At 36.3% G+C, this 288,358-nt stretch overlaps 1 protein-coding gene across 5 annotated transcripts; it reads left to right on the top strand.

Annotated features, from left to right (window-relative positions):
* Nucleotides 1-20,881: 20,881 nt before the first annotated feature.
* SPOCK3 (SPARC (osteonectin), cwcv and kazal like domains proteoglycan 3) lies at nt 20,882-234,124 on the top strand. Of its 5 annotated transcripts, none has more exons than XM_086463943.1 (11): nt 20,882-20,905; nt 26,491-26,664; nt 103,288-103,333; nt 121,923-122,037; nt 155,102-155,228; nt 174,271-174,385; nt 211,791-211,910; nt 224,354-224,575; nt 231,469-231,531; nt 232,789-232,926; nt 233,952-234,124. In XM_086463943.1, exons 1-11 carry the CDS (start codon nt 20,882-20,884, stop codon nt 234,122-234,124), a joined length of 1,317 nt encoding a protein of 438 aa, XP_086320069.1. The 5 variants fall into 5 exon arrangements, with proteins under 5 accessions (XP_086320069.1, XP_086320071.1, XP_086320070.1 ...); XM_086463945.1 differs by lacking the exon at nt 20,882-20,905 and adding an exon at nt 103,180-103,188; XM_086463944.1 differs by lacking the exon at nt 20,882-20,905 and having other exon boundaries at nt 26,491-26,682.
* Nucleotides 234,125-288,358: the final 54,234 nt, after the last annotated feature.

The following is a 288,358-nucleotide window of genomic DNA, read 5'->3' on the forward strand; positions in this document are numbered from 1 at the left end:
TCTTTCCCTACCCAGATGGAAGAAAGGCTGCAGTTCTACCTGTTTCCCAGCCGGTTTGGGAGCGCAAATAAGAACTTATCAAACGCTGCTAGAGCTTAGAGAGATATTAAATTGATTTTTAAGCTATCTCGACAGTTTGGAAATACATTCAGCTGGATCACTAGGAGACTAAATGAATTTGGGACGTCATCAGTAAGTCCATTAAAATTTCCACATCTATTACATAAAGCAACAGGGAGCAACAGCAGCTCACTTTGAACGACGTCTTACAAATTCAGCAATAAAAAGTGAGAGACCATCTTTTTCCATTCCTAATGCCTGCAGGAAGTAGATAAGGGAGAACTTCATGTCTTCTCCATCCATTCATATTCCTTCCTATCACCTTTTAGTTGCTTTAGTACTTCAGTATATTGTGTTGCATTAAAGAGTAAGTCTTTCCACTGTATAACCTTCACAAGGGTTATACAGTGTTTTCCAGCCTCTTTAGTAGGTGGACTGGATTAAATAAGAAGGAGTCTTTCTCTGGTGGGAGTGAATAATGTTATGAACAGTTCCTTAGGTAATTGAAGTAGGTAAGAGAAGACACAAGTGATTAGCATATGGAAGCTGGAAAAGCGAGGAGATGAAGCTAGTTGCTTTTGTGTATGAGGGTCAATAGAGTTTCTTTAACTTGTTCTAGGTGAACCTGCTTTAACAGGAGGGTTGGACTAGATGATCTCCAGAGGTCCCTTCCAACCCCTACCATTCTGTGATTCTGTGACAAATAGATCTATTTATGTTTCCACCTCCAAGGAATAAAGCTATTAAGCTGCTTCTTCAGAGAAACTGGGGAAAAAAGCAACATGAATGTTTTAAGCTTGTAAGAGATGTGTAAGTAAGGTCAATAGTAGGTGTGTGTATATGTATGATGATGAGAGACAGCGGTATGCACTCATTTTTCCTCTGGCATTTGGAAGATGGTGTATATTAGTCAAACTTTGTAGCCTGCATATCTAATAGGTAACTTATCATGTTTTTAAGTTACAAATGTTTAGAATAAAGCCAGAGGTCCAAATAGCCTTGTATAATATAGAAATTCAGAACTGAATCTAATCTAATGTAAACAAATCTAGTATTAAGACTTTCACCTGCCCTTGAATGCCTGATCATCACTGATAATAGAGAAGAATATCTTAATCTATGTAATTAAATCATATGGTAAACACCAAATCACTCTCTATGTAAAAATAAATCAAAGAAGTAAAAATCATTTGGGTAGAATAACAAAATTTATCAGATAAATGATTAAAGAATTTTAAAATAAAATTTAATATAATTTCAGAATCAAATAACACACAAAACCCCTGAGAAAATGAGGGAGGACTTGTATTTCAGGAATTTCCTGAAATTCTTTTAGTGAAGGAAAACTGCAAGCAAGATAAAGCAAATTTTATGGCAACTACTAGGATAAGATCTTTGCAGACAATGTAAGCCTGGAAGAAGGACAGCCATACGCAATTTTAATTAAACAAATGCATCAGTGCCTTCTAAGTATTAAATGGCAGGATGAGCTACCTACCTCAACAGGGTGACAGAAGCAGTGCACAACTTTACAACACTATCATGCTATGATGATAAGTAGCTAGCAATATCTGATATTGTTGACTCTGCTGATATACTGACTCTGAACAGGATCTTTTGAGTAGAGCTGTGAAAAAACTTTGGTACCAGAACCATGTGAAATGTTAGCTGAATTTAATAGAAAAACAGAGCTCTTAGGTTTGCACTGACCCAAGACAAGCCAGGCCAATGTCCTGGTGACAAATAGGATGAGTTGTTCAGTTCTTACAGGTCATTTTTTAATGGGATATAATCTAATGACATACTTGCCTCTTCAGGACATGGGGCAACAAGATCACCATTCACCAGTTCAGCTATTTGTAGGGAAACAAGGGTGCTTTCATAAGTATGGAAGTATTTCAGGGTTCAGCTATAAGTGTGGAACTAACAGATATTCAGCTTTGCAACTTTGTCTCATCTTTCTTCCCAATAACTGTTACATATTACTCGCAGTGACGCTATTCAACCATTTTTCCTTTTGATGTAGAGGGTGGTGAAATGCTACCTGAATATTTCAGACCTATTTTTCTTGGTCCCCTTATCCATGTTAACAGTTACATCTTCAAAGAACTCGAACAGGAATGTGTTACCTGTCCATTCCGAACTCGTCTTTAAACATGCTAGTTTTCTCAGTTTCCGTTCGTTATCACAGCCATAGTGTCATTTCTAAGAAATTCTCTAAAATTCATGGAAAACTGGTATATTTATGGATTTATTATATTTGTTTCCAAGCAGTCCAAAACCAGTGTGACATTCTCTTCCTCATGTGCAATCTCTTTGCTCCAGAACAGTCTTGCTAAAGCAAATACAAAAGATGGAATGGTTCAAATACAAGGAAGAATTGTGAACAATTTCCTTTTGGAAGATACCTTTCAGATGATCTTTTGCTCTGGATTTAATATCGCTGAAACTTCTCAAACCGTTCTAATATAGTATGCTCTGCTCTGTAAAGCATATTTCTGTGCTCGAACTGTGCTGCTCTTAAACTGTTGTTGTGGGTGAGAAAAAAATTTTTCAGCATTACTCTCCCACAGCATGATGACTGTCTAAGAAAAGCATAACTTAAAATTTAGAATTACATTTTCAGAACGGACTTCCTGCTCATCTTTTTTTTTTTTTTTTTTTTTTTCCTCTAACAACTTGGCTTTTCAGCAGTTGATTTTTATTTGTTGGGAAACAGATACTTCTCTGAAATGGCACTACTAGACTTCTCCCTGTATATACATACACACCCGCCTCACGCCCAGCCTGATATTTAGATGGGAACACATAATTCCTTTTATTTTAAAAGCTAACAATTATTATTGGCTGCACACAAATTCCTTAGATGTTTTCCTTTCCAGTAAAGGGAATCGAAACAGTCAGGACTATCATTTTGACATTATTCTGATAGTGACCAGTGCTAAGGGCCAGTGCCCCAGGTGACACCATCTTTGTGACATCTGTGAGCTAGCAGGTGTTTTGTGTAGGTCCATATGCATCCTTCTTGTTTTCAGTTTTTTCTGGATGCATAGAAGAAAGGAAAAGGCTTCCTTCCATGTTGTCAGTGAGGCTTGCTAAGCCACAGGCTTCAGGTTTCAAATTGGTTTTTTTTCCTAATCATGACACAGCCTAATGGGTAAAACATACTTTTTTTTTCCCCTTTAAATTATCTTTTAACTACATGTATGGCATTTAGTCAGGAATCATTCACCTATACATGCTGACTTTAAACCTCTTCCTCTTTCCTCTGATTCCCTCACCACCTCCAGAAGCATCTAATAACAGTAAAAAATTCTGTATCTTGTCTCCTAGTCATCGAAGAGTCCGTTATCTCCTTCTAACATGCACAATAGCAAGAAATGACCTGACTCACTTGGAGTACAAGACTAAATAGAATCATCCGTGTCTTATACACACTCTTTTCTGTGCAAAGGCTTAGCTAAGGCCAGTTAGTCACAGAAGCCAGTAGAGAAAAGCCAGTTTTGCTGTGGAGAAAGGAGGAAGAAAACAAACAACCAAAGCATCGTATCAGGCACCAGAACAGGGAAATATCAGCACATCAGAGGAACAGTTCCCAGTGCTTGAAGGACCTGTGCTGCTTTTGCTGATGTCAGCTCTGCTTGTGGTTCCTATAATCATGCTTGCTTCCAGACATACTCATCATTAAAAAAAAAAAAAAGTATTTCAATTTTAAATAAATGAGGAATATAAATTCTCTTTTCAAACTGGGAAATTTCATGAATAACTGACAAAATGACAAAAAATTGCACTAAATGAATGAAATTAATTTCCAAGTCAAAAGGGTAGAACAAATTGCATAAGCCTAATGAGTGTTAGAACTTTTCCACTTTGACTTTCGGATTTTCACTTTCAGTCATGATTCACTGGTGTGTATGTAACATGAAATTCAAGATAATTTCATTTGTATACAGGTATCTAATAAAGTTAGTAAATGGCTGTTAGAGACTTCAGATAAAATCTATATGAATTTAATTTTAGAAACATCAGTGTCTTAAGAACTTTCAAAAATACAGAATATATTAGCTTTCAGAATCAAGGTCACTGCTTTAGCATTTTTATAGATAATTGTTATGTCAGGGAGGAACATTAAATGTTCAGCTCTACCTAACTGGCTATTGTTGAGCTTATGAATAGTCGATTAGAAGTTTAATTCCACCATATTAAATATAGATTTTACTGCTTCCTAAAAGTAACACTCCCCCATCAGTGTAGCCTTCTGTTCACAATTTCTAAGAAAAAGATGTTCTACTGGCTTAAAATATGGATATTAACTGTGTATGGGTATATTATGATTGTAGACCTTCATCATCAGTGTTGTGTGTTAGATGCTGTTATCATGAGCTAAGAGGAGGAGTGGTTAATTTCAGGCACTTAAAATGGAGAGATGGGACCAGAAAGAGACGGAACAGTAGATGTGATTTATCTTTCACATAGATCAGTCTAAAGCATGTGTAGATTCACCAATTCAGTTGGTGTCACTTCTGCATAGATTTACAGCAGTGTATGGAAACTAGAATCATGAGTCAAATGTTGCTTTTTACAGCCTTGGGAGAGTTTCTTATTTTTTAACTGAAGGAAATGAAAAGAAGTCACAAGTAGAGCAAGACAAAGTAAAAAGAGAAGTAAATAAAAGATAAAATCATATTAAACGCACTATGCACTATTATCTTCTTATTGTTCTGTTGTAAGCAAGGAACTAAAGCAAAGAAAAGTAAGCTGTGAAAAAGGACAAAGCAAATAAAGTTAAAATATCATAGCTTATAAAGAGATGATGCACATAGCTAGGTAACTGTCCATATTGGAAAGTGCCACACAGTATCTCTTTTCTGTACTGTATTTCCAAACCTCGTGATAAACATCCCTGTATAGAGCATCATTCTACAACTATTTATTAAACAAAACCTTTAGGATCAAATTGTTAGCTTAAATTCTATTATGAATGGAGAAAGATGCGACTATTTACTCTGCAAATCATAGTTATTTCCCTAGCTGCCTTCTAGCTCCTGGAAGGAAAGTAAATTGCTTTGGATCTAGCCTGCCTCCACGTCTTGAGTGGACCAATTCAGAGTGATTTACTGATCTAACTGCTAGTTTGTTCTGTTTGGCTAAACTTTATGTTTGCTTTCCTTAGTGAAAAATTCCACATGCTTTCTCCTCCAGACTTTCAGGGACTATAACCTACTCACTAGGTATCCCAAGAACTATCTCAAAATGAGTTTTCCAGTTGTGCATCAGATAACAGTATTCATTGTTTGTCATACACAGCCTCTGCTCTGAAAAATCCATTTTGAGTTGAGCTAATGGCCATTCAACTGCAGAAAGAAATATGGCATAGAACGATGCTAGAATTGATTACAACTTGCATAAAAATAAAACAAAATGTTCAACTAACAACATGGATTAAAATCTCACCTATATCCCCACAACTTGGGGGAAAAATCTGAGAGCATATGCTCTCACTATGAGACAATATGCCAAAGCTTTTTTTTTTAACTTTCTCAGAATATTCTGATTCTCTCCAAAGTGGTGCTATTTCTTTATGCAGCTGTCCCATTTTTCTTTTTAAGAGTTCGTTTACACAGATGTATTTTCACTGCTCTCTCTGATTTGGTTTTGTTGTAGGGAAGTCTGCCTCGTTTGACATGCACATTCTGAATGTTTCATTCGATATTTCAAATACTCAACATGGAATAAACCTTTTCAAGGGACCTACTGCAGAGGGAAAAATATTGATTAAACTTCATTTCTTTTTGAATCCTGAAAAACCTATGTCCTGCTTACTTTGGTGATTCTTTTGCACTAGTATTTTGTACATTCACTTTTGCTAACAAATCATATTTCAAGACTGTCAAAGTACTCACTTTCTCATAGTAGTCCTTGTGACTGCTTGGAGTCATTTCAGTTGGTCTTGTGGTGGTGGTTGGTTTTTTTGTCATTCTAATTGGGTTCCTGTAATTTTAATGACTGAAATAAGTTTTAACTCTGAATTATGTCCCGCCTTTCTCTGTCATCATCTCTTCTGACTTGATACAGGATCCTAGAATAATTCATATTATGGCTTTCACAAGCTTTCCTATGTTCCTTTTGTTATGTATACATACGGAGTATCAGAATTGTTATGCATATATGGAGTATCAGAAGACATACATCTTATGAAAAAGTATGGGTGACATTAATGTTAAATAAAAATTTCACCTTGCAACTGACTCTAGTAGTTTTACAAATATATCTTATAGGAACGCAAGGTCATAGCCAGAGAAGATTGAATTCAGTGGAAGGCTTATCATTTAGAGACTAATGTTGTTTCCACAAATTTTTAAAAGGACAAATTAAAATTTGTAATCATTAGTCTAAAAGACACATTGAAAATCAAAACTGTTCTGCTTTTCACAAGTGTACTTCTAAAAATTATAGGATTTAAAAAGTATATTAAGTGCAGGAGGTTGCTTTTATAACTTTAACCTATTGTAAGATCACTGAAAAATTTCGAGACCTAAATAACAGGATACAAAATAACTGAATGTAACTTAAAGAATCAGCTGAACAAACTGACTTGGATGAATATTCTTTAACTGGATCGGTTTCCAACTGATGCCCACTGAAGTCATAATGAAAAGTTGTAACTTGGATGGGAGTGATGATGTGTACACAGCAGATAGAGAGCTGGAACTCCTGACTTAGTTTCACTTGGCCTGCCTGCCCAGGAAGGGCTGTTGCATTGCCCACTGCCAGCTCCTGCCTGGGTAAAACTTCAAACTAAAGGACAGAGAAGGAAGTTAAATACTGTGGCTAATAACAAAATATGGTATAAAAGAGAAAATAACAGAATGCTTGTTGTCATTTAGGCCCAGCCAGCAACAAGGCAGCACAAAGCTGCTACTCACTCCTCCCACCCCCCGCCCCCCATGGGACAGGGAGAAGAATTGGAAGAAAAATGCAAAACCTCGTGGACTGAGTTAAGGGCAGCTCAATAGAACAACACAAGGAGAGAAGAAACAACAGTAGTAACAATAATACTAATGAAATAATAGGTAAAGCGAGTGATGTGCAACGCAACAGCTCACCACTGGCACCCCGACGACACCCCACCCACCTTCCCAAACCACCTGCTCCCCTGGCTGGCTGCCCCTTACTACTGTGAGTAGGGTATCCAAGTCCCCTGGGCTAGTTCTGGTTGGCTGCCCTGGCCGTGCCCCCTCCCAGCTTCTTGCGAAAATTAACTCAATCCTAGCCAAACCCAGGACAATGTTCTATGAAGAACAGGAGCCTTGCACCAGGGTTAATACACATTTAGAAATTAATATTGTCTTCTAAAGTATTTTATAAGGGTTTTTAAATTTTAAAACATATATTCTAAAGAAAAAAAGCAAATAAAATATAGCATACTGATAGTTTGTGCATGAATTCTCCATCAATATATGCTCGCTAATTGGAGAAATAGTTGATTCATTTTCCCAGTACTGAATAGGGTAATGAACTAGACTTTCCAGAAGAAATGATAACCACAAAAAGACTATTGCCATGGAAGCATCCTTTAGTAATAATTATCTTATTCAGCCAGAAATTAAATAGCCTTAGTAATAGGATTTAGATTTAAATTACTGCTACTCTTGCCTACCAATTGTCTTTCAAAACATCATTGTGTATAAATTCTACTGTAATATCACTCTGTATTAATTCTAATAAAATAACATTATGTGCTTTCATACTTTCATCTTAATTACATGTATGTGGAAAATTGCTGAAGGAGAAAGTAGATATATGTGACTTTTCAAACTAACTGATCTTTCCAGTGAAAATGTGGTTGTTACCATGGAAATGAACTCTGAGTTTTCCAGCTGCTGTACTTATAAAAGTAACTGAGCACATAAACATCCCAGTAGAAGTAGAACAACAGAACAGCCCCTGAAGAGTGTAACTGACCTAGCAGTGTTCATGAAGTATGCTTTAATCATACAACAGGTTGGATGAATGGCCAAACCATGTAATTACATTTTCTAGCTTTTACCATACATTGTGTTTACCAGTGTGTGACTAAGAAAACATATACCTAGTTCTCAACAGCAACTTAAACATTTTTAGCTCTACCTGATGTGGTAATATTCTCTGTGAAACAGGTATGCAAATACTAGATTAAGAAGTGTTATGGCACTATGAAAAAAAATGAAGTAGTTTAATTTGTATATTCTGAGATTCCTCTGATTTTATGCTCAAAACTATTTTTTTTTTTAAAGTCCATTTTGACAGGGAAAAGCATGCAGCATGGATTTTAGAATCATCGTTGTTATACGGAAAAATCTGAGCATCTTTTCAATAATATGCGTATTTTGTGTGTACATTATTGACTTCATAGCGAGTCACAAATTTGAAACATCTAAATCCGTACTTTGTCCTTGTAAGCAAAAATCCAACTTTATGTTGTCCTTGCCTTACAGATGACTCCATTGTCTCAAGCAATGACATGCATGGGACTGTCTATGAAAGGAATGATCACTCCTCCTGAACTGCATAGTAGAACTGGAATTCCTTCATCTTAAAATGAGTTTCTCAGAGGAAGGGAAAAGTAAGAAAGCCAATGGCAAAGAAGAGAGAGAGAATGATGAAAGATGAAATTATGAGTAATCATTAAAAACAAAATAGTACAGCCTTTCTCTAAGTTAATATCATTTTTGCAAGGTATCTTTTTCCCCCTTTCTTACAATCTGACTGCATTACAAGTGGCTTTCTACAAGATAAGCTCCGTCTGTTATTGATTGTTTCCAGTAGCTGTATGGTGTACGGGGTGGGAGGATGTGGCTTGTTATTTATGTGCTTAATATTGTGACCAGAATATGCAGAAGCTAAATTTAGCACATTTGAACTCTTGGGTTTGGGTTGTTTGGTGGGTTTTACTGTCAAGAAAGAAAAAAAGTATAGGGTTAAAAATACGTACTTTAAAAGTATTATTGTGTTTGTAGAATCAGAGTCTATTTTATAAACAATTTATTGGAGTTTCTTGAAAATGTTGCATATGTTTCCAAAGGCAAAATTTGGAATACTTTAGGTAGCAAAAATAAATTGCACACTTGTAGTAAATGTTTTGCATTTTGTGAATGCTTTGAAGGAAGAGTTGTTTCTTGAGGACAATTCAAGCATCTTGAATGTTTTATGACAATCTTAGAGACTCCATGAAGCATGCTATTCTTGAAGCGAAGAATGGGGTAGGGGGAAGGACATGCTGCCTCTTTTTGCATTGTACTACTGTCCAGTGCTGCTTGGGAAAAGTGTGCCCTGATAATAAGGTCACTGAATACTTGAAAGAGGTATGCCTTCATCTGGTGTAAGGGAACTGATGGACAGGTAAGATTATTTCTGCCATTAAGCTACACTTTTAAAAGTCTCATAAGCTTCTGGTAGCCTGAAGGACAGAGTAAAGTGCTAATACAAGGAGAATGAATAGAAAATGCTTTAGCCTGTCATTTCATATTTAAGCAAAACCTATGTTATATTAATGGCTTCTTGTGATAAAAAGTCCATAGGTCTTTTTTAAAAAAACACATTCAATACAACAGAACATAGTACATACAAGCCTGCTATTTTATCTGTCAAAACCTGTGTCCTTCAGACAGGGAAAACCAAACAGGAATCTGGAAAGATTCCCCAGGTTCTAAAAATTCTCTTTTTACAGCCATGTCTACACCAGGGAATCCTGCCAGTAAACAGGTAACAACAGCATGTGCTAATCTAGATGCTATATTTGATTTAGCTTCTTGTTAAAAATGATCTTCTCAGGAGAAATTCTGTCAGCAGATAGGTAGATATTCCTGTGCCTCCCACACCTTCATGTAGTTCGTTGTAGAGTAGAAACACTTGGAGAACTTAGGGCACTCAGATCCAAGCGGTCCTTTTCTTGTCATGCTCTTGTCCCATACCATCTAGGCCTTACCTCCCAATCCCATGGTCCTCTAAGGCTGCTCTTTGCTCTCACTCTTCTCTCAAAGGTCGATCTTGTGCATCTAACAGTGTTCCCATATCCATTTTAGAAACAACATGCATGGTATCTATAGCATTTCAGCTACTAAAACACTGTGTGTTACCTTGAAAATTAGAAACCTGAAGGTAATGGAAACACACAATGGTTTCAGGATCTGTCAGACACTTGCCAACTAGTTCTGCTCCCTGTGAACTGGTGCTTCTAAATTTCTGAAAACACAGCTTGACTGTATTATGATATAGATGCAATATAATTAACTGTGTATGCGCAAAACTTCCAGGTAGAGAGCTTGCCTCATCTGAGGCTCTCAGCATGGAAACACCAAAATATGAGAGCATCTTTTAAAGTGTATAAAGGAAAATATGCAGCCTCTACTGATAGGTGTCAGTGTGCAAGTGATTTACAACAGGGATGATAATTATGTGGATGGGGATACTAAATCTTACAGAAAGGTGACTCTAAACATTGCAGAAAACAAGAGGCAACACATCCCAAGATATCAGAACTGTGTTGATGGATAGCCTCAACATGTCATTCCCTAATGTTTGTGTGTACAAAGCATCTTTGGGAGTCCTAGTGAAACACTGGGAGATTTCGCTGACAGTAATACTGTTTTTAGGGAATGTGACACTGTTTAAAGAAATTGAAAATGTTGAGTGGAAAGAATAAGTATAAAGTGGGAAAGAAAAAGTTGAAAGCAAGCGTTCCTTCAACGGCTAGACAGAAGAAGTTATAATAGCCTTTCGTTTGATGTGCTTGGCTGAGGGAGACTTAAAAGAATGCCCTAGGGTGCCAGGCATCCATCATACATTGTGATGCAGCTCTAGCACAGTCAAATATGCATAATTATGATAATTGTTTGCTGTAGTTGGTTCAAGTACACATAGTAAATGATCTGCAAAAGCCCATTTTAAATGAAGGCTCTGATGCAGTGTACTACTAGAGCTGTTAGAACAGTTTAACAAAACCGGAACACACTAACAATAACATACAAAGCTTATAAAAAGTAGTCATAATTAAATTTCGTATTTTAAAAAAGATGAGTAAGAGCTTTTTACCTAACCTTTTATTATATCTGAACTTCAGCACTGTTTCCTATGTGGTATGATTGTTGTCTTGGCTTGGGTGGATGGCTTTGCTGCTTTGAAATACACTTCCTAGGCAGCTCAGTGTAAACATCTCCATGGATGTGAAGGTTTTCTAGGTATTTTTGCAGCATTTGTGTTTGCTGCCTGAAAATTACATGCTCTCCTGTTGCACTTCACATTATATCTCTGGGCTGGGCTATTTTCTCCAGGAAGCATTTCTTTTGATCTTGCCTCCTTTGCTATGTCAGAATTATGACCAGTACACGAGTTTTCCTTTTGTTTTCCTGAAAGTGGATTTATGATGAACAATGAATTTGGTTTTGCTTATTTTTTTTGCACAAAATATTATCTGTAAGAAATAGGAGTAAAAAATATTCAACTATTTTGCATAAAATTGCCAACAACATCAGTAGTAGTGTCTGATTATATGACCCACATATTTTCTCCATTAACAAGAGGCAGCCTTCCCCTTGTCAAATAATCTGGTTTACTATACGCACGTACTTAGATTATTAACTTGTGACAGGCTTGCACTTTGAAAAATTGTCAGACTTCCATGGAGCAACTGCAGGTGCTTTTCAATCACCCTAAGAAGAAGATAAGCTGCTCATGTCACACCACAATTCCAGCTTCTATTGTCTTCTAAGGAAGCATGCATTTGCAAGGAAGGCTATGGGACTTGCGTTTCTAGCATACTGTTAGTGCAATTCAATAGCAGTACTTGCTTCCTTGCTGCAGTGCTGTAGCAGGGAAATGACATGCTGAGAGGAAATAGAAATGATTCTAAAGACAGACCTACACAGATAACTTCTACTGACATTAAAATGCTAGTAGCTATAAAATCGTAAGCGTGCCTGACTCTTACTGATGTTCCTGCATTAGCTTCTCAAAGAACAGCAGTCCTAAAACACATGTGCAATCACACTGGGGTGCCAGAAAAGCTTAGGATAACTGTAAAGGCATAGGTTCTAGTATTTGCAAACAAAGTTTCCAGGATCAAGATTTTTTTATACGTATAACTATATATATACTTATAAGTTATATAGTTGTGTATATATAGTGTAAGGGACAAAGAGAAACACTCCCATTGTCAAGTAATATCCATTCAATCTAAATAAATAATTTTAAAAGGAAATATAAGGAATGGAAAAGTTACTGCTAGGACAATGTACAAGTACAAGAATTGTAATAACTCAGCTTGCATCTCTAAAACACATATTGACTGATGTTCCAAAAAAAAAAAAAAGTGATTTTCAGTTATCACTAGGGGGCACTCTTCTCCTAAATACAATAAGAAAAAGGCACAAACAGTACACACCTATAAATAGGTTTTCCTGATGAGATGTTAAGAACATGCACATGGGCCATGTAAAGACTTTTCTATGTTTCTAGAAGTAAATGCTAAAAGGTAAGAATATGTCAGTAATTAACCTTTTTTCACATTCCTTGAATTTGTGAATCTTTGACTAAATTAAATTTAAAAATTAGTTTAGAAACATTGGTTTCTACTTTTAAAAGATGACTGTCTTGAGGAACTGGGATGTTTAATGTATTCTCCTTGATTTGTGTCAGTTCATGAAGCTGATTATTAAATATCTTATTCCTGCTTAGAGCTCAAAAATACTCTCATAAGACTGTCATGTTCTTAATCTTCATTGTCAGTTCGTAATCATTAACATTAGTTACTACTTCCCTATTCATTATCTATACACCTTTGAAGAAATTTATAATTTCATACTCTTTGACTTAAAGGAACAAAAGAGAAAAGCTTTCCAAATGTTCAGTGTATGTAAATTGTTAACTGTTAGCATTTTTCCAGACCTTTAACCCAAGTGTGTATTTGATTCCCCGCGAGTACATTGGCACAGTATATAGGACAAAACAACTTCATTTCCAGCTGCATAAAGCAGTTTGTAAATAAGAAGATCTGAATGGGATCTGAGAAATGGAGAAATTAAAAAGAAGGGAAAGATCCACCATTCAAAAAAAGAGGGAGTAGTGGCACTATAAAACATGAAACAATATTATAAATCAAGCCTCATAGATTTCAGTGTTTACTTTTCAGTTTAGTTTGCTGTAACTTCTTAAAAAAACTCACTCCAAGATATAATAAAGGATTAGAACAATGGGCACTTTAATCAATATGTACACATGCTTTTTCAGGTCGGTAAAAACACAGTGAACAAGTTATGGAAAGGACAGTTATTTTTAAATACCAAGCTTATTTAATAAGAGAAAAGCATTAATTGCATGCTCTATAACTGCCTGTCTTTTTATATTCTCTGCGTACACAGCCTAGGATCGGGGATAATCTGATTCAAACATAATTTCAAGTCTTTAGTGATTAGTGCAGACTTCTGGCATACGAAACGTGACCTGGTATATATTGATCATTGCAGTCTATTCATTTAATGTTCTACACGGAAAGTACAATTTGCTTCTGTCATTCTAATTCTATGTACCATTTTCAGAGCAATTTCTGAAAGCAGGCATCAAGATGAAAATTTCATATGCACAAGTTCTATGACACTGTCTAAAAATGTCTGTGCCACATCTGTCAAAATATTACCTATCACCATAGCTTCCATTTTGGTCTGAGAATTAACGTCTATTCAAAATTTGTGGATCTAATTTTCATACTACTGAAATAGTTACAGGTTGATGTCAAAAAATCAGAAAGCTCCATATCATTGACTACTCGCTGCTGGTTTTCAAGCTTCACTTGGTGCATGATTCTCTCCCTCTTCTAGGAGTACTTTAGATAAAAATGTGTTTCCTTTGGGTCTCTCTCAAAAAGAAAAGACTGAGTCATCCCAGCATTATAACTCTGATAGTGGTCAGCAATATAAAACGTTGCTATAAGACTATATATACTATACATAAGACTATGTTGGATACAAGAGGTTTCTCTGAAATACAAGCAGCCTCCTTGAGATGCATGCTGGAGCTTGAAAGAAGCACTCTAGGATATTGATTTTAATCTATGACATAAGAAGTTATGAGGCTTGCACAATGTTTGAAGGTAAAAAGAAGTCTGAGATCCTTGGTGTTTATCTTGGTGACCTGAAGTAGAGGGGAAAAAACCCAACCAACCAACCAACCAAAAAAAAAACCCAAAACACATAGTAGTGAGAGATCAGAATTACTTGCTGTTGTACTCTCATGGGCTGGTATAGTTAAGGTGGGTGTGATGCATGTTTATATAATAAAAGGGATATGTCATAATAATTTATTATGGTGACACAGATATAGAAGAATCATGACCTTGAAAATCCTAAAAAAATTGGGATGGACTAGGTCATGTATTAACATACTATTATTTTACTGTAATAAATTGGGAAACTATTGAGCACATAGTGTTTTAAGCTAATAAAATATCCAAACAAGGACTCTTTGAAGAGCTGTTAATTGAAGGTCAACTTACAGTCTACTATACAGCCTAGCCACATGTGCAGAGAGAGAAAGGGGAAAAGGAAGTTTCATCAACTGGGTCAATAAATTTCGGCGTTTCTGTTGAGATCTATAGGAGTCCCTGGAGAAACTGAGGTCTGCTGGGGTTCCATCTGCTGCATCTAGAGTGTAGTGCAGTGGGTTACCATTAGCCTGATGCTAGTATCTTCACTGCTGTTTTCAGAGGCACCACAGAGTACTGTGGAGACGGGAGTTGGAGAATCCACAAAAGACTCAATATGAGTTATATCAGGAAACTCGTTTTATTGTGCAGATGCACTTTCTTATATAGCATAATTTTCCAAAATCATAATGACTTGCAGTTTTTCATAAACTCCAATTGTGCTATACGTACATCAGTCATCTGCTTCTACCTATTACTTTACTATTAATACTAATGCATTCCGCCTCATACGGATGTTAGCTTCTAATTCTTCTATTCTGACCCTCAAGGTCGAAGCGTCCTTGAGGCCTACTATATTAGTTTAGACAAACTGTTCAACAGAGTTTTCCCTGTGCAGACCGTCTAGCATTCCATGCCTGTTTTCAGCGAGCTACGCTCCCACAGAGTACCAAAATATGCCGTAGAAAAATGTGATCCCCATTCAAGTCCAGAAAGCTTCAGTAGAAATGTTAAACCTGTGAGCTGACTAATCTAGGCAAACCTAGCTGGATTCAAGTCTGCGTAAATTACAGACTTTTAAAGGTCTGTGCTCATCAGTGTGTATGGAGGGGCAATCAACAGGTTTAGCAATGTCTTCTTCCCCCTCTCCTCTATAAGCAGCTACTTGGTGTATAGTATGTGTCTGTGTTTGAAAGAAATCCTTTGCTAAGAGCATGGAAAAATTGCCATCTTGGAGGGATTTAGATTTGAGATTGGATTTATGGTAATTCTCCCAGTGGTATCTTGTGGCCCTTGAGCCAGATCATCCTAAAGGAAAATCATCATTACATAAAGGGCATGCAAGTTTAAAATAGATTATAAACTGCTTTCCAGACTCCTCACTATGTGTAAAATATTTCATTCCTTTCACATTTTCTTCTGTGTTGAATTGAGATGAAAAGTCAATGTCCTAAAATTTTCTGTAGAACCCAAATTTTAAAAATGGCTTTTTTTCTTTTAATTTCAGTGTTTTGATTACCCTGAATTGAAACATTTACTTTATTTAATTTAATCTGAATATTCAGAATTTGAGTCTGTCAAATTGCACCTGCTGGTATCTCTAAATTACTTCTTTACTGTCTAAACACTTTGTGTTCCTATTCTTTCCTATGGTCTACCTAAGAAACCAGATGGTTAGAAATTTCCAGGTCTCTGATCAGGCTCTGTGGTAAAATTACACCTTCTACAAATCATCATGGTTTCCTTTGAGGTTTAGACACACACCTGGCCCACAGAGACTGGGACTCTGAGGAACTTTGTCTTTGAAATACAACTACAAACTGCAGCAAATTAATTCTGACCAACCTGGAAACCTACTATTCAGTTACTTTTTGACAAAATTAAATCTTTCAGTTTGGTTGAATAAGGTGATTATTTTTTCTATGTGAAAATGCCCACTGTATAAGCAGAATTAGCATCCCAGAGGAAAAAATTATTTTGCAGAAACACTTTTTAACTGGATTATCTGTAAACTGGAGTACCATGGAACTGGAGTTCCTTTCCTCAGTTCTTTAAGTATATTTTGTGTCTTTTTTTTTTCTTCTTGTTTTGAAACTTGTTTCTGATTTTTGATGTATCAAAGGTGCTGAAAAAAATGAAATAGTAACAAGAATGATCATATAGCAAAACATTCATTTAATTCCTAGATGTCCTGATTAACCTTGAAACACTGTTGCCAAATCAAAATGACCAGCTCAATATAGAGAGATTTGGCTGGAGATTGCAGTAATTTATAAATTCGTACCAGTCTACTCCCAAAAGCTTCATAAAGCCCAGTAATCTGGAAGGCCAACTGTACTCTACAGCAGTGTTGTCTTGTATTCTTCTTCTTTCATGTCAATTTTCCACTTCTGAAATAGACTACATATGTGATTATTTATTACGCTAAAAATAGAGCCAAAGCAGTCAAATGAAGAAAGTGAGAGGATGAGGAAGAGAAGAAAAAGATGGAAAGGAATAAGCAAAAAAGAAACTAGGTATTTGCATTCTGAAAATCCTAGAAAAGGAAATTAATTGGAAGGAAGTGATTTTGAAAGACAGCATCCGACAAAAGGATGAGAAAAGTATAGGTGGTTTTAATAATTGAAATTTCTGTAAACAGGGGTTGTGAGCAATGTGTCATTGAAAGGTTTTGTCCTGCGGCAAATTTCACATTTTCGTATTTCAAAATTGGATAGAAATGTGAAGAGCCTCTTCTGAGTTATATCCTAAGAATCCTACCTTATTTTTTGCAAGATTTACGATTGATTTAATTTATATCTAAATTATACATAAATTTTAATGGTTACAGAACAAGTTAATGAAGAAAAAAAAAAAAAAAAGAGAGACAGTTTCAAAGACCTAGACTGCATACCAAAGATACTTGTAAAAAATTTTACATAATTTTGTAACCTCCTTTTGCCTTACATGATTTTGTAACAAGGTAAGACGTACAGCATGTGTGATACTGCCTACAGGCTAAAACCAAATTAATCTAATGGACACAAATCTGTACTCTTGTCAAATTACATATGTGATTAGAAAAGGACTTGGCTCCCACAGATGATGTGGTTTTGAAGAAGAAAAATATGCCAGTAAAGTAAGCCCATGTACTTCCGAAATGTCTTGTGTAGATATAGAAACAGAGTCAAAGAATAGATGTGGTTTGTGATCTGACTGTAAGTGAATAAGATTCCGCTTCTGTTGTAATACAGATTCCTTTAATGCTTACACTTTGCTCCAAAATCTAACTCAATAAATAACCAAAGTAATAATTTGCTTTTTGATTATGGTTGTATCAATGAATCTTCGTACCGATATTCCCCACTTCCCAATGACTTTCATAGCAGAACTCTCTTGACTATGTGCAGTTCTCCAGATTTACATCAAAGTAAAGAGTTATTTTAGGTGGATGATGCATAGTGGGTTCAAACAAACTCTAAAAATTGCATCACTGTGGCTAGCTAGTTCCATATGGTAGTTCATCAGGTACAGTTAGTCAATAAAGTATTGCAGGTCAGCCTGTCATCACTGTAAGATACAGGATACTTGTGGGGGCAGGTGTTCATCCAGTTGCTGACAAAAGAAAGGGCAAGATGGGTCTTATGTTTGATCAGCTTAGCTTTTGCTTTTCTTAAGCAAAATTAATCTTTTTCCCTTAAATAGTTATGCTATCTGAATTTGGAAAGATTTCCATCTTTCAGAAACATGAGATTAGGCTAAATTAGTAACTATTAGTACTTTATAGCTACCCATAAATCTTTTCATTTATTGAGAAATGAACGCTTTCCCGTAAAATGTATTATGCATGATATCCAAAGCACTGGATAAAATACAACACAACATATTTGGTTATTATATCTTGGACACTGCTATCTATCAAGGTGTATCTTCCAAATATAACACATATTACAACACAGTTCTAATGTATTCATTGCCATATTATCGAGATTTACAGAGGATTTCACAAAATCTAAACAATTCTAATAATGTCTAAAAAATGTTCAAAATAAAGTGTCATTTATGAAGAAAGTTATTAGCAAAATGGTTTATGTGAAAAATAAAAGAAACCTGGCATATGGTTTCAAAAAAGATTTGAAAGATTTCAAAAAAGCTTAAAGTATAAACCGATATAAAGCAGAATATTTCTGTATTTTATAAAGTCGATTAAAAATTGCTTTAATTATTTGAGTAAACTTTGCCATTTTGATTAGTATTTTGGTAAAGTAGAAAAAAACTAAACTCAGTTTTGCACCAAAAAAAGAAAGCAGAGATATGTAGAATGTTGAAAAAACTAAAAATGTCTTAATGTTAGAATTTTATTTGTCATTAAATAATTTTCTTTCTTGCCACATTGTGTACAGGCTAGAGCTATTGTTAAGAGAGACATCTAAGAATTTCAAGAACCCTCTCTCTTCAAAATAAGATGTAAAAGCAGACAATGGCTTGTGGTCAGGGAGAGTAAATATTAGAAAGGAAATTAATTAGCATGCCAAAAGAACTTTACTAAGATGAGAAGGCTACAATGGGGCTGAAAATCTCCAGCTGTGCACATCTATCAGGAAGGAGGAAAAGTGGTAAATGAAGAATCAAAAAGGACCCCCACCTGTTTAATCAACCACAATTATTAGAATAATTAATGGAATTTTCAAACTGTATGATGAAGAGCCATTTCTTAAGAGATGCTGGTGATCTCCACAGCAAGGAAAACCAGAACTTGTTTCAGAGAAAAAATGAAAAAAAAACCCACACCCCACAACAGTTTTCTGCAGATATGTAGCATGCATTTTTTTTCACATTATTTTCATTCTTATTCAAAAGAATGAAGACCTAACCCGCATACTACCTATCTGGGTTGGGATTTGTAAAAAACAGTTTCATTACTTATTTCATCCTCTAGCTTTGTCTGTGCTAGGAAGACTTACTCAAGTAAGTTATACAAGTGGATTTGCAAAATGATTCTTATAACTTATTTCAGACCTGAAAATCCATAATGAAATAAGGTCACTGAGCAACAATATACTTTTTACATCATAGTATCATCCACAGTACCTTTTGAGCATAACTCGAATTGTACCTTTGTATTTCTGACCAATAAACTTGGGCTAACAGGAAATCTTCAGTGTGTAAAAGTAGCAGAAATAGCTAATCCTCTTTGCTTATCCTTATTTCTCATTTTTGCCCAAGGATGAAAAACATGTATGGAAGACCGCCTCCAGTGATATCCTTTGGAAAACAGAAACTATAGGGGGTATGAATTAGGAAGCTGCAGATCAGGAGTAGGTCTAAACTTCTAGGATAATTAATTACAGAAAATTGTGAAGCAAACAGTTTTTCTTCCCTTGGGACCTGAGGGAACAAAATCACACAGCTGAACAAAAACATTTTCTAGCTCATAATATATACACTCCTAACGACAAAGTTCACTAAAGCCAAAAATATGAATTTCCAAAGTATGTCCTGAATGATAAGTAAGAGAATAGAATGAGGGGAATACGGTGGCATTTGAGTCCACTTAACTCATAAGGGAACCTAAACCCATGAATGATATTTTCTTACTAATAAGAAAGAAATCTAGAGAAGTCAAAGCTCACAAAGGGTACCTATGTCCTACCCAACTTCTGAATTGCTTCTATTGATATTTTGCAGTGTGAGATGGTTAAAACAGGTCACCATCCAACACACAAAGCTCTACTAGCTGCCCAACATACTTTGGCACTTAAAATGGAGTCAAGTCTGAAAATCCAACCTCAGCTATGGAAGCTGAATACTTCTGTATAAGGCACATATAGAATAGCTAGATATGCTGAAACTAGGAAGTTGTTTTTTTCAAGGAGATTGTGAACAGCACATGAAGGTTTTAACAGGCATTGCTTTAACCTGACTTTAGTTAAAGGGTCCATCCATCTTACAGTTATGATTGTTTTGTTCATAGAATATCTACTGCATAAAATGTTTGTTTTGAAAGGGTATGTCTGGGACTAGGGCACAGAGACATTTGTCTTTTTCTGGAAGCTGTGATGTGTGCCAGATGAAACTCCTGGATAGGAGAAGATTCTGATTTTTTACAGAGCTACTGAGTCAGAGAAGATTTTTCAGTTTAGAATGAATAAACTGCATCTAAAAGATTCGACCTGCAGACATAGAAGATAGTCCTTGGCATCAAGACAGTGTATATTACTATATTCTAAACTTTAACATACAGTTTAAATTGTTCATGGACATGAAGAATTTTGAATTTTTGCACATCAGGGAATACAAAATTTCATTGAATGTTTTCCTAGAGCTATAGCCTTAACTTTGATAATGACAACAACTGAAAATATTCAGTAGTAAAAGTGAAAAATGAAAACAAGGTATCATATCTAGACAAGGTATTTTTCTTGAATAGTCTTGGTCAAATGTGAGCTGCTGAGGTTGGTATGGAAGTTAAAAGTTCTGCAGCTTGTATTATATGAAAAGCCAGATCCTTCTGTGTTTAAAAGCGTTGGATGAAGAACTCAAACCCCATGAAATTCTCCTATATTTGAAGGCTTCAGTTCCAGGATTTATCTGTGTGAACTCCTGTTTCATCTGCTGTGGTTGTTGGAGGTATATAGAATGGCAGGAAGATTAGATGAGAATGAGATGTCACGCAGAGATGTCACACCTGTTCTATGCTTGTGAGGACTTTGCTCAGACCTGTCTTGAGATGGTCTTCATTCCCTGATCTTGGACAAAGCCATTCACCAATGCCTTATTCCGAAGGACATATAAGCTGTCAATAAGCACAGATGGATGTGTACTTGATGCTTGATCACCTGGGCTCCCATGCTCCCTGGATCTTGTTTTGTTGTTTCTGGCTTTTTGACAGTCATTGTGGCAGCAGAGATCCACAGATCTAATCATATCCATGAAGAATGAGAACTATGAGCCCCTTGGAGCACTTACCCCACAGAAAAAATATTAAGGATTAAATTGCCATAATAGCAGAAGAACAGGGAAAGTTATAGAAGACCAAATACATTAAATCTTGAAGTCTGCAGCAGCATGAAGTAGAAGATGAAAGTCAAGGAAGATTCTGAGAGACGAATATTTCAAAGCAGTTGAAGACACAAGTACAAAGGCCTAGGGGAAGCTCACATGCAGCTAGCAAAAGACATCAAGGTTAATGAGAAATCATTATGAATATAGTATGTATTAGTATGAAGAGGGTAAAAGAAAGGGAAGTGCCCTGTTGTGGAGGAAGAATGTGGTAAGCAGAGAAATGGAAGCAACTGTCATTTAAATCCTGTCTACCAAATGTCAATGACATGTTGGTGATTAGCTCGACTATCACAGCAATGACAAGCAAAAAGAAAGGTCTTAGATAAGACTTTGTCAGTAACAACTCTAAGAACTCCATTTTGTAATTTTTGTAAAAGTGTGATTGCTTTAATCATCTCATGAACTCTGCCATTGAATATTTACAAAATTGTTTTAAAGGATCTCAGAATTGTTGGCAGTTGCTTTGGAGAAACTGTAGAGAAAAAGTGTGATACCAGATGACTGTAAAAAAGCAAAGTAAGGTTTTTTTTAAAAAGGGACCTTGAGAAGCATGTGTTAAAAAAGGGTCAGAAAATGAAACTCCTGTTGTCCTGCTCTTGATTTCTAGAAAATACAGGCACAGATAACTAAGTACACTATTCCTAAGTGTCTGGAAGATACCAGAGATGCATAGCAATCAGTATGTATCTGGCACAAGTCATATCAAGCCAAAATAATTTCTGTTTATGAAGTAATCCTTCTGCTCTGTTCAAGTGAGAAGGCATAAACAGGGTATTCTAGCGTTCTAAGCACTGACATGAGAAAACAGGTAGCCTGATTTGAAAGATTCAAGATAATAGAGAAAGTGATCAGAGGTTTCGCAACCATGGTGTAAGATTAAAAGAACAGGGTAAAAATATGGTAATAAACATATCACTGGGAAGAAATATGGAATGGGGTTATACTAGTTTACAGTGTAGAAAAGTGCTGAACAGAGGAAGATAGTAATTTGTTCTTCATGGTTTTGGTGAATAGGATTCACCATAAGAAGCTATAAGCTTGATTTGCAACAAGAAAAACTTGTTTCAGGTATTAGAAGCCTCTTCTAAAGTTAGACTAGTAAAAGTCACTGATATAGATTAGTGTGGAGTTTTCATCATTGACAGAGACTCCTCGATGGTGATTCTGTGGTCTAAAAATAGTTTCAGATCGACATCTGCCAGGAATGACAAGACATATCTGGTTTTGCTTGTGGGCAATGGGATAGCTAGATGTTCCCTCGGGATTCCCTTCAGCATAATTTTAAAAATTATTTTAACTGCAAGGGCTCTGTTATTATATTTGAATTAACTTAACTCCATGCTTTAGTGCCTTAAATAAACACATTCTTCATTTGCAGGAAGCAGGTAAAGCACATTTGAGACACAGTGTTCAGAGCATAAATTTATTTTTATTTCCTAGTAATTGCTCAGCATGTCCCTTCTCTTTCAACATTAACCTATACATACAAACTTTTCTTCCAATATATCTCTGGCACATCTATTGCCTAATTCCAAGACCCTTCCATATAACAGACAGATGTGTATACAAAATACGTATTTACATATATACTGCCTCTCTTTTCATCTCTCCATCCTTTTACTTATGCAACATCCATATTGTTTATGACAATCTTGTAACCTTCTACAAGTACATTACCAGCTACACTATCTTCTTTACTATGTCCCTGTAGGCTCCATCAGCTAGTCAGAGGTAAACCAACTGGAACAGGTATGATTTTGAACTAGTCAGTCTTAATATTTGAAAAATTGGTATTGCTGAAAACTTGGAAACTATATAATATTTTGAAATTGAGAAGAAATTTTATTAATAACAGCAATGTTTTGTAACTGTACAATAATAATAATCTAATAATCAGAATTTCTAAACAGTTTAAAATTATGTTACCATTAGTACTATTCTCTTATCACTACTGCAGTAGGGGATTCCTCATCACATCCTAAAGTTGCTTTTGTTAGGTACATCAGTATGTAACAATACAGATGTAGTTTCCGTGAGAAATGTATGTACATTTAAAATAAATGAAAGAATAGTTCTCAAGATACATAAATTTAATCTTTGAAGAGCAGTGAAATTATTGAGGAAAAAAAGAAAACTTAGTTTTGTGTCTTTAAAATGCCATTTCAATCAAGTACCATTTTTTGTGTGCTTGAATAAATGGAATTACCAACTTGTGTAAAGTCCTTGATCAGAATGAGGCTCTTAAACCAATTATGTGGAGATCAGAGTGCTTAAAATTATGAGGAATACATTTAGAATTACTAAAGGCTTCAAATAGCTTGGTTCAGGCAAAATTACATATAATTGATCATTTAGTATGTGTTGTCAGTAGAAACTGCAGTCACAGGTGTGGAAGATTTTTAGACAAATCTTAGCGAAACTTTTGTAAAACCCAAACCATACCAGAGCTTCCTTTTCTAAGGATTTTTACTGAACACAAATCCCAGCCACTTTCATTTCTTTTCTCTAAGTATAGAAAGTTGCACCATAAACTAAAAGTACCGAATAATATTATCTGGATGAAAATGTGAAACAAAGATTAAGCTAAACCAAAATAATTACCTTGATTGCTAGGTAAGTGAAACTACAAATTCGGGTATTGGGATGCTTTTAAAAAAGTTTAAGTAAGTGATTCTCTAAAAAAAAAAAAATCATTATCTTATGGAGAAACTTCTTCTTTGCCAAAGGGCAAAGTGATTTGTAGGAAATTAACATTAAGACTGACAAATACAAACTGGATTGTCTGAGAATGATTGTATAAGGGACTGACTCTATAACCTGCCCTGAGAATAATATGACTGTTTTATTGATTCTTATTGAGCCTCTATCCCTTTGCTTTGAATTTTATGATTCATTTATTACAGAATATAATATCATTCTGGATAGGTAGCATTTTCAGAGTCGGGTGCATAAATCCTAATCTGGCAATCATCCTCTATATCTGTCAGACTGATGATAGAATTGTCATTGATTTTAGTGATACGGGTTTAGAAACAAAATGGCATGTATGAGGTAGTGTAAGGTGCAAGTTAGTGGATTTAATTCATATTTTACCATCTGTCTATAGTTACAGTTTATGACCAAACTCAAAACTTGCTAATATCAGTCACAGTTTCATACTCATTTCTCTTTTTGCATGAAGTGGCATTTTTCTGCTTATCTGATCTGGGAATGTCTTGATGGACTTGTCCCTAGTTTCGAGTCTGAAAGTAACTCTCAATTTTTACCATGGAAAATACTTTCAGATACTACACTAGGAGTGTTGTGTTCTCTTAACATACTTCGCAACCTTGTGGTGGGTTAGCCTTGGCCAACAGCTGAACTTCCACCCAGCAGCTTGCAGTGCCCCCCCACCCCCAGTAGGAAAAGGGTAGAAAAGAGGAAGAACGAGAAAGCTCATGGGTTAAGATAAAGCAGGGATATTGCTTACCAATTACCGTTGCAGGCAAAACAGACTTGACACGGAGAAGATTAATTTATTGCCAATTAAAAAATGTAATTGCTAATTTGGGTAGTGAGAAACAAGACTACACATGTTAAAACAACACGACACATGTTAAAACACCACCTTTTCTCCCCCTTTCCCAGGCTCAACTTCATTCCAAGGTCCTCTCCCAGCACAGGGGGAATTAAGGGCAGGTACAATCAATATGTAATGGTTTCTTTTCACTGCTCCTTCCTTTTCATGCTTTTCTTCTGTTCTGGCATGGCTTCTCCATGGGCTGAAGTCCTTTGGGAAAAAGTGCTTCTGTATGGGCTCGCCACAGTTTCTTGGGTATATCCATTCGCTCCAGCAGTCTGCAGTGCTCTGCCATGGAGTGCCTCCATCTCCTCCTCCTTTCTTTCCGACCTTGGTGTTCCCTCTTGTTTCTTACTCTTTTTTGTTCCCACCTCCTCTCCGCGCAGCGTTTTCTGCTCTTTCTTAGCTGTATTTTCACCGAGGCACCACCAGCTTTGCTGACGGGCTCAGCTGTGCGCCGCAGTACCTCCACTGTGGAGCTGGCAGGAGCAAGCTGTCCCCAACACAGGGCAGCCCCACGCTTCTTCCCACAGAGACCACCCCTGCAGTCCCTGACACCCTCCTGCTACCAAAACCTTGTGACATGCAGCAATACAAACCTAAAAAGCAGAGTGTTACTGAAGTCTAGGGAACAAAGCTAACATTACGAAATTAGATGAATTAGGTCAACAGGATGGCAGATGGAATTCAAAATGAAATATGGAGTCAGCTACGCCGGGAAGGTAATTGAACTATTTGTGCACCTTGCTCATTTGTAAATTAAATTTAACTAATTTGGGAAAGAAATCGCATGTCACAGAAGGCTTCGAGTTAACATACAACTGCAGTTTAAAAGACAAAAAAGCCAGAAAGAAGGGGAAGCGCATGATTCTTACAAAAGGGAGTAACACCGGTGGCGTCACAACGCCAGCATGTACCTAAACCAGCGTTCAGAGGTGACGTGAGAACTCGCGTGCCTCCTCTCCCCCAAGGTGCTGGAAGTTCAGCTTGAAAATACTGGGAGTTTTTAAAGACAGCCTCCGCGTAAGGATTTCCGCAGGCTTAAACTTGGCGTACGAGATGCCAACACCGCTGTAGAACAGCTCCGGCGGCTTCCACCCCCACCTGGAGGGGCCGGCAGGGGCGCGACGAAGGTGGCCCTTGCGACCGGCCCCGCAGCCGTTCCCGGAGGAGGGCGGAGGCCGAGCCTCGACACTGCCCCGCGGTGCCCACCTCAGGCCGGGGCTCCGCAGGAGGACGCCCCTCCCTGCCGCCCGTGGCCGCAGACCCTCACCCCCGAGCGCGGCGTCGCCGCCGGCGGCGCGCGGAGCGGCACAGGGGGCGGGGCGGGGCGGGGCGGGGCGAGGGGCGGGCGGAGCGCGCGGCGCGGGGCGGACGGCTGCAGACGGCGGCGCGTGCGGGGACGGAGCGGGCCGCCTTTCCGGCCGCGGCTTGGAGCGCGGTTGCGGGGCTGGCAGCAAGGTGACGGGCTGGGCAGCCTCCCCTTCCTCTCCCCCCCCGTTCGGCACCCTTTGCTCCTTTCGCGTGGGTGAGGGGGCCCGCTGCGGGGTTTGTCCCGGTCCCCCACCGGCAGCCCCCGGCTGGGGTCGGCTCTGGTGTGGGTAACATAACACCCCCCCCCCAACTTCCCCCGGTGTCTCCTCTTGCCCAGATGCTCAAGGTAGCAGCCTTCGTGTGCGTGTGTGCGGCAGCCTGGTGCAGCCCGGCGTTGGCGGCGGCGGCCGGGGGCAAACCGGACAGCGGCAATTTTCTGGACGATAAACAATGGCTCACGACCATCTCCCAGTACGACAAGGAGGTCGGGCAGTGGAACAAATTCCGAGACGTAAGTTCAACCCTGCCAGCCGGCAGCCGCGCCCGGCCCGCTCCCCCGGCAGCCCCGCTCGCCTGGTTCCGTGCGCTGGGGGCATCCCTTGGGCAGCTGGGGCTGGGGTGCAGCCTCAACTCCCCCCCCCCCCCCCCCCCCGCCTTATCCCTGAAATTTAATTTTTATTTTAATTCCCGGCAACGCCTCGGCAGAATGACGGGGGTCCCACCGGGCAGTTCCCGGGGTGCTGCCGCCGCTGAGCGGCGAGGAGCTCCCGGTGTGCCCCGGGCCGTGCCGGGCGTCCAGTCCGCACCTCCGGGGCCCAGCGGGCCGGGCCGCGGGAGCTGCTTCCCGCCCCGCGGGTCGTCAGCCGTTAAGAGGTGGTGGCGTTGGCGTTGGGGGGGGGGGGGGGGGGGGGGAGTTGCGTTTGTCCTTCCTCCTCCCCGTTTCCCGCCCCGCGGCCGTGGCTGCGGTGGGGCCCCGGACGGCGGCCCCTGGGCCCCGCTCCCCGCCGAAGCGGGGGCGAAGCCGGCCCGGCGGGGTGGGGGGTGGGGGCTCGCCCCGTCACGGCCGTGCGGGTGCCGCCTGGGGTGAGCCCCCTGCCAACTGGAAGCCTGCGCCGGGCGGGACCGCCCGGTCTCACCTTGCCGCTGTTAGAAGTGCCGAGAGGGTGGGCTGGCGGTGAAGGGCACAGCCGGGGGAGGGAGGGGGAGAGGGCTTTAGGGGGGTGTTGGAGCGCGGGTCGTGGCAGGGAAGTCCGCTAAATACGGCGGTAAGTTGTGTAAATGGTGCGTCCGGAGTGCGTTGTATGGAGTACGTGAACACCAGTCCCGGTCTGACCCGAATCTCATCAGTTACGAAACCTGCTGCTGTAAGGTGGCTCTCGCCCTTCGGAGAGCTTTGCTTTTGCGCTTAGTTCTCTGTTTGTTGCAAGTTCAGTAAAACCCAGTCAATTTTCAAATGTCCTTCACGTTTCTTTCAATGAAAAACATTTTCCTTGATCTTCCAATATCCTTTATTCTTTGGTGTCGCTTTTAAAAAATCTGAATTCCAAGCATGCAAATTAATTTTCTATTTGGCTTTACTGTGTTGCTTAGTGGATTTCTTTGATTTGGTGTACAGCACTGATTTGGTTTGCAACTTCAGAGTCAACAGGTTTCTTGTGCTACAGCTTGCCAGACTGTGGTTTGCTATAGCGAACTGAAGTAAATGTCTCCAAGAAGTCTCTTATTTTTCTGAGAGCTGTAGTGTCCTTGTGATGCATATGTTTTCTAGCTTTATGTATATGTTGCACGTGGGATGCAAACTTGACTATTTATGTTAAGTAACTGGAAAAGAAGAGCTACTGTTAGAGTTGAGGGAGAATTTATTTTCCCAGTAGTTTTTATAAAAAATCATAATTTTAGTGTTTGAGAACACTCAGGTTAGTATTCCGATACTTTTGTTTGTTTTCTTAAAAAATTACATTCATGTGAAAAAAACCTCCAAATTGCTCAGTGTACTGTATTTTGTGACTTATGATTTTGGAAAAAAATACGCAGTGCTATCTGAATGTTTCAGGATGAAAAGCTCTACTAGAAAACTCCAAAATAAGTACATCAGTTATGTTTTATAATTGGGCAAAGTCATTTATGTAAGGACTACCCTGCAAGGCTGAAGAAGCTAAGTGCTCTCTAATGCCTGTCTCCTGGGTGCCCACTGACATATACTGTAATATTGGATATTAGCCAGATAATTTATTCTATGACAAGAAGGTGTCCCCAAGGGTTTTAAGAGTGACTGCTTTGAGGAAGTACTGCATACTGATTCTTCTGAGGAAACTCACAAATCTGCTGGCTTAATTATTTTTACACTGTTTAAGTTTTATGAGGCTAGTACTTCAGTGAGGAATATGCTTTTATTTCTTGTGCCGAATGCTTATATCCTATTGATTGGTACTCGATCTGGAATATTTATGGATGGTCCCATAAAGCTATCTCTTTAAAGTATGGGTGGTTTTCAGTAATTCGTAAAATGTAAATGCAAAAAAAAATTAAGTTAATCTACCTGCAAAAGAATGCATTGGAAAAATATCTCACTTGTAAGAAGCATGGATGAATTATCATTCTTAAATATAACATGGTGGTGAATTTTTGTTAACATCCTACAATTTTATATAGTGGGTAAATTTATTTGTGTGATTGTAATTTGTTGGTTTGGAAATTGTGATAAGCAATTTAGTGATTCAAATGTTGTCTCTTGTTAAGGAACAACACAACTGCATTTTAAACATATGTAGGGGTAACTGTATTGCAGATTTAAAATAAAAATAAAGGTATGCAAGGCCAGTGTTTGTAACTTAATTGTGTTTGTAGCTAACTTAATTCTGTGGTCAGAGAGTAGCATGATTTTTTTGTGAGCTTTAAATACCCTACAGATCTAAGGGTGAGATGGAATTCTGGTGTGAAAAGAAGTATTTAAAGGCTTAACTTAAGACTTAACTGACAGGACTGATTAATGTGGAAGATAATGACCCTGACTTCTGGCTCATTGGCTCAGTTTCTTAAGAGTTTTAGATCACAGTGAGAAAGAACGTAGTCATTCAGAAAGTGAACCCTTACAAAACCTGATAAACCAGGATATGATCTCTTATTTAAAAATCCCTCAAAACAAAACCCAAAACCCCAAACTCAGTGCTCTTACATCCTCTAAAATGTCAGATTTGTCAGTAAAGGTTATTATTAACATGATAATACTAGCTAAGATCTCTTCAGTACTTTGTACAGGCAAAGCCATAACTGACTTCTCAATTTTGTTGGAAGATCTTGATCATTCTGACAAATCTGTTGAAAGTAATGAAATAGGGCCAGGTGAGAGCTGCGCCTTAATGTGGAACAGTGGAAAGCTAGGTGCATGTTAGAGGCTATCTTCTCACATCTTGGGCAAAAATTGAGAGTGAGTTCTTCCTTAAATAGGAGACTTCCAATCTTAAAGATGGCGGGGGAAGTGGATTCTTCATATGTCAAATATCAACTTCCTCAGCTTGTATATGGGAGTCAAACTTATCTTTGTGTATAATCCAAAATGTTTACTTTTTGCCTGTGGTAGCTGGGGAGAAAGAGTTTTTAACCCAGTCTTAATGCTGCTGCGGTCCAGTTGCTGAGTAGCTGCACCTCTTATGTCTGTCGCTGAAGTAAGCCTCAGAGTTGATGTGTTTATTAAGGTCTTTCAAGCTGCTTCAGCAGCCAGTAGTGTCGTGATGCTGGGACGTCCTGGCCTGTGTGTACATATACTTTTTTTTTTTTCTCTCGTGCTTGGGAATTGAAGTTCTTTAGTAGATGGTAAGTTAGGGGAATCTTCTTCATTCATAATTTTTTATGTTTATAGAGCTTTGTGATAATGGTCTTGTCTATGATGGTTGCACCAGACATTTTTTAAAAAGTTATATATAAACCGCAGTTTGTCTAAAATGGAGATTATTCCTTTTAAAAAATGTAATCAGGTAATGGCATTACATTTATACTCTCCTACTTAGAACATCCTAAATGTTGTCAGCCCTTCATTACTTATAATGCTGTAAATCTATGGAGAAAAACAAAATATAGGAATAAGTCTTTATTCTCTGACTTGATTCTAAGTAATGGTATTATTTTTAATCCTAGAGCAAAACGTAATGGCTTTGTCATTTATAATCACTTTGTCTTTTTACGTGTTCTTTACAGCCAGTCAGACAAACTTTCTCATAACTGTAATTGGCTGTTGTATTGCTATCTGAAAGCCTTTCAGAAACTTTAATTTTCATTTCTGTAAAATTCCATAAAGCAACATACTTTAGAGTAACTCATTGTAGTCATTGGCATTTGTGAACAGTGTCCTGTCCATTTGTGTTCTTTAAAAGGACCATATAGTAAATATATTTTATATGGTAAATTTTACTTCATGCTTAAGGCGAGTTATTTATGATCTAATTTGCTTGTTAGTGATTTTTACCTTTTCTTTGCGGAGAGATCATAATTTAAGCAATTCCTGTATTTGCAATTTCAAGGTGTACCAGGAGCTTTGTAGTGAAAGATACATTGTAGTATGTAAATAAACTTCTCACAGCTCGACTATGGCATAGTATTGTTGTGAAATAATATGATCAGTTGATCAATGTGATCTCTCGCATCATACCATGGTGTTACTATCATCCTGCCATATTAATACAGTTACCAGAGGTAAGGAAGATAGAATAAAATTAAAGTAACAGACCTTAAAACCTATCAGCTATAAAGGGGAAGTTTGCCCTGGTAATACTAATATTTACTCTGCTTCACTGTGAAGTGTTCTCACGTTGACCATCAATTTGGCAACTCTAGGCAGCTCCTGTTGGCCTCCCAAATGAGTCTGTTGAAGATATTTAAAGAAAATGGTGTTTGTTTGTTTGTTTGGTTTGGTTTGTTTTTTTTTTTTCCCAACATTAGTGAAATCTAAATCTCTTTGTTTGGAGTGGACATGAATGAAATACTCCATCTTCATACCAATTCAGTATTTCCCAGCATTCATTATTCTTTTGTCTGTTCGAGGTTTAAGGCTTCTCAAAACCAAACACCCTTCCCACCTATACGCTTGGTGTTTCTTTACTGTTATGAGCAGAATGTCTCTGCCCAACTGTACATCCACACAGCTGCATCTCTGTACAACTAATCAAGCCTAAGACTGTTTTAAAAAGGGTTCATCACAAGTTTTTTGCGCTTTGTGGTGTGATCATCGTGTAAATATTTGGAAGGTTTTCATGTTTCCAGAGTGGAGTACTGACAACCTTATCTGAAGAGGAGAAAGACTTCTGTTCAACAAGTTTTTTTTGCATAGGGCTAGAATCCCTCCTACTTCATGGAGGATGGTCAATGTACTTTAAAAGCAGTCAGTATTTAGGATTGAATAGTGCGGCACTAGTGTTAACTCATTAGCTGTGAAAACAGGTATAGTAGGCTTATTTGTCCTGTATGCTTTATGGTGCAGGGTAAAAAAAAAAAAAAACAACATACCTCTTTCCTTATTAGTGGGCAGGGCAGCTGTTTTACTACATACATGGACATATGTCTTGATAGAAAGTTAGGATTATGATATTGGGGAAAAAATGGAATTGCAGAACAGGAAAGATGAACTTCATTATGTTTTCCTATGCCTAAGTTAAAGCAAGAACTTGCTAGTTAACTTAAGTTACTGTTTCAATTAGGGCATTGAATCTGTTTTCCACATGCCACTTTGTTGCTTGAAAGTTGTTATTGGCTATTCTAAAGTAGTATCAGTCTTTCTCTTTTTTTCATGACTTATTTTATGTGATCTGAGTTTTATTAATATGACAAAGGAGGAAGAATTTTGAAACGTAGGAGATCTGACAGAATGAGTATTTTTAAACCTACGCCCATAATTACTACCTTTGAAATGAAACTAATAAAGTAAGACTTGCCCGCTGTTTTTTAGACTCTGAAATGCAGAAAAATGTTAGGAATTTGCATTAATTTTAATTAAGGAAATTTAAGAAGCTATTTAATTGTTCAGCACTTCTAAACTGAACTTGGCAAATTATAGTGGGAAGGAGTAATGGAAATCTTAAGTTTCCAGTTCTTCTGTGTTGTAGAAAAAAGCTTCTGATTTTTATATGTGCTTTTAGTTTTGTTCTCAACTATGGTTTCCTTTTTTCTTCGCTTAATTACATTTCCTCTGGACTAATTTTACTGCTTGTTTTTAGTGTCAAGTTTTTTTTTTTTTTTGTCTGCAAAGACAGAGTCTACTAATCTCAAACTGTTGTTAACATTGAACTCTTAACTGTCTCTTGGAAGGCATTAGCTTGGAAGCTCTTTATATAGCTAACATTTAGGAGTTAAGTAAACTGTAATGTGCTTTTCCTTAGATTGCCCTCGTAATCTAAAATAAAGCTGATAACATTGTTTCATCTTATCTTTATCTCCTTTCTCTGGAGAATAATCTTTATTTTAGTTGCTGTAGGTTGTTTAGTGGATATGGATACCCAGTCTTCTCTTGTCTTACCCTTAAATCTTATTGGGATTGACTCTAGCCATCTGTTCTTATTATAGTGTAGTATAAATAGCTTTGTAATACACTAATAGATGGTAACAGTAACAGAAACTGCATAGGCTGTCTTGGTTTTACAGTCAGAAAGGAGAGATGTCTGGAGCAAGAGGTATATTATAAGGGGAAGCTGAATGTAGAAAACAATGGAATATGAGTGGAATTAGAGTATCTGTGTTTTTAGACGAACACCATCAATTCTTTTTTTTCCATCTTCTCCGTCTCTCTTACTTCATAATCACGGAAGCATTTGAAGTAACTAGTTGCGGAAAGGAGAAATAATAGCTTGGATGAGTATATTTGCAAGCCTTGGCCAGTTTTCAAGTGTAACTCTTTCCTTTGAATAGACACTGAATAAGCAGTTGTGTGCCATGTCCATGTTGTCCCCTGTTGTGTCGTCTGTCCCTGCCCCAGCCAACAGCCTGCCCCCCCCCCCCCCCCCCCCCAAAGATATGCTTATGAAATAAGGAAATCTTTGAACAGTTTGATTTTTTTTTTTTTTTTGGTACCTAGCTTTAGAGCAACTCTTAAGTTTTCAAGCTTAAGGAAACTTTTATTCTAACCAAGGGATTTCTGTGTTTTTTCCTATCAGTACGTGAAGAGTACTTGTTAGTAAAATAGCTTCAATTTTGCTTCGTGGATATTTTTCTAATGTGGACCTTTTTTCAAAGTTGACATGGATTTTGCAGTAGTGAGTTTCTTATTGTGTATTTGTATTAATCTGTCATATTTGAATGTATTGGTAACCACAGATGAACAGCTGCTTTTACTGCATCTGGTGTTAAGTCTCACTGACTAGGCTCAGTGCTAAAAAACTGCCTCAATTGCCTTAGAAAGAAGTATTATGGAGGCAATGGTAGTAAATGCTAACGTGCTATATCGTATTAAAAGTTCTTGTAGTTTTAATATTTCTGTTTAGTTTCTGAAAGAGAGAAATTTGTGGCTAGTAGTATCACTGTTCAAAGCTTCACTGGGCATTCTTACCTAGGGATCTTTAGTTATTTGTTAGATTTTTTTTTTTTCACTTTTGCTTTCCCATCTCACTTCATTTCAGTAGTGAAAATTACTGTAGGAATTAGTGATTTACCTAAGAAAGGTGATGCAGTGTAAGGTAGCAACCTCGGACAGGACACAAGGAGAGCCTGTATGAAATTCTAACCCATGAGAAAGCTTTCAAATTACAATCAGGATGTGATTTTGCTGCTCTGTTACTATTTTCACAAGTGACTACCTTAAGAGAACACTATAAGAGAATGTGTTTAACAGATGTAATTCATCCAAACTTTTTATTTTGCCACTTCCAGAGACTATTAGCTTAATATGTTGTTATTAAAGACTATCCTGTGCTTGACATTTGTCTGCAGAAAATTCTTATGAACTAGTTTTTTATTCTCAAGTGTGTGTAATCATTGGCTCAAAGGAGACTGTCGGTTTGCAGCTTGTTCAGCATCTCTCTAAAAAACTCTGCAAGTCATCAAATAATTTTATGTAGTACACTTATGCCAGGGCCTGCATAGAGCTGAAAGCAAACTCCTTTGGCATTTTAGAGCTTGCATTGGTGATGAAATTCGTTCCAGTTGTTAAATCTGTGTAGCATAGCAATGAGAAGTACAGAACTTACTCCTTGGTATATGCTTCCGAGTATGGAAGATTACCTGTGTTTTATCAGCTATTTATTAAAATAGAGGGAAGTTATTAATATGAAGGCTGTGGGATATATATTTAATGATGCACGTGTCTTTAAGGATTTGGAGGTGGTTGTGTTGGTGGCTGAAACATCACTTTAGCTGAAACCCAAACAATGATTCTTATAAGCAGAATCAATTGGCTGATATGTAAAGCAGCAACACCAGGAAGCCATTGTATAAAGTGCCCTTCCAGCCTTCTGTAGAAGAGAAAGTTAACCAGTTTGGTCAGATTCAGGAAGCCCATGTGAAACTTTGAGAACTCTTTTGTGTTTGTAAAGTTCAGGGCCAAAATATAGGGTTAGATTTGATAATATGCTTGCCTGTATATAGTGGCTAATTAACTTTTTATCCTGACAGATTGTATTAAACCCAAAAATTCTAGCTGGGCAAAAGTGTTTCATGTTTCGGGAGGCTGTACTGTGTGCTGCTGGTACAGATTAAGATAAAGATTTGATCTCTAAGGCCTGCGATGTGAAGGAATTAATTAGCTGCAATATTCCCGGATGATCTAGGCAGCAAACTTACACTATTTTGCAGCAGAATAAGAATACCATTTCAGTTCATACTAATCTAATCTGGGAGGGTTTCTTTCTTTGGCCCAAATATGAAAATCTCTAGAACTGGTGCTTGATTAATCTTTCTTACACTAATTTGCTGTTTAAAAGGAATTCTGTTCTGCCACCTTCACAGCATTTTCTTGTGTGTATTGTCAGTAATTGTGGCCAATTACTTTTATGTGAAAAATCACAGATGGTGTTGGAATGCAAGCCAATTCAAATCCTAAGGAAGATGAAGAAATGGCTTCTGAATTTCCATTAAGATACTCACTGAGATACATACTTGTTGTCTTAATCCCGAGTGTAAGTGTTAAAACATACTAAGGATTAGGTAAGCAGTCTTGTTTCCAACACCCAGGAACAAAAAGCATGAATGTGAAGAGCTCAGTAGGTTAGTACATTCCAAAGCCAGCAAAGGGCTATCGGATTGCTCAATGTACTGCAAAGTGTGCAATATTTCTTATGTGAACTGGATTAAAGTACACTTAAGTGCATATCTGTTTTTCTAAATCTTAGTAAATCTAGCATTTTTGTCCTAAACTGTTAAAATGTTTAATTTTTCATCTATGTGCTTATTTTATTTTAAAGTTGAGTGTATCTAACTTTACTCAGGAATTCTTGGTAGGCAGTTACACAAGGTCCTGTTTTGGTGAACTCTGGTACTTGGGGCATGAATGGACAGAATTTCTTTGCACTAATGAGAAGGAGAATGTTAGGAAAACAGGCAATTGGTTCCACCTGTGATGTGGTGTTCATGGGCTTCTCAAACGAAAATGTCCTCTCAAAGAATGCAGGGATGTGTGGTGAAAACTTAATTGGAGTTATTGTAAGTAACACCTTAAAGTGTAACATGATGATGAATCATGGGATTTTGCTCAGAGATCTGCAGGTATAGTCTCATAAAGACAGAGGAGGGATATGCAGAAGTAGACTTCACTATGTAGTTTCATGCTGCAGATTAAACTAATATAGACTTAAAATCTCAAAGCATTTCAATATTCTTCACTAGAACTAAATGTGCATTTATAAACTGAAATCTACAAAGCTTTAGTCTTCAGGGACCTCTGTGCGTGGTTTGGACAAAAGCTGGCACACCTTTCTGTTTCTGCATACTTTCTACATATGCTGACCTTTTTTTTTTTTTTTTTTTTTCCTTTTCCTGCATAAAAATCATTGTTTCTTAGGGCATGTGGAACTCTTACTTTTTTCCCTCCAAGTTTTCTATATTTGGATTGTAGCGTAGCTTCTGTAAGTTGAAGACATGAGTAACATTTTTCCCCAGAAGGTTTTAAAGTACTAATGTTATGGTGTATTTGATATTCAGCACAGTGAAAAGTTGAGCTTTTTTCGTTTTTGTAGTAAATGTGAATGTGTACCTTGTGCATGTGTGAGTGCATGCATGCACACACACGTGCACAGGCTAACTGGTATCTCAGATCAATAACCATTTAAAAAGATTTTACTCTGTTTATCCCTCATGCTGGGGAGCAAAGTACTAGAGTAGAATACAAAAGAATATTAGAAGTATTTCGTAAGTCCAACCTCATTATGTCTGCAGATCTTATCTTACCATCAGACTTTGATATCCCAGTGATTGCAGATCATTTTTGTGTATATAGTGAGAGTGACATGGCTTTAACAATATTTGTGATGTGCAGAATAAGATAATTCTGAATTCATATGTCAAATATGCAAGGCAGCTGTCTACAGTAGTTTCAGTTCATTGGCTGGAAGAAACACCTATATTTTTTTACGTGCCTTTGTCACATGAGAGCAAGATAAGTATGACTACAAAAGTCTAAAGATTTTCAAGAAAATGTTTGTGTTGAACTCCAGTTTTCCCAGGAAAGGCAGGAGAAGGTATCAAAAATATTTTAATGAAATTATTCTGTGAATCAAAACTGAAGTTAGAATTTAACAGTGCTTGTCTGATTGTAAGAAGTGATAGTATCTTATGTAGTTTTATGTTTTAAAAAATCTTTCTTGTCAAACTAGTATCTCTTTTGTTCAAAAATAAGGGAATATTCAGAATTTTTTTGCAAAGAGTTGGACTCTGACTTTCCAGTTTGAGTGTCGTTGAACTATTCAACAGCATGAATGTTAGGAAACGTTTTTTTAAAATGTTACAAGTTACTGTCAAATATGAATAATAATGAAGTACAGCTTATTAATATTTGTACAATACTCTTTTTTTTCCACAGATATTTCTGCTTTTTAATCTTTATTCTCTTGCAGATAAAAGTTAGTAATTTGCATGTGCTTAATCTCCACATACACAGATCCTTCTCTTGCTTGGTTTTATCAGAAAGAAAATTTTTTACTGAATAAGTGCACTAGTTGAAGCTAAGAGCTGTAAAATTATACACATCATTTATACAACTGATTTAAAATATATCAATGTTCATAATTTACTTATACTGTGATAAAACTAAGCTTGAAAATCAAGTAGATTTATTTTCAGATTTGACAACTGAATTTTTCAGTTGCTTAACTTAGGTAGCTTTAGCCAAACAGATTGTTCATTAGACCAAAAAATCTGCCAAGAGTAATCAAGCATAGGGATGAAACAAAGGACATTGTGTTTTACCATTTTATGCTTGGCGTTTATCAAGAGAAGTGCTTGATGGAAGGAAAAAGAAGGAAAAAAGAAAAGAAAAAACATCTTCATAATGCGGAATTAATTATTATCATAACATTTGAAAAAACTCAGTGATGTGTAATCAACTAACCCTGTAATTCCCGAATTGTTATAGCAGTTCTTTCAAATAGTACATTTTTAAGTTTTGCAGGAAGTGAAGCACTTCTGCTGATGTGTTTGGTGGGTTTGTTTTTTTCCTTTCCCCCCCACCTTTATCAAACCTTCATTGTGGATTTCATTGGGATGATGTTGTATTAGACTGGATCTCAATCCGCTTTGTGTGGAGTATTTCCTTGTCTAATCGAGGTCACTGAGAATATGTTCACTGATGTTTGTGAGAGGTGGACTAAATCTTTATGCCAGTCTACTTCTTTCAAATCATTATTTGAACATTAATCCACAAAACAGACTTCTGAAGATATTTTGCATCTTTGAAAAATGAAAAGAAAGCAAACTTGAACTGGAGAGCAAACTAAGTCATCCATGCAATGGTAACTTCAATAGAAAATCCTATCTAGAGGTCTGAAGGAGAATACATATCAAGATTGTTGTGTGGGTTTGGGTTTTTTTTTCCTTTTTGCTTTATTATGTGTGAGGGAATTCTTAATTTTTTGCTACTTCTCAGAGCACATTGAAAACATTGTTTGTTTCCTTCAGCTATTTGATTTGATTGGGGATTTTATTTCTCTTTTTAAACTAATTATTTTCTTGCATAAGTTGTTACTTGTTTTTTATTTTGCACCCCCCACCCCCACCACCCCAGGCCCCATTTGTGAGGTAAGGGTAGAAAACAATTATTCAGTTTCGCTGACCTGAATCGAACTTCATTTTGGCTAATTCATCTGAGAGGGTTTCTGTTTGTGTATTTATAGACTGCATCTGATTCTTTCGCTGTTGCTTCATGGAGTTGTAGGTAGGTTCTTCTGTGCTGCCTTACATGCCAGGCTTCTACGATGAATTGCATTTTGTGTGATGTACTCTGCTTTCCCCTCTAGCTGAATCCCATGTTGCACTGTGCAAAACAGTGCAGAGATTCAATTAAATGGGAGAGTGGCAATTATTAAGCAGAAAAAAAAGAAAATCAGACAAGCATAAAAAAAGCTGTTCAGTGCATAGCAAGACAATACTACTGAGGCGAGATTTTCATCCTGTATCAGGAAGGCCATTTATATAGATAACACTATTAAAAACTAAAGCCGAATAACCTATTTTGTGAGAGGTATTAAAGCATCTGCTGTATGGCTTAATTCTGTGGGAAATTAGAAGAGTTTATGGCAAAGCTAAGCCCTGGGATGGTTTTACCTACTATTTGTTTCTTTTATCTGAAACTGGATTTATTCAGATGCTGGAGTAGATTGCTCATCTAGTAGTAATTCTTAGATGTCCCAGGTAAGGTGCATATCTATAGGCAGTGCTTTATCTTGATTTGGCAAATACATGGTGTTTCTTTTTGTGTTGGAAATCTCACATGAGCAAACTGTGATGTACCAGGAAAGCAGGGATCTAGAGCAAATAAAAAATCTGGTGTAAGTTATACTGTATAACTTTTTCAAAGTCTGTAGTTTATTCTCTCTTCTTAGGGTGGAATATCCTGCTTACTTAGTATTAAGAATTCTGAAGTTCTGTTACGCCTATCTCGGCTTTATTTCCTTACAAGGTTACTGTGTCACTTGATGTTTCCAGCATTTGTATTTTTTGTCATCTTTATTCAGAAATCTATTAAACCATTTGTTACTTCCCTTCTCTGCATAGGCAACACAGAGATTATGTGTTGTATATATTTAAATATGTTCTCTAAACCCAAAACATTTTACATCACTTACCTTTTATGAAGTTCACCATGTAATTAGAAATGGGGGGTAATTAAATGAAAATGAAAACTGTATTGCTTTTATGTCAACTGTAGGGATTTGCAGCATGTACATTCTCTGTATGGAGATTTCTTTGGTAACTGGTCATGCTGGAAAATGTCCCTGTCTATCCAGCCTTTACACCAGGATAAAGTCCCTGGTCACTCCCATAAACATTTCAATGGCAGTGTCCTTACTTGAGAGGCTCTGGATGAGAACCAGTGATTTTATGGCTTCTTTACACCAGCTGAAATATTTTTATGTATCTGGTATGGAGGAACTGGAAAAACAGGGGTGAAGAAAGAACCCTTTTCTCTTTCAGCCTGTATCTAGATATTCAAGATCTCTTCTGTTTCAATCAGTTACGTGCATGAGACTATAAATTCTGAAACGGAAGGTGAACAGCACCAACCGTTGAACACTTTGGGGGGGGGGGGTAGTGTTAGTAAACATGTAGCTCCCTGCCCTCTTTGAATGTAGATTAGTAGAAAGCTGCTCAGTGTAGTTGCTTTGTATCAGAAATAGAACTTCTTATATGATGTGACAAAACTTGAGTATTGATTCAGATCAGAATTCCAGATCTTATCATCACTTCTACCATGAATTTGGCAGATTTTTTTTTATCATTCTATTCAAGGTTTAAACTTTAAGTTCAGAGTTGGAATATTTTTGTCCTTTCTGACAGTAGACTGTATGAATCTATAAGTCTTCTTGGTTTCTGCAAGATTAAGTTTCTTAAAGAAGGATTTGAGTGAATGGTATGCTTGCTTAAGTTAAATATCTATAACAAAAATCTGCTTTATTTGTGTGTTCTGTGGAATATGACTGTGACTCTTAAATAATGCTTTCTGCTTTTCAAAATACAATTACTGTTGTATTTTTTTGTTTTTCATTTAGGAGTTATGATGTGCCTAACTTTTATTACAAATCAGGGCACTTGGGCAGGTAAAATGTCCTGAAGACAGTGTAGGTTGTTCACTGGGAAAAGGGTTTAAGAAATGGTGCAGTTATACCTGATTAAGAGGAAGTTAAGGGCTTCATTCCAATGGCGTAAAATTAGTTAAGGACCAGATACTATGATTTAGCTATGCATTGCTACTCTTGAGTGTTTTTTGACTTGAGCTGTTAGGAACAGGTAGTTGTAAGACTGGCTGGTACCTCTGCTGCCAAGTAGGACAGGAGAGAATCCCAAAATCTTCAAACGCTATGTATTAGCTTTTTAAGAAAAATTTGATAAAATATGTGAAGTCTTATGGAACAACAGAATACTCTTAAGTGTTTTATTTGTTAAATATAAAGTAATATTGCCCCACCCCAATAACATTTGTTCGAAGTTAAAAATAGGTCACACAAATATGAAAGAATTATTCTATCCTGTCCTTTGATTTACTGTTTCTCTGCCAGTTTGATGTCCATATTCAATCTATGTTTTCTCCTTTTTTTTTTTTGTTTCTTACAGCAATTAAATCAGCACTCTAGCTTAAGAATAATTTAGAAGGTTCTTAAAGAAAAAAATAATCATGTTTTTATAATCACATGAAAAGAGTGGAGTATTTAATGATTTCTGGTTTTGAAAATGGAACTGCATTGTTTGTGGGAATATATTTATCCAAAGGCATCTGGGTACCCAGTGTTCTTCTCACTGATGTCTATTTAGCCTAACTAGGCCACCTACTATAGGTGCTTATTTGGAGAAGTGGAATTAATCTGATTCTTTTATCTATATCTGATTCCTAGTTAATTTCTAGGAGTCTGTCTTTTACTACACTAGGGAAAATAACTTGCTTATGTCCTTAAAATCTTAGTAACACGAAGAAAATAAGACTGAGTGCCAAGTCTCAATTTTCACAAGGATCATTAATGTTTGAACACACAAGTTTATTGCATCCTTAGCTATGAATGATGAGATGGTATAGTAGACTGATCTGTTAATACAACATTTAAACATAAAGATTCATTTTACTTCAGTGCCATTGATCAATATGATGGACATCAATCTTAGAGGAGTTCTGACACTGGATTTCGAAGTAGAAGCAAACTGACAGAGGAGGGATTGTAGGTATTTCCACATGATGAATTTGAGTTTCTCATGTCCTGAGTGCTCTGTGCTCTATCCAGCAAAGAGTTCAGGCCTATGGTTAATGTAAGTCTTATGAGTAAGCTTCCTTTGAAATCACTTGGGATGTTTCGATTAAGTGAGGCTCTTAGTTTGTGTTAAGATCCTTCCTATCTGGCCAGTTTCTTTTTCTGCTGTTCATTCCAACAGATGTCTTTTATAGATATAATTATTGACTTTGTTTACTTTTGGCATAGATAATGCTGTTATTGGTGGACTTGAAATTTATTTCTCATTAAATGTTTTTCCTATAAAGCTTTTTAATAAAATTAACTTGGTTTAAAATAGATGATGTTTAATGAAAAAACCAAAAAGTTATGGATACTTTCTTCAAGTAGAAAAGTTGTATGAGAATTTCTAAGTGTCGTTTTATATCTTGTCAGACATGCCTGAGTGTTATTAGGGGTGTGTTCCTTTGCTAAACGCCTTTCCTGAGGCCTCGCCTGCAAAACCTGAAATTGGAAGCAGGGGTGAGGGTAATATTGCAGAGGCTACCAGGGATGAAACTTTTAATTTTCCTGTTGATAATTTTAAGTTTTTGTTGCTTCTTCCTGAGTTTAGAAGGTATTTTCTCCTTACAGCCAAAGGTATTATGTATTTTACTAACTACTGAAAATGGGTTTTGGTGCCACCACCATTTAAAGTAAAGTACGTAAAATTTCGAAACTTTGTCTTTCTATTTTGACTAAGATATCATTTTTTAAAATTAAAAGTGTACCCCTTGCTTTGACTAGTGATTAGTAGACCTCTCTGGAATGACTTAATAACTTATGTTTGGAAAGAAATAATGTGGAGAGTGAAATATTCTTTGCCTTGCATTCCCTTCAATATTCAAAAATTGAGGAATTTGGTTGGATTTTTCATATTTTGTGTTTGATAAATTTCTTAAATTTCTTAAATAGCAAAACATAAATCTCAGTCTCTGTTAATTTTTGAGTGGAAAGAAAAGTTGCAGGCATTAATTCTGAGATGGTCAAACAAGCTGCTCCCTTATATTTTGGTGTGAGGAAAAAATGGCTATATTGCTCTGCCTGTCCAATTATGCTGCTATTGCGATGTGTTCTACATGATTTTTTAATCCACTTTTCTGAGATGAGCTTCTTTTTACTGGCATTTTAAAGAAATGTGTGCATTTCTTCTTTTGACTTTTGACAGATGTTTCTCTATTGAAAAACAATTTTTGTCTGTAAACGTTAGTTGCATAGGAAATTAGATGTGGAATTTAGTGGGACCAACACCAGTGTTCAGAATTAAGTTTTTAATCCTGATTTTGCAGTGATTAATGCTTTTCTGCACTGCTTGGTGTGCGTGTAATAGTTTTTGCTGTAAAACAGTTTTGATACAAGAAGATTACTTAGATGCTTCAGAAAGTAATACTACTACTTTGGAAAGATCAATTGTAGTATCAGTTTCTTTGACAGCCTAGTTCATATTTTAGACACAAGAAAGGAAATACTATAAGGTGTCAAACTACTTGAATGGTAGTGACTGAAATTTCTTGCTGCTTTTTTCAGAAAATGTTAATATTGCTGCCTTTGTGGACCAGTGAAACTTGAAAACTTCTTTTCAATTAAGTTTCTCATTACTATGCAATATAAGTGTCCAAAACATAGAATTTGTGGAGGAATCTGCTGTGTAGAGGCAAATGCTACTAGTGCCAGTTAATATCAGATCAGATGTGTAGAAACCTGTAGATTGATTTCTAGATATTTGCAGGTACAACTATCCTGAGTAAACACAGTTCTTTTCAGTATTTTAAAATTTATTCAAAAAGAATATACATAAAGAAACCCAAAGTATTTTCAGTAGTTTACATAGCTTATCTTATTTGGGATAGCTTTGAAATTTTTACATTTAACAGTAGAGCTGAAAGGAAGATTGTGTTTGAATTAAAGATATCACTCAGTTTCTGCAATTTCAGCTATGTATCCCATCTTCTTAGAGTACTTTTCTGTTCCTGAAAAATCTATGATATCTCCTTTTTGTCTGGACATGACCCACCAACCCCTGCCCATGACTTACCTCTTCTAAACTTAAACATTTCTGTAATGCACAGAATTGACAGTTTTATTTGCACCCTGGCTTGCAGGACATGGATTTTTAGAAACTTGCCTTATTCGTAAACTTCCTTGTTCTTCTGTAAATGTGTTTTTGTTGTAGATATTTCACAATAACTTACTGAAGAATAAGCAATAACTAAATCAAATACAGAAGAAATCAAGGGCATGACCATAATTTTTTATATTGTAAGGGGTCACTTATGTTATGAAATGTAATATGAATATCATGATCTATAGGCCAGATTTCCTTTAGCAACGAAATCCCATAGTTTTTGCTTTCATTACAGCTAGAGCTACTATTCTGAAGACATTGCTCTGAACTAAATTTGTATTTCTTTTGACTTCCTGGGAAAGTTTTGTGTTGGTAAAAAAATTGTTTCAGATTCTGTAGGAGTATTGATGAATTCAGCAGAAGATGAAAGTAACTTTAAATTGAACACATGTAGAAAGAAGTTGGGTTTTAGATGGAAAATAACCTTATCCGGTGGGATTTCTGTATATTCTTTTATTATTATTATTAAAAAAAAGGCGATTCGGGCTTTTTTGTGTGACACTAATTATTTTCATCAGATCTGATGATTTGCACTGAAATCTTTGAAACTGTAAACAGTCAATTTGTCTTCATTAAGACTCTTCTTTTTGGTAGGAATACAAAGTGATATTTATTTGAGAAACTTGTTGTGGGAAGTTGCATACTCAAAAGACTTGTACTATTGTTACATAACACCATCAGGAAAAAAAAATCAGCAGATGTACTGTTTAGATGTGAAAGTTTCTCATGGGTTGTGGTGAATTAAAGGTACAACTCTGACCTACGAGTGAAAAAGATGTAGGTTGTCAGAGTATTGAAAAAATACTATATTTGAATATTATATTCGAATGAAAACTGGGTGTGTGATCTATTGCTATTTACAATGCAGTGGTATTATGTGCTCCCAATTCTTACAGTTGTTTAGCAATGCTAAAACTGGTTTGTAGGCTGTGCGTTTCTTGGTTGTTTCTGTCAGTATGTATTTCCTCACTGCCCACATATCACTGATTTAGTGTGAAAATATACAATATGATACTGGAGTGTGGTTTCACAATAAGCACTATTTTTTGATGGATTTCGGTGATTCACTACATGTAGAGGTATATGTCATTCTTACACCTGTATTATAAAACAAAACACAAAACCCCAAACAACAACAACCAAAAAACCCAAGAAACAAACAAAAAAAAGAAACAACCTGCTGTGTGTAATTAAATTTTCTATTTATTAAGTTAGTATTAGTGGATTTGGTTGTTCGGTGAATAATTCTTTGTCTTTGACATAGATAGTCTAATTAAGAGGACCAAGTATGCTTAATTTTTGCTTTCTGTTTTTAGGGAGTAATTTCAGGTGCCTTACATTTTTGTATACTTTCCTGTTTGTTTTTATTGCTCTACTACCACGTTTTTCATATTGTTGTGTTTTGTGATTACTTTCCTGTGGCTTTGTTAGATAATTAGTGGAACAAAACAAGCTGAGAGGTTATCTAGGGGAAACAGCAAAATAAAATGTTGATAAATATGCAACAAGCCCTAGAAAGATATTCTCACTGTTGTCAGAAATTATAGCAACAGTATGGTAATTTCTTGATAACTGGATTTTAAAGTCAACATTATGTGGTTTAGAATTATTCAGGAGCAAAAGAGCAGGGCAAATATGTGAATGTTTGCAGCAGGAGCAGGCTAGTTTTTGGTGTGTGTATATATGCACATGGTGGATTTTTCTTGGCATAGAAGTTCTTTGACTTTAACTGTAGGACAGACATTAATATTCTCTTTTTTTAGAGTGCAAGAAAAAAACAGATCAGATGTTCATTTTATTTTTTCTTCAGTTCTAAATACAGAGCTAAGCTTAAACTGTTCCATGTTCTTTTTATTGGATGCCTTGCCATATATGGTATGACATAGATTGAGTTTGTTGCAAATGTAAAAGCTTTTTTTTTTTTTTTCCTGTTGCAGGTAAAATTTCTGTTATAGGTTGTAATAATTTTACTTTAAAAGGATCCCTGCAAAAATACAGACTTGTCAAATTTGTCATGTGTACAATTAAACCTTTGGTCTCGTATAGCAGTTCTTCATTGAAGTTGGGAAGGTTAGGAAGACTCAAATCAGTTTGTGATAAATGGACAGTATGTCATCCTTGGCATCTCAATTGTAGTGAGCATAGGGAGAAGCTTGGAATTACTTTTCTTACTACAATTCTTTGTAATTTGTGCAAAAAAGTATTTGTCACCAGGGCATCAGTCACTCCTGTGGGTATTAATTTCTACTGAGCACTTTTTCTATCAGTGATGGAAATACGTCTTTGAGTTTTATCTTGAAGAGTGATATAAGCTACTGATTTAGGTAGTATTTTGCTGAAATAGAATAATCTGCTGAATTGAGTCCTGATTACAAAATTGCTATTGACAACTGATACGTGTATATGAACATTAGTGTAGAGTAAGTAGGGATGGAGAGCAAACTACAATGCTTTTTAGCTATTCTTTCTGATATCTTCCTGCAGAGACACTTCAGGTGCATCTACATGGCAAAATGTTCTCAAGAGATATGTGTAATAAGTGAGGATGTGGAAGTAATAATAATAATATAGAAATAGTATAGCTGTAGTAATGCAGGACGTTAAGCAAGCAAATTTATCCTGTTTCTGAGCAAAGCCTACAAAAAGCAATATATGCTCACACTTTTATTGATTTTGGTATTTGAATTTGATGTTCAGAGATGATTTGGATATGTCTATGGGGTACTAAGAACAAAATGTATGGTTATACAACAAAGTACTTAAGTACCTTTGTATGGAATAGCTTAATATAAAACTCATTTTTACTAGCTCCAGTTGAAAAGTTATTGCAGAACAGTTAGTTGGCTTGCTTGTACACAGCAGTTAGTTCACTGAGCTTATTTTTGAACAACAGCTGCTGAAAAAAATTACATATTGTGGCTAGCAGGATATGCATTACTGCTGCTTTCTGAACCGAAAAAAAAAGTTCAGTGGCAATGTTGTAAAAGTAGATTGCTGATTTGCAGTGATTTGGAGGCAACTGAAAGTCACTGCTCTTCTCAAAATCTTCCAAATATATTTAGCTTGTGAATTGTTAAACCTGAAACTTGAAACAATATTTCAGTTGTTGGTGTGCCTAATTTCCTGACTTGGTAACTAAATTTTAATTCAAATGAAAAAGAATTTCTAAAAAACATATTTGACACATTTCAGAGATTTTGCCTTTTTTTTCAGTAATACTGCAGAGCTGTCCAAATGCTTATGAGTACCCAAAAAAGTCCCCATGGAGATGAGTGGCTCTGTTCACAAATACTGTTTATAAATGAACTATAGGGCTCTACAGCACTAGTGTTATTTCAGCTGAGACTCAATTCAGGGTCTCCAAGGTTTAGAAGTGACTATTTTTTGATTTTTTTTTTTTTTTTTTTTTTTTCCCAGAGTACATGTTTTCTTTGATTCCTTTTGTTGTAGAAACTGCAGTAGATATGGGAGTAGGAGAGAGGCCTTAATCTATGGGGGAAATTCTTTAGGCACTTTTTCAGCCATGGTTAACCTCAGCTCTTAACTAGAGGAGTAAGAGCAAAGAGAATAATTGAGAGAGGAAAATGAGAGTATGGACACTGAAAATTCTAGAATAGATTTTTCTTTGATTCTGACAGTGATTAGGGAGAGGAGAAAACTTAAAACCAACTGAGTGAAAGTATTGTTGAAGGTGTTTATGTCCTTTGCTATGTATGTACATAAAATTTTAAATAATTTGCCTGTTCGGCAGCAAAATTGGAGAAGCCTCTTCCTATCGATGTGTTGCTTCAAGGTTCTCAAAGATATCCCAGCCTCTGGGAAATGAAGAAACATGTTCAAATACTTTTTAGAGGTGTAATTTAATTTACTTTAGGCTATTGCAGGTTCCATTTTCCTGTAAGAACAATTAGGAGCTCGACCCCAAAGTACCAAAATAAAAGATCATACTGCTATGGGAAAGAATATGATTGATATTGGATATTGTTATCACTGTTCCTTGACAGGTTTATGATTATAAGAGTATTTAAGACAAGCTTAAAACTTTTAAGTGAGTTTATAAGAGTCTTGACAGAATTGATACTGTAACAGAAGTTACTAGTTAACATTATAGTAGCCTTTCTACTTTAACTATGTTCCTGTACGTTAGACTCTATTTTCTGTTTTTCATTGCGACACTATCTGGAAATGGAGGAATTAGCAACATACTTATCTTTTAAGCCTTTCAGCTTTGATTAGTGTGACAGTTGGAGAGGGAGACATTTTGTAAAAGTTTCCATCTCCTGAAAGGTCATCCCTTTTCCACATAATTTGAGTTGTAATTAAAAGCAAGAGTTGTTTAAAAGAGAAGTGAGCTTAATGGATACTACATTTGATTAAAAGGGCAAATCTGTTCTCAGTACAAATTCTGCTTCCCAAGTGCCTGCGTTTCCTTCTCCAGAGATCTTTCGCTTTTTTTCTACTCTGTATGAGCCTTTTAAAACCTTATGTAAGTTTCTTTATCCCTTCATCCTAATCATTAAGGATGCGGTCCAGGCAGGGGTAAATTGCTAACATTGTCATCAGAGGACTGAAAAGCCTTCAAGCTCTGTTGATGACTGCATTGGTTTTGCTGACTGGCTGTTACCATCTCTGCCTTAAATCAGAAGTTGTGGTGTGTGCAAGATCTGTCCTCTGTGCTGGTACATCACTAACCCTAGTATCCTGATCTGATAACTGCACATTATTGCAGCTGCAAATAGTAAATAATTGACTTGGTTCTGCTATACCAAGGTATGAAATTTGGTAGGGAGTGATTTGACCAGTATTGCTATCTTTCCCGCTTTTGTATTTCTTTTGTGTTTCCCTCCTCATCTTTTGCATGCTAAGTGTTGTCATTTACTTCATCACATGTCAACAGTCAGTTGGCAGAAATATGTAGTGAAATTTTCCAGTGCTGAAAAATTTGAGTGGGATTGCTCAAGATTGGTTCCACTGTAGATATTTACTGCACTACGTGTTTGCTACCTTTCTTTGTAGCTATGAACATAGTCTTCATGGAGGATATTTGCTTTAATCTGAATGTCAAATACCTCAAAACTTCATTGAATTTCTCTGTGCTAGGAGGGGAAAAAAATGTCCTCTGATAGGGCAAGAGGAGATCTTAATTTTTATTTCAGAACAGTTTTGATAGGAGAAATAAAAGTGAAGAAAAAAGCTGATATTTTCTGAAACCCATCATCCTTCCTTCTAAGCTTTAGAAAATCTACTTTTGTCATGATTTGTATCTTTACCATTGGAATACAAATTCTTAGAACCTGGGAAAACTAAAAGTAACAAGCCATGAGGAAACAAGAATGCTTTTTCTCAAGAATATCTGGGTATTGTGCAGTTCCTCATGGTGAGATACATCTATCATCCTGAAAATGAGGTAGCTAGTAGAGGAAAAACTTTGAGACACCTGCTTTATACAGTTCATGTATCTTTATGTATTCATTTTTGTTAGTTATTACTGGGCAAGAAATCAGATTAGAATATGACTTCCATGGCTTGTGTTAGACTAGGAAGGCTGTTCAATGCCAGGACACTTACCATGGTTCCTTAAACAATCAGAAATTTCCTTCCCCTTGTTTCCTTTACCTAATTTCTCTCATAACATTTCTGCTGTTTCTCTTCATGTCTTCCAAATTACGAGTGTTATTTTCACCAAGACTTGAGGCTAGACATGTAAATTTCTAGTAGTTGAGAATGTAAATTAAATATTGCCATATTATAAGTGGAGATATTGATTACTTTTGCCTAGAAAAATAATACCAGCATTTCAAACACTTGAAAAGTTTTGTTTTGGGGGAAAAAAGAGCAAGTGTAAATGAACTATTTTTATCAGCTTGCAGAAAACTTATTCTGATCTGAGTTGAATTAACTGTGATAGCAATGTATTGCTTCTTTTTGTTTGGAGTTGCTTGATGTTACAACCTAGAACTACTATATAGATTTAAAATGCGACAGTGCTGCATGTGGAAGAGAAAGAAATCATCAAGGAAAAGCTTTTTCTTGTTCCTCTTCTGCCCAGATATAGCTGCATTTGGAAAAGTTCAGTTATCTTTGGGTAAATTTTGCCTGAGAAAGGAAACTTGTTTGTTATCCTAGGTAAACCGCTACTGGGTTTGTGTGTCTTGTGATAATCATGGTTTCCTTGCTTAACTGAGTAACTATTAAGAAATAAACTGAGGTATTCAAAAGGTAAAGCTGAGACTCATCTTGCATAACTGCAATATTTTAGATTCATAGCATAAGCTCATTTTCTGCAGACTTCTTCTGTAATAAGTGGATACAGATGCCTGCTTTAAGCAGTCCTTTGTTGTAATTTTGTGTATGATATATCACCCTTTTGAAGTGGTCACCTTTTTCTGTTAGGAAGGCAAGTTGTCCTAGATGCTTTGTACAGATTAAACAGCTAGTTTCTAAATGACTAAAATTAGATACAGCTAGTCTGTATTAGACCAAGACCCAAACTATAGGTGTTTTGTACAAGTGAATGGAAAGACAATTCTTTTTTTTTCTTCTGTAAATTCAGTCTGTATTAGAATAAAGTACAGAACCTGCATGTTAAAGAGTTGCTTTGTGTGTAGACTATTTTAGTTTTTTTAGTGAAGCATTATATTGCTAAAAAATTAAAAACAAAACAAAACCTTGATATGTATAGTTATAAATTATGTAGTTAGCTGCCCTTTCTGTAAAACCTATTATTCCAAACATTTAGGGAAGCATAAAAATTAGTTATTTTGTTTCAATGTTCTTCGACTTCCAATCAGGTTTAAAGTTATTCCTTAAGAATAAGATAGACTTTCAGAATTGTTCCCTACAGGGACCTTTCAGGATTTTTATTTCTTTTCTATCCTTTAATTTCAGTAACATTGTTGATGAATAAATACCCTTTAATGACCACACCTGTGTCAGAGAAGATACATTATATACTTCTCAGGTTTTTCACAGAAGTCGCTGTTTTTCAGATTAGCTTGTTTAAATGTGAAATATTGCATGAATTTTCTGTATGGTGCAGGACTGATAAAGAGCATAACCTGAAATTCTTCGAAATCTTTAGAGTACTTCAGTGCACTGTGGGTTGGACCTTGAAGACAAAGTGCTGATTAATGCACTCAGTGGATATGAATGTCTGGTACCACACTTTCCCTTCCCCGCATGCAATATGGTACAGTACTGTCTCTGAAGTAGTTGTGGGCATATATATATTTTGTCAAGAATTCTGTTTTTGCAGTACTGCTGCAGCCTGCAGAGCAGGTATTGCTTTCTTCAGGGATCTACAGAAAGAACATTCTTACATGTGGTATAGTTAAGGAAGTATAGCTGTATAGCTGTGAATTACTCTTCTGTCACTCAACTAACCACATCCATTTATCTTCAGTAGTTTTAGGGAGAACCTTTAAAAGCTGCCGATCAGAGTAACAAATCAAAGCATTTGGAAAGAAGAATCAGAAGTACACTGTTCTATATGAATGGGCTATGTAAAATACTTTTAAAAAGTCATTTCAGTGTGTTAAATGAAAGCTTTATTTAATGGAGTAGAGTGAGCAAAGAAATTTTGAGCAGCTGGGAGTAAGTGCGTGCTGATTTTGAATATACAGTAATGCTTTTAAAAATTCTTGTGAATTAAAAATGCTGGTCTGTTGTGCAGAGGGATTAAGATAATAACATGATCATCATTGTTTTTGCATTTAAAAGCAAAGGATAACTGGTACTGTATGTTGGAAGAAAATATTAGAGTTTACTTTTTTTTTCTTTAGCGTTCCTTCAGATAAGCTAGGTATCTTCTATTCTTTGAGTGTTATAGCAACCTTTTCAAAAAAATCTTACTGGGATAGGAAGTGTTAGTTCCAGGTCCTGATCCCTTGGTTTATATGAGGTTCTGTTAAAGTTGATACTCTTTCTACTTTGTTTTTTGATGCTCTTGGAACATCATTTGTTGTGAACAAGCATAGACGAGATATAAATAGGTTTATTCTCCTCTTCCTATTTTCTCCAGTGAAAAAAATGTGGTACTTGTATGGGGTATTTCTTTCAGAAATTGTATGTTGTTTAAAACCTCCAGTGCAGTTTCATAGTAGTGATTTAAAATAATCAAAGTTATAGTTGTCCTTGCAGAGAATAGTTAAACCACCCTGACAGGAAAACAGTTATTGTGTGTATACATTGTTTTAATGTCATATGGCAAAGTAGTTTTACTGCAAGGTAATTTTACTATTAAGTCTGACTCCTTTTTAGTCAAACTGAATGTACCCTCAGGCCTTAGACTTGTGACTTTGTCTATACTGGAATAGCGTAAAGATGAATTCTCTAGTTTTGGCAAGCCCTGAGCTCTTTTTGCAGTTTTTGTCACACAGAGCTGTGACTATCTGGTGGTAGATGTTTTCTTTCTCCTGGAAGTATCCTTTGTCCACCGAACCTAAATATTCTCTAATCCCTTTGAAAGTAGTTAACTCTTGTTCTGAAGAGCCCTGTCAGTCCGTTTTATCTAGAATTCTCCTATCCTCTGATAGTAACCTGGGGAAGAAAACTTACTGTCTTTAGACAGGAAGCCTTTCTTTAGGTAGGAAACCTAGTCTGGTGAAGTTCCTGCTGATTGGAAAAGGGGAAGCATAACCCCCACTTTTAAAAGAGGGAAAATTGAAGACCCGGGGAGCTATAGGCCAGTCAGTCTCCCCTCGGTGCCCAGCAAGATCATGGAGTGGATCCTCCTGGAACATATGCTGGGGCACATAAGAGAAAATAAGGAGGTGATTTGTGACAGCCAGCATGGCTTCACTAAAGGCAAATAGCGACTGACAAGTTTGGTGGCCTTCTACGATAGGGTTACAGTGATGGTGGATAAGGGAAGAGCAACCAACGTCGTCTACCCGGACTTGTGCAAAGCATTCAACACTGTCCCACACGACATCCTTGTCTCTAAACTGGAGAGACATGGATTTGACAAATGGGCCCTCGGTGGATCATGAATTTGGTGTATGGTCACACACAAAGAATCGTGGTCAATGGATCAATGACCAAATGGAGACCAGTGATGAGTGGCATCTCTTAGGGGTTGATCTGAGACCAGTGGAATTTAAAGTCTTTGTTGGCGACATGAACAGTGGGATTGGGTGCACCCTCAGCAAGTTTGCCGATGGCACCAAGCTGTGTGGTGCAGTCAATACACTGAAGGGAAGGGAGGCCATCCAGAGGGACCTTGACAGGCTGGAGAGGTGGGCCTGTGCCAACCTCATGAGGTTCAACAAGTGCAAGGTCCTGCACCTGGGTCTGGGCAATCCCAAGCACAGCTACAGGCTGGGTGATAAGTGAATTGAGAGCAGCCCTGCGGAGAAGGACTTGGGGGTGCTGGTGAATGAAGAACTGAATAGGAGCCAGCAATGTGCACTCACAGCCCAGAAAGCCAATCGAATCCTGGGCTGTATCAAAGGAAGCGTGGCCAGCAGGTTGAGGGAGGGGCTTCTCCCCTTCTACTCTGCTCTGGTGGGACCCCACCTAGAGTGCTGTGTTCAGCTTTGGGGCCCCCAGCACAAGAAAGACATGGACCTGTGTAATGGGTCTGCGTGGCAAGATTTTGGTAGCGGGGGGGGTTACAGGAGTGGCTTCTGTATGAAGCTGCTAGAAGTTTCCCCTATGTCAGATGCAGCCAATTGCAGCTGGCTTTAAGACGGACCCGCCGCTGACCAAGGCCGAGCCAATCAGCGACTGTTTTTTGCCTCTGTGATAACGTATTTAAGAGAATGAAAAAGTTGTTGCGCAGCAGGAATTGCAGCGAGTGAGAGGAGTGAGAGTATGTGAGAGAAACATCCCGCAGACACCAAGGTCAGTGAAGAAGGAGGGGGAGGAGATGCTCCAGGCGCCGGAGTAGCGATTCCCCTGCGGCCTGTGGTGAAGACCATGGTGAGGCAGGCTGTCCCCCTGCAGCCCGTGGGCAGTGGAGCAGATGGCTGCCTACACCCCGTGGAGGGCCCCCACACTGGAGTAGGTGGATACCTGAAGGAAGCTGTGACCCCGTGGGAAGCCTGCACCGGAGCAGGCTCCTGGCAGGACCTGCGGCCCGTGGAGAGAGAGAAGCCCACGCTGGAGCAGGTTTGCTGCTAGAGACCCCATGAGGGAGGCTCACGCTGGAGCAGTCGGTTCCTGAAGGACTGCACCCCATGAAGGAGACCCATGTTAGAGCAGTTCATGAAGAACTGAACTTGTGGGAAGACTCACGCTGGAGAAGTCATGGAGGACTTTCTTCTGTGAGAGGGACCCCACATTGGAGCAGGGGAAACGTGTGAGGAGTCCTCCCCCTGAGGAGGAAGGAGCGGCAGAAAACAACAGAATGATGAACTGACCCCAACCCCCATTCCCTGTTTTCCCCCCTGTGCCACTGGGGGGAAGGAGGGAGAAAAATTGGGATCAAACTTATGCCCAGGAAAGGTGGGAGGGGTGGGGGAAAGGTGTTTTAAGATTTGGTTTTATTTCTCATTACTCATCTCTGAATTAATTGGTAACAAACTACATTTTTCTGAAGTCGAGTCTGTTTTGCCCATGACGGTAAATGCTGAGTGATCTCCCTGTCCTTATCTCAACCCCACAAGCTTGTTGTTGGTTTTTTTTTTTTTTTCTCTCCTCTCTCCTGTCGAGTTAAGGAGAGGGAGTGATAGAGTGGCTTTGGTGGGCACCTGGCATTTTGGCCAGGGTCAACCCACCACAGACCTGCTTGAATGGGTCAAGAGGAGGGCCACAAAGATGATCAGTGGTCTGGAGCACCTCCTCTGTGAGGACAGACTGAGAGAGTTGGGGTTGTTCAGCCTGGAGAAAAGAAGGTGCTGGGGAGACCTTACAGCATCCTTCCAGTACTTAAAGGGGGCCTACGGGAAAGGTAGAGAGGGACTCTTTCTCAGGGAGTGTAACACCTTTAAACTGAAAGAGGATAGATTTAGGTTAGATATTAGGAAGATGTTCCTTACTGTGAGGGTGGTGAGAGTGGAACAGGTTGCCCAGAGGAGTTGTGGCTGCCCCCTCCCTGGCAGTGTTCAAGGCCAGGTTGGATGGGGCTTTGAGCAACCTGGTCTAGTGGAAGGTGTCCCTGCTCATGGCAGGGGCTTTGGAACTACATGATCTTTAAGGTCCCTTCCAACCCAAACCATGCTATGATTCTATGATTCGTCTCTTTTTGTATGCTAAATGATACGTAACTCCTTTTGGGAGTTCCTGTTCTGTGTTTTCACTGGTTTGGAGGAAAAAGGAGTATCTTGTATACTCATTAGAAGTCAGACTGTCCTTAGAGCCGAGAGTCTGGTATGGTTACTTAACTGTTTTTGAAAGTTTTGTTGAAATTACACCATTTAATACTCTTCTGCTTTCTTTTTACCTTTCTAGAGAGCCTTTCTTTTGTTAATGTAAGACCATGTATTTATACAGAACATGTGCTAATGACTAGGATGTTATGAAACTTTTATAGGACAGCCTTAAATTTTGGAATGATCATAAATAGGAATGATTGCTTAGTTATTTTAGACATGATTATGCTTTGGTAAGTACAGAATTAAATAGTTTATCTTTTCAGTAAGTGTTTTAATTGTTGTTTCTTGTAAAGGACAAAGGCATCTAGAATTTCTCCTTAAAGGAAAGAAGTGTATGGACAATTTCAGAAGGAAGTTTAAAAAACAAACAAGTTATTCTGATGCCAGAATTAATGTCACTGGTAAAGAAATCTTGCATTAGGACTAGTAAAATGGCTTCTTCACTGGTACCCAGTTAGATCTTTGTATTACAGAATTGTGTGAAGAGAAACCAGGCAGATACGAGGTGGGTTTTTTCCTCCTTGTTTTCAGTAGCTTATATTGCTGGCAAGTGTCTGGCTTGTACTGTTGTTTGCATGTAATAAAGTTGTACCTGGAAAAGGAAGGCTTTGTGTAACTTGTTTATCCAGAATCTGTTCTTTTATGACAAAAGGCTGTCCGTTTACTCCACCATATACTCAAATATCAAAACTATTTAAGATAAAAATGCAAAAGCTGCAAAGGCGTAATGCTGTCATTTCAAAATGATACAAAGGCACTTCAGAGCAGCAAATAATATTACAGACTTTTATCAGCATTGCATCAGTTCTTTCCTCCATAAACTCCTTTACTGTACAAATCAAAATAATCGAGTATTTGACAGAAGTGTTATAAGGCAAAAGATGCTACTCGTCTCCAGTATAGTTAAAATGACTGCAACAAAGGAAGATAATTACTTCATCGTTCCATATACAATTCCCCAATTCATCTATAAAACGTATTCAGAAAGACTTTGTAATTTTAGCAGTGTGCTCATTGCAGGCTGTTTTAAACTAAGTAGATGGCTCAGGTGAAATAATGTGTCTTGTTATGCGTAAGTCACTGGGAATCTTTTTCACTTATTTGCACATAAAATTCCCTTTCCTTGTCTGTGTTATACTGAATACAACAAGGAAATCTTTAGAATTGTTGCTTTAGCTGGTGGGCAGTCATTAGAGGGTAAGAGACATTTTCATCTTTCTTTTGGTCTTTTGAAAAGCTCAGACAGCTGCCTCTATGTTTATTTAGTGTGTGAGACAGAATTGGCAGCTTACTGAATGTTTGCAATCAGAATACTTTTGTTAGATATGGCAAAAATGGGGCTGCAGGATTGCCTAGAATCTTCATTGGGATAAACTGTTGATGTTAGTGTCATTTGCTGAAAATACGGGCTTTATTTGCCAACTCTTGAAGTCTTGAGTCCTTTCTAATTTTCCTGTACTTAAAACTCTGTGCAAAAGAAGGCCGCTTTGAGAATCTACCAAGCTAATTTGTTTCAAAAAAGGGTGACAGTAGTCTGGGATTTGATCAGAAGTGTGTAGTTCATGCATATATTTGTTTCAAAGTGTTGCAATTTGGGGAGAAGAAAGTGGAAAGGCATTATTTTTTTTTTTTTTTTTTTTAAACAACTTGGTGTCCTGTTACATGCTGGTCAGCTTGATCTATTGCTGTTTAGAATCACAGAGAATCACATATTCTCAAATAATGTTTATCCGACTGAGTGACTATCTAGAACTGAAAATTGTGAAATTTTTAGTGTGGTATTTCTATGCAGCACAGTCAAGACCTGATCCCCTACAGAGATATAAAAGGGCTTCTCTTCTCGTTTGACAATTCAGTAATCACTGTTTATTTCAGGTTTGTTCTGTCCTGCTATGAGTTTCTTAAACAAACTCTACAAAGAAGTGTTCCGAAATACTGTACTGAATCAGATTTTCTGTGCATACGCCATTGAGTGGTAGTTGTCACTCATCTATACAGACAATTTCGCAAGTGCTCTTGAGAAACTGGTAGTTTTCTCTGGAGTTCTCTGTTTTTATCCTCTGATTTGCTGAAGTCTAGTGGCATTACTGTCCTCCAAAACTGTCCCCCTTCTGCACCTTTTTCCAGAAGATGAAAGAAGTGACATTTTCTTAGTTCTTAGGATACCTTAAATCTGGACAAAGTCTGGGTCTGTACCAGTGGTGTGGTAGACACTCAAAGCCAGAAACTGTAGGAGGAGTACCAAGTTAACAGCTACAGTGCGTGCTAAAACATATACGAGGGGTTAGATGAAGAACTGAAAAAGTAATTGAAACATACCTATTGCATTTTAATTATACCGATCCCAATGTACATTCTTCACTCCTCTAAACGTAACCAAGGTTGGAATTGGCCACCAGAGGGCAAACTAAACGTGCATGCTCCTCTCTTCTATATGTTCTTGAAAATCAGCTACAATTGTTCATGTCAATATAATTTGCTTTTTCTCTACAGTAATTGTAAATATTTTTTTCAAGAAAATTTTCTTTTTCACTGAAGAGGTCACATTGTCTTGGCTCAGTGTGTCAACAATAAAGTGAAAGACCAACTCTGAAACAGCAAGTAGCTGTTCAGTGGGAATTACATAAAACACGAAAAACTAGTTACACATCTTACTGCTGGATGGGTTTTGATGGCATCTGTAAGCAGAAGATCGTCTGTGAGTCTTTTACTTCTCCTCACTATCTGAAAGAGCTTTAATCAGTATAAGGCTATCAAAGGGGCTATTGTGTATACAATCGGAAGTATGTAGTCATGTAAAATTGGAATAAACTACTCTGAAGTCCTTCTCCCTGACCTTGCAAACACTGGCATTCAAAGGGAAGTTCCCATATGTTTGAAACAAATTTTTGATGATCTATAATTCCAAATAGTTCCAGGAGTTCCCTTTTACACTTGAATAGAGCTTTATTTACATACCCTTTATATCAAACCGGTTTACTAGACAAATTTTTAGAGAAATTTTGTCTGAGGCATATACTGAATTCGTTCTCAGTTTACTTATGAAAGAAGGCACACTCAATGTTTATGTATTTTTAGGTCAGTAGAAATAGAGGCAGAATATATTTCTTTAAAGAATTATGTACAAAATTAAAATGTATTAAGAATAAATAAAAAACCCACCTTGAAATAACCTTTTAACTGTTTAACGAGAAACAAATTGATTATAGTTGCTAAATTTAGTAGCTTAAGTTAAGATTATCTTCTGTTGTTGTGTGCTGATAGATATATTTTAATTTTAATTTTGGCTTTCCTTTAAAGACTATCTTTCTGATTTGAAATAATCTTAAGGCTTATTATACATGTAATAAAATGTCTTTCTTGTTGGAATGGAACATTACAATGACTTAATTTGCTGTCAGTTTATATGTTGATTTTAGAATATAGGTGAGTGTACTTTCTTACAAATATTTATCAATCCATCTTATGATTTGGTATGTTTCTGTTTGAATTCAGGCTTCTTGGCCATGATGAATTTTATTTCATCAAAACTTCAATATGGCCTGGATCAAACCACTGTGAAGGTGGATGAGGTATTGCAGGACAGAAAGAAATCCTTTGACAGGTTCCATATTGAGTAACTTTGATTAGCAGAAATTTTGGATTTATTAATCCTCATGCGAATTTTAGCTCTCTTTGCAAGACAGTGATTAACACGGCCATTATGTTTACCATAAAATTTATCTGTCATTCTTTGTCAACATTTCTAAATATATCTAGAATGTTCTTTGGGATTCATATGACCTTATAGAAATTTTGGATTGGGATCATGTAGAATAGCTCATTTTATAGTGAGACCACTTACAGTTGTAAAATGATCCTAATAGAGTAAATTCAGTATTTGACAACTTTTAAGTGGGTGTATTTTGTAGACAGTGTATTATAACATAATTGTATTTTCTGGTAAAGGGAGACTTTGAACCTACCTACTAAAATGAATTATAGTAAAGGACAGTTTTCTTTAGTTTGGTATATTTTCCGCAATGTCTTGATCATATCCTTACACTTCACAAAGCTTTTCTTTTGAAAGAGTGAGTGGGCAAGATGAACATGTCATTGTGTGGAGGCGCATCCCTGAATCATTAAAAAAAATCCAAGAAAACAAAAAGACGAGAAACTCTTACAGCAGAACAATGGCCAGCTTCACGCATTTGTTTCATAAAGAAAATATATACATTCTTACACATACGGAGGTGATTCTAAAGGCTATTTCAGACACAGGTTTTTTTGCATTTCCTGTTTATCATGTGACTCCAGAGGTTTGCTGTTCTGGAACAGTGCAATTCCATGCTGAAAGAAGGAACAATCTTTCAAGTCTGCCTATAAGCAGACTCCTCTTTTATTGGTGGCTTCAGTTTTCAATAGGTGGAGTTGGAAGCTAGAAAGGTGAATGCAGGGAATTTTTTGCTTGGAAATGTAAGCTTTTCGGAAACAATTTCTACGTAATAACATTTCGCTACCTCTTTCTTTCCAAAGACTTTTGTAAAATACGTACATCTATGGTGGATCAATCAGCTTAAAGACTCATTTGGTAACATTCAATTTTTTTTTTTGCTTTTTCAACAGAAGTTTGTTATCTCAGAACAAAAATTGTTTTGCTTTGAAGGAGATTCACCTGAAGTTAATACAGAATTAACTGACTTCTATTCATAGGTTCTGATCCAGTCTGATTTAAAAAACAGATAACAAGAATAAAAAAAAAAAAACCCACAAAGTAAAAAAAAACAACCCTAGTAAATGCTCTGAAGTAAGTAGGAAATGGAAGTGAATACTTCCAAGTTATTGATATGCAGTAGCCCATATTGGCTGCTATTTGTCTGACTTCTCTTTTCCTTTTGAATTGAAACACAGTAAGCATGAGAAGAGTCAAAAAAGCTGTCTGTTATTTTGGCAAATCACTCTAAAGATGAGGCATGCTGTATGTACAAAGATGTATATTTTGTTCCTTCTTTTTTTTCCAAAGCAGATAAGCACATGAGCGTACTCTGTATTCAATATATACATTTATTTTTTTAAAACTTTGAACATCTTATTTTAATAGGATTTTTTGGCAGCATTCTTTCAGTATTTCTAATAAATTGCCAATTTCTACTAAATTGCTGAAAACTACCAGAGCTGTTCTGTAGCATGCAGCCTTGCATTATAGGGAAGAACTCACTATGTTACAATCGGAACAGCGGTCTGCATTAATTTTCTGAACTTTATAATAGTAATGTGGGAGATAAAATTATAATGTCATAATACAAATTTGGCAGTTTTAAGGAAAAAAAAAAATCAGTCCTATTATATTACTGTTTCATTTTTTTTAAACCGAAACGGTGGTTTTGGCATTTACAACTGAAGGAGGCATAGCTATGATATTGCACAAGATTCCTTCCTGAATGAATATGAGAACATGCTTCAGAATTAATTTAGAAAATGTTTTCGTGGCATTACTATGAATTCTTGTTCTGTTTGAACTCCCATGTGTATTAATGATAAATACTTCTTTTCCCTTTCCTTCTTTTCCCTCAAACAGACTTGGCTTACCTGTTCATATTCTTGAACAGATGTAGGAATATCTACTCCAAATAACTCCTAGAAAAGTATTTCGTAAGGTAACTGCAAAAATGGTAACTTGATGTATTTCTTAGTGTATTGTGTTTTATGAACAGAGTACAGCTCTAAGGGAGGTGATTTGTAACATATCAACTGAACTACTGAGACAAATTAATTCCTCAAAAATGTTCTATTCACCCATCAACAGAGGGATTTCCAGATGCATCAGGAAAACTAACACAGATGGCTTTCCTTCCTCTACTTTTGTTGTTACAAGTAGGAAGTTCTTGCTGCCTCTGCATGAGATAAGTAGATGATTGTTCAAGGATGGAATATTGGAAAGAAAAAAAGGCTTTTTAATGATTGTATTCCTTATGACTAGTTTATATTAAGTCAAAACTGCCTCAGATGTGGTGTTGACAATTTGAACCTTAATGACTTAGGACGCGTGGTTTCTCTCTGTAATAAATTTCTTTTAAAAACCTGATAATTTTCAGATAAACTTAACCAATTTCTTCTTCAATCATCATGAACACATGTTGTATATGTAACTGTGATACAGCCTTTTTTTGAAGCTAATTTTGCTTGTTTGTTTAACAAAATGTCTTTCAAGATTTTTTTATTGTTTTAGTAATGCTGAAAAATTGGTGAATTATAGACTGCACCTTAATAGAGTAATTATTGTGGGAAGAAGAGTCTGCATCCACTTTATAATTGTCTTTTGCTGGTTAATGCGATCAAAAAATCATAGAGAAGAAACACAAAAAGCTGAATGGGTGTAGCTACAAATTTAAGTGGATTGTTTAGAAATAAACCAGTTGGTCTATGTGATCTTGTAAATATTGTGGGATTTTTAAAGTTTAAGATCTTCTAGAGGAAAAATTTAATTCCTTAATTGATAGACAAACCCACACATGTGCGAGGTTGCCTATTGCTTTTTAAGATGCTGGCTATTAGCAGTCTGTTTTGTAATTTTTCCACATCTGAATTGAAGCAGAGTTTTTCAGGAGTCATTTAGCAACCATCTCAGCTTCTAGTAAAACATAATCAGACCTGATCCTTCTGCAGAATATTACCTGAAGTAACTACATCAACGTCTCTGGAATATTTTGTATCAATGTAGCAAAGTTGAGAGAAGAAATAGGATCAAATTTTCCTTAAGTTATGTGCAAGAATAAAGTTGTTCGGAGCCAAGATGTTAACTACATGTATCAAACATTAGATATATGTGTAACATCTACCTGGACTTCAGTAAAGCCTTTGGCACCATCTCCCACAGTGTTCTCCTAGGAAAACTGGTGGCTCATGGCTTAGACAGGTGTACTATACGCTGGGTAAAAAAAACTGGCTGGATGGCCAAGCACAGAGTTGTGGTGAGCGGAGTTAAATCCAGCTGGTGGCCAGTTGCAAGCAGTGTCCTCCAGGGCTCAGTATTTGGGCCAGTCTTGTTTAACATCTTTTATCAATAATCTGGATGAGGGGATTGAGTGCTCCCTCAGTAAGTTTGCAGATGACACCAAATTGGGTGGGAGTGTTGATCTGTTTGAGGGATCTGGAAGGCTCTGCAGAGGGATCTGGACGGGCTGGGTTGATGGGCTGAGGCCAGTTATATAAGGTCAACAAGGCCAAGTGCTGGGTCCCTATACTTGCGTCACAATGACCCCATGCAATGCTACAGGCTTGGGGAAGAGTGGCTGGAAAGCTGCCTGGCAGAAAAGGACCTGGGGGTACTGATTGACAGCTGGCTGAACACGAGCCAGCAGTGTGCCCAGGTGGCCAAGAAGGCCAACAGCTTCCTGGCCTGTATCAGAATCAGTGTGGCCAGCAGGAGTAGGGAGGTGATCGTGCCCCTGTACTCGGCACTGCTGAGGCTGTACCTCGAATACCATGTGCAGTTTTGAGCCCCTCACTACAAGAAAGACATTGAGGTGCTGGACCATGTCCAGAGAAGGGCAGTGAAGCTGCTGAAGGGTCTGGAGAACAGGTCTCATGAGGAGCAGCTGAGGGAACTGGGGTTTTTTGATCTGGAGAAGAGGAGACTCAGGGGAGACCTTGTCACTCTCTACAACTACCTCAAAGGAGGTTGTAACTAGCGATAGGACAAGAGGAAATGGCTTTAAGCTGCACTAGGGGAGGTTTAGATTGGACATTAGGAAAAATTTCTTTGTTGAAAGTGTGGTAGGATGTTGGAACAGCCTGCCCAGGGAAGTGGAAGAGTCACCATCCCTGGAGGTGTTTAAGAGATGGGTAGTGTTGTACTTAGGGACATGGTTTAGTAGTGTTGGTAGAGCTAGGACAAAAGTTGGACTCGGTGATCTTGAAAGTCTCTTCCAACTGGAACTGTTCTATGATTCCAAAGCTTGGTAGCCCCCCTCTGTACCCTCTCCAACACCTCAGTGTCCCTCTTATAGAGAGGGACCCAAAACTGGACACAGTACTCGAGGTGCGGCCTCACCAAAGCAGAGTACAGGGGAATGATCACCTCCCTACTCCTGCTGACAACGCTATTCCCGATAGAGGCCGGGATGCCCTTGGCCACCTAAGCACTTGTTTTGGCTACATTCTTCTCCTTTTTTTTTTTTTTTTTTTTTTTTTAAATATAGAAATACTGAAAAGAGTGAAATTATATGTGGTCAGGAACCTAATTCTCCTAACATCCTACAAGAAATAAATCTCATACATACTTAGTAATAACTTATGTGAAATATGTGTGGGAACATCATATAGGTCGAGCTCAGTGTCCATCAGCCCAGCAGCCTGTGTCTGATAGTTGCCAATTACAGGTGCCAAAACCAGCAGATAAAAGCAGAGAAGCAGTTAAAGATCCTTCCTCAAGTTGCTTTTCTGTACTCTTAAAAATATTAATTTATTCTCTGAAAACCCATATTGCTATAGTATCTTTCTATATTTCTGTAGTGTGATATAGCTGCTCTTCTTTTTTATATTCTGTTTTGCCTTTCATGGATGTAGTTATAGCCTTGAATGCAATTTACTAAGCTATTGGTTGGATAATGGTTTTATTTCATATTCTAGACCTTGTCCCATGTATATATTTTAAAAATTAAGAACAACATTCCACATAACTCAATTACATGAACCATATCTAATCTGTAGTTCCATAGAATTTAACCAGGAGCTGACTCTACTTTCCAGTTAAAATAGATCAGATATCTTGTTACTTTTGAATAGAAGGGATTTCACCAGCTATAACTACATGATTTGGCTTCTACCTAAACAAGTAACAAAAAAGTATATGGGATACTTTTGACTTTGAATTTTCAACAGTAAGTGAACAAATGTTTCTCTCTGATAATGAAGGAAAAACATATTTTGGGTTATATTTTAAGCTTAAATTACTTTAAAGGTTACTCCTGCTTTCCTTAAGGTTAACCATATATTTCTCCTTTTTTCCTCTTCATCGGTTATTTTTGGTTTCCTAGCACTTGATTTGTATCTGTGGCTGTCACTTATCACTTTTTCTACTTGAAAAAAACCCAAACAGTTGTCTTTTCCTCTTACACTAAAGGGGTTTTTAACTGTTATGAATGGCTATCAGATTTCTGCTATTTGGAAAGTAGTGATGTTCTTAAAGAAATCTCAGTTGTCACTTACATTGCTTGTTTGGGTTCTGTTGTGTACCAGTAAAACAATTCTAACAATTCTGATCAAGCTACAATCAATTCTGCTTTTTTTTGCTTTACCTCTGGTTAACAGCTGTTTTATTTTGTTAGATGCAGTGCTTTCAAATTTGGAAGTTACCATCTGTAATGCCTAGAAATTCTGAAGGTGTTTGAATTTTAGCAGTGCTATTTATTAATCAGGTTATCAGATAAGAAAAAGGATGGAACAACAATTTACCAGAGAATTTTAAACTGAGTACCATAGCTCTTCATATCCTACCCTCATATCGTTCTTATGTATTCTATCCTCTAATCTTTGGTCTTCAGTAATGAATAATATTATGGTGCATATTTTAAGGGTAAACTTGATAGTTGTGTTGGACTTAGCTCTCTCATTAGGTACTATTGTGGTACTTTAATTGCTTTTTGTTGTTGTTTTTTTTTTGTTGGAAATATCTTTTCAAAGAAACAAAAAACTGGATTATGATAGTCATGACAATTTACAGTTTGCTGGCTAAATTTAGACATTTTTTATAAGGTAGGTTCTTTTCTGCTTTCTCTTGTCATCAAATTTACTGAAGTGAACTAGTGTATTGCTGCTACATTGAACAGGAGAGACATGCAGTGCTTCAGGTTAGAAAGACAAATGAATATCTGTAGAAATACATTCTGACGTGGGTTGGTCCATTGTATTCAAAAGCAAATTTCACTTTCCTTTTATCACAAGAATTTGCGTTGAAATCATTTTATACAGTGCTCTACATTTTTATGAAGCATACACTGACTAAGTATTGTTTGTTCTCTTCTCTGATCTTGAAAAAATTAGCGTAAAGTAATATGAAATTTTCTGATGATGTAGGAAACAGTTCATAAAGAAAGGAAGGAGGAAAAAAATCAAAATTACTTTAATAAACTAGAGATGTGATGGTTAAATGGCCTATTAAATTCATTGTAGAGCAATCTAAAATAATGAGGCCATTGACAACACCTTAGGAGATATAATGGGTCCTCAGTGGCTATATGGTACAAAACAGTGAGTTTGTGTAATGTTGTAGAAAAATGGTGGATAAAAGTCTTAAACCTCGTAATGGTGCCTTGTGTTTCTAATTTTGGAGCGCACAGGCTTCAAATAAGAGACAAGAAACCATTTTAAGATTGTGTGTATCACCTGTAAGGTTACAAAATTAGTCTTCTGCACTTTTGCTCCTTTATTTTTCTTTCTCAAGAAAAGCATTAAATAAATGAAGCAAAACGCAATGTATAGTTTTCAGTAACTACAGTGTAATTTAAAGGATGACTACTTGAAGTATATTTTTGGAATGTTGTGTTCAAGAATTTTGAATTTATACCTCATTTAGCTTTGCTGTGGAGGTAATTGAAGCAGATATTATGGAGCTGTCTTGTATATAGCAAGGAAAAGTAGAGGATATGATTTGGCAATCGGTGATGGCAAAAAAAGAATGTGTAGGCACGTGCCAGAGCTTTGCCACTTTTGAGTGAGCGTGTGCGTGTTTTTAGGTTAATAATGTGTTATATTTTTATCACCTAGTGCAAAAATGTTTGCATTATATATATGTATTTAAATCCATAAAGCTACATTAGTAGTAAAGAGTGAGGTAATCTTAAAATTCAGTCATTGAAGTAAACTGCTACTTGTCATATACTTTGATAGCACATTGGAGTTTCTTTGAGGTCTACAGAGCTTTTGTGGGTCTCCTGGCAGTGAGGAATCTTCAAAGAAAGCATCAAGTATTCTTCATTACTTGAAGACACCCCTAAAAGTTCACGGAAGAGCCAATTTCTTCCTGCTTACACATTGCAGCTACCTACTGCATCTTCCAATTTCAACGTTTCTTTGTGGTTGTAAACTGAAGATCATTGGTTTTTCTCTCAACTGTAAGCCTAGGTATTCTTTACCTCCAGCAGATCTGTATGGTTTTGGTGTCTTTTTTTGCTTTTCCTTTTTTTCTTTTTCCTCTTTTTCTCCTCTTATTTCTTTCACCTGTTGGTATATAGGAGGTAAATGATTGTAGGGCAAAGGCATCTTCATATGTGAATTGTCTTATCCCAGCTCCCTGAGTTTGTGTAAGGGACTATAGAGACTGTGTATGTTATAAGGTTGTGGTATAGTAACCTATGTATGATAGCACTTAATTAACATTAAAACAAAATTAAACAGGAAGAATTCAGTTTGTGATCTCTTCTTCCTTTAAGATGTATGCTGGATTTGGGATTATGGATATTTTAATTTAGACTCATTCTGTACTCCAAAGAAACATGTGATTTAAGCTCAAACAAGATAAATCACCTTTATAAATATTGTTAAGGAAGAAAATGCAGGTTATACCCACCTATGCAATAATTACTTATGTTTGAAATGGGCAGGCTGGTGGTGTGCACTGATAGCAGTACACAGATAGTTAGACTTGTATCTTCCAAATATGAACTTGGAGAATTGAGCGATACGTACTAATAACTTTAATTTTTCCTTTAGTGTAAAGTTAGAGCCAAAAAATAAGCAAACAGTATTTTTAAATCATGGAAGCCAATGTTTAACAGCTGTAGCTGCTTTACTGATGCCCCTGTGTGGTGGGTTGACATCCACCAGCTGCTTTTTCAGTTGTTCTTGGGCCCTTGTTTCCCCCTCAGCAGGATTTGGGAGGGAATAGGTAGAGCAAAAGCGAGAAAAAACTCATGGGTCAAGATAAAGACAGTTCAATAAGTGAAGATTTAAAAAAAAAAACCCAACAACAAAACAAACCAACCAAACAAACAAAAAAACACACAAAAAAACTAAGGGATGCAAAGGCATCACTTGCCACCTCCAACAAAGCAGCCTGATCCCCAGCCAGTCTTTGAGCAGTAGCCACCTTGCTTTCACACCAGAAAGACTCTCTTCTGGTTTTTACTGCTGACCATCATGTTATGTGGCATGGAATATCACTTTGGTCACACAGAATCACAGAATGTTAGGGGTTGGAAGGGACCTCGAAATATCTAGTCCAACCTCCCCTGCTAGAGCAGGACCACCTAGAGTAGAACACACAGGAACACATCCAGGCAGAATGTCTCAGGTTTGTTTTATCTGTCCCAGCTGTCCCCCCTCTTATCATCTTGCCTACCTCTAGCCCACTTGCTGGGAGGGCAGAGAGAGAAACGGAGAAGGCTCTAGTTTTTGGTTGGTTCTGAGACTAACTGGTGCTGTGTGAGCACCATTCTGCAACAGCCAAAATATTTGTGTGTTACCAACACTGTTTCGGTTGCAAATTTAAACACCATGCCGCTATGATGAAAAGGAGCTTCATCCCAGCCAGATTCAGTACTCCATGTTGCTGGTTCATATCTTGCAAGGCTTCTGTCAAAGCTAAATAAAATTTCTGAAGCTTTGAGTAGTTTTTGGTCTTGCCAGGGTTCTGCCTCTTCCTTGCTTCCATGTTTGCTTCCACTACTATCCTGATATGAAGCCTACTGTGAGAGACAAGACCTTCACATAATTTGCCTTCATTCTATCTATAAGAGTACTTTTCAAACTTTGTTTTGCTGCTGTAATCATATATTGCTCATAAGTGGTTGAAGTTGGAGGTAGCTCCTAGACTCCAATTTGGCTTCTAATTTAGAAGCACTAAGTGATGAATTAGTGCTGAACTACTTCTTCACATGTATTCCTCTCTTAAAAGGACAATTACCCACTTCATCAGTGTTGACTGAGTTGAGTACTTTCTTAGTCTTCTGTCCCACTCAGTTTGCATTGCTGGTTTTTTTTCCTTCCTTCTTTTACTATCTGTTCTCCTTTCTTTTTGACCAAAACATCTGGAGTCAAGGCAGATAGCTTATTTCATTTTGTATGTACTTAAATACATGTGTACAACTTGTTTTTGATGAACTTAATTATAGTTTCATCTTTTAAAATTATTATTGTCCTTTCCCTAGTGCAAAATAAGCACTTTGATTTGGCAAACAGACAAAACAAAGGATGACTCAGACATTTTAGAGTCCTAACTATCTAAGAAACACTATGGAATATGTTACTTCTGTAGCGAGACTTGCTGAATTCTTGAAATTGAGAATGGTTGACTTAACTCTTCATGAGGTTTTGAAATTATGCTGTTTAAGGTATGCATGAGGATTTTAGTCAGTTTTAGTTTTAATTTTTTTTTTTTAAATAAGATGTATCAACATACAGTGTGTGTGCTATCAGATGTTTACACTCCTTACTGCACATCAGGGTATAGGAGGGGACTTTTGGTTTTTGGCATACTTGGCAGATTCTTGCTTTACATAAATTTTGATGTTACAGAAGTTGTACTATGAAACTTTCAATGTAACGGATAACATGTTGCAGAGTTCTGTGCCTAATCAGTTTTAGGGATTCATCCTTACCATGTGTTTATGTATTAAGGGTACTATTTACCCTGATTCTTTGCCAAGGATCCTTTTAAGTTTGCAGTATTGAAGATGATTGTTTTTCATTGTTAGCTATGATTCTTGTGTCACTATTGAGTAATTTTTATTTTTTTTTTAGTTGCTGTTTGTCATGGAGACCTAAGGCTTTTTTTTATAATGGTCATTACAACACAGTGCTGTCAAAGTTACATTTAAGTATTCTCTGGAATTTACTCTCTCCTTTCTCTTGATTGTAACCTTGTGGGACAATTCATGGAATAAAGGAGAGAGCCCAAAACAGTGGAACCACTTATTCCTTTGAATAAATTTTCTTCTTAATTTTGTTGAGTAGTGTTTTTTTTCTGCAAGTAGTCCAGTTAGTATACATCCAAAATTCAGGTGATGAGTTACAGAATGTTATCATTACTAACAGGAGCATCTGACCAAAAAAAAAAAAAAAAAAAAAAAAAAAAGTCAAATTGTATGTTAGCAACTGTTAGAAAACATTAGAAACCAAATTAGAAGATATGGTTAAGTTCCTGTATAATTCTGAGGCACACTGTCTTTTTGTCATTTCCCCTCTGCCCACGCCTCAAGATAGAGTAGTATTAGAAGAAATGTTAAAAAGAGCAAAAGAAGTGATTAACCATGTCAGAAAGAGAAGATTCTCATAAGAAGCCACTCTAATACTTTAGGGCTCTCCTGTATGGAGAAGGAGTGGTGACAAAGGGATATTGCTTTGCTTTTTTTCTCTAAAGACCTGTATCTGTTCATCTGTCTATCAGTCTGTATCTGTTCAATAACAGATTGTAGGTATCTGTTCTTTTCAGAACAGAAAAGAGGTATTTTTCATTGAATCTCTGCTCAGTTTCACAGGAGAAACCCTTGGGTCACAGGGATACTGAAAATTTTATTTTCCATGGCTTATGCCAGCCCTAGCAAACATATAAGCTGTGTGAATTTTTTATTGAATCCAATTCCAATACTAGGGATCAAAAAGAATTCTGGAAAACAGGTGATGATATGACATGTTTTTGAAGTGTATTGCTGAATTTGTTATTTTATAATAACAATCACACTCTGTGGAAACATGATCTGTTTCCAGTGCGTTAAAAACAAAATTCATGTGTAGTTCACAACATAGTTTTCCTTGCTGCTTGCTGCCAAGTATCTGTCTGCAGATCAGTAAGCACAACCATCACCTCCATTAATGAACTGGGATTCATTAGCCTGTTCTTGAGAAGTTCCAGTGACCCATGTTTATCACTGTACTTTCTAGGAGTAGAAATGTTGTGGTAGGTTTTAGTAATTGAGAAAGAGTGGAATCTTAAGTATAGAATATCACTGCTGCAACATTGAACTATCTGGGGTTTTTTTGAGAGGGGGAACTGCTGAAAAAAACACCAGCTGGTGACTGATATGGACAAGGAGGGCTCTTTCTGTGATTTCATGTTGCTTTGTCCTTATCATCGAGATCTCAGTATCTTTCAGGACTTCCATAATAAGGCATGAGTAGGGTTTGACATTTGGTTTGTTTTTTTTTTTTTTTCTTTCACTAAGTTTTTAAACTTTAATTTTGCTGTATTTATTTTTCTTAATTTCAGATTACTATTTTCTTTTTTCTGGGAAGGTATGACCAGAGGAGTGGACATTGCATTGTGGGAAGGCAAGCAATGATGCCTTTGAAATGATGCCTTTACATCCTGTTGGTGTTATTGATTGCACAAAATATTCAAGAAAGAGAAAAACAGAAATACCCTGGAGAAAGTCTTCCAGGAAACATTGTGGCTGGCAGATAATTAATCATGGCAGAGGTAGGTTTGAATGCACTGTCAGAAACTGGGTCTGAATGCATTGAAGCTTATTACAGAGGGATGGAAGGAGTGATACTTGGTGTAAATTGTACAAGTTGCCTAAAGAATTAATTTCTTCCCGATACACTTTTTTTGAAATAAATGCAATAACTGCATGAGTAAAAAGCATGCACATTTTGTCCTTGTACAAATTATACGGCCAAATTCAGAGGAAATTTGACCCAAGCCCTGAAATGGCTGAAACTTTCAGATGTGACAGTAAACTGAATTCACAAAAGAGAAGTTGGCTGGCAGAGAAGAGCTGAGCATGTGGAGTGTATGACTGTTTTGTATGGCAGTCATTTCAGTGATAGCAAATACATCCTAACCGCGTTTGTGGCTGTAACAATTCTGCAATAAGTATTTTGTTGGTGTTTTTTTTTCCTTTAGGTTTTTTATTTTGTTTTGGTTTTGATAGATTGTAGAGAAAAAATATAAAACTATAGTTTCAGAATAATAAATATGCATTTTTTAAAAAAGTAGTTTTGTTCCTTTTGATTTCTTTTGTTCCTTTTAAGTTGTGTGAACTTGGGCTGTATGTGGCCACAATTTGTCCTTTCCTTCTCAAATGATCTTGGAGGATTTTGTGGAAATAATAGACCGCAAATCTTGTAATATTTTGGCATCTTGATTAATATCTGGTGTATATAGGAGAACTGTTGCTTAAAGTTGCCTTCTCATAATGGAAATGGAGTGGGAGCGGGGTGTTTTAAGACTGTTAGATGACTTATTTAGAACCATAGAATTATTTTGGTTGGAAAAGATTTTTGAGATAATCAAGTCCAACTATAAACATATTATTGTTGCATTATTCTGATCCTTCTCTGGTAAAACTAGAATAAAGCAGTTCTGAGTCAGGTCAGTGGAATTTTAAGTATGTATTTTTATGGTACACACAAAGATAATTCTCGTTAAACACAGTGTGAATAAGCAGCATCATGTTTAGAAAATCTTATTTTCTTTTGAACTTGCATAGTGTAATCCATATGATTTATAAAGTGTGTTTGGTTAGAAAAAAAACATGAATAAACAAAAATGAGTACTGAAAATGAGGAAAACTTCAGTAGCAGTAGAGTGTTTAAGGTTAGAAAAAACCTGATGAATTAAAAAAAAATGTACTGAAAGTAAGGATGTCTTGGGTAGCAGAACAGGCTGTCTTCTGTGTAGTGAATAATACATTGACATATAAAAATATGGCAAATAGCAAACCAGATTTTTCACGCAATTGGAACTGAGAAAAAAATCCTTCTTCATGTATTAAGAGAGGATTTGACTCATGCGGCAGGAGCTGAGCATGATATATAAAGGAATTTTACAGTGGGCTCTGCATTAGTAGTGCCCTTATCAATGTTAGTTTGACTTGTTGGAGTACAAGGATTGATACTGCTGATTTTTTAAAAATCCTTTCTAATGTAGCTGAATATTTTCATCCTGAGATGTGTCCAACTCTGCTTGTGCTTTTGGCCTCAGTTCTTTACAGTGAATATAGATAACTTGTGATTTACTTTGGAATGTACGTCCAAATTTTGCATTGTCAAGTTTTTCTAATAATGTAACCTTTTTTTTTTAAACCTGACAGTCTCTAATTTTCCATATACTGTTCCTGAAATATGACAAGTAGACCCACAGAGAATGTTCAAGGAATGAGAAGCAGCATTCTTGGTTGATAATTTTAAGGCCAGAAAAAAAACCCAGTATTACTTATTCTAACTTCCTGTATTACATACGCCAAGTAATTTCACTACTAATCCCTGAAAAAATAAGTAATTCCTTAATACTCTGTCTGATTTACAGATAGCAGGCTGATCCTTAGAATATGAAAGTTACAAAGTTGAGCATTCGGAAATTACTAAACGTTTGACCTGATACCTGAACTGGTCCTTTTGTTGATATGCAGTATGATACAGACTGTAATGGCATCCCCATACTAAATAAAGCACAGAACTCAGGAAGGAAAAGGAAGGACTTCTGGTGAAGGTAGTTGATACTTCAGGTCATGTACTGAAATGTAATCTCTTGTTTCCATGCTTCTTTCTTAGTAAGCGCCCCGCTTTTTGAGTTTTCAGGCTGTCTAACTTGAAGGAAATAGTAATGCTCTGAGTGTAACTTAAAGAATTTAATTGGAAGTAAATGTTTTGTACAAAAGCAGCTATTAAATGTTTCGTGAAGCAGAAATGGTGGATCAGTGCTGTAGCATTGTCATGTCTCAAAACTGAAGAGAATGTTACACTTAGAAACTTGACTAATCTTATTCAAAGATTTTTCGAGGGATGTCCCAAGTGGGCTTTGTCTCTGTGAAACTCAGAGAAAGGTTACATATCCCCAGAGTGAGTATCCCTATAAATCAGTTTAAAATCTTAAAAGGGATGCTACTTTAAAATATAAGGCAAGTGATTAATTTGGCTTGTTTTGCTGCAGAATAAGCTGCAGAGACTAAACATAAAGTTTCTTTCATGCAAGTTGTCATAGTGAATTAAAAAATTAAAAACCCAACTGAACGTGTCCCTGAGCAACCTGCTCTGGGTGACCCTTGCTTTGAAGCATGAGTGGAACTAGACAGTCTTCAGAGGTTCCTGCCAACTTGAACTGGAATGTGGATTATGCTAGGTCTCTGAAAGAACAGATGAAGATATCAATCATTACTTTCAAGTTTACGTCTTACGGTACTCTGTTGATAAACCCTTAAATGTCTTCTATATTTAGGATTTTGCTAATTTGTGAGGTTTTTTTGTTCAGTTGTGGTTTGGTTTGGTTTTTTTTTTTTATTTGTTAGCAAAGGCATTTTGTTATGCCCCAGCTACAGGGATAGCATGCAACTCTTGTTTTGATAAAAGTATTCTGTTGCAACTCCAGTGCAAGTGTATGTTACGTGTACACACACACGCAAAAAAACTAAATGATACAACTGTTAAAACTGACTCATTTGTATCGTCCTACAAGTGTTTTTGTAAAGAATAAGAAAATGTACTTTTGGGCTCTGTCCAGTGTTTAGTTCATCTTGAACAACTGAAGTCTGCGAGAATGAATCTTTCCAATTTTTACTCAGGATAGATATTTTGGTTCGTTTGTCTTGTTCTTTTGCTCTTTTGTCTTGAATATTGTGTTTCTTCATTGCTTTACCTTTGTATTCCTTCTGGCCATTCTGTTTGTGTGTGTTTAGTAGAATCTTTCTTATAGGTGGGAAATATGTCCTGTGTATGTTGTGTAACAATGCAATTCAAGTTGTGGCAAGCACAAAGTTAAATTCTGATATGTCTTTTGTGTTCTGTATATCAATTTATACTTCCAGAAAAATAGCGTAAAACTTAATCTATTTTGATTCAAATGAATGTTGTTATATGACTAGAAATACGTATTCGGCGGTAGTAATGCAGCAGTTTAAAGATTTACTGAGTTTCAAGTACAAATGTGTTGTTTTCTTCTGAAGAGAGGTTGTAAAATGGCTGATTAACCTTACCTACAAAGCAGCATTTGCTCTTTATACTTAAAATTACTTGCCTTTAGATGATGACAGTTGCTTATGATTTAATGTAAGCCTTTATTTGTTCTGCTTCAGTTTCATATTCCTCAATTTTACTAGAAAGAGAGCCCCGTCCAACCTGACCTTGAATGTTTCCAGGGATAGGGCTTCTTTCAACTCTCTGGGCAGCCTGTGTCAGTGTTTCACCTCCCTCATTGTAAAATAAATTCTTCCTTGTATCTAGCTTGAATCTGCCTTCTTTTAGTCTAAAACCATTACCCCTTGTCCTATCGCGTACCCTGTGCCTGTGTCCCAGGCATATTTGTGGTGCTTCTGTTATTTCATAGGTCACTTTATTATTGGCTAAGCAGGAACAGTCGGATACAAAAATATCACACGTTAATTACAAAAAAAAACCCAAACCTGTACAATGATTTTCTTGGAAGTGTTATGTGTGGCTGGGAATTAGGTTTGTCAGTATCGATATACTGTAACAAATTGGCAGGATATTCATGGGCTGAGCTTCAGTATTCAATCTATGTTGTAGAAAAACAGCTGGCTTGAGTATATTCTAGGGCCTGACAGGCAGAAATTAGATCTGTTTGTTTTTGGGTTTTTTTTTTTTTGTAGTCTGTAAATTATGGCCAGAGGATAACAAACTTGTTTTATAGATTGTGATCTGCATTTATGCCCTATTTTTTTAACCCCAAACGTGGAAACCTATTGTGATAACGTATGTCTAGCATAACAGAATAAAAAAGCATGGAGTTACTTATTTTTGCCTTTTGTCTCTTAAGAAATGTTTAACTTACTTGAAAAGTGAAGAGGATGAGAAATGAGTTGGTTCAGCTTTAAAAAGTCAAGATTAAGGCAGATCTTTTTGCTGGTTTCAACTGCCTTTTATGGTGTTATAGAGAAGATAGAGCTAGACTGTTCTTCTCACAGGGACAAGAGGTAAAGGACATGTTACAACAAGGAAAATACTAATTAAGTAAAAGGAAAAAATTTCTTGTGACAGTGAATAAACACTGGAATGGGTTCCCCGGACCAGGAGTTGGAATCTCCGTTCCTAGAGATACTCAGAGCTTCACTGGGCGTGAGTCTGGGCAACCTGTTCTGATTGGACATGCTTTAAGTAGGGGTTAGACTAGATGATCTCCAGAGGTCATCTCCAACCTAGATTATTTTATGATTATAAGGAAAATTAACATTAAATAAGATACTTTGTATACTTATGAAGTATAACTGATAAGGAAACTATTAAAACTTGGTTGACTAAACAGTTTGTGAAAATATTTTGTGTAACTTGTGAATGTAAATTGGAAGCTTTAGCTATTAGATCTGGTACTGTTCTGCTGTGGGAATTTACAGGGTGTTCTGTCCTTTCCTAATTCAAAACGTATGTTACAATTATCCATTTTTGACCAGCAGAGTATATAGGAAATATTTGGGGGAGGATGATACAATAAATAACTTATTTTCTTTTTAGGTATAGCACAAATGATACATAACTATATAAGTTAAATTGCAGAACATTTTTTAGAAAAACGATGTTTATTTTGGTGTACATTACGCATGCATACATGGATACATGCACTGTTTTACAAATTCAGAAACTGTTGCTAAGTGTCACTATCAAACTAGGAAAGTTGCTATTAGTCTCTAGTTAATAAGAATATAGATTCTTTTTACAGACTATATTGTATCTTACAAAGGTAGTTTTCTGTTCATGACATTTGGCAGCAGTAAGTTTTGTTATTGAAAATTTTTGTAGAAAACCTGTAATTTTATTAAATCACAGTTTCATTTTGATTTTTAGCTACAATTACCGAGAAAAATGCATTGAGAAAAATGTTTTTTTCACTGCTAGATTTCTGTTTTAATTTTTGTTCAGGGCATTTTGGCTCAAGTTTCCTTATCTGTTATGGCCTGTCTTACTATTTCCCTTTATCTGTATGCATAGTTGTTTTGATATAGTCATTTCACTGTCTCATAAGAGTAAAGATACCCGTTTGTGTCTGTTGGTCATAATAGCAAAGATTACTATCTCTTTTGTTATATCAGTATGTTTTTGTTAGGACTTCTCCAGCAGGGCAACTCAGAGACATACTTTTTTCCTCTGAGCCTTTTAACTGTTTTAACTGTTTTATATCTGCTGCTGCTGAGGCAATTGATTTTTTTTTTTTAATTTTACTTCATAGTGACATGGGGAGGAAGGACAATACAGTCTCAGGCCCAGGATGTTTTTGAGGGGGGTTGGTGGGGTGTCACCTGCTTTTGGCCCTAACAGCATTGTTGAAGCACCTGTCCTAAAACCTGAGAGAGATGCTATGGTAGAGGATTTAGGAGAATGTATTTTGTTCACAGGTACCATGATTTTCCTGCAGTACTTTAAGGTCTGTAGAGAAAACAGGCATCTGAATGCAGAGGCTTGGAGTAAGGCTTCAGATACCAGCTGACCTCATAGTCCAAAGCAGACAGGTTCCCTGAAGTATTTACTGGAGAAGGTTGTTGTTCCGATGCAGTAGGTTGACGTGTTGACGTGGAAAACATTTTCTTTTTTCCTTTTATCAGTGTAGTGAACTACAACTGATCCTGGCAAAATTATGAGTAGTTGAAAATAGGAACTTTAAAGTATCGCTGAGAAGAAATGAGCTCAAATGTTAATATACTCTAGTGCCCTTTCACGCTGTTGTTTTTCTTTTCAGCAGAAGGATGGTGGCATATATAGGGCATTAGAGCTAATAAATAACAGTCTTCAGCTGTGATTGCAATATATATCTATATATATAAAGTTCATTATTGCTGAAAATTTCTAGAGGACTGAAGAAGGGAGTTGGAATCTAGTCTTAAATGTTAACTATAGTTCTTATTGGCATTTCATTTGCTGCAAAGATTTGGTATGTTGCTTTGTTTTCATTTTGTAACTAGCACATTGACAGCTGTGACATTCTGCTACTGGTTGTTTGTCACCATTACTAAGACAACCTGCCATATAGTGCTTGTAGGTAGACGCACAGTAAAAGCAATAAGGATTTGATCCCCAATCTTGATATGTAACTGTTTATTATTGCAGAACTTCAGTGACAGAGAAAGGAAACTATATGTGCAGTATTTTAGAGGTTAGTTTTATGGTTGATCAAGATTTTCTAATATGCCATTAGCATTGCATCTGCTGCATTGACCCATCATTCTCTACAAGCATAGCTGGTTTTACTACTAAAGTCCTTCTGTTTCTATTTGTTATGTTCTTTCAGTCTGCTTGATAGCTGCAAAACCTATGCTCTTTACAGGATAAATCAGAATCAAATATTAATGTCAACTTTCAAGGAAAGATCAGCAAAGAGGACACGCTGACTGAAAAAGTCTTGATTCTCCTCTCAGTTACAGAATGTAGCTCTTTTAGAATTGAAGTAGAATTAAACTGTTATAATTAATTATCCATGATGATTTCTTTGTAATCTCTAGTTTCCCTGTATGGAAATGGGAGGTCACACCTGTTTTCTAATAGAGCAGTCTTGTATGCACCAAACTTTACTAGGGCAGCGAATCTAGGTTTGTACTGTCAGACACATGTGATATCTTGTTGAATTTGGTATGCCATATTTAATAAACCTTGCTCAGAAAAATACTTCTTTTCCATAGTGACATCACTGTAAAATGGAAAGAAGAGAATGCGTTTAATTAGTGATGTAAATATAATGTAATGCCAGTTGTCTTTTAATAAGGCAGATTGCGCTACTTGGTAATTCCTAATGAAGTAAACTCTGAATACATATGGTCTGTGTTAAATAAAAAGTAGTAGTAAATAGTACCCACCCTATTTCTGCTATTAAAAGATCAGTAATTCTTTTTTGTGTAACAATTTGGGGTAGTATGAAAAATGCAACTCGATATATGATGGATGTGTGAAAACCACTGTTTCAGCAAATTGTTATAATTAGTTGTACTTTCAAAGTCGCTTTTCCTGCATATTTTTGTGTGACTCTTCATTCATATTCATATTTCTTTTTTTTTTTCTAATAGTGATTAAACTAATGGTGAAGCCTGGTCCCAAGGTGAGGAAAAGCTTTTATTGGCTTTTGTGGATTTTTGGGTCAAGTCTACGGGGAAATGTTCCTGAAAGCTAGTAAAATGAAAAATGGGGTGAGGTGATTTTCGACAGAATTTTTCAGCATGATGCTATGGAGTTTCTTACAGGAATAGAGTAGAGGTGAGTATATAGACTGGGGTTTTATAGATACTATAAAAAGTACATTTAATTTGATTTTGTATCCTTTTAGCTCAGTTTAGGTTTTTAACAAATAGAAGATTCAGTAAAGTACTACAGAAGACTTCTGAACAGAAAAGACAGCACTATTTGGTGAGGAAAGGTAGACAGTTGTGGGTTTTTTTTTTTTCATTCTCAGTATATAACACTGCATCAGGGCTTAATTCAGAAACTAAAAGAGCGAAAGAAAAAGTGGGAAGAAGCTGAAATTCACAAATTGCCTTGTATTTGGGAAGATCCCAAAATACATTGCACTGTATGCTGTACAAATGATTAACATTTTGTAACACTGAAATGAATCTCATTCTGGGGCAGGATACAGCAGATTTTAGTGCTTAGTAATATAGTTCTATTTTAAGGCAAATTGAAGGCTCTCACTTTTTGAAACATAGGGAAATCTCAAGAATGCGAAATGCAATTTCCTAATTGAACACTAAAAAGGCTAATCTTCCTTTTTTGCATGTGTGTGTGTGGAATGAGTCATGTCAGTTGTGATTATAACTGCCAAGAATTTAGCCAAAGTAAAATTGTAAGTCTTCAGTATTAAGTCCCATAGAAGAAAAAATGCTTCTAGCAGCACAGTCCTTTCTAATACTCTGCTCCTCTGAGAGTTCAGCACTGACTTTGTGTGTCATGTACTGAAGCATCAGCAGGGTTTCCTGCAGTGCTTGAAATTATCCTTTGTCACTCATCCTGGCAAGGTCCGAATCTGCTCAGTTTAAGATTAAAAGCAATAATAACCTGACATAGGACCTGAGGGACTGAGATAACAGAATGCTCTTGTGGATGGGAAAGGAGGATGGTGTTAGGGGTGCAGTAACGTTGCTAAAGTAGGACAACATAATTTCTTTGTTGAATAACCATTTGTGTTGATTCTGGTGTTTTATTTTAATAGTTAAGATGTTAGCAGAAATTTCGTATTGAGTTTGCAGGTAAGAACCAAGCTTTCTGATAAACGTAGTTTTTCATATGAATAAGCTAATCCTTTAGGAGAATCAATGAATGAGAGTTAGGTGTTTGACAATTTACCATGTCTCACTGAAGACAGTGAAAATATTCCTGCTGATGTCCTTGAGGTATGGAGAAACCCCAAAGGCTCTAGGATTAGACCAAGATCTCCCTACAGATTTACTCTATAATGATATTGACATGGTAATACATGGGTCTTTTTATTGATTTGACCAGGGGCTTTTCCCCCTCTCTAGCCCCCATCTTGTATTTCTGCTTCCATTATGCATCTCTTCATTTGAAGAGAACAAGATAGTCACACGTTTCTCTTCAACTCCACCTAAATTAGCTTTGTTTCTATTGTGGGAGTGTGTGTAGTTTTCTGCTCCTATATAGGACCTATGGAATTAATTATAAACATTACATAGATCAGGTTTTTGGATGAGGATTTGCAGTTAAGCGACACAGCAATAGTTACTGTGGTGTTGAAAGTTCCAAGTAGAAACCGTTGCATTGTATTGGCATAAAATTTGCTGGATAATAGTGCTGTACTAAACTGAAAATTATGCCAGACAAAGAGGTATTTCAGAAAATTTCCTGATCCCAGTAAACTCTGGGGTCTTTGAATCTGTGGGGGTCCTCATTGATGAGCTGTCTGGGGGGACAATACAGTTACCAGGCATCTGGTTTTAGATAATCAGCATAAGGTTGCAACTCTGTGTAAAAATTTGGCAAGTAAACAAAGCATATGCAGAAGAAACATAAGGAAAGATAGACTGAAACAAGCAAAATGTACTTTTTAAAGAAAAAAACTGAAAAATTTCAAGGAAGAATTCAAAAGATAGAGTAAGTTAGAATAGGGAGTAGGTGATTAGTAAATGAAATCTGGAGAATTATGGTAGTGTCCGTTAGTGCACATTGCAAGATGCTGCTGAAGCAGGGATGCTAGCCAATAGACATTTTCTTTGAAAACATTGGATTCTAGTCTCAAATTTAAGGTGGTTTTTTTCACCATCAGTCTTATCCCAACACAAGGAAGGAGACTTTCTTTACTCATGCCTGGTCTTTGCTGACGTTTCTCACTGTAGAGCTTTGTCCTGTTATATGTTCAGGATGTCTGTAATCAGAGATCTATACCAGCATTCAGGGAACCATTTAGGAATGGGCTGCTTCTTGCTCCTTGTTTTGCTGTTCTACAAGGGAGGCATTGTGAAGCACCTTATAGCACCAGTGGCCAAAGTTGATTGGAATTTTCCATATAAAGCATGAACTTCATATGACACTGCATATGAAAATGTCATGTATAATTTCAGAATAATGCAGTCACTAATGATCTACAAGAAATGGGTCAATTAGTTCGAGATAAAGTTGCATGTAAGAATAATTCCTTTAAGAAATTCAGCACTTGGTCACATACTGGTTCACTATCCTGGATAAGTCTAATAAAAGAATAGTGCAGATATTTCAAACTTCCTTTTGTGCTTAAAATTCACTAGATTCCTTTACTGAGCTGCCTTTGAACACTTATTTTTTTTCTTTAAGGTTCATTAAAAATTACTCCTTTAGGGATGGCAAATAATGTTCTCTTACAGAGACCTGCATGTTGAATTGCTCTTTTTGTGAATAGCTGCTGTTATTCTCAATGAGAATGAAGCCAGTCTTTACTCTTAACAAAAATGCTAATGGCTCTCTTTTCTTTACAAACAATGGAAGATAGCCATTTTGGAGGAGAACAATTCTTCACTAATTTCCCTGAAGATGACTGTTCTTATGCAGCAGATTTGACAGATAATATTTAATGATTAAAAGCAGTCATAGAAAGTATATGGTACCAAAGTGTGGTTTTGTACATATTACCTCTGCTCAGTAGAGAGGTTGAGGATGAAGTTAAGGGTGGGACCTATGTATGCATATATGAGAGAGTGATCTGAGCAAGCTAGGAAAAAAAAAAGAAGGTAAGATGTGTATAACTAAGCAGAAGAATGGAGGAGCAGAAAGGTTATCTAGCACATTTACATGCCTAAGAGAAGAGTGGTAGGGGCTGACTTAGAGAAACTTCTTCAGGACTATTCCCAAGCATTTGGAATAGAATAGGGGCTAGATCAACTGCTCTGGAAAAGGATGGGCAGGAGGGGAAAGCAAGTGTGTCATGTAACAAAGATTACTTACTATACTTTGAGATATTAACAAAGGAAGCTGAACCTGCCTGAGCTGCCTTTTCTGACGCCGACACTGCTATTTAGTAAACCTACACCTGCCATTCATAAGACAGAGGAAGGCCACTGTGTCTCAGCTATTTTGTGGCTTCTGCATGGTAGGTAGGGTGTTTTGACTCCTTCATGTTTTAGTGTAACGTATCCAGATTTTCTTCGTAAGTATTTTATGAAAGCTTAACATTTAAAATAGTTTTAATACATCTTAGTAGTTTAGGATGCAAAGTATCATAGGCAATATTTACTTCATGCGAGAATTACTTATTTTCTTTTTAGTGACATTTGTCATATGTAAATAGGAATTTTCCACACCTGGTTAGGATATCCAAACAACCTTAACTCTCCACAACACTAGCATGGTGGGTGGAATTAGGGAAGAAAATATCTGCAATTTCTTTAAAATTAATTTGGGATATCAAGGTTTCATAAACCTTCAGTCACTTCAGTGACAGTGGGATTCAGCCTAAACTTCTTGTCATGTTTATAGACCTGGTATCACCATAATGCATTTTATTTGAAACTGTTGAAACTCACTCGTGTTAACTCCATTTTAGCATAGCTTTTTCTCAAGGGAAAAAGTAACTAGAACGTACGGTATTGTCAGCATTTTTTTTTATTTCATATTTGCAAGTAGGATAAAGAAATATGTCACAAGACAGGCGTTTCTTAAGGAATGAGTAAAATCACTTAAATCAAGGTTATACTAGAACTAGTGTTTGAGAAATTGGAACATTAGAAAGCTTTTTGAGATGGAAAGCTCTGCTGATTTATCTCGTAAGTATCATAGTGCTATATTAATCTCTGTTATGGAACACAGAACTTTCCTTGGAAAGAAAACGTTACTTCTAATTCGGCAAAGTTCAGAGTAGGTGAAGTAATTTAGTAGTATTAAGAATTTTAGACCTAATTTTCACTTTAAATATAGGTTGAATAAGCCCAGACCTTACTGGTTCTTATTACAAAGACTGGCACATTCTTGAAAAGAAGTTTGTAGTTGTGAAGTACATATCCTAAGGAGATTAACTGAAGCTTAAATTTCTTCTTAAGCACAGGGTACATAGGTTTGCAAATATTTTATGACGATATGAACCCTGATGTAGTTTTCTTTAAGCAGTCAGACTAAGACATACCTGTGAAATTCCTTTCATCTGTAGAGTAACTGTTTCTTTTCTGTGAGGCAGATGATCTTTTCCAAATGTATCTGATAATGGAACCTAATTCAAGTCTGTGTTACTTGCTGAAATATTTTTTAATTTTCCTAAGCCATCCGGTACATTACTATTACTCTACTAAATAACATATCACCCTGGAGTCTCTTTGTGCTTTATCTGTTGTCTTCCAATTTGCTAAATTTGTGCTTATCTAATGTTGGCAGGAAACGTGGGATTTTTTTTGTATCCCACAAATCAAAAGGGATGCCTGATTTATTTAGACCTTAGTTCTTTTCTTCTTACCAACATTATTTTATTTTGTCTGTATACATGTTCTGCTACTAAGTTCAACCTGTATGACACCTTATTTACATTCCTTAATTGTAGATACACAGCTATGATTGTATTTTCAGAGTACTCTGACAACTACTGATGAAATTACTACTGTTTCTAGAAACAAAAACAACTCAACTATCATAATACCTCAATCAGTATAATATCTGTAGTGCGTGTACAGATACAATTTAAAAAATAATTAATATGAAGCTAAATATACATAAGGAATTACAAGTTATGTAATACTTGAGACAAACTATATAATCCTTGCAAATCATTTGATTATGTTAGGATTCTGCCTAGAAGATATTAAGATAAACAGGCAGGGGGATTTGGAACCCAATGATTTTTAAGATCCCTTCCAACCCATACCTTCTTAAATTTTTTTTTCACTCCTGCACAGTAGGTCAATCCTATATAATTTTATGAAGCTTGAGATGCAGACAGTCATCCAGACTCAGTATTTTCCCATTTTTCCCAATTAAGTGATATAAGTAGTGAACAGTGATAGTAACCTGCACCCTCACAGGAGACATTGTATTAAAAAAAAAGTTTGTAATAGTTCAGGAATATATATGTACATATGTATACACACACTGTCACACATTTAGTGTAGGGTTTTAAATTGCACATGTACTATCTCAAAATCTACATTACCATTTTGATTTTTTCCTTTTGTAATTGTTATATTTCTTAGAGGTAATTGACACTTTATATAAGCTTGATAAGATTTGAATTTTCTGTAACTTACCAACATGTGCAAAAGTTTAGTCAACATCAAATACTGTTATTTAATTCCTTCACAGTTTTGTATCACAGTATCTTGACTGGTTATGAGTTGGATGTTTTTTTGGTGTGTTTTTTTCTTTTGATAATGCTGTACCTGCTGTTGTTTCAGTGGTACACATGGATAGGACTTTAAATCAAGATGCATCTCTCTTCTGCAGGTTAATGACATATCTATGAAGGGATTCTGAATTAAAACATATCAGAGGTTTGAATTATTTTTATTGTTCTTGATAAAGTGATATAGATTTGTGTCTTACAGGTGTACATTATTTTAAATACTTTTTTGTTCAAGTTCTTATCTTGCTATGCATAATTTAGAAAAAAGATAAGAACATGTAACTGAATAGTTAGGATGCACAGTGCTGAGGTCATGTAAAGGCTATAATTAGAAATGTAGGGGAAATTGGATAACATTTTAATGTGTTGCATCCAAACTATAACCAAGCGTCAAGGATGGGATACCGTTATAAGCAGTAGGGATATATATTTCAATTCAATGATAATATTCTACAGTGTCCTGCTACATGTCCATGATCAATTTGGCATTCCCACTTCTGGTCTGGTGCCAGTGCAACTAGTTGTTACTTGCTATCAAAAGACATCTCGGCCTGGGTCAATCATAGGTAATTCTATACATGTTCAACTTCCCTTCTAAAACCAGTTCTACCCAGCTCTTTCTTTGAATTTCTCTAGTGATCAGTAACTGATCGGTTTTTATTTTATTTTACCTTCTTTGATATCATTCTGTGCTTGTTTGCAGAGGGAAAGATGCAAAAGAGTTTTGTTTGGTTTTCTTTGCTGCCTGCTTGTGTTTACTCTTTTGCAGGAAAAGTAAACAAATATTAACCCAGGAGCTTTATGCTTGAGATCTAGGTGTCGAGATCAGTTCCTAAGTACAGTACAGAGTTGCGTGCCTTGGAGGCAGCCTTGCCCTCCTACTGAGGATTCAAAAGAACTCATGATTTGAGCTGGTAGGCTTCAGGGATATCTTAATGCTGACTACAATTATTGACACAGATACAGGTTTTACCCCATTTTTCAGCCAGTTGACGGCATTTCTTCTTGATGTGTTTAATCTTCTGGATCATCTGGGAACAGTAGCTGTTATCGAATGAGTATGGTTGTTGCTTACTATGTTGAACCTTGTTTCATGACTCACTATATGGAATCTATTCCTCCCTGTTCTGGCCCTTTTTTGGTAACACCATTCTGCTTCTCAGAGAAAAATTACTTTTCAGCCCCAAAGAAAAGAGTTGTTCAGTGACCATTCAGAATGAAATACATATGACTTTATATGAGTGGCTCAGATTTGGAAGAATAAATGTGTATATGGCAGTTTTTGTACTTCATGCTCACAGTACAAGTTCTATTATTATTTAAGCCTTACCGCCCAAGAGAAGTCTTACTAATTTCTAGTGATTTTTGTCCCACTCACTAGTGAGGGAAAGACTTTAAAAGGAATGACTTTTTTTTTCCCCCTATAAGCACAAATGCGCAAGACATTTTTGAGAGTTAAAAGAACAAAGCTGAGACTTTACTGCCTGCAAAGCACTTTTTTTTGAAGTAGAGTTTAATTACTACCAAATATTAATTTTTTTGTAATTTCTTTGTTTGGCTACTGCATATTTTCTGTTGTCTATTGACGTTCTTCAGTCAAGCTAAGGCAGACAAAAATCTCCAAACAACAGTACTTCAAGGCAGTACTTTCAGACACACAGAGCCAAGGCCTTCTGATACTTGAGAAAAATATAATATAATGGTGTATATATAGCCTTAATTTGGGTGCTGCAGCAGTTACATAAGTTTAAATTTCTCAACACTAAAATATTGCAGTCCATCTGTGAATGTTGTTCAAATGTTCCTCTGTGAAGCTGTTTCTGTCTGGACTGTAACTATCAACCTGTGAACTGTTGACAAGATGCAGTTGTCTAGCAACTGCAGGTATTCAGTTCCAGCAAAATTGGCTCTTTCTTTTGATTTCTCTTCAGTCGAGGGTCTAATAATTGATTAGAACTGAGGAGATGGCCTTTTTCATTCTGTTCTATGGTTATTAGTAAGTTCAGTATGTTTAACTGATGACTTTTTTTTTTTGTATTGTAGAATGCTGTATCTTTTTTTTCATCTACGGAATAAGACCAATGAACATTGTTTCTTGTCACTGGGAATGCTTTATTTCATATAATTAAGTCTATAGATGAACCCAATAGGAAACACAAATTAGGTTCCATCAAGGAAAACAGGTTGTTCCTTAAGAATAGATACTGACAAAAGTTTTGAGGGAGGGTTTTATTGCTTTTTTTTTTTAATATAGTAATAGCAGCATGTTTGATCTTCTAAAATAGCTAAAGCAATTCAGTTGAAAAATGTTCCAGTTCAGCATTTTGTTTTGTCTAAATGTGAAACACAAGCTAAAGTTTTAGCACAGAGATTGTCTTCTCATTCTTGCTCTGTTATTAAATACTACACTGTAGTAGTTTTGCTGGTAATTAAGATATTACTGCTAAAATATAGAATCAAACTTTTGTGTGCTGTAGTCTAGTGTACATGCAGATACAGTTAAAGAGTGATTCTATTAACAGCAAAAAATTAGGGGTAAAAATGATAATAATAATACTGGTCTGTGAATACATTAGGGATTATGAGATGACAGTAAATAGCTTGTCAGTACCAACAGAGCTACATATAATGAATTCTAGTTTAGGAAAATACATATACATCACCAATATGTAACTAAATGCCATTATAATTCAATGTTTAATATATAAAAATATTTATGGATATATCTCTCACCTATATACATATATAAAAATGTATAAAAAATAATTTTGAGTTGAGGAAAAATAAAGTACATTTCCTATCCCATTATTTCATGTGTTACCTTCTACTGACTTCTGGGTTTGTGCCAAACTGATGGAGCAAAAGATTTTAGTAAGAAATAGAATGGCTGTAGAAGGAAGTCACAGAAGATACAGGGAATTAGTTTAGGAATTTCCCAGCACAGGCCAAGGAAGCTTGCAGGATCTTTTTCTGATTACAGATTTGGTAGCTAAGTTTAACTGCTTATGTTGAAAAATGCTTTGCATTCTGACAGCGTAAAAGGTAATTCCTAACATCTTTCCTCAGTCTTGTGGTGAAGTTTTGAACACTTCCGTATAGTAGTAGTATTTCTCATTTAAAGTATCTAATGGTTTTATGTGAACTTGACGTGCGGAAAAAACTTTACAACCTGAAAGGTTATAAAGTAGGTATGTTTATTGCGTGCAGATGCATGGGGGATCGCTCCACCACAAACGTGCATGCCCATCGTGGCCACTTGTCCAGTATTTATACAATTAAAACACTACATATTCCAGAGACATCTATACATATTCATGATCTATCCCTGAAAAGGCAGTTCCTTCCGGTCACTCCATTTCCATAATCTCCGCCTTGGGCCCCTCCTTGGTGCGCTTGCGCAGTCCCTCCAGGTGGTCGTGAACAGGGGTCTTCAGGGATGAAGGCTGTAGGTCTTCCTCGCTGTTTACTTTTCACCTCTCCCCTGAAATCTCTAATTTGGCTGAGCTTGCAGTCCCAGACCGTTTCGGCCTGGTCTGTCCTTGAGTGCACATCTGGCTACCTCCCTTTTGTTGTTGTTTGAAGATGGATGTTAGCTAGCCCTCATTAGCCCTTATCTCCTCCCGCCTTTGACACGTTTGAACCATGAATTACATCCTTGGTTTCCTCTTTTCTGTTTCCCCTTATCAGCTTCTTTCTGCAGCATTCTGGGCCTCCTTCTCAGGCTATTTGCAGGGGTTAGTAATTAATTGCCTACTTGCATGCATGTTAGTTCTGGGAAAGCAGGTTTTAATAGTTTTAGCGTTTTCTATGTAGCTCTCTATTAATATTTTCGATATATCTTTGGTTAGAAAGTATATTTTCTCTATGGCACCCTGTCAAACTGATAACATTTTCAGTCTAACACTTTGTTGTTTTGTCTGCGGCCAGTGGTTAGGAAAATTTGCATGTCTACCTCTGTTTCTATGAAAGGCTGACCAAAGGCAGATGTAGTAACCTATTGAAGTCATTCATCCAGACATGTAATGCATTTTGCACACTTTACTACTACATTTGTAAATTCCTCACAACTTAGTGGCAGGCTATGTAAATTCATGAACTACAAACCGCTGCATTATAAGTAAATGAGCTTTTCCCTTAGAGGGCAAAGGTAGCAATAATATCCCAAGTGAAAATAATTAAAATGGGTTTTCTTCTGTGTTTTGAATCACAGCTATTTAGTTAGTCCTCTCAGTGTTCCTACCTTTTTCTCTTTAAGAAAAAGCAGCATTGGCAGACAATGAAATAAACAAAATCTTTGTGTTCTGAAAATCTGGAAGGCAGCATTGGTTTCATGTTATGTAGTAAGATTGTGATTTGTGATTCCTAAGCTTATTAAAGGGAGAAGAAATAATATAAAAGATGATATAAGTTAATTTGTGCTTAAGTATGGGACCTTATTTCGTGTACAACTTGGAAACAGCTTACCATCTACTTTACGTGTCTACTTGTCTAGCGAAACTAATACTATTCAGTTGCTTTTTGCATGCATATATAAATTTCTGGGTTATCGAAATGGAATTTACTCATTTTGGGACTTGAGTGATGATGTTACCTCTGCCTTAGCCTCAAAGGATATGCAGTAGTTTGCAGATAAGGCTGCGGTTTCACCTCAGGTTTCACAGGTGCCAAACAGTACGGAAGAAACACTAGCCTTTGCTTTGTAAGTTCTCTGAAAAGGTGTAAAATGTTGCAAATAAGAATTTTTCTAACAATGCTTACTTGTTTTTAATTTGTTACCCACAATGGAAGCACTGGGACCTGAGCAAGTATAATGGCAAAAGTTAAAAATTGTAATGAGGTGTATCAGTTATCTCATTACCTGCTAGAGTGATTAGGTAATTTATTACTAGTTATTTTCTAGAAGACAAAATGGTTTCCCAAAAAACTTGGAGATGGTATTTGACATTTAAACAAAATACATGAGAGTCAGGGCCTGTAGGATACCTAAGGCAATATTTCTCAATAAGTTGAATAAAATAACTTTAAAGGATTATAAAGGTATGTTAACCACTAAAATCCAGCTATGGTACATCAGTCACCAAAATTTATTGTTGGGTATTTGATGGCCTTGTTGAAATGAGTTTAGTTATCTCGCTAAAATTCACAGTAGACTTGCACATACTGCTTTTTCTTTATTTTTAGTTGATTAAAAAAACTTCCTTCTTAAGCTTTTATTTAGGGACTTCCATGAGCATTTAATTATGTTCCTTTATACATTTTACAAACCTATTCTTGCCCAACAGCATTAGTGAAACATGTTAATGGCATGTGTTAGAAGATTCAGCATTTGTGTATTATTTGTTTGATTGTATAAAAAATGATTAAATACAATGGCAATAAAAAGAATGTGTATATTAAAAATGTTCATACTGTTTTTCATTGGCATTCAAGTGACTGCTTTTTCTACAGTTTTTTATTTTATCTTTTATTTTTGTTTAACTCAGCATTATATATATATGAACTTTGCTGATTCATATGGTAATTTTAAGCTGCTGTATTATTGACCATATCTGTAAGTTCTGTAATTGCAATAGGGCCACTAGGAGCAAGAGGGCATAAAGATGCCTAATCCTTTTATTGATAAATTTAAGACGTAACTCTTGAGAAATCTTGAATCCCATCTTGAATCTCGTCTTAAATCAAAGGGTAGTTTGCCTACATTATGAATCGCTTTACAAAAATAGCATTTACCACAGTGTAGTTGTATAATGATTGAATTTCTGAACAAATTGATATATATGCATATAGATTTGTTTAATATTATTTTAACAGTATATATTTTTCTATTTTTTGTCTTTACTGTCTGTGAATATACCCAATTTGCAGTATTTTTCTTCCTATCTACATAGGCTTGACTATAAGAAATATATATAAAACCAACCATCCAGTGTCATTCATTCAACGCTCTTTGTGAATATTATCTGTATCACTGGTTTAATTACAGATTCTGGAGTGTGACTTATGTTTTTACAGATTCTGAGTACAGGTATTTGGTTTTGGGTTTTTTTAATTTTTTTTTAATAAGTCCTTAGCACGTTTAAAAGGGATATTTTTCTCACAAAGAAGTCATACATATTATATAAAAATAGGTCCTAATTCTTTCAGCATAGCTTTCTTTTACTTCTTAAAGTCTGTGCAGCACTCTTAAACTGTGGCCAATAATTTTGACTGCTTCCTTCTGTTATGCTGCAAATATATCGTCTTTAGTAGACCTGTGGGTTTCCTTCCATCCCATTTTCTGTTGCCACATCTGGTCTTATTTGCTTTGTAATGATAATTATGCTGTAGTAGCTCTCTCCTAATGTTTTGTATTCCTTAATTTCTACCATTTTGGACTGTTTTCACACTAGGGTATTCTCTGTCTCCATGGCAATGAGAGGTAGACCAGAACATTGCCTGAGCCTTGGTGTAAGAGACTACCTGTTGGGAGAAACATACCAAAATCCTGTCCACATGACTGGTGTGATATGGCAGACCTTATGATTAGCTTTGTAATGAATTTTCTCTAGACTGAAAACCAAACAAATAAAAGCAACAGCAGCAAAAGTATAGTATCTGTTTTGTAACCTATTCCAGATTTTTCTCCTTGACATGCTAAAACCACAAAACTTTCAGCTTCCTGAAAAAGAGCTGATGAGTAGCACTTTTCTTTCATTTTGCTGTCCTCAGATATGGTTGAAAAAAATCTTTTCTAGAAACTGAGTAAGGGCCAAGACCTTTGCAAATACCTTATGTAGACACTAAGTAGACCCTTAAAAGTGAAACTGTTTCTGTCTTTTGCCCTCTGTGTGTCCTTCATAACTTTCAGGGCTTTTGTCCTCAACACAATACAACAATTTTTATAGCTGCATTATAAAATAAAAAAAAAAAAACGGGGGAGGGATGCAGACAAGTTAGATGAGCTCCTGCCGTTTGTGGAATAGTGAAATGTTTTAAGCAGAAGGACACTTTTCTTCAAATTTTTAGTATCACATTTAGTCCAAGTAGTCTGCTGAGCCAGTCAGCCATCCACCCTTGTTTTTTAACCTTGAAGGGTTTCAAATATCATCAAAATTGCTATCATCAGTGACTATCCTGATTCTTACTGGTGATCTATCTCAATTTTTTTTGTTTATTCTTTACTCAACAAGAGCCCAGTATCATGAATTATGAGACTAATGCTTCTAAAGGATGATAGGTGTCTTCAGGATGTTATAAGGAAAGAATAAGCTTTTCTCACCCGATCTTAAATGAAGTAATGAAGCTACTACTGACTGATCTTTTCTGAAAGGCATGCATATTATAAAGCATAACAGCAGTGTACATCAGCCATGTTTTTAGTGCTGTGCGAAGGTACTTCCTTCTACTGAAAGATTTATCACTTACTGTGTCCCACTGTGAAGATTATTTGATGTGAAAGAGGCTTAGAAATGGCAAATTCTGTCTTGCCTCTGAATTTTCTCTATGTCAGTGAAATTGATCCTGTTTTTGTGGCGTTCCCTTATATCTAGGGTTTGCTTTTGTGGTCCCATCCCACCCTTGCTTCCCCCTTTCTGGTTATTGCTAACTTGCTAGTACTTTGAAAAAAAGATTGTTTCCTAAGTTATGTAGCATTGCTACAGATTTAAATGATACAGTAAGCTGAATAAACTGCTGAAGCTGGTATTTTTCTGTATGAGATACTTTTCTGGAGGGTTCTTCTAATGAAGTGTCTCAGAGCAAAGATCCAGTTTGCCTCTCTTGAAAGTGACACCTGGCTTTTTCTCCTACAAGGCAAAAGTGCCATTATCTGATGCACTGCAACAACAACAAAAAAAACCTGTTTTGACTAAATATGTTCTGGAGTATGCTAAAACCACTAAACTATTGTCTTGATCAATGTGTCATTTCCCTTATATGTTATTTGTATAATTTACACAGTAAAGTGTAAATTTTCCCTATTTCAAAAAAAAGAAAACTGTTTTCAATACATTTCTTGTTTCAAATAGTATCTTCAGTTTTGGATTTAGTATATGTGCCCATTGCTAAATGCATCTATTTTCTAATTTTAAACTCTGAATTTTAGGTCATGTAGTCTGCAAAAATCTTAATGAAAGAACATAGATATTGTGTGGTCTTGCTCTTAAAAGTTTGGAAATGCCAAAATTAAAACTGCCTCGGCTTAGTTTCTGTCATGCATGCTCTATAATCATTAATGGTGTGGTCTTTAAGTTTTCATTCACTATTTATGCATAAGAATGCTGCCCAGTTCACTGCATATAATAAAATGAAACACTTTCCATTATTTTGTTCTATCCAACTTCTTCAGTTTGTGACCCTAGCCTTTGATCTTTTTGCTCAAACGGTTCTGAAGACAATGAGAATTTCCTCTTGGATTTTTAAAATGATCTTCAGAACACAAAATGATTTAAAAATTATTCATGTTCAGAGTAAGAAGAAAGGTAAAGAAAATGAGGTGCCATTCTCCTCTTTCGTAGCAGGAAGGATGAGATTAAAGAGCGTACACTCCTGGTCTTTGAGTCATAACCTTTGTTCTGAGCGTTTAGCAGCCTATCTAGCATTTTTATAACATCTGGCATACTCAAAGGATGGCCTCCATTAGCTCTGAAGTACTGGAGCACTGAATTTAGCACTTGATCTAATTGGATTCTGGACTTGATTTTAATGATATTAACTCATCATAGACTTGGATATATAGTTTCCTATTTCTTTTAAAAAAGCAGGCTGAGAAGACTCTAGGAATTTGTATTTAATTCTGAGTATTGACACATTATAAATTTTAACGGACTTATAGTTCTTAAAGTAATTTGAAAGCTCAGACTTGGTTAAAAACAAACTTTCCATGTCATGATACTTTTGGATGTTTATGAAATGTTTTTGTTCAAAATAGAATTTAAGCTAGAAATTTGAAATTTCCTTTGACAAGAAATATATTAAGCAGCTTCTTTTTAGTTCAGTATTTTTTATAACCAAAGTAAGTGTTTCATGTGGCTCTTAGAGTTTTAGAGAGAAACTAAACAGAGAGCAAGCTGCTCTGTATGAGTAGTAGGAGCCTCATTGTTATTTGGGGTGCCAGGTATGCATCATGTTCCGTAGAAGGAAGTTTCAGTTGTATACAACTACGTTGAAATGATGAGGAGACGTTGCCAATCAAGTTAAGCAAGGCATTTCTTTCAATAAAAGAACCTGAATATCTAACAGTCAAAATTAATCAAACTTGATATGTTTCTAGAAAATATTTGTTTTGACAAGTATCAATTTTCTAACAAAATCTAATCAAACAAGAAAAAAAATCCATGGAAATTCTCATCCAGCTTTTTACTGACATCTGCAACTTAGTCTTTAGAGGTTATCATTCTCTGTGGAAGACATGGGTGAAACAGTTTGACAGTGCTTTTGTTCAGTATGTATTGAGAGATCGAGCCCTAGAAATTTAGGATTGCTTTCCAGACTGTAAAGAAAACGTTTGTGGGTTCAGTTATGCTTGTTGGGTTTTTGTTTGTTGTTTTTTTTTAGAATCGTCTATAACTTAGTTATTTCTTTACATTTCTTCAAACCTCTTCCTGTACCAGTCCTGTCTCTACTGTTCTTGACTTTTCATCCTTCCTTGCTTGCCTAGTCTTAATACCAATCTTATCCAGTCACTTTGAAATGCACATCTGAATTCTTATTTCTTTCAGCTAATTTACACTTCCTTCTTATACCACCCCCTTCCAGATTACCGCTCAAAAGATCAGTCACTAGTGTTGACTTCCTCCTACTTTCTTTCATGTGGCAGTTCCACCCTGCTTCTGCCTCCTGGCTTTATCTTCTCTCCTACCCAGTTACCAGTCCCATTCTATTGATTTGTCTCCTGATGTGTATGTTCCCAAGTCTTGGTTTCCAGAAACTACTTTGCGACTCTGTTTACTTACCTCATTCCAAACCTCTGTTTTTGTTTGGTGTGTTCCAAGCTTCTTACCTGATATACTTATTCCTTTTGTCCCTAGTCATCGTGTGGTTGTTTTTGTGTTGGGTTTTTTTGGTTTGTTTTTGGTTTTGTTTTTTCCCCTCTCATCTCAGTATTAGAAACAATTGTATACACACATGCCAGTTCAACTATCCAAGCAGGAAACAAAGTGTCCTGGTTTGAGCTAGAACAGAAGGAATTCTCCGTTCAGTGATTTTACTTTTTGGCTAGGTCTCTTCTAAGTGACTGCATTTTCTGATGTTAATGGCGTGTTTTTCCAGATGCTTCTAGTAGTGATAGCACTTGATGTTTATGGTACTGCTAGGGAATGACATGCAGAAAGGCTGTTACTGATACTTGCTCCTATAGAAACCAAGGTCACTGCTAAATCTTGTGCCCAGTGTTGAAGTGCTATAAGTAAAAAGGTTGCACCGCAGGGAGCAGTGGACAGAATAGGTGACCTGAAACTGACCAACTAAGTATTCTGTTACATATATGTCATACTCAGTATAAAGCGAAGGGGTCAGAAAGGTTAAACTCTCTCCTTCAGTGGCCAGCATCTGAGGAAGACTCTGTCCATTCTTCTGCCTTCAGTCCTGATCCGTGCGTTCCCAAATCTGGTTCCTGTCTGCTGCTGCGTCCAGCCTGGGTATTCCCCAGTGCCTGCTCTGCAGTGTTGATGGTGACATAGCATGTTGTCACTGGGGGGCTGGGTTTGATATTGGTTTTGTATATATTTTGTTATTGTCTTATTAATATTATTAACTTTTATTTTTTAATTAAAGCTGATTTAGTTTTCCATATCCATAACTCTCCCTTATTCTTTTTCCCTTCCCCTTCTGGGAAGGGTAAGGAGTTAAAAGAGAATGTCTGTCATTCGTTAGTGGCCAGCCCAGCCTCAACCCATGACACATAGGTGAATAAAGAAAATAATAAAAGGACAGTAGAAAATAGTTGTTCTTTTTCTTCAAATATTTGGAGTTAAGAGTATTGACATACTGTAAATAGTCATCAATTCAGATAAATTTTAGTTAGAAGGTACGTCTGAGGGACCTATGATCCACTCTCCCACTCAAAGTTGTGGCTGTTGCAGCACTGGATTGATCAAGTCAGCTGTGGATTTTTTTTACAGTCAAATCCTGAAAACTCCCCAAGAACAAAGATGCCATGATCTCTGTGAGCAGTTTGTTCAGAAATTTTCCCTCATATCCAGCCTGAACTTCCCAAGCTGGAATGTGTGACCTTTGCACCTTGTTTAAATAGTTTGGCACTGCTGACAAGAGCTGATAATTGCCCTTCAAATGGTTGCGGGCAACCATCCATTAGCCTCTTCATTTCCAGGCTAAATAAATCTAGAGCTCTCAAATTCTCCTGCTGTCCACTGTAACTCCCAGGCCATTTTCAACAGAGCCAGTTGTTTTGCATCCTGTACCCCACATTCCTTCCTAGGTTCAGAACTTTGCAATTCTTATTGAAACTCATTCTTCTGCTGTGCAAACCCTCAAGTTCCTGAGGTCTCTCTGGACTAAGCCTTTGCTATGTCATCTGCTCCCACTAGTTTGGTTGTTATTGGCATTCTCTGTGTTATCATCCAGGTTTTTGTTGAAGCTGTTAAGCAATGCAATCCCCAGGACTGACTCTGGGGTGCTTTGGCCGTTAGTAGGACACCAGTTGGATATTAAGCTGTTGATGATGTAATCAGTTTTCAGCCCACTTAACAGTCCAGCCTTTACTTCCTCAACTTCCAAATGAATGCATGGTGGGAGACTATATCAAAAGGCTTAGTAAAGTGAAGGTATGCTACATCCATTATTCTCCCCTTGTGCACAAAGCTGATATTTCATGGTAGGAGGCAGTCTGGCTGGTCAAACACTGTTAAATGTTGATGAGTCTGCACTGAGTATTTATTGTTGTCTGTCATGCGCATGGAAAAGGACTCAAAGCAGACATTTTTCCATTGATCTTTACAGGGACAAAGGTGAGGCTGCCTGGCCTGAAGTTCCCTGTATCTAGCTTTTTAGATTTTATTTTTTAAGGTGCTAGGTTCTTTTCCAGTTCCCAGAGATCTCCCTGGTATGGTCCACCATTTTTCATGTATACAAACCATAGCTTCACAATCGTGTTGGCAGTCTCTTTCAACACACTTAAGTAAATTCCCTCTAGCCCCATAGATGGGATCTGATCTCTCTGTATAATCTGTTACTGTTCTGCCACTCTTGGCTGTCCTCCGAACTGTGGCTTGTATGCAGAAGTTGGGAGTAAGTTTTGCCCTTGTTGCTGAGGGCCTGTGCATTAGTGAAGAGGCACCTGAGGAAATCGAACTGTGACTCTTCTGAACAGGCACGTGAAAGTTCCACAGATAGCCTTCTATCTCATATGTCATCCGTTTTCGACTCTTAACTCTGTTAGATTACAGCTCCTGTTTTAAGGCCCTTGTCACAAGTTGAATCTTGACAGCATAATAGGAGCATGGCAAAAACTTTCTGTATACGAAAAGGTGGTTCATTATTTTTGTATTCATGATGAGAAATATGGGATACTTTTTATTGGCATTTAGAAGCTTAAAGTATTTGTGCTTTGGTATTAATTCCTTCCTTTTCAAAATGTGTTTCAGTATTTTTTTCAGTATTTCTGAATCTAAGCATGAGTGAGCATTTGCTATTTCTTGGCAAATTATTTCAATACTGTGCTATTCAAACCTGGTGTCAGTAATGCTGCTAGTACCAAATAAACAGCCTCCACAGAAATCTTACTGAATGAGATCTGTGAAACAGAGAGAGAGGGCTGAAAAGTGGTGGCTTTTAGCCCAGCCTCATCAATGGTACCAGAAGTGTGAGGCAAAAAAAGGGAGCGGGACAAACGTTAAATGTAGGGAGCTGAGTGCCAGAGTTGCTGAAAGCAGCTATTGATTCTAATCGTGCTATGCCAGCTTTGTGAATACAGGCCTCAGGGGTGGCATGGCTGAGGAGTCTGGAGCATCAGAGGAAGCTGACATCAGCCTCCCTGGAGGCTGGCACTGAACAACATACTAGCATCCTTTCACCTGTGACTCCAGTACCTCATTCCAGGAGGTTACGTGCCAAACCAGTACGAAAGTAGTTTTGCAGCAAGGCTCAATCTTGCTTACTACCAGAGGAGCAATTCTGATATTACCTCTGTGGTGGTTACTGTTTTGGAGTTTGTGTTCTCATATCGACTCTTTGACTTACTAAACTGATCTTTAAGATTACCTGATTCCCAGAAGTACTGGATGTGAAGTGTCACTGCTCTTATCTGTGTCTGAAGTGCTTTATACACTGAACTGCTTCTGGTTGTGTTGTGGTTTAACCCCAACCTGCGACTAAGCATCACACAGCTGCTCACTTGATCCTCCCCACCGTTGTGGGACAGGGAGAAGAATCAGAAAGAAAAAAAAGTAAAACTCATGGGTTGAGCTAAGAACAATTTTAATAGTTGAATTAGAATAAAATTTAATAATAATAATTGTAATGAAAAGGAATGTAACAGAGAGTGAAATAAAACCCAAGGAAGACAAGTGATGCACAATGCAATTGCTCACCACCCACTCACCAATGCTCAGCCAGTCCATGAGCAGCAATCCACCACTCCCAGCCATCTCCTCTCAATGTATATACTGGGCATGATATCATATGTGGCCAGTTTGAGTCAGCTGTCCTGGCTGTGTCCCCTCCCAGCTTCTTGTGCCCTTCCAGCCTTTTTGCTGGCAGGGCATGAGAAGGTGAAAAAATCTTTGATTTAGTATATACGCTATGTAGCAACAACTGAAAGCATCAGTGTGTTGTCAACAGTATTCTCATATTGAATCCGAAACACAACACTATACCAGGTACTAGGAAGAAAATGAATTCTTATCTCGGCTGAAACCAGGACAGGTAGTTTTGGCTAAACTACTTATATTTCTAGTGAGAGACTTAATCTGGGGGAAAGGAGTCAAATCTGGCAGTAGTCACCTTTCTATGCTAACCTGTAAAAATCTTCCAGGCTTTGTTTTTTCTCATTTCTTAAGTCCAGGTAATAGATCTGATTGCTTTTTCTTTAAACCTTGATTCACTAAAGAAGGATTCCTACTCTGTGCTTTTTTTGGAGTGTTGGAAAGGAATCCTTAAAGCTGAATTCACAGGAAGCATAAGAGCTCCCCACCAGCATCTCAGCTGGTGAGGAAATGCAAATCCTGCTAAGAAGAAAGTATCGAGCAAAAAAATTCCCTAGACAAACAGTCCCTGCCCTCCTGGAACTGGTTTGCTCCAAGTTCTACTGTGGGACTTTTGCTATGTGGCATAACATAAGGTATGCACATATTGTCCTACAGATTAAGCAACCTGATGAATACATCTGCGACAATTAGTAAAAAGGGTGCTTAGGAGTACATGGCCCATCCAGGCTTCTTGCCCTCACAGATGTTCTGAGACACATAAGATGCTGCGATAGTAAATATGATGTTGGGGAAAGTGGTAGCTACCTTATTCCCTTGAGTACACTATCCTGTAGTTACCTGGCTAAACTAATGCTCCACATTTATACAACAGACTGCTCACATGGCTTATGATAGATCAGATGTTCATGCGGGTCAGCAGAGAAGAAAAGCAGTGTCTGATAGGCAGGCAGGTGTCCACATGCTGCTGAAGAGCATGTCTGTATCCTGCATGAGAATTCTAGACTGGCTCAGATTTCAGGTTGAAGAATTTCTCAGTACACAAGCATCAGGGATTTTAATGGTGCAGCTTACACTTACCCAGTTATGGTTTGTGTTTTGGGGTAGTAATCTCCTTAGATGTGGTTGGAGTATCATAGTTATTGTGTGTATGCTGTCTGTGGCCCTCATTTATTAGGGGAAACTGCACTGTTTAGGAGTGGTAGATTTCCCATATGATGGAAGCTTTGATGGTGTCTCATCCTTTCATTGCTGTAACACTTCCCCATGTGATCAGCAATTTAAGGCTCTACAGGATAATGACAATCTTGCTGACATTAGGCTGAAGGTCCTGGAGCAAAATGTGAGTGGAGAAAAAAATTCCACATGCTATTGGTGCTAACCTTCTTTTTTCCAGCACTAGAAAGAGGTTGGGGCAGAGGTATTCGGTGATAAACCTACCACAGCTCTTCCAGTGAGGCTTGAAATATAAATATATGTTATGGTGTCACTGCGAAGGTTTGGTGCAGATGAGTCAAACGCTCTGCTGTTGGAGAGGTGCAAAGACACGGAGATACTTAATGAGCTCAAGTCTGCTGCAGAAGTGAGCTTGAGGCAAGTGGAGGACTGCAATGTGGGACTGTTGGCTCAATTCAGTTGGCTTGTTGAAATGGAGTCTGAAAATAGCATAGCTACCAAATAACAAAGACCAAGCCTAAAAGAGGTAAAGAGCTTTCAGATCGGATGGGAAGCAGATGTATGTACTTGAGATGCAGATACAAGAAATGAAATAGCAAACCCATTAAGAACTCCTTGAAATTAAAACTAGCAAAATAGTCTCATAGCTAATACCAGCAAAGAAAAAAATCTAAATCTAATACTGTAGGTTTTAAGTTATATTAGGGAGCATGTGCAGCCTGAAAGACTTTTGTTTCTGAAATTGTCAAAATATGATTTCATGTCCATCTGCAAATTGGAGTATGCAGCTGTTCTTTGATAAAAACAAACAACCCCTTATGTAGAATAGGGAGGCTAGCACTAAAATGTATTTTTTGCATTATGATAAGTTGTATAAAGTTTGAGTAGAATTTCATATAAGCAGAATTTGGTTTGGCCTTGAATAAAGTTCTTTCCTGCCTTGGTGACTGTTACAAGTATTGTTTCTTGAAAAGACATTATGTACGAAGCAGTACCTCACATGAAACAGTTGCCTATTAGTTTTTTCACTAAATTGGTAGTTTGTAAGTCACTCAATAATATACCTGCTGTACAACCTGTGGAGTAGCAGTGAAGTTGTACTTGGATAAAATATAAAGAAAATTTGTAAGTTCAGAAAACTTCTTAAATTTCAATGGATTCTCTGACATAAATCAGTCTTGATTTTAAAATATAAACTTTTAATGCATAGGCCGTACTACAGATGAAATGTGAACACGAAACAAGGGCTGGATTTTCAGGTCAACCTTGGTCTGAAAACATTTGTGAGGGAACTGCACTTCTTGCTCTAGGACACCTGCTGTTCTCAGAGTCAGACTCTTCTTATTTACCATGTATCACTGTATTCTCTAGCAATACAGATTTCTGTTGGATAGTAATTCAAGTGATGTCAGCAATATATGACAGCATCTACAGAAAATGTTGCAGAAGAGAGATCGATAGTCATGTAACAAATGCTCTACACAAGAAAGAAAATTAATAGGATCATATTTTTGTATCTCTATTGAAAGCTGAAAAATTCTGCTGCATATCTACACTTGGCCATGTTTTTTTTAGTGAGCTTTTTTTCCCCTCTTGTACTTTTGTAGCAACTGCTTTTTAAGAATGAGGAGAGAGAAGAATATAAAAGTCCAAAAAGAAGCAATAAATGTGTTTGACCCAAAATACCTTTTTTTTCCCCCTTTTTTAAAAAACTTTTTGATTAAGCAGCTTTTTGGTCATTTTGAATCATTTTCATAAGGCTGTCATTTTCAGACTGCGTACTTGATATTTTTTAAGGTAAGCCATTTTCAGGAAAAATAAAGAATATTTATTAGTCTCAAAGTGCATATGTAATTGTTTCATGAACTTCAGTTCTTAGAAACACTTCACTGTGACCCTGACTGAGCATAATGCCTATATATGCATAATTTTAAGGAATGGATATTAAACTCATTGAAATCCATCATACATGGCTATTAGAAGTGCTTTATGAGTCTTTAAGACAGAGAAAGACTTGAAAGAATTACTGACATGTCACATGGTTTCATATAGAGCAGTAATGATGAATTTTCTGTTTAAAATGCATGGATACCTTTAGCTAGAAAATGTTGAAAAAGCAGTATCATTACTGTGACAAATTTGTGACTTTATTCTGTATACTTTTATAACCTGCCCTTTAACATGCTCAGGACAAAGGCAAGGAAGCCCCTGAAGAAAATCAGAAGTCATAGGCTCTGTCCTGAGACGTTGCTTTTTGCATTTATAGATTGTTAAAGGTTACTTTGGCTAGAGGCCCTGTGATGCTCCTCAACCTTCATTCTGTTTTTAATTTTATATTAAAATTATGAAAAATGAGACTTTATAAATGATATAGTCATCTTGATTATATTCTGATGAAGATATTGAACATTATAATCAAACTGTTCTTGACTGAAGTTCAGGAAAGGTCTGAATGTAATAGGAAGCCAGGTTCTTACACACGTGATAGGTCAACTTTAGGAATACTTGTAAAATTGTGGTACTGCATTTATTGAAGGAATTTCCTTAATCTGAGAATCAATTAACTATTTTATTTTGGTTTTAGAGGCACATAAAGATTTTGTTTAACATGTCCAGCAATGGACTTTCTTTAAGTAACAGGTGATTTGAAAAATTAATTGTTTAGGAAAATCAGTATAGTTATATATGGTATATGGGTATATCTAGTTTGGATTTAAGGTAAAAATTCCATGCAAACCATAATCCATTCAAACCATAGGACAATTCAAAAAAACAAAAACCCCCAACCTAAAAAAGAAAATCAAGGAGTAGGCATAGTGGTGAGAAGAATGCAGAACAAAATAGTGTTACTGTGTTGTATATAGTCACGTAGTCCTGATTCATCTTGAAAGCTCTGCACAATACTCATCGCACCATATCAAAAAAATAAACTTGGAAAAGATTCAGAGAAGGATAACAAGAAAGGTATAGAGTGGCTTTGTAGACATGAGTGAGTCCGCTAAGACTTAGTTCTAGAAATGTCTGAGGGATGTTGTATTTGGGATCTGTTAAGTTGTCTGCAGCAGAGAGATGGACAAGAATTGATTTATCGTCTGGTTAGTTTGAAGCCAACTTGAGAACATGTAATTTATACAAGCCCTACTTCTACCTTCTTCCTTAAGCATAGTTCAGAATGCTTTGCCTTAGAAGTGATTTTGGTCTCAGTCAGGATGACTACTCTTTTGTTCTAGATATTCTAACTTTTCACCATTTTAATAGTAAATGTATTGTCTCAATAGGCTTATTGTGGGTGAACATTACTGACAGTAGAAATGGAAAGAGAATCTAGCACTTTAATGTTTTTTCAAGAATTGAAAATTTTGCCAATGTGGTGTAATTCATGGAACAGCATTGCGTTAAAGCTGGCTCAAGCCTGTTCAGAACACTACTGTAGGAATAACAACTCCATAGTTACTATTGGAAGAAATATAATTGGAAAACACTATCATAATTGTAATTTCTGCTTATCTCTTGCATGATTTTAAAAAAAATCATGTCTGTCTATTTATTTACTTTCAAAAAATAGTAATTAAAAAGACAAATAACATCCACATTCACAAATTGTTAATCTGTGCGTTATCAGAGTAAAGGAATGCATAACTAGTGGTATAGAACTGTGGTTCTATTCTGCACTTCCAGAGTCTAATTTCTTTCTTCCTCTTTCAAAGCATGTATTCCCTTAACAACATTGTTACTAATAAAACGTCATCAGTGCAATACAGTTTAGGCTGCAACCACTTTTTTTGTCGCTTTGAGTTAAAACTGTTGAACTCTTAAAACCGAAAGAGTGTTTTGTTCCTGTAAAGATGTGCTTGATAATTTTAAAGTTGTAATTGTGTGGCTTTGACATTTGTATGAGACTCACAATTGAGGTTTCTCTATGATGGTCTTGGTGATCTTTTAGCAAGTGTGGGGGAACACCCGGATGTGACAATATATCCACTGCAGTTCATGAATCTTAATTTATGCAGACATTCAAATGTTAAAATGTCTTTTAATGTTTTGTTCTAGAGAAGAGTGAGTTAACTTAAGACATAATAATAAATAATTCTTGTCATTTTTCTGCTCCACCTATTATCTGAGGTGTGCAGATCAGTTTATTTACATCTCAGCTATAAATTTGTCATTTATTATCAAATTTCATAAAATCTTGAAAGTAATTTATTTAATTCAAGTTTTTCCTTCTTGAAATGGTAGCTTAATACAGCTGATGATATAATTAGGAGGATATTTTATGTTTAGGAAGATGATTTGTAGCAAAAAGAGCTAATTAGACTTACTTAATGACAGATCGTACTGATGCAGTTGAAAACTACATAGCAGAATACTTATTTTTCTAAAATTCATGTATCATTCTTTAAAATGTAGTTATATTTTATTGATGATGATTTTGGAGCTTTGGTTTTGAAAAATGACTAATGGAAAACGTAGTTAAGTTTTTCAGTGTCTTAGAACTTAAAGTACAGGAAAACAGTAACATTTTAAAAGCAATGTTAGAAACATTAAATATGTAAGTACTGTGAGAAATACTTTTTGTATTTTAATTATAAGTAACGTAATCTTAATAGCATTTTTACTTAATGAGTACAAATGGCCCCTGATTGCGCTGTTTTATTCTGTATGAGTAATTTGTCCCATTATGATGACTGTAATCTTTTTCTCATTTGTTTTTTACTGCTTGCCTTTTCTAGGAAGTAGAGGTTGGTATACATCTTTTATCTTTCATGATTCTGTGAGTTTCTCATGTATACATTGATTCCTTACGTTTTACTAAATGTAGGCTGTTTCTCCCTCTCCAGGATGATTATTTTCGTACATGGAGTCCGGGTAAACCGTTTGATCAAGGTAAGATTCTGCTACTAGTTATTTGTATGAGATAAAATTTAAGTACTTATGGTTACACTCCTGTTCTAGAATACCTACAGAATTCTGTGCATTTGTGCCACTTTCTCCCTTGTCAAATGATTGATTATAAAGTGAACCAGAAATTCGGCCTAATAATGATTTTATATCTGTGATTTTTGCAAACTTTTATTGATTAGAGACAGAGATGGGAGCATTAGGAACCTCCAAAGTAGCTTAAACTTGCTCTTATCTAAACAAATTCATGGGGTTTAGGAGGTCTTGTTTTGGTTTATTTCTGTATTTAAGCACTGTTTCATTTTCAGTAGGACTTTTGAAGAAAAACAGGTGTGCAATCTGATACTTGTCTTTTGCAGTTAAAAAAAAAAACTTCATTAATATCTGGCTGATAAAAGATCTCGAAAAACAGTTTTGGAAGTCTCTGTCATCATCAAGTGCTGATCTGTCTTGAGGCAAAACACAGATGGAGCTTTGAGAATGCTACAGTGCAACAATTTCAGCCTTAGAATAATTTGAGCAAACACAGCATATTTTCACATTCAACATTCCCTGCCCAGGCATTGGAACTTAATATTTACTGTCAATATAATCCACTTTATGTATATTGCTTCAAAGTGTATGATTACCGTTGTGAAACTACTGGCAATCTTGATACATGCTTTTTTTTAAATTGCTAGGAGTGCTTCAGAGACTTTGTCTTTTCTGACAATACCAATGGCACAGATGCAGTGAAGAAACATTTTGGGGGCTTGTACACAAGAGACTGAAATAAAAATACGTTGCAAAAATAATGTTTACTCAATTTAAAGAACTTTCTCCATAGTGGATACTGACTTTTGAGGGAGATTTATAATGAATTGTGTTTTGTTATATCTACATCTCTTAGAGGTGGACTTTGCACCATGCCTTTGCCACTTTAATTCAGGATTACTGTTGTAAGCCTGTGAAAGGAAATGCCTTAATTTCTTAAATGAATGCACCCAGCTTGTTTTGCCATTTTGTGGGAGAGAGGAGTAGAGGGAGGGGGGAAAAGTCACATTTATGTTATCACTACTGTGTGATTTTCTTCTGGTGTAGTGGAAATTTGTAAATGTTAATTTAGATCCATGGCAGCCTGAATAGTTTAGAACCTGTCAATTTCACAGACCTTGTGTCTCTCCCCATTATATGCAAGTACATTAGGAAAAAGTACTTGACTTTAGACCTGACTCCTCAGAGAAAGAGATTCGTTTCTTTTGGTGAAGTCTCTCATCTAAGAAGCAGACTTATTGCTTCGCTACGAAGTACTTCTAGTCTATTCCTTGTCTCCTTTGGTTTTTTGATAGAGGGGCATGGTTTTCAAATGTGTTTTTAGTAAGAGAACTGGAATAGGTTATACTTTAATGACTTGTGGAAAAATCTTTCATCAAAAGACATTGAATTTATCATATAGTTGATATATTTTGGGGGTTTTTGTTATATTTTTTTTCAATTGGCTGTTAGTTTATCAGAAGTTATACTGAAATACTATTTTTTTTCCACCAGATTTAAACTTTTACACACTCTGGCTTGTTGTATTACGCTGAGTTCTTTGGAGATCCTGATACTGATGTTTGTAGAATACTTTTCTGAACTTACAAACAACCCAACTAAGAAAACATGTTAATGTTATCTGTCCTACCTTGTTTGCAAAATGCATTGTGTATTGGGTAGTGAATGTTTTAAAAGCATGTCTACAGCGTTCAACTTTCTATTTTCATATCCTTGTTAACTGAAAATTAACACTGAAGAGTGAAATGCATTTGCTGAGTAGTTTTATGTACATTTGACTGTGTAATTTATAACTGGAAAACAAATAATGCTAGTTAGAAACACTTTTTAATAATAAAAGGTGCACTGAAGTTTTATTATTATAAAATATTCCCAGTGTCTTAATTTGTCAATCTATCATTTAAAGAATATCAGGGATTTTTACCTGCCAATGCACTGTTTTTCAGTTTTCCTGAAATAACTGCCACAGTCTTTGTATTGAATTTAGCAATTGATAGTAAATTGAGCTGTATGTCAAAAGATTTACAGTTTACCAAGAATTAAACATTTTCTAGACTCTGATTGATATACAGATATTCTTTATTAATCAGAGACATGCATGCTGTTGTTATTTTTTTGAAAGTCTGTAAATAACATTACTGACTAGATCTGGGAGATACAGTAAAAGATAGAAGAAGGTTTCCCAGTCAATATCTTGGTCTCCATGTTGTCAGAATTGGCTTCCTCTTACTTTCAGGTATAATGGGTAATGATTTCTTGAAACATAGCAAAATATTCCTGAGAATAAAATAACTGTGAAAGGGCCATGTACTTGTTCATACATTCAAATCTCTCTCATCAGATGGGAAGAGTGATCATGGGTGATACTTTGTGGGAAAACCTGTTTGTACTTTAATAGTGTGGCAACCTTGTAAGTGTTAGTTCCTTAGGAGTGAATATACTGTTCATGATTTACTGAAGAAATCAGGTCTTTTATGATTCCCTGTGTTTGCCAATTAAAGACATACAGTAGTGACATTTTTTTCCTTTGTATTATTTAATGAGATAAGAAAGTGTGAGAGTTGGTAAACTATAGAAACTAAGTTTTAGGCGTACATTCTGATAGTCTCTGTAAGTGTCATTCCAAGGCTGTGCCATAAGCGCTGCACCACTGCTATTCCACTCCAGTTGTGTGCCACTTAACTACTAAGTTTAAAACAAAGAAGTTTTAACTACTAATTAGCGTTTTCACCTAGGTAACCATCCATGCAGCCTTATGGGGTTTTAATCTTTTTTTTTTTTTTTCTTTTACCCAAGTGAACTATTCAAAACAATAAATGGGAACATCACGAATGACTGACTGTGGAGTCCCATAATCTGTTGGGACTTGTTGCAAGCCAAGCAGTTTGTATTAGAGAATCTTTATGAAGGTTTCCCTTTCAGTCTTCTGTTACTGCCATTCTGGTTTGCGCAGCAGTGACTCTCAAGTGAGGGCATTTCATAAAAAATGTTCTCCCAAATGAAAACATGAAACTCCTAAGTGAAGGAGAAATCTTTTAAAATGTAGATACAAACTTGCAGTAAAAGACTAAAATAGCTCACTGAAGATGATGTTTAAATAGGAGCAGTAACAACTTCCGGTGTCAGTTGTGTTAAAAACTTTGTAGTAATACTGCTGAAGATACAGGAAGACAAGTTCTTTGAAGACAGAAATAAATAATATCCCTAATTTATCTCTAGCAGTGTTTTTTTTCTTTTCATTCTATTTGTTTTATCAATATTTGGCTTTCCAGAAACTTACGTATAAACGTATGAAAGTATGGAATAAGCAAGGAATCTTTTTGGCATTAAAAGATCTGAAGTCCAGGTCTACTAGACGGGGTATTTTTTTCTATTTATTATGAAAACAATGGATTAAGGAGTTGCTAGTGCTTTTATGGTATTTTTTTTCTTTGCTGATTTAAATTACAGCAACTTTACATGATGAGATTACAACTAGATATTTGTAAGTTTTAAAATCTGTGTATGAATATGAAGACCTTTAAAATGCATAAAGCCCAGCTGACTACATGTAATAGAGGTGATGTGGAATATTTAGCTTTATGTCTGTGTTTTCAAATTGTTAGCTGTCACTTAAAAAATACTCAGAACCTCTGCTACACTCCTTTGCCTTTCAAGCTGCGGTGTAGGTACTTGGTACACATGTAACTCCTTGTCACTATCACCAGTAGGCAGCCAAATAGGTTCTCATTATTTACATTTATTATTTTGTGTATCCATATTCTGCTCGAAATGAGTGATATACGGGGACCTTTTAAAAATTAGTTTTAGCCAACACCTGTATTAATTTGCAGGTAGTATTTTTGAGGAACCAGTGCTTGCCACATAGGTATATCTTTGAGATCTACACATAGTTACTGCTTTCCTACGATTTATATAACTATTAAAGCCTTTTCTAAGATTTTCATAGATTTACTATATATGGACAATATGTTTATTTTTTCAAAATGCATCCTTAATCTGAACCCAAATCTTATGCTAATATTTTATTGTAATATTTGTAATGTCTGTGCATATGATAATAAAATGACTGTCTTAATAGTCTTAATTGGCTCTTCTATACTTTGGTGTATTTTGAAAGGCATTCTTATGATAATATGATTGAGTATGTCAAAATTGCTCAGGTAGACAGATCTGTGTAATTCCATTGGTATTAGTGGTTAGAGAGTGGTTATGTGGAAATGCATGTCCAAGCATTCCAAGAGGTTAGCCATTACTATGAAAATGTATGGTGATATTTACTCCTGGACTGCAAAATCCAAGTTATTTTAAAAGATGGAAAAATATAACTTGCATTGCAATCCACCAATGCCATTCCTTAAAGCAACATCTGACATTTGTCCAAAGAGTACTTGTTCCCATTGAACTCTCGTTTGCTTATATACATATAAGATAGAATAACGCATTTAAATAAATGTTTTGACTGTATATGAGATATATATACACATACACATAAATGTTTCTGTATTTCTATAAATATTTCTAGAAATATTACAATGTAAATTCTTAATAAACAATCATGTGGGTTGGGTATTTTTGATGGAATAAATCTGAATGTTCTATTATTCCTAGTTAGTTACTGCTGAAAGGCAGGTTTTGACTCTCAGTGGTTTTAGAAACAAGCAGTTAGGATGTTTTGTGTTTTGGACTATTCCAAGTTGAATATTTTACTACCTTTAATGTATGTTTTATCAAAGTTTTTTCAAATTAAAAAACAAACAAACAACCCAATACTTGCTAATATGTTTTCTTCATATACCACTTTTACATCAGATAAAAATATACAGGATACTTTTGGTTCATTTTATTTTTAGACTACAGATGGTAGCAGAGCTTGGAGGATGTAGCTATTGAACAAAATTGCGTACACAAAGACACTGGTGTAATTTTTTAAAGCAGAAAGGATGTTTTCCTTTGCTCAATAGAAATACCTTGGAGGAACAGTGGAGTATTTTCATGTAATGGAAAAAATATGAAATGACATTTCCATGGACGATGAACACCCTGAGGATATAGTTGGTTTGTAAATATATTTATAACATTTCTTGCAGACCATTCCACTGAATAATTTTTGGCTTTTATAGTATCAGGTTGTATTAGATTTACAGCAGAATTTACAGCAGAAATATTGTAGATAGCATTTTACAGCAGAAACAGATTTTGAAAAAAACCTGAAACACTAATATTTTAGTTGGATCTTTGCCTTTTATCTCTTTGTTTTGTCTACTTAGTTCTGTAATAAGTTTGGTAACTAAGGATATGCAAATACATGCAAACACATCTCTGTAATTTGTGAATGCATTTCACTGAAACCATTTGGAGTCATATTCAATAGAATAATTTTGTTCACTTATTTGCGAGCTCTGGGAAGTCATAAGGGAGTTTAATGAAGATCCATGAGTTGAAGACTGTGAAAACAGTCATGTAGATTCAACTTTGCTACATTTGATATATGCACTCATGACCTAGATTTTATAGCAAAACTAAAAATATATATCCATCACTTTCAAGACAAATCTTAGTACTTTGCAATCAAAACGTATCATGTAGCACTTTAAATTTACTTTAGTCTTAATAGTAAATAAGCATGAAATATTTTTAACAGCTTTTTGGTTCTGTTCTTTTTGAAATTCATGGTGTCTCCTAGATAGACACCATTTCTTTATCGGAGCCAACTTTTTAACTTGGTGAACATTTTCCAGCTTCAGGTATTTAGGTGTCTTTAGGAATCCTGTTCACCGAGAAATCCTCTGCTAAACAGATTCCTATTGCTTTTTATTACTTTCAGTGAGCCCTTACCTGAAAAGATCTTTTGTACATGTCTGAGGAATGCTTTAATGGTGCTTTTTCTTAATTATCTGATCCTATGCTTTAGTAGTTCTTTTATTATTTCTCTTACATGTTTCTCTACTATGGTAACACCACAAAAGTGCCATGTCCTACTTCGTTCACAGCCTTGGTTCATAACTCGGGTTCACTGGGTTGCACACGTCTGCTTTTCTGGTCATGGATCTCAAATTGTCTCAGTGTTTATTTCTGTAGAATCGTTGAATGAACTTTAAATTCTTACAGCTATAGACACGCTACATAAAGGATTTTCAGTGAGGCTAAACCCAGCCCATGATATGAGATTTTGCCTGCCTTCAGTAGCAGTTTAACCCCTCGTTCCTGCTCCCCTGCCACCCTTGCTTCGTGCCCTGATGTTAAGTCTGTAGAGTCACCAAATCTTGAATTATCTTAAGATAAATGAAGAAGTTTATTTTTTGTTTGTTTGTTTGTAACCTGCCAAAATCATGGATCCAGGTAGCCACTCAGACCCACAAATAGTTATGTCAGAAAAGTGGAAATGTGGCACAGAGCTACAGTGACTGGCTAGAGGTAGAGTGCCAGACCTTCTGAAGCTGGCAACATGCTGAGCAAAGGGTATGTAGAACTGTTTCTTTGCATTTCACAAACTTGCTAAAATTCAGTCCTGCAAATCTGTTAATTTTTCAAGTCTTCCTACTTCTGTCTACTGTGCTGGGATGTCTCGGCTGTCTTGAGTCACGGGTGCCATTGATCCCTGAGGACTGTGTGCCTGAAAATGTTTTTATGTGTACTAGGACTGCTTATTCTTTACAGGCTCACGTAAAAGCCTAATGAACTTTCATATGTTTGCCACAAGAAGTTAATAAGAAAGCTTGTGAAATAGCTAATAGAGGTAGTTATTAAGAATATGAAATCTGAAATCACACATTACTGTTCAATGGTGAGGAAAAGAGAAATGGATTAAAATAAATCCCTTTAAAAAAGCAAACTAAACTTAGAATGTAAACAAAGAAGGCTGTATATAGGTGGGTTTTTTTTGAACTTGAATAGAATAACAGTTTCTAAAGCACATTTTAAATGTTAAAAAGGTTGCCTTTTAGACCCATTTTTATTTAACCTCATATTTAAAAAGCTGTTTTCTTATTTAAGTTGTTCTTAACTAAGGTGTTTGTTTTTGTAATCCTGTTTATTCTGGTTGTCATTTACATAGCTCTTTACTAATTTTTAATTTACAGTGGGTAAAGATCATACATCCCAGGTCAAATAAGCTGCAGTATGACAATGACATGTAAAATTCCCGTTAGTAACCTCTGCAGTGTTCTTTTATTATGATGGACAGGATTATGAGAGCGCGATAGAATTTCATGATTGTACCTGAAGTTCTCATGTGATTAACAGAAATTGTGCTGCTATTTACATCTGTGAAACTTTAAGAAACCGCATGTCCTCTCATGTCAGAATCTGCGTGGCCAGCAGTAAATAAAAGCCATTTTATTATTTAGACCTTAAATATATTAGAGAATCACTGAGATGGACTAAAAGGCAGGTGCAGAAGTTACGTTTTTATGATTTTATTTTATTTTTATCAGAGTCCTTTAAGTGCTTTAAATAAGAATAGAAAAGAAAGGAAGCATATACTTCTGGAACATTTACTCTGTTACATTTACTCTGTACATACTATGCAGTTAAGTATATTAAGGCTTTGGTTTTTAGCTAGTTCTCATTTTGAAAGAATCTTCCTTTAAGTCATCTCCAAGTCACAGGTTTTAAACTAACATTTAATTCATAAAAACTGAAAAAAATCTGTAGGTCAGATCATAGATGAACATTAGTGCTATTAAAAAATATTTGTGGTAGTAATAAACACAGGTTTTTAGTAAAATGCTCACTGATATTCATTGGACACTTTTCTGCATTTATCTGCTAATATAAAAGAATAAGTCTAAGCTATCAAATTGTTACATTGAGTCAAAGTGCCTTTTGGAGAGAAAGGCCAGCTTTGGCTGTGGAACTCCCTGTCTGAAGTATTGCATGCTCTGGCACTCTGAAGTCACCTTGCTTGATTTCTTAGGGAATACACAACTTCTTCCTTTTCTGTGCTATGCCAGGTGTTGACAGCTATGAGTCAGAACACAGGTGCATGCTCACAAGTGACTGCAGTTGTAGAATTCTTTATTACAAGCTTGTAACTGCAGAACACCTGTTCTATCTGCATTTCCAGACTACAGGGTGTTCTCAGTCTGGAGACCAGAAGTGTTTCCATGCAAACATGAATCTAGTGATCCAAGAGAAACCCTGGAAGGAACATTAAAAGTGCCTCTTTTTTCTTTTTTCTTTTTTTTTTTTTTTAATGGAGTACGTCCAATTTCTATGCTTTTGTAATTTTACAGAAGATAAATTGTTATGTTTTGGTGTGGGTTTTTTTTTCCCTAATGGCTACTTAAATCTACCTGGAACTTTTACAGGTTTGTTATGATTGTGGTTGTTAGCTTGTAACAATAAAATATCTTTACTGATATTTTGATACTGACAGAACTGAAGCTTTTGAGGTTTGCTTTTAGTTTCAGTATTTTAAGCTTAAAGAACTTTTCATAGAAGATTTTTCTGAGCAAGGATGTATACAAAAGCTTGATTGACTCAAAAATTAATGTGCTTTTTCTATTGTGATGCAAGATGTGATTTCAACTTTTGTGATTTCTTTACAGAACGTATTTTATGTGGAGATATTAATTCAGTGTCATCACAAGTACATTTCCTGATTGGTTTTGTTAACGCTAGGCTTCTTCAAAATACATATATATGTATATTGCTGGTGTATTAGATACTTTATATGAATAGTCTACTGGATTCTGTTTTAGTTGGTTTAAAAAATTTAAAAGCTGAAGTGGATTACAGTAAAAAAGAAATCTGAATAAAGTGCCCTCTTTAATCTAACATAGCAATACATAATTAAATACAGCAATTGATCAGTTTTCCAAGAGACTGGAATAACTAAAGTACACCTTGTGGCATGTTGTTTTGCAAGAGTAATTACCTTGGCATGTGAGCTAAAAGGTGGGAGAAGTTTCAAGAAGATGCCTTTCTGCTGTTACAGGTATGCAGATGTTTCTTTCCCCGATTGTCTGAGGTGAAGAACCCAAAAGTCAGTTCTAATGCAGCCAGCATGTCTCTAAGTTATGATTTAGTGCATTTAGGAACAGATAATATAACGCTTAACTGTTTGCTAGTGATATATTACTATTGTAAACTTTCAGGTAGTCTTAAGGTGTTACTTCTTTCTGCCAAATCAAGGAAGTGGATGTTGGGATTTAAAAAAAAAAAAAAAAAAAGTGCTTCACTAAAGCTACTGAAATCTTAAAGGATGCCAGTCACCTGTGCATGTGCATTTCTACTAGCCATAGCTGTTTTGGATATTTTTTTCAGAATGTTTGAGATTTTCTTATTATGTAATGAAGAAACTGGATATAATTGTCTTTAATTTTGTTGTCAGTTAGACCAGTCTGAGTCCAAAGTAATTCTGTTCTTTTGCAATTTAAATAAATAGGATCTTTTCTGAATTACCGCAGATATGAGTAAGGGTGGCATCTGACTTTTGCATCATGGACTTTCTCATTTACATCAGCTTTTGAGCTGTGAGCAAGCTATTCTCTTGAATACCCAAAAGAGAGAACACAGAATTATGGGAATATTTCTGAAGCAGAGCTGACAGATATTTGTGAGGGGGAGAATTTTTTATAATTTTCAAATTACAACACCATTACTGCTTACTGTTAGAAAAAGGCAGTCACTTCAGGCTGTGTGCCTGGGCAAAAGTTGTCAAAGGTAACTAGGGATTTTGGGATACCTTACCTCTTGAAGGGCCGATAGAGTGTGTCTGGATTTTGGTTTGGTTTGGTTTTACTTTTGGTGGGGTCTCTTTCACTTGTTTTTTAAATGGTGGTACTAATCATAGGAGTAGACTGCTCAAAAGTCTTTGGAAAGTCTGAAGGTAAGCACTCAATGTTTGAGAAATTTGGAGTCAGTAATTGGTCTTAAAATCTTGATAGGAAAGTTTTACTTTTCCTATTTCCCTCATTCACGCACCTATACTCACACCCTTACCTGAGACCTGAGTAAATAAGTAGGATTAAGTGCAACCTTTATTCAGATAAAATCTCTGTTAGTAAAACTACAGCATATGGTAGTGTAATATCTATTAATTTCAAAAGATTTCAAATGAGAGTTTAATAGTAAAGATGTCAAAACATTTAAGAAGCATCAGTATATGAAGAATTGCAACATCTCTGTTTCATAGATGAGGAATCTAATGCATATTGGTAACTGCAATGCTTAAAGGTGGTGGAGTGCATCGGTGGATGTTGCTAAGCACTCAGTTTGAAGTATGTGGGCCAGAAATGCAGAACTTGGGCAGAAGTTGTCCCAAGAGATTGTATTTTTGATGATTTCAGAGATTTAGAAAATAGAAATGTAAAAGAAAATTAGGAGGTCCTTAAATGATATACTGGTTATTTGGCAATCAGCAGTCAACATTTCTGTTTAAAAAAAAAAACCCACAAGTGGGACACATGCTCACTAGCTGTTTTATTACACACATTTAGTCATGCAGGTACGTGCACCCGCATAGACGTGTTTTTATGATATAAATTATCTGTCCTAGCTGTTCACCCTGGAATCTGCCCGCTTGAAAAACTTGCTTGCCCCTCATATCATATTGCTGAGTTCCTGAGAGTAAAGTTTTTCAATTGAAGACTACAATAGAAAAGAAGCTGTTAGTGGCACGTGTCCTGTGCAGTTTCCCTTCTCCAGCACACAAATACCTACTCTTCTTTGAGCTAGAAGGGAGGATGGGTGAGGTGGATTAGGACGTAAGAATAAGGCTTATACTTCTGCATGAGTGACTAAAAAAATGTGTAACTCGATGAAGATGATTGTTTTAAAGGGAGTGGAAAAAGAATGAGTGAAGTATTTTGAAACTGTGAAAAAGAGATCAAGCTTTAGTGGGTTTGTTCCAGAGGAAGAATAGAGTCTGATAGCTTTTGTTCTTTTAAGCAATATTTTAACTTACATTAAGAGTACCCAGAATAGCAAGTACCATATTATGAATGAGTAGAAATGCATTTTTATGTACTCTTTTTTTGAACTTGAAGAAGTGAGGAAAAGCGAAACATGGCAGTACTTTATTTAATATGTCAGATGTTTCTAACTCAGTATTAGATTTTTCTTTGCTTATCAGGACTTTATCTAGCATGACTGGATCTGTTGCAGAGCAACTGGACACTCAGTGCTAATGTACCAGAGCTTAGTGATATCAAATGCTAGGTACAGTGATGTATCTGAAAGAAATCTGGTAAGAAGCTTTACACAATTGTCCTTGATTCATCAGAATCAGACTTCTGAGCACCAGTGAGAGTGTGTATTTCTTAGATAGAAGCAACCTCCATGCACTCAGCCGCCTTAATGGTTGAAGTGTTTGCTCACAAGTTATTGTTGAAACATTTGCTCACAAGTTAAAAACCAGAATTCTAGACAGCACATAATGTTCAAGAGGTTGAGTCTAAACTCCTAATTACTTGCTTGGCCACCTACAGGAAAAACTTCTCTCTGTCCATCTTACTGAAGTTGTAGATTCATGTGGCCAGATGGAACAAATACACAGGAAGATTCCTCCTATGTGAATGTCTAGCTGTAGCTACCCATTCTGCTTTTCATTTTATATAGTGAATCTTAAATGGCAAATACATTCCCTGGGAGAACAGACAAAAATTTGAGATTCTTTTTCAGAACATCCACATCAGGTGACTGAGGTAGGCTGTTTCTTGTTTATTCTCTCATTTTTATTCATGAATCTCAGATTGTTAACGGTACAAAGATTCATTTTCTTGTCAAAGTTAAAAGGTGTTTATTCTCAGTAGGTATGTTGCATAGCAAGATAGTGATGTCTTGCTGTGAATCCACAGTAGTGTGGTTTCAAACAATCTGTGTCTGACGAGGGCCTGTATGCACGGTTGCAAATTTTGGATGCTGACCACAGTACAAAAGGCAAAAAATAACCACTATCACTGTTAACTATAATTAAACTTTTATCTGGATACCACGTTAGCTGACAGTATCAACTGAGTGTTTATGTGCTTTGCCTTGCTATACTCCCTACTGTTTCTGGAAATTGTGGTGCTGGGACTCTGCTCATCTCTCTAGACCCAACACACTTCACAGTGAGAAATTCTGCTTTAGGAGGTGAGAAATCACCTTCTTTCAAAATGAAGAAGTAAAGACATTGATGGTCTTTAGGTATCTTCAGGAATTGTATGGTTTATCGAAGTAGGCAATATGAGTCATTCCCTTCTATGTGTCTGTATGCCTAGGGTTGCAACCTTGGCATCTGACCAAATTATTAATGTTTTAGTTAAAACTTGTAAGTAATTTATATTTTTCTCTCCCCACTGTCAGATGTGAAAACTGTGTAGGCAAAGCAGTCAGACCTGTCTTTTAAACTAGAGGAATTAAACCAGTTATGGGATACTGAAAACATAGCTTGTTTGGTAAGTGTAGTAGAGCAAAATGTCTAGTTGCTTCTTGCTTTGCAGACCAGAAATGAATCACAAACTTTTGAAGAGAGAAATAGAATTCAAGTCTGAAAACTTTGTTCTTAACCTTTTTTCCCCCCTTTCATTTTGCTGGGAATGTAAAATTAGGAACATGCCGGAATGCACTCAGCAGGTTGTGAAATAATGGTAATTTACTGTGGTTTCTGCCATGGAGCTCCTGTTAAGAGGATTCCTATGTTAGATCTTGCTAATCTTGATTTCCTATTATATTCAAAATAAAAATGATGTTCTGGCTAATGTCAGTTTCCAGGAGTGCTAGCTGTAAATTAACTTGCAGGAAAGATGATGGGAAGCTTTTCTGAATTGCTCTTCCAAATTTGATTATAATTAAATAGCTCCATTAGTAATAATTGAATCAGTTTTTGAATATTAATTACTTTCTTAGCATGTGTGAATAACAAATCCATATCCATCTATGAAAGTCACCAGGTGATCCTAATTCTGCTCCATAATTTTTCAGCAGAGCAAATTATTTTTCATTTATAAGTTCTTAGAGAAATAGTAGATGTTACAAAGCATTTTATCCTTTTGTAGTAATTTTTGTGACAGTGATATTTTTCTGCTAGTTGAAATGTAATTAACATGACATTTAATACTATTTTAGCAAATATATGGACAAATATGAAGTAGGCATATGGGCAAATAACTTGTAACAATCACACTTTTCTGAATATTAGTAGCTAAATAAAGCTGAATATTATCAAGTTAATAAAGCTAATATCAGACCTGTGTCTTTAGAAGCTGGTTGTATCTGACATTCTAGGAAGTCAGCTGATACATTATAGCCACTAATAAAGAAATTATTTCTGGCAAGCTTTAAATAAACATAGTGCTTACACATAGAGTCTCCTCACTGTAGTGGAAACAGTCACGTATTTTTTTATTACAATGTGGTTGTGCTGTACAATCTACATTTTCACGTCAGTTATGAAAAATAAAAGGCCTCTAGCCTTCCTAATTATGAAGATATTTTAGTAAATGATAAAAACTCAGATTGATGCCTGTTTCATGCTGAAGAATATAGATCTGAGAGATCCATAAATGGCTCTACAGTGGGTTTTTGATACTTGTGATATTTTTTGTGTGAACTTTGTAGTGTTTCATAGCTGCTTATTTTAACACGAAAGGAAAGGAGTATGTGGTGGTGTCAGTGCAAGGGTGCATACTCTGAGTGAGCTGGGGTAAAGCAGGCACGTTTTGTCAGGGGTTGTTAGAAGATGCAGTGAAGAATTAAAAGACTCAATGCCATGTATTCCCTGAGTTAATTGAGTTTTATGCTTAGATGAAATCAATGGTACTTTTCCTGGAATAAGTTTATGCATTTTCATAGTACTTTTGAGATATTTAAGATGAGCCCATGTAGAGACTGGGCGTAGTCAGATAGGTCCCTGCATTGTGAGGGGAGTGCAGTTCTTCTCCAACATGAAAAACTTGAGACTATTGTTTTGGAAAATGTTTTTCTTGTAGTTTAGCCTTCATTTTCAATGAAAATTGTTCATTTGTCTGTTCCAGGTATGAGGTAAAACGGATTTTGAGAAAAAGCAAGTCATTTCCATGCTTTCATATGTATCTTAATTTTTTTTGTAGTCCTTTCAGAGCTGGTAAAAATCACTAATGCAATCTGTGAGTTTACCATTTTTAAAAAGCAGGTTAAAAATTAAAAATGTGAGATTGTAAAAAATAGATTCATAATGTACTTCATAGTATAGGGTTGATTTCGGCATGTGATATTGAAAGAAAAAAGAGAGAGACTTGCACTGCTCTTCCCAGTTTCTATCAACTTTTCTTTCTCTATTTTCTTTTCTGGCTTGCTAAGCTACAGTGTCAGTCCAGTGAGACATTGACCCTTCAGGTAGCTGACTTTTTCATGTTCCAAAAATCTGTATTTTTATGTCAGTGATTTCTTTGGTGTTTCCCTTGCTGCAACTTTTCAAAAAATCTGTCCAAGGACATACATTCTTCAGTGATTTCTGCATCACTGAAACTGGTTCAGTAACTTAAGAAATTTTCACACAAAAAAAAAAGGTATTGGAAAAAGTGAAGCCATGTATCACACGTAAGATGAGGAAAAAGGACTTGTGTAGGGGGTTTATAGCTGACAGCAAACAGTAAATCCAGCAGGTCACGAGTGATATTGTGAGTTAATGTCGCTGGCAAGACCATGAGTGTTGAACATGCCTTTGAATATAAAGATGATCTTGTGATTTTGGCACCTGTGGCTCTGCTGGCTCCTCACTCTGCTTACATAGTAGTCCCTGTACTAACACAGTCCTGTAGCCATTCTTCCAATATAATGAATGTATGCCACACCTGAGGTGATCAGGAATTTCATGCAAGGCATGATAACCACTGAGTCAGCAAATACTGGAAGATTACATTGGTAGTATAAGGTTTGGATATATTCTAGAGCTCATTATATGTCCTGGCTTCCACTCCAAGTGGTATTTGTAAACCTTTGGTAGGAGAGGGCCCAGTTTAGCCCAGGAAATGGTTCACTTTGGAAATGTCCAAAACAGTTGTCTCAGACTCTATTGTCAACTGTTATCTATAAAGAAATACCTTTCAGAAGTCATGAACTCACTGGTATATTCTTTAATGTCTAGTTGATAGGGATGGTGTCATAAAATCCCTTAAAATTCTTCATTTCTCTGTAGCTGGGCAGAGCTGCCAAGACAAAGCTGCTAAGACAAAGGTGCACACAAACACAAGTTTTGTTCAGTACTTCACTTTGGTTTATAAAGCAAATCCTGACCCTAAAGAAACAGCCGGTCAACCCCAACTTCTTTGTTTCATAGCAAATGAAACAAACAATGTGTGTATGCACAGAATGTGTTATCAGTTGCCCACATATTTAAGTCTTTTTGTTTTGTAAGCTGTTAGTTTTTCTTCAAAGAAAATTCTTAGAGGAGAAAAGTGGACAGAACACAATGGAGTATGATACCATCACAGGGCCAGGAAGAGGTTGCCTTGCAGATACTCTGTGGTCTTGCACAACTGATTTCTAACATTAGGTTCTCACCAATGAACATATTATTACCTTTCATTTAAAAGATGCAATTAGTGAATGGATGCTGCACAGAAGCGTGGTTTTTAACACAGAATTCTAAACAATCTGGTTTATCTTTGGTGGAAAAAGCCTGTTAAATGCATAAGGACCCTTAATAGAGCATCAGTACTCAATGCAGTTCTTACAGTCTCTTTTTCTTCCCAGCACTTTTCTTTCTGGTAGTGCTGTCAAAATCTAGCACTTCTTTCTAACATCACTCATGTGTTCAAAGCCATCTTCTAATTTGATTTCCTAGTTAGATCTCTTGGAATTCCGTAGATTATTATTTTAAAAAACTAAAAATTTTTTCATTTACTTGCATGTGTGGGGTTTTTTTGGAGGGATGAGTGTGGGGTGGTGTGCGGTTTGCCTTTTTTTTGCCCTTTTTCTTTTTTTTTTTTTTCTTTTTTTACTTACTTTTTCTTTTGGCCTTTTTTTTGGCCTTTTGGGGTGGGGGGTGTGGGGGGCTTTTTTCCTTGCCTTTCCTCCCCGCTCACCCCTCCACTCCAGGAATCTTCAACTCTGGCCCCGGCATTCTTTTCATTCTGATTCCGGCAATAAACTAGATGCTTTCCCTAGTTTGATACCCATCTTTATGTTGTCATAAAGGCGAAATGTGATAGTACCATCTCTCAGTTGTAATGTTGGGTTCAGCCTGTGACATTGCTGAAAAGATATCTTATGGCCTGCTGGATTTTGATGGAATTGTCAAAACATACCTTCAGAGTCCCTGGAACTTGGGAGAAGGAATACCTATTTTCTACTTGATACTGAACTCAGCATCCTTATGCGATTCCAGATTTCTCTTGTTTGTGTATTTTTATTCCATTAACCTATTCAGTTTTACAAAACAGTTATCTGAAGATAAGCCAATATCATATTCCAGTGTTCCTACCTTAGTGTCTCCATCAGGGAACATCCTGGGAAGAGGCGCTTTGACCAGTACATGAAGTGGTTAATCTGTTCATGATTACTAGGGGCTGACTTTACATTCTGCCTGACTTTAGGCAGAGAAAGTATGTGACATGGATTCTAAAATCTGAAGTATATTGGAGAAGGATACTGAATATGCTCTTGTTAATTTTCACTAACTCTGTTTTCCTAGTTCAGTCATATTTTGCTGCATTTGCTTCCCACTTGTTTAATCAGATTTATTCTGGATGACTCATTGTGGTTTTATGGCTCATTTGGTGTAGAAATAAAAATACCTGGAAGAAGAATGCATCTTTGCATATGTCTTACGCTGTAATTAACAAAATATTTCTTTTCCGTCTGCACTGAATTATTATTATATTCGTGATTCCATCACTTTTCTGCTTTGTAGGTAATACGATATGTAGAGTTTGCACAGCTGAATATATTGTTAAGAAGGAAAGAAAAGTGAAAAAGTCACTGCTTAGACTATATTTAATCATACTTAGCTCCACAAAGTCAATACTGCAGCTAATAATCGGCCTCATTCTTGTTTCCTGGGTATGTGGTTAGTCAGCCTTATGTTAATATCATCTGGCAGTTCAAATAGAGGTGTGGTTAAAAGTTTACTTTTGATCATGAAGAGCAGAAGAAACATAACTTTCATTTCAGAAAATATGTATACAAGTATATATTTTATAAGCAAATGTGAAAAATAGGAAAAGAGCATTTCTGAAATATAACTGAAGACTGGACAGTAATTTGCTAAAGTGAAGGTGAACACAGGAAAACAATTCTTGTTTGTAGCTTTCTTGCTTGATTTTGTGATTTAGGATTTTCAGTAGTGTCTTTAAGCTAGACTTTGGTGTTTAACTCAGGGTGGGTTGTTTGGGGTTTTTGGTTTGTTTTTTTTGGAAGGGTAATGAACTTAAAAAAAAAAAAAAAAAAAAGATACCTATAGGAATTAAAAAAAAAAATAGTTTTTGAGTATTTAGAACTACCTGAAAGACACCATGGAGATCAGAGAAGGGAGAAGTTGATTGTTTCTTCTGAGAACATAAATTGACAGGAACTTTTCTGTATTATCATGTAGACATAGTTACTCAGGAAATGTGCTATACAAATTTAATAATAAATAACAAACAGGATTATTTGGCTCTTCTAGTACTATAGCCAGAAATTAGTATGCGTAGTTAAAAAATGAGTATGGATTAACTACTAAAGGACCAGCTGCAAAGAAACCCACAAATCAGAAATAAGAGACCTAGGATATTGCAGGTAGAATTTGTATTTAAGGACGGAGTCATACAGATCACTCATATCTGCATATTTTAGTATAATTTTTCTTTTACTAAAATCTCACTTGAGTAACAACAATTCAGAAAGTGTCATTATTCACTACTTAATGTTAAGTTGGAAGAACCCGGTTGTGTCTTGGTAAGCAGGAAAGGGAAACTATTTTCAAGGTAGAATTTAATTTGGGGATTACAGTGAGAAAATGGCAATTTGTTTTAAGAATGTGGTGATGAGTACTTTCTTATAGGTACACAACAGCAGAATTTGGCAAATGCATGCTTTTCCTCTTCTTTGGGTTAATTTGCTTATAGACCAGCATATCACCATTTACATCTTATTGAATTATTACTGTGCAATGTAGCTTAGTAGATGTCATTATTTCGTAGAAGGAATGACAGGAAATGGATTGAGTGGAAGTATGGATTTTTTCTTTAGCATGCGAGCTTACAGCTTTCAAAAAGATCTTGTATGTGGGAGATGTGGCAGCCAACATCTGAGTGAACAGGTGTTCCAAACTCCAAGGTGCTAGTTCAAAGGGTACTTAGTATTATTATAAATAAAACCCAGTGATATTGTATGAGAACATACAGAAGTATCAATGTTTCATGAAGATCCATTTTCCTTGCTAAGGAATTTTGCACCACGTCATTTTGCGTTTTGCGTTGTGTGTGCTGCATTTTATTCTAGTGAAAATCAGTGCCGTTCAGTCTGGCATGCTGTGCAAGCAGCAGGCCAAACCCCTCCACATACTTGGTGGGCTTTATGTGTAGTGTGTTTCTTTTCTTAATTGCATGTTTCTAGATAATTGTTAACAATTTTCTAAAATTATTTTTAGCTTTAGATCCGGCTAAAGATCCATGTTTAAAGATGAAATGTAGTCGCCATAAGGTCTGTGTTGCACAGGATCAACAAACTGCTGTTTGCATTAGCCACCGAAGGCTTACGCACAGGTAAATACTTTAAAAGTTAATCCTATAGACTTTATAATTTTTATAGTGTTCGTGACTGACTATAAACCATAAATAAGCTATAATTAGTTTAGTTATTTAACAACATATGAGCAGAGTAGAAGTGGTTTTTAGAAGTAATTATGTATGCATAATTTGATTAGAATATTTGATATTTGATTTTTTTTATAGGCTGGTAAACTAGAGGGTGTACACATTTATGTGTCTCAAGCTGTTGATATATATATACATTTAAGGAAATACCTACTGTGCTGGTACCAAATGAATATAACGATTATGATAATGTCCTGCTGCTGTACATTACTTTGACTTCATCATTTCTTACATGAAGCTAGAAAACTCAAAACTGCTTGTTAAAGTGTGGGTAATGGCCTGTTATAGTGTAACTTGTCTGGGTTTTTTTTTTCTTTTTTTCTCTTCTTTTGTGCATTCCAATTTTCTTTTGCATTCTTGAACTGGTTAGATGTAGGGAATAAATGATAAATACATGATAAAGTTATTCTGGAGTCCAAATGTAGAGTATTTTTATTCTTACCTTTTGGGGGAGAACAGTTCCAGATGCTCTATTTATGCAGGTCTTAGAGTGGCGAAATATTAATGTATGTCTGGGGCAGAAAGTGAATCTGTAGGGGCCTGAACAATACACTTAGCTGAGTCATGAGATTGTTGTTTGCTGAGGAGGTGTAATCAAGTTGCATTTTGGACTTGGGATTGTTCTTTTTTTTTTTTTTACTTCATTGTGAGAAACAAAGCATAGCAGAAAGGCTAAACTTCAATAACTTGATTGAAATAAGTGTGTGTTAAAGGGCTTTGCTGAAAAGGGGCTGAAAAGAGCTAAGGAGAATAAGAGACTTTGTTGACTGATGCAAGAGGATTATTTCCAGCTTTTTAGAGAGCCAGTACAGTTTTATGAATGATATAAGAAATGTTCTTCCGAGTCTCTAGTTATGTTAAATACACCCATCTGTAGCTTTTCAAGCAAGCAAGATAGTACATAGTGAAAGGAAAAGTTTAAACTATACTTGATCTGCAGCTGTGGTTAATTAACAAAAAGGCTCTACATTATTTGTGAAGCTAAACTGTTTATATCAAACACTCTCAGTGTAGAGCTAGACACTTTGGTTTGGTAGTGTTATATCAGGTGCAAGAAGTATTATCAGTCAAAGTTTGGTAGTCTAATTTCAACTACATATAAACTGTTAGGGGACTATCATAAAATATCATAGACTCATAACATGAAATGGTTTCGGTTGGAAGGGACCTTAAAGATCATCCCCCCTGCCACGGGCAGGGACACCTTCCATTAGACCAGGTTGCTCAAAGCCCCATCCAGCCTGGGCTTGAACACTGCCAGGGAGAAGGCAGCCACAGCTTCTCTGGGCAACTGATCCAGTGCCTCACCACCCTCACAGTGAAGAATTTCTTCCTAATAGCTAGTCTGAATGTACTCTCTTGCAGTTTGAAACTGTTCTCCCTCATTTGGTCACTACCCTCCCTGATCAAGAGTCCCTCCCCACCTTTCTTGCAGGCCCCATTGAAGTACTGGAAGGCCGCTGTAAGGTCTCCCCAGAGCCTTCTCTTCTCAAGGCCGAACAACCCCAACTCTCTCAGCCTGCCCTCATAGGGGAGGTGCTTCTGTCCCCTGATCATCTTCGTGGCTCTCTTCTGGACCCACTCGAGCATGTCCAGGTCTTTCTTTTGCCAGGGGCCCCAGAGCTCCACCCAGCAATGCAGGTGGGGTCTCACCAGAGTGGGGTAGAGGGGGAGAGTGCCCTTCCTTGGCTTGCTGGCCACTTGTCTTCTATGACAGTGTCAACTGTGAAAATACAACCCAATCATTTGAAATATCTGAGTGGTATTACACACATTATTGAAAACAGTGAAAAAATGACATCTCCAAGCTAAGTATACATGCAGTGGGTAAAGACTGAAAACTTTTTTAGACTAGATGAAGCTGCATACAGTGGTTGAATTAATAAATGTAATGACATCTGCCTTCATACCTGTATTATTCTTCCCATAGTCCCTGGCACTCTTTTAGAAAGGTAATATTTTAAGAGGCAAAGCTTGTCTACAATACAGTACTGTCTGATAATGGGAAAGTTTGGAATGGCAGCAACTCGGTGACTGGAGTAAGCTTTGCAAATCTAGTTTTGTAAGCTAGATGAAGTGATTCTTTGCATCCCTGTCCTGAGCAAGGACAGAGTTTTCCCAAGCTTAGATCTCCCTGTTCCCCCAGATTACCAGGTTCAAGGAGAAATCAATTGCATTGTACTTTCTTTCTACAGAGGTTTTCTTCATGCAGTCTCTGAGCTTTCTGTAGTATGGTGCAATAGAAGTATGAATAGCATATTCACAAGCAATCATGTCCGATGGTCTCTTAAGAATTATTATTAATTTCCTCAGCTCAAGATTATATTCCTTCACTGATACCTACAATTTGCCTGTTGGTTTTCAACAAAGCCATCTGTTTTACCATGTTTCCAAAGGACTAGTCCGCTCATTTATAAGTCTTGGAAAAAATTAGATGAGAAAGGTTATATTATCAACTGTCAGGTTATATTATCTACCTGTATCAACTTCTAATGTATTTCATTGCAGTAATTTTCCCTTTCCACTTTGTGTATGTGTGTGAGTGTTTGTGCTGTGGTGTTCATCAAAGACTGAATAAATTTTGATTTTTTTTTTTTTTTTTTTTTTTTTCTTGTAAGAAAAAGGCAGTTGGGGATGTCTTCTGGAAAAATAGTTGAGACTTTTCATGAATTACTGGAAGCTCTATGTAAAGAACTTGCCCATAGATTTCCATTTGGACATACTTACTGTATAGAACCATAGATGTACAGAAATTATTCCCAAGACTCTTGCACAGGAAAAGTAGTTTTAAGCACGTGAGCTTATACAGTGGCAAAGACTATCCTCAAGAGATAGCCTGTCAGGGAAGAGGTGACTCTGCATACCTCCAAGATAAGGAAAAGGTTTGTGGTCACCCTTAGACTACTCCAAGGAAAGAAGCATGAAATACATTTATAGCTGAATAGATTATTCTATAGTGTCATAAGGTTGACATTCTCAGATTTACAGATAAATTCTCTCTTCCTAGAAGCAGCATTTCCAAGCAGCCCTATTACCTTGTTCATAAATTTCTGTATATAAATTCTGTCACTTGTTGAGGTAATAGCATAGACAAAGAGGTTGCTAATCAGTGATGGCTTGTAATTGTATCAAATGGAGAAATCACTTTAGTAATTTCTTCCTTTTGTTGTTTTGTTAGAAATTGGCTTGCAGAAAAAACACTTTAGGCATGGATGTTCTGTTATTCAGTCCATGTTGTCCCAGGTGTTCTTATCTGTCCAAGCTATTGTAGCCCTGTATGGATTACTGAGTATACCTCAGTACCATGTGATCGATGGATATCCCAGCCATCTGCAAGGCTGCTAATGATGCGATATGACATGATTCTAACAGGATTAATTAATGTGACAGTACAGTCTACTAATGTGATGATTCTACCTGTGCTTTCAGAAGTATTAAAATTTGTATTAGCTCAGGGATCTCAGCACTGTGCTCTTGCTGCAGTGTGCTTGCCTTTGCATGGTTTCAAATCCAGCTACTGCATCTCATTGTCCTTTTCATGGTGTTGTGGGTCAGATAAGCCTATGGTTTTTCTATTTCTTCAGTTTCCATGTCAGCAGAGATCATGGTTTCCCCTCAGTCTTGAGGTACTGCACACAAGGCTTATTAGGTTTTGTGGGAGACTGCCAAGATGGCAAGTCCTCTTCTAGCACGCTTCTGCAGTGCCACAACATCCTGATGCAAGAGCTGCCTTTATGTACTGTCTTGGAAAAACTGAACAGTATTTGACAAAAGGGCAAAGTAAGTGTAGGTCATTGGTCATGAGAGTAGTCTGGAGTACCAGAGCTTTAGAAAGTATCAAGGCATGGTTAGAGGTGCCAGATTTTTATTGGTAGCAGGTAATCGCGTTTACATTTCTGCTGTCTGTAACTGTCTTGGAAGCTGTATTCTGTGAGCTATGCTCTTAGCTGTGTCTTATGAAGGAAAGAGGAGGTACTTTAAAAGGGGAAAACATGCAGGATACATATTAGTGTTATTTATCCCAGTGCTTCCGCGTGGATTGCTGTGGGAAGAGAGTAGCTGCCTTCATTAGAATGTATGATAAACAAATAATTCAAAGTCTGGTGTAAAACAGGATTTTTTTAAATTCTTCAAAACTCTGGAGCCTGATGATGTTTCCTGTTGCCTAAATGGTGTTTTACAATCCCTTTGTGCTTTACCATTTATCTCCCTTGGTTAAGTGTTAGGCTTTACAGGGGAGAAAACCCATAATAGAGTATACCTCATTCAGTTACAAATACAACTTGTAGAATATCAGAATACAGTATTACTAGTACTTGTGTTATGAGCATGTTATAGTAACAAGCAGGATATTCATTATATTAGTTGAAAGTTGTCTACTCATTTTAGTTTTCAGTCACTTCACTTCCAGGAGATAAAGCTATTTGAATCTGCGGTACTGAGAATCTCTGCGAACTATGAGTTCAGCCCTGTGAGTTTGGAGAACAGGAAAAATGTTATGTGGATGTTCAGCCAGAAAAGAGTTGGGACAGGAAACAGAAAGGGACGAGTTAAAGGAGGAGGGCTGTAGATGGTAATGGATATTTCCGAATACCTGTGATGAAATGTGTGCTCTTTGTATGCAGCAGGTGGTAAAGATAAATCCTTAACTCTTCACATACTTGGTATTGCCACTTTGAGCAGAGAAGAAAAGCATTTGTGGTGACACCACAACATGTAGGAACTCATTAAGGCCATGGAAGGCTGGTAGCTAACCAGACTTAGAAGAGTTGAAAAGTTAGTCCAGCAATGAGCTATCATAGATTTGCAGGTCCTGATAAACAGTCTGTTAACTTCATCTTAGATTTGAAACAGACAATTATAATATGAAGTGACATATCACATAATTTGCTCTAAGAAAAAACATTCTGTTAATCATAAGCTACTGTAATAAGCTGAGCAGTATATAGGTGAAGTTCTAAGCAAGTAGATTAGCTGCTGGTGAAGAGAAGGACTCTAGAAAACTTGAAAAAATGGGACAGGGTTGCCACCCAGCAGAGAATTTTCATGTAACTGTAACAGTAAACATGGGATAGTGCCTGTGGTTTAAGTTGGTTTAGTTTTACTAGAATTATTTTTTGGTACTGCGTGTCTGTCAAAAAAATATTTAAGCCTAATGCTTAAAGGGGAAAGAGCAGGGATGAACATCTATCTGTTTCAAGTGTTTCTCATTTCTTTTATCTCAAACCAGCTGCAGGAAACAATTTACAAATGAGATGAATTCAATTGAGATCCAGTCATTATGCAGTCCATTCCAAGATTCGAATGCTTACTGCAAGAAACTGGTGAAGTGGTGACTTCCTCAGTTATATTTATAAAACGTGTTTTATGTATGAGCTCTGAAAATGAGAAAATTACAAGATGCTTTTGGGCCAAAAATTATGTTCCAAGTAAATCCGACTGTCTTTGATATATTAGAATCTAGTGACTAACCTTGTACTTACTGAATCCTAGTGGAATCTGATACAACAGTCTCTATTTCTTCTTCCGTAAGTAAAAGAAATGTACTGTGTAAAATGGATTGGATACATTAAATCAATCAATGGTTGGATGCATTAAATTATTCAATGCATTAAATGCATGTGCAGTTTCTCTAGGTAAATGTAGATCTGTCTCTTTTATGATTTCCCCACCATACATTATGCCCCCTGCCCCCATTCTGAAGGTTTTGCTGTGCTTTTTATGGGGTTTACTTAAGTAAAATGTGCAGATCAACACAACAATTTCCTGCTATGGGAGAAATAGATTGCACTTGTCTCTGCCATATTATAGCCATAGGATGTTAAAATGGAATTGAAATGTTTAAAGACTGACAGCTATTACTTGTGTAAGGACCTTGAACTTCCTTTTTCTTTCTATTAGATTTCATGCTCTCTCCAATCACTTATTCTTAGGTTTCAGAGTAAGAAGCAATTTGAACACAATTCAGGTATTCCAAATCCAGTTTTTACTTCATAGATAAGGTATAGGAAATCTCTTCGGAGTTAATTAGAATCATAGAATGGTTTGGGTTGGAAGGGACCTTAAAGGCCATATAGTTCCAACCTCCCTGCCATGGGCGGGGACACCTTCCACTAGACCAGGTTGCCCAAAGCCCCATCCAACCTGGCCTTGAACACTTAGAGGGAGGGGGCAGCCACAGCTTCTCTGGGCAACCTGTACCAGTGTTTAGCCACCCTCACAGTAAAGAACTTCTTCCTAACATCTAACCTAAATCTACCCTCTTTCAGTTTGAAACCATTACCCCTCGTCCTATCACTACACTCCCTGATCAAGAGTCCCTCCTCACCTTTCCTGTAGGTCCCCTTGAAGTACTGGAAGGCTGCTAGAAGGTCTCCCCAGAGCCTTCTCTTCTCCAGGCTAAACAACCCCAAATCTGTCAGCCTGTCCTCATAGGGGAGATGCTCCAGTTCCCTAATTATCTTTGTGGCCCTCCTTCTTTAGAAATTAGGGGTCATTCCTTTTTGTAGAACGTCTTTTTTATTTACCATTCACTTTCTTTCTCTTTGCAGATTATACTGTACAGTAATTTACAGTCAATTCTTTGTCTTGTTTTTGTACTGTTGTTTTTTCTTATTTAGGGTAGCAGCCTATACTTGTGTCATTTTAATAATGTAGGGAAGTTGTTCATAAGAGGAATTCCCTTGTCATAGAGGTGTGCAGCTTTTTGGATCTTCTTTGAGTAATTGATTCCAAATAAATATTTAGTAGATTCTGATGATATTAGCAATTCTAAAAAAAAAAAATAGAAATTAACCCATTTTGTTAAGGTTTCAGGTAGGAGGGGTGACTTAATCATAGTAAAAGCATTTCAGATACAGATCGTGATTTACCTGGAAAATGACAAGAATTCAGTAGTCATGGATAGAGAGTCATAACAAGTAAACATTTAACTAAGTCAAAACAAAGAAACAAAAAATTGTAATTTCTCTTTCTGTGTTAGAGCTGCACAAGGCAGGTTCCAGAGAATGTGCAGACTACACCTCTATAAAACATGAAGCTGGGTAGGAGGTGAACAGTATAGAGGGCCTCATGATACAGAATTCACTGTCCTAAGAGTTCAGCAAAGAGTGCTGGGTGCTATCTGGGTAAAATGTTTCCTTTCCTGTCTCTTAAGAGTTCTATAAATTTAGGTTTAGTGAGAATTGTTCCCTTCTCCTAAACTTGTGTGGAGTAGGACCTGAATTTGGGGATTAACAAAAATTTTCTAGTATTTCTGCCTGTGGGTGTGGTCTTCAAGTTACCACAATTTCACTTTTAAAGCATGTTAAAGAGCGTCACTTTATTATAGACTCACACAGGCTGTTGGTGGTAAAAATGTTATATCACTTAATCAATCTAATTTACTAATGTAGGGTACTTGGATAGTTCGATAGATTTTGTGCTAGCACTTAATCTTATTACAGCTTCATTCAGGCTTTTGGGTTAAATGACATTTCCAAGTGCTGATTTGCTTCAAATCATTGGTCATGTAAACCATTACCTTGTCTTGGGCTCCTGCCCTCTTACAGTGTTTTTGAAGACCATGGAAAACCAGTCTAAATACTGTTTTTATGAGCTGGATGATCAGAAGTTCTTCACTGGGTGTGTTCACCTTATATTATACATATTATAAGGAGGAAAATGTTCCATCTCAGCTTTGAAGTGATGAGTGTTGGGCCTGAAGCATGAGATGGGTTAACCTTTTCCTATTAAGGATTATGTGACAGAAGCCCAGAGTAAATTTGAAGTGCTACAGAACCGTAACACTGATTCTACTGCGGAAGTAAACTGAAACCTCTTCTGTTTCCATGCTGTGGTACTGCATGGCTGAGATTGTATCTCCAGGCATATAAGTGACCAAGTCCAAGTACGTAAGAGGCCCATTCACTAAGAAAAATGCTCATGCATACGTACATGCACATACATACAAATAATTAAATATGTACACATGTAAATGTATTTTTTTCTGTTCATATATGGACGCATGTATCCTGGATTTACAAAACATCATCCTTTGGAATTTGAGGTATTTTACTATTGCTCTCATTTTACAATAAAATAAAGAAGGTTTTTGCTTTAGACTTGCTGCCACCAAGTATTTGATTAAAAAAAACCCCAAACAACCAAACAAAAGCTGTAATTACAAATCTGTAGCTATATTAAGTAGTCCGAGCAGTTTTGAAAGAGAGTCTGTTAGAAGTGATATGGAAGATGCTCTATTTCATTAGAATCAAATAAAGCCTTGCTTTCATTTGATTAGAATAAAGGAAGAGAAGCGGAGAAGGAACAGTATAGATTTATAGCTTTTCTGTATCTTTAGGTGCTGCAGCATTTTATTATGATTCCAAAAAGATTTCTAAAAAACTGAAGCAAAACAAAAGATTTGCTTTGGGCAGACTGTGTGAAAGTTGTGAACACGACTATTTAGGATGCCATCATTTCACATTATAATGCTGCTGAAGAAGGCCAGCTGGTGCAGTTAAGTCCCTTATTGGAAATTTTAGTCTGATTCATTACTGTGATTTGTATTTGTACACAGAAACACTTAATCATTCTTACACTCCAAGCTCTATTGAATCTACTGAAGGCTTTCTGGTTCTTTGCATAATTTGTGTCGCCAGTCTGCCCATTTGGCAGTGTTTCAAGCTTGTTGCATTATCTGTGTGTGTTTGCACAGGAAGTGGTTACTGCACATAGGCTGAATTTACAGTAATTCTTTTGTAATAAGCTACTGAGCAACACTTCTTCATTCACAATACTAACATTATATAGCTTTGATTAGTCCAATTATTGTCTAAGTAGGCCATTATGATCATACTGGCACTCTACGAAGTACTGAAAAGGAAATTGGCTTAGCCATAGCTTGATTGAACTTGTTGTGAAAATAATTTGGACTTTGATGTGCTTAAAAGAAAGGTGAAAACGTGAGTATTTTGGAGATGTTTATATGCTATGCAATTTAATTTATTAAAGGAAAAAAGTGAAGATTCTTTTTTTACTAGCTATTTCATTGCACTGGGAAGGAAAGAAGGTGACTAACGCTTTGCATCACATCTTTTGCATATGTTGTGAGGGCCTGTTCTTTTGTTGGTGTGCATGTGTCTCTTCCATTCATTTTAGTGTGAGTTATGGATACATAGGTAGAGGAAAACAGGATCCTCTAATGGAATCTATTCTCTCTCTACAAGTAACTTCTGCTAACACTAATGGAAAATGTAGATTGTAAGCATATGTATTACAGTGCCAGTCTTGTCCATATCGACCTTGCTATTTATTAGCGTTGTAACTTAGCCATACAATATTTATACTTTTTGCAGACAAACTTCAAAACTCAAAAATTGCTGTCCTTAAGAAAAAAAAAACCCACCCTCCACCCCAGCCTGTGTCTGTAGAAATATAAAATAGATTTTTTTTTTTTAATAGTTTTTAATGTATTTTTTTCTTGATATGTAGTGTATGCCCTCTAGGAGAGCAAAGCAAACTTGAATTAAAGGAAACCTTAAACAGAACTTCCTTTTTTATTTATTAGCAGAACAGGTCTTTTCCACTATACTTTTTCCATTCAAAATCCATGATACACTATTTTTAAGAAAAATATGGAGTCCTACTCTAGACTAATGCAGATGGACTTCAGTTAATTTAGTAAATCCCAGGCCTACTCATGTTTTACCTGCTCCAGTGGTCTTGTTCAGATTCTCCAGTGGCCTGTAGGAGCAAGAGGGTGCACTGGATAATCATTTGATGTGATGAGATTTTCAGTGATCATGAGTGTCGTACTTTCCACTTCTGCAATGAGATGATAAATTAGGATTGGGATTTTTTTTGCAAGAAAATGGGTCCCAGTTTGCTGTATCTCTTTCTGTCTTGCTGACAGTGGTTGAAGGTACACTCGGTTGTACTACCTCCTAAAAGAAGTTAGGACACTTCTGTTCAAAAACTAGAACAAAGGAAAGAAGTAGGAAATGTGACATGATCTAGGAAAGCATTGCTTTTAGCGTGTACAACTTTTGGCTAACCCTGGGGGACGTTAATGTGCTGTGCTGTTAATAAAAAATGTTTTATGGTTTTTACTTTTTTGTTGTTTTTAAAACGGACTTTTCACTCACAGTATTCCTGAGAATCTACTACTTAAAAGGATCGTCTTTTTGTTAACAAAATTAAGAATAATAATGAAGACCGTGCTTACAAATGATTTATCTGTCCTTAAGTATAAAGTTGTGATTGTAGCCCATAGCAATAAAATTCGTTGTGGACTATTATGTAAACATTGAAATAATACAAAATAATAAGAGTAAAATCGTCGAATATTCCTTGATAAGAAAAAATATGCAAAATTAATTCAGAAACAGTTCAATACCTATTCTTATGAATGCCTATCTAAAGTAAAGCTTGCCATTTGTTTTTGTAGTGCTTTAAAAATTAGCCGTCAGTATTAGTTTTTGGTGTACTTTATTAGAATGCATTATCAATTGTAAAATAGCTGATGCAAACGTGTGGCATCAGTGCTTAATTTGGAATTTGTTGGTGGGTTGCGTGTGGGTTTTTTTTGTCTTCAGTGTTACCGAAATACTCTGACACTGGGTAGTAGAAGAGAATAAAACCAGGGTGCTTATATGTGAGGGGGTTCTTTTACAGGTGTTAAAATTTTCATGTGGATTTGGATCTGATTGTGATTAAGTGCTTTTTATTAGTAGCTAGCATAAATTCCAATGCATTTCATTTTATGTGAAGATCTTGCTTCATAAGTTGTGTTTATAGGCTCAGAATACATCTGTTGTTTTGGTTACATACCAGTGGTGAGAAAACTGTTAAGTGTGTGAAATTGAGTAGGAGTAATGTTCAGGGAACAGACATCATTCTACTAATTTCCATCTGTGTAAAACCTTTAAGGTTTCCAATGTCGAAAAATTCATTAATTGTAGCAGCTGGACATGTTTGTCATTACAGAGTGAAGTATGTGCACATACTGGTACTTTACAGTAAAACATTATACTGATTTTGGAAATCAAATAATGTACCAACGACAGTGAAGGCATGTCAGGAGTCACTAAATGTTCATCTTTGTTACATGGTCAGTTATATAAGGGGTTTTTGTTTCTGTTTGGTAGTACTTTTATATTACTCTTTCATTTAAAATCAAACACCAAAACTCTGTTCATGTGTCCAGATTGTCAAAAGTAGGTTCACTTTATAAAATGCTGTAGTATGCTGGAAGAGAACAGTAATATTATACTTACAGGTATAGCTTCTTCCACAAATTACTATATATTCCATGTCAGATCCTTATTGCCAAAAAAAAAAAGTATCTTTTTTGTCATTTTATGGTTTGACCAAAATATTAGAACGCTTATACCATACAAATGCTTTTCTTAAAACACTCAGGCAACTTCTCTAGTAGTAGTAATAAGTAGTAATAATAATAGAAGTTCTTATAATCATAATACAGTTAAGGCTGGATTTAAAGCTTCCTGAATCTGTGGGATCCACTGGCTTAATTCAAGCAGTGTCTATACAGTAGTTTCAGCGGTGCTTTGTGTTTATTACACATGTGCAGACTATCTGCACAATACATGGCAGCATGAATTCTGCCTTGACAAAACTTCTGGGTGAGGAGAAGAGTTTATACCTGAGGAAACCTGCACTCAAGGCAGCCATGAATCCAGCATTCTCTGGTTCAGTTGCTTTGAGAAACGCTTCTTTCAAATACAAACCTTCAATGATATATTTGAACATCCAAGGGTAGGTAAACTTTGGGGGTAAAATTTATATAAACATTGTATAGTGCTAGGGTGTAGGATTTTTATAGGATTGCAAAAATGCACAGAATTCAGGGTATATCATCATTTTATAGATTGACTGTTACCTGAAGTTGCAGTTATATTAGCAATAGAAAAAAACACCCAGAAAAAAAGGAAGTCTCAATTCTCTCCTCTCTTTGGGACAACTTTTCTCTGCTAACTAAAGGAACAGAGAGAGTAACTGACCACTAAACTAGTTCATAGCACCTATCGATCAAGCCATCCAAAGTTATCATCTTAGAGAATATACGGTAATGGACACTTAATTTTGTCACAAAAATTTAAGATGATTTAATACTTGGTCTTCAAACATGACTATGCATGGTGACATCATTTATCTATTCTGCTTTCTAATTATTCTTTCTACTTTAACAATAGATTATTTTAATGCAGAGATTAAAGTAAAAACTGTTATGAAGTATATACATCCATTTGAATCTTAGAAATAATGCCTCTGGGAAAGATGTTTCGCAGAAGAATATGCCTAGGTGGGCTTTTTCGTATCAGAAAGTTTCATACATGTAAAAATTTAAAATTTTACTTTATTATATAGTTAATTTTACTGTAATTCAGGGATTACTTTATTTCTTGATCAGCTGAAGATCTAGGCACATAAATATTTCTGAAAACATTTGCATATCTTGAAGTCTGAATTCAGCTTGACTTTGCCTTCGCCAGTTGCACATTCATTTCCAATGAAAGTTTTTAATACCATGATTTGCATTCTTGTGAAAGCTAATTTGAAGATTTGATCTCTAAATTCAACACTAGTCATGTTCTAAGTGTTTGCTGTTGGGCCTTCTTTTTAAAGAAAACTCCAGACATCTTGTCTCCAACCCCAAACTCATTGTTGCAAGGAAGAGGCAAATAAGAGGAAGGATTATCTGAGAGATTTAAGCTGGAGAGTAGAGCAATAAACATACGACTACAGGAAGCAGATATCCTGATGATCTGAATGATTGATTTCTTCATCTTTGGGGCATGCTACTGGAGTTTATAAAAGGTATGAATACACAGGCAAGGTGATCTGGATCAGAATTAAATTCCTTGCTCTTAGATACCATGAAACAAACTTACATGTTATAAAGTAGGATGTGAGGGCTAGTTGTCCCTTTATTATTGTAGCCAAAGCTGGAGACCCATGGTCTTTTCACCCTTCTACCCATAAAATTCTCTTTCATAGGGAACCAACAACAGCAACACTTCTAGGGTGACTTCAGGCCTGTATCTCACAGATTTGAGGCTTCTCGAAAACTGAATTTCCTTTCATATTCTACAAGTATACTGACATCTTATAACAGTTGACTTCAAAGTGCAAATGCTGGAGGTTTTTTTACCTACGTTGGAAGACTTTCGTCATGCTCTAATTCACTTCTATCTTCAAATTGTAAAACAAGGTAATTTATGTTAGAATGAATATTGTCTGTATGTTCTACTGAGAAGCAAGCACAAAGTGCCATTATGAAGAACTTGGAAAAGGTATGCAGATGCAGTAGTTATAAAAGCAAACAAAACTGAGATTTGTAAAGGATGGTGAATAATCTGTAAACGTTAAATCATTTTGAGTGATGTCTCACAATTTATTTTGTTAATAGCCCTGTTATTTCTGGCCACTTTGATAAATGACACAAAGCAGGAACAGAAACACTGCAGAGCTGTTAAAAATATGATGAAAGACCTAGAGAGACTTCTGGATAAAAAGACACTGAAAAATGGGCACATAGATTAAAGCTAACTTAGTAAAAACGATTATGACAGGATTTTATTCCTGTAATCGTTGCTCAGTTAGTTTCATTTACCCTCTTGTAATGAAGGAACAGGGAGAATACATGAGGCAGCAGATTCAAAACAAATTTTAGGAACCTGTTTAATTTTGACATGACACTATTGCCACAGAGCTCTTGGTCAGCATTGTGTTTAAAAGGAAGGTTTAGAAATGTGTGTGGAGAGCTAGAACAATTCTCTAAGCTAGCATACAGGTAAGACAACTAATTTTTCTGACATGTGGCAAACCTGATCATGGCAATAGAGGTAAAATCTTGCCTGTGGTCACTTTCCTGTTAAGTTTTTAGTATGGCTGCTGTCTAAAAGGAGGTGCTATATTTGATCAGCAGACTGCGTACTAGTCCAATTAAATACCACAATTTCCTTTCTTTCCAAAGCTATTCAGATACCAAAAGATACTGTTATTTATGTGTGCTTGAACCTATAAAAACTGCAATAAAAATAAAAATTGAGCTAAACTATGAACTACAGAGGGAAAAATATCACTGGAAAAAGGAGCTCTGTCTGCTCTCAGGATTTTATAAGCAAAAAACCCATGCTTTTGTGCAAACAGATGTTTTCCCAAGGAAATAATGAAATGGTTTTTGTGCCTCACAGTGGGGGCAGAAAATACTTGTTTCCATTTATGTTATCTGTCAATAGATTACTTTTTCCCCTCCTCTGTGTAACCATAGCCTTTTTGTGACTCTTACTACATTGCAGTTTAGGATTTAAAGCTGGATTTGTGCTTGGTCTTGGAAACATGTTCAGCTCTGAGGCTGAGAGTAGTGAAGGACTTCAAAGAAGAAATTAGGCAGCTAAATTATGATAAATTTTTTGGTTTTATATGCAGAACACCAGGAGTGCCCAGCTGGGGCACCAGCAAGGGTCCCAGTTGTATGAAGATGGAGCCCCTCTAGGAGTAACGGACTAGAGCAAAATCTGAGGCCTGAAGTATTTGATTCTTCAGTTTTTCTGAACAGTTTGAATTAATTTTTAAAATATTTGGGGAATTTTTCAGGCTCTGCATGATGCAGAATGAAGACATGAAAGTTTAAACAAAACCCTAGAAGCTCAACTGCAATTCTCTTGGTGCTACCCTCATATAATTTATTATTGCTATTTTACCTTTTATAGCACATTTTTGATTCTTTCAGATTTGATCCCTTGACATTTTTCTTGTGGTTTTCTTTACTATTTTCTGGTTTTATCTACTACTCTGTACTTTCACAGCACTTCATGTTCTCACTCAGCATGGCTTAATGTTCATGCAGTCGTGCCTGTAAACCTGAAATGAGCTCTAGTAAGAGATGCTTTATGGGGACTTGAATGGAGAAAGGCTAGATTACGTATTATCTTGTAGGTACCATTTTATGGAACCTACATCAGAGTAATTAAGGAAGGAAGAAAAAGGAAGGAAGAGGCTAGACTGAGGATGCTTATGTACATTAATAGCAAAGAAAATCAAATTAAAATAGGAGCCTTACCAATTTTCTTAATAAGAGAAGAATGAATTATATGCAGCTTTTTGGCTACCAGGTTATTTTGTGGAATCAAGGTGAGGTTTGGTTGTTTTTTTTTTTTAAAGGCATAATGGGGAATATAATGTCTACATAAGAAAGCTTCTATCATGTTGAACTAAATGTGAGACATTACAGTAGTTAGTAAAACTTCTTTTGGCAGTGTTATTGACAATCTCTTTCATATCCTGGCACAGATATTTCATCATTGATATCTCTGGTTTATATTAAATTTTCATCTTTAAAATGAACTATTTCATTTAAATGTGTGAATTAGCAGCCAAGAAAACCTCACATTTGTATTTGATTTTCTTGCCTCAAGCAATAGCACAAATAATACTTTGGTTTAAAAATAGCTACCAATGTAAATAGCAAGGTTTTGTTCTAAACTGTTTTGGTTTGGTTTGGTTTGGTTTTGGTTTGTTTTTTTTTTTTCCCCAGTATAGCAATATCCCTATCTATCTGTCTGGGTTTCATATATTTATGACAAAACCAGGCTAATAAGTAAAACTAACTATGAATTAATTTAAATTGGAACTTTTTCAAGCTGTAAAAATTCACACTTATATAAAAATGCTAATTTATTTCCTAAATGTGAAAGGAACATCATCATCTCCCCCCCCCAATATGAGCCTCACTGTTGATGGTCTTTGGATTTGATCAGAGAGGAAAAATGAGTATTATAAATTAAAATTAGCTTTTGGAAAGCATCAGAAATGCTGCAAAATAGGATTGAGTTTCAAAGAGTAAGGATAATCACAAGTAACATAGACCCAAAATGAAGACTGCACAACTGTTAGTTTCTTTTAGTAAGTTTAGCTGGTGCAGTGCTTTGTTGAATTAGGTTTTATATTTATCAGTTTTCCCCTCTCGTCCCATTTGTCAACACAGATTTTAATATTTGTTCAGCAGGTTTCTGCATGTTTGGCAATGTGGCCAGCCACAGTGTACAGACCTGTTGCACAGTGAATGAGTAATAGAAATGGTACTCTGATGCTTCGGGCTTGCCATGCATATGCATAAATTTCATTGTGTAAGCAGACTCTGAGATGAATTAGCTATCTGCAATTTAAGGAGAAACACGCCTGACCTATGATAAACAGACTGTCTTCAGTAGTAAGCAAAAGGAAAAAAAACCAACAAAACAAAACAATGAAAAATCTTGACGGGGTTTTTAATGTAAAAGAGTATAAATAGAATAATTTAGTGTAATGCAGCAAGTGATCCTCCATGAATAATTTGACGACCCATTTTGCTCAATGTCATCTTATACGCTTGTTGCTATATATATTTTTCTGAGCAGACCTCTACATTAGCTTGTCAGCTCTATCTTCCCATTTTCTGATGTTATCAGACACCATTCATAAATTCACAAGATACCATACCGACAAAAAGTAATACCAAGGTGAAACCCTTTCTGTCTTGTTTTTGTTTGCCTTTTCTCTTTTTCCCCTCCCTCTGGGGTTACGAGAAAAGTGGTGCTGATAAGCAGTCTTCCATTTATCTAAAGAGCACTTGGAAGATGACAGTACAGTAAGCTGGGAGTTGTCTAGATGATTTAAAGTAATTCTGGTTTTCATAGAAATGCTGTAGTGCCAGAAAACAGGAGTTTGGTTTTGTGAGGTACTGATACTCAAACAAACATCATTCTCTTAAAAACTCATGAGCTGTAAAGCAGTTGTTTGCAGCTTCCAAGTGCTCTTCTAACACTTTATTAACAACACCATCTAAAAACATCGCAGCCTTTGTCATGAGTTAATGTAATCATAACACCAAAACCAGTTGAAGTTAGTACTGCTTAATTTTTAATTTAAATACTGTACTGAGATTACTTGTAATCCTGAGCGTGATTGCGTAAGACAGTTTTCTGTCCAAATGTGTACTATGCCTTATAATCTACGATTTACAGGCATGATATTGTGATGCTGTTGAAATGATTTTAGGAAGATAATGTGTTTTGGCTGTAGAATAAAGGGCAAGTAATACTATCACTAGAATTGTCAAGACAGCTGGCCCATTTCAAGTCTTATTGCTCCTCAGCACCGAGCAGTAGATAGCATATAAAGTGCTTTGGTTCTCTCTGTTATGTGGTTTTCTTGTTTAGCAGAATTAGTCTTGATTTAGACTAGTATGAGTCCAGTTCAAAGTTGTTCAAGTAAACAGGTCTCCAGGGTAGGTTGAATTAAATTACACAGTACCTGGAAAAAAGAAAAAAAAAAAAAAAAACCAACAAACCCACAAAACAAACAAACAAAAAACCCCCCCAAAAACGAAAACAAACAAAAAAACCCCCACAAACAAACAGAACAAAAAAAAAACTAAACAAAAGATTTTTACTATTTAAGCAAAACAGGTGTGGTACTTCTGGAAATAGAGAGAATAAATTAAAACTGGCAGGTTTAAGAAGTTGAGCTGTCAGGTGATGGGAACAGCAGCCATTCAGAGGAACATACTAATCAATGGAGTTCTGTAGAATGAAAGGTAAATCAGGGGGTGTGGGGGGGTGGGGGGTGTTGGAAAGTAGCGTTCACTGTACAGCTGTGATAAAGAGCAAAGAACATTTGTTAAAATAGATGGCTGAGATGGCTGCAGGGTTGTATGCCATAAAGAGATTCTGAAGGAACCCTGATTCACTTATGCAATTACTTGGATCTCTGAACATGAATACTTTGGATGTGTTCCTTGTAGAAGTGGCTTGTTACCCCTCACAGGTGTAATGAGGAGGCAGATACTTCCTTATGCCTCTCCTTGAATTTTACCATTTTGGCTCAAAATAGTTCTATGCTACGTATACATTGTAAGAAAATAAGCTACTAAGCTTGAAATACACTGCTGTATATGGTGCTAGAAAACAATTTCAGGTAAATTTTGCCCTCTAATGAATGGATTATTCTCTGTTCTTCTCCCTATGTCTCAGTTGGTGTGAGAAAAGACATGATGATCATGGGAATGTCATCAATATATATCAGGTGGAAAAGGAGAGACAAATACAAACTGTAGTGAATGCAACAGAAATTTGTTTTAAATTCAGAGCTAAGAGACTCAATTGGAACTTGCTGATTTTAGGATACTTCCAGAAGTTATATTGTGCCATACCTTTTTTTCTGTTGAGGTACTAAAACTGAAGCTGAGATAATTAAAATAATAAAACACAGGAAAATGTATCGATACAGTAAAACATTCAAAGTAGCAAATCAATTTGCCAGTTGAACAATTATTAAAATATATGCTTTATTTTCTCTTCATGGAGGAGGGGAAAAAAGGCAACTGAGGAATTTTTTTGGTAGTTTCTGGCAAGGGAACAGAAAGAGAAAGCTTGTACAGTCTGCATCCATTAATATCAACCATATTGTATATTTTTTCATTTGTTTTCCCCTGTAGTCTCATGATTAATGTTAAACCTGGGATGTGATGGAGAAGAGTCAACTTTTACTTTGCTCATTATAAATCAGTGACTTACCATTTAAGCAAGGTATATGAACAGACATAGTTTATGTTCTGCTGATAATTGCAAAAATTATCATGAGCTGTGCACTAAGTAATCAAGACCACAGAACTCCAGTGAATTTGCAATATATGTGTGTCCATGTGTGTATATTTCAATACATATTAATACACATTTTGCTATAAATGTATCAAACTAGGAAGATAAGAAAGAAGCATGCTATATCAGTGTGAAAAACCACCACATTTAAGTGTTGGAAAAACTGTTTACATAAACCTGTAGTATGACATCTGGATCTGAAGTGATAATGTCAGATACATAATTGGAGTGAGTTAGGGATTTGTCAGTACTAGTAAAAATCTCTAGTAATAGTTTTGAGTTGTTGCAATAACACAGTCATGCTGTAGTGATGCAGTACCTGGATGTTTTAGAGCTCCTACTCGAGAGAAAGCAGTTTTGCATTTTCTTCCCAGTGGGGAATGGGAAGAATCGTGGGACTGGCATAATAACTTTGTATTATTCTAAAGAGTGCTTAAAGTGCAGCATTGAGTTCACTATGACCTTAAAGATTACTAGATAGTGGGAGGATGCAGTAGTCAGCCTCCAGCTGTAGATGACAAAGTGTGGTTTAGGAGGCACATGCAAACGTGCTTTCTATTCTTCCATGCTTTACAGTCAGAACACAGCATGGGAGTAATATTAATAGTACAGAGCAGGAAATAGACTGGATCCTGAAGGTGTTTGGAATGTAATGTCCCAAGATCCTTTGAGCAGTCTTCTAGCCTCTGTTGCCAATGTAATCTTGAGTTTGGTATAGAGCAGTTGTAATATTTCTAGCTGTTCTAGTGGAACTGCTCCCAGTTCAAATATTGTGCCATTTGAATGCCTGGGATTCAGGAAGAATATTGAAAGTTAGAGTGTATTCAGAAAAGAGCCACAAGACTAGACTAAAACCATACCTTATCATGAAAGACAACAGGAACATTATTTGTTTGCAATGGAAAAGAGGAAGAGGGCTGTGCAGTTACTGTTTGAATTCTTATTTGGAGACAGAAATTTTTTAACAGGCTTCTCAAAGTAGAAGATGTGTTAAGGCTTCACAGAGGAATCCAAATTAGAAAGTCTTAAGGTTACCCTTTCTAGCTTCATAATATACAAGCTTCCTACTGTGTTATGCAAAGCCTATTCTTGTTATAAAACAGGTGGTGACAGTAGAAATGTTATCAATTTAGTCAGACATGAAGTAGTCTTCTGTAGTGTCCTACCATTTTTTTCCTGTACTTGCTTTAAACAGGGTATGTTGCCAGACTTACCAACAAGTTTTTATGTGTTATATGAGACATGCATACATTAATAATCAATTCTCAAATAAATATTGCTGTATGATTGTTGTCCCGCTGGCAATTTCAGTATGTATTCAGTTTAAACTTTCTTTCACACAGGTGTATATGCATGTATTTCAAATACCATATGGACAGCACATCTTGATAACAACAAAATCAGAACCACCATATAATTGTACCTGTTTATGTAGGTTTTGCTGAGCATGACATATAGGGTTTGTTTTTGTTGTTTTGTGTGGGTTGGTTTCTTTTTATAGAGCTGAATGCAACTGCAGATGACCCCAAAACCTTTCTGAAAAGCCTTACAAATAGAAAAAATACTTAAAAACTAATGTCTATGCCAGGAATGAAATTTTTCTGGAAAGAACCCTCTAAAATGAAAGTCAAGATCATAAAACTATTTATAAGTGCCTCATTCTTTATCACCAGATGTGCTGATTTATTTGTGTATTGTATTAAGTTGTTTACACCTGATTTACATTGATGATGGTGATATCTCAAGTTTAAATACGTTTGAGAAGTGTCCAAGTGTCCTTTGAAGTTTACAATAAATTTATGACCACAAGGTCTACCATACAGGGGGATGGTCAGCAAGCTCCTTGTGGTGATATGTTGCTGTGATTTATTTAATTATAATTAACTGTAGCATTTTTCATTGAGCGCTAGGCTTTTGCCCTTGAGAGTGGTGGCAATTCTTACATCTTTGGTACTGTTGATGTTCTTTTCATAACAAAACTTCTAGTAAAAATAAATTCAATAACATATACATTAATATAGTGGCTATGCTGATTGTACTGTAGGCCTCTGTTGTTGTTTTAAGTCTTCCTTAAGAAAGGGTAAAAAATTCAAGAAAATAATTTCATTTCCTTTAGCAACGTGAGAAATAATCAAGTTCAAAAAGCAAGATTATTAAATCTTGTTTGCAAAAAGTGCATATTCCAATGCTTGTATTAGTATAAAGGTGGGGAAAAGTGTTCTTTCTTTTGTAGCTTTTTTAGGTTGGCTCTTGTAAAAGCTGTAGAGGAATTTTGAAATATACAGTTTGGAAATGAGTGGCGTGGTAAATTAGTTACTGAATATGAATTGTAGGATGTGAAGACAGTTACATATAAATTCTGTGTAAACAGAAAACACATGTTCATGTTCCCTGCCAGCAGCCTTATTCTTACAAGTACTTCTGCATGGGAAGAGGCATCACAAGACTGAGACAATAGTAGTACATACATTTCACATTCCTGGTAAACAGTGAGGATGTAAAGATTATCTATGTTATTCAAAATAACAAACTATGATCTTATTAAAGTTTATGGCATTGCTGGCTCATTCGTCTGCCTCAGTATCACAACACTGTAGGAAAGGATGACTAACCATTCTGACATGTAATGGCACTATTCCTGAACTATATTTGCTAGTTGTAAGTAAAAAAAAAAAAAAAAAAAAAAAAATTACTTGTTCCTCTTCTCCCTACCCCAGTCCTCTTCAGGCTGAAAAACATCAGTTTGATTTTCTAGAGACTCTTCCTTCTTTACATATCTTTAATAAGTGTCCTGGGTCATATCAGAATGCATTTGGCTTCTTCCAGTGCTGACAAGTGAAGCTGGTTTTAATGAAACTGGAGGTTTTTAAACAGATTGGGATGACCTTATAAAGCCAAGAGTGGCAAATATACTTGTCTGAGAGAATTAACAAATGTGAAGTAGAAATCCTAAGAGAAGGCTAAAACATTATTTCCTCAAGTGTTGTTTACTACCGTTTTGTGTTTATCTTTATATTCTCTCACTGACTACTCTGTCAGAATAGTGTATGACACTCAACACATAGGGCTCTGTTTCTTCTTGTGAAAAGCTGAATTTTACCACAGAGTTTAAATAGGATAATGTTAGATTCTTCCTTACTCTATGACCTGAAAATAAAGCAGGTCTAAGATTGTGCTGTTGTCAGTAGGCAGTCCCAAGTATTACCTGTTCTGACTACGCAATCTCATGTTTAAGCTTAAGTTAAAGATATGATTAATGTTTTAGTATGTAATATGTGGCAAAACCACACCAATATTCATAACACCTTTAAAGTTAGTTGAGAGTTTTTCAATCATTGGTATATGTGTGTGGAGGAAACCCACAAAGATAATTAATTTGTGCCATAACAATTCCCTAAAATTTGACAGGAAAAGACTCATAAGAACATCTTTTATTGATTTTTTTTTTTGAATATACAGTACCTAAAACACTGAAAAAAGGAATCTTCATTTATAGAAGAACTTGCACAAATTTTATCACTATTTGTCACTTTATTTAAATGTAAAGCTGAATATTATAGCTGTATTGTGTATTCTGAGTTCTCCTAGAACAGAGGGAACAGATTCTGAAACATCTACCTTAGACTAACAATGTCAGTGGACAGAAATCCAAAGAAGTTTTCTTAGGAAGGGAAAAAGAAGGTAAGCTTTCTGGGAGGAAGAAAAAAAAAAATCCCTTTATCTAACCCATAAGAAAAAATAAGAAGGTATTAAAGCTGCCAAGCAGTGCTAAGATCTTTGGAGGAAGATGAGTAGAGGATACTACTGGGTTTTTAGAGAGGAAGATGATCTGATCAGGTACAATGTATGCATATATAAGAAAGTGTGAAAGGGTTTTTTTTGGTGTGGGTTTTTTTGTGGGGTTTTTTATGTTTTTTGTTTTTTGTGGTTTTTTTTTTTTTTTTTTTTTTAAATCCCAAAGGGAGTTGCTTCGTCTCATCTATATTATGTCATTGCTGGAAGGGTGATGTATTTTTCAGAATGTTACGAGTGCTCTTCCTGACAATGTACCATCATCTTGAAGTAACTTTAGCATTGGTGTGTGAGGATGAGGATGCCTTCTAGTAGATAAGAGAATAGTTTGCTACATGAAATAGATCTTTTTAATACGGTAAACAAATGGATGAGTTTTGGGAAAGCAATGAAGAGGTACAGAAAGAATGAAAAGCTTAAATGTTGCATTAGAGAGGAAAAAAATGAGCCCTTGAGTAACATTTTTCTCTGCATACTGACTATGCACAGAGCTTTGATTATAGTAAACTTTTCCTTTGTAAGGATCTCTTTATGTTTTGTACAATTTCTGAACACAGTAATCTTTGAAAACTTCTAATAGTTGTTCCTACTATCATATCAATCATTAGCAACTCTTTCTTTTGGCCTCAGCTTTGCTGTATCATTTTATGATGTATTTAGTCAGAAACTATTATTTGCTGAGGTAATTTATGTCTATTAAACCCAGCAGATTTTTATCACAATTGCTAAACTAGCTGTCAACTCGGATCATTGTGTTGTTTTTAGTTTTGTTCTGCACAGAACTAACAATTTAGGATAAGCAAGTAACTGTTAGAGAGATTGCCTTCTGCACTGTTGTATAAGATATCTGGAAGAGAAAAAGAGTTTGCCTCAAACTGTGTAGAAGTTGCAGGGTCTGGATTCAAAACCTGTGATTCTTTGCAGTTTGCGTTCCCGCAGTTTGATTTCACTTGTCAGTACCATGGATTCTTTTAGAGTTGTATTGCTGTAGCCCTTTTGGCTGCATCTGCCCCTGGGAACTTGGTGAAAATATAATTTTTCACCATGAAAAGGGAGGAAACAAAAGTGAAGGCCCTTGTTTGTATATGTAATCTATAGGAATCATTGTTGAGTATTGATGGATGTGTGCATTGGGTCTTAGCAGGTTTCTGTGAGTCTGCTGTCTAACTCTTTCTTCCTTCATAGATTCATGGACCTTTCTTCAGTCTCTGTGGAGCCTGAAGAAAAAGTGAGGGACAACAGAGTAAAGGACACGCTGGCACAAATTAGCTGGTGGGTTTTTTTGGGTTGTGGGGAGGGCCATTTGGTCCTTAGAAGAAACAGGGTTCTGACAGTGAGGCTGCAATTTACAAAGACACAAACTTGATAAATTGTTGGACTGATTGGAAAAAAAAAAAAATTAAAGAATAGGGGTAATTTTTCTGGTCTGCATTTCAGTGAGCTCTTCTTTCTTTTATTGATATTCTGGTCTCATTGATTTGGGGTGTAACGAAACTAATAAAAAGAGTAATGTAATATTCTTTTGGAAAGAAATTTTTTTTCTTCCTCAAAAAACATATGCTTAAAAAAGGAAGAGGAAAAGGAAAAATTGAAGCTTAAAACCAAGGCCGCGAAAAAAGCCATATGTCTACATTGGTGTTTTGGTTCAGGTGGGAATGTGCTACTGTGTGAAAATCTGATACTTACCTTGCTTTGGTTTTAATCGTGGAGTGGCTCTCAGGGTGTATGAAATGGATTCTTCCAATGAAAAACACCTAGAGATGTGCTCCAGCATCCTACCTAATGTGTGACAGCACGCTAGACTAGAGCAAGTTCAAAGTTGAAAAACTGAACAGGAAAACAACCCATCACTGCTGTGTCCCCCAAAAGCCTGGGCACTGAAGTTCTCACCACCAGTTTCACTGTGGTACCTGTTTGCTAATGCAGATACACCAGTTACGTTCATTGGCAGAGTTCTCTGTTATTCTGGGATCCAAGGTCTATGTCTAATACTGCTGAATTAGCCCCAAAGACCTTTATAATCTTTAGGAATCATCCTCTTGTTGCTATAGGAGCATTATATCACAACTATGGTTGTGATACATGAAGCCTAATGCAACAGACTGAAACTATTGGCCACTGGAATTCAATAGGAGTTTTCTTACTGAATTCAACAGAACCAGGATTTTATCTGCAGTCTTTAAACCCTAACCTGCACACAACTGATATAAATAAAAAATGTTAGATCTTAACTTGGCCTGGTGAGAATTTACTGACCATTGTACTGTGGAAGTTACAAAACATGAACTTCGTATTTGATGATGCCAGCTTTGAAGGATGTAGGAAATTACCTTGTCTCCCAGGATGTATCATTTTTTTACCTTATATTGCATGAATCTATTAAGTAATATTTTTTTGCTAAGTAATGATTGGTGATAAGAGGATTTCTCAGTGTGGCCTCTAGATGGCACAGTGATTTGGACATCCTGTACATTCATATTAGAGAAAATAAAAACCTGGTGTTTCCTATTGTTTTTGGAGAACAGTTATAGATGTAACGAAACTGCCAACATTAAAAGAACCAAAAAATATATAAATATACTAGAGATTGACCAATACATAGTTTAACTGTCTTCTAGAGGTAGTGAGTTTTTATATGTTATAGAAGAATTCATCATATCTCATGTTGTAGGCCAAAATAACTCTGCTGAAGAGCCAAGTCAGACTTCCTGTGATAGGTGGATTGCTCTGCCATGCGCAAATGCCTGCTTCATCCAAGTTGCTCTTCCACTGTGTTCATTACTTCTGGGCATACAGTTATAATCTTCACTCTCTGGACCACTTTGTTCAAGCAGTTTTTACAGTGCACAAAGACTCTGTAAGCAAGATACATGCTGCCTAAAAGTACTTAACATCGAATAGACGCAATATATAGGTAGGACTAATTTACTGTCAAACTAAATATGAAGATGCTCTCCACATTTTGCAAGATACCCAATGAGTCCTTGCTGTCCAAACAGTTCAATCAAGTGTAATGGGTGTTGACTACCATTGGTCCTTGAAATGTGCTTATCTTCAGTGTTGTTTGAACTGAGGATCAGTTTAAACTTCTGACTCTGTTTTTTCCTTTTATGATTTTATAACTTTTCACAGTTGTGGCTTGTTTCCCCACCACCACCCATGACTGACCTTGTCTCAACAGTGTTAGTTTTTGTCTGCAGTTTTACTTCTCTTATATTGCATGGTTCCATTCTACATAATTTCTCATAGCTCTTTCTCAAAAGTCAGTAGTTTCCTCAGAAGTTTGAGCCAAAGTTATTCAGCCATGTCATATGAAAACCTCAGTCTTCAGAGGAAAGCTGGGCAGTTATCTGTGAGTTAACTCCATGAAATATGTGCCATCCTTCCTTATTCTGGTAGTACAAACTGCAGATACTGATGGAGTGATGGAGTGTGCTTTGGTGCCCCATTGACCTGCATGTCCAGATTTCCTCTTAGAGACAGTGAGAAGATGATTTATGCTCAACTCTCACCCTTAATGGATGAATCTGAAGTTTTGACAGCTTCTGTGGCTCAGGACTTCTGGGTGGGATTTGTGGAGCAGGCAGGGATAAAAGGCAAAAGGTTACCATAAGTTCACGGATGTCATACAGAAAATGACATAAATCTGTGACTTTCTTATTTAAACCTAATAAAACCCCCTGGACTCTGCTGTCCTCTGCCCTCATTATCCAATAAGTAGTTCAATATGTATTCTGAAGCAATAAAAATAAGGATTAAGGATGTCTCCAGTATCACTAGGTGAGAATATTCCTTTCATCTTATGCAGATTTCAAGGAATTCACCGTCTATAATATTGATATTCTATAGGAAGATGTAGTCTTATTCCTTATCTTCAACAACACTTTGTACCACTTCATACAAACAAAAAAAGCTGTTTATTTTGTTCAAAGCATGGAGTGTTCAAAATTTTAAATATTCATTTGTTTAATAGTCTCATAATTTAGATATTGTTTGTGCTCATGTGTCTCACTTGTTTTTATTGGTGTAATGTTATGTATCTGCTAGTTTAAACAGAGAGTGTAGTAGAGTTATTACAGATATTCTTACTAGGGGTCAACTTCCCTCTCTTTCTTTAGAAAAGTTTGAGTGCAGTGGTTTCTGTGACAGAAAATAAAGTCTGTGATATGCACGAATGCTTTCCACATTTCCGGTGTTTGCCAAACAAAACTCGCTTCAGATACGTGTATGTGACCATTTCTAGTTAAATATATAGGAAATGCATGAAACTATGTCACATCATTTCATAGGAAAGCAGTAGGCATATCCATAAGTAATGGAGGACTTGGGTGGAAATTTATTATATTTCTGACTTTACAATTTATATAAATGATTGTATTAAATAATGTATTAGATGATAATGGAAGAATCATGCTCTCTAGAACTGGGACTCCAGAGAGTGCTTTCTCTGTAGTCTCAGGTCTATACTGGAAGTTACTTGCTGTCTCTTCTAGTACAACCATCTTCTTAATCCTTTAACAAGCCTATATATTCTGTCATTGTCTCTAGGCAAAATATGAACACCCTTTTTCTGTCTTTGATTTTTTAACTAAAACAAAAGTTTTTAATTGGCACTTTTTAAGGAATAGCTACAGCTGGCGGGGGGGCGGGGGAGAGGGGATATGTGCAACTCTGAGATGTTGAGCTCGGAAGACCATGTCTCTTACAATTTTGAAAGAGTATTTGGAACCTTTTCCTACAGAGCTCAACTTGCCCTTCACATTTTAATAGAATTTCCTTACCATGGATTAGCTTTTTTAGCATCACATATACATAATTGACTGCTATCTGGAAGTTAGGTGCCTTGGTAAAAACATCTCTGACTACTATGTTGTGGGGTTTTTTTTTAAAGTTTAAGTCTCTAGGCCAGGTTTTTTTCCCTGTATTTACCAATTATTATGTACCCCAAGTCTCCCTTTTTTTCTCTTCTTCACTTAGATAATTTGATTTTCTTTGTAACTTTTTTTTGTAACTGTATGTCTCCTAAAGATGTGACTGACCATATAGCAGTTCTGATCAGAAAATTATGATCACATGAAATGGTTTTGGCTCAAACTTTTTTAATGTTGTTTCTTATTTGTAAGTTATATTTTGTGTGTTAGAAAAATATGTGCTAATCAGTGCCTAACTATGTAAATTACAAGTGTGCGCAATTTGAGAGGTCCTAAGAAAAACCTTCAGTCTACTTTATGCTACTAACCTTTAAAAAAAAAAATCATACTGTATTGATATCTCTAATAGGCACTTTTTATACTTTAACATCTCAAATCTTCGCTAACCCCCTCCCCTGGTTATTTACATAGTAATTTTTAGCAGATTACTTCTTGAAATACCTGTATCATTTGCCAGCTTAATGGAAAAGAAGGTTGGTGTGAGCACTGCATTCAGCTGCTCATACATGAGGTCCCTTTCAAGGCTCGAGCAATTCCAGATAAGTTAAATAATGAGAACTCATTTTTGTGTTGCCATGTATTCTTTGCTTTTCCATCTTATCAAAATGCTATACTAGCTAACTTCACTCAATCAAGATGAAGCATTTACTATTCCAGGAAATTTCAGCAGCATTACTTAAAACTGTTTTTTTTTAACTACATAAGGATGTTTTGTTTAGATTTTAGATTTTATTATATAGACATTTAGAATAAATTACAGATTTCTTTGCTTGGCAAAAGTAGGCAGAATGGTACTTAAAATAATGATGCTGTATGACAACAAGACATGAAACTACCTTAAAGAGTAAACTTTTCTTTTTAATAATAGGTGTAGGTGGAAGGAAGGTAGTAAGAATTTGTGTCTTTAATATGTCTATTTGTTTTCCTTCTCTGGTGCAAATGAGTAAATAGCATTTTCTTTTTACATGCATGGAAAGAAATATTCTTCTAAATTCTGAAATAAGATTGGGTATGTATGCTTAGTGGTCCTGACAAAAATGATAGATCATACATAATTTTCTAATCTAATATCTTGGGTGCAGATGCTGGGGAAAAATAATTGCTGAATTTATGTAATCTTACCTGCACCTGCTAAACATTATGATAGTCCATTAACAAACACAAACATCTTGTCAATACTGTTAACTCAGAGTTGCTAAAATGTATTGTATTTTGATTCCCATATTAAATTTATCAACCATTGATTTATTTGTCTCAGATTTATTAAATTATTTTTAGTTTCTCGAGAGAGATTTTTCTTGTATTTGTTAGAAATAGTACAAAATAATGAAACAAGTCAAAATATTATAGACATATACACTCAGAGGCTGGCAGTAATGTCTTGGTTTCTTTTGACATTTGAAGGAAACATCTCAACAGTATATTGACAGCTATAGTTTTCTTCCAGGATGCTTCCACATGAAAAGGGAACTTTGAAGGAAATCCATTCAATGCTAATAAAAGCAGAATAGATTTTGCAATACAAGTGTTATTTCTGATTATGTTAATCTGACACACAGACTGTGTCGCCCAAAGGCCATGGCAAACTATAATCAGGCAGTCTCTAAATTAGAATAATTCTAAAATCGCTAAAAAATGCAAATGTAGTTACCAGAGTTCTTTGAAAGATTAGGTTTTTAGTAACTCAGATTTGTTTCTATCAGTCTGTATTTGAAGACCTGTGTTCGAAGATTCTCAAATCTAGCTATAAAATACCATTTTTTCCAAGTGAATTGGGCACTCACGCATTTTTTCAGATATTATTTAAGTCATGTTGCCAAAGAGTTGCTTGCAGCTAAATTTTCAATGAGTTACATTAAGCATTCTCAAAGAATTTGCAGGCACGATCGGTGTGTGTACAGGAAGGTAAGTTTATGTATGCAAACAGGTACATAGGCTAGAGTAATTGGGCGGATTGGCTAATTATGTTTCGAGGCATGTAGTTGCATATGCAGTCTACAAGCATATGCACAATTTGGTGTATGCAAATTAATGCAATCACAAATGTTGCTGGTATATTAAACCTGTATATTTAATTTTACACTTTAGGTGTCAACAATGTCACATAAGGTGGAGCTTGTGTATTCAGTAATAGTTATTTTATTACTAGACAGATCCCAAAGCCCTTGTTGAGGAAATTTAGAAGTATAAAATTTGTCAGTGGAAGAGGTTGACTTTTACGTGGTGTCATATATTTATTGTGGCATATTACTAACAAGCGCAAGAATATTTATGATGATTGCAGTGGAATCTCAAAGTTAAATGGCAGAATTTTAATAACTGCAAGTTGCAGTGATCTGGGTTTTCTTCTTGCATATCGAATTGGAAAGTAATAAATACAAGGAAGAGGGGGAAAACAAAAGTGATATATTATAGTGAAGTAACTGATTTCTTTGTTTACTGTTTGTTTTCCTGTCTAACATTTTAAAATGTAAGAATATATTGCTTTCTCTGCATATCTCAAGTAAACGGTGACAGATTATTTATATTGTAGTTAAGCAGTCTTTCTGTATCTTCATGATGTTGTGGACGTACACCAAAGATCTTAATTCAACATGATTTATATCATCACAGTAGTTTCTCAGTTATTTCTATGTCAGTAGTTTGTATGCACGCTCATTGCCTAGCTGTAAAAAGTATGAATGCAACACCTGGTGACAAAGAAATAGTCAACAGCACCAAATTTGATGCAATTAAATAATGGTGAAAGGAAATGTTTGAGTACATAAGTAAAAGGCATTATTACTATATTTTATGAAATGCACGTGTCTGTTGGGCAGCTCTGATAATACAGAATCTCGTTTCTGCATCATCGTACTAAAGCTTCTGAACAGATGTTTGTTCCAAAGCATTTCCATGACCAGGTACCTCTGGATCGATACCTTCAATATATCATTATTTATAATTTATTTATCATTATACGTTCCATTCCACGTTTTGAAAAATTCAGATATTTCTGTTTTGTAGAAAAATATTATTAGTTATATAGAAACAAAGATTTTGGGAAGAGTGATCTGCTGAAGGTCTCAGGTGTGTTCTGTGTGTAAAAGGAAACCTGACTCTCTTCCCCCTAAATGAGTACCCTGGGACAGCCTGCATTTAAAAGCCTAACAAAGCGGAGGTTGATTGAGAGAAGGTAATCTATCTGACTACATAAAATATTTTTCCGTTTTATTCATACCGCTCTGCTGGTTGTCACAGACCTGTTATCTGTGTCCTGAGCGTGTTCTATATCCACCTCACTTGTGGACCTTCCTGAGACACTTCATTCTCTTTTCCGTCTTTAAAGTGATTCTTCTTATCCGTTGTTCTCCATCTAAAAGGACTTTTTTCTCCCATCACACCTCTCCCTCTTCCTTTTCTTGTCTTTAAACTTCACTGAGGGCATATACGAGGATGCAGGTATGCTAAAACCCTGTAATCACCACTAGTCCTTTCTTTGACACTTTTTAAGCCCCTGTACGTGTCTCAAATCTTGCTTTCAGTTTCTGATTTTTGCTGGTATCAATGGGGTTCCCTGTTGATGTCTGGAACATTCGCAATTGATTTATGCAATGTTTTAAAGTTACTGTATCTCAGGTAAACAGATATTGTATCACATTGATAGTTGGGGCTCTGATCCTGTCAGTAAGCTCAGGCTATTGAGGCACTTCTGGGAAAACTGTGAGCTGTAATAGTAAGAAAAAGTAAGAGAAGAAAGCAGCCATCTAAATAGTCTAATTACACTGGAGCTCATGTGGATGATTGGAAAACTCTCAGTAAAGTGAGAGGAGCAGTGGTAGTCAGATTGTTACTATATATTATACATAAGCAAAGGTACCGTTCAACTTTGCTTTTCTTTGCTATCATAGAAATGAAATGATTTGTACATAGTCTTCAAATGATGCGACTCAGCAGAAAGGATTGTTATTTATTATTAATTAGGGTGGTGGTATTTCTTTTTTTAATACTTCCTGATGGACATAAAAACTTCCTGTGTGCATATTTTAGCACTCATGCTACATGTAATTGAAGCTACTACTGGCTTTTCCAGCAGTAACTCATAATTCCTGTGTACATTGCAGGTTCCTGTTCACACTGTAAAAAGTCTGTGCAGTTCAAAATTTCACCACACAACATAGTCCGAATGTAAACTTCCATAACTTACGCGATTTGGTTTTTTCTTCTTAAAGACCACGTTTACAGCCAAAATTATGAACAGCATAAAAACATTAGCATAGCTGAGAAATGGGGTTTTGGTTTTGATCATTACTGGTTTACTGTTAGGTGTATGCTTTCAGCCTTTTACTCTGCACATCATAAAACCAGAGGATGAGGAGTTTATTTTTGTTTCTTTTTGTTACTCCAGACAAGTTCTTCTCAAACAGTGATTCACGACTAATTACCAAAATAGTTCTTGATCATCTGTAGGTGAACCAAGCTGAAGGAGTTTTGCTTCACTAAAGAAGATTGGTTTTATAAGATAAATTTGAACATTTACTACTTGAATGTGTCCTGATAAGTCATTGCTGTATTCTAAGCATACTCATTTTTAGATTCCTCATTAAGATTCCAAGCATAAAACACAATTTAAAAATCATGCATTTTTATTATATTTTCTTATGTATATAGAAACAACTATATATATAAAGCATATTGTAGGTCAGGCTATGAATCAGGCAGCTCTCATAAAACAGATGTTTCAGGATACAATGCCTGCTAAATGCTTTCATAGTTGCAAAAAGCAATTGGAAAAATTCACGAATAAAAATCAGTTCGAAACTATGTAGAGAAAATATGTTTGTTTGAGGATGGCCGTATGCCACAAGTTACAGAAGGCTAGGAGAGTATTGGGAGGAAGCATTAGTAACTTATTTTAGACTTACAGTCTGACCCTTTTGGTCTGGGTTAAAATGATCCATCTAGCTATATCTCTATCTGTTTGTAGAAGCGTACACATATACACTTATGCAGATCAATTCTGTGCTCCAGTGGATTACCTTTTTATTTTCCTTTGAGCTTTACATTGGGTGATAGAGTCTAAATTTTATGAAATATAAGCTGTGAAAGACAGTGGTCAAAGTGGGCCAAACAGTACTCTGAAGGACCACCTACCTGTTTCTATAGAAATATTTATGATATAATTTCTAATAGTTAAACGTTACCTCCTTAAACACCAGTATTAATACAACAGCTTCATTCATACTGTTTAATAACAACAAAAAAAATTGAATACGACAGAAGTCAGACATCTTTCACTGATCAATAAGTGTAACAGTCACCAAAGCATCAGTTAATCGTGTTTTGTTTTGTTTTGTTTTTTTTTTCCTAGTATGATGTCTTAGAAAGTGAAATAATATGCAGGTATCAAGTATCACTACAGTGAGTAATGTACAAAGGTGAGCAAGTGTATACCAAAGACTGTGGCAGCTCTTTACTCAGAAGAAAACTTTATGCCTGAAATTATGTATGGCTTACTGTTTGTAAAGGCTCATTAAAGTACCCTGAATATGTTCTATTTTTACTACTGCTTATCAGAATTACATACTTTTTGTTTACTTACAGTATGAAAGAGGCTGGTTTAGGCCATAAACAGTGGAGGGGTGGTCCCATTTCATCAAACTGCAAGCAGTGTCCAGTAGTTTATACCAATCCTGTTTGTGGATCAGATGGTCACACTTATTCTTCTCAGGTAAGAATTAAATAAAGAACTAAATTATTCTTTCATTGTTCCAGTCATTTCCAGCTCTTGGAAAATAAAATACTGTATTGTAAGACAAATCAACATTTATTTGTTTTAACTAAAATATATATTATAGACTGCAGCCTACAGCAATTCTAGTGTATCGTAAGACAGAAAATCAAAATGGTAGCAAATCCAAAGCAGCATGAAACAGTAGTACCCAAAGAAGCACAGTGTAAGAGTGCTCCACCATATAATGGAGCTCCAGGTTAAGTCTTTCTGTGACAGACCAAGGCAGGGTTTTGAGTAAGGAAAAAAGTGTTGCGTGTCCCCAATTTGGGGTAGGTTAAACATGTTAAGTCAGATTTTTCAAGTTGACCATCAAGGGAATACTTCACGTTCCAAGCACCTAGTCATAGATGTAACATACCCAGATAAAAAAATGTAATATTGTAAACAATTGTTGTATATCTTTCCTTCTTGGAACAGTGTTTTATGTATTTCAAGACCATAATCAAGCGTTCTTCTGTATTCTTGAACCCTCCTATCTTTTCTGTCATATTTATTTGGAGACAGAACAGTAATTAAAAAAATGTTAGCGTCAGTTTACCAAGCCTTTTTTGGAGAAAAGATTTTGTGCTGGTCATGCTGAAGTCCAGAAACTATGGGTCTGCATTAGTACAGTGCTCAGGTGAAACTTGTGAGATGGAGGGACTTCATAATGCTGAAAACAAATCAATTTGTTTAACATCCCCTCTGTGTTTGTTACTTACAAAGAAATAATAAAGAAAAAAATTCCATGTAGCATTTTAAGCAAAATATTGTTAGTATATTTCCCAGTATTTAAAGATTTTAGAGTTAGTGTTTCCTGTATTGAATTTTCTTTTGGGTTTTTTTGCTGCAATCCCAAACTACATCTGAATTTTACAAAAAAGGATTTGAGTTTACAGGAGTGACTGGCTATTGGATTGAACACTAAGTATCCTCTCCAAGAATGTTTTCTTCTCCATAAAATGAAAACATCAGAATATAACTAGTGCTTCCTCAACCTTGACAATTCTTATGCTTTTATCCTAAGTCTTACATTAGGAAATGTTTCGTTTACAAACTGAATATTTAGTTATAGGGAACTGGTCAAGAATCTTATTTTTCCTTTTAAAAGAAAAAATTAAAACAGTTTATGGCTCTTAGACCAGGATATCTGAGGCCCTACACATGACTTTTGGACTCTGGCTTGGCAGAAAAAGGATTCCCTTCCAGTGATGATATGTCTTAAAGTTTTAATTTAGGAATTTGAAAATAGTCTTACTTTCATTCACAGTAATCTCCTGCCTATGTTCTATCAAGGGCTTGAAATGTGCTTGCATTTTCCTGGCCATTAGATGATACTGTCATTTAGCATTTCTTTTGCTGTGCCATGTGAAGGTTCAGTGACTCTGAAGTCCCAAACCTAGCCTGCATACAGGTATGAAACAGATGGTGGTCTCTATGATTTTGCAGTTTAAGTAGACAAGGTAGATATAGGTAATACTGAATAAGCAACTTTTTTTTTTTTTTTAAATACTGTATACTTTATCTGTTACAATGTCTCCCTGCATTCTTCCTAATGGAATATAAACATCACAGCCAGTTGCTAATTGTGATAACCTCATCACTTATTTCCTATTTTATTGTATAGGAATGTTGTATTCTAAATAGTCCTGTAGACAGAAGTGACTCTTATGGCCTCTCTTGGTCTGATCTGTAGATCTACAGAAGTCTATAAATGGTAAGAGACGCAGGTATTTTTACATCAGTTCATATGATAAAGGTGAGGGTGTGCTTCTCAAATCCAATGACGAGAAATTAGTGGATTAAATAGATACACTGTGCTTCCCTTTCTGTGCATTATCAGAGCTGCAGTCAGGGCAATAGCACATATTATCCAACCTCTGTGCCCCTTACATGCATGTAATACAGAAGTAATGTAGCATCAGTGAGCTTTTGCAGGGTTTTCTTCTTGTCTTCCACTATGTCATAATGGTAGATTTCAAATCTAAGTTTATGGCATCAAAACACTAAAAATAAGTTAATGACCATAGAAGATTTGTATTACCTATAAATATTTATTTTTAATTTATTTTCAATGATATTATGCTTTCATATTCTGTAGAGCGGTTGCATCAAAATAGAGGTCCTTCCAAGGTTATTTCAGGAGCGATTGCTTTAAAAATTGACATAAAGACAAATATTTGTGTTCCTTTACTCCAGGCAAAGTTTCATGGTATCATCAAGCTCTAGTAGGAGTTTATATAGGAATTTTCCTGTGTTTGGAATGTATTTGTCAATGACTGTGGCAAATGGTAGAATACCTTTTCTGAAAATAAGTCAGTAAATAGTAATATTATTGTAGAACACAGCCAGGCAGCTGGGAGTTATGGGATGGATGATACTTTGGGAATATACACCTCCCTTTTCAGGCCAAATCCACGTAAATGTTTATATTAAATTATGTGACTATAGATATTTCATACATATTTGTTGCTTTGGGGAAAAAGAAAAAATATATATATAATGGGTAGACAATGTAGAAAGAAAGGTTCACTTCTAAACTGAGCTTATCCAGAGTCACGTAAGGATGTTTTGCTTCCCATTCGTTTTAGCAGGCCAGGTTAGGTTTACTGTGTTCTTAGCCCACAATTAGTTGCATACAGTCAGTGTAAAGGAAAAGTAGCAGGTGTAAGATATTAATTACTAGCATTACAGGAATGTTGAAATAAAAATACGTGCTGAAATGTTGAATAGTCAAAGTGAACATTATTATGTGAGAATAAATTCAGTATAAAGAGATCCTGCTGTTTCTGTACCAGGGTGGTGTTACAAACAATTTTTAGTTAATAGCCTTTAAGTAATACTGCATGCATTTTACACTTCATTAGTCTAGTCTTACCTTCTGCATTTCTGTAAACTTTGGTGCTTAAAAGTGCATTATTCATTTTAACTCTAGGAATTCTCAAGCAGCGCTGTAGCATAGGGCTAATAGGGTGTATTTTTTTATGAAATATCTTTTTTTCTCCTGTCTATGAAAACTTCATGTGATTGATGACGTCCCTATAGGTGTAAATAGCAATAAAAATCATCTTTTGCAAAAATAATGGGTCTAAACTAGCTTTTTAGACTAAGATAGAAAAGGTGTAAAAAAGCAAACAGTCAGAAAAGAGGATACGAATTCTTAATATACTTTACAGATAAGTAGGTGTGTGGATTTAGATTTTTTTTTTTAATCTCAAAATACTTTCTTCAGCCTCCTGAATTATGATTCCTTTCTCATTAGAAGGGTGAAAGAGAGCTAGTGGATAAAATCACACTGTGTGTGGAGGGTTGCTTACTGTATCCAAATGTTTATAATTTTATGTGAACCTAAATTCCTAGATTTTTATTTGCAGGCTATCCCGTATTTAACATTTTTCTTTTTAAAATTGTTACTGCCTTTATTCATTTCAGGTGTTTGTGACACTTATACTTAATAATCTGTATCTCTTAAAAGTGTGTGTGGTATAAGACAGCTTGTTTGGAGGAAGCCTAAAAAATAAGTATCAACATTTTTTATCTTTGTTGTTTTAAACTTTGTTCTATTATAAACATTAAATTGATGTAAATTTCTTTATTGGTTCATTGTGAGTTTTCGGGTCACATGCCTTACCTGTTAACAGTTCCTTTCTACTTCAGAAAAGTTTGCTAGAAATAGATTTATTATTACAAAATAGATGCCTATACTGTAATAGTAAATGAAAGTGATTTTCACAAACCTGATTCAATGTATGTCTGTCTTTTTAAATTGGGCTAATCCATTATGCCCTTCAGTTTTTATCTGCATTGTTACTAAGCAATCTGCTGTAGACTTAACTGTCAGTTGAAACGTAGCCAAAAATAATAAGGTTAAATCATTGCCTGCCATCTTTAGTAATAAAATAATATAATCTCTCTGAAATAAATTATTTGACAGCATGCTGGTCCGTGGTTTTGCAGCTGGAAGAAGCAGCTTCTTCCAGGCGCTCTGTTAGCACCAGTTTGTTTTCTAATAAAAGTTGGGTTTTGTCAAAAAGGACCTTGCAAAAATTAAGATTCAAGTCTCTCTCTATTTCCTAAGCAAGACCCAACCAAAATCACCATGTTGAGGTGGATATCGTTAAAACCTTCTACAGACCAAATCTACATTGGACTGTTACAATGAAGGCTTGTGGCTGAGGTACATTGTCAAATGAAACAAGGTTGTTGGCAAATGAAAAAACTAAACAAAAAAACCAACAAACTATGACCAGCCCTCCTTCTGGTCCGTCCCCTCCCCAACCCACCAAAAACGCAAACAAAAAAGCTGTAACAAACCCTTCTTGAATGAGACTGACTGGTAGTCAGTGGGATAAAATGTATCTTGCTTGATTGATCCAAGGAGTATACTTTATTAGGATAAACTGATCTAAACTGATCTTTACAGAGATACTCGAAACTTCTTGTTTATTGTTTAAATGCTTGAAAAAGGCTAATAAAAAATTCAGGAAATAGTATTGTCTGGTTTTCCAGCTTCCGCCATCAATGGCTTTTGCCAGTAATGCCAGAAATTTTATCTGGAGCCTTTAAATTGATAGGTTGTGGTATTGAAAAAAATGTAGAGAAACATTAGAAGGGTGACTTATTTTCCAAATAGGCTGATGTACTAAAAAAATCCAAATTATATATATTACTGATCTCTTTTTATCAATTGCATTCAAAATAAATAGCTGCTAAAGCTGTAGAGAATGGTGATGGTAGCTTAGATGACAAATTATAGAACCTTCAATAGTTTGAAATTCTGAGCAGCTCGATATTTTTTAGACTAGGATGATGTATTTATAATAGCAAGAATTGAATTTGGCTCAGTTTTTCATTTCCAGAATACTGTGGTTTTTTAACATAAAATTACATATTGGATTTACATAAACTTTAATGCTTCAATGAAAATAAAAATAAAAAAAATGCTACTTTATGGACTGGAAACTATTTTCTTAAGCCTTCATCTATGTAATGCATTTATATTGTTTTTTAAAATAGTATTAAGGTTTCTCTAGAATAGAAGCCATCTAGGCTGGAAGGACAAACCAACTAAGAATAGGTCAAATAGAGGAGAATGAAACAAGTATCAGTGTTTATTAAATAACTCTGCTATCACAACAGCAGTATACTGATACAAAATAATGAATGTAGAACTCAGATTCAGAACCTATTCATGAAAATCTAAATTTGTATGTTAACTGTCAAACAGGACAGGCAGTAAAATGAGAAAAATCAAATTGCCTAAAGTAAAGTTGAGAAGAGAGTTAAAGATTCAGATTTCATAAAATTTAGGTTCATTAGAGACATCCACACTTACCTGGAGGACAGTCTTTCCCTGAATGTTAGCTTTAACCAGTAGAAATTAATCTTGTCAAAATAGTATTCAAAATGTTGTAACTAGAATTACAGCTAAAATAATCAGAATAATTTTGGCACAAGAATTCTTTTCCAGGAGAATATATCCACATCATATACAGGCAGAAATGTGTAGGAACCGCCACTGCCGTAGTAATGCTTTTGGAGCAATGATGAGGAGCAGAAAACAGTTCTGAAAAGAAACCAATAGAAAGATGGGTCTGGAGCATTAAGAGACAGCACCTGAGAAAACAGTGGAGAAGATAGTGATGAGCTCTGTTGGTTGCAAGGAGATCAAAAGAGAAGTTTATCTTGGATTTACCGAGCAGAAGCTCATTAGTGAGTATGGTTTCAGTGAAGTAAAGGATAAAGAGGGTGGTAATTGAAGAGGTAGTTAGGTGGGATAAGAGGATTTTTATGATCTTGGGAAGCTTTTTTGGGGGCAATTTTTTTGAAACAAATGGAAAAGAACCCTTTTATAAAGGAAGAGAGAGAGAGAGGTTGAAGACAGTGGGCATGAAACAAGAGGATGTCAACCCAGGGAACAAATTTTGAGAGTTAGTAGCAGACAATATGTGATAAAAATGGGATTAAAGAAGATGAGATTGAAACTGGCAAACAAGAAAACTGACTCAGGTCTTGGCCCAATGAAAACATTCAAGTAATACAATAGTAATTCTCTGAAAGAAGACCCCAAAGAATGTACCAGTGCAGTGGTATGGAAAATGCATGTAAGCACTTACTAGAAAGGAGGAAATTTAGTGGTATGTGGTCTATTTCTGTTCTCTCGTCTGCCAGCCTTACATCCACCACCTCGGGCATGTCATTCTGTTCTCCTTGGAACATTTCCTCCCATGTCACAGGGGCAAGAGCGAGCCATGGCCACCTAAATTGCCTTGTACACAAGGCGGCACTCCAGATATGTGAGGAAATGGAAGGCAATATAACAAAGGCATTTCTTGTTTTGCTAGACATATGAATGGGATGATTATACTTTTTTTTTTTCCAGAAAGAAGTTTCTCTCTCTTTTCCTGCCACCAGTGTGCCAGGGAAGTCAGTAAGTTGGGGCCCTTAAAAGGGATCATTTTCCTAAATTTGTGCTATAGGATAAAATATGTAGCTACACAATGTTACCTTAAAAAAAAAAAAAAGCCTATAATGTCTGCTATCTTTTTTTTTTCTGTTTTTTTTTCTCCTAATTCCAATGCACCATTTGTTTTTATACGCATATTTAAACCAGACATCACTTCTCAGTGCACTAACCATGGGACGTGGGGTTTTTTGGGTTGTTTGGGTTTTTTTGAATTTGCCTCCTTGTCTCCTCTGAGTCATAGTGGAATTTAAATATATGCTTATCAAGTATCAGTGAAACCATGGATCATTTTGTTGCTTTATTTCTTTCCTTTTTTCTATATCTTCAATTTTCTTCAAAATTAATTCTATTTTTCCTTTTAAGAAGGGTTTTGGAACAACATAGATGTAGCAGGCACAAAAGGAGATAACATTACTTAGCCTTTTTGTTTTTGTTTAATAATTAACAGAACAGTAAGTATTTGAAAAGCTACAGAACTGCAAATGAAGTGAAAATTACTACAAAAAGTGTAATTTTTAAAACTAAATTTTTTTAGAACTTGTAATTAAATTTATTAATCAAACAGAACAAAGGGTTTAGCTTCTAAAAAGATATTCTTACACACTGTTGATGTAGGTCACACTTGCGTTTAGCAAGAAACTGAAATACTGTGAAGTTTCAAGTAGTAACATCAGACACCACCACAGAAATTTAGACGAGCAGTGCTATAAACTACTTATGCTGTCCTAGAAGAAAAAACAAAAAGCTTCAGTCCTAGTAGTTTAGCAGATGTCAGTGAGGTAAAGAATCATTTTCCAAGTCTCACTGTTTTTTTTTAAATATTATTTGTAATTTTGAAAAGCTCACAATGAAATATTGTAAACATCAACCGATTACTACGTAGATATCTCATTGAAAACAAATTCAGACATATTAGGATTGTTCAAATATTCCTTCAAGTTTTTGGTATTTTTGATGCTCTAATGCCAGTATACTATATTTTTATGTACTTAAGATTCTCTTTAGACTAAATCTTTAGTTTAGCATTTTCAAATTATTATTGAAAGGGGGGATGATGTTTGTGTAGTCTTCTGTTATATGCATACTAATCTTATTTAATGAGCTTTAATAAAACACGTTTAGCATTCAACATTGTGTTACTAAACAAATACATGTTATCACAGCTCAGTCATATTGAGTTTATGGGTGTTTATTGCTGGGAACTGAGAGAGAGAGGGAGGGATCTGAAAAGTGTGACTGTCGGAGGTACGTCCTTTGCATCATGTCAAAATTTCAGGAAGAAGAAAAGGAACATCATAGGCCACCGTGGACTTTCTGGAAGAGAAAAATAAAGAGTTTGTGTAGCAAAATTTGCCACTCTAGCTGCTCCTTCAGAATGTGACATATGAAGACTTGCCTTTGTTTTGTCCTGATTTTAATCCATATATGTTTGACACAGAACAGGAAAATCTTCTATATTTTAGAAATCAGGTACTAACAGCGAAAAGTAGAAAGATTTAAGCACAGTTCTGTGAGTCTCTACACAAGATGTACGTCTTTAAGTTCAAGAAGAGGTATATGTAATCTAGGGAAAAACAGCCATGCTTTGGAATATTAACTCCCACTTGCACAGCAGCATGTTTCTTCCCTGACAGATTGAAAACCATTATGAATGTGTAATTTCATAAACATTTCCTTCACCGATTGCATGTATAGCCTTCTATTTTGGACTGTTAAATAAATACAATCTAGTACTTTGAATTCAAATGAACTTTGGCATACATTTTTAGGTGGCCAAAAAAAGAGTAGAGAGCTGTAGAGGCAATGCGATGGTAACAAAACTGAGAGTGCCTAGGGGTGTCTGATTTCTGATACAAACGATGATTCTGTAGTGCACTGATGAAAGTTTCATCTAAGTGTAACTAACTGTACAGAATTTCTTTTTTTGCTTTCTTTTTTTTTTTTTCTTTTTTTTCTTCCCAGTTGACATAGTATAATTTAAATGTCTTAGAAACTTGGATGGGATAACCCATCATGGACTAGCTAGGTCCATGCACATTACTTTTATTACTTTCATTATTTTTACTGTAATTGAAGACTAATGAGCGCACCCTTTAGATGCTATTTTAGCTCACATATAACTTTATAAATATTTCAACTTAGATATAATTAGATAAATTGAACTTGTTTAATTCGTAGTGCAATCAGCCAGCACGGTTTAGGATGCCATATCACATTAAAAACACAGTGATAATGCATGTTAATAAGCAATAAGCAGATTCTTTTAACAAAAAATTCCATGCTTTTACAAGCCATTTGTGTCTTTTATAAGGCTTTATAGCTTTTCCTCTACTTTTATTTTGCCATTGCCCTTTCTCAGAAATGTATATGTCAGCTGAAAATCAGTGAAGGGCTGATTTTTGAACCAAAATAGTCAGCTGTTTTTAAGATGATGGTGTAGGATGATTAAATGGTTTTCCTCACATTTTAAATTTTCATTTGAATATTAGTTTTTAAATTTGAAGTTGGAACTTGAAAAATGTAAAGCTAGTTTTGTCTCAGCAATGCTCCTTTTTTTGCCAGCAACGAGGTACACCAAGGATCTGATGTATGTACAGCATTGAGTGACATTCTGTGCATTTGTAGCTTGAATCTGCTAAAAATTATGAAGTAGTTTGAAACAAGGAGCCTGATGAAATGCTGACATTGGACTATATGGGCGAGAGCTCTGAATAAGAGCTAGACTCTACAAACTTAAGTATGTGTGTGTATATGTCAGAAAGAGAAATTTTTTTTATATATTAAGCATGCTTAGTCAACACAAGGAAGACATTGAGCTGTTGGAACAGAGTCCAAAGGAGGGCTACCAAAATGTTCAGGGGGCTGGAGCACCTCCCCTATGAGGACAGGCTGAGAGAATTGGGGTTGTTCAGCCTGGAGAAGAGAAGGCTCTGGGGACACCTTAGAGCAGTCTTCCAAGTACTTAAAGGGTGGTCCTACAGGAAAGGTGGGGAGGGACTCTTGATCAGGGAGTGTAGTGATAGGATTGGGGGTAATGGTTTCAAACTGAAAGAAGGGAGATTTAGATCATCAGAAGAAATTCCTTACTGTGAGTGTGGTGAGACTCTGGAAGAGATTGTTTGGAGAAGCTGTGGCTTGCTCCCTCCCTGGAAGTGTTCAAGGCCAGGCTGGATGGGGCTTTGAGCAACCTGGTGTAGTGGAAGGTGTCCCTGCCTGTGGCAGGGGGGCTGGACTAGATGATCTTTGAGGTCCCTTCTGACCCAAACCATTCTGTGATTCTATGATTCTTAATTTTGGAATAAGCCAAGATCAGAGGGAATAATATAGGTAGGAGTAATATGATTATATATATTTTCACTCCTTTTGGTAAAGGTGCATGATTTTGTTGAGGTACATGATCACAAAACTGAGAAGGTGCCTAAAAATTCAGATGACTGGTTTAAAGAGCAGATAGGTCCTTACTAAGTACCATGTGTCTCGAAAAGCCTTTAAGTGTGAAAGAAAAGACAGGTAGGTGCTTAATTTACAAAATCTAATAAGTTAGTAAGTTAAATAAGTAGGCATCTATCTGCATGTGTCTGACTTAATCTGTTATCTAGGTTTTCCAAAAAAGATTGAATAGCTAGTTTTCCCAATTTCAGACTTTTGTTTTTATGCCATTGCAGTGCAGAGTGCTGAAGAAAACAGGCAAGAGCTATAGAGGTGAACAGGAAGAAAACTGCATACAGATTTTCATTTTGTCGTGTAAATTGCTTTCTCTAGTTCATAGCTTTATAGACAGTGTATCATCAGTTCTTTTTCAACCACAAAAGATTTTCTTTGCTCAGGGTCTTGGTTCAATAGACATGTTTCCTTGTGTACCTTGGTCAAAATGCTAGTTACATGTCTTTATGGTTAATATTTTTTAAATGTTATTATCATTTTAAATAGTAGTACTTGTTTGCTGATAAGCTTTTTACCTGAACTCCTATTGTTTAAGTAATACACGTGATTAACAGGTTACTGATGGGACAAGAAGGCATCTGTAGATCTGGGTGACACTTCATAGATAAATTTGCACATTAATTTTTAATTTCTAAAGTTTGAATTCATTGATAATGTGGTATCCTGGCATGTTTAGCTGGCTTTAGTTTGAAATTCTATATTGCAACTGCTTGTCCCTTCTTGCCTGCTTTTTGTAAAGAATTATAAAATGGTGTAATAACTTCAATCTATTGAATATAAAATATTGAGTTTAAACTGAATATAAAATAACAACAAAATTAGGTTTATCACATTGACGTCACTAACACTGGCTGTATTTTCACCTCCATTTTAAACCAACCTAAAGTGACACCACTGCACAAAGCAGTACCAGCCATTGCCTGGAATCAGTCCCTTGCATCAAGCAGTCCTTTACTTCTCTTCCATGTTTCATGTCAAGTAATACTTCGTATTGAACTGGGCCTGATCAACACTCGCTCTGCTCACTCCACCCCCATGATTGGTGACAGGAGTCACCAACCCAGTTAAAGGATATTCTAGTTTCTTACATATTTTACTTTAGGAGGGTCAAAACTGAGGTGATAATTTCACATAGCAATTTTCACAAAATACAATAAAAGCAAATTTTGAGCAGGGGAATGTATATAAGCTTTGTGAAATAAGGATAAAGTCAGAAAATGGGGACTGTGGATAAGCAAAATAGCATGAAATGAAGTTGAAAGCACACAGTACTCAGTACTGGTAATCAGAGATTATCTGTTCAACTGTCAAGAGATGTCAGGTTCTAAAAATGGAGAGAAAATAGGGATCTGTATTGATGCATTAATGTGGAGCTCTTCAGGAGAGATTTCTACCAATAAGACATATGATGAAAATGGAGAAAATATTTAACACTTCATTCACTTCTTCAGCATCAGTCTTCTTGGTGCTTTAGGAAAGAGCTCTTTTAATCAGAGATCCTGTTGATGGCATTATACAAAAATCTCCTAACCACTCATTGTTGATCATCTAGAAAATAGATAGGGAAGGCAGAACTGTGAACTTTTTTGGTAAGAACATGTAAATTTGAGAGGATATTCCAAATTCTTTCAGCCATTCTATTATGCTATAACAGCTAGGTTTCTCTGCTTGACCTATGAACGTTCAGTTGGTAGGTAGCAGTGCAGAATGCTGTAGTGTACAACTTGTAGACTATGGTGGTAAGATTTTGGCATTCTCCAGTGCCTACTGATATCCCCAGTTTCACCTGCACTAGATCACTTATTCTGCTTTTCTGTACACTGGAAGGTTGGTTAGAACTGAGTGAATAAGGGTGTGGAAGAATTGAGGAGTCAGAAGTCAGGCCTTTTCCTTTCTCTCTCACTGGTTAGTGTCAGAATCATTATCCATGACCAGAATTGGTAATAATTATAATAATAAAAACCCTATTAACTTTTTCCATATATGGGAGTGTATGTTTAAATTAAGTATTTGTAGCATATGAACTAATAACTATCAGGGGAATCTGAATTTAATTAGTCATCAGTGTATTTTTTTCTTAGAATTCGATAGCATGTCATGGACTTCTACAGAGCTCTCATTATTGAGATAAGGTACAATTAAAGGTGACAGTTACCTTTCAAAGATGAAATGCTTTTTAGAGTTGCATAGGTGTTAGTTGTTGGTTGTCTAAAAAGTAATACAGTAAATGCTCAGCAATCAATATGATGGTGTTCTAGAAAGTATTTCTGTGTCATATACCTCAGCACATGAAAATTCCTAAAAGACTTTAATTCACACAGAATTCACGCTTCATCCAAAGCGTGCAAAGTTGTGTTTACACGGTAGAAAGGGTATGTTGACATATCTGGCTGAACTTCAGTCTTTCCGTATCAAGGGCTTGAAGAACATAATGGATGCAGTACGCATTGGAAATCCAGGTAAATGCCCTGGCAGCTAACTTCTGCTGACTCGTGTACTGTAGGAGTGTACCAGATCTGCTTCTAGCTGTCCAGTATGTATAAGGTGAAGAAAAGGAGGAATTGGAGGGAGTATCCGCAGACTGCACGTGAACTTCTGTTCCTTACTTGCCAGAGAAATCACATGTATCCTCATTACATAGCTTTAGTTCGTTTGTTTAAAAGGACTAGATATTTCTGGTAAGACAGTGCTACTGTGGAAAAATGTTATCTTGCCACTGACTTGGTGACATTCTCAAAAAGGAACAGAATTAAGTCGGTGAGAAAAAGCAAACTGATGAAATGCTGGGAAGTGCTGAACTTGATGTTGCACAAGCACTGTTTGTCTTTCTTTTTGGGTAGACGTATAATGCAATCATAATTTAACTCTATTGCTGTTTCTTCCGCAGGGCTTTTCACTCATTTAACACACAGAATGGACATACCTGTCTTGTATCTAATCAGTATTTTGTTTTCTCTGCACTGTTTAGTACATTCTTATGTCTTCTATTATACAGTAGCTGTACGGTTAAACTAAACTCATCTGCTTTAATATGTCTTTATTCTCTGTAGATTTTAAGTCTGCAAATAGTAACTAATTCACACTGTCTCACACAGTTGCTCTGTGTGATATGAGTGTTGTTTTACAAATAGAAAATGGTTCTGCAGATAGATGGAAGATTATTCGTGAGATCTGAATTTCAAATTTAAGGATTGGTTTTTTTCATGTTTCACATTGCAGAGCATTTATATGTTCAATTAATTTTTGATTTAGTTTATGTAAAAATATTTATCTTATTCCCAAATCAGATCTCACATTTTCTAGAGCTCAGAAGAACACAAATACACTCAATACCAAACAGAATTTTGCTGAAGTTGTCTAGGATCTGTAGACCAGCATAAGCATTATTTTCCTTTTCTTTCATGCAGTCTCTCTAGTTCATTCATTGCACTTCTTTCAATCTCTCCAGCAAATGAATAAGACTTATGCAAGCAGTAATCTCTTAATACTGGTTCATTCCCAGAGATGGCCTGTCCTATGCTTCCTCATTGAATAAGCTTGATGCCATCAGGTCCACCCATTTTCTCAAAGCAAGATAAACTACACAGGTGTCATTCCTGACAGATTCATAGAATCCTGGTTGTAAAGACAGTGATTAAGATTCAAGAATCTTTAACAATTTTTTTAAATACTTTACTACCCTTATTATTACTTGGAAAGTCTTCCTAGTATCTCATCAGAAACTTTTCTACATCAATTTAATGTAATAATTTCTTGTAACATTTGTCATGGTATTCTTTTCAGGTATCTTTCAGATGCTTTTACCTATTTGACAGCTGTTATGGGAATCCTCTTTTCTCAAGACTGAACATCCCAAGTCCTTGAGCCTGTTTCTTGGTGACTCTATTTTTTAGGCCTCTGATCATTCCTGTTACTCTTTTTTTGGACTTTTTCCAATTCCTGTCTTTTTACAAATCTGGATAGGGTGCTCTTATTTTAAGCATTGCCGGAGCTGTGTGGAATTATTTTACATGTTTTGTAGGTTGCAGTCCTGTGTATATATCCTGGTATGATAATGTTTTTAAACACCATTCAATTCTTCATAATGATCACTTGATTTTTATTTTTCCTTTAGAATGAAGGTCTAACCAGTTGTTCCATAGCTTGCATTTTAAATGTGATTAGTAGGTCTGCCTAAGAGTAGAACATAGCAGTTTTCTGTATTGAATTACATTATGTTTTTAGCCTGTTTCAATAATGTATTTTGGTTATATTCCTATGTTCTGAAGTTATTCCAGCCTCTTCCATGTTTCATAGGATATCTTTTATTTCAACTTCCAAGCCATTTGTCAAAAGACAGAATAGTTCCAGTGTTGTGACTTACCCTTGTAAAAGTCCACTCAGTGCAGCCTTCCATTTTAACAGTGATCAATGGGTTGCTACTCTGAGGATCGCTTTCAACTAGTTTTGTACTCATCTTATAATATGAGCACACAAATAGTGAACTTCCCAGTCTGGCTTACCAGGTTGCAAGGTAAAAAGTGTGACAAGCCTTGGTAAAATCAAGGTACTTTCAATCTAATATATCTCTGTTTTTCTAGATGTTCTTTCATAGAATGAAACTAGATCCATTATAATTTGCCTGATAAAACCCATAGCATGGCCCATCTCCTTTCTTCTTCTAGGTGCCCAGAAATCAAACTTAAAAGCTGTTCTTCTATAATTTCTGAGGTATTTTCCTTCCTTATTTTCTTCATCTTGCATTCATTTCCAGTCCAAGATTGTATTTTCTGTCTTTCACGATTTCTCAATGGCTGTAAGTTTGCTCAGCCAGTTTAGGTGTTCAAGGATGTAAATGTCAAATTCAAATTTGAAAACTTCAAGACCATATAAATAATCTCTAAATATTCTTTTTTGCACAGCATAGAGATTTTACCTCTGTATATGTGATATTTGTGCTGACTTATTATCATAGAATCATAGAATACTGGGTTGGAAGAATCATTTGATCCAATGTTTCTTGTCAAATGCACAGTCTAGACAAGATGGCCAAGCACCCTGTCCAGCCAAATCTTAAAAGTGTCCAATGTCAAGGAATCCACCATTTCCCTGAGGAGATTATTCCAAGGGCTGATTGTTCTTGTGAAAAATTTTCCTCTGTTTGTAATCAGAATTTCCCGAGGACTAACTTGAGCATGTTACCCTTTGTCTTTTGCCTGTGACTCCTTGTAAAAAGGGAGTATCCATTTTCTTTGTAGTCACCCTAAGTATTTTTGTGTTGTTGTATTTTCATTTTTTCACTATTTTTCCATGGAAAAGCAGGTGGGTTTTTTTCTATGTCAGGGCAAAAGTAGGCTCTTTATATGTGTGATATCAGAGATCCATTTGGCAGCCTTTGACAGGTAGCTACTTTGGAATGGAAGGTGGCAGAGCTTAATGAAATACATTACTGTCATTTAATCTTTCCAACTCTATAACAGTAGTTCTAAGAACAGAGCCCATGTATATCAAAATAACATGCACTGTAGTAGTTGTTCCAGAAATATATCTATTCTCATCTTTACTGTAATAACAGTAAAGCTGCATGAGTAATGTCTAAAGATGACATATATTCTTTGGCGTTCTTCCTACAGATTTTAATTGCTTATCTGTAGTTCACTAAACTGCTTTGGGCAAATGTTGAAGAATGTTGAGTCCATTTAAGACTGAACAGGTTTTCAAACGGGCAGAATATGAGTAAACAAATTGCATTTTTCTATGGGACACTTGACAGTACAGAAATGAGGACTTTTTCATCCTGAAATATATTGCCAAGAGACCCTGATGTGGTACATACTGTTTGTCTGTATTGAAATGATTTTTTTTTTAGGCACTGTGCAGCATATTGCTGTGAAGTCAGAAATACTTACTCTTCTCTTTTGAAACAAAATGTGTGAAAATTCAAACAGTTGAAGCATCCTTAGAATCAAGCATGCAAATGAGACATGGTGAAGCTCCAGTGTGGAAGACTGATATGCTAAGAGGAAAGGGGAATCAAGATCAGGAGATAAAAAGCTAGATATATTCAGAAGTAAAATGGTAGTTTTTCATGCATGTAAGTGATTGTGATGAAAGTAGCACAAGCAATTAACTGTTCATAAAACCAATATGAATAAGGAATATTGTGAAATTCAAGAGATGAGTTTCTTGAAAATTTCATTCCATATTTTCCCATATGGAAAAGTCACTAATAAAGCCAAATAAATTGGAATTATTTTATTGCAGTACATAACATAATAGTTCATGTATTTTTATGCTGTTTAAACCGTTCAGATACTTTCCCCTCAAACTAAGTTATTACATCCCTGTTCCTGACACTACCTGTCTCTCCTTTGTGCCACTACTTCTCATCGTGTCCTCATATTTTGTATGCCACAGATTTCTTTTTCTATGAAGTTTTTCAGGTACCTTGCTTGCTCTTCTACCAGTTTGAGAGTAATGTTGAGGGAAGACTGACCTGCCTTTATTTAGCTGAGCTGTCTTTGCAGCATCCCTGTGAATTGTTTATTTGGGGAACAAGGACAAGAGTTTTGAACCAGAGTTATATCCATGGTGTCATTAGCTGCTGATATGAAATTGTCAGAACAGCCTATTGATTCATTTCTGATTTATAGAAGTACCATGTTTTTGCTTTGTTTCTGGAGACGAGAAATCTACCTCTGCTACCTGCATGTCCGTAGAGTAAGTTCAATGAGTGTAAAATTCTAGCATAACTGTGAATGGGAGTACTGATTTGGAAGTGTTATGTGCTAACCTTGCACTCACTGACTCAGTTATCAGTGCTTGTGGCAGGTGTTGGACATGAAATTTTTCTTAACATTTAAAAGGGCAATGTTATTTGCAAATAGGACTGAGTAGACAAATTTAAAGAAAAATAAATCAAAGGGACTAAGCTGATAACTCATTATGTTAGCTGGAGCAGCTTTGAAGTATTTACTAGTTTCTTCAGCAACATTTGAGCGAAACCAAATAGAAGTCTGTAAAAAATAATCTCTCAAGGAAAAGATTAAAGAAATCTTGAAAAAATAAAGAAGTATTCCTTTGTTTTGCATGCTTCATATTCTGTTTCTCAGTAAAACAAACCTGAAACAGGTTTGTATGTCCAGTTTCAAATGGTGATGTCATTAAGTTCTGTCACCAACAGGAGTAATAAAAGCCTAAAGCACAGGGATTTGTAGGTTTGACTCCTTAAGCCAACAAGATTGAACAATAAAAATTCTCAGATCTTAAAAAAGAGAAGATACCTCTTTTCAACAGAAACTTGTATTAAATTTGGGGTGTGATCCATTCTACTAACTTTGAAGAATCTTTCGAGTACTAAGTATAAGTTAGGTCATGCACTGTCTGGAAAGAGGTCTGGTGGGCATCATGGCTAATGCAAGCACTCTTCTGTGCAACCAGGATAATTGTGCAGGAGTAAAAAGGTATTCAGTTGTTTCATAGTCAACATAGGCAGAGCTATTTGCTGTGCTTCAGTTTTCTGGTCCTTGATGAGACTAGTGCTATTTCTATAGCTTTCAATTGGAGCAGATATGTTGTTCTTTTTTGTTATAATTAAAAGATTCTATTAGCCTCATTGTCCTTTAACCATGCCTTTTTGGCAAAAGGTAGCACGTTCAGAACTGAACTATAATGATGATTTAATGTAAATACATGAAACTTGAGATATTATTTTCTCTCTCTTTTAATATGTCTTCTTTTTGCTGTTGGCCATGGTTCAAAAAGGTATTATTTCAATACAGTGATGCAGTTCAGCTTGTGCTAGGTGGAGAACTGCATGACAGTGTGACAGGGGTAGAAGTCTAACTGCATTTTCATGCAGTTGATAAAGTTCTGTAAATTCACAGTGCTTATATCTGCATACTAGTGCAAACCTAAAGTATATCGTTCAGAAAGCTTCTTTATTCTTCCATAGCTAGAGTGCTCACACCACTTACTCATTTTTAGGACAGAGAAACTTCAACTTTAGGGTTTGGCAGAAATACTGATAATTGTATAATGGAATTGCATTAAACTGAAGTTATATACCCAAACAGAAGATGAGTCAGAGAATATAAGGCACAAATGCTTGTGAGATTGTTCTGAAGTGTTGTGATGCTTAGGAAACACTTGATATTTTTATTTGTTACTTGAACTGGTTTCTGACTCCTACACTTCTAAGTTATATGTCCCTTACTTGACTAAAGAGACATCTTCCATCCTTTGTTCAAGGATGAAATGTTCTCCATAATATCTTCCTCCTTTCCTTTTCTGGAAAAGCTCTTTGTAGATTACTTAACTACTTTTTTTTTTTTTTTCCTCTTTGTTTTTGTTTCTGTTTTTCCGGGTATTACCCTGGCAAAATGTCCTGCAGAAAGATCTATATGTCAAGAACTTTTCTTTTGGAATAAAAGTTCAGCTGTTCAGTCAGAATGACAATGTTTACAATAATGTTATTTTCTATGTATATATTCTTTAACTATGTTATTTTTATGTGCTTGAGACAACAATTGTATTTCTTGGTTAGATTTAGTTTATTTTTGTATGGTTTCTGAATTGGAGCTCTAAGTATACATATCAGAACCACACAAATTGATCTGTTTCTCTATTGTAAAAGACTATCACTGGGCAGAATTGCATCAGGCACAGCTTTCCATTTTATTTGTTACTGCTTTTTACTAGGATACTGTCATCTCAAAGGTAGAAATTTAGGTGATAAATTCTATAATTCACTGTTAATCACTTCCTATCAATAATGAATATTGTTACTTGTTTATTTGCTCAACAAATACAAATAAATCTGATGCAGTCTACTGTCATTTAGTATGTATATTCAAATCAGTCTAACAGTACTAGTGCATTTATGCTTGAATTGACCCTGAAACTGTAGCTAGTTTAGGGAATAGAAACTTTGAACTATTACCTAATCTAATTCTTAGTACAGAGGTAGCATATGCTGCATAAAATTTTTCCTAGCATCTATGTCTGCAAAGATTTAAGCACTTCATGAAAGATAGCTTCAAAATACTTAGAGCTATAATTTTTATCAGAAAAGATGTTTATATTAATGATGGTAATTCTCTCTCCTTACAGTGCAAATTAGACTATCAGGCCTGTGTCTCAGGAAAACAAATCTCAGTGAAATGTGAAGGACGATGCCCTTGCCCTTCTGACAAATCCACAAATGCAGGCAGAAATGATAGGAGAGGTGAGTGATGGTAATTTGTGTGATATTTTTAACAGCTTGTTTCTGGAAGGAAATAAGGTTTTGCTCGTAGAAGAGTACAGTGATCACAAACACTGATTATTCTTGAATAAAACCAGCTTTATTTTATTCAAGGTTGTTTTCTTTGCCATGGTGTTTGAAATTGTGTTTACAGTAAAATACCACTGTATTTTTCAAATGCAGACTTTGTAGTATGAGTTACTGTTCTGTTTTTACTCTTTAATGCTCCTTGAGATGCAAGTCATTCCTTGTTCCTCAGTGTTTTCAGTTGAATATTCAAGGAAATGAAGTGTGGTAGAAGAAAAGGAAACTTGAAAGTCCTTATTACTGGTCATAGGAGCAAGCAGTTGCACTTAAACTGTGGAACTATTAGTAAAGGCTGTCCATATAAAAGAGAGTTCTTTGTTTGAAAAGTGTTTCATAGGAATAAATCAGCTTCCTTTTGGCACATGCATGAGATTAGGCTGCTGGAAAATGCAGTTGCTTTGCACTGCTTCTTAGCCTTTGGTGCAACTGGAGAAAAAAAATCTGTAGCTGAGCTTATTTGTATTTCAGTGACTCCCAGGTGACTTTGGAATGTTGTTGTTAAACGAGACAGGATACCATCTTTGGTGCTCCTGATTAGAGCTAGAGCTGTCATAGCATGACTGGAGAGCTGCATTTTTAGACTGATTTCTGTTAGATGTATTTTTATTTATTTCTGTATAGTCACACTTTTGATGAGTAAGCTAAAATCTTTATGCATAGATATCCTCATTGGAAATACACCAAAATTAGTTTTTGAAGATTTTTTTTTTTTCCTGTAGCAACCTTATAAAGATAAAAGAAACCAACATTACATTCCTGGATTGTATTTCATTATGGTTTGATGTGCTATTCCAAATTTATCGTGCAAAAGAATCTTACCACTTCCATGATAAGCTTTAGCTACTGCCAAAACTATTTTTTTTCCCCTGGTTTAAAAAAATGAATTAATGTTCTTTTGACAATTAATAGGGTTGACCACTGCAAACAATGAGCTATGCACAGGCATACAAGTCAAAAAACTCCTCTGAAACACTCCTTTAGGTCACTTTTTTGGTCTTCAGCAATATAATTGATTGTGTAATTAAATATTCAATTAAATTAAAACAATACAGCATTGAGATTTTTTTTAAAAACATTAACATACAATGTCATGTAGTCATGTAAATACATAGATAAATCTGTCATCTGCTCACATTGCCTGCCCAAATGAAAAACACTGGAAGACCTTAGCCTTATATGGTTCATGTGACCCCTTTGATAAGACATTTAGTATAGCATTAATGTGGTTGCAGTTTTCACTAGCAACAATTTCTGCATCTCCAGGACAGATATGGGGATTTTTGCTTAACAGCGGGCATGAAGTGAAATTAAGGTAATGAGCCGAGAAGCATCTCTCTGTGAGTGGCAGGCCTACCATTCTCTAGTGTTAGTTTTTTTTATCATTGCCCTCAGTTTTTACCAAAATAAAATTAGCATTTCCTCTGCTGGAAGCTGTTTCACCTGATGCAGGTTTTTTTTGTCTTTGTGTATCCTTCTTTCAAGCACATTCTGGTTTTGGTACTCCTGTACTTAAACACTGAAAATGATCTAGAGCAAATTTTATTGGCTTTAACAAAATGGAATTGTCTTTAATTAGGAATGAACTCCTAGGAATGAACTCTTCTTGAAGATTTATACTGCCAAGGGATCAAGACTACTTGTGCTTAGTTATGTAAAAGGGAAAGAAAAAAGATCCTATATGAGTATGGGAATTAACACTAATCCCATCCTGACAGATTGTAAGGGCAAGCGAAATACAGGGCTTTTGCAACTGCTACGTTTTACTGCAACATTGAAATTTGAATACAATTTCTTTACAAGGCCAAAGGCCAGGAGATATGAGAAATATGAAAGTGAGCAGAGTATCAGTACTGAAATTTCATCCATTATTGTAACAGAATACAAAATTTGTTATAACTTTTGTTCTAAGAACTTTTGTTGTAAGAACACAATTATTTTCTTTAAATAAAACTCAACATTGAGTGTTCTAAGCTGTATATGCGCGTTGGTTGCTTAGAAATTTAATGAAGCCAAAGGGACAAAGTAAGATTGGTGCTCCAGTTTCAGGGATAACTTAAGTGAGGGTTTCCTAAAATACGTCCGCTGTCTAAGACAATTTTTCATATTTTCAGATTGACAAATTCTACTGAATTTTTGCTGTATCTAGGGAGCAAAGTATGTCTATGAACTTTCCCAAAATAGTCTTGGTGTGGAACTCTATTCTCCTTTGGGAAGCCAAATTAAACCAGTATTCAGAAAAACAGATTTTCCTCTAAAAATGTGTGTGAACCTAATCATAAGATCATAGGAAACTCTTAGTTGGAAGTGAATGCTTATCTAATTAGTTTATCTAATCCATCTCTCTGAATGCCTAAGGCAGGTGCGAGCATCTTGGTTTTTGTGAAAGCTGGCTCATTTTGGTCGTATGTTCAGTAGCATTGAACCTGACCGATGTGCAGGGGCTGTTATTGTGAACCCAAAAATGAAAGGGCTAAGAACTTGGTCTACAACTAGATGTATAAGTTGGTATCAAAACAAAAAAAGAAGCAAAAAAAGGACACAATAAATATCTTTCTTTGTCATATTTTTGTTTTAGTTTTAATTTAGAGAAAGCATTGAGTATTGAATAAACTACGGCAGGTACTCCAGTAATTTTTAAAAAGAGAAAGAAAAGAAAAACAATATTCTGCCATAAAAGAGGGAAGATCTGAAGAGCACTTGAGGCAGTGTTAAAGGGAAGGATCACACAAAGTTAGAAATAAATGAAGGTGGGCAGTGTGGAGGAGAAGGATGGCTTAGGGAGTTGCAGAATGAGAAAGGTAAACAAGAATGGATGGGAGTCACCACCACTAGTGACAGAAGTGTTAATTAAGAGACAAGCGAGGAAGCACTTACAGGACCCTATCCTGTTTTCCAGGCATAGCCATTGGCTCATGCCCTGTTTTCAACCTAATTTCAACCTGATCCCATTTTCAAGTATGTGCCAGGATTTAGGGCATCCAGGTCGTACTGGCTTGCACAGTTGTGAATGTAGGGATTTCACTTCATATGCTTGATGGTTCACAAGTTCAATTTTAGACGTTCACCGACACCCTCACAGACTTACCTGCTACCTTAGTGTTCACATTTAAACTATTTTTTTCACTTACCGCAACAACACATTTATTTCAAGTTTTGTTACATTTATTTATTAATGTACAGTTCACCAGCCTACATCAACTGTTTCCATAATTTGAAGTGTATTACAAAGCTTTTGCCAGTTGGCTATTTGGACTTTATTTAAATAATGATTCCTTTCAGCCAACTTGAGATTAAAATATTAACAGCAAAATTTCTTCAGGGAAAAATTACGTGACCTAATAATAGAGAAGTAGAGGTGAAGGAGATAAGGCTTTTCTATCAGAACATTTTCTTGTCTCATTAACAGATTTTATTTTTACTTAATGTGATTTGATTCCTTAAAAAAGTGTGGGTTTTATAATAAAAATAGTTTTATTGAGTGCTCTTCTGTCATTTGGCACTTTTTGCTGCTTATATCTTATTCTGTTTTTCAGATGTGTCTTCCCAGTCAATATTTAAATAACAGTAAATTTTATTTCAGTTTAATTTCCAGTTTTCTAGTCCAGTACTGATTCATGTTTGGTTTGTACTGAATTGATTCTAAACCTATGAATAGGCACTAATGATAAATTTGTGTTGACACATGGACATATTGCCAACATTCCTCAAAGAAAATAACAATTTAAGTTTTAAAACCTGATTGAAAGAGTGAGGTTGTGGGAGAACATTTCAAGTTCTTAAATGATTTCAAGACTTTAGTACAGGTATTTTACTATCCTGTTATAAAAAATAAATATTTCATTTTCTAATCTAAATAGTTAATAATAGGTGGAAAACAGCAAGAACAAGAACTTGAAGGATCTGTAGTCACAACTGAAGTTTGTGGTTCACGCTAGTGTTTTATTTTGCAAGTTAATATATTCAAAATACAAAATTTTAATAAGTAGCTTAAAGTAGGTGAAAAAAAGAGATAAAATTATACACCAGTAACCTTAATTAAAAGCTTACGAGGTGTGAACACTTGAGTACATGCTTCACCAAATTTGATTTTTGATGTGCATGGCTCAAGCTGTAGTTAGAAGGAATTTAAGAAAAACAGAGAGAAATCAATATATTACATAAGTACTAAGCAATTTATTTTTGCATTAAATGGGTGAAACATCTTCACTTGTTTGTGTTTTCATGTTTAGGCCTGGCAAGCATTAAAAATTTATTTACTTTAGTTTGCAAAGTACATATGCTTCTTAGTTTGTATGTTGCAGGGTCTAGAAGGCCAGGTTTATTAAGAGGTTTTGTTCATTCAGAAGGAGGAATGAATGCCAACAGCAAAATCATCAGAGTTTTTAATAAGCAAAAAATATTAGTTCAAGACATTACAAGAAAAAAGATGGACAAGTGAAAGTAATTTTGTACTGTTATTTAATTCTCATAGCTTAGATCAAGACCCTCACTGTCTGTTTTTCCTACATAAAGAAATAAGGCAGTCTGTGGAATATATATCTTAGAAATAAGGACTATAAGTTTTTATAGAAATAATAACTGTTTACTTCTTGTATATCTTTTAATGTAGTGTATATATAAGGCTTTTGTATATATTTTTACAATGTAATACTTGGCATTTTCTAGCTGACTAAAAAAGCAGTTGTAGCTTATATTGGATACTACTTGAGGAGTCAGACTAGGACTGTCATAAACCAGGATTTGGATTCATCTATAATCTCTGTATGAAATTTATCTTGTTTCCAGTCTTAATATTTCCTCAGATTTCTTTTTTACTAGCATTGTACTTATACTACTAGTTGAGATATAGAAAATTAATGATAATTTCTTAGGAAAGTAGAGGTTGTGGACTGAGGAGTTTTATACCGTAGCTTCCATAAAATAAAAAGGGAGGTTCCAGACAACAGCCTTCTCTGTGATCAGCTGTAGCATTTAACGTCTCTCAAAAGCTGCAGGATGATGTAGAGGAAAGAATGTATCAGTCTCTGAAATAAAATTTTTTCACATCCATTCAGAAACTGATACAGAAGAGATTATTCACTCTGCCTTAAATGATACTGCACTTGCTGCATCATTGCAGACATTTCCTTCTGTTTGTCTTTTACTTGTTATACTGGTTATATAGAGGCTTATCAACTAAATTTAAAAAAATTGTATAAGATAATAATAACAATTAAAGTTTTTGAGACATAAGATGGTGTTGCTGGACTGTTTTGGTTGGGTTTTTTTCTTGCTTGGATCAAATACCTGGAGTATGTCTTGCTTCATTGTCACAGCACCCTGATATAAGACGCTTGGCAATGCAGATGGCAAAATCCCACTGGGTGTATCAGTCTAAAGGAATATGCTCAATGAAGACATACATGGCATTTCTGCATTTATGGGAAGATTTTTACTAAATATGTTTTGAATTCCAGGGCAGCAGATGACTGTATGGCTAACAACTCTTAACTGTGGTCAAAGACCTTCCAAAGGTATCTAAGAATAGCAGCCATTGTCAGTTGGCTTGAATTTGCTCTATTCCAGAGTACATAAGCTAGGAAAGTTAATCATCCTTAAATACAAAAAGCTTGACAGACTGCCTATTTTATGTCCCTGTTGAGCTATGCTAACACTGTGATAAATGTATGCAGTGACATGCCTGGGATCCTGGTCTCCCAAACAGTCTATTTCAAAGATTTGGCTGACGTGTGCTGCAGCATCCTCCTAGATTATGTCTTTAGATATCTCATGGAACCAAGGTTGGGATTCTGCCCTGACATAGAGTCAAGATGCACTTCTCTTTGTCTGGTCATCTGAGGAGGACTATGTAGGTAACAGAGGAAACTGCTATAAATGTCATAGTCTTCAATTCTAAGCTTTTGCCAGAAGGAATTGAAAAGGCAACATCGCATGCGGAAAGTATTTTCAGTTAGCATATGTGAAAGACTTTCATCACAGATCATAGCTGCTCACTCAGCTGCATCCTATTTTATACTGAATACTGCTAAATTGTTAATTTCTATGGGGAGATGAGGATAAGTAACAGTAGGATTAAAGACACTGTGGATTCTGTTTAGTTCTGTGTGCATCAGTGCTTGAAAAACAAATAGCAAAACAGCACTCTCCCAAATCCTCTTATTTTATTTACATAGCAGCATCTTCTCAATACATGACCTCATCCACTCTTCATATAGTACAGGAATAGATGCCAAAAAAGAGCTTTTGTTTTGTTTGCATTCAAAGAGCACACTGAATGGTTTTCAGACTTCAGAAATAAAGCGATTTAGAGCCAAAAATACCATGTAACTCCAGTGTTAACTCCTAAATCTCTACTTTCATCTATAAGACGAAGAAGTTCATGCTGTGTGGTCAGGGATAAAATTTACTTTCAAACGTCAAATAGGACAAAAATAACCCACCAAAGAAAATAACATGTTATAGTGCAGTTAGGGGTTTATTTAAAGAATGTTAGTATGTTTTTAAAATATTTCCCAAAACATCTACTTATACATCTACTTTTATGCTGCCAAGCTTGTTAAATAAGTGACTTGCCTAGAAAAAGAAGTACGGAGAGAAGCATGCTCGTTTTCATCATGGCCCCATGGCTGGGCCTGATCACCTGGTTGTCCTGTACGTGCCACGTGATGGCACCAAAGATGTTCTGCTCCATAACCTTCCCGGGCACCGAGGTGAGGCTGTGACAGGACTGTAGTTCCCTGGATCCTCCTTCCAGCCCTTCTGGGCATCACATTAGCTAATCTCCAGTCAATTTGGATCTCACTGTTTAGCCGGGACTGCTGGTAAATGATGGGAAGTGGCTTGGTAAGCACTTCCACCAGCTCCCTCAGTACCCTTGGGTGGATCCCATCTGGCCCCACAGACTTTGTGTGTCTAAGTGATGTAGCAGATTGCTAACAATTTCCCCTTGGATTATGGGGTCTTCATTCTGCTCCTCATCCCTGTCTTCTGGCTCAGGAGGCTGGGTACCCTGAGAACAATTGTTCTTACTATTAGACTGAGGCAAAGAAGGCATTAAGTACCTCAGCCTTTTCCTCATCCTTTGTCACTGTTTCCCCCCGCATCCAAAAAAGGGTGGAGGTTCCTCTTAGCCCTCCTTTTGTTGCTAATGTTTCTATAGAAACATTTTTTATTGTCTTTAATGGCAGTATCCAGATTAAGTTTTAGTTGGGCTTTGGCCCTTCTAATTTTCTCCCTGCATAATCTCACTACATCCTTGTAGTCCCACTGAGCTGCCTGCCCCTTCTTCCAAAGGTCAGAAACTCCTTTTTTCTTAGTCCCAGCCAAAGCTCTCTGTTCAGCCAGGCCAGTCTTCTTTCCCACTGGCTCATCTTTCGGCACATGGGGACAGCCTGCTCCTGCACCTTTAAGATTTCCTTCTTGAAGAACATCCAGCCTTCCTGGACTCCTTTGTACTCCAGACTGCCTCCCAAGGGACTCTGTCAACCAGTTTCCTAAGCAGGTCAAAGTCTGCCCTCTGGAAGTCCAAGGTGGCAGTTCTGCTGACCCCTGTCCTTACTTCTCTGAGGATCAAAATCTCTTATCATTTCATGATTGTTGTGCCCAAGTCAGCCTCCAGCCATCACATTGCCCACAAGTCCTTCTTTGTTTGCAAACAACGGGTCGCTTTCCTGGCTCACTCACTGGCTGTGTCAGGAAGTTCTCTTCCACACGCTCCAGGAACTTCCTAGACTGTTTCCTCTCTGTTGTATTGTATTTCTAGCAGACATCTGGTACCTTTAGAGGGTATTGACATAGCAGTAAATGTCCATTTTGCTTTCATTGCTTTTTATACTATAATACATAGTATTCACTTTTAAATCTTAAAGCTGTTCATCTTAGACCTCTATTTGTCCAGGCATGCAAGCTAAAATACTGTTTTTCACTTCAATTCGTTGTATACATTTATAGTAATGTTGAGGTGTAAATATACATTATATATGAACAGAAGGTCTTTGAAGTGAAAATTAATGCGTTGTAGATTTTTGTGATTTGAAATTCGGTCAGGCTAATTCATTAAGAATGTCTTTTTTTTTCCTCTCTGTTTTATGTAAGGTGAATCATAGACCATTTTTTACTTGATCTTTAATAGGAAGTGCTATTGTTTAATCAGATTTTATTACTTTAGTTTCTTTATATTTTATAAATGTTATGTTTTTTCTAAGAAAGACTAATCATCTCAGCAAGAATTCGTTATCTGTAAATGATTTCCATATCTATGATGCAATAGGAAGAGAATTTGCTAGCACAAAAATACTGTATTATTCTGTTTGTAAAAGATATTTACTATTCGTTATGGTGTTTGGGTAATAACGGAAACTTAATGGAGCCAATTTTGTTAGTTATTCCTTCAATATTAAGATAAATTTTCTGCATGAATCTTTTTAGATTCTTAAACAGAACTTTTTTTTTTTTTGCTTGAGTGTTACTGAGCCAAGGAAAATTGTCAGCGGTGTCTTCTTTCATTAATCAAACTCCATGTTAAGACTTTCTAAAAAGAGACTTCATCATAATGAGTAGTAATCTACTGTAGTGTGATTAGTAGCAATCTAATGTGGTATAGAATGACAGAGAATGTGTTTGGAACAAGAAAGTGCATCTGACCTGTATGCCCACAATCCCCTGGTCCCCTTGTCATGTAGCCTGGGGCTTAGGCAGAGCCCACCGTGTACCCAGGCTTCCTTCTCCTGGAACCCAAGGAAAGGTTGGAAATGACAGGTATAGGCTGCTTTCCAGGTCTTGTCCATGTGTGATGTGGAAAAGTACACCTGAACTTGGCAGATGGAAAGCTATGAAGACTCCATGGCTTAGTCAGATGGCTGAGACTAAACGGTAAAATGTGAGAGAAATACAAAAAGACTGTGGCTGTGTTTGAAGGACTCGGGAAATGGAGATGTAGCTGTGTAACCTCTTGTTAGGCTGTAGAGGTGACTCCCTTGAACATTTTTGCTTCAAATACATTAGTTTCTCCTGTAATTTCAAACTTCCCTTGTATGGAACAGGGTGTATTCATTTTGGTTTAAACACCTTTGTAGTTCAAAAAAGATAACTAGAATTAGTTGGCCATTAACAGGTGATCTTTTGGCTAGAAAGAAACTTGCTTTTGCTTTCTGTTCTTATAGGGGTTAAAATATTTGGGAACAAGGGGTAGAAATATATGTCTTGCAGAAAAGAAATGGTACCACAAATGCATGTAGAGCAATGAGGCAGAGACATTCTAGTAAAAAGTGTACTATGAATTGGAATCAGAGTGGAGCTGAGAGTAAAAAAAGAAAAAAAAAATAGCATGTGTTTGATTTATATCTTTTTTTAATTTGCTGCAGTGAAGTCGTAGTTGCAGAACAAATTAAAATTCCATTGAACTTGACTGTTACAAGGAAGAACTGAAAGATTAAGGGGAGACTGTCCATTCCATAATAGTATAGCTTATATTAAAAAAAGGCTAAAATGCAAGAAACTGTTTATGCTGTGTTTATGAAAGATAACCCTCATAACACTGCAAAACTTATTCAAGAATGCTGTGAAAAAGAACATTTTATTGTTGTCAGGATTAAGTTAAATCCTTAGAAATCCTACTGCTTGTTGTCAGTATTACGAAGAGCTGTAACACTAAAGGGAATGCTGGAATATTACATATCTATCACTGGAAACAGTCTTTGCTCACAGTTCCAAGCGTTTTTGCAACAGCAATTTCTCCAGAACCTGTTACTCTTTGCTTTTACTTTGACCTGCTTTGTTATTTCAAAGTCCTTCCCCTTTTTATGGCTGCTTTTGGCAGCTTTAGATACTCAAATCTACACAGCTTTGTCAAGTCCAGGTATATCACATCCTCAAATTTTATTTAAATGGAAAATTCCTTGGATGTCAAGGCTGTGGAAAGCAGTTCTAGCCTGCTGTGGCGGGCTGCATGGCTGGGATTCCCCAGTGGCCTTGTCCATTCTGTGCATAGGGAGCAATTTCAGGGTGAACTTCCCAAACTTAGTCTCAAGCAAAACTAGCTGGTTCACTACAAATCTGTATGTGAGAGTGAGCTTACACATGTGGGACAGACACTTAAGACTTAGAATGCATTGCCTTTTTTTAATCCTTGATTTCTATGGGACTGTTCAGACTCTCGGGGCCATTTAGACACTGGTTTTTTTAGGTAGAGACTCAATATATACAAGATGAGTACTAAATCATTCAGAGTTGTTTTCTTACTACTATACTCATATACTTTTCACAAAGGGAAAGACTTCTACTTTAAATTGGTTTTATGAAAGTTTTGATTAGCCTGGTTGATTTCTTTATTTCCTTAACCCTTATTTTTTAATAGGGAAAAAAAACCCACCCCAAAATCTCATGGTAAATATGTCTTTAGAGGTGAAAATATTACCTTCAATGTATCATCCTGTGGTTTTGTTTGTGCTGCTGCAATTTTAAGAGATAGACAAGCCATTATTATGAAAGGAGATAATTAATGGTGTTTAATTTTTTGTTTGAGAATAGTTAATTTTAACCTTGGTCCTTAAAAAATTCACAAACCATTTCAATCCTAGAGTCCCCAAACCATCGGGATTGTTTGGAAAGTTTAGTCTGTGTAGCACAACAAACTCTATTAAACTATTTTAGGTGGTCATGAGAGCATGCTTTTTTCAGTATATGTTCATTACCTTCTTTTGCACTCTGCCAACCAGCTTTTATGGATTATAAAGCTGGAAGCTTAAATATAGTCCAGACCATTAAAATGGTGTTGCATTCGATTATAATGGCTATAATTGCCTTAATTATGTAGATGAAGGGGCCTTGCCAATCTTATGATGCATTAAAGTCTTTAGAAGTGTGTCACAGTAGTTCTATTGAGAATAAATAACCAAAGAGATGCAGATCATATGCTAAGTATCTGGATCAGCATTATCTTTCTGTTCATGTAATGTATGAATAAGCTAACAGGATGCTGATGTACTTATATCTCAATTACTGATGTGATGATAATATTTTTTACTGATACTATTTTTATATCATCAATATGCAGTTATATTTAAAAAGTGTTTCATTGCTCATCAATGGGAGATAACTACTAGAAAAATCCTTTCGTTATCAGGTAATTATTTTAAGCTAATTTGTTTGCCTCTCCTGCTTATTTTTGGAAGGCAAAATGTGGTGCCAATTGTATAACCTACTGCTGAGTTATTTTGTCCTGCAATTATGTCAGAGCATATTGGATAATGAAGCTACCTGGGATCCTTGGGAAACTCAGGAATGGACCGATGATGGTTCAGTAGTGTTCTGAAGGAACATCGGACCAGTGAGTTTCACTGAGTTGACTTCATGTAGCATGTAAACCCAGTGGTATTTAAAGAACATGTGATATTCTTTTTGTGACCAGTTCTTGATAACAGTGATTGAATCTTTAGTAGTTTAATTTCCTGTTTACAATTCAACTGTGCTCTTTATGCTCCCTCTTAAATAGTTGCAGTTTCACTTTTCTGAAGTGACTGTTTTAATAACTGATAGAATTTTCATATTTTCTTTAAAATGTCAAGGTCCTTTAAAAGCCAAGGATTAAGAAGTGTGACTTTGGCAGCTATTCTTAATCTTTCTATTGTTGGTACATTGAAATTGGTAGAAATAAGATGTCCTAATTACTGAGTTAATATCCTGGTGATATGATGTCACTTTCTGAATTGGTTTTGGGGGTTTTTTTTTGTTAAGATGCATGTCGGTTCTTAGGCCAAAATTTAAACTTTTATTTTTTGACGCTGACCTCTGTCATGAAAAATAATTTCTACTTAAGCTAACTTTAACCATATATGCCAATAACTTACAAAAAAGAATTTCACTTGATATAACCCTGTAACCAAGTCAGTCATACAATTTCTTCTTTCTTCCAATAATTAAGATATAGTCAGTTCTTTACACATGAAAGTATAAATTTTCAATAAAAAACCTTACTCACCTCTCCTGAGCATACAGACAGAATAACAATATTAATTTACTGTTTCACTTTTACTTTCTTTGCATAAATACTTGAAATCTCTTTCACAATTAAGAACCATTGTTCTTTTGGTTGGTGTAATGTTTTAAGGCACTAGTGGAGCAGTTTGTGTGGCTAGTGCGTTTTCACCGATGCGCTGAAAACGTTTATCTGTGCAGTGAAAGTATGGTGACACTTAGGCCACATTCACGTTATCTCATTATCCTAGTAATTTCAAGCTATGATAATTTCTAAATGTTTGAAAAGCTGATGGAATGCTAGAAAGAGATTTAACAGTGTGCCTTCTCTCCAGGGCAATCCTTACATGCTTCCGAGTGTTTGTCTTTGAAAATACATCTTCCTCTTGTTTAGAAGAGCCCCAGCCTTATTATTCATGCCTAATTGTCATTTTACAATTTTATCTAACTCCTGATATCTTTGAATCTTCATGTAGGTTACTATAGCTTTACTCAGAGTCTTGGTAAGAAAAATTAAACAAATATGCACTAATATCAGCATGATGTAAATCTAGTTCAGGTGATGTGTTTTTAGATCTCTACTACTTTCACTAACAAGAAAGCAGATTTTCTCTTCGTAAATAGAAAAATAGAATTTTTTTTGTGTACTCTTGATGAATCAGCATTATAAAAACATATATTCATAACATTATTATACAGATACTCTGTGGCTCAAATTGTCATAATTACCCAACTGTTGCTTTTTATCTGCTTCACAAAATACAATATTAATTTTAATTTTTTCTTGATATCTTAATTTTATATCCCAGGCGTAGGCTACTTGACATGTCAGGAATCCTCTAAATAGAACATTATTCACGGAAAAGGAAAAACCCAACTTCTTCCCTGAAGGCACCAAGATCCATGAAATAACTGTGGCATCTGTTTCAGCTGTTGTTCCTGCTGATACTGCAAGATCAAGTGCTATAGCCACCTTGCATGCAGCATCAGCAGTTGTTCAGTTGTATCAAATTGCAAGCTTTGGCTCATTAGCATGGTGGCACCTTCATAATAGGCTGAATGCTAAATGAAATGCATTCACCTTTAAAACATAACTGCCCCTTAAAATGAAATGGCTTTGGAAAACAGATTTGTATTGTGATTTACTAGTACTGAAATGTGATTTTGTAGAAAAAAAAAATAAATTTGTATTTACCATTGATAAGAGTGCAAGTCAATTCAGAAAAAATCCTGCATTGATATATATTGAATAATGATTCTTGTCTAAACTGTTTCATTATTTATCCTGTTTATAATAGAGGTCTGTTATAAATTCCTGAGATTCTTAATAGCAGGAGAGCATGAAACACTTAGAGAGCTGTAAACCCAGCTTTAGGGGAAACTAAGTAATTAAGATGGTTTTGTTCCGTTTTTGTCTTTCCATCAGTATTATCTCCTGCTCTGAATTTAGGTGTAGGTGAAAGTTTTAAGCAGGTTTATAACACAGTATACTATGTCTTGTAGGAATCTGATTGTTTTTTTGCCTAGGTTTTTCTTAAGGTGAGCATTTGATCACCCTCTGTAGTACTTCTGTATGCACAGTTTAAGAGGATTAAAAGATACCTCAGAGGCCACTAATACATTGATAGGATCCCCTTGAGTTTTCTTCTTCAGAGGAAACAGTCCCAGCACTCCAAACATTTCCTCATATGAGAGCTTGTATCGATCCACAGAAAATAAAACAAGAAATCCACATTATACTTAGCTAAGTAAAGTTGTCTGACTATCATAATAGAATCTCATGATTGTTTTTGTCATATTCAATGAGTCAATTTTGGTTAGCTGTGAAGACCTGTGAAAGAGAAAAAGCTTTTAAAAAAAAGGCTCTGAGAACTCTAGAGTATATATCTATACTTAATGAATACTAAACTTAGTTCACTGTGCGTCTGTGTGCAAATGTATATATTCCTGCTTTAGCCAAAACACAGAGGAAGAAATACAGTCTGAGCTCACATTTTTAAGGAACAAATTGAGAAATGTGTAGCTTAGCGGGTAACATGAAATGTAATTGTACAAATGTGATTTATAGCTCAAAATATATTTATCACAAAAAACTATTTGTCATTTTAGAATGCTAATGTAAATCCATACATTACCTAGAAAACTTGATATAATTTACAGTTCTTCTAGATTTATATGTTAACTTATGTTGGAATTCCTAATTATGAGTGATGTCTTAGGAAAAAAAAATATATCATTTACTTACATGCACAAACGATGTAGAAGTCTATAATGTTTCATATATGTATATATATAAAAATAAGTAAATCTCAGCTTTGTATGCCAAATACAAGTAGGTCTTTCCCAATAGTAACAGGAATATGGAAACTGTCTGTGGAATTGAGCACTGTGATTTAATTTGGAGAGTAACGTAACCACATATAAATAAATGGAAAAGTATAATCATTAGTAGTAGTCTAGAAACCTGACTTATTTTCTAGAACATGAGCTCATAAAAAGTCTTTGCAAATAATAAAGCCTGCAAAACAACCTTTGCTTTCTATCTGTTTTAGCCACAGTGATGTAACATTAATCTAACATAAGCTTTTTAATAGGGTAATCATTTATTCTTGACATTTGGACAAAGGACACAAGGAGCCTCAGAAGTAATTTTTAAATTCCTAGCTGTATGTATTTATGTGTAGAAGAATGTTTATACACAGCGTAAGGATAAAATTACACTGAATTTCATTACTGCAGAGGTCATAGGATAATTGCCAAATCTGGTATTCCTTGTTACTTTTGCGTTACTTCTAAGCAAGGTTTCTTCAGACTGAAAGAATGCCCATTTTGCCATTTAGGACTTCCACAATGGAAATAAAAATGCATATATCCGTTAAGAAGACATTTGCAAAGAGATTGATGGCGTTGGCCTGCATTTTTTTAAGCACTAAGCAGATAGTCAATGTATACACGCAGATCAGTTGCACTACATATGCAGTGAGTCTGGTGCATCCCAGATGCTTGCAGCTTAATGACTTAAGACTTGAATTGTACACTCTTCTGGGACAGCTGAATGTGAAAAGGCCTGGTCAGAGCTATTGATCTTGCTCTAATATGGTCTGAAACGCCTTTTTCATTCCCAGAGTTTTGGGGTAGATAGAGAACAGAGTTCTAAAAAAATGGAAATATGGTAACCCTTGTCCTATATAGTTGAGCAGTTGGTTCCAGTATATCACGTGGAGGGAGACATGAGTCATTTTTTTAGATAAAATAAAAAGTGAACAAGAAGTTCTTCTCAAGCAACATTATTCTTTTGCAGCGGAAACCAAAGAGTAATTGTAAAAACAAAATGCATCTGCCTATTGTGATCTTCATAGTATAACAAACAGAAAATACCGAGTGTAAACTTCTCGAGGAACTCAGATACAAATGAATACTCTAAGACAAAAGAAAATCTGAAGAAAAGAGTTTAAAGTCTTTATTTTTGGTAACAGTGATTATCGCCGATATCTTATTTTTTGCTACCAGTCTCTCAGTGTTAAACTGCATAATTTTTTATTTTTAAACTTTGAATATGCTTAATCTGTGAAATACCAGATCATACTAAAAGAATGATCCTTTTCCTAAAGACTCTGTTTCCTTGCTAAGGGAAAATGGTTAGACATGGACTCAAATATTATGCATATCTAGATTTGTTTTCTTTGTAGGTACTGCGTAAATGTCAATCAATTAATTTGGATTAAAATGCTCGGCATCTTACCTTTATGTAAAAAAAAATAATTACATTTTAATATTTTTCAAAAAAAGAATTTGTATTATTTTGTTCCAGAACAAAATTCACTCAGTAACAGTATAATTGTAAAAGGTATCTTGATACAGAAATGTGTACAAGGTGAAAAATATTTCATTTCACAGAAAACTTTTCAAGACCGAAGTGATTAAATGGGACACCTGTAGTAAGTGTTGTAAAAAAGTGTGACTTATTAGCTCTTGACACTTCAAAATGTGAGGGACTAAATAAAGAAACAGAAGGAGGAGAAAGGTAAAAAAAGAAAATGTGAGTAGCAAGGAGATGATAATTCTTTAATTATACCTTTGGCTTGGGAGCAGTTTTGTGCCTACCAGGAAGGTGTTTGGCTGCCTTGTGCAGAAAGAAGAGAGGAGAGAAACTCTCCTGGTTTTTGATGTTTAGATTCAACCATCTATTTACGTTCCTAGCTTCTGCTTACCTATTTTTTTTTGTGTGTCATAAATGAGAAACAAATAAAATTTAGATACCTAATGTACCTAGTTGACTACCTTTCAGGGAGGTTTTGGAGAGTTTATATGAATTACTCTCCCATGGGTGGTTATCATTGCCTATATCCTCAGCAAATTTCTTCTGATTAGCATCACTGGTGAGTGACTGAATAATCAGAGGAGCTGTTGCCTACATCATCTTCACAGGTGATTGATGTCAATGTCTTTTGAAAATGTCACGGTTTCTGTTTCCATGTTTAATAATTCCTACTAAAATATTCATCTGTCACTGACATATTTGGGCTTAAAGCAGTGACTAGATATTCAGTATACATTTATTTTATTTTGGTAAGCTGTTTACTTACGTCAGATATTTTATACGGCAATGTCATGGTTGTAGGGGGGAGTGGTTTTTGGTTTAGTGGACCAGGCATTGTACAGTGCTGTTATTTGGACACAGCTCTCTCATGCTGACTCATATTGAAAGAAACAGTATTACTAAGTAATGCCAAGCACAAGTATAAGCTGGGAGAGGAGTGACAGTAGAGCAGCCCTACAGAAAGGGATCTGGGGGTGCTGGTCGGCAGCAGGCTCAGTGTGAGTCAGCAGTGCGCCCTGGCAGCCCAGAGGGCAAACCCCATCCTGGGGTGCACCAAAACCAGCAGAACCAGCTGGTCAAAGGAGCTGATTGTCTCACTGTATTCAGCGTTGGTGCGGCCTCACCTCGAGTGCTGTGTGCAGTTCTGGGAACCACAGTTTAAGAAGGGTGTGGAAGTCCTTGAATGTGTCCAGAGGAGGGCAACAAGGCTGGTGAAAGGGCTGGAAGGCATGTCCTGTGGGGAGCGACTGAGGACTTTGGGCTTGTCTGGTTTGGAGAAAAGGACGCTGAGGGGCAACCTCATTGCTCTCTACAGCTTCTTGAGGAGGGGATGTGGAGAGGAAGGTGCTGAGCTCTTCTCCCTGGTATCCAGCAATAGGACACGTGGAAATGATTTAAAGCTGTGCCAGGGGAGGTTGAGACTGGATGTTAGGAGGCATTTCTTTACTGAGAGGGTGGTCAACCACTGGAACAGGCTTCCTAGAGAGGTGGTCGATGCCCCAAGCCTGTCCGTGTTTGACGCATTTGGACAATGCCCTTACCAACATGCTTTAACTTTTGATCAGCTCTAAAGTGGTAAGGCTTCAGAGTTGGACTAGATATTGTCGTAGATCCCTTCCAACTGAAATGTTCTGTTCTGTTCTCAGCCACTAGGCACTGTTTAAATCTGATTGCTAAGTCATGATTCTGTTTAATAGAGTTCCCAAAAATACAGTATAACATGTCTTCAGGCATCAACAGCAAAATTCACAAATTTACTTTCTAGTATTTGGAAGATAATAAAACTGAATTCTGTTCCGTGTTTTTTAAATATTTTTTTCTTCTCAGTCTGTAGAGGAAAACTAGTTTCTTGTAAAGTTTAAGCTGTAATGAGTTTTTCTGTTTTATTTTTCTGTTCTGAGGCTTAAGCAATGATGTTATGATACCATTTTAAATTGCAAATGAAATGCCTTTGGGTTTGGTGGGCTGTCTGTTATGATTGTAACTTCTTGTACCAACTTGGAAATTATAAGAGTTCAATGTAGTTTTTTAAAAGGAAATCTTTCCACAGCTCAAGTTACTGGCTAATTTCAGAAATCACTAGTTTTAGTTTTAAGGTTTTTTTACACAGAAAGTTAAACTAGATGCTACATCATGTCCTGCAACAAATTTATTTAGTCATCTTAGATTCTCATTTTTCACTTGCTCATGTATGATTATCAGTAGACATCACTTTCAGCTGTCTTTGACTTTTTAACAGGTCTTTAGTCAACTGTGGCAAAAGCTTAAAAGTAACTATAACCTTTCTGCATACACTGCAGTCCTATAATCACTGCAGAATTAATGGTGATGCTTTGAATGTGTCTGCTCTCTGCTGCTGCTCTCTGGGCCAAGCCAACAGAATGAATGCTGTGCTTTTCAGCTGGTTCTGCACAAACTCCAATACCTTTACTTTAATAAGATATAAAGGTAAAGTATCAATAACTAAATTAATTAGGTTTTCCATTGAAGAGGACCAGGAACACTCATAGCCTGTTCTGCCACATGTGCTGACGTGCTGAACTGTGGCACTATGGCAAAGGAGCATGTATAGGGCCTGCTGTTCTTTGTCCCTGAATGTGATTAAAATCAAATCCTTAATCCATTTTGGATTAGTATTCTAGGGACTACAGTAGAAACTGTTTAAAAAAAAAAAAAAAACCCACAATGCTCAAAAACCAAACTTGCAAGTGTCTTAACATTATAGAAAACAAGAGAGCTTGTAAGTCAAGTTTGCACAGATGTTAAATCAAGTTAAATCAAAAAACCTCCACAGTGGTCACATTTTAGTTGTCAAATATTACTTAAAGCAATTTCCTGCTGATCTAATACTGTAATTCAGTAATTACTGTATAGTATTCTTTTAAATAAAATTATCCTCTATAGTTAATGACCTTTTCAAAGTATTTATGCCATCCAGTCCTACTTAAAACGATAAAACTGTAAGTTATTCTTCTAGTATTGACTTTAAATTATAACAAATGTACAGCATGTTATAGGATTATGTTATATTTATTCTTCTTCATAAACTATTATTAATCCATGAGCAGCCATAGAATTTTTTTTGTTGCTAAAACAGGAATTCAGTGTAAAAGGAGACTAAACCGGTAGCTTGTATATTAAGAAATAATAGCAATCTTGGCTCTTAAAGTAGCAATGTATGTTGATGATGTCCAGTCGTAATAGATGCAGGCAGCAACAACTGAATAGGTACCAAGACCATCTAGGTATTTAAGCAATAGGCACACTGTAGCCTTCAAATTACAACTGTCAAACCAGGAGGAAGAGTGGGCTTTGTCCGAGAGTAATGAGGTTTTTCATATTCATTGAAGGGAAAATTTGCCTTACTGAAGTCAGTGACAAAACTCCCACTAAATGGAACCAGGATTTGTGTTTGTTTAATAAGTAAAAGCTATGGAGAAACTCTTAAACTTGGATGTGCTACTCTGCAAGTAAATTTTCTTGATGGTGGTACCTGCTGTTGAATCCAGTAATCTCTGCACACATTTCCTGTGCCTCAGCTTCACTCTACTAAACAGGAATCTGCTGTACTCTGCAAGTCATTGAGGTGCAATGTCAGCATCTTGAAACTGAGGCAATGAGCCATACAGGCAGGAAAGCAGTGTCATTCTGAGCTCAGAGCAGTGATAACAAAACCACATGTTTGTTTGACCTCAGGTGCTTCACATGTGACTGTCAGGGCCTGTATCTTTAAAAACTGCCTGAATAGCCTAGTGATCCAGCTGGCCCAATAGATTGTAATAGTTTCTCAGGACCCTATAGTGCCATGTTGATCTTAGTGGTGATCATTTCTCCCTTCAACAACTTTTGAGTATACTTTTTACTACTTCTGTGTGACCACTGAAATTCAGATAACACTGTGATATATTTCTACATGTTTCTCTATAGTTAATGATGTGTTTTCAGAAATACAAAATACTTTTAAGAGCACAGCCCATAAAGGGCGGAAGAGAAACATGTGTGAAATTGAAGTTCAGCAACATACAGTGCTATGTGAATAATAACTAAAAAATTATGTTAAAAATCTTTTGAAAGAGAACAGAAAAGTCTATGTGAAAAATTGACATAATTTCACACTACAACATTTTCTTACTGCTCTTACTAGAATATCTTCGAAACTATTATCAGTAGACATTTGATTGTTTCTTAAAATAATTAAATGCTAGTTTTGTTTTTCAGTTTTAAAGGCTCAGCTACTGATGCATTATTTTCAGACGCTTCTGACCAAGTACTGATGTCACTGACAGTTTACACAGTTCATGAATTTTGCAGACAGTACAGAACAGTGATGCTGTTATTAGGGGTAATAGTTGTTTGAAGTCTCAGATGCAGTGGCGAGAGGTTCAAAGTTGATGACATTTGACAGTTCCTTTCAGCTTTATGCAATGGTGCTGATAATCAGCACATCCAGTTAGTTCAAATACCGTTCATGCTTTATGATTAACAAGCAAAATTATAACAGATTACTGCCTGGCATCTCTAATGGTCCATACTCTTTTTGTCTTGAAAGGTCCTTCCTTAATCACCATACGGAAAAGCAATGTACATTCTCATTGTATAGGCTTTGTCTTCAATACAATACATTTTATCATATAGTGGTTTTTTTAAATAATGTCGTATTTCTTTAAGCAAAAAGGTTATATTTTTTATTTTCTTTCAATAGACTGTAACTTATGAACTGTCATTTTTCATTGTGAAAAGTGTCAACAAAAGTGTTTAAACAACCACCAAGATGTCTGTTGATTAGTGTTAGCATTCCATTCCTCTTCAAAAGACCGAGTAGTTGGTCTAGATGGCACCAAAGTAGGGATGAAATCAGCAAGAATTTTACTGCTGATTACAATATGCTAAGAATTGTTCTAAACGTCAGAAAATGTGCCAGGATCCTTAACATGCCCTAATATCGTTAGAAGTTTGCTTAAAGATATAGTGGTCTTTGTTAACAATACTATCTTTGTTCTGTTTTGCTTACAAATGGTGCTGATTTGTGCCTCCTATAAGCAGCTCTTTTCAAAAACTAATCTACTTGCAAAATAGCTATGCAGATAGACTGCATGCAGGTAGATTGCAGTCTCATGCAGAGAGACTGCAGCTTGAAAAGAAGCGTTTCCTACGATATGTCATGAGATGAAGACTGATCGCTTATGATGGTTTGGATCTGGAGTTGTTTAGTGTCACAGAGCACCTTGATTTACTCTGTGTATTAAAGATTCTCTGTAACACACCCATCTTATATGAGGGTTGGAAACATATGAAGATGACTTAATGGTTTTGTTTGGAGCTGAGTCCCTCTGACAATTTCTTTTCTGTGGTTTGCATCAGATGAGTGGATGGCTGTACAGATAACATCTGTTAGAGCTGAGAGTGAAGAACAGAGTCTTATAAATAACAATTCAGTATTTTGTCACTACCCTGTTGTGTTGGCTACAGAGTGATTTCTTAATAGGGTTTGCAACTTGTGCTTTGTGAGTTTACCCTTATGGGATCAATAATAGATGGTGAATACATTTCAGGAGGATCTTGATCAGTTTTTCTCTGCTTGTCCTTTCATAAAAATAAGGTCTGCACTTCCTTGAAACATTAAATTTGCAGATAGTCAGAAATGATCAGGTTCTGCATTACCCATTTAAGTTCTATGATCTCGAGACATCTCTGAGCCATGCATCAAGCACGAGGAGAAGGCATACGATGAAAGTACCGATCTTTCCACAGCACCTGTGAATGGCTGCTCTTGGAGACAAGACATAAGGCCTGATAGGGTTTGGTCTGACTGTAAGCAGCTGTCCTTATGCACGGCTCTGCAGCCACTAAGTTGTCATTCTTAATGATGGGATGTTACTGTTTTGCTTTGTTTGCTGTAGTCAAAATTTTATTCTGTCTTCTTTTCCTGTCTAGTAAGCTTGTTCTTCCTGCAGGAGGTTAATGGAGTACATTCACTTGCAGTTTTACAGTATTTTCCTTAGTTTTTCTTCCTTTTCCAGATTTTTCTGATTGAAGCCTGATTTTTCCTCTCTGATAGGCTCAAATTGTGATACATACTGTATTTCTTCTTCAGCTGCTACAGTGTTCCCAAGGAACACTGTTCATTTCCTAGATGCCGTAGGAGGTGTATAGATACCAGAAAAACGTGTTGAGCCATTTGGAGACCAAGCGTTCATCTTAACAGAAGAAATGCCATCAATTCTTCTGGAGAAATTTTGAAGATTTATGAAATCTTAAGTAGCAGTGTTATAACTGTGGCTTTCCTCAATGTTATATTTGGTGTTATTTCAAGTGACAAAAGCTACAAAGTCTCTGATGGCCTTGCACATTAACTTCACTGAGTGCTTTGCTTTTTTTAAACTCATTTGGGGTCTTATGTTGCCAATTCAGCTAACTTACTTTCTATTTTTGGTGTCTCAGTTGACAATTGTTTTTCACTGTGTTTAAGAAGAGGTCTTTTAAAGAGTTCAGGCGAGTTATTCAATGCAGCTGGTCAAATGGCAAATGTCTTGTATTTCTTCCCTTGTGATCTTTGTTCAATTTAAATGGAAAAGCTATATAGATGGAGTCTGTTTTGTTACTCACTGACAGGATATGTTAGAGCAGAACAGCATAGTTTAGGCTTTCCAAAAAGTGCATGCTGTTGCTAGATTCTACTGGATATCTGTATTGTGTCTACATGCATGAACTCTGATCTGTAACGGGAAGACAGCAGCCCTGGGGTTGGAATCCAATCTGCTCATACAAAACCTGTATTATCTCAGTAGAGAACAGGTTGAAAAAACTGAATATTTTTATGAAGAAAAGAAAAGCTTTCTTGGTGGAAACTTTTCCTTTTTTAATTAATTCTCTCTTACAGGTTTATTTTGAAAGAAGGGTGCCAACCTCTGGAAGTCTTATTTTCTCTTCTCCTGTAGGAAGTTGAAAGCTTTACTAAGGGTAAACTTACACATATTTATTTAATTAACTGCTTTATGATGAAGCAGTTTATTAGGGTACTCTGTTCGTCTTCAGCAGTGCAATTCAGTATCTCCCCTGAAGAAAGGTGTTAAATCTGTCCTGTAAACTAAAAGAGCACCCAAAATGTATTTCTTTTCTGAATGCACTCATGTCTTGTGAAATAGTTCAGTGACCATTAAACTTCTCTGGAGCCATTTATTCTTATACTGAACATGAGATGGTCCCCATTTCTCGGCCGCAAACTTGGAGTGAAGGAATATGGGAAAGCACATAAGGGTATATTTGCACTGTCAAATAATGTAGCTCATTGGTTTGCTGCTTGGCTCTTGTCCTTGGTTGTCCACACCAGTAGTTCACTGCCAGACTCTCTGCTGAGCTGTTCCCCTTTCAGATGTACCTCTGGGAATAATTTTCTCCAGGGACTTGTTCCTGCAGACTATATGAATGAAAAAGCAGCAGATTTATAGTCCTTTAACTTGCAAAGTCTCCCAGTGGTATCCTATGAGACACTGTACCCTCCAACATTTTCACCCACTCACCTGCCACACCAGTGCATGTTTCTCGTACCCTTCTTACTTATTTATAAAACAGCAATTTGAACAAATTTCCCTTTCTTCTCCAAAAATATTAGTTGTAATTCAGTAGTGTCACTGTTGGTAATGCAGGATTTTTGGATTTGAAAGATGTATAGGAATAATCACATTAGAGATTACCAAGGCTAAATAAATTCTTATCTCTGAATATTCATGTGCGTCTCATAAAAATTCTCTGATCTACATCAGACATTCATGAACAATCCATTTGGTGTTCAGTGCATAGACTAGCAAAACATAATTGCACTTTGCTAACATATTTCATGTATGCACGTGTAAACATTTCAGATATTTGTACCCTAATCATGTCTTTTTAAAATCATTACTTACTTTATTTCTCCTTCAGCTTTTAGTTGATTAGTGAATTTGTGTGGAGACACAGCTGCAGATTGCATTTATTTAACTAGAGTTCAGATTTCAATGAGGTGGTGGTACAGTGTAGTAGAGTTTGCATCTCAGTGCATGTGATTCCTGTGCCGGGGGAGTGGGACCTACTGGTATTTTGCTGGTTTAACAGATTGACTGACAGAGTTTTCTTCAGTAGTAGAGAAAGAGCTTATCTACTTCTGACGGCCTCACTTTAGGAAAGACAAAATAATTAGCTAAATTGGAGTAATTCCACCCTCTCAGTCCTCACTGAGAGGTCTACAGGCAACTGTGTTCTTTAATGCACCATTTTGAGTGATTAAGAGCAATGTTAGTGATTGAGCATTCAAGAAGGACACATAAGCAAATGGTTAGGGTAAGTACAAAGTGGTTTAAAGCATCAGATCGCAATCTAACTATGGAGTTAGTCTTAAATCTGTCAAACTTCAGTGGGATGCAATGTGATGTAAAATTCCTTTATGCTAGACACCTGCAGAACAGAGTTTAGTTAATTTATATTAGTGGGTGATTGTTCAATTTTGCTGTCTTCCCTTTGAGAGAAAAGGTTCAAACGAGTAGACAGTCCTACCAAGGCGCAATGATAATTTTCTCTCACAACAGAAAGGTCCGTCAGTCCTTTCCAGGTTCTGTGCACAGAATTACCTGGTGTAGTAGACCTCAAAGCCTCTTACAGCTCAGAATATTTCTGATTTCAGAAAATATCTTATTTGAAATATTGAAATAATTTTATATATATATATATATTTGTTTTCTTTATAAAGAGCATTGGTCAGTGATCTTTGTATCCTTGTCTACTAAATTTCAAGAGGTTTTATGTAAAATGCTAATAAATCTTTGCGGGACCCTATCAATCTTGTCCTTGAAAGGAAGAAAATATCCTGACTTTGTACCAGAGCTGTGTAGTGCTTTCCGGAATCCTTGAAACTGAATTTGGAAAACTACTTCACCTTTCGGGTATGGTTGACTGGAAGGCTTTCATCACTAAGAAAACTGCTCTTCTGTCCCTATTTGATACTTTCCATCTCTTCTATTATGTGAAATACTGGATTCATTTGAATATATAAAAATATTTGGAAATTAAAAGGTCTTGGAATATAGTACGTCACAGTGGAGCATCTCCTTGCTATCTAACTTTTCTTGTTATCTAGATTCATAAGTATACAATTTACAGATTAATAACATCGTTTTCATCCTCAGAAATTAGTAGTTCAGAATAACAGAGCATGATGAGAAATGATAGCCAACACTAAAGGTTAGCAGAGGAAGCCACATATATTGGCTGTCCTCCAGAAAATAAATTAACAAATTCTACAATAGGTCTGTGGTATTTCTGACAGATTAAAGAATTACTATTGTCTTATTTAGTTGCAATATTTTAGTAAGTTTATGTATTTTAAGTTGAAAATAGTATCTTAGCATGTAAATTCTGTTTGTTGCAGTTACAACTATTTTTCCTGCACTCTGAAATGGTCATTATATTTAAATGTGAAGTCTTTAAAACTGTGAGGACATAAAAAGATCAGATTTATTTTATGAAAATGCAATTTAATTGAAACAATTTTAAATTTTATGAAACATTAATCATGAGCAGAATGTCTGTATGGAACATTAATTTGAGGCAGTAAGAATAAGCAGCTGCAACGCCCTGATATGGTATCTGCAGCATTTATATTAATTATCTCATAACATAGACTAACTGAAGTAGAAAATTCATTATGTTTAGTTAAATATTAAGGAAATCAGAATGCTTTTATTTGTTAATTTCAAGGTATCTTCCTAAAGTCATTGGCCCTAGAGGTAACAGATGGCTAATAAACTTCATAAGCTTATAAAAATAGAAATAGATATATTAAGTTCTCACTTTACAGCCTTTTTTTTAAAAAAAAAAAGTTCTGTTTATACATATGGGACTGTAAAAAGATGACTGAAATGACTGTCCCATCCTTTAGTTACAAGTTTTTGTCATTCTGCAAAATTTATTGGATTTTGCGACTACATTTCTTTTTGCCATATGTTACTCTTCTCATTTGTGACAGGTAATACAGAGATAGAAATGCTGCCATATATTGCAGGAATTGTAAGACATTTGCATAAAATTTTAGTTCTGGTGTTCTTAGACATTTAGTGTTGTCCAAATGGGAATTAGCCTTAGTCTGGAGCCAGGAATTTTCAGTTCAAGCAATCAATTCCTTAGGGCTAAATTCATAAACCTATGCAGAATGGCAGCCTTGCAGAGTACTGACACTTGAGTAGGTACACTTTATATAATGTTCCAGTTTACTTTAGTAGGTACTGTCTTTAAAGGGAGCACTGAATTCTAATGACAGTATTAGGGTTACCATATTTTTGCACAGTGCCCTCTGGAAAAGAAACACATTTAAATGCACATACTGGATGTGCAGTTAATCAGTGTGTCTCAGATGCATAAGATTTACTGCACAGCCATACAGTAGTACATGAATGGTAGGTAATGCATTGAAAGGGCATTGGACTGCATAAGCATGAGCTGTGGACTGCTCTAAATAATTCACAGCTGAGTCAGAATTGCTGCTGTAACCAGGTTTTGCAATTCTGGACAGATGAGTGCAATCCTCAAGTTACAGCATGAGGAAATGCTCTTGTAGTTTTCAGGGAAAAAAAGTATAGAGTTACAAGATAGTAGATAGTACTATATCATTCCTTTTAAAGAGGAGTAGTCTTTCATATAATGAGGAACCTTCATGTGAATGGCACGGTGATCACAGGATATCAATGGCTGGACACTGCTCTGAGCAACCTGGTGTAATTAGACCTGCTTTTAGCAGAGGGTAAGACTGAATAACTGCTGGAGTTGTCTTCCAACATAAATTATTCTGTGATTCTGTGATCATATGCAGTGATTCCAACACATAGAAAGGTTGGGATGATCAGAAGTCTTGCTTTAGCATGCACTGATTGTTAAATGCCCCATCTCACATGGAGCAATTCCTAATTTGATGTAGGAGGTCATTCATGTGTACCCTCCTCTTCAAATTGTCCATATGCTTTTTGTATATTTACTTCTTGGTTATTTTATTATATACATGAGTTTATTATGTAGTTCTACCTGATTGCATGAGATTGTATGTGCTGGGGATGATCTTCTGCAGTTCTAGTTGTAGGGCGTGTCTATCTTGAAACATGATAGAGTTATATGGCAAGCACAACCACATGATGCAATAGTGGAGTAACACATTGTATCTTGGAAGAGTGCCTTCTGGCAGGGCATGGTACTCACTGAAAGAAAGCCTAATTCTTTCTCCTACAACTTAATCCCACTGGCCATATCGTCAGTAAATCATAGTTTTCAGGCTAACTGACCATTAGTGGATTCAGGAATGGAAGTGTCATGTTATGTTACGTTATATAAAGACTTGAGGAGTATTCTGTCTGTGGGGCACAAATGAAGACAGATCAGTGGATGAGTTCTACACTTAAATTACTCTTAAATGGTGTGCTAATAGTTTCCTGAGGTTTATATAGCTTCCTTCGCAGTTGTTAGGCCTTCTGCTATTTGAATATTGAAGTGAGGTCTGCTGAACAAGTAGGTGAAAGTATCTCTTCCCAAAGAGGAGACACAGGTTCTATCTACAGCCTTGTGGTCCCATATATTATTGTGAATGATGCTACATAGTGTGGTGTTTATCGCTTTTTTTTTCTAAATCACTTTTTGACCCATCACTTAAGAAAAGCTATTCCTTAGTACAGCAGTTTTTCTGTGTGCTTAGTATGTCAATATGGTAATGATTTACCCTTGTTAAACTACAGATAATTTTATGTATATATATCTCTCTGTGTGTTTATATAAAAAATATACATTGTTAAAATAACTTATTTTCTGTTATGTCATAAAGCTAAGAGTGGTTTAAATGTTTGGGAATTCAATCTGTGACGCAAGTCCCAAAATATGTTCTGCATGTCTTTATAGATTTCAGTAGCACTATTTTTACTTCTTCATCAATTAGCTTGAGTTGAAAGACACTGAAAGAACACACACTGATTAGCATTTTCAAATATTCTACTTCCACTCAGTAAATTATATTCAAAATGCCAACACAAATTGTAACATTTACTCTATGTGAAAACAAATTGAACAGTTGGTTCCACCTAACATTTAAATAATATTTATTATAAAGATATTTCTGGATTGAGTACCTGTAAGTTTTCAGATCCCTTAATTTTTTGTATAGCCGTATATGTTGGTTTTAAAAGACAGTCAGTATTTATTACTTGAAATACCAGTAACCTTTGAGCTAGTGACTTCATTTTACTCCATACTAATTCTCTTAATGGCTACCAGAATTGATTGTAATAGCAGGAATGCTTTGCATTGGCAAAACCAGAAGTACTTCTTGGCAGGTTTCTGAGTGGATTCAGGTGATTTAATATGTATTTTTTGATTACTGACTAACCTTCTACAACCTTTACTGTCTGTCTTTTGCCATTAAAGATTCATCTCCCAGTCTATCAGGTGAAATAATACTCTGAATAGATCTGAATTACCTCATCTTGACCTAGTTTAAATCAGTACAGACCAATGCATACAATTAATTCAGCAGCATATATCTTTAGAAGCTAATCACTGGGATGAAAAATCCCTAAACATATTCTAGAATGCATCAGTCTATTAATTAGTATAATTTTTCATCATATAGCATAATGCCGAGCAAGCACATTTCAATGGCAAGTAGTGTTCTAGTGAACAGAGTGTTAGGCTGATCCTCTGTGTTACAGAATACAACATTTATTCACATAAATCCATGTGAATTAAGATAGAGTGCTGAGGCAGGTACTGTACTGATACAGGATAAAGATCGGAGTTACTGAATGCTGCCTTTACCTCAGTCTTTAATGCTAAGGCCAGCCCTCAGGAATCACAGACCTTGAAGAGAGGTAGGAGAGACGGTCTGGAGAAAGGAAGAATTTCCTTTGGTCAAGGAGGCTCAGGTTAGAGAATATTTAGGCAATCTGGACACCCACAAATCTGTGGGCCCGATGGGATGCACCCGTGAGTACTGAGGGAGCTGGCAGATGTTATTTCTAAGCTGCCCTCCATCATCTTTGAAAGAGAACACGAGAGGTGCCCAAGGACTGGAGGAAAGCCAGTGTCACTCCAGTCTTCAGAAAGGACAAGAAGGAGGGCCCAGGAAACCACAGGCCATTCAGCCTCACCTCCATCCCTGGAAAGGTGGTTGAACAGCTCATTCTGGATGTTGCCTCTAAGCATGTGGAGGAAAAGAAGGTTATCAGGAGTAGTCAGCATGGATTCACCAAGGGGAAATCATGCCTGACCAGTCTGATAGCCTTCGATGATGGCATGACTGGCCAGGTAGGTGAGGGGAGAGAAGTGGATGTCATCTATCTCGACTTTAGCAAGGCTTTAAACACTGTCTCTCCCATCACATCCTCATATGTAAGCTTAGGAAGTGTGGGAATAGATGGGTGGGCAGTGAGGTGGATTGACAACTGGCTGAATGGCAGAGCTCAGAGGATCGTGATCAGCAGCACAGGGTCCAGCTGGAGGCCTGTAGCTAAAGGTGTTCTCCAGGGGTCATTACTGGGTCCAGTCTTGTTCAACGTATTCATCAATGACCTGGATGAAGGGACAGAGTGCACCCTCAGCAGTTTGCTGATGGCACAAAACTGGGAGGAGTGGCTGACACACTAGAAGGCTGTGCTGCCATTCAGCGAGACCTGGACAGGCTGGAGAGTTGAGCAGAGAGGAACCTAATGAGGTTCAGCAAGGGCAGGTGTAGGGTTCTGCACCTGGGGAGGAATAACCCCATGCACCAGTACAGGCTGGGGGTCGACCTGCTGGAGAGCAGCTCTGCAGAGAAGGACCTGGGAGTCCTGGGGGGCAGCAAGTTAGCCATGAGCCAGCCATGTGCCCTTGTGGCCAAGAAGGCCAGAGGCGTCCTGGGGGGCATTAAGGAGAGTATGGCCAGCAGGTCGAGGGAGGTTCTCCTCCCCCTCTACTCCGCCCTGGTGAGGCCACATCTAGAGTCCTGTGTCCAGTTCTGGGCTCCCCAGTTCAAGAGAGACAGGGAGCTACTGGAGAGAGTCCAGCAGAGGGCTGCAAAGATGATGAGGGGACTCGAGCATCTCTCTTCTGAAGAAAGACTGAGAGACCTGGATCTACGTAGCCTGGAGAAGAGTAAGACTGAGAGGGGACCTTATCAATGCTTATGAATATCTAAAGGGCAGGTGTCAAGAGCGTGGGGCCAGGCTCTTTTCAGTGGTGCCCAGCGATGGGGCAAGGGGCACAAACTGGAACACTGGAGATCCATCTAAACATAAGGAAAATCGCCTTTCCTTTGAGGGTGACAGAGCACTAGAACAGGCTGCCCAGAGAGGTTGTGGAGTCTCCTTTTCTGGATGTAATCCTGTGCAACCTGCTGTAGGTGAACCTGTTTTAGTAGGGGTGTTGGACTAGATGATCTCCAGAGATGCCTTCCAAACTCTACCATCCTGTGATTCTGTGATCAGAAACAAAGCCAAATGTAGACATTTTCAGAAAATATACCTGATTTTTTTGTGACAAAGATTTTACTTAAGCATAACTCAGGGTTACATTGTGCAGCCCAGCTCCTCTGAAAAAAAAAAAAAGTGTTTGTAACTGTGATAATGTCTGAATATTGTTCTCCATTTTTTATGACTTTCTGAAAGCTACTTTTTAGACTGAAGTCTTTTGCATCTGTTCTGTGTTCATCTGAATATTCTTGGAATTTTGAACAAACTTATCGATAAGTTTTGGTGTGAGTGGGAATTGTTTATTTTACTATTTCAAAGTTTATTTTGCTACTTTTCTTTTTACATGTCAGAACAGGAACAAAAATCTGAAATGTGATAAATGCTTTTAGAAAAATTATGTTGTTGAAGTTTATTTGACATTCAAAATCATATCTTTAACATGTGGAAGATGTTAGAAAGGATTTTATACTTTTTTAATAACCCACATGATGAGAATCTTCAATTTGTTTCTGTATGTATGGCAGTCTCGATACATGGAACATTAAATAGGATTCTTTTTTTGAGTCTGAGGCCCTCAGTTTACTCCAAATGTACAAATATTAGTCATTTTGGCCACAGTATAGAAGTATGTCTTTATTATGAAACAAAAAGGAAGGGAAAATTCCATAATAATATAATATTATATTAAGTAGTAATATGGAATCTGTATACTGTTTTGATCTAGAAATGCTCATATTGCTGATTACAAATTAATATCTAAGCAACACCATTTTTTATTCTTTGAATGACCTAACAAATTCTGTTATTTTCTAGAAATTTTAATCACATATGTTCATAGGCGCTGATATATGTGGCAAAAATCAGTGCAGTTTTTAGGATTACATCTATATATGCAGCGTTTTTTTTTTTTTGCCGGACTGAAGGTGTGAGCAATTAGCCTATACTCACATTTTGTGTGGGCAGAAATGTCTCTTGTTACCAAAAACTTGCCTGTCTGTAGTGACTCAGGTACAAAGAAGTCATTGCTGGGTATCCTCTAAGTATGTGTTTTTTTCATAAATGAATTTGCTAACTAAAATCCTATGAAAAAATGGTGGTAGGTTTCTCTAACTTTTGATCAACTCTGCTTGCTTTATGCTTCTTAAGTAATACAGTAACATTTATCACATGTATTCTTTTGATGATGAATTGACTGTTAAGTAACCTGAACTTCGTATATTATGTTTTATCATCTTTTCTTTCTTTTGTGCTATGGAAGTTTGATGCTTCCTGAAGTTTAAGCAGAGAATATTTTCATTTCCAAATAATTTTCAAATAATTTCAGATATGAATTGTATTACCTGCTATCTGGTTCACCAAAATTGTAAGATGTTTAATAGAGTAAATGATCTTACCCTTGGCTGATGCACAATGTAACACCATTGTATTGTGATCAGTCTACTACTGTACAAGCCCAATTCAAGGTATTGGTAAAAGAAGGAAGAGACTGGGGTGCAGGCGGCAGCGGGAGCAGGATCCTAGCTGGAATAGCCCATCCCACAGTTTCTCTGGAGATGTCTCTGTCACTCCCATGGAAGAGATAAGGTAGTGAATCAAAAGCAGTGCCAGTGACAGCTACTGAAACAATAAACAATATGTACCTGAGACAGGGATGGAAATAGGAACAGAAAGCTGCATCCTGTCCCACACCTACTTCTTACAGTGGCTGCATGTCATCCAGCCATTGGTCCCTTCCTTTTCCAGGGCAGGAAGCATAGGAAATTGAGAGGCAAAGCAGTAAGAAGAGGATATTTTTAGGAAGGAAGAGAAAAGGAAAGAAGAGTTTATCCAAAAGGCTCAAAACAGTAAATCCTTCCCACATCGCATTTAACCTGTCAGCTTAATGTTAAAGCTGACTGGCCCATCACCACTTCCCCAAAGTTCTTGTGCTACTTCCCAGACTTACTTTCCCCCAATTTTTTTTTTCTTCTGTCACCAAAAATATTTTCTTCCTGAAAAGAGATTTTTTTTAAAAAATTGGACATTTTGCAACATGATAAGACTTGAGACAGCTCTGTTCAGCAGATTGATAGAGAAACATAGCTAATTTTAGGCCATATTTATTATTCAATAGTCTACTTGAAGTTTGCACTACATATACAAGTTCTTAAGGCAAAATTTCCCCCTAGACTGTACCTGAGTATGATTCTTGCACTGTAAGCCAGAAATTATGCTGTTTTCATAACTTGAGAATGACTGCTCAATGTGCTGATTTACACATGTTGTGGGATGGTGAGTGGTCTGATCAGATTGATCCAAATAAAAACTAAGTTAAGGTTTGAATCAACATTAAAACAAGCAATATGCATGACACATTAGCTTATGGTAGCCCCTGTTCTTATGAATAAGTTTGAACTGTAGTTCAGTTGTACAAAAAGCTGTTAAAGAATAACACTTGTCTTGAATTGTCCCTGGAATTTGCTTTTAGCTATTCATACATACCATACAAAAAACACTTTAATGGAAATTTGTAAAATATGGCTTCTACCATATAACATTAGTGTTATATTCAGTTTTGTAAGTTGCTATGTATATGTATGACAGATGTAGAGCAACTTCCAGATTATTTTCCTGATGTAAGAACACACAAAAAAGCTAATACGCAATTTCTGGTTTTATATGTTTATAACTTAATGTGGAAACAGGTTCATGCAAGGTGGCCTGTTTCATGTACTGCGTTAATACTAATTAAATTTATTTGGAATATCTTTGAAGTACCAATCATAGTATATTTAGAAGTACAATATTTGAAGCAGTAAATATATTCATGTTTAACCCCAAACTTGAAAAAACTATGATTTTAGAGCTTTTCTAATTCATACAAATGCATAATTTTAATTAAGAAAATATTATGCAAATTTGATGTTAAGAAGTTGACTTTCTAGATGCCACATGAACTGCTACTTACATAAAATATATTGTAACACCATTGTGTGTGAAGAAAGAAGTGTATGTGGTGGTTGTTTTCTGTCAAGTTTTGGCTCACGTCTGTTTAGAGAGAGGACCAAACTGGGGTTTTACTACCTGATTTACCTTTGGGAACTGTCACAAGATTCAATCTTTTCCTTTGAGAAAATTCCTCTGTCAAGCCACTAGTCCTCTGCTTCTGTGTTACCTGACAGGGTAGTGAGTGCAGCTTTCCTGCCACTGCCATGGCTTAAGGTAGTTCAAGCACATTGTACCTAATAACCTAGGAAATGGGAGGTCTTTGCCCAAAGGTGCTGAGATGCTAATCTCTAACTATAGAATAGCTGTACTACTTTAAGGGTCTGTTTGCCACTACTAATACCCTGTGTTCTTACATACTTACGTAAATCTCTTTTCTGTTTTGTCATTTTCCAGTATAAAATATCATGTTCTAATAAGTACTGGCTTTTTTCCCCAGTAATCACATACAAAAAACTTAATTACTTTCATCAGATTATTTTATGTTTCTGAAATGCTTCAAACAATAGCATGTGACAGAGTATTTAGAAAGGACCGTATGCAAGAGTAACCACAGAAATGAATGAATACTGACAGCAGATGATGGGGAATTACCTTAAGTAGCCCTGACCAAAACCATCTAACAGGAACCAGAAAATGAAAAATAAATTCTTAATTATTTTTTTTTTCTTCTTATTCTGCTATTTTAATGTTAGGATAGCTAGATCTTGAAAAGCATTCTGGAAAATAGTATAATGAAAAGTGAAACTTAAATTTCTCAATGGAAAATTCCAAAACAGAGAAGGAAAAAAAGAAGGGTGGGGGAGTGGGAACCAGAAAAAAAAAAAATCCAGTGTATTTTGCTTATCAGCAGTCAAAATTACATTGCATGTTTGGTTGTTATTTAGCGAACTCAGAATTTTAACATATTTTAAGCACTCCATGGAAATTAAATGGAAATTAAAGTTTCATGGCAAGAATTCTAATTTGCTGACTGATTCTACCATTTAAATCTTTTTCTGATATGCTAGTAAATGGACTAAATGTTCTTGGATAAAAAACTGTGACACTTGCATGTTGAAATATGAGACATTGTCATAAACCCGTGCTTTAAATCCTTGCCGAGAATACAGTTTGTCCATGTAAATTATTAAGTGTGTGGATTAGTGTAGTTCTGCTGCATCTCTCATGTATATTTCACATATAGAAGACATCTACTTTTACCTAACATATTAGAAATGTCATGAACCAAAAATTTGCTGTGCGTTTGTATTAATAATACAGTAAATGTAATTACCTGCCATATTTGAGAGCTGACTCCAGCACTTGAGTAGCTACGGGGTATAAAATAGGCAAATGACAGTTTTAATCGGTTTGGTTTGGATCGCCTTGATTTTTTTTTTTTTTTAAGGTGATCTATTACCATGATAAAGTTATCAAAATCATTACATGAAATTATTACCATTTTCTCATTTTCTATTTTGAGATAAAAACCATAATTTAAATTGTCAAGCAACGTTTTAGAAAAGGGTTATAAGGAGTTGAAGTTGCAAGAATGCCCCTAATCTGAGATCTGATATAGACTGTATCTGGTGCCCAAAATGTGCCATATGTACCTTCCAGTTTGAAAGGAATGCAATTCACATGCAATTCATTTTATGTCGTATTGTGCATGACAGTGGCTAGTACCAGGTGCAGAAACAGCAAATTCTACTTTATTCTTACACCTAATAGCCAAAGAGGCCCCATCTCATTTTCTTAGTGCTTTGTTTTTACATCTTAATGAGCTTAGGAGATGATTAGCTTCAGTGTGTCTATTTGGCTGCTTCTACAGAGAGGAGGAATTCATACATCCTCTCCACCATGCAGCTGCCATGTGCGTCTTCTGTTAATGCTATTCAAGCTAAGCTTTTACTTGTAGCTGGCACTTCCTCACGTTCTCCTTTTTATATACGTGTGTGCATATATGGATATATGCATGTGCCTGTAAATGAGCTTATGTGCTGGCTCTGAGTAGGTCACCTCAGCATCAGAGGTTAATCACAGTACCACTGTGTATACACAAGTTAGAAGTCGATTAAAATAGCAAGGTCAGTGCACCACATTAATGTAGCTATGTTGTTTCTGGGACCTGTGGTGCTGTTTATACAATATTGTGCAGGACAGATAAATCAAAGTGGTTAGATGGCAGGTCAGCTACCCCGCACGATTGTGCTGTGTTCCATACCCTTTGATTCAGTTCTAAATGTCTTCCTCTTAACCCAGGGAGGGTAGTTAGAGAAGGGAACAATATTATTCTATTTGACCTGTCATGGGAGGAGAAAGAGGAGCAGGGTGTCCCAAGTTAATATCTGATTCTTTATTCTGACTTGTCAGCTGGTGCAAGGATTAGTAAAGGAAGGTGTCATTGTAGCAAACATAAAATCCCACGAGTTTGAATTATGATGTGTAGTCTTGGCTCAAGAGACCAATTTCATCCAGTTGTTGTGATATGACATTTTTGAGCATACATGCACATATATCCTTAACAAAAATATTTCCAAAGTTTGCTGTTGAATTATTAAAAAAAAAAAATTGTTCTAATAAACAACAGAAGAGCACAGTACAAGTTTTATAAAAATGTGAGTTCATAATATATGCAAATATATGTATAGATTGCGCCGTAAGTCTTTCATGGAGAGAGTCAAAGTCTCAGAGAGACTTCAGCAAAGAATGAATAAACAAATGCTTACATGCCTCCTGTTGTACAGACTTTGATAGTTGTTGACATAATGAAGTTTCAATCTTACTCTAAAATACAAATAGGTGTTTCACAGTATTGTTCAATTTAATAAGGTGAGCTGAAGGCTATGTCACCAAATGCTATGGATTGCTGTATAATAAAGGAAAAGTAAGCTGAACCGAAGATTTATTTTCAAGAACGTCACTGTGAAGCTCTGCTAACTTAGATACGAGCTCTTCAAATTGTACCTTAGTCAGTTACTGCCAGACCTGGAAAGCTATCCTGATTTGGAACTGGTAACTATTGACAAGTGCAGTGGAAGGTATTTTGTTACCTACGGAAGCATACATCCAGTGCATTTTCTGCTTTTGTCATCTTCCAGATCATATTATTTCTCTTGTCTTCTCTCAGCTTCTCTAAAATACATGAAATGGGAAAACAGAGTTCTGGAAGGGTTATCTGCTTGCCCCAAGCACACCTTTTCTCTGTCTTCTCCAGCAGCTTAATAGTGAATGTGACTAGGCCTCCTCATCACGCTTCTATTATCTGCTTCTGCTGCTGGCTTCAGTGCTTATTACCAGTACTGTACAACACTTCAGCCAGCCTGCTACTAATTTGCTGCTCTTAGTGCTACAGGTGCTGTCTTTGGTCTTGCGTGCTTTTTCTGCCTTTGCTGTTTCTGGTCAACGAAGCCACCCTTTCTGTCACCAAGCAGCTGTACGGTTGGTTGCCTGTTTTTGCAGTTAGGTGCTCACGAATGTTGGCTTGTAAAACTACATTCAATCAAATAAGCTTTTGGGACACCCTTGAAGCTCTTTCTCTGTCAAACCTTTTTCGACTTTTTGTGCTTCAGCATAGGAAAGCAAGTTGGGTGTTCCTGCATTATCTGTCTAAATCACATCTCCAGACTGTTCTGGTAGGGCTTTCATTGCTGTTGCCTTAATGAACGTTGAAATGAAACTGAAAGACTGTCATGGGTGTTTCTGCCATACAGTCTCATCTACAATGAGATGAGAAAATATCTGTGCTAGTACTGTTTATAGTAGTTTGCAGTGGTTTGCAAAGGATGTTTTTAATTTCTAGATATATATAATACCATAATTGCTTTATCCATCAGGCATTTATTTCTGAGGACCTTAATTGGGTTTTGAAGGTATACCTAAGTAATGAAACTGAACTTTATGAACTAAAGAACACTGTGGAATATACATGTTTATATTATTTTATATTTTACAAACTGTTTATATTATTTTGTATTTTACAAACTGTTCATATTATTTTGTATTTACAAACTATGTTTAGCATAGTTTGAAAAGTTCTATTTAGCACTGAGGAGAAAAATATTAAACAGCTCTGCATTTTGTTTTTCAGTGTGCAGTGACCTGGAATTCAGGGAGGTTGCAAACAGATTGAGAGACTGGTTCAAGGCACTTCATGAAAGTGGAATTCAGAATAAGAAGACTAGGATTGTTCAAAGGCCTGAAAGAACCAGTAAGAAATTTCTACTTGTCTTATTTGATGTTCTCTTTGCTATTTTTCTGGACTTTTGTATTTCCATTGCAGAAACTTGTCTTATTTTCATTTGCTTTAAATAGGCTTGTGTACAAAACCACTACTTTGTGCTTTTCTGAAGTTAATTTCTTACTTATAGCTTAGTACTGATATAGGATGTTCTCTTTACACTTTACATATTATTTAGCGGGACTCTTGCTTGTAAGAGTGTATGGCAGCTACCATTCTCAAATCTTTCATTTGTGAATGCTATCGGATTGTCTGTTTGAGAGAGCTTGATAATTAGCTCCTGTATAAGGAGACAAACCAGAAGAGACAAGTAGGGATTTTGAGCAACTTTTCCATAGAGAAACATGAGTTGCCAAATGTCTAGCCCTAAGAAATAGTGTACAGGAGCTGTAATTATGTGTGACCTATCATTGCTAGTTGATGCCACTGTACAGAAAAACACATGGAAAAGAAGCTTGTAAGTAAAAAGGAAATTTCAAGCATATACTTCAGATTGTAGAAGACTCAGGAGTACTAATGAAGTGGGAACAGTAGGGGCATAATTTGATTTTAACCCCCTCAAGTGTTTAAATAGTTTTTTTTTTTGTTGTGGAGAGTAGTAAAGTTTTAAAATGTAATTATCAAAGGCCTTATTTAAAAAGCAATTGAAGTGTGCAATAATAGTTTCAAGAGTGATGTCCTACTGTGAAGGAGAGTCAAATTAGTTTTCATAAGCCGTAAAACTCTACCTTTCATTAATATGAAGAGCAAACTATCAATTCCTCCAGAGTATGTTTCACAGAACTTGGCCACCACTGGCTGCTTACCTTAGTTCCTTCGTTATTAAATTATTAAGTATCTGGGATTTTTTTTTTTTTTTAGCTTTTGTTTGATTGCTGTTTGTACCATTCCTTTTTCTTTTTTCAAGAAATCCATTTATTTCATTTAATTGGAAATGTTATGTCTTTGTGAGACTTTTTGTGCTAAGGAAATAAGAATAATTCTGTAAAACAACAAATTATAGATCATTCTGTGCTATCTGGGAATGCTTCTCTTAACATGGAGAAAAAATGTTTCTGAGGTCAGGTGATAATACAGTAATGCCACTTTTTATTGATATTGGAAAAAAACCCCACATTTAAGAACTTACATTTCTAATTTACCTTCTGGTTGGTGCCCATAACTGGCATGTGATCTGCTTCTCATTCACTAATGAAAACAACAGAAATACAAATTTTGCAGCTCTTCAGTAAGTATTTATTTTACAGTAATAAATAAAATGTATTTTAATATAGCTAGTGTTAGCACATCGCTTAGGTAACAGTCAGCTGAAACATTGCATAAGTTTCTGCTTCTTGCTAAATACTCACTTTGTTGAGGGTAACACTGAATAGGTAAGGTCAAAAATGCAGCACAGCTGTTGAGAACACTGATAATACAGTAGAAGTTCGAAAAGAAATTTGAGCAATGATGAAAGTTGCAACTGTACAGCTGTCAAGTACTACAGCATACGTAAATAAAAAGTCAGTGTTTCAAGTAATTGGATTCTATGTAATACAGGAATGTAGAGTTCATAATTAATACTTCGAATTTCAGATGGGGTCTCACCAGAGCAAAGTAGAGGGGGAGAATCCCCTCCCTCGACCTGCTGACCACGCTTCTTTTCATGCAGCCCTGAATGCGATTGGCTTTCTCGGCTGTGAGCGCACATTGCTGGCTCATGTTCAGTTTTTCATCCACCCACACCCACAGTCCTTCTCCGCAGGGCTGCTCTCCATCCACTCATCGCCCAGCCTGTAGCTGTTCTTGGGATTGCCCTGACCCAGGTGCAGGACCTTGCACTTCTTTAACTTCATGAGGTTTGCACAGGCCCACCTCTCCAGCCTGTCAAGGTCCCTCTGGGTGGCCTCCCTTTCCTCCAGCATGTCAACTGCACCACACACTTTGGTGTCATTGGCAAACTTGCTGAGGGTGCAATTGATCCCGCTGTCCATGTCATCGACAAAGATGTTAAACACCACTGGTCCCAGACCGACCCCTCAGAGATGCCACTCATCACTGGTCTCTGCTTGGACGTCGAGCTGTTGACCGTGGCTCTTTGAATGCGACCATCCAGCCAATTCATGATCCACCGGGGGCCCGTTTGTCAAACCCCTGTCTCTCCAGTTTAGAGATGTGGATGTTGTGCGGGACAGTGTTGAATGCCATGCACAAATACAGGTAGATGACATGAGTTGCTCTTCCCTTATCTACCATCACTATAACCCAATCGTAGAAGGCCACCAAATTTGTTCAGGCACAGTTTGCCTTTAGTGGAGCTGTGTTGGCTGTCACCAATCACCTCCTTATTTTCCATGTACCCTAGCACACTTTCCAGGAGAATCTGCTCCATGATCTTGCTGGGCACAGAGGTGAGACTGACTGGCCTATAGTTTCTCGGGTCTTCCATTTTTCCATTTTTAAAAGTGGAGGTTATGTTTCCCCTTTTCCAGTCAGTGGAAACTTTGCCAGACTGCCACAGCTTCTCAAATATGATGGGCAGTGGCTTTGCGACTTCATCCGCCAGTTACCTCAGATATTTTTAAATATGCATAGATATTTTTATTTAGATATATGTAGGTATTTTTAGAACAGGTTATTCAATTGCATGAAGCACTTTGGTCTGTGAGATCTACGAGCGTGAGGACCTCTTCCGCAGAAAATGTTATTGTCCCATTCTAATTAGTTTCCTCGAAAGTTTTAGGGTCTGTGAGATCTTTCCCACCTAACCTAAGATAGTAAGGGGATCTTTGCCTTTAAAAGCCTTCAGATGAGGATCTTCTCTACAAATACAATTGTTCCAATTGAGGTGGAAAAAATGTATTTCTGGCCCAGTTTTCATAATTTCCTTTTGGAAGCCTTCAAAGGCATGAAGTTCTTTCCTTTGACAGTATAAAGAATTCGCACTTACTTTAGAAGGTATCTGAAATTGTAGGCACAAGTTAGACTGTATCCTACTCTGCCAGTTTTCTGAGACAGAATCAGTTGTTGATTTGGATGGCTAAGAATAGTCTTTTCAGGGCTTTTTTTCATCAACAGGTAAGGAAATAGAATCTGTGTGGAAAAATCTGTTTTCATTCTAGTACTGACTAAATTCCCTGTGAATATGGTTGTGTCAGAAAAGTTTGACTTAGACTTGCAACATGGTGCCAAAAATTAATCTTAAACAGCTGGGATGTTGTATAAAATATTAATTGATTACTATGCTGGTTTTAAATTAGATTTTCTGTTTCAAAGAATTTAACCTCATCAATCTTAAAATAGAGGTAGCATTGTTACAAGAATGGTGAAAAGTTTGCTATGTTATAGGAATGCTAGGAAATTTGATGATAGGCTTTGGTGTGTTTATTTTCTTTTTACTAAAACAAAGCAAACAGAATTGTAGAAAATTATTACATGTAAGACACTCAGTTTGTCCTATCTTTTCTTCTTTTCTTTTTCTCTTTAAAAGAGAAATTTTGACAAAATGCACAGTGTTTTACAAAAACATTTGAACGGTCAATGTTTAGAGTCTAATGTTTTCATACTGTGGGCAGTTACTCAAATTGCATATATCTAGTTGTGAAAAAATTTGCTTTCAAGTATCAAAGATCCTATTTGCGCAATATTTACTCGATTTTATAAATAGCCAATATTTACTTCATTTGAATTGATTTGACAGACTATTGCAAAAAGGCGGTCCATCTATAGACAGAAAGTGATTGAATGAATATATAATCGGCAGTAGTTTTCTTTCATTTGTGGATTTGGGAATGCAAAAATTGTTTAAAAACTGTTCTCAGGAGTGCAACTATATGGTTTTTCTGGTATGTACATTTCTGAGCTTCAAAATTTCTCATTTTGCTCAGGCAGCAAAAGATACTGCATCTTATGAGAAACTAACATGTCTGTGGTTTAGAAAGAAAATATTAGGTTACTTTGTCCCTGTAAACACACAAAGAAACAAAAATAATTATAACCTTTCAACATAGTAATGTCTTTTCTAATACCGTTAAGAAAGTCTTAAAACTGTTCTTCAAGAGCTGTCGAGTAGTGTCCCTAATGAAATCCCTCAAAGTTGATCTCCAAAGTCATAGTAGGTCCAAGATATCAGGTGCATTAATTTTAAGTATACCAGGGAGTCCAGCCCCTATTTTGGGGGTGTCTGAGAGCTACACCTAGAAATAAATATTGCAAAGACATTTTTACATATATAACAACCTTATACTTAGCCCGTGAGACTTGGTGATCTGTATAGAAAAACAGCTATGACAAAAAGCCACCTGAATGCAACTTCCCCTTTCAGTCCTGATTATTCTAGCTGATCCCTGGAGTTGCTCATTACCCTCAGGGAGCTAAAAATCTGTTTTGGCACCCTTTCCCCCAGGCTGTCCTTTATTCTTGTCACAAAGCTCCTTCCTCTATGAAAAACCATTCTGCATTTAAAAAAGCAGTTTCTGACATCCTTTCTGGTTGTCTGTTTGCATTTAGGATTTTTCATATTTCAGTCTCTTTGGTGGCACTCTGGACAGGGTTTATTAAAAGGCTTGGGCACAGTCCTTCTGACCAAGGTAGATGCGGTGCAAGTTTATACTTCCTTGGTGGTGATTTTCAGAGATCTTCCAGTTATTAAACAATCCACATTGATCCATACAATCATTAATATTATTTCCAAACAAACCAAACAATAGTGTTCAAGTTGTTCTGCTAGAGCCATCAATAAGCTGATAACAAGTTAAAAATAAAAGGTGCCTAAATTGTTCTGTTTGTACAAGAGTTACATCGTTTTGTTTAACTGACACTGTTTTCCAAAGCTGAATCTTATTTGGAATGCAGTCTAGAATATTTCAAATAGTTAAATAGGATTTTATTTCCAAAATCCCTTTTGTGTCCAGGTGTATTCCGATTGCATATATCTAGAAGTATCATTACTATAAATGCTATATAAACACTAAATATTGTCCTCAGGCCATTTATGGTCCAAATAGATGACACAAAGGGGAAAAGGATACTTAATGCCCATACTATATGAATACTCTCATTATTATTCCCTTGTGGATGGGGAAATAAGGAGTTGAAAAATAAGGTGAAATTTTACGTACCTGTTTAAAGTCTTCTAAAGTATTTGTTCTGTTTAGGTATTAATTTTGTGTGACAGAACTCTGGGGAATTAATGCATCAAATGCAAAGCACAAAAATACCATATAGTCCCACAAATATTTCTGCTAACAGACAGTCTGTTTCTGAAGAATACTTGTGCATCTTGTCATGTTAGAAGATGAAATACCAGAGGCCAAAGTAATAGAGAATATTCTTATGGCTTGGGAATAATATGATTATTTAATCTAATACACTAATAATTTTGAAAATAACAGAAAAATACAAGAAATCCAAAAGAAAATTATTTATAATTGGCTTGTTTAGAATGAGCGTGGTGAGATTGTATTACACTAAAATTGCCAAATACCCTTACAAACTTGCAGCGGAAAAAAAAAAAAAAAAAAATTTGTATAGAAAAGTGTAAATAAAATTAAGAATTTCAGATCTTTGCTTGGAGGTTTTTACTTCATTCTGACTGTTATAAGTTCCTTATCAATGAGGAGACACAGCTGAGATTGTGCAGAGATAAATTAAATTTCCCTGATTTTCATTGCTGAAGCATATTTGGAAATCCTGATGTACAACCAGCACTTGTAAGCAGAACAAGTTTTTGCTTACTCCTGTCAGTAGTCTCCCATACAGTTATTGTATATTTGTAAGAGATAAGAAGAATTGCCATTTTTAAACATCATTTTTGATGTCCTGAAAATGCTGACTGCCCGAGAATTTGGCTACTTCCTGAGATTATCTCAGAAAATGTCCTTTAAGCTGTACTGCAAAGTTGTACAGGCTGGCAACCTGAACCATAGTTCTAGTTTGCTATAAAGAAAAGGCTCTTCTAATGTCTTTCTGAATGTGTCGGATTAGCGTAAGCCCAGACATCCTTAAAGTAAGAGTTTAGAAGAAATCCAGCCTTGAAGTAATTCTGAGCAGGAATTTTAAATTAATCCATCTTTACTTAAAATTAAGTACTTTTAATTACTTCGAATTAACTAAATCAGTATTGTTGACTGAAGCTTGTTTTGATTCAGTCTTTGTACAGAATTATCCTTATACACAATGACACACACATGGAAGTTTTTTGTATCATTTTATTTTATTTCTCCTTCTTTAAGTATCTTCTACTTTTCCTTAACAGTCACTCCTATTCATAAAATGGTCAATCTGGTGCCCCATAGAATACATTTCGTCTGCACTGTCAATCTATTAGGAAACTGGCAGCAATAGGATTCATCTTGATTGGTATGGGTTTTTTTCGCACCTCCATATAAAATTCTCTAAAACACTTTCTGGAAAAGGAGAGACTTCAGGATGCAAACTTTCACAGTTGTTTAAGGGACATTGCAGCTGTGAATTATTTCTTTCCTTTGTACCTTTTGTTGTAAAATGAGAGTTAGTTATCCTAGGTTTAGCGTAAGACTTTTGATACCTTCCTCATATCTTGCCCTAACACAGACTCCCTTCCTGTCTGTGTAATTATAGTGAGCAGGAATATATGACAACTTTAGACAGGTGGCAGAGAATGTTATGCCTAATGCTATCTCCTTCTTGGGCTAGTATGGAGCCAGATGAGTCTCGCTTCCTGTGAACAGGAAATACAACAGAAAGCATTCACATCTTCTTAGTCCTCTCTTTAGTCCTTCCTGCTCAGGTCTGTCCTACCTTACTACAGTAGGAATGAAAACCTGTCCCAGCTTGTGCATGGTAGGCTTCAGCTGTGAGATGCTGTTAACTGAAGATTTTCTGATAGCCAAAATATTAGACAAATCCATCACAAGTGAAAACCTTTTTGCTATGCAGCTCACACACTGAACAAGTAAAAGCCACGGTCTAGATGGCAGTCAGGACTCTAGCAGAGTGCATGTGTGGTTACTCACATGTATGATTTGTCAATGTCTTTTATTGTACTGGACAGTGTACTGGTATGGGAAAAAATCATGCAGTTCACTTTTCTTGGCAGATAAACAATCTTTCTATAATGCAATATGTAAGCCATATGAATGTATGCTGTTTTGATTTCTGTGGAACCTCAGAAGCTATCTTCCTTAATGTACACAAGGATTTATTACTTATGAGCTTAATGAGCAGGCAAACAATAGTTTTACCTTGAAAAGCAGATTATATTTACTAAGAGTTTAAATTCTTCCCTGAGAAATAATCAGAAACACAGGAGCATTTCTTTTGCTTCCTTTGGAGGAAATGTTTTGAATGCTAGCATGTAAGCCATGGAGGAGGGATGTATTTCTCAGTATTTCCCTTGGGATTGTTTTGGCTGAAGAGCTTAGGCTGGTACTTCATGTTTTTGTAGACAGTGTTCAGAAATAGCTGCATAAAAGCTCATTTCATTCTGGTATATGGAAATAGATTTCAAATAACTGGTTAAAATGAGAGAAAATCTTTTGTAATTTAGACATCTGAGCAGCAATTTTTGTTCTCCTCAGTATAATGTCCTGGTACTTAATCATCAAGAATACATTACTATCCTTCAACTATACCAGTTTCCCCCCTTTAGTTTCTGCTTTTTGTTTTTCTGTCACAACTGTGAAAAATATGTAAGAACTCAAAGTGAGACTATAGGTAGTCTGTGATTTGGGCAATTAATTTCCTAGTTCTGGTTGCCTAGGTTGTGATTCTTAGTTCTGTATCACCTCATGTGTCAAACCACATTAGCAGATGTTTTAAACTCTAAGTATGTACCTAAGTGCTTTCCTGACACTTTTTCTCAAGTGTATTGCCTTCAAGACTGACACCTGTATTATTTAATCAATATTACAGTAAAGGAATACATTAATTGCAGAGAGAAAGCACTTCTGATAGCCTTAAGTTTGGACAGTTCCTTAAAGGTTCTTTAAAATTGAACCAAGAACTTTACCACAGTAATTTCTTATGTGTTTATTATGTGAACATGGAACTGAGGTGATGATCTTTATATGGTGGAGCAGTTCTGGAGGAGGTGGACTGCTCCATTTTAGATCACAGCTGCTTCTGTCTCTGTCAACAAGTGCCTGTCTTAACCTCTGAAATACTTTAGCCATTTTTATTTATTTTGCCTAAACTAATATTTGACCTAGATTTCAGACATGCTATACTGCAGTGACTGATGGTCATGAAAGAGTTTGGCTTGGTGAAACAAATCAAATGAAAACTTAAGGACAGATGTGATTTTCTCCATTTGAAACACTAAAATTTTAAATACCAGAGAAGAGAAAGAACTAAAAAAAATAGTAAAAACAACAACAAATATAACTGGCTGTAAGTAAAAATACAGACTACTTCAGAAGCAAATGTGAAAAAAAAAACATAAACCACTTTCAATGTAAAGCGTAATTAGTTTTTGAAATTGCTACATCAAACAGTTACTTAGTAGAAAGCAAGACCCCATGACACACAGTCCTTTTTCTCTGGTGTATGATGCTATTTAACAGATAGGTTATGACCGCTTCAATATATGTAAACTTTATTTTTCAGGCTTAGAAATAGCAAAAAAAAAGTTTCTTATGTTAAATGTTAATTGTTTGAAGTAGATTTATTAATTTTGATGTGTCAGTTATATTCCTGTTTGTTTATTAGGAAGTGTTGATCATAAATATCAGACTTCAAACTATATTTAAATATTAAACTATATATTGAACTTTATCTGGATTTATAGAAAATATTAGAACATAATGACATTTTTCTGGTGCTTTCCTGTTGATATCCGTGATTTGTAATAAAATCATCTGGGTTTTAATGATATTGCTGACTCCAATGCAAATGTTTTAATTTCAAGCTCTGTCCTTAACTAGGACAAAAATAATAGATAAAATGCAGTGGGACATCACTATTAGACATGCTTTTAAAAAAAACAATCTAAAAGCTGTATAGGAAGAAGTGAGAAAAGATTGGGGAACGGGATTAGAGGATGAACTCAATTCACAGGCTTATGCTAGTTAAGGGAATCAAGAAAAATATAGGGATAAAATCTTCTGCAGATATATAATATCATTCCAACCATAATTTGGTGATGCATAAAACCTTTGAAGTGGTCAGTTGTCTTTCACTGTTCTTCAGATAAATTTATTTCTTTTTAGAGTAAAATTTGAAACTGACTGAGAGAAAGAAAATGAACAGGTGTTTGGGTTTTTTTCTGGCTTCCATAGTAGAGTGTATTAAATATGTAACATTAGCTTCTAGTGTCCTAAAATACAAAGTACTTAATGATGTGAGCTTTTCCAGCTCACATTGTGGACCATAAATTTTAATTTAAAAATACTTTGTCCCAAAGTGATGCCTCTTTCAATAAAGTTACACTTAAAATTCCACATGCAGTTGTATTATTCTACAATTACCTAGTTTGGCCCACAAGATCCATCCCTGAATACATCTTTAAAGTGGCTTTTATCTTATATTCCCTTCTAGCTGGCATCTTATTCATTGAAATCTGTGTCATTTTTCTTCAAATTGTCTTACCGTTTGGTGAGCTGGCCAGAATTCCAAATTCAGAAAAATTTTGTGAGCACAAGAATTCCTCCCTTTCTGCAGGTACACAAAAGGCAAGGTAGGTAACTTTTCTGAATCCAAGGTCTTCAGAAGGATCTCTAGCTAAAAGCAGGACTAGCAGAGAAAAGATAAATATCTGGAAAATGTTAAGAGGCCTTCAGGAACTGAGCTGTAGAGGTAAATAAAAATATCTTAAATGTCAAATGGCTTGCTTTTTTTTTTTTTTCTTGCTGTCGAGTAGAAATAATAATGAATGTGACAGATCAACAGGGAGGCAAGAAAAAATGAGACCACCCTGATAAAAAGTCGTACTTAATTTAGTATTTCTGGGGAAGGGGAGTTTATGTGGTTGTCTGACTTCCACGGGGAGTTTTTGGTGCTATCAGCTTTCTTCTTTTCCTTTCTGAAATGGTTGTTCCACTATAGCATGGACAATTCCGTGTGTGTATGTGTGTGTGTATATATATATATATATATATATATAAAGGAAAATCTGCTGATTTCTAAATCCGATAATTGTCTTATCCAAGTTGACCTGTTCTAGCAGTATAGAAACAGTTTTCAGAACAACTAAGGCCAGCCGGATTGATTTTAAAAGCAGTAGAAACTGGGAATGCCTATGTGCTCTCATGTCAGCTTTTCTGTAACCATATTCACCAATCTCATTTTTTCAGTGCTCAGTTCTTCCCTAAAAGTTTTTAGAAGAACAGTATTTAGTAGCCCTAAATCTTGTTCCTTATTAGGGTGTATACTCAAGTGCCTGGCCGCATGCACTGTAAGCCTGTGGTGTGACCCACAGCACATGAACAGGAAAAAATGTATGTGTATATTTATATGCAGCTCACATAGAATCGTAGAATCATTGTGGCTGGAAAAGACATATCTTCTATATAGGCAAGAGGCCTGGTTGTTTCTGAATCTCCCATCCATGTCCATATGCAAGTCTGCATGTATTTTACAGTTGATGCAGGAAAAACAAACATGAGGTCTCAGCTCTGGCTTTGGGAATAGTTAACTCAGCCTGTTCCTGATGCCTCCTATTCCAAGCAACAATTTAGGAAGATGTAAGCTGTATTAGTAGGTCTGTGTGGTAGGTTAACCCTGGCCAAAATGCCAGGTGCCCACCAAAGCTGCTCTATCACTCCCCCTCCTTAACTGGACAGGGGAGAGAAAAAAAAAAAAATAACAACATGCTTGTGGGGTTGAGATAAGGACAGGGAGATCACTCAGCATTTACCGTCATGGGCAAAACAGACTCGACTTCAGAAAAATGTAATTTGTTACCAATTAACTCAGAGAGGAGTAATGAGAAATAAAACCAAATCTTAAAACACCTTCCCCCCACCCCTCTCTCCTTTCCCGGGCTTAACTTTGATCCCGATTTCTCTCCCTCCTTCCCCCAGCGGCACAGGAGGGGAAACAGGGAATGGGGGTTGGGGTCAGTTCATCACTCTGTTGTTTTCTGCCACTTCTTCCTCCTCAGGGGGAGGACTCCTCACACGTTTCCTCTGCTCCAATGTGGGGTCCCTCTCACAGGAGAAAGTCCTCCATGACTTCTCCAGCGTGAGTCTTCCCACAAGCTCAGTTCTTCATGAACTGATCCAACATGGGTCTCCTTCATGGTGTGCAGTCCTTCAGGAACCGACTGCTCCAGCGTGAGCCTCCCTCACGGGGTCTCTAGCAGCAAACCTGCTCCAGCGTGGGCCTCCCTCTCTCCACGGGCCACAGGTCCTGCCAGGAGCCTGCTCCGGTGCAGGCTTCCCACGGGGTCACAGCTTCCTTCAGGTATCCACCTACTCCAGCGTGGGGGCCCTCCACGGGGTGTAGGCAGCCATCTGCTCCACCGCCCGTGGGCTGCAGGGGGACAACCTGCCTCACCATGGTCTTCACCACAGGCCGCAGGGGAATCGCTACTCCGACGCCTGGAGCATCTCCTCCCCCTCCTTCTTCACTGACCTTGGTGTCTGCAGGATGTTTCTCTCCCATACTCTCACTCCTCTCACTCGCTGCAATTCCTGCTGCGCAACAACTTTTTCACTCTCTTAAATAAGTTGTCACAGAGGCGAAAAACGCTGTTGCTGATGAGCTCAGCCTTGGCCAGTGGTGGGTCCGTCTTAAAGCCGGCTGGCATTGGCTGTATCGGACATAGGGGAAACTTCTAGCAGCTTCATACAGAAGCCACCCCTGTAACCCCCCCCCGCTACCAAAACCCTGCCACGCAGACCCATTACAGTCTGATACCAGCAGCCAGCTGCTCTTAGCAATCATCTTTTCCATGGCCTCCTCCAAGATGTAAAGTACATCAGGTAAAGATAAAATATTGTAACTTTTAAGGCATTGCTGAGTATCATGTTCCTTTTTCATAGAATTTAATATATGTTATAGGAAGGAAAAGAGGGACTCCAACAAGTTGACTGGAATTTATTCTCTTCTTAGTTCTGTAAACATTGCAAACCACTTAAGCTTTACTTCCTTGATTTATAATAGCACTAAAATTCCTCAACAGAATTATTTTCCAGGAAATCACTGTAGATCACTTATTACTGTACATAATGTGCGTGCTATAGGTGTAACGTTTGACAAGAAAACTCATATTTCTAAATGCTTTGAGAGTGATGGTGGGATTAATTTTTTTAGCAGGTTAATTCAATATTTTTTTAAATGAAGCTGACATATAATTTGTACATAGTATTTCAATAGCATACACTGTTTATGTACTGTATCTACATACCACTGGAGCAATTTCCCTGATGCAGCATTCTTTTGTGGTGATTGAGCTGCTGTATCTTTCCTGCTGTATGATTTATTTTATTTTCTTAAATTTTTTTGCCCCTTAGGATTTGATACCAGCATTTTGCCAATTTGCAAAGACTCCCTTGGCTGGATGTTTAACAGGCTTGATACGAACTATGACCTGTTGTTGGACCAGTCAGAACTTGGAAGCATTTACCTTGACAAGAATGAGCCGTGCACCAGGGCGTTCTTCAATTCTTGTGACACGTACAAGGACAGTTTGATATCTAACAATGAGTGGTGCTACTGCTTCCAAAGACAGCAAGGTAAAAGATGAGAACAACCTGCATAGGTATATGACTGACCTTTTTGTCATGCTTTATCTTTTTTTAATGTACTAAGATGATTACAGTGAACTACAAGCTCCTAAATGCTGTACCATGAATTTGTGTTAAAGTTTTTGATCTATTGTGAATACCTAAAATGAAGTAAAACAAGAAAGCAAACAAATAACCCAAGCTAAATGGAAAGGCTTGCTAGAAATTCAAGGATTCTAAATAAAGTGGAAAACAGTGGCTAATGCTTTTACAGCAATATTGTTTCTCATACCAACTTCCAGTAAATATGCAGAGGAAAGACACCAAAGAAAGAACAAATTTACTTAAATTATTTCTTTCCCAATCTACTTTGCCTACAATATAAAATAAACTTTTTTTTTTTTGGTAAACTGGCATCTTAATGTTCTGTTTTTTGAGCCTGTTGAAATAACAGAATGAACATTATGGATTAAGTTATTTCCAGTCATTTGGACCTAAACCCAATTGGATTATACTGCCTAGATTAATTTTTTGTTAATGTCCTGATGTAATTTGGTTAAATAAATAAACACAACTTGTGTTATTTTCCTGAGGATCATATTTTAGATCTAGGTGAGACATCACATAAATTTTATAATCAAACCAGTTGTAATGAATCAAAGAATATACTCACTAAATATTGGCTGAAACTGGAGAGAGTTACCCCTTCGTTTTTCTTACTAACATGAGGGAGATTTTCAAAGGGATAAAAAGCAATCAGGGTCCAAATTTCTACTGCCAGTAGAGGAGATAAGACTGAGTTGGTGGAAAGTTTGCAAAGTCAGTTAATTTTTTTTTTGGAAAATTTTAATACCAGTTTTTAAATCTCACTTCTGCCTTTAAAGCTCTCATGATAAATTCCCATTAGCACTCAGCATCTATGGTTTGACTCTTGATCTCTGTGGAAATAAAAGATTTTTATCATGCCACATCTTCCAGTTGTAAATTGGAACAAAAATAAAGCTGTACTTCTGTAGATACATACTAAATAGCAGGCTTCTTTTCTCTAGTAACTTTGTAGTTAAAAAGTTAACATTTACTCTTTCAAAACAGTTTTATAGTAGAACAATATTTTGGCTTCTATTTTTATGAACGTGTATGTACTGCTAACAAAGTTAGTAAATGAAAAATAACCCATCCCAGAAGTAAAGTAGTTCTTAAAGTAAAGAACATGTTTTATTTGGTTGTCTTTAAAATTAAAAAAACAACGACCGCAACCATTTCAGCTTGATATATAGACACCCTAACTCTTTGGAGGGCAGTATAATTCTTTTCAATTATCAGAGAAAGTACAGCACATAACATGTGGTCCCAGAATATCCACATAGTATGGCCCAAGGTTCTTCTACCATTTGGCTCTTCTACTAATTTCATATGCATACAGCATAACCAGGGCATGAAGAAAGCACTTCTACGTATTAGTTTAAAGTAATTTTGCATGCTATAGCCTGTAAGTACTGTTTAAAATACTTGCTCAGTGTGCTGCTAGAAGCCAATGATAGTATCATAAAGACTGATCTAAACACTACTGAATTATATTAGTGGTATTAATGTACCTGAAGGCTGAAAATCTGAGATCCAGCTTTTGGTGACACTGATTCTCCCCATTGCAGAATTGAACATTATCAAGATTTTCTTCCCTTTTTACCAGTTTCCTCACTGTCTTGACCATGGTGTTGTGATAAGGTGCTGATTTAAAACAGATTAGATAGCTTTTGATGCCACAGTATGTTTGAGCATATAGTAAAAAAGGTGTATCCTCAACATTGTGAGTGAGGTGATATCTCAGTTTTGGCAATCCCTGCACATTATACACGCACTCCATCCCTCCAAATTAACACTGCCAACGAAAGTATTCTTCTCCTTTTTTGAAGGTGTAAGAAGAAAAAAGTCTTTTGTCACATCTTATTGTTAGCTCTTGCACAACGATCTGAGTCCTAATTCCCTAGTGTATTAGTGACCCACTGAATTCTCTGTTCATAATTTGCAGTGTTATGCTAAACCTTGTAATGTCTTCATGTTTGGTTATGTTTTACTTGATTGAACAATCTAAATTAGACCTTTAACTAGACCTTTGCTATTAATAGCAAAGAGATTGCTAAGTAGAGAAATTCAGTGGCTTCTTTCTGATTTTTACTAAAATAAGTTGATATTAACAGCATGCTTCGAGGCATGTAGATGGCTGTCTGTATCCATTGAGCTTAGTAGGTGCTTTCTGGGCAAATCTACAGTTTTACAGCACTGGTGTTGATTAACAGTGTTCAAAGTGAATACAAAATTTAGTCAACAATATGTATCATACTGGAATAGAAATTCCATTGTGCTTTTTAAAAATACCTACTATTTGCTTGAGTCATTATCTGAGAAGCCCTTTTGCTCTTGATCTTAGCTTCACAGTTCAAGATTGTCAGGATCAGACAAGTACTTGCAACTCTTCTTCATTCTTTCTGCTTGAGGTCTGTCGTGATGCATTACAGTACATTAGACCCATTACTGCACATTACTCACAACTTCTAGTCAATATAAGAAACTTCTTGCTCAAAAAAAGATGATCCTGAAGTAGCTGTCCTGCCTTCACTAATGCTTAAACACTTATGTATGGCTCAGTGATGCTTATCGCATTTTTTCTTGGCCTTATTCTGCTTTGAGTGTCTTTTAGTATTTCTGAGATACATCCAAGACACTATAATGCATTTCTGCAACACTTGAAGATCTGCACTTTGCCAGTGCTCTTTGCAAGTCTTCCTGTACACTTTGGTCGCTATTGCCCTCTAGTTTCAACTACAATTCATGCAAGTGCTTTCAGTGCCCATGTTCAGAACTTGTTTTCATAGTTGTTTGATGCATTTTTGGCTTACCTAAATGCTGAGGCACTTGCAGTGTTGGCCTCTTCATAGGTTCAATTTCTTTCTGCCAGTGCTTCATCATTATTACAGCCTTGGTTTTGTTGCATCACTGCTTCAGAGTAGGCAAGTACCCAGTTTTGCTGGGGATATTAATGCTTAGCACCTAAGTATTTCTTTACTGCAGGCCTCTACATGGATCTACTAGTCCACCACTCCTCTAGATGCCTTTTTCCTACAGGCTCTTCTGTCTGTCAAGGCTGGAAGACATCTTTATGACTTTAAAACTAATCTGTCTTACGGAAGAATTACAATTGTTGTGACTCAAAACGCACCTGGATACATTCCTGTGTGACCTACTCCAGGTGGTCCGGCTCTGGCAGGGGGGTTGGACTAGATGATCTTTCAAGGTCCTTTCCATCCCCTAACATTCTGTGATTCTGTGATTCATATTTGCTACATCAGTCTTTTCAGATTGCAGGACTTCGAATATGTTTATAGATGGTTCTAAAGGAAGGTGTAATGTCCCTTAACATGTAATTGAGGTCCCCAGAAAGATTTCTTGAAATGCAGTATTGATGCTTCAAATCCTTAAAGTTCAAGCCTCGGTTGTCCAAGAACAATTATAATACTTGACCCCAAGCACATGCAAGGCACAACATGGCAGCCTAATCTGCAGTTGACCATATACCGGAAGCTAAGGGCTCTGCCAAATATTATCTACTTGATAGATAGAAAATCACTGGTTTATAACTGAATAAGATGGAGAATCTAGAGTCTCACTGTGTGGGTAGCAGCTCCTTGAGACATGTCTGTTAAAAATTCTAGACATTCTTTGTCAAATATACTAGTTTTACTCCCATTGCTCTGTAAATGTGCCACTTTTTGGTAAATCAAAGCTTGATTGTAAGCCTTGCAGCACTTCGTGACACAACTGAATATTGATGACTCAAGGGCCAGTATTAATAACATAGGACACTCTGGTGTACACCAGTACTTTGAGCACTGAAGAACTATGGATGGCTGCTGTTAAGTAGTTCATGAATCACTCATAAAAATGCAGTGATATTGTCAGAAAGACAATTCCTGCCACATTTGTGGAAGTAGATTAAGGATGAAGATGATTAGGTCTCTTATTTGTATTCAGATTATCAGAAAGACTGATGTCAGATTAATTTCTATTTCAAAGAAAGCCGCTGCACTGGTTTTTGTAAAGGATTTTTTTTCTCCTTGGCTCAACACTCCTGAAAGTGGTCCAGTGGCACTGCTTTTTTTACTTAAATAAGTTCAGAAATCTAAAAGCAAGCTTTTCCAAACTCAGGAACTACCTGAAAAATAAAGAGGGAAGCATTATGGTTTGGGGAGAGAGGAGAAAGGATATGCTGTGGACGAAAAGGAGTTGGTTGAACTTCTAGCCTGCCATTCTCTTTGACAGTTTTAAGTACCAGAGTGATTTAGTATTGTTAAGAATTTTTGCTGCTTTTTTCCTGAGAAGCAAAGCTTAAGTGTGAATCTTGAAGGTCTAGCTTCTGAGAAGAAGAGAGTTTTGGGTAAGTAACCTTCTCATCTTGCCTTGTTACATTTTGGTTAGTGGTATTCCTCTTTGTAATTATACCACCAAAGATTTATAGCTGTAAATTAATTTTTTTTTCTTTAGACATAGTTCATCATTTTTACATTTCCACATGCTAATGCTCATGTGTGCAACTCAGTGTTTCTAATTTAGGATTTTTTTTCCAGAGAACAAAAATACATGTATTTTTCCTGTTTGACTAGTTCTTCTCCTTCAGCATATTTCCCATCTTCTTTGAAAGACAGCCGAATAGAATAGAGCCGAATAGAATAGAGCCATTTAGGTTGGAAAGGACCTTTAAGATCATAGAATACTGGGTTGGAAGGGAACTCAAGGATCATCTGGTCCAACCGAGAGCACAGAGTCCAACCGTTAACCTAACACTGCCAAATCTACCACAATCCTAGATCCTTCTAGCCTGTGGTACTTGTGTATAAATGACTATAATTTTTTAGATTACCAGTTAATCAGAAATACGAGTTGGTTAAGAAATAGTTGATACTCAATGTTGTACAATTAAAAGCTTAACTCTTTAATATCAGGAAAGACAGAAACTTTGGTTTTGAAAGGTAATTAACATCTCTGGCATAATAATAGTGAAGGGTGATCATCATCAAAGCACTTCATACAACAAGAAATTTAAAACTTTATATAGCCTTAGCACAAATACTCAGACACTAAATACTTAAAGCCCAATACCCACTTGATACCAAGTCCCAGTGGTTTTCAAGAGCACACAGAGAAAAATTGCTTGGTTGTCTGGAAAGACATCTCTTGAAAACTTGTTCTGACATTAAGACTCCTGTGAACAGTATTTTAAAAGTAGAGCCTACTTTTAAGGCCTTCACTCTAAAGAGAATCATTATAGATTTAGTGTGAAAACCTAGCACACCGGAGTCGAGGCCACTCTAAATGTTTATAAGCTTCTTTAAATGTATGGGGTATGTAAATAGCATTCAGAATGTTAAGTCTAAATTTACTCTGTCAGATAAGAGCTCATGAATAATACCAAAGGCCTATTGGTATATCTAGGCTATGCCAGCCAAGAGGCTCTGTGTTCACCAGAAATATATTTTTCATCCCCAGTGCATCTAGGCATTTGTCATCAGAGTTTGAGCATTTCCACAAGAAAGGCATCTCCATGTATTACAATGTTTTCTTGCCGTTCCCACACTCCTTTTTGCAGCTTGTGCTTCTCTCGGCTGGCTAAAAGGGTGAGCACTCTTGTGTTCCCTTAGGAGGAATTCTTGGACTATCACCACTCAAGTGATTTTTGCCTACCCGTTGTGTACACAGTGACTGGGTTCTGGTCTTAAGTGTGTGCTTCATCAATAAGCTAGGCCAGTCTTACTTATCTTTAAACTAGCTCAGAAAATTTTTTTCTGTTTGCATGGAAAAAAAGTAGTTTTACTGTATTTCGGAAGGGAGCCTTGAGTTAATTGCGTGGCAAACATGTATTCTAAATAATAAAGCCTGCTAAAATGGAAAATGCATTTAATATTCATAGAATGTGAGATTTTAGTGAGGTGTTATCAGAATATTGTCTGAGAGTGGTATAAGCTAAAGACACATGTGAGTAAACTCACTAATATTGCTACTGATTCAGAATAAGAAATGCCTTTGTGCTAATAGTCTGATGTAGCATGCAATATCAGCGTTCACCAATTAGTACTTTTCTGCCTTTGGTTCTTTCACAGTAACGTATACACATTCAGGTCTTGTTTCCTTCCCATTCATGAGGCATACTGTGACTTGCTTTCATAGATAGTAGAAAAGGAAATGATCCGGAACTGGAATAAGCTATAACTCTGAAGAATGGAAAACTCAATTTTAATACCTTCTTCCTCTTAGAGCCACCTAAATTTTGGCCACTGTTTTTAACTTAGTTTGCTGGACATGGAGCTTTGCACCCGTAGGATTCAGTCTTAAATTGTTGCAATAGAATCACCATCTTACAGACTTCAGTGGAGAAAATTCTTATCTTCTTAGTGTAGTACATGAAATACAAAACTTGAACATGACTTCTAACAAAGACAAAAGGGAAAGAATTAGAAGAGCCATCCTGCTTCTAAGCAATACATGAGGCAAGCTTCTCGCTCACACTCCTGATTTCTGTAAAATAGGGTGTGATAGAGTTAGTGTTTTGGTCTAGCATTCCTCGGTCCTCCAAACTAGTGACTAGATGCTTACTTACAGCTGTGTTAACTGGGCATGGCCTTCTGCGCAAATCCGTGGTGGTGCTCTAAGTCATAAATCTGGAGCTGTAGCAATGTGCAGTATTTTTTTTATTTCAGAGCTTAGAACATGACTACTAATGCAGGATGTATGTGTTGTTTCTTAAGATCAGTAGAGTGACCTTAGAACATAGTAAACTGTGAAAATTTAGTCATATGCACTTTTTCCTAGATACAGTGTAATCTGTTTAACGTTTTTTTATGTCATTTTAGACCCACCTTGCCAGACAGAACTCAGCAACATTCAGAAGCAGCAAGGAGGAAAGAAGCTCCTAGGTGAGCCATAGATCATTTTTTTGAAGGTTTTATTGCTTACATAAATAATCCTAGTGAAACAGCTACATAAAATCAATATTAATCCAACAGAGATAGACCACAGTAAATTCCAGCAACAAAATTTATGAAATATTTGAAAGCTATTAAACTTAGTTTTATTACCTTACCTACCAAAAGATATTACATCTGTTTTATTACCCTAATAGAAGGTATGTTTTTACAGTTATAGAGGGAACAGTCTAAGGCACTCCTAAATTAGCATCTCTGCTGATCCTTTACCTGTAATATTCTTTAAGTAATTGAAATCTTTGTGTGTCAGTTTTTACAATATCAATATTACTGAAATGTAAAATCTTCATTTTACTGTTAGCTACTGTATAAAAGCTGCAATAAAAGGCTTGGCCCAAAGTAGTCAAAACTGTATTTCAGCTAAGGAGGGTTTCTAACAACAACTATACACTTCCAAGTGCTTTCATGTGAATGTTTTGTTCATTGTGGTTTGTCCACATTTTATGTTTCTTTCAAAAAAGTCTGCATTCGTTCCAAATGAAAAACAGTGGGTTATTCAGCCTTAAGCTAGTCACTGCCTCACAAAATGAGTCCCTGACTGTGTCTTTTGTACTCTTGGTGGGGAACCTTTTTGGCTTAGAGCCTGGTTTGCCTAGGTATTTTGCATGTAAATGCAAGTTTAACATTCTTTTTTTTGCATTTATTGTTGATAAAATTGGTGTGTCACAGTACATTTGTCTTCTGTGGTGGAGTAATTAAATATTAGTAGGGAACTAAATGGATTGTAAAATATATTTTGAATGAAAATAGCTCCTAAGCCTTGTAGCAGATAGCTTGCTAGTCCAGGAAGTCTGGCCTTTATTATTCAGACTTGTTTGTACTCCCCAGATTGTAGAACATCCCATTCCATGTTGGGTGCTACATTTGAGCCTTTTCCCCAGAACACAGCAAAGATCTTGACTGAGACATTCATGGAGTAAGGAATATGAGTCACAGGATCAATGAAAAATTTAATGGCAGATTCATCACTTTATTTCTTGAAAACAGTCCAAGACTGATATGTGTTATTTTCCCTCCCACGTTTGATATATTCAGTGACTTTCTGCTTAACTGAATCTAGTAATAGCAAACCAGTCAGTGTAGAGTCTGGAATGAGAAACCAGCAAAAGATAGTTACTTTCTGCTATAATTGTTACCTTGGCCAAGAGGCAGTTTTTAATATTCTTACTTAATATTTGTATATCACAGGGCAGTACATCCCCTTATGTGATGAAGATGGGTATTACAAACCAAGTCAGTGCCATGGAAGCATAGGGCAGTGCTGGTGTGTTGACAGATACGGTAATGAGGTGACAGGATCCAGAACAAATGGTGCAGCAGAATGCGGTAAGTTAAGAACCCTTTGTGGCATTTGGTTTAGAGGTGTTATTCCCTTTGATTATCAACCAGATTAAATTTCTTCAGTAACAACAGATGTGGGACCCAACTACATGGATTTTGAAACAAAAAATAACAAATTATACTTTGTTATTACTTCATTATTTTTTGCAACTCCTATCACTGTGTCAGCTATTAATAGACCTCATGTATGTACTTGGCATAGTGTATATAAACCTAGAGAAAATTAATTATCTAGAGCAGCATTAGACAAGCCCCAAAATGCTTGATGAAATCCCTTTGGGTAATCAGCATGCTACTGAATTCAATTTGACGTTTTTTTTCAGTTTGTGTTTGAGGGAATTGCCAAAAGTTCCTAGCACACTAAATCTTCCCATATTTTTCCCTTCCCTGCAGAACTGTGCAAGTTCTTCCGCTAATTCCTGTCAATTTTATTTGATGCTCCAGGTATAAAAAATGGCAATAAAATATTTTCCTTTAAAAAAAAAAAAAAAAAAAGTCTTGCATTACTTCTTTCCACTTCTTTAGCAACAAAAGAACATAGCAGAAACAAAGGGTAAATTTAACACAATATTTGACATGCAAGCTCAGGCCTTTTGTCCATCTAATCCAGGATCATTTCTAGATAAATGGACAGTTCTAGATAGTTCAAGGTAATATGTAAGAGCTGAAAAAGGGACAGTGTATATTATCAGTAGTCCTTATTGTCATCTGTAAGTTTGACTTAAATCTTTTTCAGTTCTTCCTGGCAGTTGTTCTACAAATCCATAAAATGTTTCTCCTTTTGTTAACATCCTGAAATCAATCCCTATTGAAGTGGTTTTCCTTTAAGACAAAAGAATTTTGTGGGTTTTATGTTTTAGTTCTATGTTTTATTTCACACTGTGTAGCTTAAAATAAGTAAAAAATAAATAAAAAATATTCTGGTGTGCCTTTGGTATGCTTACGTATATTATACTATAAGTATGTAGTGTATCTTGTTTGTCTTTTCTATAACTGTCATACCTTTCTAGCTATTGATTTAGAGACTTCAGGTGATTTTGCCTCTGGCGATTTCCATGAATGGACAGATGATGAAGATGATGCAGATGAAATAATGAATGATGAAGATGAAATGGAAGATGATGACGAAGATGAAGGAGATGATGATGTTGATGATGACGATGATCATGATGGATATATTTGATGATATTAGGGGGTCCATGAATTGTACCTTTCTAAAATTCACAAGATGACATTTCATAAAATCCCTTTGCTCTCCAAGATCAAAAGGATTCTAACAAACGTGTATATTTTGTATGATTATTTCAAACATTGCGGCTGGAGTCATAGACTTTTTTGTTTAAATAAGAATAATTATATTATGTGCTTTTGAGTTTTTAAATGCCTTTGTGCTGAAGAAAATACATTGGAATTCTAGCCTGAAGAAAGAAATGTTATGTGCTACTGAAAATATAAATGTGCAAAACACACTATAAAGACAACCAGTCTCTTTAAAACTCCAGTGAAAAGATATTTGCCCTTACTTGGAACTGTGCATGTCCTTTTCAGAACACATATTGTAACTTACCTTCAGTTCTGTCAGTGTTTTAGGCCCTGCAGGCTTTGCAAATTGTCGATTTAATAAATCAAAAATGTATTACAGAAGAAACACTTTGGTGCACGAGTAGCATCTCACCAGCCTTTAATTAACCAAAGGTATGGAGAAAAATTATGGGGGGAGGGGGGAGGAATAAAGCAAAGTCCTTTGTGTTTGCATTTGTAGTTATGTTTTTTATTAGGAAATGGCTAGGTCATTGAAAGGATTTTTGAAAAGCAGTAGCATGAACAAGCACCAATTCTGTAATTCTTAAGTTTTCTTGTCCTTCCTTAATTATTTTTCTTTCATATCAAGGTCATATAGGCTTTATCATCATTTACTCAAACATTTCTTCACCCTTTTTTGTTTCTCTGTATTTCTCTCTAATCAGATTAGCATAAAATATTTTACATGGGGAAAAAAATTGCTTAAAATTATATTACCTTTATACATGACTATATTTCAGAGTATTGGCACTTGCCCCAAGGTAGTTTTTAATAAATGTATAATGATACTTTTTATTTTCTTAATTCAGGAAATAGTTTTGCATCTTTATCTTAATTCATGTTTTCTGTTACTAGTGCAGAAACTTAGAGAACGTATTGTAAAGGTGCCTTGCAAAATAGAAATAGAGAGGTTTTAGCATGCATACCAGTATAGGATGTTAGGCTATAGCTAAGCACACCCAGTTACCAAATTAATACCAGTATAGGTACTGCTGCTGGAATGAAGAAAATGGGTTATTTTAATTTCTTTTTCCTATTGTTATGTAATTACCATGTGGACTAGATTATAATTATTGTGTAGAGTAGCACTTAAGATTTGACTGTAGAGAAAATTACTTTAATCACTGTATTTATGTTAGCGTGATAATTAATTGTGTAGACATTCTGGGACTCCACCATCTTTGTTCATATCATATCTATTGCTTTCTGCCCACAATAAAATTGATGTGACCTGTATAATGTAATAGTACAGGTTGTATAATTTCAAGATTGGATCACTGGTTTCCCATCGTTAATTAAAAGGAAAATAAGTTTCTTACTTGAATTAATTTCTACACATTAAATACTAAATTTAATGTTTATTCTATGTAATATTGAAAAGTATAATGCATTTTCTTTTCTACTGTTTCTGTATAGTTTACAAAATAAAGACTCTTGTAACCAACCTTTGGCCAGTATAGCCCATCATTTTGACTCTTTACATAGTTTGAAATTTTGAAACATGAAGAATTCTTGTTTCAGATACATTTCACCCATTAAAATATGTATTTATTTGTATAAAGCCATTTATTAATGTTTTGTTTCCAGTGAAGAAATTTTGACTAAGGCAGAACCCATAGGGAGCTTTTATTTTTCTGTATTTTCCTCTGAATTTTCTATAGCTTTGTTGTGTACTTTTATGACATTGTCTTCATTACATAGTAAAGAGAGAGAGAAATATTTCTTTTCAATCTCTGTCATAATTTGTGGGGCACAGTTGTATTATTTTCTTAAATAAAAGTAGTGAAGAGTTTACCATTCCAATATAGTGGAATTTTATCAGAGAACAGTTTCTTATGGCTGAAATAAACTGATATATAAATTGATTTTAAATAAAGAACCTGAAGAAAAAAATGTTGTCGTTATTGGCTGATGTAGCAAGTACTCTTGTGTTTTGGGGTTTTTTTTAATCATGTGACAAATGGTCATTATATGACAGCCTAAACATGTATTTCATTAAAACTTGTCATATTAGGAAAATTAAAGTATGGAAAGAGAATTCATTATGTGTTTAGCCTAGTGGGATTACAGTATGAAAACCATTCTAAAATGAACTCTCATGCAGAAGAGCACGAAAGAAGTTTATATTCTTTCTTCCCTGAAGATTCCCCACTGAACTGGAAGTGGAGGGAGTATGCATGGATTTAAATCCCTGAATATCAAAAGCTACCTATCATAAAGTTAGAAGTAAGTCAAGATAGCTAAATTTACTAAAGAACAGTGACAATGGAGTTTCGGGGTCATTGTCGAGAATTTTTGTGGTTGAAAAATAACAGCAACAACCAACAGTTGAATTGTTTCTCATTCATGAGGAAAAGCCAGAGAAGAGCTTGATATGTGAGACTCCTTTGAAAACATCCTTTATTTTTTTTTAAAAAAAGGTAAATTTTTCTATGTATTAATATTATGGTGTTGATTTGCTTTCATGAAGCCAAATGATCTGGAAACTACTCCACTACAGCATTAAAGAAATTCATGAAATCAGGAGCAGGTAGAACAAATAAAAGCAAAGGCTGATAATATAGCATCATGAAATAATGAAACCATTCAGAAGTTTTTTCCTTCTTTCCATCATAGCCAAAAATTTGCACAGAGGTGTGTCCTCATCAGTACAGTCAGGCAGAAAGCAGTAGGAAGCCCTTCATTTTAAAACTTCAGTATTTTTACAGTTATTTATTGTTTTTTCTTGATCTTATAATTGTGCACATGTAAATGTACTTACAAATATGCAAAGATACTGATACAAATTTGGAGATTATCAGATACAGTGATTAATCCTTGTGCTTTTCTGAGAATGTGTGGAATTATAATTGTCAGATTCATTGAAAAGTAAGGAATACCAAATGCAATGAAATCAGTTATTACATAGTCTTCAGAGGGAATATTTCAGGTCAAGCCACATAGATATACTTAGTTTAAAAGGGAAAGAATTTGCATCATTGGATTAGTTGTACAAAAATTGGTTTATTGTACAAGACTGAGGAGGATGGAATATAATGACAATAAGAAATTTTTTGCTTGTTTTGTGCATGTGGACAAGAACTGGATTTCTTTTATTATTATTAAAAAATCCAGTGCCCAGGTGGAATAATAGAAGTTTATCAGAAGGTGGATTAATATTATGCTTCATAGGAAATTTAAAAAAAATAATTGTATTTACAGGGTTTCATTAGAACAGTGTATATATTTCTAATTACAAAAAGCATTTAAAAATTGGATTTAAATAGAGCTGTGGCAGCACAGATTTATTTGAAATACAGTAATCCTTTTTACTGTTTATCTACTAATCTAAATATATTAGTAGCAAATCACTCACAATTTTATTTCAGTTAGTTCAGTGGACACTAGGTAGTTTTGTCACCAAGTTTCTGTTTGAAGAAACAGATCAGGATAAACCTGAAGAACAACATAATGGATTGGAAGAATCCCCAACTTAACCAGTTTTCGCTGGGTAAGTAATTAAAATGAAAATATCAACAGTTTTAAAAAAAACTCAATCCTCTCCTGAAGGCAAGTACCATGTTGGACATGATGCAGTAGTAGGGTGACCCTTTGTCATAAGCAGATCTCCACTGACACGGTGTCATTGTACTCATTGTACAGGACAGGTGCAGTTTGCTAACATGTTAATTCATCCAGTGAAATGGCTTTCTGAAGTTAAGGAACCAGAGCAAGAATGGGAAATAGAGTTGCCTGGCCTAAAAGATGACACCTCTGTTTGAACTTTTTGTTGTTTTAGATGCTAATTGAACCAAATCCTGAAAAAAAAAAAGGCTACTGCGCAGTATCTGTCTGTGCTCTTGAAGGTGAGTTTTACAAGTGAAATGTGCATGCTTAGTTTTAAAAAGAATCTCCATGCTATAACATTGGTAATAACACAGAGCATTAGACATCTCTTCACCAACTTTCCATATAATCCCATAGAAAAATTTGATTAAAACTTCAGACAAGGCTATCCACAAAACTCGTGCATATGCCTGTAATAATTTTTTCCAAGATGGCCGAAATTCATCAGTTAAAACCAAGATGGACAGAGAGGTGTCCTGTTGTCCCTCTCTGCTCATAGCATTCACAGCTGCTCTGTAAACTCGTAGAACACTCTGCAGTCTGCTGAATTAAAAAAAAATTATGAATACACATCACTCCAACTGGGGTCATTATACTGCTTATCAGGCAAGTGCAGTTTTGAAAGAGCTGCCTATACCAGCACAAGGCACCGAGGGTGTGCTCTATGGGTCTTGCTGTTACCATCAGATACCCAGTTTTTTGAAAACTTTAAGTCCTTTCCCTTTTCATAGTTTATTTAGCTTACAGGCTTATATATGGATGCGTTTTGGTGAGGTTATGCTGTCCAATGGACCTTAGTCTCTGTGAAGAAGAGGAGATCGGATCTCTAGTTCTGTAACTGTAATGCTTCTGACTGATTTCTGTGTGCCTGTGGGGGCGGGGGGGGGCACACCAAGTTTTAACGAGTTTGGGGTGTTTGAACAGAGTAGTGATTAACAAATTACTTTATTGATTTCTCTTGAAAGCTAGCAAAGATTACTGAAGTTTTCCTCTTCTTTCAAAAAAAAAAAAAACCACAAACCCCACCAAAAAAAACAGCAATGGTAATCTATAGTAAGAGTCTTTGCTCATGGGAAGATAATTTTGTTAGTCAAAAAAAAGTAATGCTCTAAGTAAGGCAAGTGCAAAGGAAAGGAAGGCAGGAGAAAAATTGGAATGAGACAGAGTTGGGGCAGCATCTGTCTGAGTAGTTGACTGATCCTATTACTGAATAAAAAAGTGTGGGGATTCTAAGTTCATTGCTCATGCTGTTCTTTTGCTTCATAATGTACACACACACATGTTTTTGCTAGGCTATGTAGCTTTACAGCATATAATTAGTATCAGAAATCGCGTACGAGTGCTGAGACAAGTTCAGGTCCCATAATGGTATCGTGGCACAAAGCATCTGTAGGAATTGCACCATCGACCAGCCTAGAAACTGAGGATGTGTTACTAGCACATTAAAGAGTTCCTTAGAAGACGTAGTTTATAGCAGGTGTTTGCCCAGATGTAATCTAGTACATCCATTACAAATACTTGCCTGGCTCAGTACAGGGAATTGTCCAGAGTTATTGTTTCTATAAAAGTAATTTACTTGGATTCTGATGTAAAAGTGGAATAATGCCATTGGAAGTTGTATATCTTGTCCATTAAGATAGCTTGATTTTTATGTAGTAGAAATTGCATTACTATTTTGTCTCTCTGCATGGTAACTTTCATTTGAATTGGCAGTACTGGTTGAAAAAAAACATTGCTGTCTCTGTAAATTTCCTGTATTAGTTTTGTAAAGATAAAGGAAATGTTATTGCTGACACAAGGTATGTCTTAAGGCCAAACAGGTAATGAGTAGATCCCCAAATTTACAGTTTATTACTCCTATGATTTATAGATCTGACTTACACCATAATCACTAGCTGCCTGGTTAACTGTTCTCTGGCCATATTAGATCTCAGTTATATTAGATTTCAGTTACTATGAGAAAGTGAGTGAAAGAATCTCTTTTTTCCGCCTTTCAAGTCTGTAATACATGTCTTTTAATGTCAATTAGAGGTCAATTTATCTTAAATTCTCTCCCACTCTACTGCTTCTTGAATATCACTACATAACAGTGGATAATAAGGCCTATTAATCTTCAACAGCAGGAATAAAATTGCATAAAATTCCTATTATTTGCTGCTGTGCAGGGTTAGGTCTTTTTCTTTCTATGTGCAGACAGGAACATTGCCATGCAGCCCCCCTCTCTCTCCTTTGACACAACAAAGTGAATGTCACTATCGTGAGCAGCACAGGATTTCAGAAACCTCTGCTGCCTGGCACGTGTCATTGCTGCGTTATCCTTCCCTGTGCTCCTGTGCAGCTGATGTAACTGTGTTGAGACCTGACCACAGAGGGATCAGGTCTGCCACAGAGTAAAGGTTTGCTGAAGGGGAATTTCATAAGTCTAAGGGCTTTATGGTAGTGCTGCTGCTGCTTCCCTGGGCATGATGGAAGAAAAGGGAACACTTTTCCCTTTTGGCATAGTGAGGTTATGAAAACTGGATAGTCCCACAACAGTGGCCTCTTTGGGTTCTGTACTTTATCTTCATAAAAGACACTTGCTTAATCAGGTGTGTCAACTTTTTATTTCTCCTGGCTGGACTATAAGCACAGAACAGTTAGCTGCTTTTCCCTACTGTTTTATCTACCTCAGACAAATGTGCTTCTGAGGTTTCTAATTTTTCTTTCTAATTTAACTTTTAAAGTGTTCTTGTTTCAGCTGTTGCTAGAAAAATAAAGAAATGATAGCAAAGAGAAGAGAAACCAAAGCAGAAATCTAAAAAATATAGTAAACTACTGAGATGGAGTTATGAAAAATAGTAACCTAGTGAAAGAAAGCCCCACACTGCTCTTGCTCCCCCTGCTTTTTCTAAAGGCTCTGTTAGTCTTGTGATCTTTATTTGTATCAGTCTGCAGACAACACTATATCCCATAGTTCTGGGATTATACCTGCTCATGGAGCAAATAGCTGTAAATTGCCAAAGCTACATTTTTCATGGAGAGAGATTCCAGTCACTCTCCCTCGTGATGGAAGAAATTATACTGCAGCATTTACACAATAAAAGCCGAAAGGTGCCATTTTCCTTCAGCATAGCATCTTTTTGTGATAAAAATACTTCAAAAAATAGCCACATGTTGAGAGTTATGAATTGTAATCACTGTCTTAAACCTAATTATCACTTCCCTTTTTTTTTTCATGTTAAGAATTGTGATGTTAGAGCATGTCAGGTACTTTACTTAGAAAGCAATGGCTTATGATAATTTCCTTTAGTTGAATCTAGGAAACAAAAACGTTGATATTTTAGATGATCATAGAATCATAGAATGGTTTGGGTTGGAAGGGACCTTTAAAGGTCATCTAGTGTAAGTTCTCTGCAGTAAGCAGGGACATCTTTAGCTGCATCAGGTTGCTCAGAGCCCCGTCCAACCTGGCCTTTAATGTTTCCAGGGATGGGGCTTCTACCACCTCTATGGGCAGCCTGTGCCAGTGTTTCACCACCCTCATTATAAAAAAATATCTTCCTTATATCTAGTCTAAGTTAACCCTCTTTTAGTTTAAAACCATTATGCATTGTCCTGTCGCAACAGGCCTTGCTAAAAAGTTTGTCCCTGTCTGTCTTATAAGCCCCTTTAGCTATTGAAATGCCACAATAAAGTCTCCACAGGACCTTCTGTTCTCCAGGCTGAACAACCCCAGCTCTCTCAGCCTGTCCTCATAGGCAGGTGCTCCAGCCCCCTGATTATTTTGCGGTCCTCCTCAGGACTTGCTCCAACAGGTCCATGTCTTTCTTATCATAGGATGGTTTGGGTTGGAAGGGACCTTAAAGATCATCTAGTTCCAACCCCCCTGCCATGGGCAGGAACATCTTCCACTACACCAAGTTGCTCAAAGCCCCATCCAACCTGGCCTTGAACTCCTGAGGACTCCAAAGCTGGACACAGTACTCCAGGTGGGGTCTCATGAGAGTGGAGTACAGGGGGAGGATCCCCTCCCTCGAGCTGCTGGCCACACGTCTTTTGCTGCAGCCCAGGATGTGATTGTCTTTCTGGGCTGCAAGCACACGCTGCTGGCTCATGTCCAGCTTTTCATCCACCAGCACCCCCAAGCCTGTCTCTGCAGGGCTACTCTCAATCTGTTTATCCACCAGCCTTTATAGATACTGGTGATTGCCCCAACCCAAGTGCAGGACCTTGCACTTGGCCTAGTTGAACCTCATGAAGTTCATAATGGGCCCACTTCTCAAGCTTTTCCTGGTCCCTCTGGATGGCATCCTGTCCATCAGATGTGTCCATCACAATACACAACTTGTTGTCATCAAATGATTACTGTGTTGAAATGCTGCAGTGAAATTTCCAGAGCTCCCTAAATTTTTTTCATAGCTATGTTGCTAAGAAATGAGCTAAATTATGCAGTTTCAAGGCAACTCTAAATTTGAAATCATACCAACAGAAAGTTAAACATTTAGTAAGAATATCATCTACAGGTAGACAGAGATAAGCGATCCAATGTTGTGTTACATCCTGGCTTAGGTTATTTGTCAGAGCCAAAATCCTTTCCAGGTTTTCAAGTCCACCTCATAGACTGCTCGTAGCTTCACACTTTTTCACTCAACAATACATGTTTGAGAGATGTGAGCTAATTTTTTTTTTTCCCATCTCTGAAATAGAAAATGGTGTTTAGGCAACTAACTTCACGTACATGGCAAGGTCTAAACTAAGTATTACTGATTCAGACATGGGTAATGACTTAGAATAGATTTAAACACAAAGTTTTTTTAAAAACATCACTTGAATGCTCAACAACAGTCAAAGAAAGCCAGTTGTATCAGGAATTATTTTGGGGATAATGGAAAGAAATAGAGAATGAAATCCGAAGAAGATCATTTATTTCACTGTATAAGCACATGCTGCTCCTTCTCTGTGCTAATCTCTGTATCTTCCCTGTTTCCAAAGAGTATAAATGTAACAGGAAAGGATAACGAAGATAATCAAAGATAAGACTGGTTTATATGAAGAAGAAAAACCGGTTGGGATGCTCAGTCCTGCAGTAAAGGTGATAAGTGAGGATATGATAGAGTATGGTAAAATCATAGGTGCCGTAGAGAAGGTGAATATCAGTTTTTCAAATCCCCTTGAGTTCTGAAGGAGCAATTTCACATACTGCTAAAGATATTCATCGACTTTAGTATAAGAATACCAACATATCTAAAATGGGACACATTGAACCAAAGGCACCAATGTTCATTGTGCTTTGCCTTTACCCTATGGAAGACCATAACAGCTTACATTTAGTGGAAGGCTTTATGCCTAAGCAGTGCTATCTAGCAGACACTATCTGGCAAATAATAAAGAAGAAAACAAGTGAAAATGATGAGTGGCTATGAGAATAGGAGAATAGTTACTTTTTCTGTTCATTCAGTGCAACAACATGTTCTTCAGTGTATGATCTGTAGTGGTAACATGAGCCTTTCCCTCTGAATCTTACCAGGCCAGATACTGGGTTTAGAAGAGATACTGTCATTTCTTCCCTAGAGTAAATTCAGAATGTCAACACATGGACTACACATGCACACAAACCCAGCCATTAACAACATCAATAAGACTGTCCCTTTTTGAAGAAAATGAATTCCTATAGCTATGGTTCTAGCCATTACTCAGGTCTCTCGCTTCAGAAAATGCTTCCGGTCTCATTTGAGCTGTGAAAGCATATAGCAGATCCTGACTTTCCTTCTTGAAGCTGTTGGAGAGAACCAAAACAGCTTTTATACATCCTTCCCATCCTGCAAGTCACCCTTCACGTGGCATCATCTTAGCAGGCTCATGAAGCGATCAACACATCCTCTGAGAAATGGTCTTGACTACAGAGGGAGCAGGTATGACTTTCAATTATTCAATTATCATTCATTTCAAATTCAATTTCAACTCCTCTAACTATGCCAAACTGTAATATGTTGTTCCCTTTTTTGAATGTGATTTTAGTAGGGAGACTTCTTTTTCATTGTGTTGAAAATCATCACACCTAATAGCTAGCTGCTGCATGAGCCAATTCTCCATATATCTGGATCTATTCTCCGCCTTCGTTGCATCTATTTTGCCACTCAATAGTTCCAGTCTTCTAAGAATTACTACAGCAGTCAGGGAGCTCCAAGGTTCCTCTTGGTCTCAGTATTTCATATGCTCAACAGATCTCTTTCAGTAGAAGACCCTTCACATATGATTTGAGCAGCAACAGATGGCCAACTTCATACTCCCTGGGAACTAACAGTTGATTCAGAAAGTAAGTGTTTTTACAAGTGCTTCTCACTGTATTATTTTCCCTCTTACAGCACATTTGCCTTGCTCTCACACTTGTTCATCTGGCTGTTCCTTGAAAGAAGACTTGTCTAGTAGAAATTTGTCAAATACTTTATAAAAAGTGCAAATAATCAGGCCATACATCTTGCCATTGTTGACCTTCATGGTAAATTCTTGAGAGGGAAACTGTTAGGCAAGAGCTCCTGGGAGGCTTATTGCCCTTTCCTTTTATTGGTTGAATATTAGGACTTGGAAAGCCACATCTGGATCATCAAGAAAAGAAAATAAAATTGCATGACCTATTGGCTGGAATTGGTATTTTGGGTAACATCTTACTTAAGGATCTTATGTAGTATTAATAAAAGAAGGATGTAAAAATAATAATCATTCCTTTCACCAAGCTTTTTGGCATTAATAGCATTTGTCTGGCATAAAGGAGTCACTGATAATTTACCCTAACATGCTTGTGAAGGTAAAGGCCTTTATTAGCAGTTTAATTGTAATATTTTTTCATGACAAATCATTGAATACCCCACTCCTGTTAGAACCTGAACTTTTATTTCAGTCTTAGTTAAATGCTGAAAGTCTCTTTGAAACTCACTTATTTGACTTTTTTTGTTACTGGAAGAAAGTAATTAATTAGTTTTTAACTAAAGCAATTGTAAAAGATTTTGTTGCTACTTCTTTTCCGCGCCCCCCCCCCCCCCCCCCTTTTTTTTTCCCTAGAGGGCAAAATATATGCATACTAAAATCTCATACTTACTTTAATTTCATCTAAAAAAAAAAAAAAAGTCTGTGGGTAACTGCACTTGCCACTGTCTGCCAGATCCCATAATGGAAGTGTATAATGCCATAGTGACTGCGCTGGTGATGTTAGAACTAACAAATTCATTGTTCACCCTGCTAACACTAGGAAACACTGCAAATCTCTTCTGGAAAATTTCTCTTACAATTTCCAGACCTAAAAGTTTTCAAAAGATGCCAAACCTCTTTGCTTCTTAGATTCAAACCTCAGAATTTTCTCATTTGGTACTTGCTCATTTCAGATTAAGTGCATTTCTTAAATATGTACAGTGCGTATCTAGGGACAAGGCCAAGTTCAGCTGGGGGTCAGATTCTTTTATCTCCCCACAGGGACGTTGCAGGAAAAGGAGACAGATCTGTCCCTAGAATTGTTAAGAATTAATTGTTATTTAGCCCTTTTGTGCTCCTTATTTTCTTTGGGTAGTTATTCATAAGAGCGAATGTGAGTGTTAATGCATGGAAGAGAAGAAAGATTAGTAATGCCTTCAGATTTGCTTTTTTATATGTTTTTTTAGGAAGTTGTTTCTTCAGATACAGGACTCTGCCTATGAAATAGTTGTTACATTTCCTTTAAAGACTTTTTTTCCCCCTGATTATGCCCCTCCTTTTCCCATTTGCTTGCTTGCTTGGAGTGTTTCACGTGGTGGTGGTGATGTTTTACACTAGCTTGTTCTTAGGATTTGTTCTTTCTCAGCTGCTAGTCTGTAGTCCTAGCATGATTTGGCATGCAGATACAGAAAGTGTGTATCTTTCTGAAGTGTCATTCCATAAAAATGTCAGCAAGTGTCTTCCTGCATTCTGCAGTATTATGTATATTGATTGTACTATCTCTGAGACACCAAAATTTGCCATCTTCATTTTTGAGGGAAAAGTATGAAACTTTGCAATGTAATTAAAAGGCAATTCCATTATTCTTTTAATTTTATCTGAGTTTAAAGGGTTAGGATCAGGTTTATGATTAATTCTGTCTGTGAAGGCAGTGCCTAATGAAAATTTTCAATAGACAAGGATAATGCCACTGTTACTAACTGCAGAATGGGATTTATCATGAAGAGCTGATTCCAGAAAGACTATGGTAGTGACTACTCTTGGATGAACACTAGATGACAGAACAAACAGAACCTTCCATGCATGTATTTGCTGCCCAGAAGATAAATTTTAACTTCTTGTCCTCAGAAAAGAGTGATCATGATTTCTCCTTTGCAATACGCAAACAACACCTTGATTCTACACAAATAAACAAATAAAAAGTACTAACTGTGCTAATTTTTTTATTATGTGACATATGTTCCAGATTTTGGTAGAATTAAATAGTTGCATAATTGTTCATTTTGCTTTTAACATACGGAAAATGCTTGGAAAATGTTATCAATGTTCCATGTCTATGTGAGTTCTGCTCATGATCATATAGACCACTAATCTTGTTAAAATCTTGACTATTAGTGAATGCCCTAAAAACAATTTTAAAATCACAACAAAATTATTTGGGATTTTTTTTATTTTTAGTTTTCATTAGAAATTTATAAATCACAATTTATTTTCCTTTTTACATCTTTTTGAAGTGAGCTTCATAATATGTCTGGAGAACAGAGCTCTGACATGAACCTGGAGAGGTGGTAGAATCCCCATCCTTGGAGGCATTCAAAAGCCAGCTGGACATGGTCCTGGGCAACTTGTTCTAGGTGATCCTTCTTGAGCAGAGGGTTGGACAAGTTGACCTCCGGAGGTCCCCTCCAGCCTCAGCCATTCTGTGATTCTGTGGAATGGAAATCAGAAAATCATTTTCTATTCACTGTCATTGATCTTAGATGGGTTTTAGCATGTGCCAATCCTTCTTCCTCATCTATTTCCTGTTATCAGTACTAGAAGACAGTATACATTATTCAGGGCCCATGTTATTTAAATGCCACTTACTGAAATGGAGCCAAGATCTTTCTGGGGCATCCATGTGTTGCTGTGACACAAATCGGAATAACCAACTGCTTTATATGTAAAGCAGACACATGTTGCTATTTGATGTGAACTTCTGCCCTGCCCTTGTTGAATTCCAGAGAATAATGTCTGTCAGGAATTAATATACAGATCCTTCCAAGTTAGGAAATGGCAACAGCTAGACAGACATGAATTTTTGAAGGCTGCGCTGCAAGTTATAGTTCAATGTTTTACATTTTTGAAAAGAAGAGTGGAGTCCCAGGAAAAATGAAATTTTGCCAAATAGCTTGCTAACTAGTTCTTTTGGATGGGATTGTCAGCTCAGGACTGTGCTGTGGCTTTTACATAACATTATTAGAAGAGAAGACAGATGTTTTAAATGCTGTGAGAATATAGTGACTGTGCTCCTGAATAATACGTAAGACCTTAATGAGGAGACATCAATAGGGTTTTCGTTGTTTATGTTGTGTTTGGGGGATGGTTTTTTTTTTCTTTTTTCTTTTTTCTTTTTTTTTTTTTTTTAGTGGAGACAGGGGATATAGGGGGGAGATGAGAATTCCAGAAAGAACACTGAGAGACTTGATGGGCCAAAAGTTAGTATAAATAAATGCACAAGAATTCCCTCCCCCAAAAATAGAACTACTCTGTACAGCACATGCCATTTAGATTTTTAACTCAAAAATGCAAGCAAACTGCTGCACTTGTCAAGAGTTACTACAGTCCATGAATCACTACTGCCCAAGAGAATTTTATTCTGAATCATAATTGTTACTATGCTGATACTTCTTGTTGATCTGGCTTTTTCTTCTTTGGGAAGTGGTTGGGTTGTTTTACCATTTCTGTATTTCTGAAACTTAACGCTAAGTTTTCCATGTCACTGTATTTTATGTCTATGCATTTTACCTGCTGATGGTTTTAGTAATCAGCATCTTTCTCCTGTTACTTGATTTATTTCACTATAGATCTGACCTTAAAATAAATCTGGGATTAAAACCTTCATTTTATTTCACCATTCAGGATCAGATAGCTGTAGGTTCGTTGGGCTACTTACAAAAGAAATTTGGGGTTCACCCGGCAAGACTGAAGCAAATGTCACCAGGAAGCGTAGCAACAGGAAAGCAATCCTCTCCCTATTTGTTTGACCCTGGGACTCTCAATAGCAGGTTCTTAGCCAGTATGAAGGAAAGCAGTAGAGAAATTTTTCAGTGGTTTTGGTTTTTTTATTTATTTTTTTGCTGTCTGTCTTTATTAGTTACCGTAAATATTTATTGTATGTTAGCTGTCAGGAAAGAAAGACTATTGTGGCTAAGCAATAAAGAGAATCGGGATTTGAGTAGCTTCACACTTCTGACAGAAACAGACATGTTTGTTAGTGACAGCAGGGACTGGGACAGACTGGCTGCATGCTGTGAGATCTCTGATTAAGCTGGTAGTTACAATGTAATGTGGCAGCTTAAGGATAAAGAAGAAACTCTTTTTGTGCTATTTCCAATGAAAAGTGATTTATGGGATGCCAGATTTTTTTTTTGCCTATTCTCTACAAATTTTTGTGATTCAGAAGAAGAAAATGCAGAAGGCTTTAAATGATTTGTAGGTAATTCCTCGTCATCTAGTCAATTGTATTTTTGTCTAAGAAAGAACTGAAGAATCTGTCCTGAGTAAAAGTTAGTCTTGCCTTATTATCTATATATTGCAGGTTGTACCCAAAAAAGTTCTTGTAAGGTAAGAGCTGCCAGTCATGTTTGCTTTAAGGTCAGATTCCTTCACTGTGGGATTTTTTAAAGCCATTCTTGAACCTTGTTCTCCCCCAAGGTAGCTTGATGAATTGCCATTAGACTCATAGGACAGCAAATTTCTTAATTCTTCTGCCATCCTGAAAAAAAAAGCTCCTAACGGGTCTAAGGAACTTTCACTTGCTTTGCAGTCAAAAAAATGATAAAATAATGACAACACATAGAGGAGCATTTTATCACTAAATACTTCACAGCCCTAAGAAACTGATTTGCCTGTTAAATGTAAGAAAAAGAAGTCTAGCTAATCCCTTAAACACACAATAATTAGCAAGGTCTCACATTTTTACACCTGAATTGCTGTAAAATATATGGAAAGTGGCCTAAAAAGAGCTTTAAAAAAAAAAAAATCACTTTTCTCTGTTAATTTGGAAGTGCCCTGTAATGAAGTTACTGGCAAGTGAGTCTATGCAGTATCTAGAATATGTGTGCAGAGAAGCGATGAATATTCTTTACAAGAGGATTTATGTTCATCCCCGCTGTGACAAGGTGTCTGTGCTGTAAAATCAAATAAAAAAATTGACATTAATGTGTGTGATCCACATTTGTTATCACATGCCACTTCTGGAGTCCATGGGCAGCATGTGTTCCTTCAGCTATAGATCAACACCGTGGTGGTTCTCAGCTGTCAACTCCTGAGAGGTCCCTGTGGTCTTTGTGTCTCCCACACTGCTCTGTTGCAGGGTGGTGGAGATGCATTGCATGGGAAGCTTGATCCTGCTCCTCTTTGGAGCCAATAGCAGGTTTAGAAAATATTTTTCTTTTCAAACTTAACAACTTCTTGTTGTGAAAATATACTATGGACTGCAAAGGAACAGAGCTGTACTTTTGGGACTGCACAGCAGCGTGCAAGGACAGAAACGCAGGACAAAGGAAGTAATGGCTTTTTTGTTGGTCTAGTGAAAAGTTTCAGATATATTTGTCTGATTATAGATAAATACCAAATGTGAGTGGGAAGTCATTTAAATTCCCTAAGCCAGATGGTCCAATTCATCTCTCATTTAAAGCACTTTGATTTGAAAATTTTGAAAGGGTCTAATGCTCAATTTTATCACATTTAGTTCTGTAAAAAGGTGGGAGAGCTCAGAATTTTACAATCTGAGTGTATCAAGTGAGAACTTAACCACAAAGAACTGCCAGCATCTTGCTGTTATAGTAAAAAGTCAGATGTGCTTTCCTGCATGTGCATTTCTAGCTCTAGATGAAAACCACTAGGAAAACAATATCTCCTGAGCCAACCTCTTTCTAAAACCTGTAGATTCGTACATTTTTTTTCTCCCTGCAAACTAAAACGGGTACTGGATGCTGCAGTATGGTCCTGACTGATTTGGTTTTCCCTTTTTAAAACAAACAAACAAAGAAGAAAGCCTCGGTAAGTCAAATTTGTTGCATAGCTGAACTATTGAGACTAGTTAACTGACCTTCTTTAATGACTATAGGAGATCTGAAACGGATTATCTCCGAACACCTACCAGACACTCACTTGCTGGGGAGCTGGACATTTTCCCCTTGGCGTGTTGACTGGCCTTTTCTCCAATTGTTTTGTAGTGAATGAAGTTTGAAGCCCAGGGAGACCAAAGGATTAATCTATAGGCTGAGGCTTGCTTTCCCAAAATGTGTTGTCATGTACAAATGTGTTTATCTGGAAGAAACACCACCAGGGTAAAAGGATTTTGTATTCTTTTCTAAGTTAAATGTTAAATGTAAGAAAAAGAAGTCTAGCTAATCCCTTAAACACACAATAATTAGCAAGGTCTCACATTTTTACACCTGAATTGCTGTAAAATATATGGAAAGTGGCCTAAAAAGAGCTTTAAAAAAAAAATCACTTTTCTAAGAATTCTAAGAATTCAGTTACAAGGATTTGGAAAGGTTTACTGAGGACATAAGCAAAGAGATTGCTTGAAACAAGTTTTTTTTGTGGTCATCTATTTACATTAGTTTAACGTAAAGCCTTCAACTCATTTTATACAGGTAATAAATCCACGATAAAAAATGATCATTAGTTACTCTGACCTCCTCCATTTCCAATCAGAGATAATGTATTATCTGAAAGAGACTGTGTATTCAGATATACATGTTCTGAAGAAAGGAAAATCCTGGATGTTTTATGCATTTTTCCTTCAGTTATTCAGGCTTGAACTTTGGAACAGAGTATTTGCATGAATCTGTATCCCTTGCTTCTCAGTTAGTTTTCAAAGTGGAGTTATTGTGCAGCTTTAAATTTTGTGCTATTTTGGCACATTTATGAATGTGTAGGGACAATTTTAGTGGAAATTTTTTCAAAATAATTACCTGACCTTGACCTTTTGGGGCTTACCACGTAATAATTTCTTTGATGGTCTCAATAAAAAGTTTCTAAACTTTTTTTGTAGTGGACAGTCAATACTTCACACTCAGATTTACTATGGAGCTCAAGAAGAGTACTGCTTTCTGCTTAACTTCCTTCTGTGACTGATTTGCCAGGTAGCTGCATTCATAACACTCCGCTGTCTCAGCTTGACAAGCTTAGCACCTTTTTCTCTTCCTCTGAACTTCCTTAACTGCCGTTCTGGCATATTTCAGGCTTAGATACTTATAACTCATTTTAAAGGCAAACTTATAATGATTTACTGGGAAAAATAGTTTTCAGCAGAATTGTCAGAGCTGGTGGTTGGAAGAATATATGGATCCTTTTAGTAACAGGAAAGATGGCATCTATCTGAATGAGGCTGACGGGGACAAAAATGAGTTTTGCCAAGTGAGTTCTGTCCTACTATTCAGAAACTGGTTTCCCCTGGATCCATATTTTAGGTCATCAATTTGTTACTAGTAAGAATTACTTATTATTGATGGCCCTGATCCTCAAAGGCTTTGCCTTGGCTCAAATGATACTTTTTCATGGTGTGTATGTGAGCAGTACTTATCTAGGAGGCATAGAGGAAAACACAGAGGAGTATGTGGGTATGTCAAACTGAACCTTACTGTTATTGTGGTCCCTGCCATTACATGTTACTGCATTGCTGATGCAAATTCTTTAAAAATGTGTTGTAGAAAAATGAAACATATGAAAGTAGTTGCCAGGCTGCCATTAATATTGTGAGCTATTGCAGATGCCATCCAAGGGGTAAATGATGAAAACAGCACCTCTAGCAAACATTTTTTTTGTGCTTTAGTGCCTTACTTAAGAAGCACAGGAAAGCATTTAGACAGCGTCTGTCTGTTTTGTGACTATTATATTACCTTTTGAGTTGTTTTCTTGTCTAGACATATTAAAGGAAAGTACAATAAACATAGATGTGCTTAAAATCTCTATCCGTAACATAAAAAATGCATGAACACTTCAGGCCTGGTCTGTAACTCTGTGTGTGGCCAGTGATTAAGTTACATAGTGCTTTTCTTAACAAGCTCTTGCTAAAAGGTCTGGATGAGTTTCCTTGTAAACATGTTAAACCAGCAAGCAGAGGGGCAAACTCAGTCCTTCTGCAGCACTAATGGAAAAAGCGTAAAATAGTGGCTTTCACTCTTGTGCCAAGTCACATCAGTCCTACATGTGCTGAATCTCCACACAGTGGAGGTTTCATCTGCTGCTACTAGCTTGGGGTTTACATGGAAAGAACAAAAAAAAAAAATTCTTACCAAATCTAGGCACATCTTTCAAACATTGTTTTTGAGACCAGTGAGTACAGCTTATCACTGCTTTTAAGCATGTATTTTTGAGTGTAGTCAGGAAATAAAACCTGTACTGGGCTGAATGACTGTTTTTCTGAATTTGGTAGGGAAACACCACAATCCATGGCAGCTGCATACTTCTGAACATTAAAATGGATATGGTTAAATGCATTCACCTAAAAGAAATTCTGCTTCTGTGCCCCAGGACAGTCTTTGCCATTGGGCACAAGTCAGTAACTGAAGACAATCAGCGTGTTCTCAAGGAGCACTCCAGGTCTGAACTAAACTGCCTGTATAGGTCCACTTAATCTCTTCGTTTCCATTTGTGTATTGTCTGATAAAGGGCCGCAAAGTAGCTTCTGAAGTGTCTGTGTGCACAGGAGGTTGGTATTCTTTTCCCTAAATATAGAAGGATTTTTTATAATGGTTACTGGGGTGTGCTATTCATTCACCACCTATCTGCCTGAAATGAGATCTCAGCTGAAGAAAGGCTTGTATGTGAGAGAATGTCTGAAGAAGGAGCATACTTTGCTTATTTTTTTTCCTTAGTATTTGGGGGCACAAGAACATAAGCTGTAAAGAATCAACAGCGATGACTGCAGAATAGAGTGTTTCTTGAATTTATTGATACTGAAGATATATTCATCATCTTCTGAAATTCAATAGCACTTCTTAAATAAGATCACTTTGAAAAAAGCTTCACTGCAGAAAATGATTTATTTGTGTGCAGTCTGAAGTGAAACAAGTTAGAGTTTACATATAACACAGAATGAAACAAAAAAGATTTTGGGCTCGTGCCAGTAGGTGGACACTTTGAAAATCAGAGAATTTCTCAAAAGTGAGAGGTATAAGGCATTCCTGGAAAGCACTCCGTTTTTATAGCATACCAAAGACTTGTTTTGTGGTCAGCAGCTGACATCTGTTTCTGTGTACCTGTATATCATAAGTAGCTTTTCCTGCTTTTATCTAAAGATTAGAAGACAATGCTTTAGGGCCAAATCTTACATTAATTTAAACCACTGAAGTTAGTGAGCAAAACCCTTCTCTGTCACATTAGTACACCTGCTGCCCTGAAGTGTATTTCAATGATGGAACTTATAAAACCACAGAATGTATTACTGTTTTGTTTGTTTTATTTCTCTCAGCAGCATGGATGCAGCTTCAGGAAAATCAGTGAAGGTGGTCCGTGAGTTTATACAGGGTGTAAAGTCAGCAGAGAATTTTGCCTCTGAAGTTGCCATAATACGTTTGAACCACCTTCAGACAACTCACCTTCTCATTGTGCCTTTTTTTTAATGTAGCAGGCATAAAAAAAAATCCAAAGCAGTTCACATGGAAGCAGATAATGACACAGGCAAAGACAGTGTTTTGAAGGACACGCATTTACGTAATTGAAATCGGGGGAGGAAAAGTATATAGAAAACTATCATTACTAGGAGGAATCTTCAGAGAAAAACAGTAGCATAGACTGAAATCCCATAGCCTGTAACTGGAAGATTGGACAAATCATCCACAAACTACAGGGATTATATTGGGGAAAGGTAGGGTGATGCACTGATAAAGGCTTGCCTGGAAATCAGAAGTTCCTTTTCAGTTCCCTGTTCTGTCACAATATTAGAGTAATTTTTAGTGTGACATTGCTCACATTTCTACAGGTCAATCCATGGAACGAATTTTTAGGGGAAATATGAGAGTTTCTGAGGATGTTTAGGTGTTTTATATTTAAAGTTGTAAGAGAAGAGACTAAAGAATTTCCTTTTTTCTGGATTCAGCCCTAGGCTAAACCATGAGATAGATGCTGATTTACTCAATCTGTTGTTTAAGGAATATTGCAAAAGGTCTTGATGCACCTGGGCGTAACAAAATGGTATAGAAGAGAAGAAAAAATTTTTTTCAGGACTGTAGTTGTTGACATAGATTCTGCTCCAGTCCTACAATGTCTTCTTTATGGATCTGGTAATTCATCTCACTATGGCTCACTTATCCATCTGTGTAAAAGATGCTAAATATTTTGTTTTAATTGAACCCTGAGAGACAGAGAGTACATTTTTAAAAGATTCAATGAATTGTAGAAATACCTATATGAGTTAATAATAAATTGTTTGCAGAAGATTAAAAACACAGATTTATAAACTTCAGACAACTAATAACGTTCTTACTAAAAGAAGAAAGTTTTGAGCCAACATTTCAGAAGGATAGTGTCATAACCCGATGATAGATGGGTTAGTCAAATATTGATTTCTGTGGAGGGCAGTGTGGGGAATTGTGTGACTGATAATGGTGTGACTCTCTTAATAAAGTATTTATAATTTCTGATGAGATTACAAATAGGTAGGGATTGTAGAAGTATATTTGGTATAGACTCAAACTGATGGGCATCTATTATTTACCTTCCATTAATTTGTTATTGGGGACCTATATCAACTTAAGTTTTTGGTGTACTTTGTTGGTTTCTTTGCCAAGAGCACTGAAATTCTGCTGTCTGTGATGACACAAAGACTGGTTAGTGATAAATAGTGAAGAAGACAGGCCACAGCCTCCTGGTTAGCTAGACTCAGTCTTCCTGTAAGAATTTTAATACAGGCAAAGGTTCAGCCATGTATTTGGGCAACAAACAAGGAAGGCTGTGATTTACAGAGTGGATTCTTCTTTCATAGGCAGAAGTGTTTCTGAAAAGGGCTTGTGAAGAATAATTAGTGAATCACAGTTATAGAGTAACATTTTGGCCAAACACCCTATGGGTTTAAATATGATTGTACAAATACTGGAATATTAAGAGAACTACGGCAACACGTCTAGGGTATCCAGGCATGAGCTTCAGGACATTGTGGTGCCTTTGCTGTACTGTCAGCCTAAGCACACAGTGATCTGCAGGATGAATGAATCTGGACTCCTGCATAACATGTGCCATCAGCTCTTTAAGTGACTCATAGATTGAGAAGGATCACACTTCACAAGTTTGCCCCTGGGGATCACAAATGTTAAGTTCTGTAAATAATTAGCTAAAACTATAAGGATTGATGACCAGAAGTTCAAGCAGTATGATCTCTGTCTTGTTTAATGTTGTAGAATGTTAATAGTGAGAAGAGGTAGGTGCTGAGACAAGTTACCATGGGCCACATAGCTGCTGCAATCAAGACAGGCTGCTGCCTGCTTGAGCAGCTCGGCTCAACTAGAGGATTTAGACTCAAGGCAGAAATTCAAAGAAGCTCCAACTTTTGTTTTATTCAGGTCAGACTAAAGGTTTATACAGACCCATTTGGACTTAAAAATCTATTAACCTGAGTTCTGCTCTGGTTTTTTTAACATAACGCAATTTCCCTCTGTTAGGAAACAAAAAAAACCCCACAAATAGACGGAACAATGGATTTAGATCACAATAATAAACTGAGAATGTCAGGAAATATGAACATGCGTAGATTATAAAATTTAATATTTTTCCTACAAAATATAAGCACAAATACTTCTATGCAGTCATCACATTCCAATTTGGTGTTAGCCTACAAAATGCATATGTAGGGATGAGACCTGTTAAGCATAAGCTTGATGAATTAGGCAAAATTCCTATGGCTACCACCAGAATAAACCTGTAAAATGCTTATGAGAGTTTTCTGAGCCATGACAGATAGCACAGTGTATCCAGTAGATATGGACCACCAGTAGAAACTAGCATATGGATGTCAGGGACCAAGGCTGCAATCATAAGCATAGTTTTCATGGTCCCCACACTATAAGGATGCCATAAATCCAAAGTTTGATGCAGCACTCTTTCAAATTACTATCATACCCTGACATATTATGATATAAAAAAGTGGCCTTGATCATGATTTGACTTCAGGGAGTGAAACATGTGGTATGTTCATGGCTGTGCCTATCTGGTCAGCTGCTCTGCCTCAGGATTGCTGCCTATGAAGTTATAGGTGGACTGGTAGTTCTTGGGTTGGTTCTCTGGGGGATTTTGTTGTTGTTGTTCTTAATTAAAAAGAAGAGAAGTAAAAGAAGAAGGAAGGAGAAAGAGCCCATGAAGAATACTCTGCATTACCCCATATGCAGAATGCTCAGACCTCTGCTCAGTGCTCATCACAGCATCACATACGGGGAACACCAGGTACCGCAGAAACTGTAGGATACATTTGTATATACCTCAGAGATGTTAAGCGCTTTAGGCAAGGTGCTCTGCCCTGCCAGCTCTGAGAGGCTATGATGAGATTGTGCCTTTGACAGGTAGAAATCATTCTGATGCTTTCATGAAGATCGTGTTGTCAATTCTACTTAAACCAATGCTATCGGGAACACTTTATCTCTTGCCATTTGATTTACAAAACTAACATAGTCTCAAATGAATTCTGGATGCCCAAATTAATCTAATTTATGCCCTGATGGGGTGGTTTATTGTTTAATAAAATATGAGCAGGCATTTTTTTACTGCATCTGAATAACAGAAGGCATGGTTGGTACAGAAAAGAGAGAGGTATGCTCTTAGGTATGAAAGCATTCAGATGAAAGAAGGGAGGAAAAGAAAATCTGTGGGCTTAGAATCCTGTTTTACTACTATTTTAAAGAGACCTGTCCAATTGGTGGCTTTTCTAAAATATTTATTATTCACGTTATAGCTTTCAAAATAATACATACAATACATTGGTTATGGAAAGGGCTGGCTACTGAGAATGTTACCTTCTGTGTGCTAGTGATGAGTGAAGAAACCAAGTCAACACCACATAAATGCAGAGAAACAAAGTAAACTAAAACCTGTGAAGCACAGAATAATGAACATGTGGGGGAAAGACAATTAACACTGAAAAGCTGAAATGGTTCAGAAGACAACTAGACTATTTTCTTTAGAAGCAGAGCACTAAAACATTCTGGTAATATACAGGTGAATGAATGTAAACATAAACAGAAAAAGAGCAATCATTTTTAGCCAGATGTTTCCCCCACCCAAAATGCTTTGCAATCTGCAATGTAGTACATTCTTTAGTAAGAAGTGGTGGGGAGCGAAAGAAGAAAATAATTTGTAAACAACTTACATTTGTGTTGCAGTTTATAATATGCCTCCTGTCATACTTTAAATGTGAATCAATTGTCCCTGCAGGCTGAAGTCAGCTGCTGCACTTCTCTAGCAAAGTCAGCCTACCCTTTTTTAACTAGATAAGGCAGATAATTGGTGATGGGTTATATTCCTAGCCATGGAACGTACTCATTTGAGAATAGACCCTGAATTTTATTTGTATTGCTGGCTCAAGGCAGGATAGTGTCTGAATGTCAAACCAAGGAGTTTCCTATGCTAGTTTACATGTTTTTAACCTTTTATATAGAGGCATAAAAAGCAAGGGGACTCTCAGGAAGGTTCACATCTCTTGAAATATTTAGTACTCAAAAGAAAAATATCTCTGACTCAGACGGAGGCAAGATGAAGCTATGTGTTCTGTGTCTGAATTACGAACAATCTGGTTTAGGATCTGCTCATCCAAAGTAAATCCAGCTGCATGACAAACTCAACTCCCTTTACAGCGGTTTGTTCATACTGCTACATCTGCTGCACCCCCTTGAGATTTATACATTTCAATTATTTGCAATATCATATTATGCACCCTTGAGAACATTGTGAAGTGCAAACTCAGCAACTTGAGTCCAGCTTCTTTCCACTTTTGTCCTTCTCACTCTTTCTTAATAATGATGCATGTTACATGTCTCTTCTACTTACTCAGAATTTTTCTTGTATTTACATGACTGGAAATCAAGCACAGTATTCCTGCTACTCTTACAGCTGAGGCACACTTGTTTCTTTTGACCAGTGAGGCTGGGACTTCTGCATCTTCAGGCTAAAATTCTTTCAACTGTCAGTTATTTTTCCATTTTCAATTACTTGCATTTAGTATCTATGTCACTGTAATGGATGAGTTTTCCTAATTTATCTAAAGATCAAATAAACAGTATTTTTCAAAATTTAATTTGCTGTGGTTTATATGACTTTCTTCAGTTCAGTTCTCTTATTTAATTTCTCCTTTTTAATGTTTTGTATCCCCTTCCATTTTGGCTTAATCTTTATATATCATTCTGTGCTGTTTATTACCTTATTGTAATGATTAATGAAGATGGAGACCAACACAATACCTTATATTGATTCCCATGAACTATCCTTCTTTCCTGTCTAGATTAACCAGCTCATGACACAGCCTTTTTGCCTGTGAATCTGTTGGTGAAAGACTTTTGTTTAAGTGAAAGCCTTTTGTTACCAAGTCAGTCCGTTAATACTAGTCTATTTACTACAGAAATGGAATACTTTGAGGTGGTGAATGAGAAAAGGAAGAAGGAAACATACTTTGTAGCTACCCAACACACGTCCGTAGGGTAAATTGGATGAGTTTTCTCTTACAGTTAGTTTCAGTAGTATTTTGTTTTAATATTTCCAATAAGATGACAAGGATGATGATGTGTTCATAGCTGGCTTCCAGGGAAAGAAATTGGCTTCTGTTCAGCAGCTAATGTTTTGGTCACTCAAGCATGATGAAAAACTGACTAGGGGGCAACAGAAGTAGAAAGTTTTGTTTTCGCCGATTCATACACAAAATTGTTGTGGTCTATTGCAACACTATTTCCCTAACCCTAGATTACTTTATTTCCTTGGGAACATTTAAAGTTTTTTCCAATAGCCTTTGAAATTTGCCTTATGGATTTCTACTGACCCTCAATGCCACACTGTCCAACCACTTCATAAAGTATTGGGAAGCAGCCACAATGCTGAAGAATTGAGGTAGAGAAAATTGGTTATGTAAGGCTGTAACATGTTCATAGTAAAATGAAAGCAAACCATCTCTATTCATCCTCAGCTGAAGGTTATCCTGCTTTCCCTAGGAAAACGTGTCATGTCAAAATTTCTGTGAAACTTAGGAAAGGTTCCCTGTGGTGTTTCTGACACCACATTTCTGGAAAAGCAGTGTAAGCTACAGCAAGTACTCTGACACATAGTATCTGCTGTCAGGTATTCACTATCACTCTGTCTTTCCTCCAATTTTCCTACTTAGACTGACAAAAATACAGTTTCCTTTCCTACAGGGAAAATGGTGGAATGCCCACTTCTCACTGTGATTTCCACTTGAATGCTTCTTTACTACCAGCAGTGTGCCCTTGTTTTAAAACAAGGAACCCGGTTTCTTTGTTAAACATTGTTCTTCCTTGGTTAAAGAATGCAGTTTTAGTAGAACAAATACATTTCTAGCTAAGGAGCATTTACTAAAATGCCCTGAAAAATGCACCATTTTTAATATTGAGACATCCCATTGCGAAAGGGAAACTGGATTAATCTCTAGATGATTTTATTTTTCTGGACATGATTGAAATTTGTCCTAAAATTTTTTTTAGAAAAAACATGTGTGCCTAGATGCAGGTATAGTTTTGCATGCATATGTAAGGTGAAATTCTGGTCTTACTGAAGACAAAAGGAGTTTTGTCACAGAGAGAAAAGACTCAGGACCTGAAAAACCTAGTATATCCTTAGCAGTCTTGGAATGTATCACAACAATCTGTCAAAACTGAATCCATGTTAGGAGGCTGATCTGCATAAGCACGTTAACATATTTTGATGATATATTTTTGACTTGGTTAATTCTGTGGTGCCTGAGGAGTTGGAAATAATCTTTTCTGCTTTACCAATGGGTGATCTATTTCTCTGCATGATTTATCTTTTCAGATATTTGTAGAAACCTTCATGCTAGCTGTGTATGACAATTTTTCTCCCTGTCCTAGTCTTGCTGCTTTTGAGTAAGCAAGAGAGGTGACTTTTAGCCTATTGGGTGGCTGACCTTTCTGGCAAAGCAAACGGAGGATTTATAACAGATTTTACATGTCTGCTTTTTGAATTATGGTAACATAGCTCAAAATAATGTGTGATAGATGCAGTGTACTGCAAAAGGTAAGGTTATGTTTCAGTCTATACTAGCAACATTGATAATCACATTATCCTCCATAAATTTGTATTTCTGTTGACATTTTGCAATTTGAATCTTTATTCATTTCCCTGTGGTGTTTTACATTTGTTTTATAAACAGCATATGCACAAAGCTATGCCATGGTCTAGAAGAAGGGGAAAAATATCTAATATTAAGCCCTAAAGGCATCTGTTCAGTAACCTGTATCTGAGTGTAAGGCAACCATGCTGCCATCTGTTATATTTTCTGTATGATGGCTATTGCCCTCATTGTAGGTTATTGCAGGTCTCAAAGGGCTATGCTTACTTTGCCTTTGAGCCAATTTCTAGAAAATAAAAAATATCTTGCATTTTCTCCTGTCACTGCACAAGCTGTACTGTAAAGATTGCTTCAATTACTAGATCACTTACCTTACTTTTAAGCAGAATTGATTTTGGTTTTATATTGTATAGATGAAAGTGAGTTTTCTAAAAAGTTTTTAAAGGGCTATGTTGTTGTACTTTCAAGTACCTGAATCCTTGCGTGACTTTGCATAATGGTATGACATTATTTAGTATTTATTTTAGATATTTAGTCAGAAAAAGACTCTTCTGAGAAACCATCTGCCATCTGTGTACAACAAAAGGAAAACATCCCTTAGAGTGGAGTGTTACAAAACAAAGATAGAAAACAACATGTACAGCAGGGTGTTTTTTTTTTCAGTCTCGTTCCAGCCACTAATCTGTCATGATCTTTGTCAAAGTCGGATGTTTTATGAACAAAAAAGTGACTCTCTTCACTCACTATGCTCATGTGTCTGCTAAGTATGAAAGGTGCAGTACACTGCTGTGATCCTTCTCAGACAGTAATTTCATTTCTTTGCCAAGACTAACAAACAGGAAAGAGAAAGCCCCCACTTTTCACCTGCCAGTATTGAGGTTTAAACTCTGGCTTTTCTCTGCAGCAGAATTTCCTCACTTTTCTGGCTGCAAGAAAAAAAAAAAAAAATAATCATGGTTCTGTGAGGTTGGAATGCTTATATTTCAAGAAAGAATTTTCAGAGCCTTTTCATGACCCCTAGTTCATGAAATGATGAATGGCAAAAATGTCCTCCCCCCTGTCCTTCTCTTGTTTATTTTATTTTTAAGAGAACAAAATGATATTTTCTCTGATATGAAAGATTTCTTAAAGCTAGTAGATCTTCAGAGGAAAAAATATTCCTAGATTGAATAATAACATTGAAAGAGACTGGGGTGTGGCTATTTATAGTTCTTTCTTTAAATACATTCCAGGAAAATCTAATCTGTTAAGTCTGAATGTTTTGGAAGATTTTAAATTCAGTACTTACAACTCAGTGTTTCAACTCAAAATGTACAACTCAGTGCTGTTGAGAGAGTAGGAAGGATGAACAACAACAGACCTTTTCATCCAGCCAGCCTATGATGGCAATCTCGTAAATCAGCCGCTCTGTTCCTTACCACCAAGTGAATTCCTGTATCAATGGCAGCAATTTGAAGGTTAATATTATGAAAGTGCTCGATGCATCATTTAGCATATTTTAGTGTGATTTAACAGCTGAAAACAAAGATGACAGTCAGCATCCTACCAGGCAGTTAGTGTTTGTCAGACTAGCTTTAGAAATAAAACTAGCAAACACTTTTTGAGTTGCAGCTTGCTAACAAAAAATGCAGGCCGTCTCCTTACATATTTTACCTTATGATGTCCTGCATGAAGAAATGAGTTGTAAATATGCTAAGATATTTCCTCCTCTTCAGCATGATGGAATGAAAGCAATTGCAGCAGAATCTGGCATTTCTTTAACCAAGATAGGCAGTTCCTGTGAGGTGAGCAATAGATTAGATTAAGCAGTGTCTCATTTCAGATAGAACCCTTATCTCTCTCAATTTCATGTGTTGTAAATGCTTTCCTGTAATTTAAAATGGTGTTTCAGGGTTCACCTCAGTGATTTACGTATCCTGAAGAGCGAAGGAAGAAGACAAACCTGTTTGGAGGGGGAAAAGGAAGTGGAGGTTCCTGCAACAGGCCTTGGGGAAAGGGAAGGGAGGTGAGAGCACCTGTTTGAGGTGGACCAGCCACCTATGTGTTAGTCCCTGTGATCCAACTAAATGAGAAATATGAAGTGTTGGGCCTTTTTATTAGATGTAGCTTTGAGTTAGAGTGAGTTTAGAGGCTGATCACTTCTGAGTTAAAATGAGACAAACCTGTACTAATGTAGATACACCAAAAAAAAGAATAGGTAAGTGGAAATCACTTAAGCAAATGAAGTATGGTCTCAGTTTCTATTTCCCTGTATTTTCCTGTGAACAACAGGAGATTTAGATTCCAGTTCCACCTTAGCCAACGACTGAAGTGAATCTTAGTGTACCAAACTTTTCTTTATAGCATACGTAGATTTTCGTTTTTTGGTGGAAAGACGAAAGGCAATAAACAGCGATAACTGTGCCTTCCTGTGGTTGTGCAATATGCGTATTTTGAACTTTAACCACTTTCATCTGCAGGAGTGATTCTCAGGTAACCGTTCATTCTTCAGACACAGAGTGTGAGGACAGCAACAGTTCAGAAAACAGCAGCCAGTTCTGTATCTCTTTATCTTTTCTTTTTATCCTCCATGGCAATAGTTTCTCAGTGTGGAGCTGATGAATATAAAGAGAACCTGAAATGTGAATGAGTGCAATTATTCTTTTCATTACTTTATTAGTGCTGGTATGTAACTTAGGTAAAGTTGTCCAAGACTAGAAAAAGTGTGATTAAATGAAACTGGCAATGTTTTCTAGATGCACTGAAAAACCTGATTTAGAAGTGATAGAAAACACCTATTAAATAACCCAGTCCATCTCCTCAAAGTGGACATTTTGCAGAAAGCTGTCATGAGAAAAGGAGGCAGAAGATACCTAGAGAAGCATATTGTATTGCTCAGAGTAGTCTTTTTCATATTCCAGAAGAAAAGGTAAGAGAAGCTGGCCTAAGACACCTGACCTCAATCACTTTATCGATATATAGGGTTACAAAATGGAATTGAGTGAAAGTAAGAGACAGTAGTGAGTAGAAGAGAAACAACTTCTTTTAAACAGTGTTACTGAGTCTGGGTTTTTTTTTTTGCATTATCCATGTTACCGATTCTGCCTTGGTATCAAGTAAGGAGTCTAGACTCAAGAGAGAGACTGGAAAGATGAATGAAAATGCAGTGGTGACTATTTTATTTATTTATTTATTTCTACTTTTATAAGGGCTTTTGCAGTCTTTTGCCTGTTGGTCACTGAGGCTATGACTCAGTGAAAAACAAGAGTTAAAGTTGTGATTTAAAAAGGAAAGGAAAAGTGAAAGGAAAGGAAAAGCGAAAGGAAAGGAAAATAGAAAATTCAACCATTCATTTTTAACGCTGGTCTGTTATTCCAGAGAGATGGCATTTAAACATTATAAGCCTCTTAGAGTCTTCAGTACTTTTCTTTACTGATGCACAGCTCAGCTCCTATTCTACCAAATTCCTTTCCTGCTAACCTTCTCTTCTTTCAACTTCACAGGAACAGGAGACCATGTCCATAGTATATTTGGAAGAGTAATTACAAGGCTCACTTTGGATTTATTGCCTACATTTGTTCACGGATGTGGGGTCTTGGCAGCTGGCTTATGCTATCAAACCATGTGCACGGTGTGTCCCATTTCATATGCAAAAAAAATAAAGCTATAAAGCCACGAGTCTCAAAAGGTGAAATCTCTGCTAAAAACTACCATGCAAGATATAGAGCCCTTTATTACTGTTTTAAAAAGACAGTGGAAGAAACAAAGCTTTTCTAAAAGTAATCCTTTCGAATCTGACTTTCATAATGTAGATTAGAAAGCCTTCTTTTTTGCATTACAGACACATTTTTCCTTCTATTAAGAAAAGTCTCTTTAAAATGAACCTTTCGAAAATGGCTAAGGGCAACTCTAATCTGTTATGTGATGTCTTCCAACTCCATGTTTGGTAATTAATTCATTGTAATTGCCCATCTGTTTATCCCCAATCTCATCTTTTGACACGTTCAGTCTTCTTTGCCTTTTACCATTTGGTTTGTGAAGTTTTCTCCTGGCTTTTTCTGCTAAATCTAGGCTGCTTGGGAGTCACTTCATGCCATTTTCCCCTTTTCTTCCTGTGCTTTCCTCATTCTGCAGACATGTTCAAGGAAGAGGCTGCTGATCTGAGGAAATGACAGGGCATTGAGACTGACAAAGGAGTGGGAGGAGAGACCCTGAAGAGTCATCATAATTGTACTGTAAGCAGGGGAGAGAGGGAGAGAGCTAGGTGCTTGTGCACTCTGTTCTTCCTCCAAGTTTATAAAAGAAGCCTTTTCAGTAAGTCACTGCTCCTTCTGTTCTGTGGTGTCACTGAAGAGAAGGAAACTTCCCTCTGACCAGGAAGGGTTCAGAAACCGTGGACGTTTTGAAATGATCTGTGGCAAGTTGCTCTCGTAACAGCTCAGAAAGAATGAAGAAAAGCTGATACACAGATCTATAATATTCCATTGACTCATTCAACACTGCTGCGTACAGTGTGCCCTGGAGTACCAGCTGCCAGGACTATGACACCATTAGAGTTGCTGCCACACTTATTAACCAAACCATCTGTCACTGTAGGATAAACCTGTGGATTTTTTTCCCAAGATCACAGACAGCATCCAAAAATCAACAAGACCTGGTTACTCAGTGTGATAAAGCCAACATAAATGCCGCTGGGACAGCATCTTATTTGATATCTTTAAATATCACGTAACAGGGTTCAAAACACAAAATTAAAAGTATTAACTGGTCCTGCCCACAGAAATGTTTGCTAAGTTAAAAACATTTCAAGCTGTTGCAGGTAGGAAAAAAAAATCTTTCTCAAAGGATGCTATTGTGTGCCAAATCACTGCTAGAATTTCAGATCAAGTAGGTTCAAATCTCAGGAGCTGAAAATACTGAATGACAGTATCTGATACCCCAATTGATGTGACCCATGATGAATAGCTTGCGTCTTTGTTGAAGAAAAATTAGTTTTCTGTAAAGCTGTTCCAGGGCTCTCAGCAAGCTAATGCCCATTTCAGATGTTTTAGAAGGTAATCAAAGATATCCATGAACAATGGGCAGAGTATTCAGTAATCTCCCCAGATAGTGACAAGTCAGTGACAGGAAAGAATAATAGCCTGGTCCTTCAAAAACACTACACAATACCTTATGGATTTCCTACCTTACACATCTCCAACCTCTTGATGCTGAGAAAATATCTAAAAAGCAGTATTGAGTTCCCTCTGGACCCCATAATAGTGTATGCTTAATTTAAAGCTGCTGAATGACCCGAGGATTTAGAATTATTTTCTGACTGCATAAGTTCTTGAGATGTTCTTGATCACACTGCAAAAAAGTGCTTATAGTAGTCAAAAGAGCTAGATCAAGAGCAGAATTGTGAGGTTTCCCGATGAGCCAGTAGTCTGTCCTTGCTGCCATTTTCAAAAGTTCACTATTGTAATACATTTGAATTACTTTGCTGACACATTAAGCAGCTAAATGAACTGCACTGTTCACTTCATGACTGAAATATGCATGGCAGGGTAGAAGACTTGGGGAATGGACTTCTTCATACCAAAGGGAATCTGCGGTTTATTCTTGCTTCTGAGACTACAAGAGGAACAGTTAAACTCTTCGTGAAGTTGCAGTCTTCTGATATGTGGGGCTATTTCCCTTGTAAGCTATGGAAACCAACACCAGACAGAACACCTCTGATCAGCAAGTGCTTCATCTGTGCTTATGAGCGCTCAATTTTAATGACCAAATTTAATTGCTGGTATGGCTGTGAGAGGAAAAGAGTTTTCTTACATTGAAAAAGTAGTTACTAGTTTAGACAATTATCAAACCTAGGCCTTGGGCCTAAACTTTTCTTTGTTCAACAAGATATTACCAGAATTATTTCTTCTCTGTGGTTCATATTCTGAACATAATTTTTTTTTTTTTCACAGTAACTGTTTGCCAGAAAACTGAATGAAATAATTTCTAAATCTTTCAGGCCCAAGAAAGGTCTCTAATTTTATATGTATGTCTGCAGTCGCTGACATACATTTCTGTATAGCCATTCATTTTTAGATGTTTTTCTCGCTTCTAGCTCTGTCAACACTCTTGGTTGCTCTGCTTTTCATCTCTTGCCTTTCTGTTTTGAGAAAGCAAGGAGGTAGGCTCTCTTCATTCCCTCGCCTCTCCTGTGTTGAAGTGTGGAGGTGCTACATTCCCATCTTACTGTAGAAGGCCTGTCTTGGACATAAAGAGCCACTGTACATACACAATTCCTGGTATTCAATTAATTTTATAAAATTAATTAGCTATCCAGCAGTTGAGTAAGATGACATTAGTCTCAGGTCAGAAAACACAGTGCCACCTTCAGCTTGTTCTCTTGTGCTTGGAGCATGATGGTGCTGCTCTTATTAACTCTTGCATATGGTGAGGGAGGAGCTTAAGAGGCAAGAAAAAAGAGAGGGCAGGCTTATGGAATTAAATCTCTAATTATTATAATATGAGACAGTGAGATATCGCCTGAACCACAGGAATAACCAAGGGTAAAGGTAAAGCAAAAGTTTCCATTGAATCTTATATAAATGTAAAAATTAAGATTTCACATTGGTGATTGTTTTCTTTTCAAAGTTAAAGAAAACACCTTTGCCATACTAATTTAAGAGTTAGGAAACAACAGAGGTGTTCTTTAGAAGCAATGTATACAATGTCATGTTGTTTGGACCATCGTTTTCTCATTTCCCACAACTAAATAGATGCTCTATTCAGAACAACTCTGCAGGTTTTTCTTTGAGTGTCTCAGCAGACATAAGAAAAGGCAAGCCTATAGAAGAAAAGTGACCTTTAGTTAGATTTTACATCAGAAATGTCATTATGTGTATCTGTACACATCGTATTTGTGCTTTATGTCCTGAGTACTTCTACTCTATGCCTTTAAATATTTAGAATTTTTGACCAAGAGATTTATTAGGTTTCAAGTTCAGACCTCATTTATTTTTACATGTGAACATTTTTCAATTTTAAATTATTCTCTCTTAGCATGGCTTTGTCACCACTTGGAAGCTCCAGAGCTCTGAAATAATGGATTCATCAGCTGAAATGACATTGGCCTCTACTGAAGTTTCTGTGCTTTCTCTTGCATGATAAAGGACTTTACAACTAAATGTCAGGAAAACCTTGCTGCGGAGAGGAGAGATTTAAAAGAAGGCTGCAGCTGAGTGAGGGCAAAAAATTCCTTGTGTTCTAATACGAGGACAAAAATTAGCAAGTGTTAGCGAGAAGACCTTGAAATAGGGACATTGCTGCCAGGTGTTTTGCAGAGCTCTGAGAAATTAATCGGCTTCATTTATTGCTGAGGCTTCACCTTTCTTCACTCAAATAGTATTTTGAATAGAAACTGATGTGGTTTTTGTTCGTTTGTTGTTGTTTTTTTTCAAAAACAGCAGGTTTACTTACAGCTGTTGTTTCAAGAACTGAGCATGATTTTTACATGTGCAAAATGACAGATGGTAAAGACTCAATGAAATATTACATATATATAGAGAGAGAACAAATATCTTATTAAAACAAGAACCACAGTATTAGTACTAAGATTGTGCTATTTTTTTCTATATTTTTCTACAGAGATTTTTCTAAGTAATTCCTCAGCTCTCTTTTCCATATGTCTCCCTTTTGTAACATTTAAGTAACACATGCCTTCCAAATACTGATGAAGAAAATCTCTCTTAAAGGAGAATTGATTCTCGGATACAAATACTTTGAAATGTGGAGATTGTTTGAAGTCTAGAAAAGTGCTTTCTATGGCTCTTTACAGCTTCTTTGTGCAGTATCTACACAGAGCATATAATAAAAATGTCTTTATTCATGAGCAGGCGTTTAATACTAATAAGCAAATTTTGAGATTATAGCATTCTTGTGTAGAATGTATTTTTAAATAATCCATCTTTGCACACAGTTTATATATATTACACAGTATAAATATTGCAATGACAATTATTTCAATAATTAGAATGGAAAGATGTCCTTGATGCTTTCCTGCTTCTTTTTTACAAATCCTTCAGTTCTTATTTGATGTTCAGTGACTATATTCTGAGGTGGTCCATTCAGCAAGTATTTGTTTCTTCAGCAATAACTTTCAAAGTTAAGACGCATTAAATCCCCTTAAAGGTTATGTAGAAAACTACCTCTGTTTCTCTGTTCTTGCTTCTCTCCAGACGTTGTGATGACCACATGATGTGTTTCTTTTCTACGACCTGAAATGTTAACAAATTTCTACGTGATATGTGCTTTGACCCTGAGATACTACAGGTGCCTATTATTGTGGCTACAAAACCCACTAACAATTTTATATATAATAGTGTAAGTATAAGCTGCTTTTTCGTGCTTTGTTACCAGATTCTTTACCAGATCACCTTTTACTGCCTCTGCTACATGAGGAAGAGATTGCCTTCTGATGGGGCTTCATTGTTAGAAAGTAGAGATTAACTTTCACCATCAATAACATAAGCAGGGAAACACCAGGGATTTTTTTTTTCATAATGATAATGTATTCCATTGTGTATGTTCACAGACACTTTGTCTATAATCTGCTTGGACACAAATAAGTTGGCTGAACTAGTTTTTTAAAATAATAAATAAATTAAAAGTATTTTGATCCTCAGCTTTTCTGCTGAGACACAGGTTGTCTTTTCTAAATGGCAGCAATAAGAGCTGAGAGACAGATAGAAAATTCTGTTCTGTTTCTCAGTTTACATTTAGTCCTGCTCAAAACAAACAAACAAAAATACTTGGCATGTCAAAAAAAAAAAAAAAGGCAGGCAAATAAATTGAAATAAGTTAAATATTATTATTTAAACTATTTGAAAGTGAGATAGATGGAAATTCCAAGCACAGCCTGAAATGGAAAATAGAGGTCCTGATTTATTTTTCCGCAAAGGATTTTTTTACTAAATCAACCAGGTAAGCCAAAAAAAAAATGCAGATTCAGAAACCTCTCCACTGTTTCCCAAAGTGTGTTTTTGATGATAAAGTTTTCATAGTATTTTTCACTCAGCTATACTGAAGCAAGGGACGCTGATGTAGTATATCTTCAAGGTGCTCCACGAGGTTTTTGAATGGACTACAACATGCACACAAGCCATGTCTCTGAATATTACTCATGATGTCATATCACAAAGTTATTGGTGTTATTGGTACTGGTGCTATTAGTGCGACTGGTCCCTGAAAATCACTGTCTTAGCAAATTCAAAGCTTTAATAAACCTATTGGTACTAACGAGTGGACAGACAAGTTCTTTTGTTCTGAAGTGTTCCATATTTTTAGGGCTTTCTGTTTTCTTGGAAAACAGGGAGGAAAATCAAGTTTAACCCAACTATAATCCTATACTTGGTTGCTTAACAAAAATTCCACCTATCTTCTGTCTTTCCCTCCCTGGCCCCTCCCTCCCTTTTTCTCTCTCTGTTTCCTGCCCAGTGGTCAGCAGTAAGCAGCAGGGCTTCGCTCCTTCCTTTTTTCAGATTATACTGTGGCAACTGCTCAGTGTGTAGCTCAATACGAAAGTCATTAATTTACAGAACTTGGAATTTCTGACTGTGGGCACAAATTCTTCTTCCTGCTCGTGGGAAGGCCACTGGATCCACAGTGGACATGCCCTGTCTGATACTGCGATCGCCCATCCTGCTTATTCTAGGGAGGAGAGCTGGAAGAGGGGAAGACGTAAAAAGATCACTAGTGAGTTTGTGGCAGGGATTCAAGTAATGTATGTAGCTTTATGTTGTCCACTTTGGGGTTTTGCGAAACCCTAGCTCAAACAAGCAAATTCTTGACACCATGTGGTGCAAACTGCAGACAGGTGTGGTCCCTTGGGCTGGACTGCACTGTGGCAGCCTGAAAGGATCAGACTGGCAGCCAGGCATCTGTGACCCTTCTCAGACAGGGCACACCGCCAGCCTGCGCTTGCTTGTTGCTGTATATGACTCCATGGATAAGGGCAAAAATACAGAAGGTTTTAAACATTAATTCTGAAAATAAATTAATTTGAAACTTTGTATAATTCTATTAAATCCTCAATATAACAAGCAAAGTGTTAGCGTTTGCACTTATTGTTTCAACTCTATACAGAATCATTAATCTTCCTTCAAACATTTACCTACTGAATGATTAAAACTGTTAAACTTGAGCTTTTCTTACCAGACAAATGAGTAAAGATTTTGTTTGCACAATTTTGAGGTCTCAGCATAGGTGACATTTTCTTCACTACTGGCATTTATACCTGACACAGAAGAGGCTTGGAGCTAGAGAACTCCTGAAATACAGACCACATAAAGCAGAACACCTCAAAGGGGAGGCAGGTGAAAGTTTTTTGCAGAATCATTTCTCAGAATGGTTCAAAAGAAAAGGTAAGTTTGAAAAAATTCTATCTGGTCTCAAATAGACATTCAATAGAATTTTTTTCCCCCCTTTCTTCTTAGAAAATCACTGTCTTAGCAAATTCAAAGCTGTAACAAAGCTCTTAAAGGGGATTACACAGGAAATCTGTGCCTGAAATATAGATGACACAGAAGAAAAGCAGCAGTTTTCATAACTTGATTTCTTGGGGTGGAAGAGGGAAGAAAGTCACTGAGATACATGGGGAAAGGATGGAAGGTTTGTTATGTTCAGATTTTCTGTTCTTTTCCTACAGCTTTTCTTTGACGCTCAAGCAGTATCCTGACAAGTGGAGGTCCTGAATATTGCTAAAATGACCAACTTTCAACTTCTTGTTCTGGTCATAGATAGGACCTGCACTTTAGCAATAATTTCAAATCCCCATGGCACAAAAATGTTTCAAGATTATTTTTCTCTGACCCATTTAATCTTGCCTTTAGGAAATGTCAGGTCTGCCTGCTAAAATGAGGCCATATTTCAGCAAGCTTTATATACCACAAGACAAAGAAAAATATCCTCGAGATTTGTATTATTTCAAACTGTTTTACAGGTTTGACACAGAGGCAAAATACTAATAACCTCAGTATTGATTAAACTGCTATGATTACCATTGCTATCTTCAGGTACTTTGCTAACTTTGCTAACTGATATTGAGCATTTCCTAACACTGGGAAAATTTTAAGGCTACTTTAAATGAGAATGAGACTCAATCATGGATATTCAGTGTAGTGACAAAACAAAACGCTTTCTGAAAACCAGAACTAGTGCATGAATATTGACTTCTAAGTAAGTCCATTGCCACAATACTTTCTTTGCTCTTCCTTTTACAAATTAATTTTAAAATCCTACTAAAAATGTAAATACTCTGAATTCTTCATATACGGTGTAAATATAAGCAAAACAATTTAAAGCAGCTACATCTGAGTGGGAGGCAGTAGGCTGTGAGTGCATAAACTCTACTGGATAAAGAAGGAGTACCTCAGTAATTAGAAGTTTCTGATGGTGGCCCCTTTCACCAATCACACCTGTGTACTCGTAGATCCTGGGTAGCATTCCAAACATGACTGACCCATCTCTGCGGTTGTGACAGTAAGGAGTCAGATTTGCAATGGCAGTTGTAAATGATGCAGAATTTTCTAAAGGGCAACGTGTCAGTCCTGCTCCTACTAGAGCCAGTGAGACTTTACCAGAGAAGTATTTTTGGAAACACCACCTGTATCTTGCTGTCAATTCACATTTTGGAGTCTATTTTTTATGCCATGAGAGAACTCTTGAGAGTGCAGGAATAAAATAATACCCACAAGAAAATAAAGCCTACAAAAAACAGTCTTGAAATAATGTCAGGCTAAAAACCAACTTGGAAAACCCACTACATAACAAGGAAAGAGGTAATGAAGAAGTAATTTAAAATAAAGGTTGAATATTAAAAGAGAAACAGTGTTACAATGACCTTCACTATATAGTTCTTTGAGGCATGTCACCACGGCATTGGTTAGGTTTTGGCAGCAGCACAATCACTTTGGTCTCAGTTAATCAAGGCTTTCTTACCGCTAATAGAACAGTTTCCTCCCATGGCACAACATAAGTCAGTAGGTTTGCAGTCATATCAGTGAGATAACTTTGCTTAATAAAAACTAATAAAAGCTTTCAATGAACACCTGGACAGTTCAGTACCTGCTCCTCCCTGCTGCAGCAGTTACAAGTTACTGAGGCCAGATGAAACTATTTTGACTCTTTAGGCAAGGATCCCAGAAAGACACAGGAAAGTAAATGCCACCAAAAACTGCAAGTACCAGAAGTGAATCAGTGCTTAGCACAAATTTCTGCATGAGTCCATTAATCACATCAAGGGACACTTCCATACTTAATGGCATTATAATGAGGAAAAGCTTAGTATTTAACTAACTTCAGCAATTGATAATGCTTGTGGAGAATTTTAATTCATGACTAATGCAATACTAATTGCTGGAAATAGACATGCACAGGAATCAATTGAGATATGATTATTTGATTTCTATTTTTGGTAGCAACAAAATTTTCAGCTGCAATAGTTACAAAGCTAGACATAAGGATGTTCTCCAAGACACATTAAAACAAGTATTTCACTAACACCGCTTAACACGCTGGTGCAAGATTTACTGGGTGATGGAAAAATAATGAGTTAACATTATCTTGGCTTTGCTGCTTCAGCAATTTGAATGAAATCTGATGCTCCAAGCGGTGATCTCTAGCTTTTCCACTCTAATAGGATGCTGTGAGCAGCATCACATGTTGCTTTCCAGTCAGCCTGTGAGATGAGATAGTTATGGAAAGTGGAATGTGTAAGCAGCCTGAGAGGGTCTTGTGAGCAAGGTACTGCCTATGAGCTGTAGCTTTGAAATCACAGACCTGCACCCTGACAGTTGTATTAATGTCGTTTTGAAATGTTGCTCTGAATTAATTTATGTCTTTGATATCAGGGTGAGTCTCATTATTGGAGGGGTGAAAAAGGAGGAAAGAGAGGAAGTTGAAAAAGGCTCTGACGCTTCCTTTTCATTTATAGAGCTAGTTAAAATGCATTCATGTTTTTAACTAAAACTGATTTTGCTGAAAATTCTGGGAAAGAAATTCGTTAGCTAATCTAGAAAACAGCTTGGTTTGATTTTTACCATTTGACTTTTCCTCTCAAGAATTAGTCATTGGCAAAGACCTAGTCCTGAATATATTATAGAAATACTATTCTAAGTCCATATACAGGGGGAGTAGTATAGCTTTCTCTGTCAGATAGTTTCATTGCAGTTTAATAAAAACATCTGTAACTAAATCAAAGGAAGCTTCTCGGTCACTATATGTCAGGTGACAAGATTTTATTTCTTCTTTTGGTAGCAGTACAATAATGTGACAATTTTTCCGTACCGGTATATATCAAAAGCTGTGAATATTTAATGCAAATAGACATGTTTATTCTGCATCAGAGCTGAATGTGTTTGTAAAACTAGTCCCATTATGCTTATCCTCCTCTTAGTCCCAATCCTTACTTTCTACCCCCCATTAGTATGCAACAAAAATCAAAGCTGTCATCCTTTCTTTCAAACTAGTGCATAGCCAAGTAATGATTTCACACATAATGGCGTTGACCATCAAATTAGACTGAGATTAGATAGGATGTAATATCTTCACTCAGTTCAGCCATGAGCTATTACTGAGAACCTAAGGCTGACTTAAACAAAAAGCAGGAGGGGAGTGTCATCATTGCTCATCAACATCAAAGAAGGAAACATTTGATAGCTATCTGTTTTTTGTTGGGTACTCACAACCTTCTTGATATGGAAAAACAAGATAGCCAACAGATGGAAAAGGTAACATCTTGGGAAAAAAAAACTGCTTAAAACTCTTTCTTAGATGTGCCTCTTTATAACTCAAAGCATCTAATTAATAAATATTTCCTGATATATTACGTTTTATGCCCCTGATTAAATATCTATTACAGTTTTACTTGCAGTGTTGTTATGATCCTAGTTATCTTACAAGTATTTTACAAAATTGCAGTGTGACAAACCACTTAAATTATAATTCTCAAACAGTATCAAAACATCCTCATGAACCTTGAAGTATTACTAGTCCAAGAAAGGAGTATGTTATACCTCATTAGCAACCTAATGTATTCCTGTGCTTTAAAGTAAAATAATTCTGTGGTTTTGTGGCGTTTTGGTTTTTTTTTCATTTTGCTTGCCCACAGTTTCCCACCAGCTAGGCATCTATATGTATGTATGTATTTAGATATCCTATTATTTTACAGTATTTAGAACTAAGAGAAAATTATTATGGCCAGACTACATGATACGGTTGCCTATGATAACACAGGACTGAATCAAGGAGATCCCTCAATTAGCTTGCCTTTTGATGTTCTGTTGCTTGCAGCTTAAGTAACATATGAATCCTACAGGTGGATCCTACATATAAAGGCTGCATATGAAGCACTGGTTAGAATACACCATATTTTTCATCAGGGTTGCACAACAGATATGGAAATGAGATGTATTATTGGCAACAGGGACCAGACATAGGCTAGATACAGCTTTCTGTGCTCCTCTTTTAATTTGCATAAAATTGATACGTATGGAATAAACAGCTATTTGGACAACCTTAAAGGCATAGAAATTGAAACAGAAAAACTTCACACAAATTTAGTTTAAAAGAACCCAGATATAGGCAACTCAGAAAATGTGAAGGGTGAGATTCTTATGAAAACATTGTTGTCAGAGATCCCGACAACTTCACAGATAAAGTACTAGATGTAAATTTTCATTAAAGATAAGATAGATCCAAATTAAAAAAATTAGTTGCCTGAATGAAAAATAATTTGTTTATATCTATTTTAATTAATAAAATAAATATAACTTGCTTTAAACATGATTAAATTTTTAAAATTTTCTTTCTCTGGAAGCAATTATCAAACTGATTTTTTTAAAACAAGTAGAGGTTTTAAAACATATTGAGGACTCAGAAATAGTGGGTACTTAAAAGCCTCTGAAAATCGGAATCCTTAAATCTCTGAAACTGAGTGTACTCTTGGTCATGTCATAAAGTTGCTTCCATTTGAAGTCTGACCAACATCTTCAGCAGAATGATCATTCGCAATCATTTTTAGCATTAGAGCTTGGAGATGGGGTTATCTTTTGCCACATCACAGAGGGTTGTTCTTCTACAGCTGATATTCATTTCACCGAAGGTGGCATGAGGCATACATGAAGGTGGGAAGAATGAAAAGGTATTCTGCCTCCCCATGATGTAGATAAATGTAGGCTTGTTGTGTCTTTAGTGTTATTGAGCCAGAACATTTCTCAGCTGCCAAATTCACACAAAAATAAAATGGATTCACAACTGGCATAACACTATGTATGACATTCAAACTAACATATTCACAGAGTGCCATCAATTTTAAAGTCTATCTTTCTCAGTAAGCCTCGCCCAGGGGAGGCTTTCTTGCATGAGAAATCACCAGCAATGTGGTATTATTTATGGTATTGGTCACACACTATGTGTGCTGTGGGAAGAAAAATACTATTGTTCATGTTACTGTATACAGTATTATTTTTAAAAAAGTATATAACTTTAAACTCCCAGAGTAGGGTCCAGAAATGTATATGCACCATCTGTTTTAAAATCTAAAGCTTTATAGGCTTCATATTTACTTCTTAAATATAAAGTTCCCCTTACCTTTAAAAAAAGTGAAGTGTGTTTACCATTTAACTTGTTCTTAAAAAGATACATTACTTTTATTCTGGCTTGTCTAAATAATTCTTCACAAAGAAGAATGTATAGCAAGTTTTGTAAGTAGAATAATTATTCAAGAATAAATCTTTTCTTCAGTCTGTTAAGCAATTTTACAATGGAAACATGAAACTAAATCTCAATTCTGAAAGCCTGGATTGTAGAAAACCCTTGAAATGCTACAATGGAAATGGCCAAATAGTTTTTCATAGGCTAACAAGCATTTTACTTGAAGGGGAGACAAACTCTACATTAATAGAGGCTGTCATAAGAAATTAAAAATATTACTGTGTGCAGCTGATCACAGGACACACTTTTCCAGTTGGAGATGTTTCAGGAGATGGAATTTCTAAAAGGTTCCTGTACACCAAATCCTGAAGCTTGAAATTCCCTTTTGTTGCAGAACCCAGAAAGGATGAATTTTATGGTAAGATAACAAGCTGAGAAACGTGTGCTCTATGTAAACTATGAATTTTCATAAGTAAATATCAATATTAATCTGCAGGTTTAAATCTTCTGTATTTACATGTAATAAAATTTATTCTTGTCTATAAATGGCTAAAATTAGCATTGCTTATTTTCCCAGAAGATAGTCCCATCTGAAAAATTTAGCCCATAATATATAATAGATTTTTTTGTTGTACCTTTTCATTGATAATTAAATATATGTGAAGATTTTTTATTTTGAAAGGAATGCAGAGTGGTATCCACCGTGCTATGAGTCAGTGTGTCAGGGCAGGTTCAGCAGTTCATGATCAAACACTGCTGAGCTGCAGGTGATTCCAATCTCCATCTCTGCTTTTACCATGTGTTTGCATTTCTCTCCAAGGTTATATCCATGAAAGATGCTGACAAGCAGCACTGGTCAATGCATATCAGAAAGGACTTGGTTACGGTTCTGGTTTGTAGCTTAGAGTAGCTGTGTCGTGGAAGGAACAGGAGTTGCTTGTATTTAGCATTGAGAGCTGAATGGATACATCCAGGGAGGAAGAATATGAGACTTGCACTTGCTGTCTCGTGGGGCATTGAGAAGTTTTTCCCCTTGTCTGTGACAGTAAATGGGAGTCTGTTCCAGGTATCTTCATTACTGCAATTTCTAGACTGCAAATGATGTAGTGTAAGGAAGCACCTGATCATTATTCCTCAACACAACAGGAAGCTAGCAAGGTGACATTCAGACTTAATGACTTGTGCAGACTCCATAGCATTGTGGAGTGCTAACAACTTCAATGTTTACTTCTGCTTCTGTTGACTTCTATCCTTACAACTGACAGTGCCTAAGTGAACTAAAAGCAGGCTTCTGTACTGGGTATTTATTATAGACCTGCCTGTTCAGTCTTTAAAAACAAAAATCTGAATTTTGAACACATTCCTTCATATAAGACTAGTGCTTTTATTTGAGTTGCAACACATAATGGGGGCTCTGGCTGTTTATTCATGGTATCAATGTTGTATATACTGCTGTCTGTCCATGACTTTTAATTTTTGATTTATGGATTTTAAATATTACTTTATAAAAAGTAAATTGAGAGAAATATTATTTTTAAAAGCAGACAATTAAATAGTATTTTTATAGGCATGATGACTTCTCTGCTTAGTTTGCATGATTGTTGTGATAAGAAACACATAGTTACATTTAGCTTGTCATGTTTGGGACCTGTACCTCTTTAATGTCTCACTTCAAGATAACAGTACAATTAGGGGCACGAATAATAAAAGAAATGCTTTTCCTTGCATGATTTTTACTTGCTTTAGTATAAAGTCTATATATTTTTCCATTTTCCATTAATTTTGATTTTGAAATCTCATGCTTATATCATAGCCTGTATGTACAAAAACTCCATAAAACTGGATGATCTGAGACTGTTCTCTATGATGTTCTTTCACAGGCTGAAGAAAGGAGTTGCTCACAATGTCACTGAGAATCAACTGTATTTTCCTATAAGATCTATCAGAGTTTGCATATGAGGAAATAGGGCCAGAATGAAAGCGGAGGAGCTTCTGCTCCTTATTTTTGCTCCATAGCTGTTTGCATGAGACCTTGGCTGTGGTGTCATGACTCACAGCACTTCTACTCCTACGTAGTGCCATAAACATCTCTCCTGGACAGAGTCTACAGCTAGGCACATCCATATGCAAAACAAGGACAACTGAGTCTGGTTCATCTTTAGTACAATTGTCCTTTTACTTCATACTTCTTTTCTTATATGATAGAGTTTAAGGACATTTCCATGGTGTTCAGGAACAAGATGAAAGAGATGGCAGGCCTTTCCCACAGCATCTTCTTGTCTCACTTACAATTTATGTCTTTTTTACTCAAGGGCACTCCACAGCTAGCATTGAACTTACGGTTTCCTTTGGGACATAGTCCTTAACCTTCTTAACAAATGAAGTATTTACATGTTTTATAAAACACAAGCATATAATAGATTTTTTTTCTGTCATAATAATTTTCTGGACATACTATTTGGCAATGCAAATATTCACAGCTGGTTTGGAAGGGTGTTAAAATTTTCCTAGCCAGTATCTCAGATAAAAAAGGCAGGAAGAGAAAAAAACTTAAGTGGGTGTGATTTTTTTACAGTATGGATCATTGTTGATGTCAGTCTTGATGTGGCTGAAAAGACTGATTCTATTTGTGGGGAGAGTCTGCTCCGTAAACTGACAATTTTGAAGAATTTAGTGTAGCTGTGGCAAAACCAGTGAATGAAGATTCCCTCTGTTGCATGATGGAACCAACAGATGTGCTGTTTGATATCAGACAAAGCTAACAAATCAAATACTAGACCACTTATAGCATATTAGAATACTAGAGAAACAAGCTAGCCTGAGACACAGTGTCTTTCCTTTCTCTGTAACCTTTCCTACATCATTAGTAGACCTCCTTGTATCTGTTAAAGAAAGTGGATATCCTTTCACTGAATTGAGTCAGCTGATACAAACCCATGGACACAGCAGAAAGAAAAGTAAAACTAATTGAAAAAGAATGGGCATACTGTGTTGAAATTTATTGTAACATTTATTTAGAGAAAAAAATTAAAAGAATATTAAGCAAGACCTGGAAATAAAATGTGGAAAACTTGTGGTTGTCAACACAGAGTGCCATAACTCATTTGTATTGAAACTGGGATTGGAGGAAAGACATGATTGCGCATTCGTTACAGTCAATAAACAATTCTTACACCTGTGATTTGCACCTGAACTGTGATTTCCCATATGTAACAACTACAGACAGAGTCTTTCTTTGATTTCACAGTGTAGACATGGTGATTACAACATGATTATGCAAAAATATCAGTAGCTGTTTTAAGGAATTTTTATTTTGGCATCTTTTTTTCTTTGTTTTTAAACTTAGGTGTTCTAAAAGAAAAATGGATCCGGAATGAGAAAAACGTTTTTTTTTCAGTTTGAAAATGTTAAACTGAATATTTCAAGTGTCTAGGAGTCCTAGAAAAATATTTGATAAAACACCTGCACTTAAGCTGGCCTTTTTTGTGATGATTTTCAGTACTAATAAGTCAGCATTTTCTAACAGGAAATTCTAATTGAATTTTAAAATCCTTATTAAAAATACTTAATCAAAAAAACCTGGATCTGCTGTTTTAAGTAAATCACCAAGATGACAGTTTTTACACCTAAATTCTGTATTCTGGGCTTCCTTATTTTAATGGAAACGTGACAATTATTCCTATAAAATATTCCTCTAGAAAAACACTCAATACTGTTGCAGTGGGACAAGGCAAATTTGTGTCTACCCAGTTCAATGGAGCTGTGGCTACAGTGCCACCAGTTTGTCAGCTGGCTATTTTGCCTGTTCATGTTGCACTTTACACATGTATATATATGGTACCTGGATTTGATATGAAGTGTGAAATGAACAGACTATTCTGAGTAAAAATCCCAAGAGTTCCTAAAATTTGTTTTCTGGAGTGAATGTTGAGACTTATCTGCAGGCTTGAAGCTGAAGATTTTTACCATGGTTTAGAAGAAAAGCACAATTTCTGTTGCAGACTTGTGCAAGGTCTCTGGTACAGAACTGAGATTTGGTTCTGCTTTGGGCGACTACATGATCTCTCCTCTACACAGATGCTATTTTTGCAAAATTTGTGATAATGTCTGACAGGGCAACAGGCAAACTTATCCACCCATTCTGATCGCATAAATGTATCTTACAAAAAGAATGGAGATAACAAGCAGATTTAAATACTGAAACTGCTAGCTCTGGGAATTTTTATGTGGCTGATGGTATGTTGTTTCAACCTAGAGTCTACCTTTTACCTCAAATTGACAGCTTGAGTTATGTTACATTTGACAGAATAGCACATATATAACAGACGTTTAAAATTATGCTTGAATGTGATTAATATTGTCAGATATTGAGTATTCTCACTCTGACATCTATATGGAGAGATAGGTACAATTTCCCACTCACGGAATTTCCTGACTACTTCTAACTAAAGTGGTAAACCTTTAAAGTAATGCAAACAGATTTAGTAATACAGCTTCCACTCAACTCTAATAGGACTTTTACAGCTAATTTCCTGTGCATCAACTGGAAAATATGCCACTTAATATAATCTAAACATTTATTTATAGCTTAATTATTCTCTACCATTAGACAAAATGTAACATTACATACTTCCATAACTTATTTTGTATGATAACTTGTAATAGTATATAAATATGCCCTTGTTGGAGAAAACACTTTCAAAACATTTTGATTTTGAGTCTATACAACTAAGATAAATCTCACCATGTTATGTGTACATAGTTTGTAAAATATCCAAAACCAAAAGTGCGATGAAAACATACCAGTTAAACTGGAGAATTTTATTTTGGAAACTGTGATGACAAAAAAAATGAGAAACACTTCTGAAACATACACTAAATTTGAACCTGCTGGAACTGTATAGGACATAAACAACTGTTATTTTCTTGCTGTAAGTAGTAGAAGAAAACAGACTCTGTATCTGAAACAGGAAAGCATCCCTGCTGTTTAGAAAAATCTAACCAACAGGTGAAAATGCACTGTCCCTACTTTTAACAGTATTCGAAGTGTCTGTCCAGCGTGATCATTCCACGGAGTGTTTGAATTCTGAAAAGTACAAAGTTTGATGGCTGCAGTAAAAAGCAGGACAGTTAAAAAAAAAAAATATTTTTTTTTAGCTCTGTCTTCCCAAGGGTATGCTTGATCAACCAAGGTCAATTTGAGAGGACAGTGCCAACTTCCATGAAGTGGCCTTCAAAATAAAAAAGATAAAATGTTAACCTGTTGAGAGTATGTAAGACTGTAAAGTCCTGTAAATGACTTAGGGGAAAACCAGTCTGCAAGATTTCCCAGTTATTGTACAGTGGTCACACTTGACATAACATCGGTTTTTAGAATTTGCTCACACCAGGGAAAGAACTGTGGTAATGCTTAACTTGAGCTGTCCTTGACATCTTATAGGACTGTTATCCCACGTACTACTGATGATCAGAAATAACAATTACTATGAGCTAGTAGAGGTTACTGAAGATGAAAATGATTAAAATAGGTTAAAATTTTTGCTGCTTAAGGAAATCTGAAGATTTCTGCAAGACTCAGAAAAATAATGACCTTCTAAATGTCACGTGGCATGACTACTAGTGTTAGGAATACCAAGTGAATTTGGTATCTCTCTAGTACACATGCTAGAAGAACAGGTAGATTAAGACAACCAGGGAAATGACAATGAAAACCACACATGATAAGACTGATGGTTCCAGTGAATACAATTCATGCAGCTGACGAAATTACTTTTTCTGCACTTAAACATATTGTACTACAGCTCCTTATTATGCTAGCAAGAAAGATGATTAATAGGATGAATGATTGTTCTTAATGTTTTTACCAAGTATATTACTGTGGCAATAACTTCAATGATCTACACAGCTTAAAATAATTGCATTGTAGTGAAGGAAAAAATATCAAATATTTCTAATGTCAGGTGTCAAAGCTTAGCAGTGAGTCTGGTTGTCATCTTGTGTAAGTTTTCATACTTTCATTTGTGCTTGCTGGGAATCTGGCCTTTAAATATAATGATTTAATTTCAAATTTGATCAAATATCTGTTAAATTTTGGATTAGTTACTTTTTCAGACAAAGAAACTCAGACTTACCTGAGATTATTAATTGTATGCACTTCAGTGGTCTAAAAGAAGAGTGAGTTACATCACATAAATAATTACACAATATTAGATGCAGAAGTATACTTCTTTTGCTAAAACATAGCTTTATGCTTCAGAGGCTGCAAAGAGGGTAATGATCCCGTTCTCTGTTTTCTAGAGAGTTAATCTGCATAAGAGATTAATATATGATATTATATTGATATAATGTCATAAATCAGAAAGGGCTATGGATGTTCTTTGTAGTTTAACACTTAAGTGTCAAAAGTTAGCATAAGGAAGATCAATGTGCCATAGACTTCCTTCTTTTCTGTGTTATTAGATGATGGGAATTAATGGCGTTTACTGTGACCAGTAGCTGTGGGCTGATGCTAAGAATTACATAATCAGTTTAATGGATTTTTTTACCAAAACTTGCACACTTACAAACCTGTTTGATGGACACAGTTTTGCAATGTGAACAGGTTAGCACAGAGGGTTAGACCAATTCAAAGACCTCCTTACCTCCTCTATAGGCTGTCTCTGTGGTGAATTTCCACAAGCTGATGCATTCGGTGGGGAAATTTTCAATCAATCACAGACATTTCGAATGCATTTTTTAGACTTCATTTTTAACATATTGGTTAAAATATTCCAAAAGAAAGCTTTTATGGATATTCCCTGTGTCTAAGGAAATGGGTATCGCCTGCCTCTTACAAATCAATTGCACCTGGAAAAAGGAGATAGTGTATGAGAATGACCTATACTTTAGTGTTGTTCCAGTATGGCACAAGCTCCTCAGTCCTTTATGTCTTACAGCACCCTCCATCAGTGAAGATCACAGGTTTTAACATTTCTAATGCAAAAGTCTTTATTCATCACCACTTTTAAGCTCTATCAGAAAATGCCTCTGCAACCAGACACTATCTGCCATGGTTCAGCTGTCCCATTTCAACCCAGATCCCACATTTCAGTTTTCTACATCATTTATTTTAGCAGTGAAAGATTTACACATATCATCACATCTCAGAAACTAATTTTGCATGGCAAAAATATAACTATGAGAGTTCTCAAAAACTGAGTTTTAGTGTCCATAAGAAACCAACATATAGGGTATTACAGGATGTATACGAATCACACTTCCCTTAAGCGTAGCTGCTGAGGCAAATTATCTTTAAATTCAGATTTGAATTCAGTGCTGCTGGATCTAAAATATTTCCTGCTAATGCTCCCTAAGACCTGTGAGCATTTAAGATGCTACAGAAAAAAAAAGTTTAAAACAACTTTGAGTCTGATGTCTGGGTATTTTCTAAGACACTTATCCCAATTAAGAAAGACATTTTGAATTAGAGTATCTTCCTTCTTTTTTGGTCTAAATCTAATTGTATCTGAGGGAGACTGTGATTTGTGCAGTTGGATGTATCTGTCTCAAGCTTACTGAAAGCACAGATGATGATATAATGAGGAAATAATGTCATAAAAACTGACCTAAAGAGTTTCTTGCAGTTTCCACAAGGACATAGGTAGAGGAGATAAGGAGTCCTCCACAGTTACCTCAACAGCTGAAGGCAATTTTAAAATACTGCTTTGGTGCTTAAAATTTATCTCACGTTAGCTTTCTCTTAAGAGGGGGGGGAAAGTCCATTACAAATATGAATAACTGGAGTGCCATCTACTTGAGGGACATAAACTTACAATATAACACAGACAGTTAATAAGGATTAAAACACTGTCAAAGCTATATGGCAACAAAAGAGGTTGAGACTGTTTTTCTGGCAGAACACTGACTCTTAGTAATTTATCTTAATATTCTGTTTATACGAGCTGTAAGCTTAAGCATACAAGATTAATGAAGGTTGATTTGACTGCCCTCTTTACTTCCTGTGCCTTCCACAGCATTATAAAGGTAGCAGATTGCTAATCAAGAATCTTTGACACTTTGTCCAAACCCAGAAGTGAGTTTCTCCGAAATTATGATTACCTGTAATTCCAGCCATTGAGTCACATATGAGTCACAAAGTATTAATCTTTTCCACACATCTTCCTTACAAAATGAGGTCCACACTAACAAATAGCATTCCATTACTCAGAGAAATGTTTTGTCTTTTATAGTTTTAGCTCTGACACTGCATCAGTAGATTTAATGAAACTTCAAATGGCAATAGTTCGCAGTGACACTGTCTCATGTACTAAAGATTCTAGTTTTTCAATCATATTTTCATATGTTGTACTGACGGGTTATATTGCACTTGCAGCTCAAGCTTATAGGTTCAGATCATATCCACTGAATGTATTTTCTATTGAGCCTTTACAAGGGTCTTATATTGTTAAAAGATTATGTCTCTTAAACGGATGCTAAGTATTCTGTAAACTCTGGTACTTCAGCAACCTACTAACTGGATAAGCAGTTACACCATCTGCTATGTGTCAATCAATGCAAAAATGAATGTATGAATTGCTCACAATTCTTTCATTGATTCTGGTCAATTAATGGAAGAAGATCCTGGTTGTTTGTCAGGCACAAGAATACTGGCATCTAGCCTGTACCTCTGTACTGGGTCTGGCTGGGATGGAATTCATTTTCCCTATAGCAGCCCTAATGATGCTGTGCTTTGGATTTGTGACTGAAACAACGTTGATAATACATCCATGTTGTAGCTATTGCTGAACAGTGTCTCCACGGTGTTGAGGTTTGGGGGTTTTTTTTGATTTTGTTTTTTTCCCACTGAAGGGTTTTTCTGTACTATATGGTGCTGTGCACAGCAATAAAACCTGGGGGAAAGAAGGAGGAAGGGGGGAATGTTCATAGTTATGGAGTTTGTCTTCCCAGGTAACCATGCTGAGGCCATGCTCTCCAGGAGGCGTCTGATCATCTGCCTGCCAACGGGAAACAGTGAATGATTTCTTCCATTTGCTTTGCTTGTATGCATAACTTTGCTTCACCGACTAATCTGTCTTTATCTTGACCCACTAGTTTTGTTATTTGCTCTTCTGATTCTCTACCCTATCCCCCTGCGGGAGGAGGGAGCAAGAGACTGGGTGGCAGCGTAGCTGCTGGCTAGGGTCAACCCAACCCAACAGACATTATTTGTTCTTGCCTTTTGCCTTCTAAATATGTTAAGCTAAAAACCAGCCTAAATCTTGTATAGATGGATATTCTGGGACAGGGTACTGAAAATTTGTATTTGTCCTTAGAGATACACTTATGTCTATTATTATAATTTATTATAATAATAATAATAATGACATATATTAATAATATATGTACATTTATCTATCTTAAAGGTCTTTTCCAACCTGAATGATTCTATGATTCTATGATTCTATTTCTTCTTCTGACTGGATGGATGAATTGGATGGATTTACTGCCCCAGAATGGCATTACATTTTTCTCCCTTTCCCTGTTATTTGCTTTTATTAGGGTCTTTCTTTATTGTTTTTCACTCTTCTACGTTTCTCTGGATTATGAGTAAATTGTTGCTCTCTTCCTTCCCAAGTTGCTCCCTGTCACAGTCTAAAGAGATGTGGATCAAATATCCCTTAAACTTAACTTTTTCACTTTATTTTGTGCAATTTTATATAAAGCAAAAAGAGTTTGTTCATCAGTGCAGGACAACAGAGAAATTGTAAGAAATCTTAATGCCTGAAAATGGTGCACAAGGACACTGCTGTCCACAATTATTCAACGGGTTTGTAACTTTGGGCAGTCTTATCTCTCGTCTATTTTTCCATCTGCTATGTAGTCCTGTAAACTGTTTCTTGACACTTCAAGGACTACAATGAATACATTGTAATAATTACACTTCTGCATCATGATTTTTTTCTTTTTTTCACTGTGAAACAGAGATCTGCATGAGCAGAAGACAGAAAACATGAACTCAGTTACGTTAAGCCAAGCAAAACTTTACTCACATGTGTTATTAATTATTGATGTACTAGATTTTTCAGAAATATAGACTGTAAAATATAAACTGATCTAGAAACTGATAAAACTGCTACATTATTAGTAAACCAATAAATACTGTTACTTAGGATTTAATTTCGATTGTGTGTAATCAGTTGCATGCAATAAGGACATTTACTTGATTTCAGTAAGTGCTCTGCCACAATGATCATACATTAAGATTCTGTTATAGTAAAAATTAAGTTTTTCTTGTTTTGAAGAAAACCAAACAGCCATTTTCAAAGCTGTGTAATAGTTAGAGTCCTCCAAGACTCACATTAGGCCATGGCTTAATGTGTTTACTGGAAACCTTGAAACACCAGGTGAAAAGGGAAATGATAAAAATTTTTCAGATGTCACCCAATTATTTAAATTAGTTTAAATCTGACAGGATTTTTAGGGACTTTGAAAATAACTAACAAACCCAGTCAGCTTGATAGAGGAAAGTAAAATTCAGACAGATTAGATACACGTTGGAAGTAAAAACTTTCAGCTGTAACTAACCAGGAAAGGACGTGCTCGTCAGTATGAGTGGTTCCGTGAAAGCATTTGCTTTGAGCATGGTAAATATATTGTCCCTCTACCTCTTTATCTCCACTCTTGACTGATTGAGAATTGCTGCCATTAAAACAGAAATATCTTCATTTTACAGTTTCCCACAAAAGGAGAGTGAAAATCAGGAAAGCATTTAATTTCAATAGTTATTGTTATTCCTTTGTCATCATCTATGTCCTAGACACCTGTCAAAAATTCAGTAAAAGATCTAGACTACTAGGAGACATTCAGAATCTAAGGATAAACAGGCAGAGGTTACAGGAAATGGTTAGTGGTAAAAAGAAGTTAATATACAGTGAGAAGATGTGTCTCCATAAAATATTGACGTTCAAGTCACTATGGATGGAGCTGGCATACAAAAAAATTTGCATTGCAATTTCTTTCTTTCGAAGGTCATGCGCTGGTTTTGTCTGGGATAGAGTTAATTTTCTTCATAGTAGCTAGTATGGGTCTATGTTTGGGATTTGTGCTGGAAACAGGGATCTTTTTGTTGTTGCTGAGCAAAGCTTACATACAGTCAAGGCCTCTTCTGCTTCTCACACTACCGCACCAGCAAGTGCCTGGTGGAGCACAAGAAGTTTTTTTTCTCCCTCATGCACTGTGAATTTCCCTGTGAGATGCGCTTCTCCATAAAAGTGTCAGTATATTTCATTCCTGGAGAGTAACTAACTTTCACACTTATTTGCTGAATGTGCATCTGCAAAATATCTGAAACATCGCAATAATGGTGATGAGCAGTGTGCAGTTGGGGAGAAATCTCCTTCCCACAGAACTTTAAATACATATTTGGTGGCACATTGCATATTTTGACAACAACTGAGTAATAACCTGTCTGGACTCTGTACCCTGTAATAGTCTTTTTCTTCTAAGTGCTCGTATAACTGTTTTGGATTGAGTTAATGGTTACAGCTATTGCTGCTGTCTTTGGTGCTCCATTTCACTTACTAATCACCGTCTGTGCAAAGATGTTGTTTCCTAAATGCTTTTCATGCCTAGTGTCTTCTCAGCTTCAGTTCATTCCTTCCTGCTTTAGATCTGGCATTATCTCACTGAATAACCCATCAGCACCAAGCTTTCTCAGGACTGTCTTTTTTGGTACTTTTTAGAGCCACATGAACTAAGGTCTTTTTCTCTTCATCTCAAGTTTTTCGGGTGGAAATTAACTTAATTTTCTTAATCTATGCCCTTGATATCAACATCACAATTTTCTTTCATTTTTGCAGTTTCTTCCATGTTGCAAAACATACTTCATGAAAGTCTAAGACTGTGTACTAGACATGGTGGAAAACTTAAGAACACCTGCTTCAATATATTTTTCTTCATTTCCCTTATCTACTGGTTAATGTTCTTGACTGAATTTTACGGACCACAACATTTAAGAACCTCAGTGCTGAGGTACTGCAAGAGCACAGGCAATGTTTTTGGACCACCTCAGGGCACTGTCTTTCTTTTTTTGCTTGTTTGGTTTTGTTTTGTTTTGGTTCATTTGATTTATTTTATTTTATTTTTCAATTTACAGTCTTTTGCATGAAAAATTAAGATTCTGGTACTAAATTTTAACTAAAGATGTAGTCAAATCTCTTCTTAACATGAAGCATAAATTACTATTTTCCTTGTAAGCAAGTAACTTGCCAAAATTAAGCACTCTGTTTCCTATTTATATCCTCTTTTTGTTCTTTATTTCTCTGTACAGCACGTTTCCTTATAAAGCTCTTCCTGTTACTGCTTCTTGCTCTTTGTACTGTTTCTTTTTACTTTTTTACTCTGCTTTTCATC

Source organism: Leptosomus discolor, chromosome 4, assembly GCF_034619465.1.
Source record: "Leptosomus discolor isolate bLepDis1 chromosome 4, bLepDis1.hap2, whole genome shotgun sequence".
NCBI lineage: Eukaryota > Metazoa > Chordata > Aves > Leptosomiformes > Leptosomidae > Leptosomus > Leptosomus discolor.

Coding starts and splice junctions, on each gene's coding strand:
- SPOCK3 (XM_086463943.1), top strand. CDS start 20,882: ATGTCACGCAGAGATGTCACACCT. Junction 26,665..103,287: donor AGTGGAACAAATTCCGAGAC/GTAAGTTCAACC, acceptor CTCCCTCTCCAG/GATGATTATTTTCGTACATG. Junction 122,038..155,101: donor CACCGAAGGCTTACGCACAG/GTAAATACTTTA, acceptor GTTTACTTACAG/TATGAAAGAGGCTGGTTTAG.